This window comes from Chionomys nivalis, chromosome 6 (assembly GCF_950005125.1).
Source record: "Chionomys nivalis chromosome 6, mChiNiv1.1, whole genome shotgun sequence".
NCBI classification, from domain to species: domain Eukaryota; kingdom Metazoa; phylum Chordata; class Mammalia; order Rodentia; family Cricetidae; genus Chionomys; species Chionomys nivalis.
This window is the reverse complement of record NC_080091.1, coordinates 9962768-10251125: the sequence shown is the minus strand read 5'-3', so window position 1 is coordinate 10251125 and position 288358 is coordinate 9962768. Positions and strand designations below refer to the sequence as shown.

The following is a 288358-nucleotide window of genomic DNA, read 5'->3' as shown; positions in this document are numbered from 1 at the left end:
ATTTTTTATTTTTTTTATTGAAAAAAAATTTTCCCACTTCCTCCTCACCTCCCATTTCCCTCCCCCTCCTCCCGCCCCTCTCCCCCTCCCCGACTCCTCTTCTCCTCCCTCTCCAGTCCCAAGAGTAGTCAGGATTCCCTGTCCTGTGGAAAGTCCAAGGTCCACCCCCCTCTATCCAGGTCTAAGAAGGTGACCATCCAAAAAGTCTAGGCTCCCACAAAGCCAGAACATGAAGTAGGATCAAATCCCTGTGCCATTGTCCTTGGCCTCTCATTAGTTCTCATTGTCCGCCATGTTCAGAGAGTCCGGGTTTATCCCATGATTTTTCAGTCGCAGTCCAGCTGGCCTTGGTGAGCTCCCAATAGATCGGCCCCACTGTCTCAGTGGGTGGGTGCACCCCTCGTGGTCCTGACTTCCTTGTTCATGTTCTCCCTCCTTCTGCTCCTCATTAGAACCTTGGGAGCTCAGTCCAGTGCTCCAGTGTGGGTCACTGTCTCTATCTCCATCCATCGCTAGATGAAGGTTCTATGGTGATATGCAAGATATTCATCAGTATGGTTATAGGATAGGTTCATTTCAGGTTCCCTATCCTCAGGTGCCCCAAGGAACTAACTGGGGACATTGCCCTGGGCACATGGTAGCCATTCCAGTTCGAGTCTCTTGCCAACCCTTACGTGGCTCCCTTAACTAAGATATGAGTTTCCCTGCTCCCCTATTTAACCTTCCTTTATCCCCAATCACCCCGATTTCCCCAGTTCCCCTCCTCCTCTCATTCACACTTTTCTCTCCCCATCTCCCCTCACCCCCATCCCAAACCAGCGCCAAGATTCCATTTTTTTTGCCCGGCAATCTTGTCTATTTCCCATAGCTGGGAGGATAACTGTATGTTTTTCCTTGGGTTTACCCTCTTGTTTAGCTTCTTTAGGATCACAAATTATAGACTCAGTGGCCCCTACCCATGGCTAGAAAACAATTATGAATGAGTACATCCCATGATCTTTTTTTTTGGGTCTGGGTTACCTCACTCAGGATAGTATTTTCTATTTCCATCCAGTTGCATGCAAAATTCGAGAAGTCATTGTTTTTTACCGCAGTGTAGTACTCTAATGTGTATATATTCCACACTTTCTTCATCCATTCTTCCATTGAAGGACACCTAGGATGCTTCCAGGTTCTGGCTACTACAAATAATGCTGCTATGAACATAGTTGAACAAATGCTTTTGTCATATGATAGGGCATCTCTTGGGAATATTCCCAAGAGTGGTATTGCTGGGTCCAGGGGTAGGTTGATCCCAATTTTTCTGAGAAACCGCCACACTGATTTCCAAAGTGGTTGCACAAGTTTGCATTCCCACCAGCAATGGATGAGGGTACCCCTTTCTCCACAACCTCTCCAGCAAAGGCTATCCTTGGTGTTTTTGATTCTAGCCACTCTGACGGGTGTAAGATGATATCTCAAAGTTGTTTTGATTTGCATTTCTCTGATCGCTAAGGAGGTTGAGCATGACCTTAAGTATCTTTTGGCCATTTGAACTTCTTCTGTTGAGAATTCTCTGTTCAGTTCAGTGTTAATTTTTATTAATTGGGTTAATTATCATTTTAAAGTCTAGTTTCTTGAGTTCTTTATATATTTTGGAGATGAGACCTTTGTCTGTTGCGGGGTTGGTGAAGATCTTCTCCCAGTCAGTAGGCTGCCTTTTTGTCTTAATGACAGTGTCCTTTGCTTTACAGAAGCTTCTCAGTTTCAGGAGGTCCCATTTATTCAATGTTGCCCTTAATGTCTGTGCTGCTGGGGTTATACATAGGAAGCGATCTCCTGTGCCCATATGTTGTAGGGTACTTCCCATTTTCTCTTCTGTCAGGTTCAGTGTGTTCAGATTGATATTGAGGTCTTTGATCCATTTGGACTTGAGTTTTGTGCATGGTGATAGATATGGGTTTATTTTCATTCTTCTACAGGTTGACATCCAGTTGTGCCAGCACCATTTGTTGAAGATGCTTTCTTACTTCCATTGTATACTTTTAGCTGCTTTGTTGAAAATCAGTTGTTCATGGGTTTGTGGGTTAAAATCCGGGTCTTCTATACGATTCCATTGGTGTTTTTATGCCAGTACCACACTGTTTCCTTACTGTAGCTCTGTAATAAGATTTGAAGTCAGGGATGGTAATGCCTCCAGAAGTTCCTTTATTTTATAAGATTGTTTTGGCTGGGGATGGAGAGATGGCTCAGACATTAAGAGCATTGCCTGCTCTTCCAAAGGTCCTGAGTTCAATTCCCAGCACCACATGGTGGCTCACAACCATCTGTAATGGGGTCTGGTGCCCTATTCTGGACTGCGGGCATACACACGGACAGAATGTTGTATAAATAATAAATAAATAAATATTTAAAAAAACATTGTTTTGGCTATCCTGGGTTTTTTGTTTTTCCATATAAAGTTGATTATTGTCCTCTCAAGATCAGTGAAGAATTTTGATGGGACCTTGATGGGGATTGCATTGAATCTATAGATTGCCTTTGGTAGAATTGCCATTTTTACTATGTTGATCCTCTCAATCCAAAGCAAGGGAGATCCTTCCATTTTCTGGTATCCTCTTCAATTTCTTTCTTCAATGCCTTAAAGTTCTCGTAAAATAGATCTTTCACTTCCTTGGTTAGAGTTACCCCAAGATATTTTATGCTGTTTGTGGCTATCGTGAAAGATGATGATTCTCTTATTTCCCTCTCTGCTTCCATATCCTTTGTGTATAAGAGGGCTACTGATGTTTTGGAGTTGATCTTGTATCCTGCCACATTACTAAAGGTGTTTATCAGCTGTAGGAGTTCTTTGGTGGAGTTTTTGGGGTCGCTTATGTACACTATCATATCATCTGCAAATAATGAAAGTTTAACTTCTTCCTTTCCAATTTGAATCCCCTTTATCCCCTTATGTTGTCTTATTGCTATTGCTAAAACTTCACGCACTATATTGAAGAGGTATGGAGAGAGTGGACAGCCTTGGCGTGTTCCTGATTTTAGTGGGATGGCTTTAATTTTCTCTCTGTTTAATTTGATGTTAGCTGTTGGCTTGCTGTAGATAACTTTAATTATATTTGGTATGACCCTTGTATCCCTAATCTCTCCAAGACTTTTATCATAAAGGGATGTTGAATTTTGTCAAATGCTTTTTCAGCATCTAATGAAACGATCATATTGTTTTTTTCTTTCAGTTTATTTATATGATGGATTACATTGATAGATTTGCGTATGTTAAACCAGCCCTGCATCTCTGGGATGAAGCCTACTTGATCATAATGGATAATTTTTCTAATGTGTTCTTGAATTCGGTTTGCCAGTATTTTGTTGAGGATTTTTGCGTCGATGTTCATGAGTGAGATTGGCCTGTAATTCTCTTTCTTGGTTGACTCTTTGTGTGGTTTTGGTGTCAGAGTTACTGTAGCTTCATAAAAGGAATTTGGCAATGACTTCTCTGTTTCTATATTGTGAAATACATTTAGGAGTATAGGTATTATGTCTTCTAGGAAGTTCTGGTAGAATTCCGCATTGAATCCATCTGGTCCTGGACGTTTTTTGGAAGGGAGGTTTTTGGTAACAGTTTCTAATTCTTCGCGAGGTCAATTTAGGTTGTTCACCTGGTCCTGGTTTAACTTTGGTATATGGTATTTATCTAAAAATGTGTCCATTTCTTTTACATTTTCCAGTTTTGTGGCATACAGGCTTTTGTAGTAAGATCTAATGATTCTCTGAATTTCCTCAGTGTCTGTGGTTATGTCCCCTTTTTCATTTCTGATCTTATTAATTTGCAAATTCTCTCTCTGCCGTTTGATTAGTTTGGATAGGGGTTTATCAATCTTGTTGATTTTCTCCAGGAACCAGCTTTTTGTTTCATTGATTCTTTGGATTGTTTTCTGTGTTTCTATTCTGTTGATTTCAGCCCTCAGTTTGATTATTTCCAGTCTTCTACTCCTTCTAGGTGAGTCTGCTTCTTTTTTTCTAGAGCTTTCAGGTGGGCTGTTAAGTCTCCAATGTGTGCTTTCTCTGTTTTCTTTAAGTGGGCACTTAGTGCTATGAACTTTCCTCTCAGGACTGCTTTCATAGTGTCCCATAGGTTCGAGTATGTTGTTTCTTTATTTTCATTGACTTCAAGGAAGACCTTAATTTCTTTCTTTATTTCTTCCTTAATCCAGGTATGGTTCCGTAGTTGACTGTTCAGTTTCCATGAGTTTGTAGGCTTTCTGGGGGTAGCATTGTTGTTGAATTCTAGCTTTAATCCATGGTGATCTGATAAGATACAGGTGGTTATTAATATTTTTTTGTACCTGTGGATGTTTGCTTTGTTACCGAGTATGTGGTCAATTTTCGAGAAGGTTCCATGAGCTGCAGAGAAGAAGGTGTATTCTTTCCTATTTGGGTGGAATATTCTATAGATGTCTGTTAAGTCCATTTGATTCATTACCTCCATTAATTCTCTTATTTCTCTGTTAGGTTTCTGTCTAATTGACCTTTCCATTGGTGAGAGAGGAGTGTTAAAGTCTCCTACTATTAATGTGTGTGGTTTGATGGCTGCCTTGAGTTTTAGCAATGTTTCTTTTACAGACATGGGTGCTTTTATATTAGGGGTATATATATTCAGGATTGAGACTTCATCCTGATGAATTGTTCCTGTTATGAGTAGAAAATGTCCCTCTCCATCTCTTCTGATTGATTTAAGTTTGAAGTCAACTTTGTTAGACATTAGTATGGCCATGCCTGCCTGTTTCTTAGGTCCATTTACTTGATAAGCCTTATCCCAACCCTTTACTCTGAGTACGTGCCTGTCTTTGTGGTTGAAGTGTGTTTCTTGTAAACAGCAGAATGTTGGATCCTGTTTTCGTATCCAATCTCTTAGTCTGTGCCTTTTTATAGGAGAGTTGAGTCCATTGACATTAAGTGATATTAATGACCAGTGTTTATTAACTCCGGTCACTTTTTTAGTAGTAGAGTTTGTGTGTTTCCCTTCTTTGAGTTGCGCTGGTGAAGGGTCTCTAGATGTCTGAGTTATTGTGGTCATTGTTGGACTCCTTGGTTAGTGATTTTCCTTCTATTACTTTCTGTAAGGCTGAATTTGTGGCTATGTATTGTTTAAATTTGTTTTTATCCTGGGAAATTTTGTTTTCTCCATTTATAGTGAATGAAAGCTTGGCTGGGTATAGTAGTCTGGGCTTGCATCCATGGTCTCTTAGTTTCTGCAGTACACCTATCCAGGACCTTCTGGCTTTCATGGTTTCCATAGAGAAGTCAGGTTTAAGTCTGTTAGGTTTACCTTTATAAGTAACTTGGCCTTTTTCCTTTGCTGCTCTTAGTATTCTTTCTTTATTCTGTATGTTTTGTGTTTTGATTATTATATGGTGAGCGGATTTTTTTTTGATCCAGCCTATTTGGTGTTCTGTATGCCTCTTGAACCTTCATAGGTATATCTTTCTTTAGGTTGGGAAAGTTTTCTTCTATAATTTTATTAAATATATTTTCTCGACCGTTGAGCTGCACTTCTTCTCCTTCTTCTATTCCTATTATTCTTAGGTTTAGGTTTGGTCTTTTTATTGTGTCCCATATTTCCTGAATGTTTTGTGATGAGAATTTGTTGGCCTTGCTGTTTTCTATGATCAGCGTGTTTATTTTCTCTATGGTATCTTCAGAATCTGAGATTCTTTCTTCTATCTCTTGTATTCTGTTGGTTATGCTTGATTCTGTAGTCTCTATTCGTTTACCTAGATTTTCCCTGTCCAGCCGGCCTTCTGTTTGTGTTTTCTTCTTTGCCTCCATTTCAGTTTTCAAGTCTTGAACTGTTTCCATTATCTGTTTGATTGTTTTTCCTTGGTTTCCTAGGGTATCATTCACTGATTTACTCAATTTTTCAAACTTTCTTTTATACTTCTCATCCATTTCTATAAGGGCATTTTTTACATGCTGTTTAAGGGCGTCAGTCACTTTCATAAAGTCAATTTTTTCTACTTCTTCATGATTAAGGTGTTCATGTCCTCCTGTTGTAAGGTCACTGGGTTCTGGTGGTTTCATATTGTTTTTCAGATTGTTGGGTTAATTCTTGCATTGGCGCCTGCCCATCTCTTCCTCCGAATGCTCTCCTATGGATCTTCTTTTACCGGATCAGGTCTCCTTGCCTACTGATGTACCTTCCCAGTGATGGCACTCCCCAGTGATGGTTCTCCTGGTGCTCCAGTGATGTCTCTCCTGGTACCAATATCAGATCTCTGTGTCCAATGATGGCTCTCCTGGTGCTGAGATTAGCTCTCCCACTGATGGCTCTCCTGGTGCCGAGATCAGATCTCCGTGCAGGTTGGGTAGTTTGTAAACAAAGCACCTACCTTGCTTGGTGCATGCAGGCCAGTGAAACAATGGAAGTCTCGCCTGCCTACTTGCCCTGAGGATTCGCCCCCAGCGCCCAGACAGACTGAGCTGGATGGTGTTATGTGCCCTGTGACGGCGTAAATGAATGCAGACAGATTATAAAAATATCTACAGCTTTAATAAGGAAATAGACTTACAGGACCACAGGTTCCCGCGGAGAACAGGAAAAGCAGAGAAAAAGGGGCTGCTGGGATCATGTCCGGCAGATTTACCAGTAAGCATTTGCCCGAGGCGAACACACCCCCAATGGATGGGGCTATATCCGTACTTCTCCCCCTTTTGTCTAAATAAGATAGAACTAAACCAAATACAACTATATACAATAATAACAAATAATAAATATAACAAACAATATTGAGAACAAAAGTTTTGCTAAACATTCTATCTCAAGGAGTCTAAATAATTGTGCCACCCTGTTTCGGGGCGGGGGCAAGATAGCCCGATGTTGGACGCCAAATGTGACGGCGTAAATGAATGCAGACAGATTATAAAATTATATACAGCTTTAATAAGGAAATAGACTTATAGGACCACAGGTTCCTGCGAAGAACAGGAAAAGCAGAGAAAAAGGGGCTGCTGGGATTACGCCGGCAGATTTATCAGTAAACATTAGCCCAAGGCAAACACGCCCCCAATGGGTGGGGCTATATCCCTACAGTGCCCAAAGAGGAAAGGGGGCAGAAGGAAGAAGGGTTCTGCATGCAAGCTGGGTGGGAAAGGAAGAGAGAGGCAGTATGCAGATAGTAGAGCCCCTGCAGGGAGCCCAGGTAGTATGGGGGGGATGAAGAACTTCAGAGATCCCTGTCCCGGGCTGCTGCCGCGGGTCACAAACTCACCCCACAGATGGCTCTCCTGGTGCCAAGATCAGATCTCCATGCAGGTTGGGTAGTTCGTAAACAAAGTGCCTACCTTGCTTGGTTCAGGCAGGCCAGTGAAACAAAAGAAGTCTCGCCTGCCTACTTGCCCTGAGGATTCGCCACCAGCACCCAGACAGACTGAGCTGGATGGTATTATGTGCCCAAAGAGGAAAGGGGGCAGAAGGAAGAAGGGTTCTGGATGCAAGCTGGGTGGGATAGGAAGAGAGAGGCAGTATGCGAGGAGTAGAGTCCCTGCAGGAAGCCTAGGAAGTATAGGGTGGGGGATGAGGAACTTCAGAGTTCCCTGTCCCAGGCTTCTGCCACGGGTCACAAACTCACCCCACTGATGGCTCTCCTGGTGCCAAGATCAGACCTCCATGCAGGTTGGGTAGTTCGTAAACAAAGTGCCTACCTTGCTTGGTGCAGGCAGGCCAGTGAAACAAAAGAAGTCTCGCCTGCCTACTTGCCCCTAGGATTCGCCCCCAGCGCCCAGACAGACTGAGCTGGATGGTGTTATGTGCCCAAAGAGGAAAGGGGGCAGAAGGAAGAAGTCGAAGCATATTGTTTAAAGGAACATTCAGAGCTTATGTCTCATGTCAGGAGCCATCTGGTATGGGACAAGGGAGACTTCAAGAAAAATTTTACTTTCTCCATGCCTATTTTGTCTATATCATATTCTTCATTGAATGTATGTGTTTATAAATAATGTTTAAGTTTTCCACGATGAACAATAGAGTTTCCTAAAGATCCTTTCTTGCAGTAATCTTTGAAGTTTCCAGGAAGAAGATGGGGTCTCACAACAACAACTCCACCTGGTGATGCTGATAGTCCTGGTTTTTGGGTACCAGCTACTGAAATGGTGCACTTTCTCATGACATTATGGCCAGAACTTTAAATAAGAACTTTGGAAAAAGCCCTCTCAACTGTATGGAAATCGTTTGCAACTATACTAGACAGTAATCTTAAAACTTAACCATCACTTTACTTTACAGGATCCCATAAAAAGAACATTGCCACCATGACAGCTGGAAGCAAGTCACGAAAATAACATTTTCTCTCCCAACAAAATTTGTCCTCAGAGTTGGGAACACCATTTAGGGGTTGTTGATTATTACTTGTATAAGGTAGAGGGATGAGATGGAAACTATGTAGTAATCTTATTCACAACTAACAATAATAGTGTACAATGAAGTGAATACTTGTGAGCAATTATTTATGGATAATTTACATAGGTATAATATTGTGTATATTGATATAGGTTCAAATTATATTTGTTATTTCTGTTTGCAAGATTTGTACACCTATGCAAAGTTATTCTGTCAGATTGTATACATGCATGTTTCTACCTCTGTTTAGGACATTTTGTATATTGATATAACTTTTAGGATATATTTTTGTATTGCATTATATATTATTCTTACCTCTGATCAAGATACTTATATATTGTTCACATTTTGAGGTCATTGTCCTCATTTGCAGCACATTTGTTGACTGGTTATTAATATTCTGACATGAAGTCTTAGTCTTTAAGTATTACAGGTATTAAATATTATAGCTCAGTAGTTGTTCCTGTTTGATATATATATATATATATATATATATAGTCAGATTAATTAGGTTCTTAGATATATAGAGATTGTATTCTTCCTAGATAGGTAATCTTCAACCACTTCAAGGATCTGTCGAACAAGGCATTTAGATAACTTAGAATTCTGGTGACATGAGACATGATTGCTCCTGACAGCACCAATCTATTCCCGAGAGAATATTAAGTTATTTGAAGCACCAATCGAAGACACTCCACTCAGAGTTTGTTTTCTTCTTGGCACAATTCGCCTTTGGACAAGGAACTTCCCATACCTCAATCACTGACAAAGTATATGGTATCCAGATTGGATAAGCAAAACACAAGGAAAAGGACTGTCAAACCTTGCCAGGACAGGGTATGACAGTTCTGAAAATTTTCCTGTCTCTAAAAATAGTCTGCCAGTTATGCTGGGCCTTAGTCAAAGTTGGTTGCTTCAACATTGCTAATGAGACTTTGAGTGATTGCTCAGGTAGCCAATTGTCTCCATTATATACTGCTCACTTTGGAAGCTGCTTCATTTCATGTCCTGCTACTCAAGTAATATTATCTCCCTTCTCAGGCCTTCAATGGGGTTGAAGATTAGATAGTTATAGTAACCATCCTCATATGGTTTATCCAAGCCTATTTCTGATGCAAGACTTAGACTCTTTGGAATAGAATGTGTATTAAAACATTTACCATGTGTTCCTTGCTTAATATTGTTTATGTTGGTTGTAATTTTATACTTGATATCTGGTCTTGTTGTACATAGGTTTGTATTGGGTTTGGATCTCTCTTGTTTAGAAAAAAAGGAGAAGGTGATGGGGAATCTTTGCCAACCAATTTTCATTAAATGGTGGGACCAAGTTAGGGTGTGGTTTTCTGAGACCCAGAGAAAAACAGCACATGGCCCAGGTGCTCTCTATATGTATTTCCTCGCAGCACAGCTGAGCTTGGACTTCTCATTCCTGTTTTGTGAGTTTTCCCCTTGTAATATATAATTTTTTATCTTTTAGCTAGCCTGGTTATTTCCCAAATTAAGCCAACTTCTACAATGTTGTATTTTGTCAAAGGCTTTTTCAGCATCTAATGCAATGATCATGTGGCTTTTATTTTTCAGTTTGTTTATATGGTGAATTACATTGACAGATTTTGTATGTTGAACCATCCCTGCATCTCTGGATTAAAGCCAACTTGATCATGGTGGATGATGGTTCTGATGTGTTCTTGGAATTTATTTGCCTGTATTTTATTGAGTATATTTGCATCGATGTTCATGAGTGAGATTGGTCTGTAATTATCTTTCTTAGTAATGTCTTTCTGTGGTTTGGGTATCAGGGTAATTGTAGCCTCATAAAAAAGAGTTTGGCAATGTTCCTTCTGTTTCTATTGTGTGGAACAATTTGGGAGAGTATTGGTATTAGTTCTTTGAAAATCTTGTAGAATTCTGCACTGAAACCATCTGACCCTGGGCTTCTTTTGATTGGGAAACTGTTGATGATGGTTTCTTTTTTTTAGCAGTTATAGGTCAATTTAATTTGCTTATCTGGCCTTAATTTAATTGTGGTAAGTGATATTTATCCAGGAAATTGTCTATTTCCTTTAAGTTTTCCAATTTTGTGAAGTACAGGTTTTCAAAATATGACCTGATGATTCTCTGGATTTCTTCAGTGTCTGTTCTTATGTCCTCCTTTCCATTTCTGATTTTGTTAATTTGGATATGCTCTCTCTGCTTTTTGGTTAGTTTGGATAAAGGTTTGTCTATTTTGATGATTTTCTCAAAGAACCAACTCTTTGTCTCATTGATTCTTTGTATTGTTTTCTTTGTTTCTATTTTGTTGATTTCAGCTCTCAATTTGATTATGTCATGCCAACAATTTTCCTTGGGTGAGTTTGCTTCTTTTTGTTCTAAAGTTTTCAAATGTGTTAATTCCCTAGTGTGTGATTTTTCTGGCTTCTTTATGTAGGCATTTAGTGCTATAAGTTTTCATCTTAACATTGCTTTCATTGTGTCCCATAAATTTGGGTATGCTGTGTCGTCATTTTCATTGAATTTTAGGAAGTGTTTAATTTCTTCCTTTATTCCTTAATCAATTGATGATTCAGGTGTGTAATGTTTAATCTCCATCTGTTTATGGGCTTTCTAAAATTAGTGTTGCTGTTGAATTCTAATTTTAAGCCATGATGAACCAATAAGATACATTGGGTTATTCCATTTTTTTGTATCTGTTGAGGTTTGTTTTGTTACCAAGTATGTGGTCAATTTTTGAGAAGATTCCATGAGATGCTGAGAAGAAAGTATATTCTTTTATGTTTGGATAGGATGTTCTATAGATATCTGTTAAGTTCATGTGAGTCATAACATCTGTTAGTTCCCTTATTTCTCTGTTAATTTTTTGTCTGACTGACCTGTCCATTGGTGAGAGTGGGGTACTGAAGTCTCCCACTATTAGTGTGTGGGGTTTAATATATGATTTAAGCTTCTGGCATTCATTGTTGCCATTGAGAGTCAGGTGTAATTCTGATAGGTCTGCCTTTATTTGTTAGTTGGTCTTGTTCCTTTGTAGCACTTAATATTCTTTTTTATTCTTTATGTTTTGTGTTTTGATTATTATGTGGTGAGGGGACTTTTTTTTGACCCAGTCTATTTGATGTATCTTCATAGGCATATCTCTTGTTAGGTTGGGAAAGTTTTCTTCTATGATTTTGTTAAATATATTATCTATGCTTTAGAGTTGAACTTCTTCTCCTTCTTCTATTCCTATTATTCTTAGGTTTGGTTGTTTCATGCTGTCCCATATTTCCTGGATATTTTGTCTTGCTTTTATTAGATTTAATGTTTTCTTTTACTGGAGTAAATTTCCTCTATTGTATCTTCAGTGCTTGAGATTCTCTCTTCTATCTTTTTTATTCCGCTGTTTATGCTTGCATTTATGGTTCCTGATTGTTTTCTTATGATTTCTGTTTCTATAATTCCTTTATTATCTGTATTTAGATTTTCAAGTCTTAAATCATTTGTTTCATCTGTTTGTATTGTGGGACCATGATCTGTAGTATGTCAATTATATTTTAAATAAATTCTGATTGGCCAGTAGCTAGGCAGGAAGTAGAGGCACGACAACCAGACAGGAAGTAGAGGCAGGTCAAGGAGAACAGGAGAATTCTGGGAAGAGGACGCAGTCCCAGCCTAGACACAGAAGAAGCATGATATGATGGCCTCGCTGAAAAAGGTACCAAGCCATGTGGATAACATATATTAGAATAATGGGCTAATATAAGTTATAAGAGTTAATAAGAAGCCTGAGCTAATGGGCCAATCAGTTTACAACTAATGTAAACCTCTGTGTGACTTCTTTGGAACTTAATGACTGTGGGAACCAGGCAGGACAGAAACCCCGACAACATGTTTGATTGCTTTTTCTAAGGTACTTGTTGGTTTCCTTCAATTTTTTTTGTTTGTGAGTCAATTTCCTCTATTGTATCTTCAGCGCTTGACATTGTCTCTTCCATCTCTAGTATTCTGCTGTTTATGGTTGTATTTGTGCGTTTTGATCCTTTTCTCATAATTTTTGTTTCCAGAATTCCCTTGGTTCAGGTTTTCTTTATCTTTATTTCAATTTTCAAGTCTTGAATTGTTTCATCTGTTTGATTACTGTTTCTTGGTTTTCTTTAAGGGATTTGTTGATATCGTCTAATTTTTTTTTTGTCTGTCTTTTTCTCCATTTCTTTGAGGGAATTTTTCATTTCCCCTTTAAGGGCCTCAAAAATTCTAAAGTTATTTTTTAGGTCATTTTCTTCTTCATCATCTATATTTGGGTGTTCAAGTCTTGCTTTAATAGAGCCACTAGTTGGTCTTGTGCTGCTCTTTGTGGTGTTGAGTGTATTCTTACCATATCTACCCATCTTTTTCTCTTATTGGTGTAGTTGAGGCTGTGTCTCTGGTCATCAATCTTCCAGGTGCCAATGAATCCAAGGTTCAGAAGGTAGCTCCCCATGCTGGAGTCAAGGCCACAGTTTTAGTTACCCTGGAAGACACTCGGTGTTCCCAGAGGTAACTTGGCACTCCTGGGGTTTGCTCTGCAATCCTGGAGGTCATTTGGGACTAGTCCTATGGAGGTCACTTGCTTGGGGCTGCTCCTGATGAGGTCACTGGCTTGGGCCTGCTCTGGCAGAGGTCATTGGCTTGGGCCTGTTCCCACAGATGTCCCTAGCTTGGGCCTGCTCCCATGGAGGCCCCTGGCTTGGTCCCGATCCCAGAGAGGTCTCTGGATCAGACCTGCTCCCTTTGCAGTTGCTACCTTGTACGTAGCGATGAGGCGAGCAGGCCTGCTTTTCATCCCACCCGGCTCCCGCATGGCTAGCTTAGCCCTGGAAATAACAATACACAAACTGTATTCATTTAAACACTGCCTGGCCCATTAGTTCTAGCCTCTTATTGGCTAACTCTTACATCTTGATTAACCCATTTCTAATAATCTGTGTACCACCACGAAGTGGTGGCTTACCGGGAAGATTCTAACCACCGTCCATCTTGGGTAGGAGAAACATGGTTTCTGCCTCACTGTCTTCTTCCTCCCAGCATTCTTTTCTGTCTTCCCCACCTACCTATGTTCTGACCTATCAGGCCAAGCAGTTTTCTTTATTAATTAACCAATGAAAGCAACAGATAGATAGAAGACCCTTCTACATCACTTTTACCTGCCTCTGCAGGTTTACAAGGGTCTGATCCAGCAGAGATAGCTGACTTGGGCCCTGTATGAAAGATTTCAACCATCACAGTTATTCTCAAAGACACAAAACAACTAATGGGAAAAAGGATATTTATGAATGTAAACAACATGATAACACATTTATATCTGACTACTCCTTAAAAGTACAACAAAAAACCTTGGTAGTAAGACAATCTGAATATAATCAAAGTGATAAAGCCTTTCCACGTCACAGCCTTCATAAAGTACATAGAACTAATATTAGAGATAAAAGAATGAATGTCATCAATGTGATAAAGCCATTGCATATCCCAGTTATCTTCTAAAACAGGAAAGAACTCATACTGAATAATGACATTATAAATGTTATCAATGTGGAAAAGCTTTTTCAGAGAAGAGTACTCTTCATAGGCATGAAGGAAGTCATACTGGAGAGAAATGTTCTGGATGTAATCAAAGTGATAAAACTCATCAGGGGCACAAAAGAAGTCATACTGGAGAGAAACTTCATGAATGTGATCAGTGTGGTAAAGCTCCCTTATACCTGCTCCTGTGGAGTTGCTGCCTCAGACCTGCTCAGGCAGACATTGCTATCTAAGGCCTGTTCCCTTAGATGCCCCTGGCTTGGGCCTGCTGCCTCAGAGGCTCCTGACTGGCACCCAGTCCTGCAGAGATCTCTGGCTTGAGCCTCTGTGTTTTCTTTATTGCCTCTGTTTTAGTTTTCAAATCCTGAACTTTTTGAACTGTTTGCTTCACCTGTTTATTTTTTCTTGGGTTTTTAAAGAGATTTATTGATTTCTTTCAATTTTTTGTATGTCTTTTCCTCCATTTCCTTAAGGGAATTTTTCATTTCCTCTTAAAGGGTCTCTATTATCTTAATAAAGTCATATTGAAGGTCATTTTCTTCTGCTTCTTCTGTGTTAGTTTTCACATCTTCCTGTTGTAGGATCACTAGGTTCTCTGGTGTCCTATTGGTCTCTACGTTGTTGGACATATTCTTTATGTTGTTGGACATATTGGTCTCTACGTTGTTGGACATATTCTTTATGTTGTTGGACATATTGGTCTCTACGTTGTTGGACATATTCTTATGCTGCCATCTGTCCATCTCTTCCTGCAGTGGGTGCCTTGTTTCAGGGGCGTCCCTCCTCCTTTAATTGGTGAAGGTGAGGCCTGTGGCTGAGGTGATTGCTCTTCCTCCAGGTGCAGGTGGCTCCATGCCTCTAGTGGATGCTGACAAGGCTCTCGGGGTAATTTCTCAAGGGTCATTCTGGGCCAAGGCTTCAGTCTTTACAGATGTGGTGGGGGATGGTAGTGAGTGTGTTTAGGCTGTTCAGGGTTTCTGGGGCTTGTTCTGGGTGCTGGGGGGAATGGGATGTTCCTTCCCAGGCAAGGCCCTAGAGAGCTGGGCCCTCCAAGTGGAGAACCCCGATGCTTATCTCTCTAGGAGCAGTCTAGGCCAAGTCTCCGGTTCCTTTATTCCATTTCTTAATCTGTTTATCTCCTTGAACATAGGACTTAGCTACATTCTACTTTCTGGTGTTCCTTTTGCCTCAAATTGTACATTATGTATTTTTTTTCTAGTTTCTTGTCATTGTAAATCTTCATTAGAATAGAAACTAGTAGCCACACAACAGAGTCTCTACCAGGATTTTTTTGAGGTTTCCTCTGCCAACAGAATTAATCCAAAAACTCTTCAATTAAGCCTCAGGCAGACTTTTCAGACAAGGGCAAAAAGCAGCTACTTTCGTCACCACAAGAATATCATAAAAATGATCACTAGACAACATACTAAAACATGCTAAAATTATTCTCATCTGAAATCTCTTGAGCCAGTATTATCAGGGCATTATATTGAAGGCTGCTATCCCAGTAATTGGAGGCGGAGGCAGGAAAGTCGTGGTTTCAGGGCCAGCCTGAACTTCTTGAGCCTATTTTAAAAACCAAGCCCCCAAAACAATGATTAACCAAAAAGAGAAAGGACTCAGTGGATGTTATGGCATGGCACAGCAGGTAAAATGGTTTATAGCCAAGACAGATAGATATTGTTTGGTCCTGAGGATCCACATGGTAGAAGGAGAGGAGTAGACCCCACAGCCCATCATAACTTTTGAGCTGTAATATGCATATACATGCACAAAGACAAGAATAAACTAAATTTAATTCATAAATTAAATCTAAAATAAAAAGACTGTTCAGCAGTCTAGTGCCTCTTGCAGAAAACACTGTGTGGGTTCCAGGACCCACATGGTGGCTCACATATGTAAGTCTAAAGTACCAGGGATGACTTTTTCATCTTGCCTAATGATCTTATTTGCAGACAAAAAAATAGAAAGATGATCATGTTTATGTAGAAATATGTCTAAAGGAGAGCCTGGTGGCAGGAGACACTCGTGTGAAAGACCTCACTCTTCTCCTCTCATGCCTGGATTCCACTTCCACCAGCTGTCTCTGAAGCCAGGTCGCAGGGTGCCCAGCCCATACTGGCTGCATCTCAGGTGGAGCAAGGCTCTGAGCTTGAATCCCAGCACCTTTGTAAAGATGATCACCTTTGTGACTGTGTAATTATGTACTGTAAGGATGCTTTTAAATCACATTTTATTTCTTTTCTGTGTATCTGCAGGCAGGTGCACATAATACCACAGTGCATAGGTGGCAGTCAGAGGACAACATGAGGTGCAAAGTTAGATCACTGGTGTTGGCAGCGGGCCACATTATTGGCTAGTCCATCTTGCTGACTCTAACTGTACACAGGACTGTATGTCTGTGGTATATAGTTTATGTTAGAGCACGTGAGATGTGTCAGCATTGCTGCCCTTTTTGCATGTGTGTGTTTGGAGAAGTCTTCGTGGGTGTTCGTTTGTGGGAGTTGGGTGTGGCAAAGGTGTTGTGAATGCATTGTGTTACCTGTGTGTATCTCTTGTATGTCAAGGTTGGCCTGACACTGACAGACTTGGCCAAAGTAATCAAGTCCAGCCCACCCACCTGGGTTTCACTCATTGCTGCATTTGTAGTTCTCATTCCTGTCTGTCCCAGCCTCTGCTCTGCCCGCTGCTAGTCCCTCCTTTGATGTGGCTCAGCTCAAAATGTCCCAGCCTGCACCGGCCCCGCCCACTTTAATGAATGCCCCACTGGATCCTGTTCCAATTCTCCTTTAAGTTTCCCCAAACTTTAACCCTCATCCAAGTCTCTAGTGCCACCCAGCCTCTGTCCCTGCACGCACAGTAGCACCCCGACACTCTGGCCCCTCTCTGATTCCAACCCTACCAAGCCCACCAACCTCCCTGATTCTATAGTAAATACTTGTCAGCAAAGGGAATCTAATAGGCATTTGGACAATTTCCCATGTGACTTGCTTGTGCGTTTTTACATGCCCAGTCAAATAACAAATACATCACGTCCATTTGGTAATAGATTGCTGCTGCTTATGTTCTAGTTTATGACTTGGCGGGTCAGAGAACACCCAGGTCACGATGGGCAGGCAGCTCAGGCTGCATGATAATATGATGGCAGGGCACTGTCAAGTGTTTAGGTTTCCACTCAGACTGAATAGCAGGCCAACAGCTGTCTCTGAAATAGAAAATGGTTGTGTGCAGATGGTGGTAGAACCCTGCTCCAAGATCACAGAGGTCTCTTCTTTGGGCTAGCAAAGGCGCCTAAGAGAATTGCTATCTACCACTGACACTTGAACCCCATTAGTTGTGGTAGAGAAGCCGATACAGCAGTTGGGACCAATTGAAGACCTGCTGTTCCAGCCCCCCACAAAGCTAGCAACTTTCTAAGCCACTTGTTGCATGGGCCGAAATAACACACCCAAGAAAGGAATGTGCTGCCTCCAGAACCCAAACAGGCCCACTAAATGTTGTGCTTCTTTCTTGGTGGTGGAATTGGATGGGCACTGTAACTTGTCCTTCACATTAGAATGAACATCTCTGCATGTCACATAGCACTGGAGTACTAAGAATTTTCAATGAGAGAGAAGGTCATTGAATTTTGGTTAATGTCCCATCCTCTGATGCACATATATGTTACCAATGAGTTTGTGGTTACTATCTCCTGCATAATGTAATCAATACAGTACAGTAATGTGATATTTGGCCAAAGATACATCAGGCTATAGAGCTTCCATTGGCTATCTGGTAATTTCTGGCTATCATCCTGTAAATAAATCCATTCCAAAGATTTAAGCTCTTGTGATATAATACCTATAGGAGACAATTTAGTGGGAAAAATAAGTTTAAAGGCAATGAACAATCAATGTGATACAATAATGACTGTTTTGGTCAGAGTTCCAATACCTGTAGTTATTTTTGGCTCTCGTGATAACATGCGACAACAGTCTAGTGACATCTTTCCTTCTGTAGTTTTAAGTAGATTGACTAGTGTACAATTAGATGTTAGACATTTTGATTTTACTGATAATGCCCTGGAAATAACATCTCAATTCATGAGGCAGGAAGGAATTGGTAAAGGAAGTGAACTTTCTACAGGCTCTCTTAAGCAATCGTCAAGAGGGTGGGTGCTGAGAATTGCACCTGGAAAAGCAGTCATCTTTCCAGATTTTTTTTTTTTTCAGTTTTGGACACAGGATTTTCCATATGCTCATGACCACTCAGGAACTCGATATCTGGGCCAGACTAGTCTCAAACTCCCTTCAACTCGGCCCACGGGGAGTGGGATGCGTCATCCAGAGAGATTCACCTGCCAATCTCTCCCAAGGGCTGGGTTTACAAGCACGTAGCACTACACCAAGATGAAATTTTTTTTAAATGACTTATCTCTGAATCAGACAATGAGAGGATAAGATTTAAACAGAAAGCATCTTTTTTTGAACACTAATATTTCTAGGAATTTTTCGATGAATTAATTTCAGTGGGTAAATCTCATCCCATTTTCTTAATATTTTGATTAACTACTTAGCTTTCTAAGTTTCCTCTTCAAAAAAAAAAATTAACTGTGGCTGGGTGGTAGTGGCACATGTCCTTAGTTTCCAAACATGAGAGGCAGAGGCAGGCAGAGCTCTGTGAGTTCGAGGTCAGCATGGCCTACAGAACGAGTTCCAGGAGAGCTGGAGCTACACAGTGAAACCCTGTCTCAAAAATGAAAAAAAAAATGTATGCAAACAGCAGTGCCATGGTGTGAATGTGCCAATCAGAGGACGCTTACTTCCTCTATGTGAGAACTAGAGAACAAACTGATGCAGTCGAGTTTGGCAGTAAGTGCCCTAAAGTGGTGAGTGAACTCGCTGGCCCTTATTTCAGTTTCAAAACTATGTATATGCTAATGTGTGGGTGTGCATAAAACCTAAGTGTAGTAATCGGGGAAAATTTTGTATGAGCAATATGGGTCTCTCAGAGAATGAACTCAGGTCATCAATCTTAGCAGCAAACATGTTTACCCACTGATAAAATTTCTTGGCATTTGTTTTAGAGAAAATGTAAAGAACAAGTAGTTAGTCCTCAGAATAAAGTAACATAATCTAAAACTAATGGAGAATAGCACAAGTACCATTTTAATTTGCAAATTGATTTTATTCTTCAAATTATTCTGTTTCCATACCGTTGGAATACAGTATGCTGAAAGACTTTACCACGTTGACTATATCCATAGGGTTTCTCTCCAGAATGACTTCTTTCATGTATTAAAGATGACTTCTATGTGAAAAGGGTTTACCACATTGTTGCCATGCATAGAATTGCTCTCATATTACTTCTTTCATGTATTTGAAGATGACTTTTCCATGCAAAGGTTTCACGACATTGATTACATTCAGAACGTTTCTCTCCAGTATGACTTCTTTATGAATGAAAAGACACTTCTGTGCAAAGGCTTTACCACATGCATTACATCCATAGGGTTTCTCTGGTATGACTTCTTTCATGCCTGTGAAGATGACTTTTATATGCAAACACTTTACCACACTGATTACATCCATAGGGTTTCTCTCCACTATGGCTTCTTTCATGCCTATGAAGGTCACTTTTACATGCAAAGGCTTTACCACATTGATTACATCCATATGGTTTCTCTCCAGTATGACTTCTTTTATGCCTGTGAAGATGACTTTTACGTGAAAAGGCTTTACCACATTGATTACATTCATTGGGTTTCTCACCAGTGTGACTTCTTTCATGATTACGAAGATCACTGATACATGGAAAAGCTTTACCACATTGATTACATCCATAGGGTTTTTCTCCCGTATGACTTCTTTCATGCCGGTGAAGAACACTTTTATATGCAAAGGCTTTACCACATTGCTTACATCCATAGGGTCTCTCCCCAGTATGACTTCTTTCATGTATATGAAGATGACTTTTACGTGAAAAGGCTTTACCACACTGATCACATTCATGAAGTTTCTCTCCAGTATGACTTCTTTCGTGCCCATGATGAGTTTTATATACAAAGGCTTTAACACTTTGATTACATCCAGAACATTTCTCTCCAATATGACTTCCTTCATGCCTATGAGGAGTACTCTTCTCCGAAAAGGCTTTTCCACATTGATTACATTCATAATGTCGTTCTCCAGTATGAGCTCTCTCATGTTTTAGAAGACAACTGGGATGTGCAATGGCTTTATCACATTGATGACATTCATGCCTTTTTTTTCTAATATTAGTTCTGTGTACTTGATGAAGACTGTGACATGAAAAGGCTTTATCACTTTGATTATATTCATAGGGTCTTACTACCAAGTGAGGTTTTTTGTGTACTGTTAAGGAGTAGTCACATATAAATGTTTTATCATGTTTGTTACATCCATAAATATCCTCTTCCTCATTGGTTGTTTTGTGTCTCTGAAAATACTTGTGATGGTTGAAATCTTTTGTACAAGGCCCACATTTATCACTTCGTTTTTGTATGTGAATTTTTTCACTTCTTTGAAGACAACTGGAAGAACTCAGAGTTTTACCACACTGATTGCATACATAACATTTTCCTGTAGTGCTAGTAACACTACATGTACAAAGTAATCTGGTAAAGGCACACAAATTTTCATATTCCTTGTACTCATAAGGCTTTTCTCCAATGTGAGGGTGTAAACTTGTATCACAGTCATCATGTCTTCTCATAGTAGGGACTACTATACAGCTTTTAAATGTCCTGGGAGAGACAGAGGTGCATTGCTTCTTTCCATATTCCTTATGTTCACATGGCTTGTGTCCAGGGTGACAGATACAACTATTAAAGGAAGAATAACAAAATAAAAGGTTTCCACATTGTGTTCACATAGTTTAAATTGTTGAGACTCATAGAGATGTGCTATAGGGATTCAGGTTTCTTTACTATGACTCTGTATCTCTCAGAAATTGCTCCTCTACTAAACTATGGTAAGTCATAACTAGTTAAGGAACCTCAAAGAAGGGAAAAATCATGCACAATAATATCACTTGCAACAAAAACTAAAATAACAAGAACTAACAATCACTGGCCATTAATATTCCTTAATTAAATGGACTCAACTCACCTATAAAAAGACAGGCTAACAGACTGGATACAAAAACAGAATTCATTCTTCTCTTGCATACAGCCAACACACTTCAACCTTAAAGACAGATATCACCTCAGATGAAGGGGTTGGGAAAATTTTTCCAATCAAATGGACCTAAGTAACAAGCTGGTGTAGCTATCCTAATATCTAACAAAATAGATTTCAAACTAAGATCAATCTAAAGAGAAAAAGAAGAACATTTCATATTAGTCATAGGAAAAATCCATCAAGAGGAAATCCCAATACTGAACATCTATGCCTCAAACACAAGGGTACCCTCATATGTAACAGAAATATTACTAAAGCTTAAATCACACATTAAGCCCCACACACTAATAGCCGGAGACCCCAACACCCCACTCTCACCATGGGACAGGTCTGACAGACAGAAACTTAATAGAGAAATAAGGGAACTAAAAGATGTTATGACTCAGCCGGGCCATGGTGGCACACACCTTTGATCCCAGCACTGGGGAGGCAGAGGCAGGCGAATCTCTGTGAGTTCGAGACCAGCCTGGTCTACAGAGCTAGTTCCAGGACAGGCTCTAAAGCCACAGAGAAACCATGTCTCGGAAAAAAAAAAAAAAAAAGATGTTATGACTCAAATGGACTTAACAGACATCTAGAGAATATTCCATCTAAACATAAAAGAGTATACCTTTTCTTGGACCCCCACAGAACCTGTTCAAAAGGTGATCACATACTCAGTAACAAAACAAACCTCAACAGATACAAAAGAATTGGAATAACCCCATATATTATGCCAGATCACAATGGCTTAAAGTGAGAATTTAACAGCAACACTAACACATGGAAATTGAATAATGCTCACGTGAATCACCAATGGGTCAAGAAAGAAATAAAGGAAGAAATTAAAGACTTCCTAAGATTCAATGAAAATGACCAAACAACATAACTAAGCTTATGGGACACAATGAAAGCAGTGTTAAAAGGAAAGTTCATAGCACTGAATGTCTACATAAATAAGCTGGAAAAATCCAACACCAGTGAGTTAAGATAACACCTGAAAACTCTAGAGTAAAAAGAAGCAAACTCACCCAAGGGGGCTAAACTGCAGGAAATAATCAAATTGATTAAATTGATTACAATCGAAACAAAGAAAACAACACAAAGATTAAAAGAGACAAAGAGTTGATTCTTTGAGAAAAATCAGCAAAACAGACAAACCTTTATCCAAACTAACAAAAAGGCAGAGAAAGGATATGCAAATTAATAAAATCGGAAATGGAAAGGGGACATAACAACAGACATGGAGGAAATACAGAGAATCATCAGGATACTTCAAAAACCTGTACTCCATAAAACTGGAAAACATAAGAAATGGACAATTTTCTGGACAAATATCACTTACCAAAATTAAATCAAGACCAGATAAACAAAGTAAATAGACCAATAACTGCTAAGAAAATAGAAACAGATATCAAAAGACTCCCAACCAAAAAAAGACCAGGACCAGTGGTTTCAGCACAGAATTCTGCAATATTTTCAGAGAAGAACTAATACCAATACTCCTCAAATTGTTCCACACAATAGAAACAGAAAGAACATTACCAAACTCTTTTTATGAGTCTACAGTTACCCTGATAGCCAAACCATATAAAGATACTATTCAGAAAGAGAATTACACACTAATCTCACTCATGAATATTGATGCAAAAATACTCAATAAAATGCTAGCAAACCGAATTCAAAAACACATCAGAAAAATCATCCACCACAACCAAGTAACCTTCATCCCAGAGATACAGGGGTGGTTGGTTCATTATATAGAAATCTGTCAATGTAATCTACCATATAAATAACCTGAAAGAAAAGAACTACATAATCATCCCATTAGATGCTGAAAAAGCCTTCAACACAATTTAATACCCTTCATAATAAAAAGTCTTGGAGGGAGCATGGATACAAGGAACATACCTAAACATAATAAAGGCAATATACAGTAAGTCAACAGCCAACATCAAACTAAAAGGAGAGAAACTCAAAGAGATCCCACTGAAATCAGGAACAAGACAAAGCTGTCCACTCTCTCCAATTAACTCAAAACAGTACTTGAAGTTCTAGCTAGAGCAATAAGACAACAAAAAGAGATCAAGGGGATACAAATCAGAAAAGAAGTCAGACTCTCACTATGTGCAGATGATATGATAGTATACTTAAGTGACCCAAAAAATTCCACCAGGGAACTCATACAACTCACAAACACCTTTAGTAATGTAGCAGAATACAAGATTACCTCAAAAAATCAGTAGCCCTCCTTAATATAGATGATAAATGGGCCAAGAAAGAAATAAGAGAAACATCACTCTTCAAAATAGGCACAAATACATAAAATACCTTGGGGTAATGCTAACCAAACAAGAGAAAGATCTGTATGACAAGAATTTTAACTCTTTGAAGAAAGAAATTGAAGAAGACACCAAAAAATGGAAAGATCTCCCATGCTCTTGGGTAGGTAGGATTAACATAGTAAAAATGGCAATCTTACCAAAAGCAATCTACAGTTTCAATGCATTGCCCATCAAAATCACAGCAAAATTCTTCACAGGCCTCGAAAGAACAATACTCAACTTCATATGGAAAAACAAAAACCCAGGATAGCCAAGACAATCCTGTATAACAAAAGAACTTCTGGAGGCATCACAATCACGGACTTCAAACTCTACTATAGAGCTACAGTAATAAAAACAGTATTGGCATAAGAACAGACAGGAGGACCAAGGGAATCCAATTGAAGACCCGGTTATCAATCCACACCACACCTGATTTTCGACAAAAAAGCTAAAAGTATAAAAAAAAGATATAATATATATCTTAATTATATATGTACTTTAATAATTAAATATATTAATTTTAATAATAAAATTAAAGCATATTCAACAAACAGGGCTGGCATAACTGGATATCAACATGTAGAAGAATGAAAATAGATCCATATCTATCACCATGCACAAAACTCAAGTCCAAATGGATCAAAGACCTCAACATAAAACCAACCACACTGAACCTGATAGAAGAGAAAGTGGGAAGTACACTTGAATGCATTGGCACTAAATATAACACCATAGGACACTGAGAGAAACAATTAATAAATGGGATGTCCTGAATCTGAGAAGCTTCTGTAAAGCAAAGGACATTGTCAACACAAGAAAAGATCAGCCTACAGATTGGGAAAAGATCTTCATCAACCCCACATCAGACAGAGGACTGATCTCCAAAATATACAAAGAATTCAAGAAACTTGACATCAAAAAAAATACAAACAAACAAACAAACAAATAATCCAATAAAAAATGGGGTTCAGACCTAAAGAAAGAACTCTCAACAGATGAATCTCAAAGGGCTGAAAGATATTTAAGGAGTTGCTGAACATCCTTAGCCATCAAAGAAATGCAAATCAAAATAACTTTAAGATTCCATCTTACACCTGTCAAAAGGACCAAGATCAAAAATACTGATGACAGCTTATGCTGGAGACAATGTGGAGTAAGGGGAATGCTCATCCATTGCTGGTGGGTATGCAAACTTGTACAGCCACTTTGGAAATCAGTATAGTGGTTTTTCAGAAAGTTGGGAATCAATCTACCTCAAGACCTAGCTAAAAAAAAACTCTTGGGTATATACCCAAATGATGCTCAGTCACACACAAGGACACCTGCTCAACCATGCTCACAGCAGCATTATTCATTATGGCCAGAATTGGAAACAACCTAGATGACCCTCAACTTAAGAATGAATAAAGAAAATGAGGTACATTTATACAATGGAGTATTAATCAGGCATAAAAAACAATGACATCATGAAATTTGCAGACAAATGGATGGCCCTAGGGGGAAAAATCATCCTTAGTCACATCACGAGACCCAGAAAGACAAACATGGTATGCACTCACTCATAAGTGGAGTATGGAAAGCAAAGGATAAGCAGACTACAATCCAGAGCCCCAGAAAAGCTAGGTAACAAGGAGGACCCTAAGAGGGACACATTGATCGCTCAGAAGGGGAAGTAGATGAGATCTCCTGGGTAAACTGGAGGTGTGGGAACAGAATGGTCGAGTTGGGGGAGCGACAGAAAGGGAGAGCAATGAATATCTAGATAGAGAGAGCCATTATGGGGTTAGGGAGAAACCTGGTGCTAGGGAAATTCCCAGGAATCCATGAGGATGACCCCAGATAAACCTCCTACCAACGATAGAGAGGGTGCCCGAACTGGTCTTTTCCTGTAATCAGATGGATGACTGCCCTAACTGTCATCCTAGAACATTCATCCAGCAACTGATGAGAGCAGAGGCAGAGATCCACAACTAAGCACTGCCCCAAGCTCTGGGAGTCGAGTCAGAGAAGGGGAGGAGGGATTATATGAGTAAGGGGTGTCAAGATCACGATGGAAAAACCCACAGAGACAGCTGACTCAAGCTCATAGGAGCTCACAGACTCTGGGCCAACAACTGTGGAGCCTACATGGGACCAAGCTAGGCCCTCTTCATGTGGGTGATATTTGTATACCTTGGCCTAGCAGTGGGACCAGCATCTATCCCTGGTGTATGAGCTGGCTTTTTGGAGACCATTCCCTATTTTGGGATGCTTTCCTCAGCTTTGATGCGGAGGGGAGGGGCTTGGTCCTGCCTCAACTCCATGTGGCAGACTTTGCTGACTTCCCATGGGAGGCCTTACCCTTTTAGAGGTGTGGATGGGGGTGGGTGGGAGGAAGTGAGGAGGAAGCTTGAGGAGGGGAGGGGGAACTGTGGTTGGTATGTAAAATGAATAGAAATGTTTTAAAAAGTAAAAATAATGTGACATCTTGTTTCTTTTTTTTTTTCTTAATTTTTTTTGACCATTTTTTTTATTCTTTTTTAATTAAAATTTCCAACTGCTCCCCGTTTCCCATTTCCCTCCCCTCCTCCCACACATTGCCCCCTCCCCCCACTCCCCTCCTCCATCCCCACTCCTCTTCTCCTCCCCCCAGTCCATTCCCCCTCCCTCTCGATACTGAAGAGCAGTCCAAATTCCCTGCCCTACAGGAAGACCAAGGTCCTCCCACTTCCATCCAGGCCCAGGAAGGTGAGCATCAAAACAGGCTAAGCTCCCACAAAGCCAGTTCATGTATTAGGATCGAAACCTAGTGCCATTGTCCTTGGCTTCTCATCAGCCTTCATTGTCCGCCATGTTCAGAGAGTCCAGTTTCAACCCATGCTTATTCAGTCCCAGTCCAGCTGGCCTTGAAGAGCTCCCAATAGATCAGTTCCACTGTCACAGTGGGTGGGTGCACGCCTCGTGGTCCTGATTTCCTTGGTCATGTTCTCCCTCCTTCTGCTCCTCATTTGGACCTTAAGAGCTCAGACCATTGCTCCAATTTGGGTCTCTGTCTCTCTCTCGATCCATCGCCAGTTGAAAGTTCCTGTGCCATTCTCCTTGGCCTCACCAAGGTCAGCTGGACTGCTACTGAAAAAACATGGGATAAAACCGGACTCTCGGAATGTGGCGGACAATGAGAGCTGATGACATCTTGTTTCTTAAAGGAATGCTTTGCAAACAATGATCTGATACCTGACAGTGGAATACATGGTGTTGTGAGAATTTAATAATCACCACGAAGCTGTGCTTATTTACACGGCTGCTTTTCATTAAAACTTCGGGGTTCATTGACATTTCTTCAGAAGTACAAATGTATCAGCTTGTACATAAAAATTACCTTCCATGTCTTCTAGAACTTTGACAATGTTCTTCGATATTGTGTTCTTCCCATTTGTACCCTAAAATACAGTACATAATACAATATATTACTGGAAATATGACACAATTAAAATCACTATCTTTGGTGAACATTAGAACAATGTCTGATTTATTCACCAGATTCTTCCTCTTTCACATTCAGAATCACAGAAGACTATCGGTCTCCAAGGTTTGTCTTCTTAGTTTAAAAAGTGACAAAAAGTTTACATTCTTACCTATAGAAGTGAGGTTCCTGTATGTTTCCAGCATCACATCTTTGTAGAGACTCTTCTGGGAAGGATCCAGCAAAGCCCACTCTTCATGAGTGAAGTTCACATGCACATCCTCATAGGCCACTGCATCCTAAAGTATCCCATACATGCACATAATAGAAATGTTGGGACTGCATTGTAAAAGTACACTTCAAAGTACAAATATATTGAGAATATATTTGCAAAATTCTGTGTACGCAATATATTTTATGAAATGGATCATAGAATTTCAAATGCAGTCACCAATTCATTTTAGAACAAAAAAGAAAAAAGATAACTTCCATTTCTGTGCACACCAAATAGAACATGGCATTGCAGGAGAAATGTTTACTTATATATGAAGACATGCAAACAGAGTAACACTTTTCAGTATACATCAGCAAAATTTTATCAAAATTATTAACTTCAAAAAAGGTGTGGTAGTACACATAATAAATCCCAGAAATCAAGGGTAGCTGGAGACTGTTCTTTGGTTTCCCAGATGCCTAGACCTGAATAATCACACAGAAACTATATTAATAACACTGTTTGGTCAATAACTGAGGCATATTCCGAGCTATCTCTTATATCTGAAATTGACCCATTTCTATTAACCTGTGTATCACCATGAAGCTGTGGCCTACAGTTCCGGTGGCATCTCTCTTACTCCGTCTACTCTGTATATCCCTCCTGGCTTTATTCTGTCCTGCCATAGGCCAAAGACGCTTCTTTATTAAGCAGTGGTAATAAAATATATTCACAGCATACAGAGGAGAAACCCACACAACCTCCCCTTTCCTGTCTGATTAAAAATGAAAGTTTTAACTTTAACATAGTAAAACTACATATACAAAGAAGTTATCAAGCAAGAATTATAGTTGTAATATTTAGTTCATTTACATTAAAGAAAATACTTTGTCATCTATCATATTTTCTAAAATTCTCTATCTAATTTATCCTTTATCATAACTAAGGAAAACTATAATTATAACTGTGCAGTCTTCAACTTTATCAATGACCCCAGAAGGGAATAATATTACCTAAGTAAACAGGAAGTACACTGTAAGCAACTTCCAATAATCTAGAATTGACAGAGACATCTTGTTGCCTGGACAGTCACCCAAAGTTCTTCCATAATGTTAGGGCATCCATCTTCAGCCTACAGGCCCATAGTATCTGGCAGACTTTTCCATGAAGCAGGAAATTTGAAGATCTGTTCTGTCCTGTACTGGCAAAGTTCATCAGTGGCTTTCTTCAAGTAGTAGCACTCTGCTCACAAATCCACTTAAGAACTCTGTAGTGAGAGCTCCCCAAAGAGCCAGAACCAGTACAAACCAGAAAGATATCTCTTAAAGAAGCCACACCTCTGCTTGCAGCCAGCAAACAAAGCCTATCAGAAAAAAAATATGTGACTACCAAGAAGCTGTCCTTGGCTCCCATTTTTGTGAGCCTAGAAGCCCTCCTTTTTTCTTAAGCTACTTTTAGGTCTTATGTGGATTCATGACCCTGACAGTGGGTGCCAATTTGTAGCTGGAGAATGCTTGTTTGTTTCCTGGCCACCCAGACCTGCATAATCACACAGAAAAATATATTATTTACAACACTGTTTGGTCAATAGGTTAGGTGTATTCCTAGCTAGCTCTTCCATCTTAAATTAACCCATTTCTATTGATCTGTGTATTACCACAAGGCTGTGGCTTACTGGTAAGGTTCCAGGGGAATCTTTCTCCTTTGGTAGCTATATGGCGTCTCTCTACATCTCTGTTTGGATTTCTCACTTGGCCTTATTCTGCCCTGCCATAAGGCAAAGTAGCTTCCTTATTAACCAGTGGTAATAAAAGATAATCACAGCATAAGAGGGAAATCCCACATCACTCAGGGGGCAGAAACAGGGAAAACTCTGTGATTTCCAAGCAAGTTTGTTGTATGTTAAGATTTCTAGGATAGCCAAAGGTACACAGTGTGATAATGCCTTACAAAATAAACAGATAAACAAAAATTAGAAAGCACTTAAGGGCTCCCTTGAAATTCCTCCATAGCCTTAAACATTCATTCCAATTCTGTACTTGTCTATAATAAATTAGAGTGACTCCTTTTAAACTGTAAAGCTAATACTTCCTAGAAAGGCAAGCATTTTAATAGGTTACTGACTGACAGACCAAAGACTTCTCAAAAACATTAGTAAAATAAATGTTGATCCTAAAACAATTTTTAAAAAAACAACAACTAAAGGGATGGAGTATATAATGATGGGTCTACAGACAAGATCACCTGCTGATTTTGAAGAGGTCCTAGGTCAGTTCTCAGCACTCGCTGCAGGCACACAACTTTTCCTATCATGTGTGAAGTACATGGGCATGAGCCCTAGCACAGAAAGAAAAACCAAAATAACTAATGTGGACTCACTGTTCATCCAATGCGCCCATAGGCATATAAAATGTAGGAGATGCTCCTCAAACAAAAATTAATCAAAAGAGATGGGGTAGGGCACTACATATCCACCAAAGTGAAATCTGCTGCGATGATGTTTCAATTTCTAACATCTATTCCCCAACCACAAGGGAACCCACATTTGTAAAAAGAAACACTACTACAGCTTAAATCTAATATTGACCTTCACACAGTGGTAGTGGGAGACTTCAATACCCCATGCTCATCCACCTGCAGGTCATCTAAATAAAAACTAAACAGAGAAACACTGGAGCTAACAGACACTATAAACCACATGGACCTAAAGTGATAGTCACAGAACATTTCACCAAAGCACAGAAGAGTAACCTTCATCTGAGCGGTGTTAACAGAGCCCCCAGTACTACACCTTCATCTGAGCAGTGTTAACAGAGCCCCCAGACCTTAGTACGACTGACTCCGTGATGAAAGTCCCACTCAGGCTGTAAAACTCAGCACATAGACAGCACCATTTTCCAAAAACAAGAGTCCCAATCCCTCAATGCCCCCAGTTATGGGGAAAATCTCTAAACGTACTAAACTTGCGTTTTACCTTCTGTAGTTCCACTTCTGACTAACTGTTCTTGTTAACTAAACTAGGTCAACCCAGAACATGATTTTTGTGCTTAAAAGCTCATTCTGAAAGAAGTATGGGGCTACACTGGGATCCTGTAGTGGCAGGCCAGCTACTAAAAGCATTCTATTGACTTAAAGCCATGTCTTAGCAGTGTTCTCTGGTAAATATGCACATTTCTAGAGATCCTACTGAGTTCCCAAAGTCCAGACCTTGGGACACCAGGGTCTCAGAGTTCCTTGGAAGGAGGAGGAGTGCAATGATCAGGGGAATCCTAGTGGGGGGAAACCCAAGATATTCCAGGTCCTAAGTTGTCTTCGTTAGGATTTTATGGCTGTGAAGAAGCACCAAGAGCACAGCAACTCTTATAAAGGAAAACATTTAATTGAGACCTGCCTATAATTCAGAAGATTAATTCATTAACACAATGGCAAGAAGCAGGAAGGCATCCACTCAGACATGGTGCTAGAAAAAAGGCTGAAGTTCTAGATCTGATCCTCAAGCATTAGCAGGGGGAAACACACAGATGTCAAAGCCCACCTCCACAGTGATACACTTTCTTCAACAAGGTAGCATCACTTCACGTGGCTACACCTCCTAATATTGCCACTCCCTTTGGGCTAGCATTCAAAACCATGAGTCTATGGGGCCTTCCTTTTCAAGTCACCATATTCAATTTTCTGACCCCCACAGGCTGGTAGGTATACCATAATGCGAAAAAGCATTCAGTCAAATTTCAGACATCCCCACAGTGCATAATAGTCTCAAACTTGTTTAAAAAGCCAAAGCTCAAAGAATCTCTTCTGAAATCTCTTAACTGTAATCTCCTGTAAAATAAAAATAAAAAACCAAATCACATACTTCTAGCATACAATGAAAAACACAATAAACTTTATCCTTCCAAACCATAGGGAAAGAAGCAGTGAGGAAATACTAGACCAAAGCAAGACACAAAACTGGTGGGGCAAACTCCAAACTCTACACCTCCAATTGGATATAAAAATGTACTTCAGATCTTCAACAATGGCTGGTTTACATAGCTAAAACTTCCCAATTAATATCTAAAGCTTTAGAGAAAGATTGATATTTTCATTTTACACACAGGCCTCAGAGTTCTGACCAGTTAAAACTAATGAACTGGACATAAACAATTGAAAAAAATAAAAGAAACCTTTAACAAAACTCTCACTAGAGTCTACCAAAGAATGTCCTTCCTGTCCTTCCTTTGCTTTTCTTCTGCCAGCTCTATCCCACAAGGAGGAATTTACCTCCCTACATGAGATTATATTTGAAAAGCATCTCCGACTGTTTCTCAGGCTCAGAAACTAAGAGCTTTTATTGGTTAATGAATAAAGAAACTGGTTTGGCCTGATAGGGCAGAACAGAGGTAGGTGGGGAAAACTAAACTGAATACTGGAAGAAAGAAGGCAGAGTCAGAGAGAAGCCATGGGGCCTTGCCAGAGACAAATGCCAGAACTATTTCCCCCTTTTTAGTATAATAAAGTGTTATTTATTTAGGGGTAGACTCACAGATCACAGTCCTCTGCTTGAACAGAGAACAGCAACCAAATCCAGCAGCAGAAAGAGAGAAGGAACATGCATTTTACAGTATAAGAGGCCACACCCAAGTGGACAGGTATCTTAAAGGCTCCTGACTGAAGGATGTCCTACAGCAAGCTCCAGAAAGATGTTTTTTAAAAGCTTCATTATACAAGTATGGGTACTTTGCCTGTATGCATGTCTGTCCTCCATGTCTGTAAAGGGCCTTGAATTCAGAAGAAGCTTATTGGAGCCCCTGTAATGGGAATTACAGACAATTGATGGCTGCCATGTGAATGCTGGGAATTGAACCCCAACACTCTGGAAGAACAACCAGTGCTTTTAACTGCACAGCCATCTCTACAGTCCTGGTAGAAGTAAGTTTTCAAAACAGCCTGCTGCGAAATGTTTAGGCCTAACCTTGCCTCCCAAGTTCCTGAGAATAAAAATACAGTATTAAGTATCCGAATAAAAGGCTGGAGAGATGGTTCACTATGTTCAGAGCTCTGGCTGTTCATACAGGGGACCAAATTTCAGTTCCTTCCATCCACATGGCAAGTCAAAACTGTCTCTAATTGCAGTCCCAGAGGACCTGAAATCCTCTTCTATGTTCTTCAGGGCATTGCATGCACATGGTGCACAAACATATACATAGGAAAAAAATCCCCATTCACATAAATAAAATTTCAGATCATAAAAAGAGAAACGCAGTATCGCTTCTGTATCTGTGGTACAGGAACACACATCCCAGCTCATCAGAAAGCCTGCCTAAGCTACAGAAAGAATGCTAGGCCTACCTGCCCCACATTTTAAATACTTCATTACCATATTCCCGTGAAATGAGCCAGGGGGCATGTGCATACTCAGGTGCTTGTGGGGGTTAGAAGACAATGTTGTGGATTCTCTCCTTACAGATTTTTTTTGTTGGCTTTGTGGATGAATTCAGATGATCATATGCGTCATATGCCCTAAATACCTTTGCTATGGAGCTATCTCTTTGGGCCAATCCCATCCAATTTAAGGTGCCCAGTTTTATCTGTTGTTTGGTTTTGTTGAGATAGTACCACACTATGTATTCCTGCTAGCCTAAAACTCACCACTAGACCAGATAGCTTTGGGGCAGCTCCATTGTGGTAGCCCATGTCCAATTATGAACCACATTTTACTTGGCTTGGGTTTGACTACACTTCCCAAACTGGTGAGGGAAAGTCTGTGAGTGGTCCTCTGGGAGGAGGGCCTTCTGAGACCCAACATTTCCGTCTACCCAACTGGACACGGCCTTAGATGTGGTGATTGTGCAGGAGGAGGCAACCGGCTCTAGGTGCTGTGGCACAAATAAATGTGTTAATTAAAACCAAACCACTGGCTATACATAAAGAAAAGAACTTACATGATTAACTTGACACTGTGTTACTCTGATTCACAGGTGGCCACAAGCAAAACCTGACCTGAAAGGGTGGTGTCATGATGCTGGTACCCATTGTCTTGAAATCTGAGAGTCACGAAAGCTTTTTCAAGGTTGAATTCTGGAAGATGCCAGGATTAGATGCATGTTTGGAAAACTATAACCCTAAGAATTGGAGTTGAACAGTGTCATAATTAAATCCAGGCTCTGGTTGAAATGATTAAGACAGATCTTAGTATGCTATTGACATGGGGAAAGGCATCCACTGGGACTAATCTTGGCCTGAAACTGCAGAGGTGATCACCTAGGGGAATTCAGGGCATTATGTGAGCAGAAAATATGTGAAAGGGTGGTCACCAGAAGATGGGCTTGCTGTCCTCAAACTGGATCTTCCTTCCCAGTTCCTGAGGGCTGGGAACTCTCCCTTTGTTTTCCAGGACCTACATGCTGGAAAGGTAGAGCTGACTCCTATAACTTCTTATCTGAGATCCACAGGGGACAATGACACGGGCATGTCAATCTCCATACAAGTCAGTAAACAAATAATTGTCATTTAAAAATTAAAATGTATCTAGATTCTCATAAAGAAAGCCACCGGTCCCCTCTAACTTGGCAAGTATCCTGTCTCAGTTTCCTGCCCTACGTTACCCCCACCCCATCTTACACTTCAGCTTGTGTGATCCACACACCCCACCTCTACCTCACAATTTATCCTGACAGTCATCAGTGTCATTCGAGGCACCCAGTTCCTGACATAGACAAGAAAACAGAAATCCAGTTCATCAGTAACATGTAGCGATTTTGGTGGAACACTCATATTAGAGACCATTGTGTTTATATCACCATAGGTAGTATAAATATATTATTTTTCCTGGTGAAATACTCTTTAGATATATTTAAATTTTTGGTAAGTCAAGCCAAAGTAGTATGACAGAATATTACATGATGAAGTATTTCATTATTAATTTTGAATTTGCACAGTAACATGAGAGAGAAATGTGTTTATTGCCTTCTGCCTCAGAATTGATCTGCAATCCCAGTACTTGGAGGCTGAGACAGGAAGACAAAGTTCAAATAAATCTAGGCTACATGGATACAACAGCCTGTGGGCATCCTGGGCTACAAAGATATTTCAAAGTGTATTTCTGAAAGATAAGGGGTCTTTTAAAAAGATAATAGTATGCCAGTGATTTGGCTTGGCGGGTACAAATGCTTAGCATGCCATTCCGAGCCAGAGGACACGAATTTTGAAGCCAGTATGCAGGTGAAGATGGAAGGAGAGAACGGCTTCAGAAATTTGTGCTCTGACTGTCCCTACACGCACACTGTAGTGCCTCTGACAGTGCTAGAGCCAGGGGGGAAGCTCAATGCTACAAGATCTAGCAGCCCTCCTGCCTGAGCCTCCCCAGCTCCTGGGATGAGATACATGCATCAGGAGACTTCTGGTTCAGAAGAATTATGCACCAGAGACTTGAAAACAGTCACTCACCACCGAGAACTCTCTGCTGCAGAATGGAAACTGCTCGGATCTTCCAGTTCCTTGCAAAGTTTCAGGATTTCTGTAGAATGCCAATGCTGACCCATTTCTGCCAGCTGCCATTCCGTCTCCTTAGAAGATAGCTCTTCCAATCCCTACTCCTTAAAGTCCCCTTCCGTCATAAGGTCTGTACTGGGCAAGTGATCTCAGTGCCCTGCTTATGCGTCAATATAACCTTAATGAAGTGAACACACTTTGCTCAGTTACATGTGGCATGACAGCAGTGGCTGTGAGGAGGGGAAGGGGGGTCACTCAACAACACAGGCAGGGCACCCCAGATGGCCTTGTTGAAGGATACAGGGTAAAGGGGCTCACTGGACTTTCAAGCAAAGGAATGAGATAAAGGAGAGGTGCCTAACAGCTAAGGAGAGCTGCTAGGGCAAAGCCAATGCAGCGTCACTGAAATTAAAACCACTTGAAGAGCAGGTGGGAAGGAGCAGGTGGAGGGGTTGGGGGGGGAACAAGTGTGGCCTTGAGCACCGTGAAACTGTGAGTGTGGAGATGTCAGTCACAGGTGCAAACAAGACACCTCCAGCTCACCGTGGCAAACAGTCTCGCCGCTAGGAAATAACCAAGGTACAAAGAAATGTTCGGTTGTGCTTACCAAGGCTTTCAGAAAAGAAAAATTTGACCTAGGAAGGCCCAGCAGGTAAGGCTCTACTAAGGGTCCACCATACACAAATGAGACAGAACAGGAAAGGTGAAGAATAGAGATGGAGATTGAACCCAGGTGTGGTTCTCAAGGCTTTTATTCCAGACACTAGAAAGAAGAATCTGAGTTGGCAAAATGCTGGTTCATCCTGCAGGGAGCCCGGGACTCCTGGTGTGAGCTCCAGGTTTCAATAGAGAAAGCACTGGTGGGTCACAGGCATGCGTAGTTAATAGGTCCTGTTAGAGGTGTGTCTGGATGGTCAGTCTCAGTCTTCTGTGTGAGATGAGGGTGGTCACAAGCCCTCGTCACTATCCCTCTTAAGGGGATCAATCTGGCTCATGGAAGACGGTCAGTCAAGCTTCAGGGTGCAGCCTCACCATTGGGAAGGTAGCCAGTCGCATATGCTGTATACAGGGGTGGGGTAGAGATTTCTGTCCTAGGAGGTTTTGTTCTTCCTGCAACCAAGGTGACTCCAGTTTAGGACAATGACTTATATCTATGCCCTGAATTAAGGAAGATGAGACAGACAGATGCAGACTGAGTAGGGAGCCCTTCTTCCTCCATTTACATCCCCAGGGCCTCAAGGGATAATTCCGTGCCCACTCCAAAAGCAAGTTTCAAATACTGATTTTTACTATTCTCAGTTACATTTCTTGTTTGTTTGGGGGAAAGGGTCTCACTATGTAGCTCTGGATGGCCTAAAGTCTAGAAGTCACAGACATCCCCCTGTATCTGCCTCCCGAGGGCTGGGATTGAGCCCTCCCTGGTTTTAGAACTTACGTTTTCCTTCCTTCCCTTTTCATTTTTCACAACAGGGTTTCTCTGTGCAGCCCTGTCTTTCCTGAAACTCACTCTACAGAAAAGCCAGGCCTCAAACTCAAAGACCTGCCTTTGCCTCCTGAGTGCTCGGATTAAAGGTATATACAACTTACACTTCTTAAAAGGGCGTAGGGTTGTGGCTTGTTTGGTAAAGGGCTTGCTTAGGAGTTGAGATGTAGAGAACACAACATCCGAGTCAGCCTGGGCAACAAGAACACACAGAGGAAAAGTCACTCCAAGCATCTCTTCTCCCTGCCTCTCAAGCTTCCCGTTCCCAGGAAGCTGTTGTCTGGGTGAAGTCCCCACTGCTTGTGTGTCTTTCACTTTAATATGTGTTGAAAGTCCAGGGCCCAGCACCAACTGCTCAAAGTAAGCAGGGAGCTGGGGTAAAATGGGAAGGGGAGCCTGGGGGAAACAAGAGCTGGGGTTTCCCCTATCCAAACTAATCAAACAGCGGAGAGAGAATACGCATTAACAAGATCAGAAACGAAAAGGGAGACATAAGCCGGGCGGTAGTGGCGCACGCCTTTAATCCCAGCACTTGGGAGGCAGAGGCAGGCGGATCTCTGTGAGTTCGAGACCAGCCTGGTCTACAAGAGCTAGTTCCAGGACAGGCTCCAAAAAACCACAGAGAAACCAAAAAAAAAAAAAAAAAAGAAAAAAAAAGAAAAGGGAGACATAACCACAGACACAGAGGAAATTCAGAGAATCATTAGATCTTACTACAAAAACCTGTATGCCACAAAATTGAAAAATCTAAAAGAAATGGACACTTTTTTAGATAAGTACCATATACCAAAGTTAAACCAGGACCAGGTGAACAATCTAAATAGACCTGTTAGTCACGAAGAATTAGAAGTTGTTATAAAAAAACCTCCCTACCAAAAAAAGCCCAGGTCCAGACGGCTTCAATGCAGAATTCTACCAGAACATCCAAGAAGACCTAATACCTATACTCCTTAAGGTATTTCACAATATAGAAACAGAGAAGTCATTGCCAAATTCCTTTTATGAAGCTGCAGTTACTCTGATACCAAAACCACACAAAGATACAACCAAGAAAGAGAACTACAGGCCAATCTCACTCATGAACATCGCAAAGATACTCAATAAAATACTGGCAAACCGAATCCAAGAACATATTAGAAAAATTATCCATTATGATCAAGTAGGCTTCATCCCTGAGACGCAGGGCTGGTTCAACATACGAAAACCTATCAATGTAATCCATCATATAAATAAACTGAGAGAAAAAAACCATATGATCATTTCATTAGATGCTGAAAAGGCATTTGACAAAATTCAACATCCCTTTATGATAAAGGTCTTAGAGAGATTAGGGATACAAGGGTCGTACCTAAGTATAATAAAAGCTATTTATAGCAAGCCGACAGCTATCATCAAATTAAATGGAGAGAAACTCAAAGCTATTCCACTAAAATCAGGAACACGACAAGGCTGTCCACTCTCTCCATACCTCTTTAATATAGTGCTTGAAATTATAGCAATAGCAATAAGACAACATAAAGGGATCAAAGGGATTCAAATTGGAAAGGAAGAAGTTAAACTTTCATTATTTGCAGACGATATGATAGTGTACATAAGCGACCCCAAAAACTCCAGCAAAGAACTCCTACAGCTGATAAACACCTTTAGTAGCGTGGCAGGATACAAGATCAATTCCAAAAACTCAGTTGCCCTCCTAAAAGGAAGCAGAGAGGGAAATCAGAGAAGCATCACCCTTCACGATAGCCACAAATAGCATAAAATATCTTGGGGTAACCCTAACCAAGGAAGTGAAGGATCTATTTGACAAGAACTTTAAGTCTTTGAAGAAAGAAATTGAGGAGGATACCAGAAAATGGAAGGATCTCCCTTGCTCTTGGATTGGGAAGATCAACATAGTAAAAATTGCAATTCTACCAAGGGCAATTTATAGATTCAATGCAATCCCCATTAAAATCCCATCAAAATTCTTCACAGATCTTGAGAGGGCATTAATCAACTTTATATGGAAAAACAAAAAACCCAGGATAGCCAAAACAATCTTATATAATAAAGGATCGTCTGGAGGCATTACCATCCCTGACTTCAAACTCTATTACAGAGCTTCAGTATTGAAAACAGCTTGGTATTGGCATAAAAACAGAGAAGTCGATCAATGGAACCGAGTAGAAGACCCGGATTTTAACCCACAAACATATGAACACCTGATTTTTGATAAAAGAGCTAAAAGTATTCAATGGAAAAAAGAGAGCATCTTCAACAAATGGTGCTGGCAGAACTGGTTGTCAACGTGTAGAAGAATGAAAATAGATCCATATCTATCGCCATGCACAAAACTCAAGTCCAAATGGATTAAAGACCTCAATATCAGTCTGAACACACTGAAGCTGATAGAAGAAAAAGTGGGAAGTACTCTACAACATATGGGTACAGGAGATCACTTCCTACGTATATCCCCAGCAGCACAGACATTAAGGACAACATTGAATAAATGGGACCTCCTGAAAATGAGTAGCTTCTGTAAAGCAAAGGACACTGTCACTAAGACAAAAAGGCAACCCACTGACTGGGAGAAGATCTTCACCAACCCTGCAACAGACAAAGGTCTGATCTCCAAAATATATAAAGAACTCAAGAAACTAGACGTTAAAATGCTAATTAACCCAATTAAAAAATGGGGCACTGAACTGAACAGAGAATTCTCAACAAAAGAAATTCAAATGGCCAAAAGACACTTAAGGTCATGCTCAACCTCCTTAGCGATAAGGGAAATGCAAATTAAAACAACTTTGAGATACTATCTTATACCTGTCAGAATGGCTAAAATCAAAAACACCAATGATAGCCTTTGCTGGAGAGGGTGTGGAGAAAGGGGCACACTCATCCATTGCTGGTGGGAATGCAAACTAGTGCAACCACTTTGGAAATCAGTGTGGCGATTTCTCAGGAAATTTGGGATCAACCTACCCCAAGATCCAGTAATACCACTCTTGGGAATATACCCAAGAGATGCCCTATCATATGACAAAAGTATCTCTTCAACTATGTTCATAGCAGCATTGTTTGTAATAGCCAGAACCTGGAAACAACCTAGATGCCCTTCAATGGAGGAATGGATGAAGAAAGTGTGGAATATATACATATTAGAGTACTACTCAGCAGTAAAAAACAATGACTTCTCTAATTTTGCATGCATATGGATGGAAATAGAAAACACTATCCTGAGTGAGGTATCCCAGACCCCAAAAGAGGAACATGGGATGTATTCACTCATAATTGGTTTCTAGCCATAAATAAAGGACATTGAGCATATAATTTGTGATCCTAGAGAAGCTAAATAAGAAAGTGAACCCAAAGAAAATCATATAGTCATCCGCCTCGATAGGGGAAGTAGACAAGATTGCCGGGCAAAAACTGGGAACTTGCGGGTGAGGTGGCTTGGGGCTAAGGGGAAATGGGATGAGAAACGTGAGAAGGGGAGGATGGGAGGAGCTTGAGTGATTGGGATGGTTGGGATATAGGAAGGGTGGATACGGGAGCAGCGAAGTATATATCCTAACTAAGGGAGCCATCTTAGGGTTGGTAAGAGACTTGACTCTAGAGGGGCTTGCAGGTGTCCAGGGAGATGTCCCCAGCTGGTACCTTGGGCAACTGAGGAGAGGGAATCTGAAATGATCCTATCCTATACTGATGAATATCTTACATATCACCTTAGAACCTTCTCTGGCGATGGATCGAGATAGAGACAGAGGCTCAATTTGGAGCAACGGTCTGAGCTCTTAAGGTCCAAATGAGGAGCAGAAGGAGGGAGAACATGAGCAAGGAAGTCAGGACCATGAGGGGTGCACCCACCCACTGTGACATTGGAACTGATTTATTGGGAGCCCACCAAGGCCAGCTGGACTGGGACTGAATAAGCATGGGTTGAAACTGGACTCTCTGAACATGGCAGACAATGAAGGCTGATGAGAAGCCAAGGACAATGGCACTAGGTTTCGATCCTAATACATGAACTGGCTTTGTGGGAGCTTAGCCTGTTTGGACGATCACCTTCCTGGACCTAGATAGAAGTGGGAGGACCTTGGTCTTCCCGCAGGGCAGGGAATTTGTACTGCTCTTCAGTATCGAGAGGGAGCAGGGGGGGGAGAGGAGTGGGGATAGGGAAAGGGGAGTGGGGGAGGGCGCAATATTTGGGAGGAGGGGGAGGGAAATGGGAAACGGGAACAAGTGGAAATTTTAATTAAAAAAGAATAATAAAAAAAAAAAAGAGCTGGGGTTTCCTGAGGCTTCTCTTGTCAAGGGAGAGATCTGCCACTCCAGGGAATTTGTAGAGATTGGGCTGTTTAAATCTTTACTGTTTGTTGTAGATTTGATACCTCAATGCTTGCTTAAAACTTTCTCAGGAGGCAAAGGGGACTAATGACTGTGTTTGACACCAGCACTTGGCAGAGGTGTGAAGTGAGGTTGGAGCCCTCTTTCAGGAATTTACACTGAGGAATAGTTTCTGTAAAAACCAGGAAAGAGAGGCAGGGATGAGAGGGTGCAGGTCATCAGAGTCCTCATATGGTCCTAATATCCACAGTATCTGAACATCCTTGATCCTTCATTTCTATAAATTAACAGTTCTGATAGTCTACAAAGGGCAGACTAAGGCCTGTAGAGACAAGGTTACACAACCTATACTGCTAAAAACTTAATTCACAAAAAAGGCAAACTCAACAAATATGTATTTGTCCATTTATTCTGGGGACTAACTAACCTTGGCCAGATAGCCAAGCTATGTTCAAGCACATCCTCCCACCTCAACCTACCAAGCATTTCAGGTCTCTGTGGCTATGCCAGTTCAAGAAATGTTGAACGAGAACCTACCAGTAATCAAGTCTTGAACTGACTCCTTAGGAATCTTACTGTGAGATGGGATGTGCACCTACCGTTTGGACAGTTAATGAAAAAACAGATCTGGACAGCACAGATGGGTGTTTGTTTGCTTGTTTTGTTTACAAAGTCATAGGCGGATGTCTTAGGGTTTCTGTGACTACAAAAAAGACCAAAGCAACATGGGTAAGAAAGGGTTTATTTGGCTTATATTTCCACATCATTAGTCCATCACTGAAAGAAGTCAGGACAGGAACTCAAGCAGGTCAGGAACCCGGAGGCAGAAGCTGACACTGAAGCAATGGAGGGTACTGTTGACTGGCTTGCTCTGCATGGTTTTCTCAGCCTGCTTTCTTATGGAACCCAGGACCATGAGCCCAGGAATGGAACCACCTATAATGGCTGGTCCTTTCCCATCAATCAAAAAGTAAGAAAATACCCTACAGGCTTGTATACAGCATGATCTTATGGAGGCCTGTCCTCAATTGAGGCTCCCTCCTCTGTGATGACTCTAGCTTGTGTCAAGCTGACATAAAAGTTTTGCCTTAAGAGAATTACATGTAAACCTAGATGTGTGACCTCTGATGTGGGGGAGAACAGATGCAGCTGCCAGAGTCTACATCCTGCTGGATTTAACTCCTGGGGTTAAAGAAATGTAAATGGGTTCTACTGTTAGTGCTTCAGTTTGATTAGGAAGTCTTTACCCCAACTCTTCCAGAGACTTTTAAACAGTATACCAAGCTGACCAGGTGCACATGCCTGGATGCCAAGCATCCTGACTAACCCGGGCTACACTGGGAGGTGCAAGAGATAAGTGGCAACAAAAAGAAATTCTACTTAAACACGACGTTTCTGTACAACAAACAAACAAACCCAGGGCCCAGATCATTTTACCACGAAATTCCATCAAACTTTCAAAGAAAGGTTATTATCAATACAATAAAAATTATTCCACAAAATAGAAACAGAAAGAACACTGGCTGTCTTAGGGTTTCTATTGCTGCAACAAAACATCACAACCAAAAGAAAGCTGGGGAGGAAAGGGCTTATTTAGCTTATACTTCCCACATGGCTGATCATCACCAAGGAAGTCAGAACAGAAACTCCAAAAGAGCAGGATCCTGGAGGTCAGAGCTGATGCAGTAAGGCTTGCTCTCCCTGGCTTCCTCAGACTACTTTCTCATAGAACCCAGAACCACCAGCCTAAGAATGGCACCACCCACAGTGAGCTGAGGCTTTTCCTATTTATCACTAATAGAGGAAAAAATCTTACAACTGAATCTCGTGAAGGCATTTCCTCAATTGAACCTCCTTCATCTCTGATGATTCTAGCTTGAGTCAAGTTGAAACACAAAACCAGCCAGTAGAGCTCCAAATTCATTTTATAAGGCCATGTTACCCTGAAATCTAAACCACATAAAGAACCAACAAAGAGGGCTGGAGAGATGGCTCAGAGGTTAAGAGCATTGCCTGCTCTTCCAAAGGTCCTGAGTTCAATTCCCAGCAACCACATGGTGGTTCACAACCATCTGTAATGGGGTCTGGTGCCTTCTTCTGGCCTGCAGGCGTACACACAGACAGAATATTGTATACATAATAAATAAATAAATAAATAAATATTTTTTTTAAAAAAAGAACCAACAAAGAGAATTACAGATCAATTTCCCTTATGAACATAGATGTAAAACTTGTCGATAAGAGACCTAAAAACGAAATCCAAGAACACATCAAAAGATCATTCACCATGTTCAAGTAGGAATCATCTACAGCCATCATCAAATTAAACGGAGAGAAATTCAGAATTACTCACCTATAATCAGGAACAAAACAAGAGTGCCCACTCACACCATATCTATTCAACATGGAACTGGAAGTCTTCGCTAGATCAATAAGACAACCAAGGAGATTAAGGGAATATAAACTGGAAAGGAAGACGTCAAAGTATTTTTATGCAGATAATGCAATAGTATATGTAAGTGACTCTAAAAGTTCCACAGGGAAACTCCTACAGCCGATAAACACTTTCAGCAAAGTGGCTAGATGCACAATTAACTCACAAAAATCAATAACTCTCCAACGTACAAATGACAAAGGGCTGAGAAGGAAAGCAGGGAAATAACACCTTGCAAAACAATCTCAAATTATATAAAATAGCTTGGGATAACTCTAACCAAGCAAGTGAAAGACTTATATGATAAAAATTTCAAGTCTTTGAAGAAAGAAACTGAGGAAGATATGGGAAGATAGAAAGACATCCCATGGTCATGAATCGGTAGGATTAACGTAGTAAAAATGGCAATTCCAACAAAAGCAACCTACAGATTCATTCAATGCAATCTCCATCAAAATCCGAACACAGTTTTTTTTTTAAGACCTTGAAAAGATAATTTTCAACCTAAAATGGGGAAACAGAACACCTAGGACAGCTAAAGCACTTCTGAACAGAAAAAGAATTGTTGAAGCTCTCATCATTCCAGAATGCAAGCTGTACAACAAAGGTATAGTAATAAAAAATACATGGTATTCACATAAAAATAGACACACTGATCAACAGAATCGAATTGAGACCCAGGAATGAATCTACACGCCTATAGATACCTATAGATACCTGGGTTTTGATAAAGATACCAGAAATACACAGAAGAGAAAAGACAGCTTCACCAACAAGCAATGCTGGTCAAACTGGATGTGTGCACGTAGAAGAATGCAAACAGATCTATACTCATCACTCTGCACAGAACTCACATCCACGTGTGTAAGAGACTGTATGACCCTGTGGAAAATGTTAGCTGTTGAGTACTGCAGGCTCACACACAAGCCACAGCCAATTGCTTGGCATCTCAATCCTGTCACCTGACTAAACTGAGACAACCAGGTCTCTACGGACCAACATGAGAGAGTTGCCCCATCAGAAATTTCAGTGGCTCAAGGTAACCTCCCCAAATTGTGCACCCATCATTTTGGTTTTCCTTCATCCATATGGTATGAGTTTACGCATGCTGGAAAGTACACAGAAAGGCACTCACCCTGTCCAATCAGAATCTTCATTATCACAGAGACACCTGCAGGACAATGACTTAGAGAACCTTTACCCTCACTACAGCCTAGCCTGTTTCCCCTGCAATGTACACAATAAACCATTCTGGTCTCACTGGAGTAGATATGTCCCCCCCACACACCTCCTTAGTTCCACACACTAACAGGAAAATGCAATAGACAGCCCACTGTGTGACTCAAGTAGAGAGTTTTATAAGTCTGTGCTCCTACAAACCTTTAATCAAAAATTGAGGAGGTGGAGTCAGGAGGACAGCACAGTCGATGCCCTGTGGGCCTAAACACCAGGATCAACTCAAAGAGAGTAAACATAACAAATCTTGTCTCAAAACAGTTTTTGAAAGCTTGAAGGTGCAACTGTTCCAGAATTAGTGCACCTTCCCAATGAGAAATCGTGCCACACGCTTAAGAGATTAATTGACAAAAATCTCCTTAACAGTTACAGGTCTCCCACTCTGGATGACACTCAACAAGAGCAGGCCAGGAACAGATTTGCCAGCTTATATACACTATAGGCTTTGTGCATTCCACATGTGCTGTCCACCTGGAGAAACGCTGCGAGTGCCCTCCTGCTAGCATGGCTTGCTCAGCTGGCTTCCTTCTAAAACTCGGGCTCACCTGCCCAGGGTAGGATGGGCCCCATTGCATCAATCAAGAAAACACTCTATGGGTTTGCCTGCAGGTCAGTCTGACTCTACCTTCTGTCAAGTTGGCCAAATCTAACCAGCATACCTCCTGCATCATCTCCCAAGCCCCAATGACAGAGTGTTAAACAAACCTCAACTCTCTTGACACTTGCTTTTTAGCATATACTTGTGCACACACACACACACAAAATTGTAAAGTTTAGGACTGAAGTAATGGCTCAGCAGTTACCACCACTGTTGCTCTTGTAGAAGTCCTGGGTTTGGTTCCCAACACTAACATGGTGCACACAATCATCCCTAGATGCTGTTGCAGGAGATCTGATGCCTCCTTCTGTCTTTTGTGGGCACCAAACACACACGAGGTCAACATAAACATATGCAAGCACACCACTCATACACATGAAATAAAATAATATAGGAAAATTAAAAACATATACCCTCACATCTTATGTCATCAGAGATAAATATGCCAGAAATACAGAGATGTGACAAATATCTGTCACCAACACTATAACTTTGTAATTAAAAGAATTAAGGAACTCTTGATCAATGGAGAGAAATTACTTGATTGAAGACAGGAAGCCTCATTATTATTTCAGTACACAACTGAGCTATAAATCAGCAACAGTCCAAAAATATGTCTAACAATTTTTGCTGTCAATAGAAACCTGATGTGAAAAGTTCATCATAAATGAAAACCTGGTCTACACAAGATTGAGTACATAGCACACACAGTGACATCATCTGATTTCAAAACTTCTTGTATGACTGCAATAAAGATTGTACTGTCTGGGAAAGAATAAAGATAACAACAGAACATAAGAGCAAAGTTAAAAAAAACAAAACAAAACACTATTTCTACAGAGCCAACTGTAACACATTAGGCCGGGAAACTCAGTGAATCTGGCATTACTGAGGCAAGTGACTGGACTACCCTGGTATCTGCAGAAAAATGTGTTATTGACATAGAGTTTACGTCCTACAAAGAATTAACTGTAGGCGGATCCTGTACGTGAATGTTCAATGTTCGGGGCCAAACGCAGAACTTCTGGTAGACACTAGAGTAACTAGGGCCCCAGGAGGTAGCAAATCTGCCTTCCTTGGTGACAGTAAAAAACAGCGCGTGCGCGCGTTCTGTATAGTGACGTCACAGTATGGCACTATGCAGGCACAGTACCCACGTCCCGGTGTTCTGTGCATGTTCAGCCCACAGATGCAAGTTACACAGAAGCCGCAGGACCCAGGAGCTGCAGGGACAGCAGGGACCTCACGGGGCGCCGCGCCCGCCGGTTCCCACAGCCCCGGGAGGACCCCACACCGGCTCCCGCGGCTCCTCCCGCGTGGGGACGGCGGCCCTCGCTCACCATGGCGGGTTCCGAGCTCGCCCCGCTCTCCCCACAGCTCCCGACCGCGGGTCACAGCGCAGAACACGGAACCACAGAGCCTCCCTCAGTCCCGGGGTCGCCGAGCCTGCAGCGTGGAGGACAGGAAGTGTCCTCCCTTGTTCTGCCTGGCAGCCTAACTGGAAGCCCTGATTGGCTATTGTGTCCTGATTGACAGTCGCGAGCACCTTACGGACAGAATGTTTTGAAAGCTCGGAGCACAGCGGTTCCCAGCCCTGAGGGCATCTCCAGGTACAGAACTGTCCCTGACCTGTGGAGATTGGCATTGTAGAACTTGTGCCGGGACTGGAAAAGTCGTCCCTGCACTACCTGCACTAAACAGGCACTTCCCTTCTTCCTCTGGGTACAGGTTGTTACAGCTCAAACACACTACAAAAAGCTGAGGTGCCTACTTATGGTATCAAAGTAGAACCTGGCTACCAAGTTCTCCCTGCATCCCTCAGTTCCTACCTGTTAAAGGGCATGGCTTTCATACTCGTAACATACCCTGGAGTAGTCCAGCGCAGGGGCTGGGTTGCCCTTCCCTATAAATCCAACCATTTTGGTTGCCTGTTTGTTTTTCTGTCTCTGTCTGTCTGTCTTTATCTCTCTCTCCTTCCTTCCCTCCCTCTCTCCAAAACATTAGCCCTCTAGAGCATGCCGCCCTGGCAGGCCTTGCCCTTCTCTCCGATTGTCTCTGCCTTTCTAAAAGCCATTAGAATAAAATTCCTAAAGCTAGCCACCAAGGTCTGATTCCTTATTTGTCTGTTTCCCCTTCCTGAAGCTGACTGCCAAGGTCCAGCAATCAGAAACCCCCTTTGGCTCACCTAATTAACATGCCCAGTTAAAATTAAACACCTGATCTAACAAGGGTTTTCCCCCTTTACTTTTATAAACCGCTATTTTCCTGTTGGCCACATCTGTCTCCCCTCTATCCAGAGGCGGTCCTTTGTCCCCCTGGGACAAATACCCCTGCCCCCTCCCTTGTCGGGTTCCCTTTCTCTCTCATCCTCTCTCTCCTCTACCACTGCACCCTAGCCCACTCTAACACAGACCTCCCCTTTTTCTCTTTGCTGGTGTTTTTCTGCCTGACTCAGAAAGCAGCCACTTTAACTTTTCTTCCCCGCTTAATAAAGGAGCTAATCTGGGGTCTGGAAGGCAGGCAGCCCCTGCTATGTGGGAGTCTCCCCCTCCCCCTTCTCTTCTCAATTCTCTACTCTTCCTCTCCCCTCCTCCCCCTCTTTTAAGTGTCCAGTACTGGGATTGCTTTCAAGGCCTGGAACACGCTATGAAAGTGCTCAGCACTGAGCTGATAGCATCAGCCCTGTTTGATTTGGCTATAGCCTTGATAAGTTGTCCACGCTAACCTTGAATTTGGTATTATTCTCACCCTTCGGCCTCCTAAATACCTAGGTTTGTAGGCAAATGCCTTTATGCTGAGATAAATTTTGTGAGTTTTTCCCCAATTAAAAAAAAAATGGTGTTTAGGGGAGGAGGAAGGAATAGAGACAGAAATAGAGAGGCCGAGACAGAGAGAGAGCCTGTGGTGGAGGGAGTGGAGTCAGGAAGTAACTTTCGGGAGTTATTTCTCACCTATCATGTGTCCCACGATTGCCTTTAGGTAAATAGGTTTGCAGGCAAGCTCTTTTACCTGTGAGCCAAATAAGGTCTTTAAATTGGTTCACTTGGGAAGTGAAAGGACTTGAGTGGGTGAAGTAAGTGCCTTTGGTGGGCTCTGCCAAGGAATGAAGCTAAGAGAACACAGCCGGTGCAACAGATGTAGTATAAGAGGTTCCTGGGGAGGGGAAGAGGGGAGAACAACAGAGTCAATGGCTGTCTTGTAGCAGCAATGTGAGAGAGACAGAACAAGAAAGAGAGGAGTAAGAGGAGCTAGCAAGGAACTCTGGCTGACAAACTTTTAAGGGGTGCGCGTGTCATATAGGGAAGTATGAAGTTTGCCCTAGCTGGCAATGAAGCAACCATTGCTGCTGTCATCACCAAGGCAGACTGGTGGGAGCTAACAGGAGTGAAACGGGGGAAAAGAAGAGACAGGGAATGACTGCTAAGTTACTGCTAGAGCAAATAAAAAGTGCCCTATGCTACTGCAAATCGGATGATTATAGAAAATGGTGATGTAGTTCATATTTCCAGCACCTGCAGGGAAGCACTGGGAAGTTGTCAGCAGAACGAGACAAACACTGAGGACTTGGTTGTGACCTGATGTAAACGCTGTGTATGCTCACATGATGAAGTGTGACAAGGCTTCCATTAATGTATTAGTTAATTTGTATTAGTTAAATTTAACTTTAATTAAAAAAAAAACCTGACTCCTCTTTGTATGTAAAACAAATGTTTCTCAGGACCTGGAGTTATCACTATTGTTATCTTAGCTTTTCACTTACTTCTTAAATATCCAAGCTTGGTGGTTCATGGCTACATCTCTACACTCAAAAGACAGAAGCAGAATAATCTGTTTTCTGCATTTGGGGTTTGGGAAGAGTGGCTTTTTAAATTCACATACCTGCATTGATCTTCCAAGAACTGGGATTACTGACAAGGCTGCCATACCCAGCTGTATGCATTGTGGAGTGTAGAACACAGACATCATAGCATAAAGGTGAATGATCAGCCACCCAGCTGGACACCCCAATCTCTAGACCCTAGGTCCAGGGCAAAACTTCAGGTCACTTCCCCACCTGCATCAAGTTTTCTAGCCAGCCAACAGGCAAGCCTCCTACAGGGGGGGCTACTCCAACAACCCCCATCTATCAAAACCTGTAAACTACAAGTACCACTCCACTCCAGACCCACCCATCCCCCCACAAACACAGAGGACCTCTGATGCACAGATTGTGACTGCACATAGTGGACCAAGAGGTGAGTGACCAGCTCCCAACTGGACAGCCCAGTCTTTAGGCCCTTGGTACAGGGATAAAACCCTGGGCCCCTCCCCCACCTGCCTCAGCCTTACTAGTCAGCCAACAGACAAACTACAAGCAGAAAGGTTACTCCAACAATCCCCCCATCTATCAGACCCTGTAACCTACCAGTCCCACTGCACCCAAACACCCCCTTATCCATGGAGACCTCTGAACTCCCTGAGACACAGCAACTGTAACAATCAGTCCAAAAGAGGATCTCTGAGACACAGGACAGCAACTGCAAGAATTAGACCAAGGGGCAAAGACACTGACAGCACTAATTGGAGGAAGAGATGTGTAGGCACCAATGCAAGAATTAATTCAACAGCCTAAAAAGCAACATAGTAATACCAGAACCCTATAGTCATACAACAGTAAGACTTGATCATTTTAACCCAAAAGAAGCAGAAGAAAATGACTTTAAATATAACTTTATGAGAATGAAAGAGACCCTAAAAGAAAAAATGAAAAATTCCCTTAAAGAAAAGGAGAAAAAGACAAACAAAAATTGAAATAAATCAATAAATCTCTTAAAGAAAATCAAGAAAAAAAAACAACCAAACAGGTAAAGCAAACAGTTCAAACACTTCAAGACTTAAAAACTGAAATAGAGGCAATAAAACCAAGGAAATTCTGGAAATGGAAAATCAGGGTAAACAAACAGGAACCAAAGATGCAAGCATAACTAACAGAATAAAGAGATGGAAGAGAGTATCTCAGGCACTGAAGATATAATAGAAGAAATACATTCATCAGTCAAAGAAAATGTTAAACTCAACAAATTCTTAACTCAAAACATCCAGGAAACTTCGGACACCATGAAAAGACCAAATCTAAGAATAATAGGGTTAGAAGGAGAAGAATTCCAGCTCAAAGCCACAGAAAATGTACTCAACAAAATCATAGAAAGCTATCTCAACTTAAAGAAGGATATCCTTATGAAGGTATAAGAAGCTTACAGAACACCAAGTAGACTGGATCAAAAAAGTCCCCTCACCATACGGTAATCAAAACATTAAACATACAGAAATAAGAAAGAATATTGAGCTGTAAAGAAAAAAGGCCATGTAACATGTAAAGGCAGACCCATGAGAATTACAACTGAATTCTCAGTGGAAACCCCAAAAGTCAGAAGGTCCTGGACAGATGTGCAAAAGACAGTAAGAGACAAGGGATGCAAGGCCAGACAACTATATCCAGCAAAACTTTCAAGCAGTAATGATGGAGAAAACAAGATATTCCATGACAAAACCAGACCTCTCCTCAAACCCAGCCTTACAGAAAGTACTAGAAGGAAAACTCCAACCCAAAGAAGCTATCTGTACCCACAAAAACACAGGCAACAGATTACCTCACTCCAGAAAACCCCAAAGAAAGGGAAACACACAAACACTACCACTAAAAAATAGCATGAATTAACAATTACTGGTCATTAATATCTCTTAGTATCAATGAACTCAATTCACCTATAAAAAGACGCAGGCTGGCAGGTATGAGGGAGTAACTGCCAAGGGAGCAGGCTTCATCCAGAGACTTCTGCAGAACCAGTCCCGAGCCAGAGACCTCTTGGGGAGCAGTCCTGAGTCAGGGACATCTGTGGGAATAGACCCAAGCCAGCAAACTCTGCAGGAGCAGGCCCAAGTCAGCGACCTCCTTAGGAGCAGTCCCAAGTCAGTGACTTCTCTGGGAGCAGGCCCAAGCCAGTGATCTCTGCTGGAGCAGTCCTGAGCCAGTGATCTCCGCTGGAGCAGTCCTGAGCCAGTGATCTCCGCTGGAGCAGGCCTAAGCCAGTGAGCTCTACAGGAACAGGCTTGAACCATTTACCTCGGTCAAGCAAACCCCAGTCGGCGATCTCCATGGGAGCAGGCCCAAATGACCACCAGGATTACAGAGCAACCTCTAGGAGTGCCAAGTGATCTTCAGGGTGACTAGAACTGTGACCCCAACTACACCACAAAAGCAACAATATGAGTCTTGGAGCCACTGGCACCTGGAGCATTGATTACCAGAGACACAGCCCCAGTTATACGAACCAGAGGAAAAGATGAGTCAACAAGGTGAGAACACACTCAACACCAAAAAGAGCAACATAACACACACACACACACAAAAACTAGTGGTTCTACAACAACAAAGCATGAAAACCCAAATATAGAAAAAGCAGAAGGAAATGACCTAAAAAAATTACTTTAGGAGAATGTTTGAGGCCCTTAAAGAAGAAATAAAAAATTCCCTCAAAAAATGAAGTAAAAGACAAACAAAAAATGGAAGAAATCAACAAATCCCTTAAAGAAAACCAAGAAAAGGCAATAAAACAGATGAAAGAAATGCTTCAAGACTTAAACACCAAAATAGAGATAAAGAAAACACAACTGAGGAAAATCTGGAATGAAAAATGTGGAAAAACGATCAGGAACCACAAATGCAAGCGTAAACAGCAGAATAAAAGAGATGGGAGAGAGAATCTTAAGCACTGAAGATACAATAGTGGAAGTAGACTCACTGGTCAAAGAAAACATTAAATCTAACAAAATGCATAACAAAATATCCAGGAAATATGGGACACCATGAAAGATCAAACTTAAGACTAATAGGAATAGAAGAAGGAGAAGTTCAACTCAAAAGCTCAACAAAATCATAGAAGAAAACTTTCCCAAACTAAAGTAAGATATGCATATGAAGGTACAAGAAGCTTACAGAACACCAAATAGATTGGTCCAAAAAAAAAAAAAAAACCACTAAACATATAGAAAAAAAGAAGAATATTAAGAGTTACAAAGAAAAAAGTCCACATAACATGTAAAAGCAAACCCATCAGAATTACATCTGAGTTTGAAGAAGGACACTCAAAAGAAATCCCATACTAGTTCAGAATTGAGAAATAAATGGTTATTTATTTAGGGGTAGACTCACAAATCAGAATCCTCTGCTTGAACAGAGATCAGAAACCAAAATTCGCAACCTGAACAGAAAGGCCTGAAAAGAGACCAGATGCATGCTCTACATCAGTTTATATAGTATAAGAGGCCACGCCCCAGTAGGCGGGTAACCACTCGCTGTAAGACTTCCTACAGCACCTCCCCTTATGTTTAAATAAGAGAGTTCTAAGCCTAATACAAAATTATATACAATAAGAACAAATATATTCAATAATTATCCTTTCCTAACTAGTTTAAGTCTTGTATAATAGATAACTTGGCAAATTCATGAGAGGAAAGTAACTACAACTATCTAGTCTTCAACCCCATCGAAGATTTGAGAAGGGAAATAATATTACCTGAGTAAACAGGAAGTGCAATCAAGTTACTTTCAAAAATGTGCAACAAATGACAGAGACAACTGGCTACCTGAGCAATCACCCAAAGTCTCATTTGCAAGGTTGAAGTGACCAACTTTGACTAAGGCCTAGAATAACTGATGTACCATTTTCAGAGGCAGGAAAATTTTCAAAACCATCTTATCCTATCTTGGCAAGATTTGACAGTCCTGCTTATCCATTTCTGGATAACATATATCTTGTCAGTGGTTGAGGCATGGGCATTTCTTTGCCCAAAGGCCAGTTTTGCCAAAAAGAAAACAAGTTCCAAGTAGAGTGTCTTTGGTGCTCAACATTCTCTCAGGAATAGATTGGTGCTGCCAGGAGCAATTGTGTCTCAATTCAACAGAACCCTAAATTATTTAAATGCCATATTCTACAGATCTTTGAAATGGTTGAAGATTACTTATCTATGCAGAATATAATCTCTATGTATCTAAAGAACCTGATTAGTCTAACTATAAGTATGACAAACATAGTGACTATTGATCTATAATCCTTAATACCTTATATAACTTAAAGACAAAGAGACTTCATATTAGAATATTATACAATAAACAATAGTGCAACAAATGAGGACAATGACCTCAAACTGTAAACAATGTATGCGTATCTTGATCAGAGGTAGAAATGTACATTGCAATATGATAAATACATATCAATATATAAAATGTTTTAAGCAGAGGTAGAAGAATTCATGCATACAATAGTCAATGTAATTTAACTTTGTATCAATATACAAGAATCTATACCATTGCTGGGCGGTGGTGACGCACGCCTTTAATCCAGCACTTGGGAGGCAGAGGCAGGCGGATCTCTTTGAGTTTGAGGTCAGCCTGGTCTACAAGAGCTAGTTCCAGGACAGGAACCAAAAGCTACGGAGAAACCCTGTCTTGAAAAAAAAAAAAAAAAGAATCTATACCATTGCAATTGCCTATAAATAATAACTCACAAATATTCATTTTATTACTCACTATTATTAGTTCACACTAATATTATATATTATAATATTATAAGCTCACACTAATCTATTGTCCCATTCAATTTTCCCCTTTTTTTCCATAGAGATCCCTGAGCCTATAAAATTTTCCCCCTCAACCCCCAACCCTATACCAATTATAATCAACCTCTAAATCATATCCCTAACCCTGAGGACAAACGTTTGGGAGAGGGGACATTGTCTTCTAGAGTTACTTCCAGCTGTCATGGGGGTGATGTTCTTTCTATGGGATCCTGTGAAAGTAAAATGTGGTTAAGTTCCAAGATTACTGTCTGATATAATTGCAAACAGTCTCTGAGTAATTTGGTAGAGTTTTTCTGAGGGTCCTGTTTGGAGGTCTGGCCAGAATATTGCGAAAAAGTGCACCATTTCAGCTAACCAAGTTGGAACCATCTTGAGCAACTGATACCCAAAACAGGTCTTCTAGTAGTGCTATCGGCATCATGACATCATATCAACCAGGTAGGTTGTTGTTGTGGGGCCCCATCTTCTTCCTGGAACTTCAAAGATTACTGTAGGGAAATTCATTGTTCATTGTGGAAAACTTAAACATTTTTATAGAAATATGCAGATGAAAGGTATGATAGAGACAGAAATAGATATAAAGTAAAACTTTTTCTAAATTCAAGTCTAGTCATGCACGAATATGATCATTCATGATGTGGGTGACCCGAGGTTGGACCCATGAGGGGCTGTATCAGGTGATCCCAGGTCGTGGGGGGTGGGAGACAGCTACACTATAGAGACAGAGCTTGGGCATAGAGTTTACTTAGTGGGTATCGGGAATAGCATGGGGGGAGAAGGAGAAAAAGAGAGGGAACAAAGAGAGAAGAAAGAGGAGGGAGAGGCAGAGACTCTTCAGAAGAAGGACTGACAGAGGAGGGGAAAAGAGAGACAGAGAATACATTTCAAACAGCTTAGCTTTTGTGCAACCAGAGGTGAGCATACATTCTGACATATTTCATCCAGTCAAGCATATTGTGTGCATATGGGGCAAGCAACCTCAACTACGGAAGGGAAAACAAACCAGTTGTTGACTATGAACAACAGCCTCCAGCATTCCCAGAAATTATCTGGGAATCTGGCAAGTGGGTCTGACAGGCTACAGACATTTTTTGCTTTATAGTTCTCTTCAGCATAGTAAGTTCAAACTTAAAGCATAACTTTAGCCCTCACTGTCCCTGTTCCTTTAACTCATACTAATGGAAGGTTTTACCACATAACAGGCATCACTACTTGGTCTCCTATGGGACTAGGAAATCTCTGTATTTTATTTTTTGACTACATCTTAGAATTTGTACAGCATGTACCTAGGTGAGATCTTGATCCTATGATGAGAGAATTGTTTTGTGTTTCTGGAACAAGGTCTCATTCTATGTTCTGTTCTCTCAAGCTAGTTTTGATTCTCATGCTTCAGGTTTTCAAGAGCTGGGATTACATGTGTGAGTCACTGTGACTGGCTGAAGGAAGTCCTGTATAAAGCTGACTCAGTGGCAGATCATTTGCCTACCTCCTGTGAGACACGTGGGTTCGATCCCTAGCAATGGAAAACAAAACATAACTTATGCAGCCTCAAAAATCATGCAATATGCCCATAAGTATACACATGTGAGGATCTTCAAGAGAAAACATTAACCAAGGGGAAATCATGCCTTTTCTCAGCAGCTTAATAGAGACAAATATTTATTGGTTTAAAATCACTTTTCCAAAAGTTTGTCATTCACACTGTGTTTTGAAACAGCCAATTATTGCAGGGTTCCTAAACTATACCTTAGATTTAAGAAAAGTCAGGAATTTAAATAATTTCAAATTGTACAAAACATTCTCATATGACTCTACTGCTGAATGTGGTACAACATAAATTAGTTTTTATTTTTTAAATAAGAAATACATGAAGAAAGTCCATTTTACAATATTAGACACACACATAGTAATATTTTGCTTATATTTTAAAAAATAAAGCTTGTCTGAAGATCAGAGAGCAAAACAGTCACACTGATAAGCTATACAAACCAGGCAGTAGTGGCACACACCTTTATCTCAGTAGGCACACTAGTTTGTCATAGAAACTGGGTGGTAGTGGCACACGCCTTTAATCCCAGCACTAGACAGCAATATAGCAATATAAGGTTGAAGGAGACAGGTTTGAGGCTTAGTCTCATTCTGAAGTTGCCTGGAGGCAGAATCACCATTTTTGGACTGAAGAAGAAGTATGGGCCAGTGGCTGGCAGCTTTGCTTTTCTGGTCTTCAGATTGAACCCCACTATCTGTCTCTGGATTTTTATTAATAGTGCTATACACATGCACACATGCCCATGAATGCACACACCACACACACACACACACACACACACACACACACACACACACACCTTTATACCATCTGCATACTAGTGCCCAAGGAAGCCAAAAGATGTATCCGATGTCCTACACGTGAATTACATGTAGTTCTGAGCCATCTGACACAGGTGGTCAGAACAAAACATGGGATATTGTTGACTGAGTTTTCTGTCCTGCCTGGTTTCCCAGCCGTTCAGTCCCAAAAGAAATCACACAGAGGCCTACATTAATCATAAACTAATTGGTCCATTAGCTCAGGCTTCTTATTAACTCTTATAACATATTAGGCCATTATTCTAGTATATGTTAGCCACATGGCTCAGTACCTTCTTTCAGCAAGGCAATCATATCTTGCTTCTTCTATGGCAGGCTCACAACTGCAGAAAGAGCTTTCTTCTTCCCAGAATACTCCTGTTCTCATTGACCTGCCTATACTTCCTGCCTAGCTACTGACCAATCAGCATTTATTTAAAATATAATTGACAGAATACAATTGTCCCACACCAGGGTATCGAACAGGAGAACTGCTGATTCCACTGTCTAGCCCCCAACTATGTCATTACAACTCAGAAGGAGATGATGCCCACCTTCTGTCACCTGGAGATGATGACAGTCCAATCTACATGGTCAGTGAAGGATTCAATGGATTTTTCTCCTCTGTGAATGAACTCTGCATACTGCTTATTGTCATAATTAATACAGTTCTCTTGATGTGAATAAAGTTCACATGTTAAGTAAAAATGAGTCTAAACTATATTAGGAAAAGTTCCATAGTGTGATTTATTTAGACAAGATCTCTGTACATTGCCATAACCACCATTCCAATCACTGTGGTGCAGGCCAGCTTCTAACTCTAAGAAATCTACCACTATGCCTAGCTGAGTTGTTTTGTAGAATGATCTGTATTTGAATCATAGAAAGAATAATGTAAAACTTAAACCGGAACCATCATCATTTTGATGAATAATAACACTACTTAGAATTCTACAATGTATAAATTTCTCCATACTTTGGTTATTTTCTTTGATTTTTTTAATTTCACCTTTTTTAATTTTTTACCTGTGCACATACACCTGTGCCATGGTGTGAATGTGCCAGTCAGAAAAAAATTGTAGATGTATAGTCACCACTTCTCTGTGAGTACTGGGGATCAAACCCTGGTAGTTGTATGAGTAATGTGCTTCTCCCTGAGAATGAACTCAGGTTGGTTAGCGAGCTTAACAGCAACCATCTTTACCCATGGAGACAATACTCAAGCAATAATCTGAGTTTCTTGAAGTGTGTTAGAAACACATATTTAGTACTCAGAATAAACTAACATAATCCAAGGAAAATATTTAATGTCAGTATATTTATTTTTCAAATTGTCCTGTGTTACTCTATACTGGGATGACAGCAGGTTAACAATTTGAAAAGGAGGCTATATTATGGTGGAATGGTTCTGTTAATTTTACTTGAGCACCAGTGAGCCGACTCAGAGGGAATAATGTGTGTGGTGTATGGTGTGAAAGGCTCGACCACATTATTGACACTGATGGGGTTTCTCTCAAGTATGAATTCTTACATGACTGAAAAAGACTGTGACATGCAAAGGCTTCATCACATTGGTTACTTCCATAGGATTTCTCTCCAGTATGAGTTCTGTGATATATTTGAAGATTACTGTGACAAACAAAGGCTTTAACACAATGGTTGCATTTTTATGACTTCTCTCTTCCATGTTTTCCCCTATAAACACAAAGATTATTTTGATATGCAAAGGCTTTACCCATTCACTACGTTCATAGGTTTTCTCTCCAATATGTTTTTTTCATGTACAAGACAATTAGTGAGACATACAAAAAGCTTCACCACATTGATTACATTCATACCATGTCTTTCCAGTGTGGTTTTTAATAATTATGTGTAGTGTGAGGAGCAGCGGGGCTGTGTCCCGCCACCTGGCTAGCTTTCCCCGAAATAATTACACAGAAACTGTATTTTTTTAAACACTGCTTGGCCCATTAGTTTTAACCTCTTATTGGCTAGCTCTTACATATTGATCTAACCCATTTCTAATATTCTGTGTAGCACCACAAGCTGGTTTACCAGGAAAGATCTTAACCTGCGTCTGTCTGGAGTGGGAGAATCATGGCAACTGCCTGACTCGGCTTTCTTCCTCCCAGAATTCTGTTTTGTCTACTCCACCTACCTAATTTTCTGTCCTATCAGGGCCAAGGCAGTTTCTTTATTTAACCAATGAAATCAACACAAAACAGAAGACTCCCACATCAATTATGAAGACCATTGCTACTTGCAAGTGCTTTACCACATCGATTGCACTCATAAGATTTCCCCATAGTTGAGTTCTTTTCTGTGTTTAAATGTTATGTATAAAGGTTTTAATACAATGAAGACATTCATATTACTTTTCCAAAGTATGAGTTCAATGTACTTGAGAACAGTGACATGCAAAGGCGTCACCACATTGATCATATTCATAGGGTTTTACTTCCAAATGAGTCCTTTGATGTAACTGTAAAAAGCAATCAAACAAACATCTGATATCACTGTTTACATTCATAGAGTTATTCATAATGTGTTCTTTAGTGTGTTTGAAGATAGATACCAGTGATGATTAAAGTCTTTAGCACCTGGCTCACATTTATCACATCCTTTTCCCATGGTTCCCCTCTGTATTTGAAGAGAACTGAAAGAATTCACAGTTTTGTCATGCTAATTACATTCACATTTTCCTACTGTGTGAATCACACTTCATATACAAAGTGACCAGGACAGACAAAAGATGTTCCATATTCCTTGTACTAATAGAGCTTTCCTCCAGTGCCAGTGCATTGATGTATTCCCACCAATGTTGAAAAGCAATTATTTTAGACATGTATCATATTCACCAGGTCTACTCATAGTAGAGACTACTACATATCTTCTAATTGTTCTGGGAGTGAGAGAGGCACATAGCTTCTTTTTGTTTTTTTGGCTTTTTGGTGTTTTTTGTTTTTGTTTTTTTTTGTGGTTTTTTTTTTGTTTGTTTGTTTTTTGAGACAAGGTTTCTCTGTGTAGCTTTGGAGCCTGTCTTAGAGCTTGCTCTGTAGGCCAGGCTGGCCTTGAGCTCACAGAGATTGACATGCCGCTGCCTCCCAAGTGTTGGGATTAAAGTTGCGATGCTCACATTGTTACTCTCTTATTCCTTATCTTCACATGTCATGCAGGGAGTGACTGATGACATACCTAATAAAGGAAGAATGCTAAGCAAAAGGTTTTCACATTGAATTCAGTTGAATTTTTTCCTTCTTGGAGATATGGTATAGGGATTAAGGTCTTTCTATTAGAATAACCTTCTTGACTCTCATAAACTGCAACCCTCACTAAGCTTTGGCAAGTCACTACAAATATAAGAACAATACCAGCTTTACTAGGGACTGATTGCTTGTAGAAGGTCATGAACATGCCTGACCTCTTAGTCAATGTGCATACCTTACGGTTCCTGAATGGTATGAACCTGAACACACTCACAGTTTTACAGAGTAGCTCTTACAGGGCTATGGTTAATATAATGATATCCATCATGGCTTTGTTTCGCTGCTGTGATTCTGATTTAAATGCCTTGCAAACACAATGAGACACCGTGACATATCATGTTCTGGGAATTTAATAATCATCGCAAAGCTAAGCTTTTTATTTAAACTGGTTTTGTCACCTTAAAATTTTAGGGCATATTAAATTTTCTTCAGAGGCACATTTATATAAGTTTTCACTAGAAAATTACCTCCATGTCTTCTAGAACTTTGACAATGTTTGTCAATATTATGGTCTTCTCTATTGTAAGGTAAAATATAGTACCAGAAAAAAAGGTGATATATTACTGGAAATTATGCAAAATGGAAATTACTATCTTTGGTGAACCTTAGAAAACTCAGGATTTACCACATTCTTCCTCATTCTAAGTCAAAATTAGAAAAGATCACCAATCACTAAGAAGGCCTTGTCACCTTGTTTAGCAAGTTGAGGAAAACTGATATTCTTTATTTTGAGACAGGGTTTCTCTATATAGCCCTGGCTACTTGGGAACTCACTCTGTAAACCACGCTGGCCTCACATTCAGAGATCTGCCTGCAGAATGCTGGGATTCCCAGTGTGACATTGCTTTCCAGCTCAAACATACATTCTTACCTACAGCAATGAAGTTCTTTCAAGGTTCCAGCATCACATCTCTATAGAGACTCTTCTGGAAGGAGCCAGCAAAGCCCACACTCTTCCTAAGTGAAATTCACTTGTACATCCTCATAGGTCACTGTATCCTATAATATTGATATTATAGTAAGACACCACATTGCAAATGTACACTTCATTGAGAATATATTTACATAAGAAAAGATTATAGTAAAAAAAACTTAATAAAAAATATAAAAATGGAAAATTACACAGAGAATCTGGGTACTATATGCTATTGTGTTGTCTTTGAGTTTTTGACTGCTGAGGAAGGAGCAACAGTGGCTAAAAGGCATTTGGTTATAAATGTTGTGGATTAATATATATATTGAAAAATTTTTTACTTCAATATTTAAGTCAAAAGATATGTTACTTGAAGAAGAGGTTTTTTGTTTTGTTTCAACAGGAAATGAGAAGCTGTGGGTTCATTCTTGGTTAAGAAAAATGGGGTTTGATGGAGGAAGACCCCCTGAAAAATCTCCAATGGAAATGGATAACCCAGATGATCCAACGTTTCAGAGCACCTCTCTTGCGGTTTCCTCTGAGTTCTACATCCAGAACAGCTTCAAGACTGCTGGTTGAGAGGATCCAGCCTCACAGAATATTCCAGTCAGAACTTGACCATAACCCTAAATTGTTGGGGTTTCTGTCCCACCAGGTCCTGCAGCCATTCAGCCCCAAAGAAATGCACAAAGGTCTACATTAGTTATAAAATGATTGGTCCATTAGCTCAGGTTTCTTAACCCTTATAACATATATTAGCCCATTATTCTTGTCCATGTTAGCCATGTGGCTTGGTACCTTTTTCAGTGAGGCAGTCACATCTTGCTTGATCTGGATCTGGATCACGACTACAGACTGCAGAATCCTCTTCCCAGAATCCCCTGTTCTCATTGCCCAGCCTCTACTTCCTGCCTGGTTGCCCCACATATACTTCCTGCCTGGCTACCAGCCAATCAGCATTTTATTCAACAAGTACAAGAAACAAATGTTTACAGGGTAAAATCATTGTCCCACAGTACTAAATTTTCTTTGGGTTCCCAAAGTACCTCCAATCAGCAGGAAGTAGTCTAGAAAACTATACCCACATTCCCCCCCAAAAAATGAATTATGGATATTTGTCTTTGTTTAGAGTATTGGTTACAAGTTGTTATGGATCATGATCACAAAAAAAGTTAAACAAAAGAGATTAGATTCCACATTCTTGTTTTGAAAAGAAAAAAAGGGGAAATGCTGTAGGATAATGCTCTTGTACATTGTAAAGATTTGTCATTCGTATTGGTTTAATAAAATGCTGATTGGCCAAAAGCAGGAAGTACAGGTGGGGCGACCAGACGAGAATTCTGAAAAGACAGAAATGCAGTCACCAGCCAGACACAGAGGAAACAAGATAAGAGTGACTCTCTGATAAAAGGTACCAAGTCACACAACTAACCATAAACATGAATTAAAAATTATGGGTTAATTTAAGTTATAAGAGCTAGTTAATAATAAGCCTGAGCTAATAAGACAAATCATTTACAATTTTGAAAACATTAATGATATTTTGATCAAACAAAAGAAAACAGAACAAACAATCCATAGAGTATAAAGACAGATCAATAGTTAAGATTACAAGTTGCTTTTTTGGAGGATGTGGATCAATTCCCAGAACTTACTTGGAGGCTCAAAACATTTGGAACTCCAGCTCAAGGGAAAACAATGCTCTCTTCTGATTTCAGTGGACACCAGGCACATATCCATATCTATAGGCAAAAGACTCACACAAATGGTTTAATTTTTTTAATGATCCTTCTATCCTGGGGAGGTCAGTCGTTATGATGGAGGGGAGTTACATGGTGGCTATTTAAAAACATCTATTTTTTTAAATCTAGAATTTGAATTTAATTGAATATACAGTAAGTGGATCAATTTTTAACAAGAGTTGAATTGCATAAAATTAGTTGTAGTAAACTGTGACTACCTTTGTATAAATTTTCTCAAGCTATAAGCCTTTTGTAAAGTTTAAAGATAAATTGTTTTACAAATTTTACATATATGTAACCTTACCCATTGAACTTACAAAATACTGAGATAGTGTTTATAGTATATTTAGGACATATTTTGAGAACAAAGCACAGAGAAATTGTAGAGATAAAAGACTTAAGGTAAGTGTGAAGTAAGCTGGGCACTGATGGCTCACTCCTTTAACCCCAGCACTTGAGAGGCAGAGCCAGGTAGGATCTCTGTGGAGTTTGAGTCTCCTCTATAATGTGAGTTCCAGGACAGACAAAGCTATACAAAGAAACTCTGTTTGAAAAAATAAAAATAAAAAATAAAAATAAGAGGGTGTAGTAAACAAAAGGCTAGAATAAGAGATTTTGGAAGTACAGAGCAAAGCAAGGTTAGATAAAAGAGCATGAAGACAAGCATTTTATAAATCAAAGAGAAGTCACAAAAAGAACTTCATAAGAGGGAGTTCCTGCAATTTCCAAGAGGGGGTTCAGAAAGAGGGAAAGACAGAGACAGAAACAGAGAAAGAGGTGGTGAGGAAGAGACGCCAGAACAGAAAGAAGCTGCAGGAAGGGGCTGAAAGAACCTCTGGGACTACAGGCAGAAACCGAGAGAAATTGAAATCATAAGTAGCCAAACAGGCTTAGAGAAGCTATGGGACCCAGAAAGACTTAGAAAAGAAGACAAGGAAAATGCCACATTGGCCCAGCCAGGCTCAAGGAAGTTTTGGAATTCCAGGGGCAGCTAAAAGCAAAGGTACTGTCATGGTAACAAGAATTTCAACTTGGGGTATCTCCAAGCAGAATAAAAGACTTGTATGAGAAAAATTCCAAAATTCACAAAGGCATCCCTTCCCATATGATCAGAGGCCCTGTAGCTTTAGAAGGGGTTCCTGGCCACTTGTGACTTCTGTGCTAATAAATGGCACTAAACAGTAGAAGAGGAAGCCAAAGAGCAGCTGAGGCTTTTTGGAAAAGGGATGTGGGTTCTTCAATAGATGTCTACGTGGGTGTAGAACAATATCCAGATGGGTGTAACAGGCCAGAGGCTATAGAGGTGAAATGTGTGCTCAGGTGGATCACCCAATATTGAGTTGAAAGTTCAAGCTAGACTTGAGAGACTCGTGGAGTAGAAGCAGAGGGAAGTCACTGAGTACTCAGAATCTCAAATGTTTAAGAGCTGGGCTGTGGTGGCACAACCCTTGAATACCAACACTCAGAGACAGGCAACACTGTGAGTTCTTGACCAACCTGGTCTGCAAAAAGAGTTCTAGGAAAGCAAGTGTTGTTGCACAGAGAAACCATTTTTAAAAACAGAATTTATAATCATATTTGGTAGATGGCTAACAAAAAATACTGCTTTGATATGTTAATAAGCACCTCAGCTATTTGTTAAAATTTGAGATCTAACAATTATTTGGATCCTGGGGCTCTTCCCATCCTTCCATGCTGACCTGATGGAATTCCAGCTTAAGAAAGGTTCTAGATTCAGATGCTTCCCTAAGAACATTATGATGTTGCAATGCACCTCTGATTACTAGTTGTGTGACCAGACACAGTTAACCCTGTGCCCTGGCATCCTCACTTGGTGCAGGCCTGTTCTCCGGGTACTTGAATGAGGCAGGAGGCAGGATTTTAAGGGCTACCTTAAATTTTAGTTCAAGGACAGTCAAGGAAACTAAGAGACTCTGGAAACAAATACTTGATCTCTTTTAACAACAAATTATTTGCAAGGCTTTTTCTGTTTTCTTTTTGTTTGTTGAGACAGTAACTCTGTGTGCACCTCAATGTTTTTATTTCATGTGGATCTCAATGGGTGGAGCACTAGCCCAGCATGCTTCAGGCCTCTGCATACACAGAGCATGGTATTAAAATTTGTCATCTCAGTGATTGGAGGTGGACTCAGGAAGATCATGGTCAGCCTGGACTTCAAGAACTTGTTTTAAAAACCAGCTCCCTGCAAAGCAATGATTAACAAAAAGATCATGTTTCAGTGGATTCATGGGGATGGCTCAGCAGGTAAAGGTGCTTGTAGCCAAGCCTGATAGACATGGGTTTGGTCCTTAGGACCCACATGGTAGAGAGGACTGGGTACCACACACTGTCATCTTACTTTTCAACAGTACTATGCAAGTGCAGGCATAAAGACAAGAATAATAAATTAAATCTTAAAAGAAATGAAAGGGGCTAAGAGATGGTTCAGTACTTTAGTACTTCTGGCAGAAAACACAGATCAGTTTCTAGCATCCATGTGATGGCTCACATCTGTAATTCCAGGGTATCAAGTCCATTCCATCTGTCTTGGTTCACCCCAGCACTTATAGTTAGTTCCTATTTCTTTCTCTTGCCCAGCCTCTGCCCTGTCCACTGGACTTTCCTTTATGTGGCCCTGCCCAATCTACCGTGTTAGCACTGACTCCACCTACAATGAATGCTCCCCTGTCCCAATCCTCCCCCTAAGTTCCCCAACCTTCCCCCAGCCTGACACCACACCCAATCTCTCTGTGCCCACCGTAGCATCTCAATGCTCTGTCCCCAACCCACCCAGGCTCCACACACCTTCCTCGGTCTGTATGTGCTGGTATTATAAAATATAGCACTACATCCAGGTGAGATGTTCTTTAAATGATCTTTGAATCTGGCAATGCAAGTATAATAAAAGATTTAAAGAAGCATCATTTAAAAAAAAACAGTAATGGTTCTAGGAATTTATCAGTGAATTAATTTCAACTGATAACTGCTTTAAAAATGTTTTAACTCTGGCTCAGTGGTGGTAGCATACACCTTGAACTTTTGAACTTGGGAAGCAGAGGCAGGTGGCTATCTCTGAGATTGAGGTCAGCCTAATCTACAGAATGAGTTCAGGACTAGTAGGGCTATATAGCTTAACTGTCTCCAAAAATGAAAAAAATACCATGTGTAAACAGCAGTGTCACTGTGTCCATGTGCCAGTCTGAGGACAATGTGTACTTGTCTAGTTGTCTATTCTCTAGTTCCCCTATATGAGTACTAGAGATGAAACCAAGGCAATTAATTTGGAAATAAGTGCCCTAAACTGGTGAGTGAACTCATAGGCCCTGATTTTGGTTTCAAAAATATTTATGTATGTGTATGATGTGGGTATGTAGTAATCAGAAAAGAAACTTATATGAAAAATGTAGGTCTCTCAGAGGATGAATTCTGGTCATCAGTCTTAGCAGTGACTGCATTTACTCACTGATAAAATTCCCTGGCACTCATTGGCGTATCTGAGAAAATGTAAAGAACAAATATTAAGCCCCCAGAATACAGTAACACAGTCCAAACATACAGGATGACAGCATAAATATTTGCAAATAGGTTTTATTATTCAAATTATCCCATATTCCCATATTTGGGGAATATGATATGTCTAAGAACTTTACCACATTAACCATATCCGTAAGTTTTCTCTCCAGTATGACTTCTTTCATGTATTTGAAGATGATTTTTATTAGCAAAGACTTTACCACAGTGATTACTTCTAACAGAGTCTTTCTCCAGTATGAGTTCTTTCGTGTGTTTGAAGATTACGTTTATGGGCAAAGGCTTTCCCACATTGATTACATTCATAGGGTTTCTCTCCAGTATGAATTATTTCATGTGATTTAAGATGACTTTTAGATGAAAAGGCTTTACCACAGAGATGACATCTATAGGGTTTCTCTCCAGTATGACTGTTTTCATGCCGGTGAAGTAGACTGTTATATGCAAAGACTTTACCACACTGTCTGCATTCATAGGGTTTCTCTCCAGTATGAATTCTTTCATGTGATTTAAGACGACTTTTAGATGAAAAGGCCTTACCACAGTGATTACATCCATAGGGTCTCTCCCCAGTATGACTTCTTTCATGTGTTTGAAGATTACTTTTATAGGCAAAGGCTTTCCCACAATGATTACATTCATAGGGTTTCTCTCCAGTATGACTTCTTTCATGTGACTTAAGATGACTTTTAGATGAAAAGGTTTTACCACAGTGATTACATTCATAGGGTTTCTCTCCAGTATGAATTCTTTCATGCATTTGAAGATGACTTTTATATGGAAAGGCTTTGCCACAGTGATCACATCCATAGGGTTTCTCTCCAATATGACTGCTTTCATGCCTGTGAAGAACATTTTTACACGCAAAGGCTTTACCACATTGATTACATTTATGAGGTTTCTCTCCAGTAGGACTTCTTTCACGTATTAGAAGATAACTGATATAAGCAATGAGTGTATCACGTTGATGAAATCCATGTGTTTTCTCTCTAGTATGAGTTGTACATACTTGATTGAGATTGTGACATGGAAAGTCTTTAATACTTTGATTACATCCATAGTTTTTTACTTTCAAATGAGTCCTTTCATGTGCTTTTAAAGACGAATCAGATCCAAATGTTTTATCATGTTGCTTACATTCATAAAGATCCTCTTGAATATTGGATATTTTTGTGTCTTTGAAGATAGTGTGCCTATTAAAGGAAGAATAACAAACAAAAGGTTTTAACATTGCATCCACATGGCCTAACTTTTTATGCCTACAGATGTGGTGTAGGGATTAGGGCTTCTCATGATAACATGGTCCTTGACTCTCATAAACTGCTCCATTCACTAAACTATGGTAAGTCCCTCACTACAAGTATTTGAGGAACACTAGTATTAATAGTTTGCTTATAAAAGGTCTTGGTCATAAACCCCTTATCAATATGTATTTCTTTTACAATATTTGCTTGGTATGAAACTATGTGGACAAACGGGAACAACATGCCTCTCATATGGCTATGACTGAAACTGTGACATCTAATATGATATTGTTTCCTTGTTTCTTAAAGGAATGCTTTGCAAACAATGATCAGGTCCCTGACATTGCAGTACAGTGTTGTGAGAATTTAATAATCACCACAAAGTTGAGCTTATTACACTGTTGCTTTTCATTAAAAGTTAGGGTTCATTAACATTTCTTCAGAAGTACATATGTATCAGCTGCACATGAAAATTACCTTCCATGTCTTCTAGAACTTTGACAATGTTCTTCAATATTCTCATCTTCCCATTTGTACCCTAAAACAGAGCACCAGAAAATGTATGATATATTGCTGGAAATTAGGAACAATTTAAATGTCTATCTTCCATGAACTTTAGAACAATCCCTAATTGATTCACTAGATTCTTCCTCTTCCACAGAAGAGCACAAATCCCCAAAAGAGGCCTGGCCCCTTACGTTGAAAAGTGACAGAAAGTTCACATTCCTACCTATAGCAGTGAGGTTCCAGTAGGTTTCCAGCATCACATCTTTGTAGAGACTCTTCTGGGAAGGATCCAGCAAAGCCCACTCTTCATGTGTGAAATTCACATGCACATCCTCATAGGTCAATGCATCCTAAAATATCCCATATAAGGATGTAATAGAAATGGTGAGACTGCATTGTAACTTCATACTACATTGAGAATATATTTACATAATGCTTTGTGCTTAATACAGTCTATGGCATGGGTCATAGAATTTCAAAAGTAATAACCAACTCATTATAGAAGGAAACAGAAAAGAAGGATGATGTGGTCGCAGAAATAGAACAGAATATGGCACTGCAGGAGAAATGCATAGTAATACATACAGGAAGACTTGCCAATGGAGTAACATTATTTAGTATACATCAGAAAAAATTTTAAAATTATTGACTTCAAAAAGAATAGAAAATACGGGCACGGTGGTGCACACATAAGCCAAAACTTCAGGAGGCAGACAGTAAAACTCTGTGATTTCCAAGTCAATTTGATTACATAGAGATTGCCAGGACAGCCAAAGGTACATAGTGAGACCCTATCTCAAATAAATAAAAAACAGTATTCAGGGGCTCACTTGAAATTCTTCCATAGAATTGGAACACTCACTACAATTCTGTACCTGTCCATCATAAATTTGGAGTAATCCTGTTTAAAATGTAAGGTTAATAACTCCTAGAAAGGAAGACATTTTAATAAGTTACTGACAGGTGAAATTAATAAAAAACATTAGTAAAATAAATGCTGATCCTAAAACAATAAAAAAAAACCACCTAAAGAGACAGAGCATATAAAGATGGGTCAACAAATATGATCATCTGTTGCTACTGAAGAGGACCTGGATCAAACTCCACCACTCACTTGGAGGCTTACAACCATTCCTAACTCCTGGTCAAGAGAATCCAAAGTTCAGTAAACACTTGGGCAGACTAGTGTACAGCCATGTGTTCAGTAAACACTTGGGCAGCCATGTGTACAGGCAAAAGAGTCACATGGTGTGGGACAATGGTCTGTATTCTGTCAATTATATTTTAAGTAAATGCTGCTTGATCAGTAGCCAGGCAGGAAATATAGGCAGGACAACCAGGAAGTAGAGGTGGATCAAGAGAATAGGAGAATTCTGGGAAGAAGGAAGTCCTAGTCCTGTACTGTCCCAGCCACAGAAGAAGCAAGATGTGACTGCCCCGCCAAATAAGGTACCAAGCCACGTGGCTAACACAGACAAGAATATTGGGCTAATATAGTTAAAAGAGTTAATAATTGAGCTAATAGGCCAATCAGTTTATAACTAATGTAGACCTCTGTGTGATTTCTTTGGGACTTAACAACTGCAGGAACCAGGCAGGACAGAAAACTCAAGTCAACAGTCACATATTTGAAAATTTTAAAAATGTAAAAAACACACAAAGGGAAGGTGATGTTACACACCTGCAACTCAATAATTCAGGAGATCCCTATCAGTTTCACGTCTGCATGCATTCTTGGTCTGAAGAATGACGACCTCTACCAAAGTTCAAAGGTTATGATGTGGGCAAAGCTCAGCACAAAAGCAAATGCTTGACAAGAAACTAATTCAATCAGCCATAAAGAGTGCCATAGTGAGAGTCTGAAGTCAGTTTCTCCTTTCACCAAGGGTTCTTAGGATCAAACGGTGGTCGGGCTTGCATACAGAGCTCTTTTCAATGGAGCCACCTCATCAGCACTATTTGGTCAAATTCTAACTCACAGATGGCCTCACTCCTATATTTAAACACATTTCTGCTTTGGGTTTTTTTTTTTTTTTTGACACAGGATCTCTTTATAGCTCTGACTGGCCTAGAACTCACTATTTGGATGAGGTTAGTCTTGAACTTCCTGCACCTGTCTATAAAATACTATGATGACAGGTGTGAGCCCTCATGCTCAGCTACTTAAATGTACTGACTAAATCAAAGTATCGTGCCAGGATATATGGCAACTTCTTAAAGAACACAAATAAAGTGAAACTGACAGATGAGTTTTCAAATCTCTCAACCCTAGCCCGTGGAATGTTGAGTCATGTAAAAGGCATCACCACCTGGCCTCCTCTTGGCTTAGGAAAACTTTGCATTTTGTTTCTCAATGACACAACAGAATTTGCAAAGAATATGCCCAAGTGAGATCTTGGTCTTATAACAGAGAAATTATTTTGTGTTTTTAGAGACAGATTTCATTTTATGCTCTGGTCAAGATAAAGAAAGCTACTATGAACCTCCTGCTTCAGCTTTTCAAGTGTTGCAATTACAGATGTGGGGCACCATGTCTGGCTGAAGGATATTCTGTATAAAAGCTGATGCAGTAACAGACTATTTGCCTATCATGTGTGAAGTCCACTGGAAAAATAAATAACTAATGTGGCCGGCCTCACTGCGCATCCAGTACACCCATAAACATATAAAATGCACGTGAGGCTCTCCACACCAAAATGAATCAAATGAGATGGGGACAGACACTGTATAATCAAAGGAAAAATCCAGCGTGATGATGTTTCCATTTCTACCATCTATTCACCAAACACAAGGACAATCTTGTGTGTAAAAGGAACACAATACTCAAATATTGTCCCTCACACAGTGATAGTGGGAGACATCAATACCCCACTCTCACCCATGGACAGGTCATCCAGACAAAAACTAAACAGAGAAATACTGGAGCTAACAGATATTATTAACCAAATGGACCTAATAAACATTTGCACTTCACTCAAACACAAGAAAATACTGCTTCATCTCAGCATTGTAACAGGACCCCAGACCTTAGCATAACTGACTCCATCATGGAAGTGCTATTCAGGCTGTAAAACTCAGCACATATGCAGCACCATGTGTGAAAACAGAAACAAAGTTCTAATCCACCTAAGCCCGCAGTTATGGGAAAGACTGTAAATCGTGCCTTTGAGCTTCTGTAGCTCTGCTTCTGGTTAACTGTTCTTGTTAACTAAGTATATAAACCCAGAACATGGATTTTGTGCTTAAAAGAGCATGCTGAGAAAGACGTGATGCTACACTCAGATCTCAAATAACCAGTATAGTCCCAGACAAGCTAATAAAGACTTTCTATTGGCTTAAACCGATGTCCTAGCAGTCCTGTGTGGTGGATACCCACAACATTTCTTCCAAAAACAAGAAGAACAAGAAATGTTGTTCATTCCAAAATGCTAGGAGAAGAACATAGACCAAACCTCAGGACACCAGGGGTTTCAGAGCCCCTTGGAAGGAAGAGGCATTCAATACTCAAGGAACTGCTAGGGGGTCAGCAGCCTGGGGTCTTCCAGGTCCCCAAGTGTCTTAGTTAGGATTTTACTGCTGTGAAGTGACACCATGACCACAGCAACCCTAATAAAGGAAAACAGTTCATTGGGACTGGCTTACATTTCAGAGGTTTAGTCCATTATCCTCAAAGTGAGAAGCATAGTGTCATGCAGGCAAACATGGTGCTAGGAGCTGAGAGTTCTGTATCTTGATTCACAGGCAGCAGCAGGAGACTGAGACACGCAGATCTCAAGTTAGCCCCCACCGTGACACACTTACTCCAACAATGCCACACCTCCTACTAGTGCCAAGCATTCAAAGACACAAGTCTATGGGGGCCAATCCTATTCAAATCAACACACTCCCTGGCACCCACAGGCTTGTAGCCACACCATAATGCAGAAATGTATTTAGTCCAACTTCAAAATTCCCCATAGCCTATTACAGTCTCAAACTTATTTAAAAATTCAAAGGTCAAAGTCTCTTCTGAAATTCATGTTATATCTTAACTATAATCCCTTGTAAAATCAAAATAGAAAAGTAGATCACATACTTCCAACATATAATGGCACAGGATAAACATTATCATTCCAAAATGCTAGGAGAAGAACATAGACAGGAAATCTACTGGACCAAAGCAAGACTAAGAACCAGCTGGGGAAACTCCAAACTCTGCACCTCCATGTCTGATGTCAAAACGCTCCAGATCTTCGATTCTTTTCACCTTTGTTGACTGCAACGACTTCTTTCTTTAGGGCGGTTCCACTCCCTACTAGCAGCTCTTCTTGGCAGGTATCCCACAACTCTGGTTTCTCTAGACTGCCATTCTGGAACACCACTGACACATGCCTGGCCTCGCGGCATTCCCTAGAAATAGAAGGAGATTCCATAACCCCTTTCTTCCTCTTTCACTCTAAAGCCAGAACCGCGTGACGAAACCTGCTAAGTTCTACTGCTTGCTGGGGTTGGAACACAGGTCCCTGTTCAATTAAATCTTAGACAACTCTCTGTTTTCAATGTTTTCCTTCACTGCCCAACCTTGGCTGTTTGGAACTTGATCTGTAGACCAGACTGGCCTTGAATTTACAGACCCACCAGCCTCTGCTTTCTGAGTACTGGGATTAAAGGCGTGCACGGCCACGCCTGAACCTCAGCTATTCTTTATTACCTTTTCACAAACTGCAAGTTTAGCTGGTGTGATCTCACCCATAGGTTATCATTCTCTTTATTTCATTTCTTAATCATTTTATCTTGAAGAAACAGGCATCCTGGTGCCCTGCCAGTCACCCTGGAACATGCCTCTCCTACCTATAAAGAAACCTGGGACCTCTTGAGCCTGATTCTTCCAGAGAAACAGGTGTACACTATCTTGGACCTGAAAGATGCATTCATCAGTCTCCCATTGGCAAAGGCAAATGCGTTTAAATGGACAGACCCAGTGGGAGGTTACAGGAGACAACATGCCTGGATCAGGTGGCAAAGAGTTAAAGACACTAAATGCAGAGTTCTTGCCTTCCCTTCAGAGTTTTTTTTGGGAAAACAGATAAAGGGGCCACTGAGGGCTGCAAGTTACAACCTTAGGCTACACAATGTGAGTTAAGAAAGCCAAAAAGCCAAATGTTGTAGAAATCTACCTATCTTGTTACCAGCTGAAGGGAGGCAAAAGGAGTCTGTCTCGGAGTCGGATTGCCGCCATCCTTCAGATATGAACTTCAAAAACTATGAAAAACAGTCAAGGGTTCCTAGGCGCAGCTGGACAGCTGGACTGTAGAGATTCTGGAAATGCTAAGGCTTCAATACACCAGCACAAAGGGCACTGAGCCCCTAATGTGAACTGAGACTTAACAAAGGCCACTTAAGGCTTTCATAATTGCTGTGACTTCCACTTCAGACATAGAATTTCCAGATGTCTAGAAACCTTTTCATCTGTTTCCCCACAAAGCTAAGACAAAGGAGGTTTTAACGCAAATTTTGGGGCCATAGAAACGCCCTGTGACATACCAATCAAATTATTAGACCCTGTAGCCACAGGTTGGCCCACTGTCTAAGAAAACAAGTTAGCTCTGGATCAAGGTCTTACATCCACAACAAACAACACGGTTGAGGCCCTCCTCTGAGAAGCACCAAAACACTGGCTTTCTAATGGCTGTAGGACCCAAGTCTAATTTGATAAACCCACTGCCATGAACTAGGCTACCATCTTGCCCGATGACACAGATGTTGGTCCATGACTACCGGGCTATCAGGAAATGAAAGATGATAACTAGGTACACTGGAGGAGCAGCAGTTCCATTGAATTATTAGTGTGACTTCCCTACACCATCTAAGAAAAGATTAAACAATTCAGGGCCTCTGAACTCAAGCTTACTTATGTTCCTATATTTCCTCTGAGTGCGTGGCAGTATCCCTTGTTTCCCTCCCTACCAAGTTCCCTCCGAGAACCAGGGAAACCTTGATCAGATCTATTGAAACTGGTGACGGAAGTCTCTTGCTGTGCTCAAGTGTGACTACTTGCAGATGATGTCATCTGGAAGCTGCATTTCTAACTGTAGAAGTGCCTCACAAGGCTGCTAAAGTTTTAAATTTGATCTATTTTATTAAGTTGAAATGCAAAAGTCTAAAATTCCCACCAACATGGAGAGCCAGAAATCTTTCTGATTACAACCCAGACCATACTCAATTGGGATAAAATGAGGTAAAGCAACATCTTGTGTTTGGGGACTAAGGAAAGGGGGGAAACCTGGACAAGTGCACGGCTTCCACAGTACAATCTGTGTGACGAGACAGATGGATGGACTAGACTGTCTCTGTTCAATGTCATGAAATCTTTCTTCTGTTCTTTAGCTGTGTGGGGCCAACATACCTATGCCATAGGTACCATCTCCTCCTATATTCACGTTACTATCACAAAGGTTCTTTTTATAGGAAGGGGTGTAACTGAGCATTCAACCTTTGAGAAGTGGAGATTCCACTGGGACTTGGCCTGATGCTGGATGGGCTTGCCTTAGCAGGAAGCTGGGCGAACCTTGAATAGAAAGAACACGTCTTTAACCCCAGCACTCCAGAGACACAGGCAGGGAATCTCTGTGAGTTTGAGACCAGCCTGGTCTACCAAGTGAGTTCTATGACAGCCAGGCCTGTTACACAAAGAAACCTTGTCTCTGGGACAAAGGAGACTAAAAATTTAGGCTATCAGCAACAGAAATCGGATTACAAGAAGTCATCATAAATGAAAAAATGATCAACACATGGCTGAATAAACAGTAAATGCAGTGGCGTCATCTGACTTCAAACTGCAATAAAGACTGTACTGTCACTGAGGGGTGGTGCCACATAATCTGATCCCAGCACTGGGGAGGCAGAAGATGGGTCTCTGTGTGTTCCAGGATAGCCTGGTCTACAGATGGAGTTCCAGGACAGCCAGGGCTACAAAGAGAAACTCTGTTCAAAATAATAATAATAATAATAACAAAAACAACAACAAAGACTGCTGTCTGGGAAAAAAATAAAGAGATCAACAGAACATGAGAGCAAACTTAAAAAAAAATGTAATATATGGTCAATTTTGACACATGCGGCCAGGAAACCCAGTAAGTGGGGCCTTACTGATACACGTGACTGGATCACCCTGGCATCTCCATGCAGATGTGTTCATGACACAGACTCTATGCCCTGCACAGAATTAACTGCAGACGGATCCTACACCTGAATGTTCAGTGCCAAGTGCAGAACTTCTAGAAGACTCTAGAGGAAGCAGGGCTCTGTGAAGTAGCGCGCACACTCTGTATGGTGACAAGGATGTATCCACACAAGAGCTCTGTTCCTAATGCTCTGGCACAGGTGCATCCAGGAAACAGAGAGAGAAGTCATTCAGAGGAGCGCGCTTCTGCATGGTTGTTGCAAGGACCTTGTGCATGCAAGTCACCTCCGGAGCTGGGATATGCTGTGGGATAATGCTCTTGTACCCTGTAAAGACTTGCCTCTTGTATTGGTTTAATAAAACACTGAATGGCCAGTATAGGCAGGAAGTATATGAGGTGACCAGACTAGGGGAATTCTGGGAAGAGGAAAAGCTCAGTCTGTAGTCACCACACAGAGGAAGCAAGATGAAAATGTTGCACTGAGAAAAGGTATCAAGCCACGTGGCTAAATATAGATAAGAATTATGGGTTGATGTAAGTTGTATGAGCTAGTTAATAATAAGCCTGAGATAATAGGTCAAACAGTTTATAATTAATAAAAGCCTCTGTTTTTCTTTGTAACTGAACAACTGTGGACTGGGCACGACAAAAACTTTCATTAACAGAGAGACCTGCCACAGCCCTGGGAGGACATCAAGCTATCTCTGGCAGCTTCTCCCTGTGTTTGGACAGTGGCCCCTCCTTCACCATGACAGATTCCGAGCCCACCCCACTCTATTCGCAGCTCCTGGCAGTGGTCACGGCACAGCACATGGAACCATGAGAATCTCCATTACCCCAGATCAGAGCCTGCAACACGGTGAACTCAAAGTGCTCTTGTGAAGTGCCCTTCCCATACCAATTGGCAGTCAGTACAGAAGCTGTGATTGGCTAGTAATGCCTGATTGACAGGAGCAGCTCCCTTAGGGACGGAGTCCTGTGAGGGACACATCAGCGGTTCCAGCCCTGGCTTTCACCCCAGGCACAGAACTGCCCCAGACCTGCAGAGATTGGCGTTGCTGCAGAACTGGGGCCTGGACTGCATTACTGCCCCTGTAGTATTCCTATGCCCAGGAGGCATTTCTTCTGCATGTAGGCATAGAATCTCCAGCATACAAAGATTATTAAACAACATGAAGTGAAGTGATACCCCTGTATTGGTAATCAAAACATGAACGCTTTCCCAGTGTTCTGTGGTGACACACTGGCCTATCATGCCAGCACTTGGAAGGTAGAGACAGGATACCAAACATTAAACCAGGTTGCTCTATGATCTGAAACACCTGCAGTTTTTGTATGATGAGTTTTTTGAAGTCTGTACAGGGATCTAATTTCCAAGTGGTTTTCTTACACACTGTAACATGAGGGCCTCTTGTTGGGGTTTCTGTCCTGCCCAGTTCCCACAGCTAGTAAGCCCCAAAGAAAATCACACAGAGGTCTCATAAGTTATAAACTGATTGGCCCATTAGCTCAGGCTTTGTATTAGCTCTTATAACCTGTATTAGCCCATTATTCTAGTATATGTTAGCCACATGGCTCAGTACGTTTTTCAGCAGTGCAGGTCACATCCTGCTTCTTTGGTGTCTGGACAGGACTGCAGAGGAATGGGCTTCCCCCTTCCCAGAACTCTCCTGTTCCCATTGCCCCGCCTCTACTTCCTGTCTGATTGTCCCGCCTATACTTCCTCCTGGCTACTGACCAATCAGCATTTATTTAAAACATAATTGACAGAATATAGACAATTCTCCTGCACCACACACAACTTCCTTAAGATTAAGCTTTTTGAACAAAAATGTAATCAATGTTTGCCTTTGAACACATCTTGCTGAACATGATGTAGCACCTGCTTAATCCTGACTTGAAACATACCTGATGAACAAAACTTTTATAATGAGTTTTTGGTTTTTGACATTTCTTTTCCAGACAACACCTTCCCTCCTTCCATGTAGTCCTATAGCAGAAACCGTGAACATTCCTAAAAAGTATTATTGTGGCACACACACTGTAACTCTGATAAATGTTCTGTTGTGACTGTTAACTTCAGAAATTCTACCTTTTTACCTTTTTTTAAACAATTGTTTTAAGACATCTTTAGTTCCAGTCACAAGTAAGCAGACATAATAGCTGTATTGTCACTGTCTACAGGACAGCTTTCCAGATTGGTCATCTGCCCCAGGCTGGGCTCCACCCTCTGTGGCCACCTGAGCTTTACTAGCCGGGGAGGATAGCACAGCTACGGCTGACTCCACTGTAATTCCTTGGCCAAAGCAGACCTGGCATTGAAGTCCAAGGCAAACTTGGCATTTTCTCTGCCCTGCCCCTTCTCTTTAGGGTACAGTATTATTTAGAGTGACAAAGAATGGCTGTTAGTAGCGTAATGGATGCAAGCTAAACAGCAAACCCCTAATGAAAATGCGAGGGGCAAAGTTGGGGCTCTGTTCTCTTGGTCCTGTGTTGTGGGTGGAGATGGTTGCTTCATTTTTTTAATTAATGTTTTGTTCTATCTTATTTATCTAAAGTACCTTTAATTATTTAATACTCATTGTTTAGATCGCTTCCATTTTGAGTACTTATCAGTATACCGTGGGTGTGATTAGAATGTTCTATTTGCAGTAAACGGATCTCCAAAGATTTCCTTTTGAAAACACCTTTTCCTCATCCTTAATTTGTACATTCCCATCTTGCTAAATACTAAGTGTTCTTTGATAATTTTGGTGCTCATATGTTTTAGGGACAGAAGTGAAATGACTCTCCTGTTACACCAGAATGTTTGTTTTCAACTTACAGATCAAACATGCCTTAATAATTATTTTTATTTAGATTTCAAACAGTTGATATATTTGTCATTTTTAATATACATCATTGGAGATATGCTTATTTGCAAATAGCCTATTGCACACTTGAACAAATAAACCAGTGGACAGTATTTTTCTATTGTAAACAAAAACATAAATAAAACAAATGACCTATGAGATATTTAAATATTTCACCCAAGCACCAAAGAATACACCTTCATATCAGCACTGTAACAGCACCCCAGAGTTTAACACAACTGACCCCATGATGGACGTGCCATTCAGGATGTAAAACTCAGCAAATGAACAGCAACTCATGACAAAAATTAAAACCAAAGCCTAATCCATCAAATCCATAGCTATAGGAAAGTCTCTAAAGTACTAGCCTTGCTTTTTACCTCCTGTAGTTCCGCTTCAGGCCAACTGCTCTTGTTAAAACTGAAGTATGTCAATTCAAATCATGTTTTTTGTGCCTAAAAGCTCATCCTAAAGAGGACTACACTGGGACCCTGAACACTCAGTGCAGTCGCAGGTCGGCTAATAAAGACATTCCATCAACTTAAACCCATGCCTATGCAGTCTTCCTTGGCGAATACTCACATCTCTGGAAATCCCATTGAGTTCCCAGAGACCAGACTGTAGGACACAAGGGGTCTCAGAGCCCCTCAGAGGGAAGAGGAATGCAGTAGTCAGGAGACGACTACAGGGTGCACACACGGAGCAGTCCAGGCCCACAGCCATCTCTGCTGGGATTTCATGGCTGTGAGAGACACCAATGACCATGTCAACTCTTATAAAGGAAAACATTTAACTGAGACTGCTGTACAGCTCAGAAGTTTAGTCCATTCTTGTCACAGCAAGAAGCATGGCGTGCGCAGGCAGACGCGGTGCTAGAGAAGGAGCAGAAATTTCCACATCCTGATTTGTAAGCAGCAGCTGGACACTGAGACACAGGATCTGACCACATCCACTGGGCCTCACTGCTCCAAAGGCCACAAGGCCACACCTCCTACTAGTGCCGGTGCCTATGGGCCAAGCATTCAAACACAGCAGCCGACGGGGCCACTCCAATTCAAACCACCACATTCTACTCTCTGGCCCCCACAGGCTTGTAGCCTATGTAGAAATGCATTCGGTCCAACGTTTAAAGTCTGTAACAGTTTCAAACTGGTTTAAAAGTTCAAAGTCCCTTCCGAGACTCATTTTTCTCTTAACTGCAATCCCTTGAAAACCAGAATCAGAAAGTACATCACATACTCCCAACACAATATGGCACAGCATATATGCTACCATTCCAAAAGGGAGAAGAGGGGCTCAGTAAAGAAACGGCTGGCCAAAGCACCCCGCCACAGGCCTGGTCACAGCGCATTCCCTAGAAATGGAGGGAATTCCATACGCCCTTTCTTCTGTTTTTGACTCCAAAGCCAGAACCACGTGGCCGAAGCTGCTAAGCTCTGCTGCTTGCTGATGCTGGAACACGGACGCCTCGTTCAGTTACATCTTCATCGGCTTTGTTTTCAGTGGTCTCCTACACTGCTGAAGCTCGGCTGTCCTGAAAGTCACTCTGTAGACTGTCCTGGCCTTGATGGGCCAACCTCTGTCTGCCTCCTCAGTACTGAGATTAAAGGCATATACCACCACACCTGGACCTAAACTGTTCTTTAATTTCTCTACACAAATTAGAAGGTTAGCTGACTGTGATCGTGGCCTGAGCTCAATTTATTCCATTTCTTAATCTGTTTACTTCTTCGAACAAAGAATTTAGTTCCATTCTGCTTCACGGTGCCACTTTTCTCCTCAAATTGTACATTTTTATTTTTCCTTGCTGTGCTTGCTCCTTTTCATTATAAATCTCCATGAGACTGAAGACTAATAACCACAAAACAGAGTCAATTCTAGGCTGTTTGACATTTCCTCTGCCAAAGGAATCGATCCTAAACTCTTCACTTCAGCCTCAGGCAGACTATTCCGACAAGGGGGAAAAGGAAGACACGTTCTTCACCAAAATGTAACAAAAACAGTTTCTAGGCAACACACTAATATTCTTCTCTGAATCCTCTGAACCAGGCCCCCACAGTGCAAATCCCACCTCAGCACCACTGTCTTCCATGCTCTCACTGTGAGGGGCCATCACGCGCCTCTTAGAGCGTTCCATTGCTTTCCTATCACAGTCCTAAAGTCCAAACTCCTCCAAACAAAACATGGTCAGGCCAATCACAGCAACAGCCCAGTCCCCAGTACAAACAGCTCTATTAGTTAGGGTTTTACTGCTGGGAAGAGATATCATGACTACAGCAACTGTTGTAAAGGAAAACATTTAACTGTAAATTCTAATGATAATGGCTTGGTCCGTTATCATCATGGGGAGAAGCATGGCAGCATGCAGGCAAATGTCGTGCTGGAGAAGAAGCTGAGAGCTCTACATCTTGATCAACAGGAAGCAGAAGGAGTCTGAGGCACACTAGGCCTAGTTTGAGTATTTGAGACCTTAAAGACCACCCACACAGGACACGCTTCCTCCAACAAGGCCACATATATTCCAAGACCATAACTCCTAACAGTGCCGCTCCCCAGAGGACAAGCATTCAAACACGTGAGTCTATGGGGGTCACTCCTATTCCAAACCCAACACAACCTTTGATCTATTCCAGCCTAGTGCGTCAGAGGGGTCTGACACCTCCAATCCAAAGGGAAACAAATTAGAAAGTCGCCTGTTCTGTCACCTTCAGAGGTTGTCTTGCTCAGGCGCCTTCCATTTAGACACACAGCAGAGATCAGATGTCACTGGATGTCTCTGTCTGTTCATTTGCATGACTATATGATGGCTACCCTGCTTGCGTTTATTGTAAGTCTCTCTCTGTACATCTCTACATGTCTTTCTATGTGTTTCTCTCAGTTTAGTTTCCCCAAATTGACCCGTGGCTTTCTCTGGTGTGAACTCTCCTGTGATCCTCCTGTTGGGAGAGCTGAGTCATTTGGCTCTGCCAGGTCACATGAAGATGGCGTGGGGGGAAGAGCAGCACTTACTTGTACTGTTACCTGACTCTTGCTCTCATACAGGGTTGGTCCTTAGGAGGAGGGGAAAGGTGCTGGGCCTGAACCTCACAGCTGTCTAAGAACAGTGCACACAGCGTGGGGAAGAACAGTTTCCCCAGGTGAGCATTCCCTCCGTTCTGTGTCTGCTCTAAGTAGTTCCAGGGAAGGAAAAACTCCCTCTGTACTGAACCAAAAGGAAAACATAAAGTTCCACTACTTTCTTTCATAATTTGTGTCTCTTTTTCAACTGGTGATCTCTAAAACCCACGTTGGAAAAAAAGTAAAAACATTGCCCCTGGGCTAGGCAAGGGAACAGATATTCCCTTCCCTCCAACACTGACCAAGGACATTTAAGGAATTTCACTAAGTACTTTTTAGAAAGATTAAAGACAGTGGTTAAAAAGATTTCCCTTTTTAAACCAGGCAGTAGTGGCGCACGCCTTTAATCCCAGGCAGAAGCAGATGGATCTCTGTGAGTTCGAGGCCAGCCTGGTCTACAAGAACTAGTTCCAGGACAGGCTCCAAAAACTAGAGAAAAACTGTGTCTCAAAAAAAAAACAATTTAAAAAATCCTTTTTTACCCAGTCACCCAGGGTATTAGAAAAATGTTATTATACAAGTTTAAAAAGTTTCAAGGGAAAAGGAGGTCCCAGGCGCTGGAGTAGTATAAAGGCTGCTCAACGACAAACTGATCAGGACAAGAACTTCTGCACAAACTGAGAGCCACCTTCACCTTCTCTGGTAATGAGACAAGGTTAGACTTAGGGATACCCAGCAAAAATTTTGGTATCCTACCCTCTGTCAGAAGACTATCTCCTAGCTGGAAGTTAGGCCTCCAATCAAAAGATAAATAATATCAAATACCCTGGAAACAAAACGGGTAAATGAAGTTCATATTGCCTGGTTGATGAGGCAAGCATTCTGGCCTGCCAGTCACACTGGAGCATGTGGCTCCTGCCTACGAGGAGTCCTGGTACTGCTAATTCTCGTGAGCCTGCTTCTTCCAGAGAAGCATGTGTACTGGCTTGGACCTGGAAGATGCACTCGTCATCCTCCCATTGGCAGTGATGCGTCTACCATCCTTGTCTGTAATTGGACAGATCCAGTGGGAGGTCATAGTCGGCAACTAACCTGGGAAAACAGATTAGAAAGACCACAGAGGGACTCCTGAGAGTTTACAGACCTTTGCCTACAAAATGTTCGCTAAGAAAGCCCAACTTTGTAGAAGCTGCATATCTGACTGCCAACTGAAGGGGGAAACAAAAGGAGCCTGTCTCAGAGAACTGCTGCCATCCTTCAGATCCCAACTCCAAAGACTAAGAAATGGGGTACAGGAGTTCCTAGGTGTAGCAGAATAATGCTGTGTCTGGATACCAGAGTTTCTGGAAATGGCGAGGTCTCTATACACCAGCACAAACTGGGCCCTGGGCACCTAATGTGGACTGAGACTCAACAAAAGCCATGCACGGCTTTAAAAACAGCAGCAATTTCCACTCCAGCCAGAGAATTTCCAGATGTCTCAAAACCTGTTTGTCCACAAAACACAAGACAAAAGGGGTTTTAATCCAAGCTTTGGGCATGGAAATGTCCTGTGAAGTCCTTGTCCAAATGACTGGACCCTGTAGCCAGAGGTTGGCCCATCTGTCTAAGCACAGTGACAGCTAGCGCTAGATTAATGAGAGAAAAACAACAAAAAATTCTGGGTCAAGATCTTGTACTCACAGCACACCACGGCATGCCTGAGGCTGCCCTCTTGTGATGACACAGGTGCTTGTCCAATGCTGTCAAGAATGAAAGACGAAACCAGGTACATGGAAGCCGTAGCAGTTCCATTGACTGGAAAAATAAGGACGCACACCAGGAACCTCAGCCCAGAGAGCAGCACTGATCCATCTGAACTAGGCTCTCGGATAAGGACAAAGGAAAGCCCACCCTCCACCATCCACATGGACAGTCACTACACTCATACTGTCTGCTGTGTCTACAGTGTGATCTAGAAAGAGGCCTTCACAGCACTGGGAAAAGGACTTTAAAATCTTGGCCCTCCTACAGGCTATTTGGCTTCCCTACAAATAGTTGTCCTCCACTGCTGGGCTTCTGGCCCAGCTCTCCAAACCAGTGGGGCCTGTTAATATTTTAAAACCAGGGCAGGGGTAGGGGGTTGTCAAGTGAATGTCTCATGACATATCATGACCCATGACTGCCTGAGACATTATGCTTAAAAAAAAAAGTTCAAATCCACAGGATGATGGAGGATACCTGGTGTAGGAGCTCCTGCTGTCCCTGTGTTGCTTTCATTAATGAATAAACTGCTTTGATAGGGCAGAACTTAGGCAGGCGGGGAAGTCAGAACTGAATGCTGGGAGGAAGAAAGGCGGAGTAGGAGAGAGACCATAGAGCTGCCTGAGACAGACATGCCAATCTTTCCCCGTAAGCCACTGCCATGTGGCAATACACAGATTAATAGAAATGGGTTAAACTAAGATGTAAGAGTTAGCTAATAAGAGGTTAGAGCTAATGACCAAACAGTGATTTAATTAATACAATTTCTATGTGGTTATTTCGAGGCTAAGCTAACCCGGCGGCCAAGGTGGACAAGCGGGCCCCCTCCTTGCAACAGACACCAGAGGGAAGGGTCACCCTCCCAGAAACAAGTAACCTTCACCAGGATACTCATCTGGGGCTCACAAAGCTTTCTGAGTTGTTCAGACAGTAGACTAAACAGCCTAGCAAGGCGTGTCTCAACCAGATATCAGGCTTTTACTCAAGTGAATCCAAAACAGAGAGCCCTTACACAGGAAAGTGTCCAAATGACAGAGCAAGACCCCCAAGAACTCTGGGAAAAGAAACTCCACAAAGATCTGTCCTACCCAGGGAGGATAACCGTACTTGCAAGTTTTTATAGATACCGCTTTCTGGTTGGTAAAACTGTCTAAAACAACTCAAATAGTAACTTAAAAGGCTTCTCCAGGAACTGGTCCCATGATTTGGGAACCCACTCCCCAGCAATGGAGTCCAACAATGGCCTAGCTTTCTTAGCCAAAATCTTTCAATTAATAGTCAAAGCTTTACATAGAGATTGAAAATCTCATTGTACTTACAAACCTCAGAGTTCTGGTGAGGTAAGAAGAATAAACAGAACAAATAAAATAAACCTTTAACAAAACCCTTAAAAAGAGTCTACCAAAGAATGGAGAGACCTCGTTCCTTTGCTTTGATCCTGCCAGCTGCACAACACATACCCCTATGCGTTTATGTTTGATAAACCTCCCCCAGGTTTATCTGCTTCCCAGGCTCAGAGATGTATAGTTAGCAGAACAGTCTAACCCTCAAGTCACTACAGGCAACTCCAGTCCTCCACAATGACCATCCCCATTGGGCTATCCTAGAGACCCAGCTGACCTGAGTCTAGCATCCATTTCCCCTTGTACAAGATAAATGATACTGTCTGGGTCAAGCAAGGAAGCAAATAACAATGGAAGTAACCTGAAAAGGACCCTAAAAGGTGATTCTCTCCACTCCTAAAGCAATGAAGAGAGCTGGCACTAGAAAACGAAATTACAACAGCCAGATAAAGAAAGCAGAAGTCACATTTGCCCAAAGACAACTGTGAGATACAGATCCACTGGTAATAGCCTGGCAAGTGAAAAACCCGGCATGCACTTCATAGGGTGCTCTGCACAGCAACCTGGCTATTTATCTGCGACCCAGACCTTGTGCAAGCTGTAAGTTTTAAGCTTATGATCTATTTCCAAAAAGTCTTTAGTCCAGTTTGAATTTGCTCTGAGCTAAATGTGTGCTACTTGTGTGCAGCTAGTCCAAGCAAAATAGCAAAGCAGGTTTTTAAGTGTCCAGTCCTTGTGGGATAAATAGATCCAGTTATGAAGCATGTTCCAGGACATATACTACATTGGTGTGGGACAATGGTCTGCATTCTGTCAATTATATTTTAAATAAACACTTATTGGTCATTAGCCAGGCAGGAAGTATAGGCGGGACAGCCAGACAGGAGTAGAGGTGGGTCAATGAGAACAGGAGAATTCTGGGAAGAAAGAAGTCCTAGTCTTCAGTTGCGACTCAGCCACAGAAGAAGCAAGATGTGACTGCCTCACCGAATAAGGTACTGAGCCACGTGGCTAACATAGACATGAATAATGGGCTAATATAAGTTAAAAGAATTAGTAAAGAAGAAGTCTGAGCTACTAAGCCAATCAGTTTATAATTAATGTAGCCCTCTGTGTGATTTCCTTAAGGAATTAACGACTGCAGGAACCAGGCAGGACAGAAAACCTCAGACAACACTACATATCAAAATTATACAGTCAACTGAAAAGTCATCTTTCTGACCACTCACAGATACATGTGCCCAACAGATAGAATATTTTCATGAGATACACATACAAGCAGTGGGAACGCACCCAAGGATATTCTTAGGGAAGAAATGAAGTGACTCATGAGATAAATTACACAGGAGCAGCTGGTTTCCACAGCCAGTAACTCCACGGCCTTGCAAGGTGGGGCTCCCTATCAGAGAATCACTCGTCTGGTAGGTCTTGCAAGGTGGGGCTCCCTATCAGAGACTCACTCGTCTGGTAGGTCGGCCTGTTAAACACCAGTTGTCACCTGCTGCATCTCTGTGACCCCTGACAGGTATTACCTACTGTACTATAGACCAGCAGCCCATTTTCACTCTGACCTCTGCTCGCTGATGCCCACTTCAAATGTCGGGTTGTATTAGAGAAAGGAAAGATATGGGGGTTTATCTTTTCAGACAGAAATACAGAGTTTACAGTTCTATGCATGCCCTGTGACCGCACCCCTGCTTGCCAGAAACAAGGGAGTTTCCATTACAAAAATTGGGTTTGAGAAACTGAGGCTTCCTGGAAATATTCATTAAAAAGATTTGGGCCTGTGGGAAACAGGAAACACTTGCAGAATCAGACTGTAGGCCACAGGAAGGAACCCTGAGATAGACTTAATCATTCCCAGCCATAGGCCAGGACTGCTGGCTTTGTTTAGACACCTGGCCCCTGTCATGTTACATATGGATAGGAATTAACCAGACTGCCAGTCCACTGACAGACAAAACTCACTGTGACTGGAGTCAGCCCAAATTAATGTACTGCTTTATGGATTAATGCATCAGGATAACAACAATATGATTGATTAGGACTACTTGGGTGGCATGTAGCAATGGTTTTACCAAATGTGCCTCTTCTATTGATTTCCATACTAAACAAATAAGTTGATCAAGACCTGATGGTATTGAAAGTTGCTATTTCTTAATTAAAACAACAGTTAAGATTACTACAAAATTGAAAGGGCTTAGACTTAATTGTCATGAGATAAAGGAAACTATGTATGGTTTTGGGGGGAAAAACCTGCTGGTCCTATACTAATTGATCAGAAGTAATTTAAAATAAAATATTGCAAAGGTTGGGGAATCATCAATACCAGTCTCTTCCTTGTCCCACTGGCTAACTACTCTGCTACCGGCAGTGACTGGGTCTTTAATTCTCATTCTGATTGGATTAATGGTGGGTCCCTGCATCTTAACTAAAACAGGATGAGTCCATGATTTGATTCATTAACTCAGTCCAGTGGGAAATATAACACGCCAAAGTCCTTACTAGGCACCGGACCTTAGCACAACTGACTCTAAGATGGAAGTGCCACTCGGGCTGTAAAACTCACCACATAGAACCTAACACCAGCCAAAACAAAACAAAGTGCACATTTACAGCAAGTCTCTACATGTACTAGCCTTGCATTTAGTCTGTAGCTCTGCTTCTGGCTAATGGTTCCTGTTAACTGAAGTATGTCAACCCAGAACATGGTTTTTGTGCCTAAAAGCTCAACCCAGGAAAGGTTCAGAGGTACGCTGGGATACAGGAACAGCCAGTGTGTCTGCAGGCCAGCTAATAAAGACTCACTATTACTGCCTTAAACCCATGTTCCAGCAGACTTCTCTGGTGAATACTCACAAACGCACCTCATAGAACTTTCTTCATAACTGTGGACAAACTCAGACACAAAGCAAGTCTCCACAGACACAAGAAAACTGAAATAAGCCCTGCACCCTATCAGACCACCACAGATTAAAGCTGGACATCAACAACAGTAGAAGAATCAGAAAGCTTACAAACACGTGGACCCTCAGCACCTCTAATAAATGAAAAATGAATCAAGGCAGAAATAAAGAAATGAAATGATAACCATGCCACAAACTGAGTTCTTTCTCAAGGTATCGGCCCATGGGGCTGGAGAGACAACTGAGCAGCTAAGAGCACTGGCAGCTCTTCCAGACATCCTGAGTTCCATTCCCAGCAACCACATGGTGACTCACAATCATCTCTGTGGGATCTGATGGCCTTGTCTGGAACAGAGCACTTGTATACATGAAACAGTCAACCTTAAAAATAAATAAATAAATAAATAAATAAAATCACTGTTTCTAGTAACCGAGAGCCCCCCCCCCCAAAATAAGATCGGACCATTAATCTTTCATTTGAGTTTCCAGGACATGTACAGAATACAGAGAGACAGTATAACAAAATCTTACACAACCTGTCTTCCTGACTCTTCTCTTGCTGTGAAGAAGCACTATGACCAAGGCTTTAAAGGGAAGGCTTTTAATTTGGTGATCAATTATAGTGATGGAGGCTCAGTCCGTTCTCATCTTGAAAGGAAGCGTCCCAGTGGGCAGGCATGAGACTGAGGGTTAGTTACATCCTGATACACAGGCAGGCAGCAGGCAGGAAAAAACACTAGCCTTGCACTGCGTTTTAAAAGCTCAAAGCCCACCTACAGTGAGACACATACACAAACAAGACACATCTACTCCCAGAAGGGCAGACCCCCTAATTTTACTCAATCACTTCCACTAATTGGGGCCAACTATTCAAAGATAGGAGCCTGAGGATGCTGAGCAAATAGAAACCATGACAGGAATACAGTCTATGAAGAAAGAGCTCTGAAGATGAGTCAAAGATACTAAGGAAAACAGAGAGAGAGGAAGACGAGAAGACAGAGAAAGAGAGACAAACAAAAGGAAAAACTAAATACGAGGAGAAACTCCTCTGGATGGATTACGGGCTTCCTTAATGTAACCTTCCCTTCTCCACCAAAGAAGAGATTACACACCCTGCAGCAGGTGGCACACGCCTTTAATCCCTGCACCTGGGAGGCAGAGGCAGGTGGATCTCTGTGAGTTCAAGGCCAGCCTGGTCTACAGAGTGAGTTCCAGGACAGGCTCCAAAACTACACTGTGAAACCCTGTCTCGAAAAACCGGGAAGAAAGAAAGAGAGAGAGGTTACACAATTCAAGGCCATGGCACGATCCCTCGTTTCCCTCCCTACCCAGTTCCCTCAGCGAACCTGGAAAACCTTGATCAGGTCTCCTGGAAGCAACGAAGGCATCAGTCTCTTGCTGTGCTGAAGTGTGGCTGTTGTAGATGACGCCATCTGGAAGCTGCATTCTTTTTTTATTTATTTGTCTGCTTTTTTGTTTTTGGTTTTTCGAGTCAGGGTTTCTCTGTAGTTTTGGAGCCTGTCCTGGAACTTGCTCTGTAGACCAGGCTGGCCTCGAACTCACAAGATCCGCCTGCCTCTGCCTCCCAAGTGCTGGGATTAAAGGCGTGCGCTGCCACCTCCTGGCACCTTTTTTTTTCCAGACAGGATGTCTCTCTGCAGCCCTGGCTGCCCTGGAGCTCGCTCTATAGCCCAGGCTGACCTCTGCTTCCTATGTACTAGTTTTAAAGCATGCCACCACCACCGCTGATATTTTAACAAACCCGAAAGTCTTCAGTCCAGCAAATACGGAGATTACAACGGACGTCAGCACGGTGACAAGGACGTTCCCACACAAAGGTCCACGCACCCCACGCTCTGCCGGGCGCATGCAGCAGAGCGAAATCGCTCAGAGGTCCCGCTTCACCACGGGAGTCGCAGGGACCTCAGGGGGCAAAGGGAATCACTCCGCCCACCGCGTCCGCCGCCGGTTCCCACAGACCCGGGAGGACCCCACACCGGATCCCGCGGCTCCACCCGCGTGGGGACGGCGGCCCTCGCTCACCATGTCGGGTTCCGAGCTCAGCCCCATCTCCTCAAAGCTCCCGGCAGCAAAACACGTGGAACTAGAAGCTGCCTCTGCCGCAGTCCGCCGATAATACAGTATGGCGAACCGGAAGTGCCCTCCCCACCCTGAAAGGCAGTCCATCTAGAGGCTCTGATTGGCTACTGAGGCCTGAGTGACAGAAACAACCCCCATAGGGTCAGAGTGCTGTGAAGTGAGGACGCGCGATGGTTCCCAGCCCTGGCTTCCTGCCCAGGCACACAACTGCCCCAGACCTGCAGACTGGCATCGCAGCAGAACTTGGGGCTGGACTGCAAAGTCTTCCCTGAACAACCCCTGCCCTCAGTAGGACTCTTTTCTGGGGGCATTAGTGAGGTTTTGCTAAGAAACTGAGAAAGGACAATGGAAACCGGACACTTCCTGGGTTAATCATATCTCAGGCCAGCTGTGGAAAACGGGCTATGATTTTCATTTTTGTAAAAAGAAAGTTTGATTTAAAAAAATGCACTAATCCGCACCCTCTTAAACCATTATTCTGTGGAAAAGGGCCATCAGTATAAACACAGGATTTAGAGAACTAAACCCTACGGGGTCAGAGTGAGCTTGTTACTTCTCAGGCCATGTTTACTGTAGAGCCGCAGACTCTGATGACGAAATTATACATATTTTACTGCCTACTTGACATACGGTTCTACAGATTTGTTTTTCCCTCTTAATTCTGCATCATTAGTGGAAATAAATTAACCAAATTAAGAATAATACTTTTTTTGAGCTAAGGTTTCTCTGTGTAGCTTTGGAGCCTGTCCTGGAGCTCGCTCTGTAGATCAGGCTAGCCTCGAACTCTCAGAGATCAGCCTGCCTCTGCCTCCCAAGTGCTAGGATTGAAGGCGTGTGGCGCCATCACCACCACCTACGAATTCTTATTTTTGCATCGTTCTCCTATTGCTTCATTTTCTTTGTCAGAGCCTCACACTGCAGTCCTTGCTGACCAAAAACTCACTATGCACAACAGGCTAGCCTAAAAATCATAAAGATCAGTTTGTCTCTGCTGCACAGAGCTCCGATTAAAAGCCCACACCACCGTGCCCAACTTCTATTAATTCTTCATGTTTACTAATGAAATAAACAAGCTAGATGTGGCACACAGTTGCACTCTGTATGGAGGATACTCTTCAGAAGGGCCACTGTGAGGGTTAGGCAAGCATAGGTCATAAGCAAGACCCTATCTCAAAAGAGCAAATGCCACCCCAGCATTTTAGGTCATTGGTGCCCATCTTAGTTCTGGGGCCCACATGGGTCTATGGCACCCCGGCCTGTGAACCAAGTCTACAGTCTACATTTCTGACATCCCTGCCTGGAATCTGTGAAGGGGCTGAAGCAGCAGCAGCAGCAGCAGCAGCAGCAGCAGCAGCAGCAGCAGCAGCAGCAGCAGCAGCAATGAGATGAAAAGTCCGTGTCCAGCTGCTCTGCTGCTGTGCTCCACTGCTGTGTGGAGGAATTTCATCCTGTGTCCTGACTGCAGGCCTTCCACTGAGGATTCTTTAAAGCCACACTAACACTTGACTGGCATGTTCAGTCTGTTAAATTATACGATTTCTGGCTCGGGTAATCTACTTTCCCAGGGCTACTCATTTGTACATGAACTTGAAAAATACCAGGTGCAGTCACATGCTAGTGCTGATTATAAAATGGCTGGATGCTGGGGGCACAGAGGTCTTTGCACTCACAGAGAATCAGTAACAGAGCCAGGAACATTAATCACGAAATGGAATCTGCTCAATGGAGAAGATACAAATCATATACCTGTCGTAGGTTGTTTTTTTCTTAACTCTATTGGATCTTTGGTGGGTCTGACACCCAGCTACCAAATAAATACATACAGAGACTTATTATTATTTATAAATGACCTGCCTGAGCTTGGCTTGTTTCTCATCAGTTTTTCTGAAATTGTCCCATCTATCTTTTGCCTCTGAGTTTTTAACCGTTGTTTCTGTACCTTTCTTTACTTCTTCCTCGGTGACTGACTGTATAGCTGGACGGCTAGCCCCTTGCATCCTCCTCTCCCCCTTTTGTTGCTCCTTAATCTTTTCTTCCCTGATTTCTCATTCTATTTATTCTCTCTGCCTGCCAGTTATTGGCTGTTCAGCTCTCTATTAGACCAATCAGCTGTTTTAGAGAGGCAAAATAACACAGCTTCACAGACTTAAACAAATGCAACATAAAAAGAACACAAACATCTTGACATTATTAGACAACTGTGCCACAGCATAAACAACACATCTTTAACTGATATTCTACAGCATCCCCCCTTTTGTCTAAATAAAAATGAAAGGTTTTAACTTAACATGTAAAACTATATACAACAAAAACAGATATCTAGGAAGAATTGCATTTACAATATTCAGTGTGTTGACGGAGGCTGCTCATTCATTCCTGGGCACCTAGCTCAAAAATAATCACACAGAAACTATATTATTTGCAATACTGTTTGGCCAATAAGTCTAGCATATTCTTAGCTAGCTCTTACATTTTATTAATTTGTGTATAACCGCAGGGCAGTGGCTTATTGGGTAAAGTTTTGGCATCTCACTGACTCTGCCTTCTTTCTCTCAGCATTCAGTTTAGTTTTCCCCACCTAGCTCTGTTCTGCCCTGTCATGTGCCCAAGCAGCTTCTTTATTCATTGACCAATAAACCCAAACTCTTCAGGTTTTAAGTGGATTTAGTTGGCCATGTTGGTACCAATCTGTTGGTGAAGGCCATTTGTTTGTTCCCCGCCACTCAGACTCAAAATAATCACATAGAAACTATATCACTTAAAACACTGCTTGGCCAATAGATTAAGCATATTGCTAACTAGCTCTTATATCTTAAATTAACCCATTTCCATTATTTTATATTTTGTTATGAGGTTCATGGTTTATCAGTAAAGTTCCAGGTCATGTCTGTCTCCTGCTGCGGCTGCTATATGGTGTCTCAATCACTCTGCCTTCTTTCTCCCAGCATTCAGTTTAGTTTTTCCCACCTTGCTCTGTTCTACCCTGTCATGGTCCAAGCAGCTTCTTTATTTATTAACAAATAAAAGCAGGATATATACAAAAAAATCACACATCATATTTCATTTGTATTTAGCAAATTTAGAGAAAATACTACAGTTTTTTGTCTTAGTGACTCCAAAGTTTTATACCTGATTTATTTTCTATCATAACTAAGGAAAACTGAAACACTAATTAATTAGTCTTTAACTTCATCATAGACCCCAGAAGGATATATTACCTGAGTAAACAGGAAATATCTTACATGCAACATCCAAAATTCTACAGATGACAGAGATATCTGATTTCCTGGACGATCACCCAGAATTCCTCTGCAATATTAGAGCATCCATTTTCAGCATAGAGGCCTAGAATATCTGTCAGGCTTTTCAGTGAAGCAGGAAATTTGAAGGACTGTCACATCTTGTATTGGCAAGGTTCATCAGTTGCTTTATTCTGTGCCCTGCAGAATCTCAGGCAGATTCTTATGTGAAGCTGGAACCCCGAGGGCCCATCCAACCTTGTTTTAGGAAAGTTCAGCAGCTGTTTTCCATATTGGATACCATTTGTAATCAGAGACCTGCACTTTTCAATTTCCCAGCCACTCAGACCCAAATAATCATACAAAAACTATATTAACTACAACACTGTTTAGCCAATGGCTCAAGGGTATTCCTAGCTAGCTCTTATATTTTAAATTAACCCATTTCTATTATTTTATGTTTTATAAATATATTTTATATTTTAAATATATTTTATATTTTACCACGAGGCTGGCATCTTGGGTGGCTACATGGCATCTCTTTGGCTCTGCTTACTCTCTCAATATATCTCTGTTCAGATTTTCTACCGAGCTTTACTTTCCTAAGCCATTGGCCAGAACAGCTTTATTCATCAAACAATAAAAGTAACACATATACAGAAGGACATCCCACATCAATCCTGAATGTCTAATTTTTATAAAATACTGTCAGGCAGTCAAGGCAAAAGCAATTTCTGATGAAGCAGCTAACCTTGTCACAGTGAGAGCAAACTCCTATGGAGTTCCTTCAATGCCCATCATCCTTTTATGAAATAAATTGGTACTGCCAAGAACAGAGTTGTCTCATTGTCATGAAAAACCCTACATGAGGGCTGGAGAGATGGCTCAGTGGTTAAGAGCACTGGCTGCTCTTTCAGAGGTCCTGAGTTCAATTCCCAGTCACTATATGGTGGTGCACAACCATCTATAATGAGATCTGGTGCCCTCTTCCAATCTGCAGGCATAAAAGCAGACAGAACACTGTATACATAATAAATAAATAAATTTTTTTTAAAAGAGAAAAATGCTACCATTTTAAATGCCATATTCAATAGGTCTTGGAAGTGTTATATATATCTAAAATATATCTCTATATGATCTTGAAAACATACCTAACATATCTACAAATTTGATTGGTAAAAGTGACTAATTATTATCCTGTGTATTTTTATTATCCTAGCTTATAATAATAGTTTCCAAAACTAAAATTTTACCTTGGGCTGGAGAGATGGCTCAGTGGTTAAGAGCATTGTCTGCTCTTCCAAAGGTCCTGAGTTCAATTCCCGGCAACCACATGGTGGCTCACAACCATCTGTAATGAGGTCTGGTGCTCTCTTCTGACCTGCAGACATACACACAGACAGAATATTGTATACATAATAAATAAATATTTTTTTAAAATAAAATAACATAAAATTTTACCTTAATTTTTAAATGAACTGCATAAGTACAATACCTTAAACAAGAGTATAAACAAACATACAGTGTAACAAAAATAACTGTGAATTTGTATCAATATACTATACTATAAAATGTGGGAGTCACTTTCTCTAGACTGCATCCTATTGTCTGTGGGTGAAGCATCTTTAGAGTCCCTGAGAAAATTGAGATAATGGCTGTGTCCTGGGAAAACCAGTGATAACCTTTGTTGATATATAACACCTGTCAAGTTTGAGGCAGTCTCTCTTGATCAAACCTGATCCACATTAACTGGGAATAAATCCACAGCCTCTTCCTGTGAATACAAAAACAAAAACCTCTTCTCCAAAGTAATAAATCTTTTAAGTTCCATTTTACCAATACATTTTTTATTTTCCTTTCAAAGTTAAGGCATAGATTGGTTTGTATCACTGTCCCTGCTTCAATCCCATGTCTGTAAGGAGCTGTTGTTTGCTTAACAACAAGCAAAAATTCAAAGTTAATATAGCAATATACAGAATCCAGACTCCCTGTGTATTTCCCATCTCTGTGTAGCTTATTGTTTCTTATTGTTTTACTTTTTCAAAGGCTTTAATATTTTAAGCTATTTATTTCTTTCTATTTGGTCCGAACATGTTTTCTTTCTTTCTTGAGTTTTTTTTATATATTTTGGAGATCAGACCTTTGTCTGATGTGGGGTTGGTGAAGATCTTTTCCCATTCAGTAGGCTGCCTTTTTGTCTTATTGACTGTGTCATTTGCTCTACAGAAGCTTCTCAGTTTCAGGAGGTCCCATTTATTTATTGTTGCTCTTATTGTCTGTGCTACTGGGGTTATATTTAGGAAGTGGTCTCCTGTGCCCATGCATTGAAGGCTACTTCTCAATTTCTCCTCTATCAGGTTTATTGTGGTCAGATTTATATTGAGGTCTTTAATCTATTTGGAGTTGAGTTTTGTGGCATGGCAATAGATGTGGAACTATTTTCACTCTTCTACAGGTTGACATTCAGTTATGCCAGCACCATTTATTGAAGATGTTTTCTTTTTATTGTATAATTTTAGCTTCTTTGAAAAATCAGGTGTTCATAGGTGTGTGGATTAATATCCTGGTCTTCAATTTGATTCCATTGGTCAACATCTCCCTTTTTATGCCAATACCAAGCTGTTTTCATTACTGTAGCTCTGTAATAGAGCTTGATGTCAGGGGTGGTAGTTCCTTTATTATATGGGATTGTTTTGGCTATCCTAGTTTTTTGTCTTTACATATGAAGTTGATTATTGTTCTTTCAAGGTCTGTGAAGAATTGTGTTGGGATTTTCATGGGGATTGCATTGAATCTAAAGATTGTTTTTGGTAGGATTACCATGTTGATTCTTCCTATCGAAGAGCATGGGAGATCTATTTTCTGGTGTCTTCTTCAATTTCTTTCTTCAAAGACTTAAAGTTCTTGTCAAATAGGTCTTTTACTTCCTTGGTTAGTGTTACCCCAAGATATTTAATGTTATTTGTGGCTATTGTAAAAGGTGATGTTTCTCGGATTTCAGTCCCAACTTCTTTACCCTTTGTGTATAGGAGGGCTACTGATTTTTTTAGTTGATCTTGTATCCTGCCACATCACTGAAGGTATTTATCAGCTGTAGGAGTTCTCTGGTAGAGTTTTTGGGGTCACTTATGTACACTATCATATCATCTACAAATAACGAAAGTTTGACTTTTTCCTTTCCAATTTGAATCACCTTGATCTCCTTATATGGTCTTATTACTATTGTTAGAACTTCAAGCACTATGTTGAAAAGATATGGAGAGAGTGGACAGCCTTGTCTTGTTCCTAAGTTTAGTTGATGGCTTTGCGTTTCTCTCTGTTTAATTTGATGTTAGCTGTCAGCTTGCTGTATATTGCTTTTATTATATTTATATATTATCCTTGTATCCCTAATCTCCCCAATACCTTTATCATGAAGGTGTGTTGAATTTTGTCAAATGCTTTTTCTGCATCTAATGAAATGATCATAAGGTTTTTTCTTTCAGTTTATTTATATGATGGATTACATTGATAGATTTTCATATGTTGAACCAGCCCTGCATCTGTGGAATGAAACCTACTTGATCATGATGGATGGTTTTTTTTTATGTGTTCTTGTATTTGGTTTGCCAGTGCTTTATTGAGAATTTTTAATCCATGTTCATGAGTGAGATTGATCTGTAATTCTCTTTCTTGGGTGAGTCTTTGTATGGTTTGGATATCAGGGTAACTGTAGCCTCATAAAAAGAGTTTGGCAATGACCCTTTTGTTTCTATCTGGAACACATTGAGGAGTGTAGGTATTAGCTCTACTTGGAAGTTCTGATAGAATTCTGCACTGAAACCATCCATCCCTGGGCTTTTTTTGTTTGGGAGGTTTTTGATGACAGCTTGTATCTCCTTGCAGTCTATAAGTCTATTTAAATTGCTCACCTGGCCTTGATTTAATTTTGGTGAATTGTATCTATCTAAAAACTTGTCCATTTCTTTTACATTTTCCAATTTTGTGAAGTACAGGTTTTTGTAGAATGACCTAATGATTCTCTTTATTTCTTCAGTGTCAGTTGTTAGGTCTCACTTTTCATTTCTGGTTTTGTTAATTTGGATGTTTTCTCTCTGCCTTTTGACTAGTTTGTATAAAGGTTTGTCAATCTTGTTGATTTTCTTGGGGAACCAGCTCTTTGTTTCATTGATTCTTTGTATTGTTTTCTTTGTTTCTATTTTATTAATTTCAGCCCTCAATTTGATTAATTCCTGTCTCCCACTCCTCCAGGGTGAGTCTGCTTCTTTTTTTCTAGAGCTTTCAGGTGTGCTTACTAATGTAAACTTTCTTATTTTTTTATGTGGGCACTTAGTGCTCTGAACTTTCCTCTTAGCACTGCTTTCATAGTGTCCCTTAGGTTTGGATATGTTGTGCCTTTATTTTCATTGAATTCAAGGAAGACTTTAATTTCTTTATTTCTTCCTTGATCCAGGGATGGTTCAATAGTTGACTGTTCAGTTTCAATGCATTTGTAGGCTTTCTGAGAGTAGTATTGTTGTTAAATTCTAACTTTACTCGATGGTGATCCGATAAGACACAGGGGGTTACTCCAGGTTTTTGTATCTGTAGATGTTTGCTTTGTTACCGAGTATGTGGTCAATTTTAGAGAAGGTTCCATGAGGTTCTGAGAAGAAGGTATATATTTTTATGTTTGGATAAAATGTTCTGTAGATGTCTGTTAAGTCCATTTTATTCATTATATCTGTTAGTTCTCTTATTTCTCTGTTAAGTTTCTGTCTGGTTGAACTGTCCATTGGTGAGAGAGGGGTGTTGAATTCTCTTACTATTAGTGTGCGGGGTTTGATGTGTGATTTAAGTTTTAGTAATGTTTCTTTTACATATGTGTGTGCTCTTGTATTAGAGGCATAGATGATCAGGATTGAGACTTCATCTTGATGAATTGTTCCTGTTATGAGGATAAAGTGTCCTTCTCCATCTCTTCTGATTGATTTAAGTTTGAAATCAATTTTGTTAGATACTAGGATATTCACACCCGCTTGTTTCTTAGGTTTATTTGATAGGAAAATCTTTTCCCAACCCTTTACTCTGAGGTAGTGTCTGTCTTTGAGGTTGAGGTGTGTTTCTTGTAAACAGCAAAAGAAAAAAAGTTTTTGTATCCATTCTCTTAGCCTGTCTCTTTTTAAAGGTGAGTTGAGTCCATTGATAATAAACTATATTAAAGACCAGTGGATGTTAACTCTGGTTATTTTTTGGTAGTAGTGTTCATGTGTTTTCCTTCTTTGAAGTATGCTGGTGGGGGATTATCAGAAGTCTGTGTTATTGTGAGTGTAGTTAACTTCCTTGGGTTGATGTTTTCCTTCTAGTACTTTCTGTAAGGCTGGGTTTGTGGATATATATTGGTTAAATCTGTTTTTGTTATTGAATATATTGTTTTCTCCATCGATGGTGAATGAAAGCTTTGCTGGGTATAGTAGTCTGGGCTTGTGTCCATGGTCTCTTAGTTTCTGCAGCACATCTATTCAAGACCTTCTGGCTTTCATGTTTTCCACTGAGGATTCAGGTGTAATTCTAATAGGTTTACCTTTCTATGTTACTCGACCTTTTTCCTTTGTAGCTTTTTTTATTCTGTATGTTTTGTGGTTTTTTTTTTTGGTTTTTCGAGACAGGGTTTCTCTGTAGCTTTGGAGCCTGTCCTGGAACTCCCTTTGTAGACCAGGCTTGCGTCAAACTCACAGAGATCCGCCTGCCTCTGCCTCCCAAGTGTTGCGATTAAAGGCGTGCGCCACCACTGCCTGGCATGTGTTTTGATTATTATATGGTGAGGGATGGGAGTTTTTTATCCAGTCTTTTTCGTGTTCTGTAAACTTCTTGTACCTTCATAGGGATATCCTTCTACAGGATTTTTCTTCTATAATTTTGTTGAATATATTTTTGTGCCTTTGAGCTGGAGTTCTCCTTCTTCTACCTCTATTATTCTTAAGTTTGGTCTTTTCATTGTGTCCCAGATTTACTGGATGTTTTGTGTTAAGAATTTGTTGGATTTAGTGTTTTCTTTGACCAATGAGTCTATTTCCTCTATAGTATCTTCAGTGCCTGAGATTCTTTCATCTATCTCTTGTATTCTGTTGGTTATACTTGTCTCTGTGGTTCCTGTTCATTTACCCAGATTTTCTATATCCAGAATTCCCTCAGTTTGTGTTTTCTTTATTACCTCTATTTCAGTCTTGAAGTCTTGAACTGTTTCCTTCACCTGATTGATTGCTTTTTCTTGGGTTTCTTTGAAGAATTTATTAATTTCTCCCAATTTTTTGTTTGTCTTCTCTTCCTTTTCTTTAAGGGAGTTTTTCACCTCCTCTTTAAAGGTCTCCATCATTTTCATAAAGTTACTTTTAAAGTTGTTTTCTTCTACTTCTTCTGGGTTAGGATGATCATGTCTTCCTATTGTGTGTCCGGTGGGTTCTGGTGTTATCATGTTGATTTTTAATATGTTGGAGGAATTCTTGCATTGGCACCTACCTATCTCTTCCTTCAAATGAGGCCGGCAGTGTCTAGGCATCTTAGTCCAATCTTTGCTGTGGCTGTCTTAGTCTTTGATATTTTTTCTTGGTTTGCCCTCTTAGGTCCCCTAGGTAGTGGAGCAATCTGTTTTTCAGGGTTCTATGAACCTCGCAGGCAAACAGGTGGGTTTGGAGAGAGGGTGGGTTCAAGGATAGCTCAGCCACAGGAAAACTCCCTGCTGGCTCGCTAGAAAATCCAAGGGAACTGGGGAGGGGCCCGTGGGTTTTGTCCCACTGGGGAGGTCCCAGAGAGTGGGGCATCTGGCTGTCTGGCCCTGTGGTTGCTAACTCACCTCTTAGGTCCCCTCAGTATTGGAGCAAGCTGTGTTTCCCTTGGTGGATATTTGAGCCTCATGTTGATATGTAAATGTTGCTGGTTGTATTTACTCTTTTAATTTTTTGGGGGGTCCTGCTACCCAACTTCCAAGTAAATCACATGAAAGCTTATTTTGTTACTTACAAATACCTGAACATAGCTTGACTTGTTTCTTGTCAGATTTTCTTAACTTAAATTATCCCAGCTACCTTTTGCCTCTGAGCTTTTATCTTTCTCTATTTCTTTATACCTTTCTTTACTTCTTCCTCAGTGACTAGCTGTGCAGCTTGCATTTTCCTCTCCTCCTTTTCTCACTCTTTGATCTTTTTCTTCCACAATTTCTCCTTATATTTAATCTCTCTGCCTGCCAGCCCTGCCTATCCTTTCTCCTGCCTTGCTATGAGCTGTTCAGCTCTTTATTAGACCAATCAGTTGTTTTAGAGAGGCAAAGCTTCACAGACTTAAATAAATGCAACCTAAAAGAATGCAACATATCTTTGCATCGTGAAACAAATGTTCCACAACATAAACAAATGTAACATAACTTTAACTAATATTCTATAATGAATACTTTTATTCCATCCATAAGGCTGAGAGTGGATTTTGTTAATGACCTGATGAATTTTTTGCTATCTATGCAGCAGATCTCACCCATCATTTGCTATGGAAGCAGACCTCACCAATCTTCCCCAGAATGATTATCCCAGAGTCTTCCCTCCCTGGTATATTAAGCATTTGAGGGGAAGTTCACATTGCTTTATGGCTTATGACCTCTATCCTATTGTGGACAAAGAACACAATAGATTCTAGGCCTTTTAGCTATAGAACCCACACTCATGGTCACAAGCACTATGTAATCACCTCATAAGCTTTATTATGCACCTGGAATTGGACTGATTGTTGCCTGAAAACTTTTTCCCAAGTTGTACAGTGTTTTAAATATTCTGTCAATGATCTGCCTGGTAATAGTCTCTCCAAAGTCTGATCCAAGTTAATTAAGTCATTCTGCACTGGGTTTTCATTCATATCCTGCAGGAACACCCACAATACTGTTCAATGTGGGGCACATCACCCTTGGAGAAGGTAAGAAGAGCTTTTTAAAAATAGAAATTAGGGGTCCTCTCACTAACATGGGGTCATGACCTTAAATGAAGCAAAAGAGACTGAATTTGGGCTTCTCTCTGTTTTCTGAGACAAAGCATTTTGTAGAGTCACTAACATATTTGTTACAGTCCAAAGGGACAAAACATTCATGGTTTCAGATGTACAAAGCTTATAATGCACAGGAACTAAAACAAAGAGAACCCAGGAAATGTGAGATAAAACAATGTCATGGAATGCATGGTGACCCCTACTGCTCGGCAAAGTTCCGGCCATTTTGATATAGTGGATCACAATTCTCCAGTTCCTTTTGACTTTCATTTTTGATGATTCCCACTGTGTGTTATAGGCGTTCCCTAATGCCTTTTCATTGGGGAAATTTTGTGTGGGCTTCATTGGAGGATGAAGATATGTACAATGGGAGCTTCTTTAAACAAAATAATTCTTTATAAAGAATTCCCCAATACTGTTGAACCACATAGCATAAGTCTGCCTCTTCCCACACAGGTTAGCACCAGGATGCTAGAAAAGTTATATGAGTAACATATGTTGGGATTTGATCATTATGTTGACCAGCTCAGGGTCCTATGGCTGCTACATCACTACATAGTCTGTACACAGTTACAAAAGGCTCCTTTAAGAGACAGGCTCCACACATGCCTGCTCTCTCTTTCCCACCCGCTCCTCTGAAGAGGCAGGCTGGTCTTTGAGCTACCTGTCTCTCTCTCTCTCTGTGTCTCTACCTATTTGTCTCTTTGTCCCTCTCTCTGCCTCTCTCTTCTCTCCTGCTACTCCTCTCCCCGGAGGCCAGTCTCCTTCCTTTCCTCCCCCATTTTACATTTCCTTCCTCTCAATAAAACACTTCCACATGAGCACTGTTTGCACAGTGTGTCTATCTCTCACCACCCTGGGCTCTCACCTACCATGGGGCTCCTTGGACCTGACCCACCCACCAAGGTCTATCACACTCGGCATCATAACAACATATGCTTGGTAAATAAGATTAAATTAACAAATAAGTTTTTTGACAAGGTGTATTTAATAATCACGGTTTATAAATTCCTGAGGTTGACTCAGGTTCACAGAAATCATTGTCTAGCTTTGTCTTTGCTCACTTTAGCTATTTGGATAAACTAAGCAATGTTCTGTAATGGAGTATCTGGTTCTACAAGAAAGTCCTTTTCCCAAACTCAGGTATTTAAACAAAAGTCACCATTATCACAAGGACTTAAAGAAAGCTGTTGCTTGCTAAAAAGGGGGGGGGGGAAGATCATTCTCATTATTACTGGAAAGAGGAATTTCTGGCCCTTCATTAGCGTATGGCTGTAGTATTTATAAACTTGTTAATGCCAGTTTCATCAATCCCTGCTCACAAGCCCCAATCCAGCTTGCAAGCCAGCTTCCTCCCATTCTTATTTATCCTTTGTGCAACTGTAAGGTATAAATGGCATAATCCTAGCTAGCTCTTATATCTTAAATTAAGCCATTTCTATTAATCTATGTACTGTAACAAGGCTGTGGCTTACTGGTAATGTTCTGGCATTTTTCTCCTTCAGCTACTACATGGCATCTGCTGACTCCACCTTCTTTCTCCCTACATTCAGTTTAGTTTTCTCACCTCCCTGTGTTCTATCCCACCATAGGTTAAACACCTTGTTTATTAACCAATGGTAATAAAACATTTATAGCATGCAGAGGGGAATCCTGCATCATGGACACATGGCGTGCACATGAACACAGAGCACGCATGTGATACAACTGGAGGTTGTATACATGTGCGATGACTTTGAGGTTATAAATAGTTAATGGTTACAGTCAATATCCAAAAGAAAAATAAGGGAAATATGATGAATACTTCACATTAGTATGGATCTTGGTCTATTGATACAAATTTAAGGTCGATTTTTGTTATACTGTGTATATGTATTTCTATTCTTCTTTAAGGTATTGTGCTTGTGCAGCTCATTTAAAAATGTAATGTATAGTTAACAAATATAAATTAATAGATAGTCATCTGTAATAATCAAGCTTTTAATTACATTAGTTAAGTTTTCTACATAAACAGAGATAAATTTCAGTTAGATAATCTTCAATATTTCAAAGAACTATAGAATATGGCATTTAAAATGTTTTAAGAACTTAGACTTTTCTCAACAGTGAGAAATGTCTGCCCCTGGCAGCACCAATTACTTCAGAGAGGTTGATGGCCATTGAAGAAACTCGTTATGGAATTTGCCTTCAATGTGACAAGGCTAGTCATTTGGGCAAAAGATTGTTCTTTCTTGAACTGCTTGGCAGTATGCTGTATAAATTGGACATGTAGGACCCACAGAAAAATAACTGCTGAACTTGCCTAAAGAAGGTGAGACAGTCCTTCAGCGTTCCTGCTTCATGAAAGTGTATGCTAGACATTCTGCAGGACACAGAAGAAAGTGACTGACAAACTGCCAATATAGGAAAAACTGTCTTTCAAATTATCTGCTTCATGAAAAAGTCTGCCAGATACTATGGGCCTGTAGGCTGAATATGGATGCTCCAACGTTACAGAAGAACTGGCAAGCAGTGACAGGATGATTGTCCAGGCAGTGAGATGTCTCTGTCAATTTTAGAGTATTGGTAGCTGCTTACAATGCACTTTCTGTTTACTTAAGTAATATATCCTTCTGGGGTCTTTGATGGAGTTGAAGACAGATAGTTATAGTTTTCCTTAGTTATGATAAAAGATAAATTAGATATGAAACTTTAGACAAGGGAGCTGGAGAGATGGCTAAGAGGGTAAGAGCATTGCCTGCTCTTCCAAAGGTCTTGAGTTCAATTCCTGGCAACCACATGGTGGCTCACAACCATCTGTAATAAGGTCTGGTGCCCTCTTCTGGCCTGCAGACATACACACAGACAGAATATTGTTTGCATAAGAAAGAAAGAAGGAAAGAAAGAAAGAAAGAAAGAAAGAAAGGGAACTTTAGACAGTAAAGGGCATATTTGCTTTCATGTCTGGCTCATTTATCCTTGCCTCTTCTGTTCATCCAGAACATATCTCTATTTCATTCTTTTTCCCATGGCTAGCCCTGTTCATAGATATTGTCTGGTGATCATAATCTATTTCTTCTCCTAGCCCACCTGCCTTCTCATCTCCCTCAAGGAGCAGATAGATGCCTGAGGTCTCCAGGATGACAGCTAACTGAATGTTTCTTCACCCATACCATCTGCTGAGCATGACCCCACCAACTTCCAACTCCTCCCTCACCACAGTTTCCCTTGTCAGAAGGAAGAAGCCAGACTTGAACTGTTGCCCCTATACCCAAGAAGTCTGGAATGTTTGCTGTCAAGCCTGTTTTTCTACCTGCATTTTATCCCCGGGACCCACGTTTGAAGAAGAAAATGGATTCACATAAATTGACCTCTGACCTCCACACATGCCTTCACCCCTACATTAACAAATACATGAATCTTAAAAATGTTATAAGGATACACAAGGGAATCTAGGTTCAAATCCTGACTAATGATCTATTTACTGCCTTGTGATTTTGTCTATCTTTACCACACTGTGTCTGTTATTCAGAGAGATATAAGTACATCTCACTTGTTGCCATGTACAATAACCAGTTGGAGCATCTATACCCAGAATTGCTCTAGCTGAGACTCTATTCCTTCTGTATGTCTTGGTTTCCCTTGTGAGAAGTGGCAAGTCCAAGGCCCTCCCTACAACATCTAGGTTAAGCAAGGTATACATCCAAAGAGAATAGGATCCCAAAAAGCCAGTATATGATGTAGAGACAAATCCCAGTGCTTCTCTAAATTCCTTAGCTTCGCTAGGCTCAATGTCCTTTGTTTATGACTAGAATCCACTTATGAGTGAGTACATGCCATATTTGTAAAGCAGATGTTGAACTGTGCTCAACTTGTAATAAAAGTATCCCTCAAGGCTGGAGAGAATTGCTTATAGCAGTCTTGGAGCCTGGTCCTCAATTACAATAGAGGACTTTATGGAAAGATGAGGCTAAGCCATTAAACAACAGAATAGGCTAGAGTATGGAGATCTCTCACTACCAACTTAGGCTCTGTTCCCACCCCAAGCCTCAGACCTCACCCTACCCAGACTCATGTCTCTACCCACAGCAGCACCCCAATATTCTGGCCCCAACTCTGTCATTCCCCACACACCTCCCTGGGTCTATAGGTAAATACTTGGCATCATAGGATATTAAAATGGATGTAGAAACCTTTAGTATCTGTGCAACTTCTTTGTGCAACTTGCTTATGCCTTCAGAACATGATCTGTCAAATCATAAATATGACACTTCAATTTGATAATAGATTCATGATGTTATAACTTTATTTATTTATTTAGGTTTTTCGAGACAGGGATTCTCTGTACTTTGGAGCCTATCCTGGTACTAGCTCTTGTAGACGAGGCTGGCCTCAAACTCCTAGAGATCTGCCTGCCTCTTCCTCCCAAGTGCTGGGATTAGAGGCGTACACAATCACCTGACAATAAAGGTTTTTTTTGTTTTGTTTTGTTTTTTGGCTTTTTTTTTCTTTTGAGACAGGGTTTCCCACTAGGCTAAGAGCCAGTGCTGAAACTCACTCTGCAGACCAGACTGACCTTGAACTCAGAGATCCTCACAGAGCACTGCCTCTGCCTCCTGAGTGGTGGGATTAAAGGCATGTGCCACCAGTGCCCAGCATATCATCCTAATTTATGACTTGATGGATCAGATAAAACCCAGATCATGATGGGCAGGCAGCTCATGTTGCATGGTAATGTAATGGCCCATTGTCAAATGTTCAGTTCCACTAAGGCCCAATAGCAGGCCAATAGCTGCCTCCGAAAAGGAGAATAGATGTCTGCAGATGGTGGTTGAGCCTCACTCTAAGATCCAAAAGATGTCTTCTCTGAAGCAACTACAGGATACCAGCAAAGGCTCCTAAGAGAATAGATACCTGACACTGACATTCACAAACCATCCAGACTGCTCTTACAAGTGGCAAAGAAGCCTTCACAGCTGCCTGCACCTGTTGAAGAGCCTTCTCTTGTTACGAGACACACACAAAGCTCTCAGCTCTGCAAGTCACTTGATATATAGGCCACAATAATACACCCAAGACAGTAATGTAGAAAAAAATGTAGTAAGTTTGGTAATGTCTTTGCATATAAAATAATCTTCACAGTCATGAAGCAGGTCAGACTTGACAAAAACCCTATGAAAGTAATCAATGTGGTAAAGTCTTTGCATGTTGCGGTAAACACCAAAAGCATAGAAAAATTTACACTAGTGAATATCCCCATGAACCTAATAAAAGAACCTTTTATTCCACATACATTTTTCTTACTCAGTTATCTCACTGTTGTGTGAGTAGAATTAGTAGTGCTAGTCTACTCTCAAAATATTGTCTGCTTTTCAGGTTGTAAACATATTGTATTCCAAGAAAACAAAAAAGAGATCATTTTAATAGTAAAATATATTTTCAAATGAAATTGTTATGTATGCTGTGGTCCAATATTTTTAGATCATGTTATTTTATTTTGAGGACTAAGTACTTGTTCTTAACATTTTCTATGAAATGAGTGCCAGGGAATTTTATCAATGGGTAAATGTAGTTGCTGTGAAGCTGGTGACCTGAGTTCACTCTCTGGAAGACCAACATTATTCATAGAAGTTTTCCCCCTGTGACTACACTTGGGTTGTATGCACACCACACACCAACACATACAGAAATAATGTCCAGTGAGATCACTCAACAATTTAAGGCACTTACTGTCAAACTTCACTACTTCAGTTTGATCTCTAGTACTAAAACAAGTAGAAACAGAGAGCTATACGTTCTACTCTGACGGACTTATGCACACCATGGCACAAAAAACCACACATTTTGTTTTTCACTGAGTATCCCTGGCTGTCCTGGAATTGTATAGTCCAGGTTTATCTTGAAATCAAAGAGATCTTCATGCCTCTGCCTCCCAAGTGCTGGGATTAAAGGTGTGTGACACCACCACAGCACCAGTTAAGAAGTTTGAAAAGAAGGAGATTTATAATGCATTTTTTTTACCAAAATATTGAGAAAATAGTTGAATACATTGAAAATCCCAAGAAGTATTATTGCTCATTTTAAAAATGATGCTTCTTGTTTTGACTTATATTATTCTTTCACTGTCTAGTTCAAAGATAAATCCTTTAAAAAACATAGCTCACCTGTGTATAGAGGAGCACTCTTGCAATTCCAGTACTTGGAAGAGGGAGACAGGTGGATCTCTCTGAACTTGAGGCCTGTTTGGCCCAGATCTCAGTTGCAGTATGCCATAGGTGTGTGTGTGTGTGTGTATACACACACACATACATATATACATACACACATACATATAGAGAGCCTGTCTCAAAAATTCAAAATAGGGGATCTGGAAAGATGGTTGTTTCTCCAGAGGACCCAGGATCAATTTTCAACACATACATGTATGCTCACAAGTCTGTAAGTACAGTTTCACGAGATTTAACACCCTCATACAGCCGTAAATGCAGGCAAAATGCCTATTCCCGTAAAATAAAAATAATCAAATTTTAAAAGTATACATCACATTATGGATCTTTTTCTAGCATAGTATAGACTCATCTCTTGTCAAGTAAATCTCTCATTGAGTTCATTTATATTGAGAACCGTGTTAAGAATTAAGCAATATACAGAATCCATTCACAAAGGAATTGAAAAACAGTTCTTCATTGATCAAGTAGCTGGCACTTTGATTACCTGCAAATGATGGAAGCAGGAGTAAAGGGCTTCATTTTCTGTATTACAATGACATCTTCGGGAGCTGGAGACTGAACTCAGTAGTACTGCTGAATGTTGATTATCCAAGTTTGGTTACTATCACCCATATAGTGACTCAGAAGTTCATGTGAATTGTGGACCAGGAGGTCTTATGCACTTTTCTGCCTTTCTTTGGCACCAGATAAACTTATGGTGTATTTAATATAGGCATATATTTGTGTGTTTGTATGTGTGATTGTGTATAAGAATCAGAGACTCCATATTTTAGACTTCATGATCAATCTTTAAAATTAATAAAATAGGTAAAAAAAGATGAATTTCTTTGTTCAGGCAAAACTGAAAATACGACACCACTGATAGGGTTGCAGGTGGCAGCCCGAAATATGGGTCTGCTTAATAATTTACTAATCCATCTGATCTTGAGTTCTCAACTTTGTTATTAGGACTTAGGAGTCTTTGGGAAAGCTAACTTCATTAATCAATTCCTTTATGGCTTCATGAACTGTGATTGTTATTTCCAGTGTAATTTCAGCAAAATCAAAACGTTTAATGCTTCATTATACAATAACCAATCTATTTAAAACTGTAGATATAGAGATGGCATTGGGCTATCTTCCTTTATATCAATAATATATTACCTTTCCTTCACCATGTGATATGGTTAGAAGGGATCTCAATTGTCTCTCAAAAAAAAATCACATCGATGAACTATTTTTGATGGCATCATGTTAGTTGGGACCATGTGAACAGGAGGTAATAACCATTTTGAGCCCATTGGTAACACATATGCTCATCAGAGGTTGGTGTTGGGAATATTATTTTCAGGTGTGTGACTTGTTTATGCTGCATTTGTTTAACTGTGAAGCTGTGTTACTGTGCCTGCCTAAATCACCTGATGATCCTAATAAAGAAATGAAGGCCAATAGTGAGGCAGGAGCAAGGAGAGGTGGGGCTGACAGGCAGAGAGTATAAATAGAAGGAGAAATCTGGGAGGAGGGAGAATGAAGAGCAAGAGAACAGTGAGAGGAGGACATTAGGGGCCAGCCACCCAGCTACACAGTAAACCACAGAGAAAGAAGTAAAGAAAGGTATACAGAAATAGAGAAAGAATTTTTCCCAGAGGCAAAAGGTAGCTGGGATAATTCACACTCAGAAAACTGGCAAGAAACAAGGCAAGATAAGGCTGTGAGTTTGTGACTAAGAATAAGCCTCTGTAATATTTTTTTGGGGGGTGGGGAATGAGTAGCAGCCAAGAGAGTAAAACATCCAACAACACTTTGGTGCTCAACATGGACCCATATTTTCAAGTAGGGCCTGAAAAAGCTTTAAAAAATGTATATGGCTCCTTTAAGAGTTTGTACCTGCTGGCAAGCCCTTGAGCAACCAGTATGCTAATTAGAACAAAAAATGAAGTAAAAATGCCTGTCACAGCTCAAGCATCAGCATTCTAGAGCTCTAGGAAGGTTGAATGCCTGGTTTGAATAATCAGTTCCTGGTCACATGTGTCCGACCTGGCTGCAAGCTTTGAACTTGGCTTTCATGACCCAACCTGAGAGTGGGAGGAGCCAGCTGCTAGAACATGTGGAGGATCCAGGTGTAGTTTAAAAGGTTAGAGTGTGCTCCTGTGGTCAAAAAAGGCAGTAAAAGGGATATGCAGTAAAATAGGTTCAGATGGAAAAGATCTTAATAGCTTCTAGTGTGCTTTACAATGTGCATAGACTGAAAAAAGAAAGAAAATGGGTATAAGTCTTTAAAGAGACAATAGAAGTGATATAAAAGAAAAAAACCATCTGCAGATGGGAGATACATAGGGAGTCTGGATCCTGTATGTTATTGTGTTGGTTTTGGATTTTTTTGATTGCTGGAAAGCAAAGGGCAGCCACTGAGACCTGGAATTGAAAGAAGGTCTGTGCAAACAAGCCAGCTTAGATATTTTAAAAATGCCTTCACTTTTAAAAGTAATAACATTGTATTTGTCAAATGGAAGTTAAAAATGCTTTGGAGAAATTGTCTTTCTTTTGTTTCAACAGGAAGCAAGAGGCTGTAGATTCATTCCAGATTAATCAGTACCAGATTTGATAGGGGAGACTTCCTGAAACTTGACAGGTGATTTCTATCAACAAATGTTATAACTGGTCTTCCCTGGACTTGGCCATTATCTCAAATTTTCTTTCTGGGATCCTAAAAACACTTTTTCCACATTCAGCAGGAAACAGTTTAGAGATAACAACATCTGCATTCCCAAGAGAAAAGGGGATGTTGGTGGTCTTTGCTTATTTTTTTGGGTCATGGATGTTTGTTATAATTTAGGGGAACATGGGAATATAGAATAAAAACAATTATTAATCTCAGATATTTTTGCATTGTCATGGAATTTGGTATATACTTTCGAATTCAAAGTCAATTTTGTTACATTGTAGATCTGTTTTGCTCTTGTTTAAAGAACTCTTGTATATTGATACAAATTTAAGGTAATTTTTTTTTACAACACACTATATATGTTTCTACTCTTGCTTAAAGGATTTTTGTATATTGATGCTAATTTAAGGTCATTTTTCTTACAATATGTTATATATGTATATATATATATATATTTGATCTTATTTAAGGTATTTTTTTTATTCTTTTTTAATTAAAATTTCCACCTGCTCCCCGTTTCCCATTTCCCTCCCCTCCTGCCAAATATTGCCCCCTCCCCCACTTCCCTCCCCCTATCCCCACTCCTCTTCTCCTCCCCCCACTCCATTCCCCCTCCCTCTCGATACTGAAGAGCAGTCCAAATTCCCTGCCCTGCGGGAAGACCAAGGTCCTTCTATCTACGTCCAGAAAGGTGAGCGTCCAAACAGGCTAAGCTCCACAAAGCCAGTTCATGTATTAGGATCGAAACCTAGTGCCATTGTCCTTGGCTTCTCATCAGTCTTCATTGACCGCCATGCTCAGAGAGTCTGGAATCAACCCATGCTTATTCAGTCCCAGACCAGCTGGCCTTGGTGGGCTCCCAATAAATCAGTTCCACTGTCACAGTGGGTGGGTGCATCCCTCGTGGTCCTGATTTTTTGCTCATGTTCTCCCTCCTTCTTCTCCTCATTTGGACCTTAAGAGCTCAGACCGTTGCTCCAAATTGAGACTCTGTCTCTACCTCGATCCATCGCCAGATGAAGGTTCTAAGGTGATATGTAAGATATTCATCAGTATAGGATAGGGTCATTTCAGGTTCCCTCTCCTTAGTTGCCCAAGGTACCAGCTGGGGACATATTCCTGGACACCTGCGAACCCCTCAAGAGTCAAGTCTCTTGCCAACCCTAAGATGGCTCCCTTAGATAGGATATATACTTCGCTGCTCCCGTATCCATCCTTCCTATATCCCAACCATCCCAATCCCCCGAGCTCCTCCCATCCTCCCCTTCTCATATTTCTCATCCCATTTCCCCTTTGCCCCATGCCACCTCACCCGCAAGTTCCCAGTTTTTGCCCTGCAATCTTGTCTACTTCCCCCTCTCCATGCGGATGACTATATGATTTTCTTTGGGTTCACTTTCTTATTTAACTTCTATAGGATCACACATTATATGCTTAATGTCTTTTATTTATGGCTAGAAACCGATTATGAGTGAGTACATCCCATGTTCCTCTTTTTGGGTCTGGGATACCTCACTCAGGATAGTGTTTTCTATTTCCATCCATTTGCACGCAAAATTCGAGAAGTCATTGTTTTTTACTGCTGAGTAGTACTCTAATATGTATATATTCCACACTTTCTTCATCCATTCCTCCATTGAAGGGCATCTAGGTTGTTTCCAGGTTTTGGCTATTACAAACAATGCTGCTATGAACATAGTTGAACAGATACTTTTGTCATTTGATGTGGCATCTCTTGGGTATATTCCCAATAGTGGTATTACTGGATCTTGGGGTAGGTTGATCCCAAATTTCCTGAGAAATCGCCACACTGATTTCCAAAGTGGTTGCACTAGTTTGCATTCCCACCAGCAATGAATGAGTGTGCCTCTTTCTCCACAACCTCTCCAGCAAAGGCTATCATTGGTGTTTTTGATTTTAGCCATTCTGACAGGTGTAAGATGGTATCTCAAAGTTGTTTTAATTTGCATTTCCCTTATCGCTAAGGAGGTTGAGCATGACCTTAAGTGTCTTTTGGCCATTTGAATTTCTTCTGTTGAGAATTCTCTGTTCAGATCAGTGCACCATTTTTTATTGGGTTCATTAGCATTTTAAAGTCTAGTTTCTTGAGTTCTTTATAAATTTTGGAGATCAGACCTTTGTCTGTTGCAGGGTTGGTGAAGATCTTCTCCCAGTCAGTGGGTTGCCTTTTTGTCTTAGTGACAGTGTCCTTTGCTTTACAGAAGCTACTCATTTTCAGGAGGTCCCATTTATTCAATGTTGTCCTTAATGTCTGTGCTGCTGGGGATAAACGTAGGAAGTGATCTCCTGTACCCATATGTTGTAGAGTACTTCCAACTTTTTCTTCTATCAGGTTCAGTGTGTTCAGACTAATATTGAGGTCTTTAATCCATTTGGACTTGAGTTTTGTGCATGGTGATAGATATGGATCTATTTTCATTCTTCTACACGTTGAGAACCAGTTCTGCCAGCACCATTTGTTGAAGATGCTCTCTTTTTTCCATTGAATACTTTTAGCTCCTTTATCAAAAATTAGGTGTTCATAAGTTTGTGGGTTAAAATCAGGGTCTTCTACTCGGTTCCATTGATCGACTTCTCTGTTTTTATGCCAATACCAAGCTGTTTTCAATACTGAGGCTCTGTAATAGAGTTTGAGGTCAGGGATGGTAATGCCTCCAGATGATCCTTTATTATATAAGATTGTTTTGGCTATCCTGGGTTTTTTGTTTCTCCATATAAAGTTGATTATTGTCCTCTCAAGATCTGTGAAGAATTTTGATGGGATTTTAATGGGGATTGCATTGAATCTATAAATTGCCCTTGGTAGAATTGCCATTTTTACTATGTTGATCCTCCCTATCCAAGAGCAAGGGAGATCCTTCCATTTTCTGGTATCCTCTTCAATTTCTTTCTTCATTGACTTAAAGTTCTTGTCAAATAGATCCTTTACTTCCTTGGTTAGGGTTACCCCAAGATAATTTATGCTATTTGTGGCTATCGTGAAGGGTGATGCTTCTCTGATTTCCATCTCTGCTTCCTTATCCTTTGTGTATAGGAGGGCAACTGATTTTTTGGAATTGATCTTGTATCCTGCAACGCTACTAAAGGTGTTTATCAGCTGAAGGAGTTCTTTCCTGGAGTTTTTGGGGTCGCTTATGTACACTATCATATCGTCTGCAAATAATGAAAGTTTAACTTCTTCCTTTCCGATTTGAATCCCTTTGATCCCCTTATGTTGTCTTATTGCTATTGCTAGAATTTCAAGCACTATATTAAAGAGGTATGGAGAGAGTGGAGAACCTTGTCGTGTTCCTGATTTTAGTGGAATAGCTTTGAGTTTCTCTCCATTTAATTTGATGTTAGCTGACGGCTTGCTATAAATAGCTTTTATTATAGATAGGAACGACCCTTGTATTCCTAATCTCTCTAAGACCTTTATCATAAAGGGATGTTGAATTTTGTCAAATGCTTTTTCAGCATCTAATGAAATGATCATATGGTTTTTTACTTTCAGTTTATTTATATGATGGATTACATTGATAGATTTTCGTATGTTGAACCAGCCCTGCATCTCTGGGATGAAGCCTACTTGATCATAATGGATAATTTTTCTAATGTGTTCTTGGATTCGGTTTGCCAGTATTTTATTGAGTATTTTTGCGTCGATGTTCATGAGTGAGATTGGCCTGTAGTTCTCTTTCTTGGTTGTGTCTTTGTGTGGTTTTGGTATCAGAGTAACTTCAGCTTCATAAAAGGAATTTGGCAATGACTTCTCTGTTTCAATATTGTGAAATACATTAAGGAGTATAGGTATTAGGTCTTCTTGGAAGTTCTGGTAGAATTCTGCATTGAAGCCATCTGGACCTGGGCTGTTTTTGGTGGGGAGGTTTTTTATAACAACTTCTAATTCTTCACGACTAACAGGTCTATTTAGATTGTTCACCTGGTCCTGGTTTAACTTTGGTATATGGTACTTATCTAAAAAAGTGTCCATTTCTATAACATTTTCTAATTTTGTGGCATACAGGTTTTTGTACTAAGATCTAATGATTCTCTGAATTTCCTCTGAGTCTGTGGTTATGTCTCCCTTTTCGTTTCTGATTTTGTTAATTTGCGTATTCTCCCTCCGCCGTTTGATTAGTTTGGATAGGGGTTTATCAATCTTGTTGATTTTCTCCATGAACCAGCTTTTTGTTTCATTGATTCTTTGGATTGTTTTCTGTGTTTCTATTTTGTTGATTTCAGCCCTCAATTTGATTATTTCCAGTCTTCTACTTCTCCTAGGTGAGTCTGCTTCTTTTTTTTCTAAAGCTTTCAGGTGGGCTATTAAGTCTCCAATGTGTGCTTTCTCCGTTTTCTTTAAGTGGGCACTTAATGCTATGAATTTTCCTCTTAGCACTGCTTTCATAGTGTCCCATAGGTTTGAGTATGTTGAGTCTTCGTTTTCATTGAATTCAAGAAAGACTTTAATTTCTTTCTTTATTTCTTCCTTGATCCAGGTGAGGTTCAGTAGTTGACTGTCCAGTTTCCATGAGTTCATAGGCTTTCTGGGGATAGCATTGTTGTTGAATTCTAACTTTAATCCATGGTGATCTGATAAGACACAGGTGGTTACCGATATTTTTTTGTAACTGTGTAAGTTTGCTTTGTTACCGAGTATGTGGTCTATTTTCGAGAAGGTTCCATGAGCTGCAGAGAAGAAGGTATATTCTTTCCTATTTGGGTGGAATGTTCTATAGATGTCTGTTAAGTCCATTTGATTCATTACCTCCCTTAATCCTCTTATTTCTCTGTTAGGTTTCTGTCTGATTGACCTGTCCATTGGTGAGAGAGGAGTGTTGAAATCTCCTACTATTAGTGTGTGTGGTTTGATGACTGCCTTGAATTTTAGTAACGTTTCTTTTACATAAGTGGGTGCTTTTATATTAGGGGCATATATATTCAGGATTGAGATTTCATCCTGGTGAATTGTTCCTGTTATGAGTAAAAAATGTCCATCTCCATCTCTTTTGATTGATTTTAGTTTGAAGTCAACTTTCTTAGAAATTAGTATGGCCACACTTGCTTGTTTCTTAGGTCCGTTTGCTTGATAAACCTTTTCCCAGCCCTTTACTCTGAGTAGATGTCTGTCTTTGTGGTTGAGGTGTGTTTCTTGTAAGCAGCAGAATGTTGGATCCTGTTTTCATATCCAATCTCTTAGCCTGTGCCTCTTTATAGGTGAGTTGAGTCCATTGATATTAAGTGATATTAATGACCAGTGGTTGTTAACTCCGATCATTTTTCCTTTCTTTCTTTCTTTCTTTCTTTCTTTCTTTCTTTCTTTCTTTCTTTCTTTCTTTCCTTTGGTAGTAGAGTTTGTGTGTTTCCCTTCTTCAAGTTGTGCTGGTGAAGGGTCATTAGATGTCTGAGTTATTGTGGGCATTGTTGGACTCCTTGGTTTGTGATTTTCCTTCAATTACTTTCTGAAGGGCTGGATTTGTGGCTACGTATTGTTTAAATTTGTTTATATCCTGGAAAACTTTGTTTTCTCCATTTATAGTGAACGAAAGCTTGGCTGGGTATAGTAGTCTGGGCTTGCATCCATGGTCTCTTAGTTTCTGCAGTACATCTATCCAGGACCTTCTGGCTTTCATGGTTTCCATAGAGAAATCAGTGTAAGTCTGATAGGTTTACCTTTATAGGTAACTTGACCTTTTTCCTTTGCAGCTCTTAATATTCTTTCTTTATTCTGTATGTTTTGTGTTTTGATTATTATATGACGAGGAGATGTTTTTTTTGATCCAGTCGATTTGTTGTTCTGTATGCTTCTTGGACCTTCAAAGGAATATCTTTCTTAAGGTTGGGAAAGTTTTCTTCTATAATTTTATTAAATATATTTTCTGGACCATTGAGCTGTACTTCTTCTCCTTCTTCTATCCCTATTATTCTTAGGTTTGGTCTTTTTATTGTGTCCCAGATTTCCTGAATGTTTTGTGATGAGAATTTGTTGGTTATGCTTTTTTCTTTGATGAGAGTGTTTATTTTCTCTATGGTATCTTCAGTGTCTGAGATTCTTTCTTCTATCTCTTGTAATCTGTTGGTGGTACTTGTCTCTGTAGTTCGTTTATTCAAATTTTCCATCTCCATCCTTCCCTCGGTTTGTGTTTTCTTTATTACTTCCACTTCATTCTTCAAGTCTTGAACCGTTTCCCTTACCTGTTTGATTACTTTTTCTTGTTTCTCTTGGTTTTCTTGGGTATCTTTGAGATATTTATTCATTTCCTCTACCTTTTTGTTTGTAATCTCTAATTGGTTGTGGCAGTTTTTCACCTCCTGTTTAAGGTCCTCTATTATTTTCATAAAATTCACTTTTGAGTCGAATTCTTCTAATTCTTCTGGATTAGGGTGTAGACTTCTCATTTCGGGATTCCTGGATCCTGGTGATGTCACGTTGCCTTTCAAGTTGTTGGGGGAATTCTTGCATTGGCGCCTGCCCATCTTTTCCTTCAAATGGAGCCAGGAGAGGCCTGATGTCTTGGACCAGTCTTTGCTGTGACTAACTCTCTAGGTGTATCTCCTCAGTGTAGGGGCAGGAACCGTTCCCTTCCAGATGAACTCCTCAACACCAAAACATGGATGCGTGGTATTCCAATGACCCGCGTAAAGAAGGCCGAATGCAAGGGGTCGGGCGGGGTCCAGTAGAACACAGGCGACACTGCAGTACAAGCTGGAGGTGCCTGCGCTCCCTTTCGGGGGTTGCTGAGGCCTGCCCGCTAGGCAGGCACTCACCGCTCTGGTTGGGTAGCCTTAGTGTAGGGGCGTTTGTGCTCTCTACCGGGACCGTCCGCCCCAGGATAGTACACACTCACCCGTCCCGATGAAACTTCTCGGCACCTACACAGGAACTCCTGGATGCCCCAATGAGCCAGGGACTAAGGGAAGTAGGGCGCATGCAGAGCAGGTCCAGCATTTCACAGCAGAGACTGCAGCCCCAGCAGCGGGGGCCCGCTTTCCCTGGCGGGGACCTTGAGGCCTGCCCTCTAGTCAGGGACTCACTGCTCTGGGTTGGTAGCCTTAGTGAAATGGCAGGAAACTGTTCCACAGCTAAGGACCTTGCAGACAAGGCAGGCTTGGGGGTGGGGGTGGGGGCGGGTGTGTAGGAGAGAAAGCCCTGCAGCAGGAGCTGGGGGAGGGGCGTTTGTGCTCTCTACCGGGACAGTCCGCCCCAGGATAGCACACACTCACCCATCCGATGAAACTTCTCGGCACCTACACAGGAACTCCTGGATGCCCCAATGAGCCAGGGACTAAGGGAAGTAGGGCGCAGGCAGAGCAGGTCCAGCAGATCACAGCAGAGACTGCAGCCCCAGCAGCGGGGGCCCGCTTTCCCTGGCGGGGACCTTCTTATTTAAGGTATTGTACTGATGAAGTTTATTTTAAAATGTAAGGTAAAATTCTAGTTTTTGAAACTATTATTATGAACTATTTAGGATAACTAAGAAAGACAGATCAGTATTTAGTCATCTATAACAATCAAATTTACAGATATAATAGGTATGTTTTCCAGATCGTATAGAGGTATATTTTAGATACATGGTCTTCAAATACTTCAAAGACCTATAGAACATGGCATTTAAAACATTTTCTTAGTTTAAAATTTTTCATGACAATGAGATACACCTGCTTCTGGCAGCACCAATTTACTTTAGAAAAGATGTGGGCTTTGAAGAAATTTCTTATGGAGCTTGCTTTCTTTGTGGGAGTGTTAGCCACTGAATAAAGACACTGCTCTTGACTTTGATGACTATGTGCTATGCAGACAGGACATGCAAGACCTACAGGAAAGTGACTGCTGCAAACCTTTCAGAACAGGGCAGGATGGTCATTCAGGGTTCCTGCTTCACAGAACCAACCACATGACATTCTGCATGACACAGAAGAGAGTGACTGACAAACAGCCAATATAGGTGGGACAGTCTTTCAAATTTCCTGCTTCATTGAAAAGTCTGTCAGATATTATGATCCTGTAGGCTGAAGATGGATGTCCCAACATTGCAAAGGATCTTTGGGTGACTATCCAGGTACCATGTTTAGTGGGCCTGTTTGAAATCTGAAGACATGTTTTTCTACAGACTTATTTCTTTCATTTATTTGAAGGTGACTGTTACATGATATGTCTCTATTACACTGACTACATCCATAGTGTTTCTATCCAGTATGACTTCTTTCATGCCTCTGAAAATGACATTTGTATGCAAAGGCTTTACTACATTGGTTACATCTATAGGGTTTCTCTCCAGTGTGACTTCTTTCATGCCTGTGAAGATTACTGTGACATGCAAAAGCTTTACCACATCGACTACATTCACAGGGTTTCTTTCCAGTATGATTTATTTCATGCCTGTGAAGACTACTCTTATACTTAAATGCTTTACCACACTGACTACATTCATAACATTTCACTCCAGTATGAATTCTTTCATGCTTGTGAAGATGACTGTTATGTGCAAAGACTTTTTCACATTGACTACATTCATAGGGTTTCTCTCCAGTATGACTTCTTTCATGTTTTTGAAGATAACTGTTCTGTGTGAAGGCTTTACCATATTGACTACATTCATAGGGTTTCTCTCCAGTATGGTTTCTTATATGCCTGTGAAGATCACTTTTATATGCAAAGGCTTTACCACATTGATTACATCCATAGGGTTTCTCTCCAGTATGAATTCTTTCATGTATTTGAAAAAGGCTTTTATAGGCAAAGGTTTTACCACATTGATTACATTCATAGGATTCCTCCCCAGAATTACTTCCTTTATGTATTTGAAGATATCTGGGACATGCAAAAGCTTTATGATATTTATCATATTCATACCTTTTCTCCCTAGTATAAATTCTACCAACTTGATGAAGATTGTGACATGCAAAGTCTTGATCACTTTTACTGTATTCACAGGGTTTTATTTCCAAGTGAGTTCTCTGGTGTACTTTCACAGAAGAATCAGATCTAAAGACTTTATCACATTGATTACATTTATAGAGATCATCTTCATCACTAGTTGTTTTATGTGTTTGAAGACACCTTTGAGAGATAAACCCTTTAGTACTTGGTTTGCATTTGTTACTTCTTCTTCCTTAAGAGTTTTTTTCACATCTTTGAAGAGAACTCAAAGTTTTGTCACACTGATTCCATGCGTAACATTTTCTCATACTGTGAGAAACACTACATGTGCAAAGTGAACCAGAAGAGACAGTCAAAGTTTCATATTCACTGTAATTATGAGACTTTTCTCCAATGAGAGTTTGCTGATGTTTTCCCACAGACATTGGAAAACCAGTTAATTGTAAACTTGTATCACAGTTATCATGTCTCCTCATGGTGGGGACTACTACATCTCTTCCAATTGTTCTGAGAGAGACAGGAGTACAATGCTTCTTTTTGTTTCCCTTATATTCACATGGTTTGGATCCAGAGTGACAGATGATATATCTGGTAAAGGAAAAAAACAAATAAAAGCTTTTTGCATTGCACTGATATAGGCTAACATTGTAGAAGGAGCAGCAGGCCACTTCCCACCACCCAGGAGGGCTCCAGGCCACCCATCCCCCTGCCCCTACAAAACCTCCCCAGCCACCCCTTGCCATGGCAGCAAAAGCTGAATGTGATGGAGTGGTGGGTTGCATTCTGGCCACCCCAGCTCCCGCATGGCTAGTTTATGGCCAAAAATAATTACAAAGAAACTGTATTCTTTTAAACATTGCCTGGCCCATTAGTTCCAGCCTCTTATTGGCTAATTCTCACATCTTGCTTTAACCCATTTCTAATAATGTGTGTAGCACCACGAGGTGGCTTACCAGGGAAGATCTTAACCTGCGTCTGTGTTGGGTGGGAGAATCATGGCGACTGACTGACTCGGCTTCTTTCTCCCAGCATTCTGTTCTGTCTATTCCGCCTACCTAATTTTCTGTCCTATTAAAGGGCCAAGGCAGTTTCTTTAGTAACCAATGAAATCAACACAAAACAGAAACTCACATAGGCCAGTTCAGCCAAGAAGAAAGGCTCCAGGTGGAGCATCTTTGGTGCTCAACATTCTATCAGGAATAGATCGGTGTTGCCAGGAGCAATTGTGTCTCACTACCACGAAACTCTGAGTTAGATTAAGGCCATTTTCTACAGCTCTTTGAAAAGGTTGAAGATTATATAAATGTAGTTACTTTCCACTCATGACTTGGCCAAGCTATTTATTATATAAGACTTAAGCTAGTTAGAATAGGATATTTCTACTTATTGTATATAATTTCATAGCAGGTTTAAAACTCTCTTACTTAAACAAAAGGGGGAGGTGTTGCAGGAGCTCCTTCCGCTCCTTCAGCCAATAGCCGCTGAGATACCAGCCCATTGGGGTGTGGTCTCTCTCCCTTTAAAAAAGCGGCCACTTCCCTCTCCTCTCTCTCTTGCTTCCTGCTCCGCTTCCGGTGACTAGACTCCCTGATTGCACAGAGGGCTGTTGTCTGGGATGGTGATCTGTAAGTTTTTCCCCTTTAAATAAATAACCATTCTATTAATCATAATTCCAAACTGGTGTGGGATTGTTTGTGATTTACACCTTCATAACATTTTATGTTTCATACAGCTGTGATATATGTATGGATTCATGTTTCTAGAGCACAACAACTTCCTGGTCTCTCATAAAGTGCTCAATGCACTAAAATATGCTAAGTAACTTACTACAAGTATATGAGAAACACTACTTTTAATATGGAAGATTGCTTATAAAATATCTTAGACATACACTAATCCCCCATTAATGTGTATACCTTTTGGGATAATTGAATGTTATGAACTTAAGTTGATGGATAGTTCTACAACATGCCTCTCATATGACCATGATTAAAATGATGATGTCTGTTATGGCATTATTTCCTTCTCTTATTCTTGTTTTGTTATGTTTGTTTTCTGTTGTTGTTTGGGTTTCTTTGGTTTGGGGGATTTGGGTTTCTGGTTTTTGGGTTTTAGGGGTTTTTTTGAGATAGGTTTCTCTGTAGCTTTGAATTCTGTCCTGAAGCTTTCTCTGTAGACCAGGCTAGCCTCAAAGTCACAGAGATCTGCCTGCCTCTGCCTCTCAAGTACTTGGATTAAAGCCATGCACAGCCACTGCCTAGTTCCTTGTCTTATTCGTAAAGAAAATGCTTTAAATGATCAGCTACCTGACATTGCAGTACATGGTGCTGTAGAAATTTAATAGCCATCACACAGCTGTGTTTATTCACACTGATGCATTTTATTAAAAGTTCAGGGTACATTAATATGTCTTCAGAGGTACATATGTATTAGCTTGTACATGAAAATTATCTTCTATGTCTTCTAGAATTTTGAGAATGGTCTTCAAAATTCTGTTCTTCCCATTTGTACCCTATAATACAGTACCAGAAAATATATGTGATATATTACTGGAAATTAGGAACAATTGATTAAATTACTATCTTTCATGAATCTTAGAATCATACCTTATTTACTAAACAGATTTGTCCTCTATAACATTCAAAATTTCTGGAGAGCACCAATCTCCAAGTCTTGTCTCCTTAAGTTGAAAAAAAAAAAACAGAAAGCTCATATTCCTACCTATAGCAGTGAGGTACCAACAGATTTCCAGCATCACATCTTTGTAGAGACTCTTCTGGGAAGAATCCAGCAAAACCTACTCTTCATGAGTGAAGTTCACATGCACATCCTCATAGGTCACTGCATCCTAAAGTATATATATGCATCTCACATATGTACATAATAGAAATATCAGACTTGGTTCAGCGGGTAAAACTCCTGCAGGCAGACCCATCCACTCCCATCACCCATTGGACCCTATAACCTACAAGTACTACTCTGTCCCTCAAGCCCATGGGAACCCATCATCCTCCCCCCCCACACCAACCATTCCCCATGACATCAGAGGCCCACAGAGGAACAGGTTCCACCTATACAGATTTGAAGAAGAAGTGAGTGACTGGTCTCCAGGCTGGATAGCCCCAGTCTCTAGACCCTAGAACCCAGGGCACATCCTATGACCCTCCCCCACTCAGTGAAGACCCAGCAGTTAGTCAAAAGGTAAGACTCTTGTGGGCATGATGCTCAGCTACCCCTGACCTATTGGATCCTGTAACTTACAAGTCCCACTCCACACCCAACCCATGGAACCCATCATCCCACCCCAACCAACCATCCCCCATGGTATCAGTGGCCCCTGGAGGCACAGAAACCACCAGCACCAACTGGAGGAAGAACAGCTCTAGATGTAGACACCACCTGCACCAATTAGGGGATGAGCAGCCCCCTGAGGCACAGGTACCTCCTGCACCAATTGGAGGAAGAATCAATACCTGATCCTATAATTACCCAATTCCCAGATGGGTAGATGGCAGTGTAAGAATGCAGTCAACAACATAAAAAGCAATATGGCACAACCAGAAACGAGGTCTACAACAGAAAGACCTGAACATTCCAATGCAGATAAAGATGAAAATAATCTTTAAAATAACTTTTTAAAAATATGATAGAGGTCCTAAAGAGAAAATTTAAAAATCCCTTAAAGAAATTTAGGAAAAGATAAACCAAAAAATGGGGAAAAATCAATAAGTCCTTAAAAGATAGCCAAGAAAAAAAACAATCAAACAGGTGAAGAACAGAGTTTAAAACTTGAAAATTGAAATAGAGGCAAAAAAACACACAAACCAACTGTGAAGATTGAAAATCTATGTAAATGAACAGGAAATACAAATGCAAGCATAACCAACAGAATGTAAGAGATGGAAGAGAATCTCTGCGGTTGAAGATACAGTAAAGGAAATAGATTCATCCATCAAAGAAAACATTTAATCCAACAGTCTTAACACAAAACATCTAGGAAATCTAGAACATCATGCAAAGACCAAACCTAAGAAAACTAGGGAAAAAGAAGTCCAACTCAAGGGCTCAGAAAATATATTCAACAAAACCATAGAAGAAAACTTTCTGAACCTAAAGAAGGACATACCTATGAAGATACAAGCTTACAGAACACCAAACAGACTGAAAAAAAAGACCCCTCACTACATAATAACACTAAACAGAATAAAAAATACTAAGAGCTTCAAAGGAAAAGGGTCAGTAACATATAAAGGCAGACCTATCAGACTAACACCCAACTACTAAATGGAGACTCTGAAAGGCAGTAGGTCCTAGATATATGTTTTGCAGACACACACACAAAAAAAACCCCACAGATGCCAGCCCAAACTACTATACCCAGAAAAACTTTCAACCACTACAGATGGAGAAAACAAGATAGTTCATGATAAAACCAGATTTAAACAATACCTATCCATAAATCCAGCCCTACACAAAATACCAGAAGGAAGACAGCGGAACCCATGAAAACACAGAAAATAGATAATCCCACACCAGCAAATCCCAAAGATAAGAAACTCACACACACACACACTGCCAACAAAACAAAACAAAACAAAAACAGGAATTAACAATCATTAGTCATTAATATCCCTTATTATAAATGGAATCAATTCGCCTATAGAAAAACACAGACTAACATAATGGGTACAAAAACAGGGGCCAACCTTCTGCTGCATACAAGAAACACACTTCAACTTCAAAAACAGACACTACCTCAGATTAAATGGTTAGGAAAAGATTTTCCAATCTAACAAAAATAAGAACCCAAAGAAAAACACATAGTCATCTGCCTGGATAGGGAAATTAGACAAGATTGCCAGGCAAAAACTGGGAACTTGGGGGTGAGATGGCATGGGGCTAAGGGTAAATGGGGTGAGAAATGTGAGAAAGGGAGGATGGGGGGAGCTTGGGGGAATGGTAGGGTTGGAATATAGGAAGGGTGGATACAGGAGCAGAGAAATATATATCCTAATTAAGGGAGCCATCTTAGGGTTGGCTCGCAGGTGTCCAGGGAGATGTCTAGTACCTTGGGAAACTTAAGAGAGGGAACCTGAAATGACCCTATCCTATAGCCATACTGATGAATATCTTGCATATCACCTTAGAACCTTCATCTGGCGATGGATCGAGATAGAGACAGAGACCCAATTTGTAGCAAGGGACTGAGCTCTTAAGGTCCAAATGAGGAGCAGAAGGAGGGAGAACATGAGCAAGGAAGTCAGGACCACAAGGGGTGCACCTACCCACTGTGACAGTGAAACTGATCAATTGGAAGCTCACGAAGGCCAGCTGGACTGGGACTGAATAAGCATGGGATGAAACCAGACTCTCTGAACATGGCAGACAATGAAGGCTGATGAGAAGCCAAGGAAAATGTCACTAGGTTTTGATCCTAATACATGAACTGGCTTTATGGGATCCTAGCCTGTTTGGATGCTCACCTTCCTGGACCTAGATAGAAGTGGGAGGACCTTGGACTTCCCACAGGGCAGGGAATTTGAACTGCTCTTCAGTCTCGAGAGGGAGGGGGAATAGAGTGGGGGAAAGGGGAGAGGAATGGGGAGGGGGAGGGGAGTGGGGGGAGGGGCGATGTGTGGGAGGAGGGGGAGGGAAATGGGAAACAGGAAGGAGGTGGAATCTTAATTAAAAAAGAATAAAATAAAGAGAAAAAACAAAAAAAACCAAAGAAGCAAGTTCTGTAGCTATCCTAATACCTAACAAAGTAGACTTCAAACTAAAATTAATCAAAGAGGTGAAGAAGGCCATTTCATATTCATCACAGGAAAAAAAAACACAAATATGAAGTCTCAATTCTGAAAATTTATGTCCCAAATACTAGGGCATCCACATTTGTAAAAGAAATATTACAAAAGCTTAAATTGCACATCAAACCCCACACACTAATAGTGGGAGACTTCAACATATCACTATCACCAATGGACAGGTCTACAAAAGAGAAAATTAACAGAGAAATAAGGGAACTTTGTTGCAGGGGCTGCTTGTTTGTTTCCAGCCACTTAGACCCAAAATAATCACACAGAAACCATATTAATTAAGTCACTGCTTGGCCCACTAGCTCTAGCTTCTTATTGGTTAACCCTCACATATTAATTTAATATGTGTATTGCCATGTGGCTGTGGCTTACTAGCTAAAGATCTCAGCATCTGTCTCCAGCAGGCTACATGACTTCTCTCTGACTCCTCCTTCTCTCTCCAAGAATTTTAGTTTTAAATGTTTAGTTTTCCCCACCTAGCTCTTTCCCCCTATAGCTCTTCTATAGACCCAAAGCAGTTTATTTATCAATGGTATTCAAGCATACAGAGGGAAATTCCACATCACCTCCCCATTTATGTTTAAATAAAAAGGAAGGCTTTAATTTTAACATAGAAAAAATTACATATATTCTATCATAACTAAGGAAAACTATATTATTACTGTCTATTCTTCAACTCCATCAAAGACTCCAGAAGAATATATTACCTAAGTAAACAGGAAGTACAGTGTAAGCAACTCCCAAAACTCTAGAATTGACAGAGACATCTCACTGCCTGGACAGTCACCCAAAGCTCTTCAGTATCATTGGGACATCCATCTTCAGCCTACTGGCCCATAGTAGACAGCAGACTTTTCCATGAAGCAGAAAATTTCAAAGACAGTTCCACCTATAATGGCAGTTTACTCTTCTGTGACCTGTAGAATGTCTGGTAGTCTCTTTCATGAAGCAGGAACCCCAAAGGATGGTCTCATCTTTAGACAAGTTCAGCAGTCATTTATCTGCAGGTCCTGCATGTGCAATTCATCAAGCAGTCAAGGCAAAAACAGTTTCTTGACCAAATGGCTAACCAACTCCATAAGGAGCTTCTTTGATGCCCATCTTCCTCTTGAAGTAATTGGTGATACCAGGAGCAGATGTGTCTCATTGTCAGAAAAATCCTAAGTTCTTAAAATATTTTAAATGCCATATTCTGTAGTCTTTGAAAGGTTTGAAGAATGCCTATTCATCTGAAATACATCTCTGTACATCTAAAAATTTATCATGACTACAAGCTTGACTGTTATAGATTATCTATTAACCTATATATCTTAATAATACACTACATTTTAAATCAAGGATAGAAATACATATACACCGTTTATCAAAATTGACCTTAAATTGGTATCAACAAAGCAAGATCCATACTGATACAAATATCTATATTAAATCCCCCTTTAAATGTAAACAAACATTTAAAGACAATATTTGGGAATATGGGCATAGATCTGTCCAAACTTCTTCCTACTGTTTATTGTGCAAAGTAATTTTTGAGGGGTGTTCAAGGCAACCTTTCAGGGGGTCTTGGTCCATCAAACCTTTCAGGGGCTCTTGGTCCATCAAACCATATTAGTCTGGAATGAATCCACAGGTTCTCATCCTCTGTGGAAACAAAAGAAAAACCTCTTTTCCAAAGCAACATATCTTTAGACCCAAATTTTGAAGTCATAATACCTTTGTAATATACAGTGTTGGTTTAGCTTAGCAGCCCAAACAATGAAATGTCTCTCTGTACTTAGCTCATTCACAATCAAACAATTCAAAGATAACACAATAATATACATAATCCAGATTGTCTGTGAATTTTCCATCTTTACATGGCTTAGTTTTCTTTACTCCTTTTAATCTATGCCTATCTGTACTCTGTCTCTTTAAAGATTTTACCTTCTTTTTTAAAAAACCATTTATTTCTTTTTATAACTGTCTATATTCTTTTTCTTCTCTCTCCCATGCCTATATACATTTATCCAACACTGTAACCCATTTAGAGGTCTTTTATGTCTGAATCTGTCCTGTTGTGTATCTATAATTCTTTACTGTTCAGGACCACTTCTTAAAATGCTAAACGCTTCTTAGAAACTTAAGCTGAACCATTCCTAGGGTATATATGACCTGCCTGCTTGTTCCACCCAGTCTGACATGGTGGAGGAAGTCCATTCACTGCCTCTGAGAACCACACACACCACCCCACTTTCAGAAACACAGACGGTCTACATTGCCATCAAGCAAGCCACAACACACTGCTCACAAACCCCATCCAAATGTTCCATCTCCCAAAAGAACCAGAGGTCATTCTGGCAACATGACCCAGAAAGCCAGCATTTCAAAAAGGTGAGGCTTTTTGTGTCTGCTACAGCTGAGTCAGGAAAACCTCTCTTAAAGGAGCTACAGTATGCCACCAGCAAACAGTAAGAAGCTGTGTTAAACTCTGTATTTTTGTGCCTAGAATTAAGCTCTCTCAGGTTTTTAAGTGGATTTTAGTTTTCCACATGGGCGCCAATCTGTAGTATGGAGGGCTTCTTGATGGTTCCCAGCCACTTGGCTAGCTTAGAACCGAAATAATCACACAAAACTATATTAATTAAATCACTGCTTGTCCCATTAGCTCTAGCTTCTTATTGGCTAAATCTTACATATTAATTTAACCCATTTCTATTAACCTGTATATCACCATATTGGGAACCAGTTTGTTGCAGGGGGCTGCTTGTTTGTTCCTGGCTGCTTAGACCCATAAAGAAACCATATTAATTAAGACACTGTTGAGCTACCTAGGTGGGAGCAAGCCTGAGAAAGCAAGCTCCATGGGAGCAGGAGAGCAGATCTAGTTCAGGGACATTGGCAGACCAGGACGGAGCCAGCAACGTGGGCTAGAGCAGACCTGAGAGAGCAAACTCCACTAGAACAGATACAGGGGAGCAATCACTAAGCAAGTGAGCCAGAGTCAGAGACCACTGAGGGTCCAGATGTGAATCTGGGATCTTCAAGGAAGTAGGCCTAAGCCAGGACCCCTGTAGGTATGGGTGTGAGTCTAGGACCTCCAAGGAAGTAAACCTGAACCAGGACCTCTGCATTCAGGCATGAGTCTGGGACCTATGAGAGAGTAGGCAGGAACCAGAGACATATGCTAGAGTAGGCCCAAGGCAGCAACCTCATCAGAAAGAGCCCCAAGCAAGTAATCTCTGTGGGAAAATGCCCAAATGACCCCTGGTATTGCAGAATGATCCTGCAAGTGCCGAGTGACCTCCAGGAACATGGAGTGACCAACAGGTTGACTGTAACTGTAGCCCTGACTGTACACAGGGAGCAACACACTGAGCCTTGGATACACTGGCACCTGGAAGTTTCATTACCAGAATCACAGACAGCCCTTACTACACCAATCAGAAGAAAAGATGGGTAGACAAGATGAAGCAGAAGAAAATGACCTAAAAATAACTTTAGTAGAATGTTAGAGGACCTTAAAGAGGAAATGAAAATTTTCATCAAAGAAATGGAGGAAATTGGAAGACATCAACAAATCCCTTATAGCAAAACAAAAAATACAATCAAACAGATGAAAAAAAAACTATTCAAGACATGAAAACCAAAATAGAAACAATAAATAAAATACAAGCTGGGGGAATTGGAGAAACAGAAATCATGAGAAAATAACGAGGAATTACAAATGCAAGTACAAACAGCAGATTACAAGAGATGGAAAAGAGAATCTCAAGCGCTGAAGATACAATAGAGGAAATAGACTCACCAGTCAAAGAAAGCATTAAATCTAATGAAAGCTAAACACAAAGTATCTGGAAAATATGTGACACCATAAAAAGACAAAATCTAAAAATAATAGGTTTAGAAGAAGGAGAAGTCCAACTCAGAGACCCACACTGGAGCACCGGACTGAGCTCCCAAGGTCCTAACGAGGAGCAGAAGGAGGGAGAACATGAGCAAGGAAGGCAGGACCACGAGGGGTGCACCCACCCACTGAGACAGTGGGTCTGATCTATTGGAAGCTCACCAAGGCCAGCTGGACTGTGACTGAAAAAACATGGGATAAAACCAGACTCTCTGAACATAACGGACAATCAATAACACAGAAAATATATTTAACAACATCATAGAAGAAAATTTTTCAACCTAAAGAAAAATATGCCTATGAAGATAAAAGAAGCTGAGATAATAAGAAAGGGACTGAATCAAAAAGTCCCCTTTCCACATAATAATAAAAACATTAAACATACAGAATAAAGAAAGAATATTAAGAGCTACAGAAAAAGCCAAGTAACATATAAAGGCAGGCCTTTCAGAATTATACCTTACTTCTCATTGGTAACAATGATAGCCAGAAAGTACCAATCCCATGTTATGCAGACATTAAAAGACAATGGATTCCAGCACAGTCAACTATACCCAGCAAAATTTTCAATCACCACAGAAGGATAAAACAAGTTATTCTATGACAGAACCTGATTTAACCAATACCTAGTGACAAACCCAGTCCTACATAAAGTACCAGAAGGAAAACTCCAATGCAAGGAAGTTGTCTACATCAACAAAAACACAGACAATTAATGATCTCACAGCAGCAATTCCCATAGAAGGAAAAACTACACACAACAACATCACTAACAACAAAAATTAAAATGAAAGGAGATAGCAATCACTGATCATTAATATCCCTTAATATAAATGGACTTAACTCACCCATGAAGAGACACAGTCTAACAGATTGGATATGAAAATAGAATCCATCCTTCTGCTGCATACAAGAAACACTCTTCAACTTCAAAGACAGACATTGCCTCACAGCAAAGGATAGGTAAATATTTTTCCAATCAAATGGACCTAAGAAACAAGCTGGTTTAGCTATCCTATTATCTAACAAAATAGACTTCAAAGTAAAATCAATCAAAAGAGACAACGAAAGACATTTTATGTTAGTTAGCGGAAAAATCCAGCAGGAGGAAATCCTTTTTTTCGAGACAGGGTTTCTCTGTAGCTTTGGTGCCTGTCCCGGAACTAGCTCTTGTAGACCAGGCTGGCTTCAAACTCCCAGAGATCCGCCTGCCTCTGCCTCCCGAGTGCTGGGATTAAAGGCGTCTGCCACCACCACCCGGCTAAGAGGAAATCTTAATACTAAACATCTATTCCCCAAATACAAAGACATCCTCATATGTAAAAGAAACACTTCTAAAGCTTATATCACACATTAAATCCCACACACTAATAGTGGGATATTTCAACATTCCACTCACACCATTGGACATGTGTGTCAGACAAAAACTTAACAGAAAAATAAGGGAACTAACAGATGTTGTGACACAAATAGACTTAACATATATCTATAGAGCATTCCATTCAACCATGAAAGAGTCTACCTTCTTCTTAGCACCTCATAGAACCTTCTCAAAAACTGACCATACACTAGTTAACTAAACAAATCTTAACAGATACAAAAAAACTGGAATAACCCCATGTATCATATAAGATCACTGTGACTTAAAATTAGAATTCAACAGCAACACTAATTGCAGAAAATCCACAAAAACATGGAAATTAAACAATGCTCACCTGAAGCATCAATGGGTCAAGGAAGAAATAAAAGAAGAATTTAAAGACTTCCTAAAGTTAAAGAAAATGACCACAAAACATACCAAAATTTAGGGAACACAATGAAAGCAGTGTTAAGAGGAAAGTTCATAGCACTAAGTGCCTACATAAAGAAGTTGGAAAAATCCCACACTAGTGTTTTAACAGAACATTTGAAAACTTTAGAACAAAAAGATGCAAACTCACCCAAGACAACTAGACAGTAAGAAATAATCAAATTGAGAGCTGAAACCAACAAAATAGAAACAAAAAAAAAACAATTTAAAGAATCAATGGGACAAAGAGTTGATTCTTCAAGAAAATCAACAAAATAGACAAGTACTCATCCAAACTAACCAAAAGGCAAATAGAGAATATCCAAACTAACAAAATCCAAAATGAAAAAGGCACATAATAACAGACATGGAAGAAATTCAGAGAATCATTAGGTCATGTTTTGAAAACCTGTACCCTACAAAATTGGAAAACTTAAAGGAAATGGATAACTCTCTGGATAAATATCACTTACCAAAATTAAATCAAGATCAGATAAGCAAATTAAAGAGACCTATAACTACTAAAGAAATATAAACAGTCGCCAAAATTCCCCCCCCCCCAAAAAAAGCTCAGGACCAGATGGTTTCAGTTCAGAATTCTGCAAAATTTTCAACAAAGAAATAATACCAATACTCTTAAAATTGTTCCACACAATAGAAACAGAAGGAATATTGTCAAACTTTTTATGAGGCTGTAATTACCCTGATACCCAAACCACATAAAGATATTACTAAGAAAGAGAATTAAAGATCAATCTCATTCATAAACACTGATGCAAAAATATTCAATAAAATACTATTAAATTGTATCCAAGAACACATCATTTTCAAGAAAATGGATGGAACTAGAAAAAGCAATCCTGAGTGAGGTAACCCATACTGCAAAATATAAGCATGGTATGAACCCACTCACGGGTGAATACTAGCTGTAAAGCCAAGGATAAGGCTTTGCTCCACGACCCCAGAGAAGCTAAGTAACAAGGAGAACCCTAAGAGAAACATACACAAATCCCCCTGGGAAGGGGAAATAGGCAAGATCTCCTGAGAAAATTGGGAATGTGGAGGGGAAATTAGGCAAGGCAGAAGGGGAGGAGGAACATAGAAGAGGAGGGAGGAGGAGAACTAGAGGGAATGGGTTGGTCAACATGGGTGAAGGACAGAGATGGAGAACAAGGAAAGATATATCTTGATTGAGAGAGCCATTATGAGTCTAGCAAAAAGCCTAACACTAGAGAAATTCCCAGAAACCCACAAGGATAACCCCAGCTAAGACCTTAACCAATAGTAAAGATGGTGCCAGAACTGGCCTTGCCCTGCAGTCAGATTGATGAATATCTTAAATGTCTTCCAAGGACTTACATCCAGCAACTGATGGAGGCAGATGCAGAGAACCACAGCGGAACATTGGGCTGAACTAAAAAAGTCCAGCTGAAAATAAAGAGGAGTGAGAATATGAGCGAAGAGATTAAGACCGTGATGGGGTTACCCACTGGATCAGCTTACTTGAGCTAGTAGAAGTCTTCCAATACTGACCTGACAGCATGGGAGCCTACATAGGAACAAACTAGGCCTTCTGAATATGGCTGGGGCAGACTGTGGGGCCACCGACAGTGAGACCAGGATTTATCCCTACTGCTTGTTCTGGCTTTTTTGGAACCTATTCTTCCTGGAGGGATACCTTGCTCAGCCTAGATACAGTGTGAAGGGCCTTGGTCCTACCTCAAACAATGTGTTAAGACTTTGTTGACTCTCCATGGGAAGCCTTTCCTCTCTGAGGACTGGATGGAGGGTGGGATAAAGGTGGGAAGGGGGGAAGGTGGAGGGACCATGAACATTAGAGGGATGGTAAATGTATTTGGCATGTAAAATGAAGAAAGATAGATTTTTAAAATAAATTAAAATAAAAATTGATTTGTTTTATGCTATATTATAATTAGCAGTAGTGTATAATGAAAGGATGAAATTATATCTAAAACAAAAGTATTTCTGTTGGTTTCATATCAGGGTAACTTCAGTTTCATATAAAGAGTTTTTCAATGTTCCTTCTGTGTCTGTTATGCGGAACACATTGAGGAGTATAGGTATTAGCTCTTCTTTGAAGTTCTGTTAGAATTCTGAACTAATTTTTTTTTGGTTTTTGGAACCCATTCTCTTTGAAATGGATACCTTGCTTGGCCTAGATACAGTAGGGAAGACTTTGGACCTTCCACAAAGCAATGTGCCTTATTCTCTTTGAGGAGTGGATGGGGTATAGTATGGGGGAAAGGTTGAAGGAATGGGAGGAGTAGAGGGGTTGGGAATTGGGATTGGTATATAAAATTAAAAAGACAGTTTGCTTTATTTTAAATAAATAAAATAAAAGAGTATTTCTGATAAGTGGTATTACAGGAAAGAAGAAGTATAGAGATGAAAAATTATTCTATTTATTGATTTTTTAAAAGTGTGCTTGGGAGGAGCTGTAGCAGAGTGCACTTAATAGCAGAACACAGATTACTGCTTGGAAAACTTAATACTGTGAAGTGATGAGGTGAGAAATTATCTTATGGACTTGTCTGGAATGTCATTACTCATTTATACATCTTTACAATCATTGCTACAAGGAGGAGAGAGCAGATCAGAGAGTCGGATAGATACAAGGTCAATGTGTCTGTGAATGGCAGACACTAAAAATTGACATCACCACGTCACCTTCATGTGAAAGCATTGCATGAAATATTTCAAGTGTTTGCAATGTGGAGTCCAGCTATGCCTTTCTCTCTCATCTGTTCACACTTCCAAGTGTCTTCCAAAACAGCAATCCAAATCAAATATGCTTGATCCTATAAATATGTCTCATGCTATGCTGTTCTCCAAAGTCACAGTGGATGATTAGAAATCATAGAGGTAAGGAAATAAGGAAAGAAGCAAACATGTTTTTATCCAGCATAGAGGATGCAGGTGCAGAGTCCCAGGGCAATGAGGTCCCCAGAGCACATGTATGAGAGTGAAAAGCAAGAAAAGCCAGTGAATTCATGTTCACTCTGATTATTTAGAGGAGAATATCAACACTCACTTACCCTTGGTTTTCTGGACTTTTTTCTGTGTCCTTATCTGGCCTCAGAACCATAGACTATGCAACATCAGGAACCACCTGTAGCTAACAGTCTTCTCTGACACTGTCAAGTCTGAACCTGTCCCATGAACTAAGCCAATAATCTTCTTGGCTCATTCTAGTTGCAGAGCATTGTCTCTGTGTAGTGCAGACCCTGGCATGTCTCTTCCTTTGCTTTGCCTCTTTCTAATCCTGCAATCTATGTATGGGTTAATGAAAATAACTAATCAGAAGTGTTTTGAGTATGGGAAGCCCACTACATCCATGAAGGCTGACTTAATCCTAGGTGCATTTATCCCCATTTTCTTCACACTAGAAGGACCCAAGGAAATACAGATATTTTTTGAGAAAAAAAGAGAATCCACTAATCAAATACTTAATGTAAGTACTTGTGCCCCTGTGCTAAGGATGTTCTAGCTGCATGACAATGCATGCTCATCTGCACACATGTAATTCCTTTAAGAAGAATGAACTGTATACACAGAAATGTGAAACTCAGTTGCAAACTTTCCACATTCATTATGCTTCTAGAGATCTTTAATCTCCTCCTCTTTATTTCTCTAGTCAAGTAGAGATAAAAGAGGGAAATCACCAACTTTTGTGTCTGTCCATACTGTGAGTTCATGGTAAGGCTTATGTTATTTTCACAGATTGAATTTAATGTGTCAGGAGTGGTTGCACCCTGCTCACATATCTTTGGGACTCTAAATGTGTTGTGTTTGAATGTTTCTTTCTTTCTATAGACTAGGAGAGTTTCTGTTAAATCGCCAATGTCTTTAGTGCATACCTTAGCATCTCCGACCCCACATGTTCTTGCATTAGTTTGTTTAAATATCTCAGGATTTTGACATTGTGATCATGTTTATTACTTATTTATTTCTCATTGTTATTTTAATGCAGTGTCTGCAAATCACATCCTTCATTCCTGATACTCTGTCTTCTGCTTAGTCAGTGCTGCTGGAGTCACTTGCCATTGAGTTTTTATTGGCAGTTTCTTGATTTTATTTCCAACATTTCTATCTCTTCCTCCCTTACCCCAGAATCTCCATTTCCTTTTAGGATTTGACTTTCTTGGTACTGAGTCTTTGATATATATATTTTTTCACCCCTCAGCCATTGTTCTCCTGTACAGTGTTGTATTTGTCTCAATATCAATACCCAGTTGAATTCACTTGCTTGTTTTTTTTTTTTTTTTTTTGGTTTTTTTCGAGACAAGGTTTCTCTGTGGTTTTTGGAGCCTGTCCTGGAACTAGCTCTTGTAGACCAGGCTGGTCTCGAACTCACAGAGCTCCTCCTGCCTCTGCCTCCCGAGTGCTGGGATTAAAGGTGTGCGCCACCACCGCCCGGCTTGTTTCTATTTTCTTTTAGGTCATCCATCTTTTTACTGTGTGAACTACTAATCTGACATTTTATCTTTCTGAATGTTTTTTTTTAGTTCATTTGTTGGTTAGTTATCATATTTTGGAGTAATAATTTGACTTTTTAAAGTAATTCCTGTTGTTTGTTTTTATTGTTTTAACAGTACCTTTGTTCATTTGAGCATCAATTGTAGGTTTGTATGGTCCTATACTAAGAAGTTTCTTCTTAAATGTTCAACCTATTCATTGCTCTGTAAGAAGGAAACAAACTCCAGGCCTATACTCCTGGTGCTTGTGGTGTTATGGAGTATGTGAAGAAAAAATTCCTAGATGCTAGATTTATTTGGAACATACAGTACTCTTAGGAATGCTTTCACAGGATGGAAGGACTACAGTTCAGTAGCCCACTACAGCAGGAGATGGAAGGAGTTCTAAGATCAGGAGGAGAGAGAGACCATCCTCAGGGAGAGGCACTGGGCAGGAAAGCTTTAACTGTTAAGTGACAGCAGTACTTATCTGCCTTATGTGTCATAGGTGAATTCAAGTCACAACTCACTGAATCTTATATTAATTTGTTTTAGTTTACAGAAAAAAATGAAAGACATAGATATATTAATATATCCACTCTCTGTAATCTGTACTGAAACCTTATTGTAGAAGAAGCAGATAGCCAGTGTCTATTTATAGCTGTTGTAAACTCATGATTTAGAGTCACATCAAAAGCTTGGTGATTTAAAGGGGAAATACAGCCGGGCGGTGGTGGCACACGCCTTTAATCCCAGCACTCAGGAGGCAGAGACAGGCAGATCTCTGTGAGTTTGAGGCCAGCCTGGTCTACAAGAGCTAGTTCCAGGACAGGAACCAAAAGCTACAGAGAAACCCTGTCTCGAAAAATCAAAAATAAAATAAATAAAGGGGAAATACAAATATGAACACTCTTTCCCTGTTTCCTCTGTCCAGATTTTGTGTACGTATATCAGATAAGTATTCAGCACAATGAGAAGTAATTTTAAGTCTTATTTAGAAAACAATGAAAGAAAATTAAAAATTTTACTCGTTGGCTATGAAAATAGTAGGTAGTATTTTACCAAGGCTGGATTAATAGCTAATCAGAACTCCACTGATTAATATGATAAACTATATATGTTTGAATCTTTAAGTCTCATTTTCATATACCTTAGATAAGTTAAACACACCTTTATAACTTTCATTTACCTACTTTAAATCACTTCCCTAGAATCTCAAAACTAACAACAACTTCAAACTTTTTTCCATCCGATCTTTTACCAGGAGACTAATATGATTGACTTATGGAAGCAATAATTCAAAAGGAGGTTCTTTACAATAAAAGAATAGTAAAATATATATTTGTTTCTAGTAATAGCATGATAGTTTCAATCTGGTTTTCTTTTTTTCTATTTTTATTGATTTTTATTGAGCTCTACATTTTTGCTGCTCCCCTCCCTGCCTCCCCCCTCACTTTCAATCCTCTCCCAAGGTCCCCATGCTTCCAATTAAATTAGGAGATCTTGTCTTTTTCTACTACCCATGTAGATTAGATCCATGTATGTCTCTCTTAGAGTCCTCACTGCTGTCTAGGTTCTCTGAGATTGTGATTTATGGGCTGGTTTTCTTTGTTTTATGTTTAACCTGTTTGTGAGATTATCTTTTTTAGTGTTAGCCCTATCAACAAGGTATCCCTGTCTGTGAGTCTGCCTTTTTCAGCAGATGACCTGTTCACTGTAGAATAAAACAAGACCTGACTTTTACACATGATATGGACTGACCATGCAACTGCAGCCTTGTTGGGAGGAGCTGAGTAGGACTGCTTGCTGCTGCTAAAATTATAAAGCTGAAACTTGCTATCACTACTACTAGAGATCTGAGAAGGATAAATATGAGCAGGAAGTATAATCCAAATTGCCTCTGTATCAGTTAAAATGATAGAGACTTACCTGATACTGGGGCAACAAGTTAGGATCCTTCATATGATTTCAATATCTTTTTTGAGAGCAGAGATTGTCATGTTTAGATGTCACGTGAGACACCATTGGACTTTGGTTGCCACATAGGACAACATCAGCCTTCAACCACCAGACTCATGAGATTTGAGAAATGTTTCTATGTAGGAGGAACTTAAGGAAACTGACCTACCTTACCAAGGCAGAATGAGGCATTCAACACCACAGTGTTCACAGTTTGGGCATGAACCAGGTGGTGGGTGAGACATGTGCCAGCTCTTGACCCAGAGGTCGGCATTAGTATAGCTGAGGTAATATCCAGGTGAGTCTGTATTTTCCATGGTATTTGTGGATAGACTTAACTAAAGATTCCAGAAGCTGGTATTTTTGTTTATAAGGTGAAGTCTTTTTATTAAGTATCTTAAATGCCATGTTCAGCAGATCTCTCTGAGTTGTTTGAGGGACATCATCTAATTTATTAACTATATCTGATTTTAAACAAACTAATTCTTTTTAGCTACTTGTTCTAGAGTTGTCATTTATAGCATAAGCAGAAGGTTAAAGCTTGTCCCGCTGTAAATGAAACACATTTGTACTCATCGTGACCAAAACAAGGCTCTGAGCATGGTAAAGAATTTGATCATTTATAAAGTGACTGATCATTAGCTTGCATGTCTTAATTATCTTTTACAGTTTGCAACAAGTTAGTAGCTTTTATAAGAATAGAATTTACAGTTTCATCCCTGTTAAGTGAGCATTATAATTTCGAATTGAACATTTAATTGAAGATGCTTGCTGGGCAGTGGTGGTACATGACTTTAATCCCAGCACTAGAGAGGCAGAGACAGTTGGGTCTCTGTGAGTTTGAGGTCAGCATGGTTTACAAGAGCTAGTTTCAGGAGAGGTACCAAAGCTACACAGAGAAACCATCCTTCGAAAAACCAAAGGAAAAGTAAAGATCCTTTGACAACAAAATAAAATTTTAAACAAAAAATACAGTCCACAGAATGTCTGGGAACACAACTTCATGATCATTCATAGTGTAACTTTACAGAATATCAGTTTCTTATATGACATATTTTATTCAAATAGCTCAAGATTAACAAAGTTATCAAATACAAAAAGGGTATGCATCCATCTTAGATTCAGTTTCTTCTAGCCAGGATAGATGTTAGAAATTTATAAACTTTATTAAACATAACTTATTAATTAAATACATATTATTCCTTATCTATAGATATTCAATATCTATATCAATATATTGTCTCTATGCCTAGTGTTGCACACAGCAATGGCAAAAGTGATCTGACATACATCTCTAAATCATTTTCTATTATAGTAAATAGACTCTTAAAACCTTAGGAATTATAAATCATCTGCAAACTTTTTCTGTTAGCAAGTTCTTTTCTCCACAAACAAGAATTAAATCAAATGACATGTGCAGTTTGCTGTGTCATATCTGTTTTTCTAAACAATAGTTGAATTCAAGTTACAAATAAGCATATTTTATGTTTTTTTTGTAGTTATATATTTTTTTTATTGAAAAAAAAATTTTCCGCCTCCTCCCCGCCTCCCATTTCCCTCACCCTCCTCCCGCCCCTCTCCCCCTCCCCCCACTCTTCTTCCCCTCCCTCTCCAGTCCCAGGAGCAGTCAGGGTTCCCTGCCCTGTGGAAAGTCCAAGGTCCTCCCCCCTCCATCCAGATCTAGGAAGTTGAACATCCAAACTGTCTAGGCTCCCACAAAGCCAGAACCTGAAGTAGGATCAAAACCCTGTGCCATTGTCCTTGGCCTCTTGTCAGCTCTCATTGTACGCCATGTTGAGAGAGTCCGGTTTTATCCCATGCTTTTACAGTCACAGTCCAGCTGGCCTTGGTGAGCTCCCAATAGATCGGTCCGACTGTCTCAGTGGGTGGGTGCACCCCTCGTGGTCCTGACTTCGTTGTACATGTTCTCCCTCCTTCTGCTCCTCATTAGGACCCTGGGAGCTCAGTCCGGTGCTCCAGTGTGGGTCTCTGTCTCTATCTCCATCCATCGCTAGATGAAGGTTCTATGGTGATATGCAAGATATTCATCAGTATGGCTATAGGATAGGTTCATTTCAGGTTCCCTATCCTCAGGTGCCCAAGGAATTAACTGTGGACATTGCCCTGGGCATCTGGTAGCCACCCCAAGTTCAAGTCTCTTGCCAACCCTTGGGTGGTTCCCTTAACTAAGATATGAGTTTCCCTGCTCCCCTATCCAACCTTCCTTTACCCCAATCATCCCGTTTCCCCAAGTTCCCCTCATCCTCTCCTTCACACTTTTCTTTCTCCATCTCCCCTTACTCCCATCCCACCCTACCCCCAAGATTCCAATTTTTTGCCCGGCACTCTTGTCTACTTCGCATAGCCAGGAGGATAACTATATGTTTTTCCTTGGGTTTGCCCTCTTGTTTAGCTTCTTTAGGACTACATATTATAGACTCAGAGGCCCCCTATCTATAGCTAGAAACCAATTATGAGTGAGTACATCCGATGATCTTCTTTTTGGGTCTGGGTTACCTCACTCAGGATAGTATTTTCTATTTCCATCCATTTGCATGCAAAATTCGAGAAGTCATTGTTTTTTACTGCAGAGTAGTACTCTAATGTGTATATATTCCACACTTTCTTCATCCATTCTTCCATTGAAGGACACCTAGGATGCTTCCAGGTACTGGCTATTACAAATAATGCTGCTATGAACATAGTTGAACAAATGCTTTTGTCATATGATAAGGAATCTCTTGGGTATATTCCCAGGAGTGGTATTGCTGGGTCCAGGGGTAGGTTGATCCCAATTTTTCTGAAAAACCACCACACTGATTTACAAAGTGGTTGCACAAGTTTGCAGTCCCACCAGCAATGGATGAGGGTACCCCGTTCTCCACAACCTCTCCAGCAAAGGCTATCTTTGGTGTTTTTGATTTTAGCCATTCTGACAGGTGTAAGATGATGTCTCAAAGTTGTTTTGATTTGCATTTCTCTGATCGCTAAGGAGGTTGAGCATGACCTTAAGTATCTTTTGGCCATTTGAACTTCTTCTGTTGAGAATTCTCTGTTCAGTTCAGTGCCCCATTTTTTAATTGGGTTAATTATCATTTTAACGTTTAGTTTCTTGAGTTCTTTATATATTTTGGAGATCAGACCTTTGTCTGTTGCGGGGTTGGTGAAGATCTTCTCCCAGTCAGTAGGGTGCCTTTTTGTCTTCGTGACAGTGTCCTTTGCTTTACAGAAGCTTCTCAGTTTCAGGAGGTCCCATTTATTCAATGTTGCCCTTAATGTCTGTGCTGCTGGGGTTATACATAGGAAGCGATCTCCTGTGCCCATATCTTGTAGGGTACTTCCCATTTTCTCTTCTATCAGGTTCAGTGTGTTCAGATTGATATTGAAGTCTTTGATCCATTTGGACTTGAGTTTTGTGCATGGTGATAGATATGGGTCTATTTTCATTCTTCTACAGGTTGACATCCAATTGTGCCAGCACCATTTGTTGAAGATGCTTTCTTTCTTCCATTGTACACTTTTAGCTCCTTTATCGAAAATGAGGTGTTCATAGGTTTGTGGGTTAAAATCCGGGTCTTCTATACGATTCCATTGGTCGACTTCTCTGTTTTTATGCCAGTACCACGCTGTTTTCATTACTGTAGCTCTGTAATAGAGTTTGAAGTCAGGGATGGTAATGCCTCCAGAAGTTCCTTTATTGTATAAGATTGTTTTGGCTATCCTGGGTTTTTTGTTTTTCCATATAAAGTTGATTATTGTCCTCTCAAGATCTGTGAAGAATTTTGATGGGACCTTGATGGGGATTGCATTGAATCTATAGATTGCCTTTGGTAGAATTGCCATTTTTACTATGTTGATCCTCCCAATCCAAGAGCAAGGGAGATCCTTCCATTTTCTGGTATCCTCTTCAATTTCTTTCTTCAAAGACTTAAAGTTCTTGTCAAATAGATCTTTCACTTCCTTGGTTAGAGTTACCCCAAGATATTTTATGCTGTTTGTGGCTATCGTGAAAGGTGATGATTCTCTTATTTCCCTCTCTGCTTCCATATTCTTTGTATATAAGAGGGCGACTGATTTTTTGGAGTTGATCTTGTATCCTGCCACATTACTAAAGGTATTTATCAGCTGTAGAAGTTCTTTGGTGGAGTTTTTGGGGTCGCTTAAGTACACTATCATATCATCTGCAAATAACGCAAGTTTAACTTCTTCCTTTCCAATTCGAATCCCCTTGATCCCCTTATGTTGTATTATTGCTATTGTAAGACTTCAAGAACTATATTGAAGATGTATGGGGAGAGTGGACAGCCTTGGCGTGTTCCTGATTTTAGTGGGATGGCTTTAAGTTTCTCTCCATTTAATTTGATGTTAGCTGTCGGCTTGCTGTAAATAGCTTTAATTATATTTAGGTATGGCTCTTGTATCCCTAATCTCTCCAAGACTTTTATCATAAAGGGATGTTGAATTTTGTCAAATGCTTTTTCAGCATCTAATGAAACGATCATATGGTTTTTTTCTTTCAGTTTATTTATATGATGGATTACATTGATAGATTTGCGTATGTTAAACCAGCCCTGCATCTCTGGGATGAAGCCTACTTGATCATAATGGATAATTTTTCTAATGTGTTCTTGGATTCGGTTTGCCAGAATTTTGTTGAGGATTTTTGCGTCGATGTTCATGAGTGAGAATGGCCTGTAATTCTCTTTCTTGGTTGTGTCTTTGTGTGGTTTTGGTATCAGTGTTACTGTAGCTTCATATAAGGAATTTGGCAATGACTTTTCTGTTTCTGTATTGTGAAATACATTAAGGAGTATAGGTATTAGGTCTTCTTGGAAGTTCTGGTAGAATTCCGCATTGAAACCATCTGGTCCTGGACGTTTTTTGGAAGGGAGGTTTTTGATAACAGCTTCTAATTCTTCACGACTCACAGGTCTATTTAGGTTGTTTACCTGGTCCTGGTTTAACTTTGGTATATGGTATTCATCTAAAAGTGTCCATTTCTTTAACATTTTCAAGTTTTGTGGCATACAGGCTTTTGTAGTAAGATCTAATGATTGTCTTACTTTCCTCTGTGTCTGTGGTTATGTCCCCCTTTTCATTTCTGATCTTATTAATTTGCAAATTCTCTCTCTGCCGTTTGATTAGTTTGGATAGGGTTTATCAATCTTGTTGATTTTCTCCAGGAACCAGCTTTTTGTTTCACTGATTCTTTCAATTGTTTTCTGTGTTTCTATTTTGTTAATTTCAGCCCTCAGTTTGATTATTTCCAGTCTTCTACTCCTTCTAGGTGAGTCTGCTTCTTTTTTTTTCTAGAGCTTTCTGGTGGGCTGTTAAGTATCCAATGTGTGCTTTCTCTGTTTTCTTTAAGTGGGCACTTAGTGCTATGAAATTTCCTCTCAGGACTGCTTTCATAGTGTCCCATAGGTTTGAGTATGTTGTTTCTTTATTTTCATTGAATTCAAGGAAGACTTTAATTTCTTTCTTTATTTCTTCCTTAATCCAGGTATGGTTCAGTAGTTGACTGTTCAGTTTCCATGAGTTTGTAGTCTTTCTGGGGGTAGCATTGTTGTTGAATTTTAGCTTTAATCCATGGTGATCTGATAAGATACAGGTGGTTACAGATATTTTTTTGTACCTGTGGATGTTTGCTTTGTTACCGAGTATGTGGTCAATTTTCGAGAAGGTTCCATGAGCTGCAGAGAAGAAGGTATATTCTTTCCTATTTGGGTGGAATGTTGTATAGATGTCTGTTAAGTCCATTTGATTCATTACCTCCAATAATTCTCTTATTTCTCTGTTAGGTTTCTGTCTAATTGACCTGTCCATTGGTGAGAGAGTAGTGTAAAAGTCTCCTACTATTAATGTGTGTGGTTTGATTGCTGCCTTGAGTTTTAGCAATGTTTCTTTTACGTACGTGGGTGCTTTTGTATTAGGGGCATAGATATTCAGGATTGAGATTTCATCCTGATGAATTGTTCCTGTTATGAGTAGAAAGTGTCCCTCTCCATCTCTTCTGATTGATTTAAGTTTGAAGTCAACTTTGTTAGAAATTAGTATGGCCACACCTCCTTGTTTCTTAGGTCCATTAACTTGATACGCCTTATCCCAAGCCTTTACTCTGAGTAGGTGTCTGTCTTTGTAGTTGAGGTGTGTTTCTTGTAAATGGCAGAATGTTGGATCCTGTTTTCGTATCCAATCTCTTAGTCTGTGCCTTTTTATAGGTGAGTTGAGTCCATTGACATTAAGTGATATTAATGACCAGTGGTTGTTAACTCCGGTCATTTTTTTAGTAGTAAATTTTGTGTGTTTCTCTTATTTGTGTTGCACTGGTGAAGGGTCTCTAGATGTCTGAGATATTGTGGTCATTGTTGGACTCCTTGGTTAGTGATTTTCCTTCTATTACTTTCTGTAAGGCTGGATTTGTGGCTACGTATTCTTTAAATTTGTTTTTATCCCGGAAAATTTTGTTTTCTCCATTTATAGTGAACAAAAGCTTGGCTGGGTATATTAGTCTGGGCTTGCATCCACAGTCTCTTAGTTTCTGTAGTACATCTATCCAGGACCTTCTGGCTTTCATTGTTTCCATAGAGAAGTCAGGTGTAAGTGTGATAGGTTTTCCTTTATAAGTAACTTGGCCTTTTTCCTTTGCAGCTCTTAATATTCTTTCTTTGTTCTGTATGCTTTGTGTTTTGATTATTATATGGCGAGGGGATGTTTTTTTTTTGATCCAGCCTATTCGGTGTTCTGTATGCTTCTTGAACCTTCGTAGGTATATCTTTCTTTAGGTTGGGAAAGTTTTCTTCTATAATTTTATTAAATATATTTTCTGGACCGTTGAGCTGCGCTTCTTCCCCTTCTTCTACTCCTATTATTCTTAGGTTTGGTCTTTTTATTGTGTCCCATATTTCCTGAATGTTTTGTGATGAGAGTTTGTTGGCCTTGCTGTTTTCTTTGATCAGCGTGTTTATTTTATATGGTATCTTCAGAATCTGAGATTCTTTCTTCTATCTCTTGTATTCTGTTGGTTATGCTTGTTTCTGTAGACTCTATTCATTTACCTAGATTTTCCATGTCCAGCCAGCCTTCTGTTTGTGTTTTCTTCTTTGCCTCCAATTCAGTTTTCAAGACTTGAACTGTTTCCATTATCTGTTTGATTGTTTTTCCTTGGTTTCCTAGGGTATCATTCACTGATTTGCTCAATTCTTCAAACTTTCTGTTATACTTCTCATCCATTTCTATAAGGGCATTTTTTACATGCTGTTTAAGGGCATCAATCACTTTCATAAAGTCATTTTTTTCTACTTCTTCATGATTAAGGTGTTCATGTCCTCCTGATGTGAGGTCGCTGGGTTCTGGTGGTTTCATATTATTTTTCAGATTGTTGGGTGAATTCTTGCATTGGCACCTGCCCATCTCTTCCTCCGAATGCTCTCCTATGGATCTTCTTTTACAGGATCAGGTCTCCTTGCCTACTGTTGTACCTTCCCAGTGATGGTACTCCCCAGTGATGGTTCTCCTGGTGCTCCAGTGATGTCTCTCCTGGTGACAATATCAGATCTCCGTGCCCAATGATGGCTCTCCTGGTGCCAAGATCCACTCTCCTTGCTGGTTGGGTAGTTCGTAAACAAAGCGCCTACCTTGCTTGGTGCAGGCAGGCCAGTGAAACAAGGGAACTCCTGCCTGCCTGTTTGCCCTGAGGATTCGCCCCCAGTGCCCAGACAGGCCAGTGAAACAAAGGAACTCCTGCCGGCCTGTTTGCCCTGAGGATTCGCCCCCAGCGCCCAGATAGGCTGAGCTAGGTGGTGTTATGTGCCCAAAGAAGGAAGGGGGTAGAAGGAAGAAGGGTTCTGGATGCAAGTTGGGTGGGATAGGAACAGAGAGGCAGTCTGCAGGGAGTAGAGTCTCTGCAGGGAGCCCAGGAGGGGTGGGGGGTGTGTGAGGAACTTCTGAGTTCCCTGTCTGGGGCTGCTGCCGCGTCACAAACTCACCCCAATGATGTCTCTCCTGGTACCGAGCTCAGATCTCCGCGCTGGTTGGGTAGTTTGTAAACAAAGCGCCTACCTTGCTTGGTGCAGGCAGGCCAGTGAAACAGAGGAACTCCCGCCCGCCTGTTTGCTCTGAGGATTCGCCCCCAGCGCCCAGACAGGCTTAGCTAGGTGGTGTTATGTGCCCAAAGAAGGAAGGGGGCAGAAGGAAGAAGGGTTCTGGATGCAAGCTGGGTCTATTCTATATTTTTTAACTCTAAAGTATTTCTGTTACAAATTTTAACCTGACTTTTTGTTTCAGATTTTACAGCTTTTTAAACCACATTCAATGAATTCACAAATTCATAGCTACAAAAGCTTTAGAAAATAGTCTTACAAATCGTAAGACAAATACTTTATCAAAAATTTTAGGAATATAAGAGAGGGAAGTAGATTAGCAGCCATAATTACTATTGCAAAATGTTTGTTTTTTTAGTTATTTTTAAGCATATGGTGTCTTTTACTTTTTGTTCTCCTTCTCCTTATTATAGATTCAGGTATTTCTGACACAGGACAGATTTGAATGAAACCTTTAAGCAGCATGCGTAGGTCTGGAGGGAGTGGGCTGAAACACAGAGCCAACTTCTTTAACAAATAGATAAAAATAAAACAGTTTTTAATATTACACATGTTGCAAAGATATTTGATTCTCTGTAAAATTGTTCAGTGTTCAGAGGAAGGCACAAGAACAAGCAGAGAGTAAAGAAGATTCCATGAGAAGACAAGAGTGGGGGACAAAGAAAACACAGATGTAAGAGACTTTGAGAATAAACAGCAGAAAGAGTTTGGAAATCAGGGACTTTGGGATCATATGCTTGTGAACTGGAGAAAGTTGTTACAATTTTGGGGCATTTGGAAATCCAGAGTGCCATCTTTGCCCATTGACCTATCCTTAGGAATATCCATTTGCAAGAAGACAACTAGTATTAAAGAAAACTCTAAATCTGAGAAGGATAAAAGATGAGAGAAGGCACATGAAAGTATGTAGAGCAAGCTCAAGGAGTAAGCAAAGAATATGTTTGGAGGAAGAGCAAGTATGGAGAGAAAAGGGTAAGTTTCCTGGAGCTGTCAAGAAGTCTGAGAGATTTGTCAGAGCGAAATGTCCAAATTAACAAAGAAGCAGCAGCATCCCTTTCCATGAGATGGGTGATCAATAGGGCAAGAGAAACTGCAGCGTGCACTTTATAAAACTCTAGATAATCCATCCATTCACATACCAATGCTGAGTGGTTTCAAGACTGCATCTCAAAAGTTCTCACTTGATCTAAAACCAGAGAAGTTGGAATAACAGAAACTAGAGGTTCCAATGTCTTATCAACAAACATTGACTTAACTATTGATAAAACAAACAATCCAATATAAAACACATGGGACTAAATTGAGAATTCAGTTTAGTGACTAAGAAAGAAAATCAATATGCTCAAGCTCCTTAGCAATTAGTGAAATACAAATCAAAACTTCTTTGATATTTTATATTTCCCAAGAATATAAATCACAAGAAATTCAGGAATATATATGAGTGAAGGGGATTACAAACTGGTAAGCCTTGTGAAAACTAGTGTGGAGGATTTCTAAAAGTGTAGAAAGATATCTACACTGTTCTCTATGTCTATCAGTCCTGGGCATATGTGTAAAGGACTGCGTATTCTATTGTCAAAATTCTTGAACATCTATGTTCATTGTTGCTCTATTCACAATAGTCTTGAAATGGAAGCAGCCTCAATGTCAATCAACTGATGAATGGATATTTTAACTGTGGTACATGTATACAACTAAATTTTATTTGGTGCAAATACAAATAGAATTATGGAATCCATATGTAATGGATGGAGCTGAACGAGGTAACCCAGACACAATTAGACAAAGTCAAATGCTTTCTCTCATATGCAGATGCTAGTTTTGAATCTTCAGGTGTCTCTACTTGACTGGAGTACACATATTAGCCAGGAAACTACTAAGGTGCAAAGGTGAGGGGATTTCTCTAGCAGGGAAATAGAACACATGTGGTATGAAGAAGGGAAGGGAAATACTGGAGCAGGAAGGGTTAAGTAGCAAGTGATGGGAGGGCAGACCAGAGGGAGTGTGTGAAGGAACAACTAACTCTAAGACCTTAGAGAAAGCTTATGGAAATGTGCTCCTATAGAAGCTTCCTAAATATATACACTTATAAAGCACTATTGCTGGGGGAGAAAGCCTCTCTCAAAGATCATGAACCATTAAGCAAAAAGACAAGTGCTAGGTATGAGTTAACTGTCTTAAGTTGTTTGCAAATGTTTGTCCCTATACACACAAACATGACCAGCTTTTCCTTTGCTCTTGGTTACCCTCCAGAATCTGATGGCAGGACCTGTTTAATGAGAGCATCACATAGTTGAGTCACAGGACATGGAGTAATTAAGCTGTGGCTGACATGGAAATTTCATTCATACCTGCTAGCATCCACAGTAATGAAAAGTTTTATACACATTAATAAAAAATGTAATAAACTGTCTAGAATACCAGCAATCCCTGAAACCAACAATTATGACTGTCAGGAAAACATATGCCCACTGATGACATATCTTTATACTGGCATGAATATTATAGGAGTAACCCACAACATTCTTCTCAGATTTAAGTTCAGCTCCAATAGTCACATATCATGTCCCATTGACATAAGAAACTGTGGTTAGTTGTGTCATTTGTCCTAAATGAGTGCCTAATAATATTATTATGCTAAATAGAGCAAAATGTTACCTACCTGCTCAGTTCTTACCTTTAAATGGGAATTTAAGTGCATACTTCCCTCATACCTTCTCAGGGAGGCTTCATTTTCCAATAGACAGTGTTCAATACATAAACCTATAAGTAGTCACCAACCAGATAATGAGAGATTGTGGAGTACCCAGATCTGCATGGGACACATTTATCATGTACTCTTTCCCCTCAAAACTCAGAAGAGAGGGTAGAACTTTCCAAGAGCCAAATATAGGGCATAATTGGGTTGAAATTGTTTGTTCATTAAATGACATGGTCATGGTACACATGGACTGACTGCACAGGACCATCAAGAAATAAATAAAATCCCCACATTAATGGGAGAGAGGATCATAAATACTGCTCCTGCCTAAGGAGCCATTGACAATTTGTAGCTGCTAGGGGTAGGAAAATTTCATAGTAAAATATAAAGCAAGTTGCAAATCAAGTAAATTAGTGGATACATCAGCCAGGAGGTCAAAGGCAAGTCAGAAAAAAATATCCTACAGGACTAATATGATATCTGATGTCATGCTTACCTTTTAGGTTGTTGGAAGTCAGTGCTCTACTAAGTTTCTAGATTTCAATGGAATTTCACTCATTAGTTATAGGAGATTAACTCACCTCCAAAGTTGTTCATAGATGGCTGTTCATGTTGGTGCAGTTAGCCTGGAGTAAGGTAATGAGCTTCTAGATCTGCAAAATTCCAACAGCTCTGCATCACTGAAGTTGATATCAGCCAGTCTCTGTAGACACGGATCTTTCCAGGAGTTCTCATGTATGCATTTATACACATGTTAATCATATACACACATTTACACATGTATACATTTATATACATATGTACATTTATACTGCTAAACACTCAGTATTGAATAACCCACAGGGAAGACTGATATCTCCTTTTCTCAATAGTGACTATTCATCAGTCATGAACAACAGATTCTCTCTTAACATAGTATCTAGCTACAGACCTCAAAGTCACATGGTGTAAACAAATGTCATATTTTTTTTTCTGCTGCCAACAGATCTCTATGTAGAATCTCTCCTTTAAGAGAACTCAATGGATACATGATTTCTCTTACTTGCTCTAGGAGGACTAACCAGGCTCTCATCTAACCCAGGTTTTGAAAGTACCTCCTAAAATCTCTCCAATCACTGAACATGTAAGTGAGTGAGACAGTTTAGCTAACCTTTCTACTTCCAAGGTTTCTTTTCCTCTCATTTTGAGAATTCTTTTACTGCCCTCATGAATTTGGGAGCTTTTCCTATTTTCATATTCTGATTTTACTTATTATTTTACTTACTTTTCTTCTTCCCTGGCAGGAGACTCTATTCAGTCACTTAATCTGCAAGTTTAGAAAACAATTTTTTTTCTTTACAAGTTTCTGAAATTTTAGAAATGTTTCTTTTTTTATTTTATATGTACAATTGTTTTGTCTACATGTGTATGTGTTCCACATGTGTACCTGTGACTCAGTTAAAAAATGATAAATGTGCTGGATCCTGATATAAGAAAAATGATATATGTAATAATTTTCACTGTTCTCAGATACTTGAATTTCATACTAGTTGCTCAGTGATGACTCATAAAATCTAACATTAGGGAAGGAGAAGGCAACAAAACTTGCTGATGTTCCCCAGATCTTCATGCCTTGCTCTTTTCTAAATGCAGGAGCTAAATCTATGAACAAATTTGTTATTTACTTTCCTAAAACTAGAGATTCTAACAAAGATATTGATATGTAGTCAGACTACAGCACTTGGTAATGCTTCTGCAGTCTTTTTCTACAACAGATGCTCTGTTCAATTGTTATTTGAACAAAAGAATTCTATTGTACCTTTCAAATCTGCCATGAAAATGATATCGATCACTTTTCAGGTGCTTCAAAAACTCTTAGTAACTTTGGAGCCCAGAGTACTTGAAAGTGACCATATTCCATCACATGATGAGAGAGAAAAGCTAATCTCACAGAAGACACTCTCTTCACCAACCTTCAGTTTCCTGATTCTCTTCTGTGAATAATAAACCCATTTCCTCTTTAAGGGTGATGACTCCAAATACCCAGAATCTCTGAATGACTTTTTTTGTTTGCTTCATCAGGTCTCATATGGAAATTTTGATTCTGCACGAACTGACAAAGATACATTCCCATCCCTTTACCAGACATCTCCAAAAGACACAGCACTAATCCAGGGGGTGATCTCTTTATTGCTGCACTTTTCCTGGAAGTGGGTGGGGCTCTTTGTGGCTGATGATGTAAAATCTAAGGAGTTCATCTCTGACTTGAAAGCGGAGATCTCATCAGAAGATATCTGTGTAGCTTTTACAGTAAAACTCCCAACTAATTGGAAGATTCAGTTAGTATCTGTAGTTGGGTTGCTGAGTTTAAATCAAGATACACAAGTAAATGTGCATATATTCTATGGTGATATAAATGACATATTGCTTTTCTCCTTCAAAAATGGAATCATATCAAACAGAAGGAAAGTGTGGATCATGACAAAGCCACAATTATTTCACTTGGAGTCTGAATATGAGTTAAATATTTTGATGTACATTTTTGGAGGAAGCTTTTCATTTTCAAAAAAATAAAAATACTCCTGGCTTAAAGCACTTTATCGAAGCACTTATGCCCTCCCAATACCCAGAAGATCTTTACTTCTGTAAATTCTGGATTGACACATTTTATTGCACACCTCCTCCTTTACACTGTGGAAAATATATACCCTGCCCACCAAATATATCCCTAGAGACTAAAGAAGAAAAGGTTGTGATGATCACTTCTGAACCCAGAGTTTCTATATGGAATGCAGTGTATGCAGTAGCCCATGCCCTCCATAAAATGCTTTTGAGTAAAACAGAAATAGCACCTCACAAAGCGGCAAACAAGGACAGTCTTCTACCCTGGCAGGTAAGCCAACTCATAACTAAGGGAAGCACTGGGCACTTACATTATTAGTAAGTAATTCATGGTACACAAGCGTATAACACATTTTCACCTTATAATTAAAAGAGTAAGGTGAAGTGTAAAGGGGTTCTTTCACAGTGTGTGTGTATGTGTCTGTAATATGGTGTATGCTTTGGGAGATGGTAGCTTTGCTTTGAAAACATTAATTCTGTACAAATTTCACTAAATGGTTTCATAGTATGACCTGAAATTCTGTAAGATATCCAAAAAAAATTAATCTCAAAATTTTTAAGTTCAATAATCAACTTTTTCTCTTTTCTTTTTTTATTATAACTTAAAAAAATACCAATACAAAATACTACTTCCTCCACTCCTTGCCCTCCCTTCACACATCTTCCACACACCTGTTCCTCTCCCCTATGCAATCTTTTTTTAAAATTTTTTATTAAAAATTTCTGCCTCCTCCCCGCCTCCGGGTCCCATTTCCCTCCCCCTTCCCCGACCCCCTCCCCCTCCCTCTCCAGCCCAAAGAGCAGTCAGGGTTCCCTGCCCTGTGGGAAGTCCAAGGTCCTCCTGAGAAGCAAAGAACAATGGCACTGGGTTTTGATGCTACTGCATGTACTGGCTTTGTGGGATCCTAGGGTGTTTGGTTGCTCCCTTTCCTAGACCTGGATGGAGGGGGGAGGACCTTGGACTTCCCCTATGCAATTTTAAGAGAGGGTAAGGCACCCTGTCCTGTGGAAAGTCCAAGGCTCCCCACACCTACATCTAGGTTGAGCAAGGTATACATCCAAAGAGAATAGGATCCCAAAAGGCCAGTACATGGAGTAGAGACAAATCCCAGTGCCATTGTCATTGGCCACACAATCTGACCCATCTGTAAACCACATTCAAAGGGACTAGTTTGGTCCCATGATCATCATTCCCAGCACAGTTGGAGTTGGTGAGCTCCCATTACCTCAGGCACATTTTTTCAGTGGGTCAACTCCTTGTGGTATTGACCTCCTTGCTCATAATCTTACTCCTTCCACTCTTCTACTGGACCTTGGGAGCTTAGTCCAGTACTTCGATGTGGGTCTCTGCATCTCTTTCCATCTGTTGTCGGATGAAGGTTCTATGGTGATATTTAAGATAATCATCAGTCTGAATACTGGGAAAAGCCAGTTTAGGCATCCTTTCCTCTATTGCTTAGGGTCTTAGCTGGGGTCATCCTTGTAGATTCCTGGGAAATTTTCTAGAGCCAGGTTTCTCGCTAAACCCCAAAAGGCTCCCACAATAAAGATATCTCTTTTCTTGTTCTCATATTTTTGTCCTTCCTTCATCTCAACCATCCCATTTCCTCAAGCTCTCCCCCAACCCTCCCCTTCTCCATTCCCCTTCCTCTTCTCCACTTCCTTCTACTCCCATACCCTATGCTACAAAGTTTTGTCAGGCAATCTTGTCTGATTCCAATTTACAGGTGAATCTACACATGTTTTTCTTTGAGTTAAACATATTAGTTTTTCTAGGATCAGAAACTGATGCTCAATATCCTTTTTTATGGCTAGAATCTACTTATGAGTTAATACATACTCTATTTATTTTTTGATTCTGGGTTACCTCACTCAAGATAGTGTTTTCTAACTCCATCCATTTGCATGCAAAATTCAGGATGTCACTGATTTTTACCACTGAGTAGTACTCTAATGTGTAGATGTGCCACACTTTCTTTATCCACTCTTCCATTGAGGGACATCTAGGTTGTTTATGTTCTGGCTATTACAAATAATCCTGTTTTGAACATAGTTGAACAAATGCTTTTGTAGTATGATTGGGCATCTTTTGAGTATATGCCCAAGAGTGATATTGCTGGATGCTAATGTAGGTAGATCCCCAATTTTCTGAGAAACTGCCACAGTGATTTCCAAAGTGGTTACACAAGGTTTCATTACTACCAGCACTGGATGAATGTTCCCCTTACTCCGCAGCCTCTCCAGCATGAGCTATCATTGGTGTTTTTGATTTTAGCCATTCTGATGGGTGGAAGATGGTATCTCAAAGTTGTTTTGATTTACATTTCCCTGATAGCTAAGGAAGTTGAACATGTCCTTAAGTATTTATTGATCATTTGAAATTCTTCTGTTGAGAAATCTCTGTTTAATTCAGTACACCATTTTTAATTGGATTATTTAGATTTTTTTTTTTTTTTTTTTTTTTTTTTTTTTTTTTTTTTTTTTAGTTTTTTCGAGACAGGGTTTCTCTGTGGTTTTGGAGCCTGTCCTGGAACTAGCTCTTGTAGACCAGGCTGGTCTCGAACTCACAGAGATCCGCCTGCCTCTGCCTCCCGAGTGCTGGGATTAAAGGCATGCGCCACCACTGCCCGGCTGATTATTTAGATTTTTAATGACTAATTTCTTGAGTTCTTTATATATTTTGGAGATCATTCATTTGTCTGATGTGAGGTTGGTGAAGATCTTCTCCAATTCAGTAGGTTAACTTTTTGTCTGATTGACTGTGTCCTTTCCTTTAAAGAAACTTCTCAGTTTTAGGAAGTCCCATTTATTCATTGTTGTTCTTATTGTCTGTGATACTGGGTTTATACACAGGAAGTGGTCTCTTGTGCCCATGCATTGCAGGATACTTCCCACTTTCTCCTCTATTAAGTTCACTGTGGTTGGGTTTATATTGAGGTCTTTGATGTATTTGGACTTGATTTTGGTATATGGTAATAGATATGAATCAATTTTAAATATTCTACAGACCTCCAGTTATGCTATTACAATTTGATGAAGATGCTTTCTTTTTTCCATTGCATAATTTTAGTTTCTTTATCAAAATTCAGGTGTTCATAGGTGTGTGGATTAATATCCGTGTCTTCAGTTCGATTCCATTGGTCAACATCTCTATTTTTTTGTCAATACCAAGCTGTTTTCATTACTGTAGCTCTGTAATAGAGTTTGCTGTCATGGATAGTAATGCCTCCAGAAGTTCCTTTATTGTATAGGATTATTTGGCTATTCTGGGTGTTTTGTTTTCCATATGAAGTTGATTATTGATCGTTCAAGGTCTGTGAAGAATTGTGTTGAGATTTTGATGGGAACTGATTTAAATCTATAGATTGCTTTTGGTAATATTTTATTTTTACTATGTTGATCATTCCTATCCAAGAGCATGGGGGATCTTTCCATTTTTCTGATATCTTCTTTCAATTTCTTTCTACAAAGGCTTAAATTTCTTGTCAAATAGGTCCTTTACTTCCTTGGTTAGTGTTAACTTAAGACACTTTATGCTATTTGAGGCTATTGTGAAAGATGAGGTTTCTCTGATTTCCCTCTCAGTTTTGATGTGGAAGGGTCTTCTTTTTTGTGATGATTTCATTGGTTAATAAAGAAACTTCCTTGGCCCATTTGATAGGTCAACCCTTATGTGTATGGAGTAGACAGAACAGAATGCTGGGAGGATGTGAGGCAATTGCCACACCTCTCCTCTCTGGGTCAGACATGATGAAGCTCCAACCCAAGATGGACGTACACTAGAATCATCCCAGTAATCCACCAACTTGTGGTGCTACACAGATTGTTAGAAATGGGTTAGTCAGCCGGGCGGTGGTGGCGCACGCCTTTAATCCCAGCACTCGGGAGGCAGAGGCAGGCGGATCTCTGTGAGTTCGAGACCAGCTTGGTCTACAAGAGCTAGTTCCAGGACAGGCTCCAAAACCACAGAGAAACCCTGTCTCAAAAAACCAAAAAAAAAAAAAAAAAAAAAAAGAAATGGGTTAGTCAAGCTATGAGAATTAGCCAAGAAGAGGCTAGAAATAATGGGCCAGGCAGTGTTTAAAAGAATACAGTTTCCATGTAATTATTTTGGGTAAAGCCAGCCCATGTCCTGGAGCCGGGAGATGGGAAGCACACCGCAGCTCCTTCTACAGTTTTTATCCTTTGTATATAGGTAGGCTACTGATTTTTTTGAGGTGATTTTGTATCCTGCCACTTTACCGAAGCTGTTTATCAGTTATAGGAGTTCGGTGGTAGAGTTTTTGGGGACATTTATGTACACTATCATATCATCTTCAAATAACAAAAATTTGATATCTTCCTTTCCAATTTGAATCCCCTTGATCTCATGTTGTCTTATTGCTATTGCTAGAAATTCAACCACTATGTTGAAGAGATATGAAGAGAGTGAACAGCCTTGTCTTGTTCCTAATTCTTGTGGACTCTCTTTGAGTTTCTCTCCATTTAATTTTTTGTTAACTGTTGGCTTGCTTGTATATTACTTTTATTATATTTAGTTATGATCTGTGTATCCCTAATCTCTCCAAGACAGTTATCATGAAGGAGTGTTGAATTTTGTCAAATGTTTTTTCACATCTAATGAAATGAGTATATGTTTTGTTTTCTTTCAGTTTTTATATGAAGAATTACATTGATAGATTTCTGTATGTTAAGCCAGCTCTGTATCTCTGGAATGAATCCTACTTGATCATAATGGATGATTTTTTTTATGTGATCTTGGATTTTGTTTGCCAGTATTTTATTGAGAAATTTTGCATCGATATTCATGAGTGAGACTGTTCTGTAATTCTCTTTGATGGAGTCTTTGTGGGTTTTGGTATCAGGGTAGCTATAGCCTCATAAAAAAGAGTTTGACAATGACCCTTCTGTATCTATTATGGAACATATTGAAGAGTATCAGTATTAGCTCTTCTTAGAAATTCTGGTAGAATTCTGCACTAAAAGAATTCCAGCCCTGGGCGTTTTTTGTTGGGAGGTTTTTTGATGACAGCTTCTATTTCCTCATGACTTATAGGTCTATTAAGATTGTTCACCTGATCTTGATTTAATTTTGGTATATGGTATCTATCTAAAAATTGCCCATTTCTTTTACATTTTCTATTTTTGTGGAGTACTAACTTTTGTAGTAAGATCTAATGACTCTCTGAATTTCCTCAGTATCTGTTGTTATGTCCCCCTTTTCATTTCTGATTTTGTTAATTTGGATGTTATCTCTCTGCCTTTTGATTAGTTTGCGTAAGGGTTTGTCCATCTTGTTGATTTTCTCAAAGAACCAGCACTTTGTTTCATTGATTCTTTATATTATTTTCTGTGTTTCTATTTTGTTGACTTCAGCCCTCAGTTTGATTACTTCCAGTATTCTACTGAGGTTGAGTCTGCTTCATATTTTGTAGAGGCCTGAGGTGTGCTGCTAAGTTGCTAATGTGAGTTTTCTCCATTTTCTTTATGCAGGCACTTAGTGCTATATACATTCCTCTTAACACTGCTTTCATTGTATCCCATAGTTTTGGATATGTTGTACCTTCATTTTCATTGAATTCAAGGAACACTTTTTTTTCAACTTTTTTTTTATTGGAAAAAAAAATTCAGCTTCCTCCCCGCCTCCCATTTCCCTCCCCCTCCTCCCGCCCCTCTCCCCCTCCCCCTACTCCTCTTCTCGTCCCTCTCCAGTCCCAAGAGCAGTCAGGGTTCCCTGCCCTGTAGAAAGTCCAAGGTCCTCCCCCTCCATCCAGGTCTAGGAAGGTGAACATCCAAACTGTCTAGGCTCCCACAAAGCCAGAACATGAAGTAGGATCAAAACCCCGTGCCATTGTCCTTGGCCTCTCGTCAGATCTCATTGTCCACCATGTTCAGAGAGTCCGGTTTTATCCCATGCTTTTTCAGTCCCAGTCCAGCTGGCCTTGGTGAGCTCCCAATAGATCGGCCCCACTGTCTCAATGGGTGGGTGCACCCCTCATGGTCCTGACTTCCTTGTTCATGTTCTCCCTCCTTCTGCTCCTCATTAGAACCCTGGGAGCTCAGTCCGGTGCTCTAGTGTGGGTCTCTGTCTCTATCTCCATCCATCGCTAGATGAAGGTTCTATGGTGATATGCAAGATATTTATCAGTATGGCTATAGGATAGGTTCATTTCAGGTTCCCTATCCTCAGGTGCCCAAGGAACTAACTGGGGACATTGCCCTGGGCACCTGGTAGCCACTCCAAGTTCAAGTCTCTTGCCAACCCTTAGGTGGCTCCCTTATCTAAGGTATGAGTTTCCCTGCTCCCCTATCCAACCTTCTTTTATCCCCAATTATCCCGTTTCCCCCAGTTTCCCTCATCCTCTCCTTCACACTTTTCTCTCCCCATCTCCCCTCACCCCAATCCCACCCCACCCCCAAGATTCCAATTTTTTTGCCCGGCAATTTTGTCTATTTCCCATAGCCAGGAGTCTATAATTTGTGATCAAGGAACACTTTCATTCTTTCTTTATTTCTTCCTTGACCAAGGGGTGGTTCAGTAGTTTACTGTTCAGATTCCACGAGTTTGTGGGCTTTCTGGGGGGTAATATTGTTGTTAAATTCTAACTTTGCTCCATGGTGATCCAATAAGGCAGGTAGTTACACCATTTTTTTTTGTTTGTGGATGTTTGCTTTGTTACCAAGTATGTGATCAATTTTAGAGAAGGTTCCATGAGGTTCTGAGAAGAAGGTATATTCTTTTCTGTTTGGGTGGAATGGTCTATAGATGTCTGTTATGTCCATTTGCTTTTTTACATCTATTAGTTCTCTTATTTCTCTGTTACGTTTCTGTCTGGTTGACCTGTACATTGGTGACAGAGGAGTGTTGAAGTCTTCTAATATTAGTGTGTAGAATTTGATATGCAATTTAAATTTTAGTAATGTTTCTTTTGCATATGTTGGTGCTTTTATATTAGGAGCATAGATATTCAGGATTGAGACGTCATCTTGATGAATTGTTCCTGTTATGAGTATAAAGTGTCCTTCTTCATCACTTCTGATTGATTTTAGTTTGAAATAAATTTTGTTTGATATTATGATAGCTTCACCCACTTGTTTCTTAGGTCATTTGATTAAAAAATCTTTTCCCAACCCTTTACTCTGAAGTAGTGTCTGTCTTTGAAGCTGTCGTATGTTTCTTGTATACAGCAGAATGCTGGATGTGTTTTAATTTCCATTCTCTTAGCCTGTGTCTTTTTTTATAGGTGAATTGAGTCCATTGATATTAAGTGATATTAGCGACCAGTGGTTGTTAACTCTGGTTATTTTTTGGTGGTAGTGTTTGTGTCTTTCTCTTCTTTGGGTTGTCTTGGTTGAAGGTTATCAGCTGTCTAAGTTATTGTGGGTGTTGTTAGCTTCCTTGGGTTGAGTTTTCCTTCTAGTATTTTCTGTAAGGCTGGGTTTGTGCATATGTACCATTTAAATCTGTTTTTGTTATGAATTATCCAGTTTTCTCCATTGAAGATAAAAGTAACCATTACTGAGTATAGTAGTCTGGGCTTGCATCCATGGTCTCTTAGTTTCTGCAGCACATCTGTCTTCTTATACCCCTATTATTTTTAGGTTTGATCTTTACATGGTGTCCCAGATTTCCTGAATGTTTTGTGTTAAGAATTTGTTGGATTTAATGTTTTCTTTGACCAGTAAGTCTATTTCTTCTATAGCATCTTCACCATCTGAGATTCTTTCTTCTATCTCTTATATTCTGTTGGTTATACTTCTCTCTGTAGTTTCTGTTCATTTACACAGATTTTTCATATCCAGTTTTCCCTCAGTTTGTGTTTTCTTTATTACCTCCATTTTGGTCTTCATTTCTTGAACTGTTTCCTTCATCTATTTCATTGCTTTTTCTTGGTTTTCTTGTGTATCTTTGAGAGATTTTTTAATTTCTTCTAATTTTTTGTTTGTCTTCTCTTTCATTTCTTTAAGGGAGTTTTTCATTTCCTTTTTTAAGGTCCCCATCATTTTCATAAAGTTACATTTAAAGTTGTTTTCTTCTACTTCTTCTGGATCAGGATGTTCAAGTCTTCCTTTTGTGTGCCACTGGATTCTGGTGTTACCATGTTGCTTTTTCTGATGTTGGAGAAATTCTTCTATTGTCTCCTACCCATCTCTTCCTTCATATGAGGCCAATAGAGTCTTACTGTCTTGGTCTAATCTTTTGCTGTGGTTGTCTAAGTACTTGGGAGTTTTTCTTGATCTGCCTTCTCTTAAGTCCCCTCAGTATTGGAGTCAGCTCTGTTGCAAGGTTCTCTCTGGTCCTATCAGCACTAGAGCAGACTGTGTTGTAGAGTTCCTAGGACCTTGCAAGTGAAATAGTGGGCTTGGCAGCAGGACAGGTTGTGGCAATGTAGAAAGCCCAGCAGCAGGAATACTTCTCACTGGCTGGCTAGAAAAGCTTATTGAGTTTAGGAGGGGGACCTGGGTTCTGTCCCACTGGAAATGTCCCAGAGAGTGCCAATAATCAAATTTGTATGTTTTCATGGAATATGTCTGGTGCCACCATGTAGAGATATACTGACCATATTTAATCCAAGTTCAGAGGGTTAAACATTTTTAAAAGATAAAAATAACCTCCCATAGAATAAAAACGTAACTGATGAAGAATTTGCTTCTTATATTTTATTTACTTTGTTGTTATTAAATTTATTTATTTTTGAAAAGCAATCTTTTCTTATTTTACATGCCAATAATAATTCCCCCTCCCTGCCCTCTTCTCATTCCCCTGACCTTCCCCATCACCCATCCACTCCTCAGAGAGGGTAAGACTTCCCATGGGGAGTCAACAAAGTTTAGAATATCACTTTGAGGCAGGATCAAGGCCCTCCCAATATATCTTGGCTGAACAAGGTACAGCCCAAAGAGAATAGGTTCCAAAAAGCCAGTACAAGCAGTAGTGATAAATCCTGGTCCCACTACCAGGTGCCCCACAGTCTACCCCAGACATGCAAATGTCACCCATATTAAGAGGACCAAGTTTGGCCCTGTGCTGATTCCCCCACTTTCAGAATGGATTCAGTGAGCTCCCACTAGCTCAGGTAAGCTGTTTCAGTAGGTACCCCCATCATGGTCTTGACTCCTTTGCCTATATTATTGTTCCACCCTCTCTGACTGAATTCTGGGAACTCAGGCCAATGATTCATTATGGATTTCTCTACTTCCACCAGTTTCTGGATGAAGATTCTATGATAAAAATTAAGGTAGTAATCAATCTGATTACAGGAGAAGGCCAGTTCAGGCACCTTCTCTACTATTCCTTAGGGTCTTAGGTGGGGACATCATTGTGAACTCCTGGAAATTTCTCTGCTTCCAGGTTTCTTGATAGTCCCATAATGGCTCCTCCAATAAAGACAGCTATTTCCTTGCTTTTCCTCTCTACCTTTCCCCCATCTCATCTATACCATTCCCTCAAGCTCTTCTTGCCCTCCCATTCTCCCCTCCTCTTCCCTATTTATCCTCCCTTCTCCCCACACCCCCAAACTTCTAATTTTCTCAGCTGACCTTTTCTATTTCCCCTTCCCAGGGGCATGTAAAGTATGTATGTTTCTCTTAAGATTCTCATTGTTACCTAGCTTCTCTGAGGTGAGGAACTATAGGCCTGTTATATTTTGATTCACATCGAGTATTCACTTATGAGTGAGTACATACCATCCTTTTCATTCTGGGTCTGGATTACCTCACTCAGAATGTTTTTTTCTAGTGCCATCCATTTGCATGCAATTTTCAATATGTAATTGGTTTTTCTACCACTGAGTAGTATTCCATTACGTAAATGTATCACCTTTTCTTTATCGATTCTTCCCTTGAGGGGAATCTAGGTTGTTTTCACGTTCTGGCTATTACAAGTAGTATAATAAACATGGTTGAGCAAATGTCCTTGTAATATGATTGAGCATCCTTAGGGTATGTTTACAAGAGTGGTATTGCTGGATATTGAGGTAGGTTGATTCCCAATTTTCTAAAAAACAAAAACAAAACAAACAAACAAACAAACAAAACACCATACTGATATGGAAAGTGGTTGCATGACTTTGCACACAGACTATCAATGGGGTATTCCCTGTACTCCGCATCCTCTCCAGCATAGGCTATCATTGGTATTTTTGATCTTACTCATTCTGACTGGTATAAGATGATATCTCAGAGTTGTCTTGATTTGCATTTCACTGATGGCTAAGGATGTTGACCAGTTTCTTTGGTGTCTTTCAATCTTCTGAGATTCTTCTGTTCAGAATTCTCTGTGTGGTTCTATATTCCATTTTTAATTGGTTATTTAGTACTTTGACATCTGGTTTCTTGAGTTCTTTATATTTTGGAGATCAGTCTTCTTTCAGATGTGTGGTTGGTAAAGATCTTTTCCCATTCTGTAGACTAAAGTTTTTTCTTATATATATTATCCTGTACCTTAGTGAAAGTTCTCAGTTTCAGAAGGTCCCCTTAATTTATTGTTGCTCTTAGTGTCTTTGTTGTTGGAGTTATATTTAGGAAGTAGTCTCCTTTGCCCCTTCATTAAGGCTACATCTCATTTTCATTTCTATGAGACTCAGTGTGGCAAGTTTATATTGGGGTCTTTAATCCATTTGGACTTAAGTTTTGTACATGGGGAAGGATATGAATCTATTTGCATTCTTCTAGATCTTGGCATTCAGTTATGCCAAGACAGTTTGCTAAAAATGTTTTCTTTTTTTACATTGTAAAATTTTAGCTTCTTTGTCAAAAATCAAGTGTTTATAGTAGTGTAGATTGATACCAGGATCTTTGATTCAATTCCATTGGTCCACCTGACTCTTTTTATGTCAAAAAAAAGCTATTTTCATTACCGTAGCTTTATAATAGAGCCTGATGTCAGGGATGGTGATGCCTCTGGAAGTTTCTTTATAATACATGGTTATTTTGGCTATTTTTTTTCATTTGAAGTCGAGTATTGTTCTTTTGAGGTCAGTAAAGAATTGTGTTGGAATTTTCTTGAGGAATGTACTCAATCTGTATATTACATTGGGTAGGATTGCCATTTTTTCTTATGCTAATCCTACCTACTCAAAAGCACGGGAGATCTTTCTATTTTCTGATATCTTCTTCAATTTCTTTCTTCAAAGATTTCAATTTCTTGTTGTACAGGTCTTTCACTTCTTTGGTTAGTGCTACTCCAAGATATTTTATGTTATTTGTGGCTATTGTAAATGGCAATGTTTCTCTGATTTTTTCCTTAGCTCCTTTATCATTTGTACACATCAGGGCTATTGACTCTTTTTAGTTGATCTTGTATCCTGCCACATTACTGAAGGTGTTTTTCAGCTATAGGATACCCTCATAAAATTATTGGGATAAACTATGCATACTATCCTGTCATCTGCAAATAACCAAAGTTTGACTTCGTCCTTTCCAATTTATATCAACTTGATCTCCTTTTGTTGCACTACTGCTCTTGCTAGAACTTCAAGTGCTATGTTGAATAGATATGGAGAACGTGGACAGCCTTGTCTTGTACCCAATTTTAGTGGAATCTCTCTGTGTTTCTCTCCATTTAATTTGAAGTTGGGCCTTGACTTGATGTATAATGCTTTTATTATAGTTAGATATGTTCCCTATGTCCCTCACCTCTCCAAGACATTTATCATTAGGGGGGTCTTGGATTTTGTTGAATGCTTATTCAGCATCTAATAAGAGTCACATGGTTTTTCTTTTGCAGTTTATTTATATGGTTGATTATATTGATAGATTTTCACTTATTGAACTATCCCTGTATCTCTGGGATAAAGCCAACTTAATCATGATTCCATAAAAAAAATCATGAAATTTTTAATGATGTGTTCTTGAATTTAGTTTACAAGTATTTTATTGAATATTTTGCATCAATGTTCATGAGGGAGGTTGGTCTGTAATTCTCTTTCTTTTTTTTTCTCACTTTTTTTTTTCTTTTTTAATTAAAATTTCCAACTGCTCCCCGTTTCCCATTTCCCTCCCCCTCCTCCCACATATTGCCCCCTCCCCCCGCTCCCCTTCCCCATCCCCACTCCTCTTCTCCTCCCCCCAGTCCATTCCCCCTCCCTCTCCATACTGAAGAGCAGTCCAAATTCCCTGCCCTACAGGAAGACCAAGGTCCTCCCACTTCTATCTAGGTCCAAGAAGGTGAGCATCCAAACAGGCTAAGCTCCCACAAAGCCAGTTCATGTATTAGGATCGAAACCTAGTGCCATTGTCCTTGGCTTCTCATCAGCCTTCATTGTCCGCCATGTTCAGAGAGTCCAGTTTCAACCCATGCTTATTCAGTCCCAGTCCAGCTGGCCTTGGAGAGCTCCCAATAGATCAGTTCCATTGTCACAGTGGGTGGGTGCACGCCTCGTGGTCCTGATTTCCTTGCTCATGTTCTCCCTCCTTCTGCTCCTTATTTGGGCCTTAAGAGCTCAGACCGTTGCTCCAAATTGGGTCTCTGTCTCTCTCTCGATCCATCGCCAGATGAAGGTTCCCATGCCATTCTCCTTGGCCTCTCGTCAGCTCTCATTGTCCGCCACATTCAGAGAGTGCGGTTTTATCCCATGTTTTTTCAGTAGCAGTCCAGCTGGCCTTGGTGAGCTCCCAATAGGTCGGCCCCACTGTCTCAGTGGTTGGGTGCACCCCTCATGGTCCTGACTTCCTTGTTCATGTTCTCTCTCCTTCTGCTCCTCATTATACCCTTGGGAGCTCAGTCCGGTGCTCCAGTGTGGGTCTCTGTCTCTATCTCCATCCATCGCTAGATGAAGGTTCTATGGCGATATGCAAGATATTCATCAGTATGATTATAGGATAGGTTCATTTCAGGTTCCCTATCCTCAGGTGCCCAAGGAACTAACTGGGGACATTGCCCTAGGCATCTGGTAGCCATTCCAAGTTCAAGTCTCTTGCCAACCCTTAGGTGGTTCCCTTAACTAAGCTTTGAGTTTCCCTGCTCCCCTATCCAACCTTCCTTTATCCCCAATCACCCCGATTCCCCCAGCTCCCCTCATCCTCTCCTTCACACTTTTCTCTCCCCATCACCCCTCATCCCCCTCCCACCCCACCCCCAAGATTCCAATTTTTTGCCCATCAATCTTGTCTATTTCCCATAGCTGGGAGGATATCTATATGTTTTTCCTTGGGTTTACCCTCTTGTTTAGCTTCTTTAGGATCACAAATTATAGACTCGGTGGCCCCTATCCATGGCTAGAAACCAATTATGAGTGAGTACATCCCATGATCTTCTTTTTGGGTCTGGGTTACCTCACTCAGGATCGTATTTTCTATTTCCATCCATTTGCATGCAAAATTCGAGATGTCATTGTTTTTTACTGCAGAGTAGTACTCTAATGTGTATATATTCCACACTTTCTTCATCCATTCTTCCATTGAAGGGCATCTAGGTTGCTTCCAGGTTCTGGCTATTACAAATAATGTTGCTATGAACATAGTTGGACAAATGCTTTTGTCATATGATAAGGAATCTCCTGGGTATATTCCCAGGAGTGGTATTGCTGGGTCCAGGGGTAGGTTGATCCCAATTTTTCTGAGAAACCACCACACTGATTTCCAAAGTGGTTGCACAAGTTTGCAGTCCCACCAGCAATGGATGAGTGTGCCCCTTTCTCCACACCCTCTCCAGCAAAGGCTATCATTGGTGTTTTTGATTTTAGCCATTCTGACAGGTGTAAGATGATATCTCAAAGTTGTTTTGATTTGCATTTCTCTGATCGCTAAGGAGGTTGAGCATGACCTTAAGTATCTTTTGGCCATTTTAACTTCTTCTGTTGAGAATTCTCTGTTCAGTTCAGTGCCGCATTTTTTAATTGGGTTAATTATCCTTTTAAAGTCTAGTTTCTTGAGTTCTTTATATATTTTGGAGATCAGACCTTTGTCTGTTGTGGGGTTGGTGAAGATCTTCTCCCAGTCAGTAGGCTGCCCTTTTGTCTTAATGACAGTGTCCTTTGCTTTACAGAAGCTTCTCAGTTTCAGGAGGTCCCATTTATTCAATGTTGCCCTTAATGTCTGTGCTGCTGGGGTTATACATAGGAAGCGATCCCCTGTGCCCATATGTTGTAGGGTACTTCCCATTTTCTCTTCTATCAGATTGAGTGTGTTCAGATTGATATTGAGGTCTTTGATCCATTTGGACTTGAGTTTTGTGCATGGTGATAGATATGGGTCTATTTTCATTCTTCTACAGGTTGACATCCAGTTGTGCCAGCACCATTTGTTGAAGATGCTTTCTTTCTTCCATTGTATACTTTTAGCTCCTTTATCGAAAATGAGGTGTTCATAGGTTTGTGGGTTAAAATCCGGGTCTTCTATACGATTCCATTGGTCGACTTCTCTGTTTTTATGCCAGTACCACGCTGTTTTCATTACTGTAGCTCTGTAATAGAGTTTGAAGTCAGGGATGGTAATGCCTCCAGATGATTCTTTATTATATAAGATTGTTTTGGCTATCCTGGGTTTTTTGTTTCTCCATATAAAGTTGATTATTGTCCTTTCAAGATCTGTGAAGAATTTTGATGGGATTTTAATGGGGATTGCATTAAATCTATAAATTGCCCTTGGTAGAATTGCCATTTTTACTATGTTGATCCTCCCAATCCAAGAGCAAGGGAGATCCTTCCATTTTTCTGGTATCCTCTTCAATTTCTTTCTTCAATGCCTTAAAGTTCTTGTCAAATAGATCTTTCACTTCCTTGGTTAGAGTTACCCCAAGATATTTTATGCTTTTTGTGGCTATCGTGAAAGGTGATGATTCTCTTATTTCCCTCTCTGCATCCATATCCTTTGTGTATAAGAGGGCGACTGATTTTTTCGAGTTGATCTTGTATCCTGCCACATTACTAAAGGCGTTTATCAGCTGTAGGAGTTCTTTGGTGGAGTTTTTGGGGTCGCTCATGTACACCATCTTATCATCTGCAAATAATGCAAGTTTAACTTCTTCCTTTCCAATTTGAATCCCCTTTATCCCCTTATGTTGTCTTATTGCTATTGCTAAAACTTCGAGAACTATATTGAAGAGGTATGGAGAGAGTGGACAGCCTTGGCGTGTTCCTGATTTTAGTGGGATGGCTTTAAGTTTTTCTCCATTTAATTTGATATTAGCTGTCAGCTTGCTGTATATAGCTTTAATTATATTTAGGTATGACCCTTGTATCACTAATCTCTCCAAGACTTTTATCATAAAGGGATGTTGAATTTTGTCAAATGCTTTTTCAGCGTCTAATGAAACGATCATATGGTTTTTTTCTTTCAGTTTATTTATATGATGGATTACATTGATAGATTTGCGTATGTTAAACCAGCCCTGCATCTCTGGGATGAAGCCTACTTGGTCATAATGGATAATTTTTCTAATGTGTTCTTGGATTCGGTTTGCCAGAATTTTGTTGAGGATTTTTGCGTCGATGTTCATGAGTGAGATTGGCCTGTAATTCTCTTTCTTGGTTGTGTCTTTGTGTGGTTTTGATATCAGAGTTACTGTAGCTTTATAAACGGAATTTGGCAATGACTCTTCTGTTTCTATATTGTGAAATACATTAAGGAGAATAGGTATTAGGTCTTCTTGGAAGTTCTGGTAGAATTCCGCATTGAAACCATCTGGTCCTGGACTTTTTTTGGAAGGGAGGTTTTTGATAACAGCTTCTAATTCTTCACGACTAACAGGTCTATTTAGGTTGTTTACCTGGTCCTGGTTTAACTTTGGTATATGGTATTTATCTAAAAAAGTGTCCATTTCTTTTACATTTTCCAGTTTTGTGGCATACAGGCTTTTGTAGTAAGATCTAATGATTCTCTGAATTTCCTCTGTGTCTGTGGTTATGTCCCCCTTTTCATTTCTGATCTTATTAATTTGCAAATTCTCTCTCTACCGTTTGATTAGTTTGCATAGGGGTTTATCAATCTTGTTGATTTTCTCCAGGAACCAGCTTTTTGATTCATTGATTCTTTCAATTGTTTTCTGTGTTTCTATTTTGTTGATTTCAGCCCTCAGTTTGATTATTTCCAGTTTTCTACCCCTTCTAGGTGAGTCTGCTTCTTTTTTTTTCTAGAGCTTTCAGGTGGGCTGTTAAGTCTCCAATGTGTGCTTTCTCTGTTTTCTTTAAGTGGGCAGTTAGTGCTATGAACTTTCCTCTCAGGACTCCTTTCATAGTGTCCCATAGGTTTGAGTATGTTGTTTCTTTATTTTCATTGTCATCAAGGAAGACTTTAATTTCTTTCTTAATTTCTTCCTTAATCCAGGTATGGTTCAGTAGTTGACTATTCAGTTTCCATGAGTTTGTAGGCTTTCTGGGGGTAGCATTGTTGCTGAATTCTAGCTTTAATCCATGGTGATCTTATAAGATAGAGGTGGTTATTAATATTTTTTTGTAACTGTGGATGTTTGCTTTGTTACCGAGTATGTGGTCGCTTTTTGAGAAGGTTCCATGAGCTGCAGAGAAGAAGGTATATTCTTTCCTATTTGGGTGGAATATTCTATAGATGTCTGTTAAGTCCATTTGATTCATTACCTCCATTAATTCTCTTATTTCTCTGTTAGGTTTCTGTCTAATTGACCTGTCCATTGGTGAGAGAGGAGTATTAATGTCTCCTACTATTAATGTGTGCGGTTTGATTGCTGCCTTGAGTTTTAACAATGTTTCTTTTACGTACATGGGTGCTTTTATATTAGGGGCATAGATATTCAGGATTGAGACTTCATCCTGATGAATTGTTCCTGTTATGAGTAGAAAATGTCCCTCTCCATCTCTTCTGATTGATTTAAGTTTGAAGTCAACTTTGTTAGAAATTAGTATGGCCACACCTCCTTGTTTCTTAGGTCCATGTAAACATGATAAGCCTTATCCCAACCCTGTACTCTGAGTTGGTGCCTGTCTTTGTGGTTGAGGTGTGTTTCTTGTAAACAGCAGAATGTTGGATCCTGTTTTCGTATCCAATCTCTTAGTCTGTGCCTTTTTATAGGTGAGTTGAGTCCATTGACATTAAGTGATATTAATGACCAGTGGTTGTTAACTCCGGTCACTTTTTTAGTAGTAGATTTTGTGTGTTTCCCTTCTTTCAGTTGCGCTGGTAAAGGGTCTCTAGATGTCTGAGATATTGTGGCCATTGTTGGACTCCTTGATTAGTGATTTTCCTTCTATTACTCTCTGTAAGGCTGGATTTGTGGCTACGTATTGTTTAAATTTGTTTTTATCCCGGAAAATTTTGTTTTCTCCATTTATAGTGAATGAAAGCTTGGCTGGGTATAGTAGTCTGGACTTGCATCCATGGTCTCTTAGTTTCTGCAGTACATCCATCCAGGACCTTCTGGCTTTCATGGTTTCCATAGAGAAGTCAGGTGTAAGTCTGATAGGTTTACCTTTATAAGTAACTTTGCCTTTTTCCTTTGCTGCTCTTAGTATTCTTTCTTTATTCTGTATGTTTTGTGTTTTGATTATTATATGGCAAGAGGATGTGTTTTTTTGATCGAGCCTATTCGGTGTTCTGTATGCTTCTTGAACCTTCGTAGGTATATCTTTCTTTAGGTTGGGAAAGTTTTCTTCTATAATTTTATTAAATATATTTTCTGGACCGTTGAGCTCTGCTTCTTCTCCTTCTTCTATTCCTATTATTCTTAGGTTTGGTCTTTTTATTGTGTCCCATATTTCCTGAATGGTTTGTGATGAGAATTTGTTGGTCTTGCTGTTTTCTTTGATCAGCGTGTTTATTTTCTCTATGGTATCTTCACAATCTGAGATTCTTTCTTCTATCTCTTGTATTCTGTTGGTTATGCTTGCTTCTGTAGTCTCTATTCATTTACCTAGATTTTCCCTGTCCAGCTGGCCTTCTGTTTGTGTTTTCTTCTTTGCCTCCATTTCAGTTTTTAAGTCTTGAACTGTTTCCATTATCTGTTTGATTGTTTTTCCTTGGTTTCCTAGGGTATCATTCACTGATTTACTCAATTCTTCAAACTTTCTGTTATACTTTTCATCCATTTCTATAAGGGCATTTTTTACACGCTGTTTAAGGGTGTCAATCACTTTCATAAAGTCAATTTTATCTACTTCTTCATGATTAAGGTGTTCATGTCCTCCTGTTGTGAGGTCGCTGGGTTCTGGTGGTTTCATATAGTTTTTCAGATTGTTGGGTGAATTCTTGCATTGGAGCCTGCCCATCTCTTTCTCCGAATGCTCCCCTATGGATCTTCTTTTACCGGATCAGGTCTCCTTGCCTACTGATGTACCTTCCCAGTGATGGCACTCTGCAGTGATAGCTCTCCTGGTGCTCCAGTGATGTCTCTCCTGGTACCAATATCAGATCTCCGTCCCCAAAGATGGCTCTCCTTGTACCCAGATTAGCTCTCCCACTGATGGCCCTCCTGATGCCAAGATCAAATCTCCCTGCAAGTGGGTAGTTCGTAAACAAAGCCCCTACCTTGCTTGTTGCAGGCCGGCCAGTGAAACAAAGGAAGTCTCGTCTGCCTACTTGCCCTGAGGATTTGCCCCCAGCGCCAGACAGACTGAGCTGGATGGTGTTATGTGCCCAAAGAGGAAAGGGGGCAGAAGGAAGAAGGGTTCTGGATGCAAGCTGGGTGGGACAAGAAGAGAGAGGCAGTATGCGGGGTGTAGAGCCCCTGCAGGGAGCCCAGGGAGTATAGGGTGGGGGATGAGGAACTTCAGAGTTCCCTGTCCAGGGCTGCTTCCGCCGCCGGTCTCAAACTCACCCCACTGCTGTCTCCCCTGGTCCTGAGATTAGATCTCCGTGCAGGTTGGGTAGTTCGTAAACAAAGCGCCTACCTTGCTTGGTGCAGGCAGGCCAGTGAAACAAAGGAAGTCTCGCCTGCCTACTTGCCCTGAGGATTTGCCCCCAGCACCAGACAGACTGAGCTGGATGGTGTTATGTGCCCAAAGCTGTAATTCTCTTTCTTAATTAAGTCTTTATGTGGTTTGTGTATCAGGGTAACTGTGGTCTCATAAAAAATTTGACAATGTTTCTTTTGTTTATATTATGTGGAAGAATTTGGGGAAATTATGTAGAAGAATTATGTGGAAGAATTGGGGTATTAGTTCTTCTTTAAAGGTATGGTAGAATTCTATGCTGAAGTCATCAAGTCCTGAAGTTGTTTGGTTGGGAGAATTTGATAACCTCTTCTATTTCCTTACAGGTAATATGTCTATTTAAATTACTCAGCTGGTCTTGATTTAATTTCTATAAATAATATCTATCCAGAAACTTGCCCTTTTCTTTTACATTTTCCAATTTTGCAGAATATAGGCTTTCAAAGTAAGACCTACTGATTCTCTGAATTTCCACAATGTTTGTTGCTTTGTCCCCCTTTTCAGTTATTTTTTTTTTTTAATTTGGATGTTCTCTTTCCGTCTTTTGATTAGTTTTGGCAGGGGCTTGTCTATCTTGTTGAAATTCTCAAAGAGTCAGCCCTTTGTTTCAATGATTCTTTGTATTGTTTTTTTTGTTTCTGTTTTACTGGTTTCAGCCCTCCATTTGATTATTTCCTGTCATCTACTCCTCCTTGGTGAGTATGTTTCTTTTTGTTCTAGAGTTTTCAGGTGTGCTGTTAAGTTGCTAGTGTGAGATTTCTCCACTTTTTTATGTAGGCACTCAGAGCTATAAACTTTTCTCTTACCATTGGTTTCATAGTGTCCCATAGGTTTGGGTATGTGTACACTAGTAGTAATTGAATTCTGGGAAGTCTTTAATTTCTTTATTTCTTTCTTAAACCAGAGGTGATCGAATTTAGTATTGTTCCATTTCCATGAGTTTGTCAGCTTTCTACAATTAGTGTTGTAGAAACTTTAAGTCATGGTGATCCCATAAGATACAGGGGTTATTCCAATTTTTCTTCTCTGTTGAGGTTTGTTTTATTACTGAGGATGTGGTCAGTTTTAGAGAAGGTTCTATAAGGTGCTGAAAAGAAGGTATATTCTTTTTTATTATTTATTTTTACTTAAAAATTTGCACCTCCTCCCCTCATCCTATTTCCATCCCCCTCCCCATTTTTCCCCTCCTCTTTCCTCTCCAGGCAAAGAGCAGTCAGGGTTCCCTGCCCTGTGGGAAATCCATCCAGGTCTAGGAAGGTGAGCGTCCAAACAGGCTAGGTTCCCACAAAGCCAGTACATGCAGTAGGATCAAAACCCAGTGCCTTTGTCTTTGGCTTCTCAGTCAGCGCTCCTTGTCTGCCACATTCAGAGAGTCTGGTTTGATCACATGATCCATCATTCCCAGTCCAGCTGGCCTTGGTGAGTTCCCATTAGATCAGCCCCACCTTCTCAGTGGGTGGGCACACCCCTGGCGATCCTGACTTCCTTGCTCATGTTCTCCCTCCTTCTGCTCCTCATTTGGACCTTGGGAGCTCAGTTCAGTGCTCCAATGTTGGTCTCTGTCTCTAGCTTCATCCATCGCCAGATGAAGGTTCTATGGTGATATGCAAGATATTCATTAGTATGGCTATAGGATAGGGCCATTTCAGGCTCCCTTTCCTCAGTTGACCAAGGATCTAGCTGGGGACATCTCCATGGACACATGGGAACACCTCTAGAGACAAATCTCTTGCAAACCATAAAATGGCTCCCTTAATTAAGATATATACTTCCCTGCTCCCATATCCACCCTTCCTCCACCCAATAATCCCATTCCCCCAAGCTCTCCCCATCCTCCTCTTCTCACTTTTTTCTCCCCATCTCTCCTTGCCCCCACCCCACCCCACCCCCAAAATCCAATTTTTGCCTGGTAATCTTGTCTCCTTCCAATATCCAGGAGGATAACTATGTTTTTCTTTGGGTTCACAAGAAGGTATATTCTTATGTGTTTGAGTGAAATGTTCAGTAGATGTCTTTTAAGTTTATTTGAGTCATGACATCTGTTATTTCTCTTATTTCTCTATTAAGTTGCTTTCTGACTTATCTGCCCACTGATGAGAGTGGAGTGTTGAAGTCTCTTGCTATTACTGTGTAGGGTTTGATGTGTTATTTAAAATTTAATAATGTTTCTCTTACATATGTGGGTGCTTTCATAGCATAGATGTTCAGAATTAAGATTTCACCTTGATTTATTTTTCCTGTGGTGAGTATGAAGTATCCTCCCTCTCTTTTTTTTTGATTTTAATTTGGAGTCTATTTTGTTGCATATTAGGATAGCTATACCTGCTTGTTTCTTAGGTCCATTTGATTGAAAAATCTTTTTCCATCCCATTACTCTAAAGTAATGTCTGTCTTATGGATGAGGCACACTTATTGTTTGTTGGAGAAAATGAATGGATCTTCTTTGTGTATCCATTATGTTATTCTGAGCCTTTTTATAGGTGAATTGAGTCCATTGATATTGAGATATTAATGACAAGTGGTTGTTGATTTCTGTAATTTTTCTCTTGTAGTTATTGTGTGTTTCCTTCTTTACATTTCGATGGTATGAAGTTACCTGTTCCCTGTGTTCTCATGGATGTAGCTTGCTTTTTCGGGTTGGAGTTTTCCTTCTAATACTTTCTGAAAGACTGGGTTTGTGGATAGGTGTTGTTTAAATCTGTTTTTTTCATGGAATATTTTGCTTTCTCCATCTATGGTGATTCAAAGTTTTGCTGGATACAGTAGACTGGACTTGCAACCATGACCTCTTAGTGTCTGGAGCATGTCTGTCCAGGATCTTCTTTCTTTCAGGATTTCCATTAAGAAGTCAAATGTGTAATTCTGATAGATCTGCCTTTATATGTTACTTGGCCTTTTTCCTTTACAACTCTTAATATTCTTTCTTTATTCTTATAGTTAAGTGTTTTTATTATTATATTGTGAGGGAACTTTTTTGTCCAGTCTATTTGGTGTTCTCCAAGCTTTTTGCACCTTCATAGGCATGTCATTCTTTATGTTGTGAATGTTTTCTATATCATTTTGTTGAATATATTTTCTGCCCTTTTGCACTGGAATTCCTCTTCTTCTACCCTAATATTCTTAGTTTTGATCTTTTCACTGTGTCCTAGATTTCTGAGATGTTTTGGGTTAAGAATTTGTTGGATTTAACATTTTCTTTAACCAATGAATCTATTTCATCTATTGTATCTTCAGATTCTGACATTCTTTCTTCCATCTCTTGTATTCTGTTGGTTATGCTTGCATCTGTAGTTCCTGTTAGCTTACCTAGATTTTCCATTTCCAGAATTCCCTTAGTTTGTGCTTCTTTATTGCCTCTTTTTAAGTTTTTAAATCTTGAATTGTTTGGACTATTTGCTTCACTGGTTTGGTTTTCCTTGGTTTTCTTTAAGAAATTTATTGATTTTTTCAATTATTTTCGTCTTTTCCTCAATTTCATTAAGAATATTTTTATTTCCTCTATAAGTGTCTCCATCATCTTCATAAAATTATATTTAAGGTTGTTTTCTTCTACATCTTCTTTGTTAGGATGTTCAAGTCTTCCTGTTGTATGACCACTGGGTTCTGGTGTTACCATGTTGCTTTTAGGTTGTTAAATGTATTTTTTGCATTGGCAACTACCCATCTCTTCCTCAAAATGGTGTCAGCAGTGTCTTTGCCTCTTTTTACAATCCTTGCAGTTGGTATATGTGTCTCAGGGATCCTCTCTTAGACCAACCATCGCAGTTGCTGTCTGTGTCTTAGGGAGCTGCTCTTTGTCTGCTCTGTGCAGTCACTTTCTGTGTCTCACACTGCTCTTTGGATGGGGGGATGGGAGGGGAGTGTGATGTGTAGCTTACAGGGTCTAATTGACAGGGGTTGAAGCAGCTACCTACAGGAGATTTACCTTCAGACAGGCAAGTTTAGTGGAGGCAGGTAGAGGAGGAGCCTGGAGTTTTGCCCTAGGCCTAGAGACTGGGATATCCAGCTGGCAAGCTGGTCACTTACCTCTCAGTCTGCTCTGTGCAGTTGCAGTCTGTTCCTTACAGAGCTGATGAGGTCTTTTGGGATGGGTGGGTTTGGGAGCAGAGTGGGACTTGTAGCTTACTGGGTATGATCAATGGAGTGGGTGGAGCAGTCTATCTGCAGGAGACTTGCTTGCTGGCCAGCTAGGAAGCTCCAGTTTATTTATTGATAAATGAGTTTAAAAAAAGATGAAACTAAGACTGTGCTTCCATTATTAAAGGTCAGAACACAGATGGTGCTCACACATAGTCTGAATCTCCATCTGTTAGTGGTAAGTGGATAGGTTTGGGTCTAACACCAATTCTATAAACCAGTCTTATAAATGTGGAATTACTTATACTTTTGAGCATTCACCTTCAAGTAGGGTATCATTAAGGAAGTTATTGACCAAATCAAGTAATCTTTTCATTCAGTCAAAGATAAATAAGTAAACAATTAAGTCTGTATGTTTACTCTATTATGTAGATTTTACTATTATGGATAACAATAAGATTTGACATTGACTTTGACAAATTTTGTGAACATGGCTTCCACAGATGTGATATTATTTATGTTAGTATGTCTCTTGTACAGATAACTGAATACCTAATTAACAGGTCTTTTATCACAAGTTGTGAATTAGTTAACACAACAGCGAATCTCAGAAGTTGAAGTATTAACCCACTGTATTAATTTAAATATGTAATTAAATTATGATAGAGCGATGGCTCAGCAGTTAGGAGGACTTGATCCTCTTGCAGAGGACCCGAGTTTGGTTGATTATACCCACCTGGTGGCTCTCACCTATATGTAAGTTCCATTCTAAGGAATGTGACACACTTATGTCCCCTGTAGGAATCATACATGTAGTTTGTGTATATGCATACATATAGACAGTACACAGAAATAAAAAGAACACAAATCTAGGGGCCAGAGATTGCTCAGTGGTTAGGCATACTTTCTGCTCTATAGAAGACCCAGGTTCAGTTCCAAGTATCCACAAAGCAGCTTATAGCTGTCTGTAACTCTGGTTATGGAGGATCCAGCACCATCTTTAATTCTTCAGCAAGCAACTCAACACAAAATTAAAAGGAATTAATCTAAGAATAAATCTTTTAAAATTCTGGTTAAAGCACTGAATATTTGAGTTTTAATTTGCATCCAGTAATGTTCATACCAAATATAAAAAGAAAATTATGTGATTCAAACTAAATAAAGAAAGAATGAAGGCAGTTAATAGGTCTCTTTACAGTTTCCTGAAGCATAAATGACACACAAAATTGCTGCATATTTAATATATATTTTCATAAATTAAGAGCTTTGCATGAACTCCTACTGATATTATAAGGTCAAGATACTCTGTATATCTACCCATATACCTAGCTACTTAACTAACTGTACATACATATGTTCATTGTGTGCTATAAAAATATAAATATTTTAATACCTATACACCAAAATACATAGTGTTGTTTACATTTTTACTTCAGTTTAGCTCTGAAAACATGTATATTTTCTAGCTGGAGACACAGGGCCTTGGTTCCACTAAGAACATACTTCCAACTATGCTATGTTTTACCCCTTAGATGCCATTTCTATTTATGTTCAGCTACTCCTACTTTAGTTTCGTGAGGAGCAAAGTTTATCTCCCTGGAACTACTTGGGAGACAATGACTCAAATGAAATCTTTTCAAAAAGAAAGCCACTATAGGGAGAGAGAAGGAGGCTTGTTCTGAGGAACCATCAGTGAGACACTGGTATGCACCACTCATGTCCAAATGATGTCTCTCTCCAGCTTCATCCATTCCTGAGGAAAATTCAATTTACAAGCACTGATGGAGAACAAATATGCTTTGATGAGAACAAGAATCATGTGTAAAAATATGATATACAAAATTTTATGGTACATACTAATCATTATACATTTCTAGTTAAAGTAGGAGAGTTTGTCTCCAAGAGTCCAAAAGATCAAGGCTTGTTTATCAATGAAGTTATGATCAAATGGCCAAACCACTACAATCAGGTCTGACAAAATTTCAACCTTTAATATATTGAAAAATATCTACAAAGAGTTCTGTAAATTGTATTATTTCTCTATGAAATTTTCAAATAATTCTTTCTTATGATTTATTTTATTTTTAAAAAAGAAAACAATCTTTTTTCATTTTACATATCAATCCCAGTTCCCTCTTACTCCCCTCTTCCGATTTCATTCACCTAACCCTAAACACTAACCCCATGCACTCCTCTGAGACAGTAATGTTTATTATTTTGGGGACGATCCAAGGTCCTCCCTACTATACCTAGGATGAGCAAGGTATCCATCCAAAGAGAATAGGCTCCCAAAAAGTCATTACAAGCAGTAAGGATAAATCATGGTGCCACTGCCAGCGGTCCTGCAGTCTTCTCCAGCCATACGACTGTCATTGTTGTATGGGGTTGGGGGAGAAGTGACAGTGGAAGAGGAAGAGAATGGGAGAGGGGGAGAGAGGAGAACTGGAGGGAACAGGATAGATGAGATGGAAGAAAAATAGAGATGAGAGCAAGGAAAGAGTCTAGATTGGTCCTATGCTGGTTCCCTTCCTGTCTGGCTGGAGCTGGTGAGCTCCCATCAGCTCAGGTAAGCTTTTTCAGTGAGTGTCACCATTATGGTATTGACATCTTTTCTTATATTCTTACTCCTCTCACTCTTCAACTGAACTTCGGGAGCTCAGGCCAGTGCTCCACTGATAGTCTCTGCCTCTGTTTTCATCAGTTGCTGAATGAAAGTTCTATGGTGATATTTAAGGTATTCATCAATCTGACTAGAGGGCAAGACCAGTTTGGACACCCTCTCCTCTATTGTTCAGAATCTTAGCTGGGGTTATCCTTGTCAATTCCTGAGATTTTCTCTAGAGCCAGGTTTCTTGCTAGCCCCATAGTATCTCCCTCAATCAAGATATCTCTTTTTTGCTTTTATCTCTGTCCTTCCTCCATCTCAACTATCTCATTCCCTCAAGCTCTCCTCCTGCTCTCCTCTCCTCCTCTTCCCCTTCCACCCTCTCTTCTCCCCCATCCACACGCTCCTAATTTTGTCAGTCAATCTTATTTATTTCCTTTTTCGAGGTGGATCTATGTACATATTTTGCCAATATTATAAGTTCTTAGCTCTGTTGTGAGCTTGTGTGTGAATGCTCATGCATGTGAGTGCATGTGCCCGCTGAGGCCACAGTCAGAGTGGATACTATCTGCAATCATTCTCCATTTTATTATAAACACAACCTCTCTCTCTCAACTCATTGCCTTCTGATTTAGCTTTCCTTACTGTCCACCATACCACAGGCTGTATCCTTGTCTCCATGACTGTCATAATTGGATAACAGGCATACAGTTTGGCACCTGACTTTTCTATACCACCATTCTGCATAATCAAATCCAGGACTGTGTGCTTATGTGGGAAGCACATTAAATATTGAGCTATCTCTTTTGTTCTGTTTGATGTTTTTTATTTTATTTTATTAATTAATTTATTTAATTATTAAAGATTTCTGCCTCTTCCCCGCCACCACCTCCCATTCTCCCCCTCCCCCAACCAAGTCTTCCTCCCTCCTCAGCCCAACGAGCAAGCAGGTTTCCCTGCCCTGTGGGAGGTCCAAGGACCACCCACCTCCATCCAGGTCTATTAAGGTAAGCATCCAAACTACCTGGGCTCCCACAAAGCCATTACGTGCAATAGGATCAAGAACCCATTGCCATTGTTCTTCAGTTCTCAGTAGTCCTCATTGTCCGTTATGTTCAGCGAGACCGGTTTTGTCCCATGCTTTTTCAGACCCCGGCCAGCTGGCCTTGGTGAGTTCCCGATAGAACATCCCCATTGCCTCAGTGTGTGGGTGCACCCCTCGCGGTCCTGAGTTCCTTGCTCGTGCTCTCTCTCCTTCTGCTCCTCCTTTGGATCGTGAGACTTCAGTCCATTGCTCCAATGTTGGTCTCTGTCTCTGTCTTCTTTCATCGCCTGATGAAGGTTAATATTCAGGAGGATTCTTATATGTTTTTATTGGGGTTCACCTTCTTATTTAGCTTCTCTAGAATAACAAATTATAGTCTCAATGTCCTTTATTTATGGCTAGAAACCAAATATGAGTGAGTACATCCCATGTTCCTCTTTTTGGGTCTGGCTCACCTCACTCAGGATAGTGTTTTCTATTTCCGTCCATTTGTATGCAAAATTCAAGAAGTCATTGTTTTTTACTGCTGAGTAGTACTCTAATATGTATATATTCCATACTTTCTTCATCCATTCTTCCATTGAAGGGCATCTAGGTTGTTTCCAGGTTCTGGCTATTACAAACAATGCTGCTATGAACATAGTTGAGCATATACTTTTGTTGTATGTTAGGGCATCTCTTGAGTATAATCCCAATAGTGGTATTGCTGGGTCGAGAGGTAGGTTGAACCCGACTTTCCTGAGAAACCGCCACACTGCTTTCCAAAGTGGTTGCACAAGTTTGCATTCCCACCAGCAATGGATGAGAGTGCCCCTTTCTCCACAACCTCTCCAGCAGAGGCTATCATTGGTGTTTTTGATTTTAGCCATTCTGACAGGTGTAAGATGGTATCTTAATGTTGTCTTGATTTGCATTTCCCTGATTGCTAAGGAAGTTGAGCACGATCTTAAGTGTCTTTTGGCCATTTGAACTTCTTCTGTTGAAAAGTCTCTGTTCAGCTCAGTGCCACATTTTATAATTGGATTGATTAACCTTTTACGGTCTAATTTCTTGAGTTCTTTATATATTTTGGATATCAGAACTTTGTCAGTTGCGGGGTTGGTAAAGATCTTCTCCCAGTCAGTGGGTTGCCTTTCTGTCTTAGTGACAGTGTCCTTTGCTTTACAGAAGCTTCTCAGTCTCAGGAGGTCCCATTTATTCAATGATGTCCTTAGTGTTTGTGCTACTGGGGTTATACGTAGGAAGTGGTCTCCTGTGCCCATGTGTTGTAGAGTACTTCCCACTTTCTCTTCTATCAGGTTCAGTGTGTTTGGACTGGTATTGAGGTCTTTAATCCATTTGGACTTGAGTTTTGTGCACGGTGATAGATATGGATCTATTTTCATTCTTCTACAGATTGACATCCAGTTTGCCAGCACAATTTGTTGAAGATGCTCTCTTTTTTCTATTGTATACTTTTAGCTCCTTTATCGAAAATCAGGTGTTCATAGGTTAGTGGGCTAAAGTCAGGGTCTTCTATTCGATTCCATTGGTCGACTTCTCTGTTTTTATGCCAGTACCAAGCTGTTTTCAATACGGTAGCTCTGTAATAGAGTTTGAAGTCAGGGATGGTAATGCCTCCAGACGATCCTTTATTGTATAAGATTGTTTTGGCTATCCTGGTTTTTTTGTTTCTCCATATAAAGTTGATTATTGTCTTCTCCAGATCTGTGAAGAATTTTGATGGGATTTTGATGGGGATTGCATTGAATCTATAGATTGCTTTTGGTAGAATTGCCATTTTTACTATGTTGATCCTCCCAATCCAAGAGCAAGGGAGGTCCTTCCATTTTCTGGTGTCCTCTTCAATTTCTTTCTTTAAAGACTTAAAGTTCTTGCCAAATAGATCTTTCACTTCGTTGGTCAGAGTTACCCCAAGATATTTTATGCTGTTTGTGGCTATCGTGAAAGGTGATGCTTCTCTGATTTCCCTCTCTGCTTCCTTATTCTTAGTGTATAGGAAGGCAACTGATTTTTTGGAGTTGATTTTGTAACCTGCCACATTACCAAAGGTGTTTATCAGCTGTAGGAGTTCTTTGGTAGAGTTTTTGGGGTCGCTTATGTATACTATCATATCATCTGCAAATAATGAAAGCTTAACTTCTTCCTTTCCAATATGGATCCCCTTCATCCCCTTATGTTGTCTTATTGCTATTGCTAGAACTTCAAGCACTATATTGAAGAGGTATGGAGAGAGTGGACATCCTTGTCGTGTTCCTGATTTTAGTGGGATGGCTTTGAGTTTTTCTCCATTTAATTTAATGTTAGCTGTCGGCTTGCTGTAAACAGCTTTTATTATATTTAGGTATGACCCTTGTATCCCTAATCTCTCCAAGACCTTTATCATAAAGGAGTGTTGAATTTTGTCGATTGCTTTTTCAGCATCTAATGAAAGGATCATATGGTTTTTTCTTTCAGTTTATTTATATGGTTGATTACATTGATAGATTTGCATATGTTGAACCAGCCCTGCATCTCTGGAATGAAGCCTACTTGATCATAATGGATAACTTTTCTAATGTGTTCTTGGATTCGGTTTGCCAGTATTTTATTGAGAATTTTTGCGTCGATGTTCATGAGTGAGATAGGCCTGTAATTCTCTTTCTTGGTTGAGTCTTTGTGTGGTTTTGATATCAGGGTAACTGTAGCTTCATAAAAGGAATTTGGCAATGACTCTTCTGTTTCTATATTGTGAAATACATTAAGAAGTATAGGTATTAGCTCTTCTTGGAAGTTCTGGTAGAATTCTGCATTGAAACCATCTGGTCCTGGGCTTTTTTTGGAAGGGAGATTTTTGATAACTGTTTCTAATTCTTCGCGACTAACAGGTCTATTTAGATCGTTCACCTGGTCTTGGTTTAGGTTTGGTATATGGTACTTATCTAAAAAAGTGTCCATTTCTTTTGCATTTTCCAGTTTTGTGGCATACAGGCTTTTGTAGTAAGATCTAATGATTGTCTGAATTTCCTCTGTGTCTGTGGTTATGTCCCCCTTTTCATTTCTGATCTTATTTATTTGCGTGTTCTCTCTCTATCGTTTAATTAGTTTGGATAGGGGTTTGTCAATCTTGTTGATTTTCTCCAAGAACCAACTTTTTGTTTCATTGATTCTTTGGATTGTTTTCTGTGTTTCTATTTTGTTGATTTCTGCTCTCAGTTTGATTATTTCCAGTCTTCTACTCCTCCTGGGTGCGTCTGCTTCTTTTTTTATTTTCTAGAGCTTTCAGGTGTGCTGTTAAGTCCCCAATGTATGCTTTTTCTGTTTTCTTTAAGTGGGCACTTAGTGCTATGAACTTTCTTCTTAACACTGTTTTCATCGTGTCCCATAGGTTTGAGTATGTTGCCTCTTTGTTTTCATTAAATTCAAGGAAGACTTTAATTTCTTTCTTAATTTCTTCCTTGACCCAGGTGCGGTTCAGTAGTTGACTCTTCAGTTTCCATGAGTTTGTCAGCTTTCTGGGGGTAGCATTGTTGGTGCCTTCTAACTTTAATTCGTGGTGATCTGATAAGACACAGGTGGACACTGATATTTTTTTCTATCTGTGGAGGTTTCCTTTGTTTCCAAGTATGTGGTCAATTTTCAAGAAGGTTCCATGAGCTGCAGAGAAGAAGGTGTATTCTTTCCTATTTGGGTGGAGTATTCTATAGATGTCTGTTAAGTCCATTTGATTCATTACCTCCAACAATTCTCTTAATTCTCTATTAGTTTTCTGTCTGATTGACCTGTCCATTGGTGAGAGAGGTGTGTTGAAGTCTCCTACTACTAGTGTGTGTGATTTGATGTCTGCCTTGAGTTTTAGCAATATTTAATAAATCTTTTAAATTTGACTTTGATATATGTATGTCAAAGTCATGTATATGTATATACATGAACATACGCATAGGCATATACAAACAAACAAGAACGTATTGTTAGCTAATTCCTGTAGGTAGAATTAGTTTGAATTGAATTTGAACTTTTATGCGTTTATTCATATTATAATGAATGAATAGATCAGTATTTATGGCTACATATATTATTGTATGTATATTTCCATGTGTATGCACATATACATTTTATTATACATGCATGTAGATGCTCAGGGCATCTCTCCATTGAACACAATTCATACTCAAACTTGCCCATTGTCCTTATAAAGAATTAAATTATGAATATGTAAATAAATCATCTCTATAGTCAATGTTTGTAAAGTACTATTTTTGTGTGCTGGGAGCTGGCCTTAGGGTTTCTCTGCAAGAGTAATATGCACTCTTAAATGCTGGGCAAGTTCTCCATCCCAATATGTAGATATTTATGAGGCAGATGATGAGTCCAAATTATGACAAGAAGGAAATATATTAGATAAATTATATCTAACGTAAAGATAGAAATTTTTTTTGTATACACATTTTCCAAAATATCAACAAACTGAAGTTTTGTTAAAAGTATAGTGATTAATGGAATTAACTTAGAAAAAAATGGTTTAAAAAATGCTAAATGATTATGTCATTAATGTTTGAAAGAAAAAGCATGGTATTACTATGAGCATAGGGGGTGAAGGATGAAACTCACAGTAATAAATCATAATTCAGTTTCTCTGGAACATCAACATGTCATGAAGTCAGGAGAAACTTTGATCACCTACCAATGGCCAAACTCTCTTTCATGGGACATGTCAATCAGAGTGAATGTTTGTGACTACAAACTTGGTAAGCTAAAAGTAGAAGCAGATAGGCAAGTGTGACTGGGTTTCTGCCTGACAATTCAACTGATTTGTAATTCATACAAAGAAGGAGTTTTGGCTTTCACTTTCACAGGAGACACTATATGAATGTTCTACACATTTCACAAAAGCTAGCAGAAGTGAGTCACAGTTTGGTCAGCATAAAGACACTTTGAACATTTAGCATCTTGAAGTGTGCCAACTTCAACTCTACACTCTACATTTCCGTATGGACACTTCACAGTGACTCATAAATATGTACAACTTTCATAGTCTTCATGCAGTTTAAATTGCTTGGCTTAAAATTACCTTAAGCCTGTGATTGAGGTACAAAATCATGACCAGGTTTTCTGTTTTTCCCTTAGACTCCTGAATCTGTATGTACACAGAGGTGTGGTCCAGGTTTCTGGAAAATTCTAGGAAAAGACAGACCTATCTGCTGTTTTTCTTGTTTGTTTTGTCCAGAGAGACACATTTCCAATCAAACTGGTAATAAAATACTTTTCCTCAAATTGCTTGTTAATGTAGAGGAGAAAGAAGTAACCATAATGTTGCAATGTAGAATCATGTCTCTTTCATTCATCCCCATATTCAATAGTAATCACTGCTGATTCCACACAAGGTGTGAACATTTGTGTGGCAGTCCTAATGTTATTGTGTCATCTGCATCCATTTTTCCAAAACCTGTCTTTCTTTATGATAGTTTCACCTCAGCTCTAGCTGTGATCCATACTAGAGGCTGCCCAGGCAATGTGAGGTGTGCACATGACCATGCTACCTGTGTGTTCCTTGAATAAATGAATTCAATAATTCTTTCCTAAAAATAATCCCTGGCAGGACAAATACATGTGGGGCTGTTTCCAAAATATACCACACATGGAATTAAAGTATACAACACTACTTTTATTTATTTTTTGAGCTCTACATTTTTCTCTGCTTCTCTCCCTGACTCTCCCTTCCCTTTAAGCCATCTCCAAAGGTCCACATATTCCCAATTTACTCAGGAAATCTTGTCTTTTTCTACTTCCATGTAGATTAGATCTATGAATGTCTCTCTTAGGGTCCTCATTGGAGTTTAGGTTCTCTGGGATTGTGATTTGTGGGCTGGTTTTCTTCGCTTTATGTTTAAAACCTACTTGTGAGTGAGTACATGTAATAATTGTCTTTCTGTGTCTATGTTACCTCACTCAATATCTAGAAGAAAAACTCCAACCCAAGGAAGTTGGCTACATCAACAAAAACACTGACAATTGATGGTCTCATAGCAGCACATTCCAAAGAAGGGGAAATGCACAAATTAACATCACCAACAATGAAATTTAAATTAATGGGAGATAGCAATCACTGGTCATTATTATCCCTTAATATAAATGGACTCAAATCACCTATAAAAAGGCACAGGCTAACAGGTTAAACACAAAAACAGAATTCATCCATCTTCTGCATAAAAGAAACACACCTTAACCTCAAAGACAGACATTGTCTCAGAGTAAATGGTTGGAAAAAATATTCCAATCATATTGAGTGAGGTAATCCTTTTGTATTCTTATTGCTCTAGCTAGAACTTCAAGTACTATGTTGAATAGATGTGGAGACAGTGGATGGCATTATCTTGTTCAAAGTTTTAGAGGAAGTGCTTAGAGTTTCTCTCTGTTTGATGTTGTCTGTCAGCTTGTTGTCTATTGCTTTTTTTAGGTTTAGGTATGTTCCTTGTATCCATGTCCTCACCAGAACCTTTATCATGAGGAGGTGTTAGATTTTATCAAAGGCTTTTTCAACATCTAATGAAATGTTTATGTGGATTTTTTTCACTTTGATTATATGGTCAATTTCATTGACATATTTTTGTATATCGAACCATACCTGCATCTCTTGATCATTCCTACTTGATCATAATGGATTTGTTTTATATTCTTGGACTGTATTTGCCAGTGCCTTTTTAAGTATTTTTGCATCAATGTTCATGAGGGACATTGGTCTCTTTCTTTATTGCATATTTGTTTGTTTTGAGTATCAGGATATCTATAGCTTCATAAAAAGAATTTGGCAATATTCCTTCTGTTTCTATTGTGTGCAACAATTTGAAGAGTATTGATATTAGATTTTCTTTGAATTTCTAAAACAATTCTGTACTAAATCTCATTCTGGCCTTTTTTGGTTGGAAGAATTTTAATAATTGTTTCTATTTCCTTAGAAGTTCTATATCTGTTTAAATTGTTTACCTGGTCTTAATTTCATTTTGGTATGTTGTACCTATCAAGGAAGCTGTCCATTTCTTTTAGGTTTTTCAATTTAGTGGAGTAGAGGGTTTTTGAAGTATGACAATGATTCTCAGGATTTCCTCAGTGTCTGTGTTATATCCTCCTTTTCATTTCTGATTTTCTTGGTTTGAGCATGTTCTCTCTGCCTTTTGATTATTTTGGATAAAGGTTTGTCTATCTTGTTCATTTTCTCAAAGAACCAACTCTTTGTTTCAATGATTCTATATGTTCTCCATGATTCCATTTTATTAATTTCAACATTCAGTTTGGCTATTCCTGTAGTCCATACTCCTGGATGAGTTTAATTCTTTTTGTTCTAGAGCTTTCATGTGTGCTGTTAAATTGCTTACAAAATTCTTTATGTAGGCAATTAGTGCTATGAACTTTCCTCATAGCAATGATTTCACAGTGTCCCATAAGTTTGGGTATGTTGTGGATTCATTTTCTTTGCATTCTAAGAAGTCTTTGATTTCTTTCTTTATTTCTTCTTGACCCACTGGTGATTCAGTTGAGAATTATTCCATTTCCATGAGTTTGTAGGATTTCTGTAGTTTGTGTTGTTATTGAACTCTAACTTTAAATCTTGGTGATCTGATAACAAAGTGTTATTCTATGTTTTTGTATCTTCTGTGATTTTCCTGATTCCTGAGTATGTGCTAAGAAGAAGGTATATTCTTTTGTGTTTGGGTGAAATGTTTGGTAGATGTCCGTTAAGTTCACTTGAGTCATGACATCTGTTAACTCCCTTATTTCCTTGTTAAATTTCTGTTGATCAGACCTGTCCATTGGTAGAAGCTGGGTGTTGAAATTTCCTACTGTTAGTGTATGGGGTTTGATGTTTGATTTAAACTTTAGAAATGTTTCTTTTACAAATATGGGTGCTCTTGTATATTGGGCATAGATGTTCAGAATTGAGACTTCATCTTGATGGGTTTATCCTCTGATCAGTATACAGTGTCCTTTTCCATCTCTTTTGATTAATTTTAGTTGAAATTCTTATTTTGTTAGATATTAGGGTAACTACACTGACTTCCTTCTTCAGACAATTTGATTGGAAAATCAAACCCTATACTCTGAGGTAATGTCTGTCTTTGAGACTGAGGTGTGATTTTTGCCTACAATAGAAGAAGGTATCCTCTTTTCATATATATCCTGTTAGTCTGTCTCTTTTATGGTGAATTGAGTCCATTGATACTAACTGATGTGATTGATCAGTGATTGCTATTTTTTCTCATTTTGGATTTTGGTGGTAGTGATACTAATATTTGTGTTTCCCACCTTTGGGTTTAGATGTTGTGAGATTATTTATTGCCTTATTTTCATGAATGTAACTGAGTTTCTTGGGTTGGAGTTTCCTTCTAGTACATTCTTTTGTGCTGCATTTGTGGATGGAGAGATGTCTCAGCAATAAAGAGCACTGTCTACTCTTCCAAAGGTCCTAAGTTCAATTCCCAGCAACCACATGGTAGCTTATAACCATTTGTAATGAGATCTGGTGCCCTCTTGAGGAAGAGACCAGGTCAATCATCATCATCAACTTAGACCATGAAACCAAACATGGACAAATTCAGCAGAACTACCATATGTGAACTACCCTGAATGTTTCTCAGCATTGCCAGGGCATAAATTTTATTTTTTATTCATTGGTTAAATCAAGTTTTGTCATGAAATATCTTACTTTCTGTGTCTATGGTGATTGAAAATTTTGCTGGGTATAGTAGTCTGGACTAGTATCTATGTTCTCTTATTATTTGTGAAATGTCTGTCCAGAACCTTCTGGTGGCTCTAAGAGACTCCATTAAGAACTCTGGTAGAAAAATCCTTATAATTCTGTCCAGAAGGCAGAATTATATGCTATTCTTATGGTGATTAGGGATTTTAAAGAACCTCTTAATATAGTTACTTATTTACAATATACAGAAAGAGTTGTCTTGCATATTTTTTGTATAGGATAGTTTTTTATTTTATATTTTTATTGATTTTTATTTATTTTATTTATTTTTCATTAAAAATTTCTGCCTCCTCCCCACCTCCCTTTTACTCCCCCTCCACCCACTCCCCACACTCCACTCCCCTCCCCTTCCCTTTCCAGTCCAAAGAGCAGTCAGGGTTCCCTGCCCTGTGGGAAGTCCAAGGTCCTCCCCCCTCCAACCAGGTCTAGGAAGGTGAGCATCCAAACAGGCTAGGCTCGCACAAAGCCAGTACATGCAGTAGGATCAAAACCCAGTGCCATTGTCCTTGGCTTCTCAACAGCCCTCATTGTCCACCATATTCAGAGAGTCCAGTTTTATCCCATGCTTTTACAGTCCCAGTCCAGCTGGCCTTGGTGAGCTCCCAATAGATCAGCCCCACCTTCTCAGTGGGTGGGTGCCCCCCTCAGGATTTTGTTCTACCTTACTTAAGTTTTCTGATTTGTAAACTGCCTTCCCTGATTTATTTGCATCAGTATAAAATGCACAAGCTCCAGTTATTGGAGCATCACGTATAATTCGGGGAAGAATCCAAAAAATTCTCATTATAAGCTTAAGTCTATCACTTTTGGAATAATTGCTATTAATTTCTCCAAATAAATTAGCACAACTTTTTTCCATAAAAAAAAGAACTCTGGTATAATCTTACACCTGTCAGAATGGCTAAAATCAAAAACACCAATGATAGCTTTTGCTGGAGAGGATGTGGAGTAAGAGGAACACTCATCCATTGCTCGTGGGAATGCAAACTTGTGCAACCACTCTGCAAATCAGTGTGGCAGTTCCTCAGGAAATTCGGGATCAACCTACCCCAGGATCCAGCAATACCACTCTTGGGAATATACCCAAGATATGCTCTATCATACTACAAAAGCATTTGTTCAACTATGTTCATAGTAGCATTATTTGTAATAGCCAGAAACTGGAAACAACCTAGATGTCACTCAATGGAAGAGTGGATAAAGAAAGTGTGGAATATGTATGCATTAGGGTTCTACTCATCGGTAAAAAACAATGACATCTTGAATTTTTCGTGCAAATGAATGGAAATATAAAACACTATAGTGAGTGAGGTAACTCAGACCCAAAAATTTGAATATGGTATGTACTCACTCATAAGTGGATTCTAGCCATAAATAAATGACATTGAGCCTATAATATGAGATCCTAGAGAAGCTAAATAAGAAGGTGATCCTAAAGAAAAACATATAGTTATCCTCCCGATATTGGAAGAAGACAAGATTGCCAGGCAAAAATTGGAAACTTGGGGGTGGGAATGGGGTGGGGGAAAGGGGAAATGGAGAGAAAAAAGTGAGAAGGGGAGGATGGGGAGAGCTTGGGGAATGGGACGATTGGGATGGAGGCAGGGTGGATATGGGAGTAGGGAAGTCTATATCTTAATTAAGGGAGCCATTTTAGGGTCGGAGAGAGACTTGACTCTAGAGGTGTTCCCAGGTGTCCAAGGAGATGTCCCCAGCTAGATCCTTGGGAAGCTAAGGAGGGGAAGCCTGAAATGGCCCTATCCTATAGCCATACTGATGAATATCTTGCATATCACCATAGAAACTTCATCTGGCGATGGATGAAGCTAGAGACAGAGACCCACATTGGAACACTGGACTGAACTCCTAAGGTCCAAATGAGGAGCAGAAGGAGGGAGAACATGAGCAAGGAAGTTAGGACCGTGAGGGTGCCCCCACCCACTGAGACTTTGGGGCTAATCTAATGGGAGCTCACCAAGGCCAGCTGGATGATGGAGCATGTGATCAAATCAGACTCCTGAACGTGGCTGACAAGGAGGGCTGACTGAGAAGCCAAGGACAATGGCACTGGGTTTTGATCCTACTGTATGTAATAACTTTGTGGGAGCCTAGTCTGTTTGGATGCTCACCTTCCTAGTCCTTGATGGAGTGGGGAAGACCTTGGACTTCCCGCAGGGCAGGGAACCCCGACTGCACTTTGGACTGGAGAGGGAGAGGAAAGGAGATGGGGGGAGCAGGAGGGAAATGGGAGGAGGGGCAGAGGTGGAAAATTTTAATTAAATAATAAAAAAAGAACTCTGGTATAATTCTGATAGGTCTGCTTTTATACATTACTTGGTCTTTTTCTTTTGAACAATAGAATTCCTTCATTATTCTATATGTTTAGTGTTTTTATTATTATGTGGTGAGGGTTCTTTTTTGGTCCTGCCTATTTGGTGTTCTGTAAGCTTCTCATACCTTTATAGGTGTGTCCTTCTTTAAGTTAGGAAAGTTTTCTTCTTGGACTTTGGTGAATATATTTTCTGTGCCTTTGAGTTGGGATTCTTCTTATTCTATTGAAGGAGTAAGTCACACAACAACCCACACCAGTTTGGAATAATGATTAATAAAAGGGTTATTTATATAAAGAGAGAAAAACTTACATATCACCATTCCAGAAAACAGCCCTCTGCGTGATCAGAATTGAAGTCTAACATCCAGAAGCAGAGCCGGAAGCAAGAGAGTGAACACATGGCTACCATTTCTTTTTTTAAAAAAAAAGACCACGCCCAAGTTGGCTGGTATATTAAAGGCTATTGGCTGAAGGAGCAGAAGTCACTCCCACAGCATTCTATCACTCTTATTCTTAGGTTTGGTCTTCCAGGTGTACCAGATTTCCTGGATATTTTGTGTTAGGAATTCATTAGATTTAACATCATTTTCTTTGACTAATGAATCTATTTCTTCCATCATATTCTCAGCACCTGATATTCTCTCATCCATCTCTTGTGTTTTTGTTACTGATGTATCTGTTGTTCCTTCTCTCTTTCTCACATTTTCCATTTCCAGAATTTCTCTGGTTTGTGTTTTCTTCATTGCTTCTATATCAGTTTTCAAGCCTTGAACGATTTCCTTTGTTTGTTTGTTTTTTATTCTTGGCTTTCTTTCAGAAATTTATTGATTTCTTCCAATTTTTTTGTTTGTCTTCTCCTTGACTTCTTTAAGAGAATTTTTCATTTCCTCTTTAAGAACTTCTATCATCTTCCTTAAAGTAATTTTAATTTTGTTTTCTTCTGTTTGGCTGCATTGTAATCTTCTGGTGTTGCTGTTGTAGGATCACTGAGTTCTGGTGATGGTGCAATATTGCTTTTTTTTGGCTATTGAATGCATTCTAACATTGGTGTTTACTAATCTTTTCTTCCAACCAATGTGACTTGTGCCTGTGTCTGTTCTTCCAACTGTTGTGGTTTATACTTGTGCCTGATTTTCCAAATGGTGTGATTTGGAAATGCCTACATAATCTGATGGGTCTGAGGGGGAAAATTAGCCATGGGGAGGATGTTTAGGTTCATGGGGTTGGGCAGCAGAGTGAGTCTTGGTAGACAACATCTAGTGGCTATTAGAGGTTTTGGTGCAGCCTGGAGGCAGGTATCTCACCAGTCTGCAGGTTGTCAGGAACTATACTAGAGCGGGGACTTCCGCTGGAGGTGGGAACAGGTTCAAGCTCCCTTGCTGGTGATGAGATATGAAGGGGCACAGAATGTACCCTGGGTTTGAGGTATACACTGGATTTGGAGCAGTCCAGTTGAGAGTCCCTGGACTCTCACCTGATTTTCCATCTGGTGTGGTTTGTGCCTGTGCCTATGTAATCTGCTGGAGTTGCAGAAGTGGGCTGACCATGGTTAGAATGTTCAGGTGTGTGGGGTTGAGTGGTAGGGTGGGTCTTTGTGGCATAGTATGTAGTAGGTGGTGTGCTTTGCATGCAGCCTAAAGACAGGTTTCTCTTCTGCATGCAGGCTGTTAGGGATTGCACTAGAGCAGGGGAATTCCATCAGAGGTGGTGGCATGGTCCAGTAGCCTTGCTGATTCTGGATAGAAGGAAAAGGGGCATAGTATGTGCCCTGGGGTTAAATTAGGTTCTGGACTTGGGGCAGTCCAGTTGACATGCCAGTAACTCCCATGATTTTCCAATTGGTGTGGTTGAAGCCTATGCCTATGTAGTCTGATGGGACTACAGGTAAGGCCTGGCCATGAGGAGGCTGCTCAGGTGAGTGGGGTTGGGTGGTGGAGTGGCTGATGGTGGGACACTGTCCAGTTGGTGGTAGGGGTTTGGGCACAGCCTGGAAAGAGGCTTGTGGGGACCTTATCTGTAGAAAAAAGCAGGCTAGCTAAAGGATAAAACAATTATATTTTTATATTATATGGGGAAAACTCACAAAACAGTAAACTAGAAGTACAAGTTCCACTGCATGCCATGGGAATCACCCAGAAAGAGTAAGCACCTGGTCATGCACATGTTTTTGTCTCTGGGTTCCAGAAAGCCACACCTTAACTAAGACCTACCTCTTAAAGATAATTGGCTAACAAGGTTCCCCATCATCTCCCCCCTTTTGTCTAAACAAGATTCTGGAGTAATAATGCATTAGCACCAATGTCTAGTAAGCCTTCAATAAAAATGCCATTCATACACACTCTTAGCTTTGGTGTTTGATAATTTATAGAAGTCTGCCAGAATATATGTTTCCTATATCCTACTGAAGTTTTTGACTCATCATCTACATTTATTCCATCATCCAGACCAGTATAGTTTTTTAAAGTAGGCAGTGGATTTTTAAATTTTCCTCATGAGACATGTTTTCCACAGTAACTGGGAATGAATAAACCACATTCACCATGGAATGTGAATGGAGTTTCCCAATGGTATTGGGTTGCCTTGACTGTCTTTTGTTGACTTACATTCATTGGACTAATGTTGGCCTTTGCCACACATCTTACATATACCTGAAGGATGAGTCTTCATATTCTTGCCATTTCCAGAGGAGACATTATTCCTAGGAATTCATTGTCTATAATCCCTTCTCAGATGTCCCATTCCACCACATTTAAAACATTTGGTGTGATGTCTCCTTTTACCATTGGATATTGCTTCTCCTACCCATGTGTCTATACCATAGAAAAGTGTCTCAACATTCATTGTATGCAAGACCCATTCAACCATGGGTACTGATCTGTTTTTTAAAGGTCCAAGGATCCTTTTGCATTGTGAGTTGGCATTCTCATAAGCCAAAGATTTAATTAGTAAACATTTAGCTTCTGGGTTAAATACCCCTATTTGTACAACCTTAGTTAATCATTGTGAAAAGTCACTAAAAGATTTTCTCTTACCCTGTTTAACCTCAAGATATGATTCAACTCTCTTTCCTAGTTTCTATATCCTGTCCCAAGCATTTAAAGCTGCTGTGATATATAGGGAGAAGGTGTGCTCATTGTAATGAGCCTGATCCTGAGGATCAGAATAAAGTCCTTAGCCCAAATCTTGATCTTGGGAAATCTCAAGTCTTTTTGCTTGTCCCCATTGCTCTAAAATTTTAGCCTCTCCCCTAAAGTAGCACAGCCAAAGCAACTGGGGTCTATTTTCTAAGACCACTAAAATTAACCGAGTCCAGTCTTGTGGTGTTTCTTTGTTACTGGAAGCCCATGTTTTGACCATTTCCGTAACAAAATACAAATGTATTTTGTAAAATACAATGGCTTATTTAATTTCTTTTAGATCAGTCATACGGGCTCCCATGCATATTCTTTGATTATCTTAGGGTATTTTGTGCCAGATGATAATTCTGATGATATCACCAGAAAGACAGGTAGAAATCTGGGTAAATTTGGTACACACTGATGAGGCTAATTTTTTTGTCTTTGTACCATTTGTCCCTGGTCTTCAAATTCAATAAATTCTTCAATCTTTTCAAATCTATTTACCACTACCTTTTGTAAAGTATGGATCTCCTGTCCACTGTTCAGTTCTAATGCCCTCACTGAGGATTCCAAGATGTGAAGTATGTCTAGTAGAAATAATATCTGATCCTTGCACTAATTTTTATCGCACGCATATTACCTTCTTGGAGAAACATTCTATCAGTCAGCTTATCATATCCCTTTGACAGAGTCCAAATAATACATTCAATAGTACAAGTTTTCTCAATATGTCAGCACCCTCTGTCACAGACTGAGTTTTGTTTGTCAAATTGGCCGTATCCTTCTCCAGAGTGTTGAATTTTCCTTTTAGTAAATTACTATAAGTCTGTAAAGATTGTACCATTTCTAAAAGTACCTCATTCGACTGAGTTTTGTTTATATCCTTCTCCAGAATTTTGAATTTTCCTTTTAATTGATCAGTGTCAGTCTGTAAAGACTGTATTATTTCTAAAAGTGCCTCATTCTTGGGCCCATTATTTTTTTTTCTTTTTTTTTTCTTTTTTCTTGCTGATTTTTTTTATTAATTAATTAATTTAATTATTAAAGATTTCTGCCTCTTCCCCGCCACCACCTCCCGTTCCCTCCCCCTCCCCCAATCAAGTCTTCCTTCCTCCTCAGCCCAAAGAGCAAGCAGGTTTCTCTGCCCTGTGGGAGGTCCAAGGACCACCCACCTCCATCCAGGTCTATTAAGGTGAGCATCCAAACTACCTGGGCTCCCACAAAGCCATTACATGCAATAGGATCAAGAACCCATTGCCATTGTTCTTCAGTTCTCAGTAGTCCTCATTGTCCATTATGTTCAGCGAGACCGGTTTTGTCCCATGCTTTTTCAGTCCCCGGCCAGCTGGCCTTGGTGCTAAATAAGAAGGTGAACCCAAAGAAAAACATATAAGCATCCCCCTGAATATTAACCTTCATCAGGCGATGAAAGAAGACAGAGACAGAGACCAACATTGGAGCACTGGACTGAAGTTTCACGATCCAAAGGAGGAGCAGAAGGAGAGTGAGCACGAGCAAGGAACTCAGGACAGCGAGGGGTGCACCCACACACTGAGGCAATGGGGATGATCTATCTTGGGCCCATTATTATACCATGTTTTTAAAGAAAAACTATGTAAGACAACACTAATACCCAGAATCAAATATAATGTAGGAGGAAAATTATATAAACCTTGCATGACATAATACACAGTATAAGTAAAAAAGCTAGTGAATTCCTGGATGGTTAAATTGTCCATCATTTTGATCTTTTAAATTATAAATTTATAATTTATATTTTTGATACTAAATCTTACTTGTGGTTTATTTAGTTAACTGAAATAGGTGCAATAACTGTTAACTGTCAGTAGGTGTCAGCCCACTTGTAGTTGTGTGGTTGGTTTGAATCTGATTCTGGTGCTAAATGATGAACTATGCTCAAATTAAAAACAGTTCTTTAATGTTCATCACAGACTGTATGCTCTGTGGATATCCCTGATTGGTTGGTGGTCACTCAAGCAGTAGAATAGCAAATGCAGACAAATTGGTAGGAACAGTGGAACAGTAGGCTCAGACAGGGGAAGCCCAGAGCAGTTCTAAGTCCTCAGGCACCTTGGTCTGAGGTGTTTAATGAGGACATATAAAGAACCGAGGCCAATCTGTAGCAAGATAAAACACTGTGCAAGAATTCTATACCCAAATAAACTGCTGACTCTGAGCACAGGCCAAGGTTGAGGTGGGGGTGACAGAGTGGGCATGGGCTAAATACACATCTATCCCAACAGAGGATGTGAGTGCACTCAGGACCATGAATTGTATACTAAACTTTGGACTCCAAGTGTAGAAATAACTAGGCTAGTTAAAGGATAAAACAATTATATTTTTAGTTATTGTAAGGGGAAAACTCACAAAACAGGAAACAAGAATTCCAACTTCTGCTGCATCCTGTAGGAATACCCCAGAAAGAGCAAGCACCTGGATGGGCAAATGTTTTATCTCTCTGGGTCTGAGAAAGCCACACCTCTCTTCTATCTCTTGTATTTCGTGGGTGATGCTTGCATCTGTAGTTCCTGTTCGTGAACCCATTTTTCATATCCTGAATGCCATCACATTGTGGTTTTTTATTGCTTCTATTTTGATTTTTATGTCATGAATAGTTTCCTTCAATTGTTTCTTTTTCTTATCTTTTCTTGGCATTTTTTATGCATTAGTTGATTTTCTATAATTCTTTGGTTAGCATTTTCTTTTTTTCTCATTTTTTTATTCTTTTTTATTAAAATTTCCAACTGCTCCCCGTTTCCCATTTCCCTCCCCCTCCTCCCACATATTGCCCCCTCCCCCCACTCCCCTCCCCCTATCCCCACTCCTCTTCTCCTCCCCCCAGTCCATTCCCCCTCCCTCTCGATACTGAAGAGCAGTCCAAATTCCCTGCCCTACAGGAAGACCAAGGTCCTCCCACTTCTATCTAGGTCCAGGAAGGTGAGCATCCAAACAGGCTAAGCACCCACAAAGCCAGTTCATGTATTAGGATCGAAACCTAGTACAATTGTCCTTGGCTTCTCATCAGCCTTCATTGTCCGCCATGTTCAGAGAGTCCAGTTTCAACCCATGCTTATTCAGTCCCAGTCCAGCTGGCCTCGGAGAGCTCCCAATAGATCAGTTCCACTGTCACAGTGGGTGGGTGCACGCCTCGTGGTCCTGATTTCCTTGCTCATGTCCTCCCTCCTTCTGCTCCTCATTTGGACCTTAAGAGCTCAGACGGTTGATCCAAATTGGGTCTCTGTCTCTCTCTCGATCCATCGCCAGATGAAGGTTCCCGTGCCATTCTCCTTGGCCTCTCGTCAGCTCTCATTGTCCACCACATTCAGAGAGTCCGGTTTTATCCCATGTTTTTTCAGTAGCAGTCCAGCTGGCCTTGGTGAGCTCCCAATAGATCAGCCCCACTGTCTCAGTGGTGGGGTGCACCCCTCATGGTCCTGACTTCCTTGTTCATGTTCTCTCTCCTTCTGCTCCTCATTATAACCTTGGGAGCTCAGTCCGGTGCTCCAGTGTGGGTCTCTGTCTCTATCTCCATCCATCGCTAGATGAAGGTTCTATGGCGATATGCAAGATATTCATCAGTATGATTATAGGATAGGTTTATTTCAGGTTCCCTATCCTCAGGTGCCCCAATGAACTAACTGGGGACATTGCCCTGGGCATCTGGTAGCCATTCCAAGTTCAAGTCTCTTGCCAACCCTTAGGTGGCTCCCTTAACTAAGGTATGAGTTTCCCTGCTCCCCATCCAACCTTCCTTTATCCCCAATCACCCCGATTCCCCCAGTTCCCCTCATCCTCTCCTTCACACTTTTCTCTCCCCATCACCCCTCATCCCAATCCCACCCCACCACCAAGATTCCAATTTTTTGCCCATCAATCTTGTCTATTTCCCATAGCTCGGAGGATATCTATATGTTTTTCCTTGGGTTTACCCTCTTGTTTAGCTTCTTTAGGATCACAAATTATAGACTCAGTGGCCCCTATCCATGGCTAGAAACCAATTATGAGTGAGTACATCCCATGATCTTCTTTTTGGGTCTGGGTTACCTCACTCAGGATCGTATTTTCTATTTCCATCCATTTGCATGCAAAATTCGAGAAGTCATTGTTTTTTACCGCAGAGTAGTACTCTAATGTGTATATATTCCACACTTTCTTCATCCATTCTTCCATTGAAGGGCATCTAGGTTGCTTCCAGGTTCTGGCTATTACAAATAATGCTGCTATGAACATAGTTGGACAAATGCTTTTGTCATATGATAGGGCATCTCTTGGGTATATTCCCAAGAGTGGTATTGCTGGGTCCAGGGGTAGGTTGATCCCAATTTTTCTGAGAAACCGCCACACTGATTTCCAAAGTGGTTGCACAAGTTTGCAGTCCCACCAGCAATGGATGAGGGTACCCTTATCTCCACAACCTCTCCAGCAAAGGCTATCCTTGGTGTTTTTGATTTTAGCCATTCTGACAGGTGTAAGATGATATCCCAAAGTTGTTTTGATTTGCATTTCTCTGATCGCTAAGGAGGTTGAGCATGACCTTAAGTATCTTTTGGCCATTTGAACTTCATCTGTTGAATTCTCTGTTCAGTTCAGTGCCCCATTTTTTAATTGGGTTAATTATCCTTTTAAAGTCTAGTTTCTTGAGTTCTTTATATATTTTGGAGATCAGACCTTTGTCTGTTGCAGGGTTGGTGAAGATCATCTCCCAGTCAGTAGGCTGCCTTTTTGTCTTCGTGACAGTGTCCTTTGCTTTACAGAAGCTTCTCAGTTTCAGGAGGTCCCATTTATTCAATGTTGCCCTTAATGTCTGTGCTGCTGGGGTTATACATAGGAAGCGATCTCCTGTGCCCATATGTTGTAGGGTACTTCCCATTTTCTCTTCTATCAGGTTCAGTGTGTTCAGATTGATATTGAGGTCTTTGATCCATTTGGACTTGAGTTTTGTGCATGGTGATAGATATGGGTCTATTTTCATTCTTCTACAGGTTGACATCCAATTGTGCCAGCACCATTTGTTGAAGATGCTTTCTTTCTTCCATTGTATACTTTTAGCTCCTTTATCAAAAATCAGTTGTTCATAGGTTTGTGGGTTAAAATCCGGGTCTTCTATTCGATTCCATTGGTCGACGTCTCTGTTTTTATGCCAGTACCACACTGTTTTCATTACTGTAGCTCTGTAATAGGATTTGAAGTCAGGGATGGTAATGCCTCCAGAAGTTCCTTTATTGTATAAGATTGTTTTGGCTATCCTGGGTTTTTTGTTTCTCCATATAAAGTTGATTATTGTCCTTTCAAGATCTGTGAAGAATTTTGATGGGATTTTAATGGGGATTACATTGAATCTATAAATTGCCCTTGGTAGATTGCCATTTTTACTATGTTGATCCTCCCAATCCAAGAGCAAGGGAGATCCTTCCATTTTCTGGTATCCTCTTCAATTTCTTTCTTCAATGCCTTAAAGTTCTTGTCAAATAGATCTTTCACTTCCTTGGTTAGAGTTACCCCAAGATATTTTATGCTTTTTGTGGCTATCGTGAAAGGTGATGATTCTCTTATTTCCCTCTCTGCTTCCATATCCTTTGTGTATAAGAGGGCGACTGATTTTTTGGAGTTGATCTTGTATCCTGCCACATTACTAAAGGCATTTCTCAGCTGTAGGAGTTCTTTGGTGGAGTTTTTGGGGTCGCTCATGGACACTATCATATCATCTGCAAATAATGCAAGTTTAACTTCTTCCTTTCCAATTTGAATCCCCTTTATCCCCTTATGTTGTCTTATTGCTATTGCTAAAACTTCGAGAACTATATTGAAGAGGTATGGGGAGAGTGGACAGCATTGGCGTGTTCCTGATTTTAGTGGGATGGCTTTAAGTTTCTCTCCATTTAATTTGATATTAGCTGTCGGCTTGCTGTATATAGCTTTAATTAAATTTAGGTATGACCCTTGTATCCCTAATCTCTCCAAGACTTTTATCATAAAGGGATCTTGAATTTTGTCAAATGCTTTTTCAGCATCTAATGAAACGATCATATGGTTTTTTTCTTTCAGTTTATTTATGTGATGGATTACATTGATAGATTTGCGTATGTAAAACCAGCCCTGCATCTCTGGTATGAAGCCTACTTGATCATAATGGATAATTTTTCCAATGTGTTCTTGGATTCGGTTTGCCAGAATTTTGTTGAGGATTTTTGCGTTGATGTTCATGAGTGAGATTGGCCTGTAATTCTCTTTCTTGGTTGTGTCTTTGTGTGGTTTTGGTATCAGAGTTACTGTAGCTTCATAAAAGGAATTTGGCAATGACTCTTCTGTTTCTATATTGTGAAATACATTAAGGAGTACAGGTATTAGGTCTTCTTGGAAGTTCTGGTAGAATTCCGCACTGAAATTATCTGGTCCTGGACTTTTTTTGGAAGGGAGGTTTTTGATAACAGCTTCTAATTGTTCACGACTAACAGGTCTATTTAGATTGTTTACCTGGTCCTGGTTTAACTTTGGTATATGGTATTTATCTAAAAAAGTGTCCATTTCTTTTACATTTTCCAGTTTTGTGGCATACAGGCTTTTGTAGTAAGATCTAATGATTGTCTGAATTTCCTCTGTGTCTGTGGTTATGTCCCCCTTTTCATTTCTGATCTTATTAATTTGCAAATTCTCTCTCTGCCGTTTGATTAGTTTGGATAGGGGTTTATCAATCTTGTTGATTTTCTCCAGGAACCAGCTTTTTGTTTCATTGATTCTTTCAATTGTTTTCTGTGTTTCTATTTTGTTGATTTCAGCCCTCAGTTTGATTATTTCCAGTCTTCTACCCCTTTTAGGTGAGTCTGCTTCTTTTTTTTCTAGAGCTTTCAGGTGGGCTGTTAAGTCTCCAATGTGTGCTTTCTCTGTTTTCTTTAAGTGGGCAGTTAGTGTTATGAACTTTCCTCTCAGGACTGCTTTCATAGTGTCCCATAGGTTTGAGTATGTTGTTTCTTTATTTTCATTGTCTTCAAGGAAGACTTTAATTCCTTTCTTTATTTCTTCCTTAATCCAGGTATGGTTCAGTAGTTGACTATTCAGTTTCCATGAGTTTGTAGGCTTTCTGGGGGTAGTATTGTTGCAGAATTCTAGCTTTAATCCATGGTGTTGTGGTAAGATACAGGTGGTTATTAATATTTTTTTGTAACTGTGGATGTTTGCTTTGTTACTGAGTATGTGGTCGCTTTTTGAGATGGTTCCATGAGCTGCAGAGAAGAAGGTATATTCTTTCCTATTTGGGTGGAATATTCTATAGATGTCTGTTAAGTCCATTTGATTCATTACCTCCATTAATTCTCTTATTTCTCTGTTAGGTTTCTGTCTAATTGACCTGTCCATTGGTGAGAGAGGAGTATTAAAGTCTCCTACTATTAATGTGTGTGGTTTGATGGCTTCCTTGAGTTTTAACAATGTTTCTTTTACGTACGTGGGTGCTTTTGTATTAGGGGCATAGATATTCAGGATTGTGACTTCATCCTGATGAATTGTTCCTGTTATGAGTAGAAAATGTCCCTCTCCATCTCTTCTGATTGATTTAAGTTTGAAGTCAACTTTGTTAGAAATTAGTATGGCCACACCTGCTTGTTTCTTAGGTCCATTTACTTGATAAGCCTTATCCCAACCCTTTACTCTGAGTAGGTGCCTGTCTTTGTGGTTGAGGTGTGTTTCTTGTAAACAGCAGAATGTTGGATCCTGTTTTCGTATCCAATCTCTTAGTCTGTGCCTTTTTATAGGTGAGTTGAGTCCATTGACATTAAGTGATATTAATGACCAGTGGTTGTTAACTCCGGTCACTTTTTTAGTAGTAGATTTTGTGTGTTTCCCTTCTTTGAGTTGCGCTGGTAAAGGGTCTCTAGATGTCTGAGTTATTGTGGTCATTTTTGGACTCCTTGGTTAGTGATTTTCCTTCTATTACTTTCTGTAAGTCTGGATTTGTGGCTACGTATTGTTTAAATTTGTTTTTATCCTGGAAAATTTTGTTTTCTCCATTTATAGTGAACGAAAGCTTGGCTGGGTATAGTAGTCTGGGCTTGCATCCATGGTCTCTTAGTTTCTGCAGTACATCTATCCAGGACCTTCTGGCTTTCATGGTTTCCATAGAGAAGTCAGGTGTAAGTCTGATAGGTTTACCTTTATAAGTAACTTGGCCTTTTTCCTTTGCTGCTCTTAGTATTCTTTTTTTTAACTTATTTATTTATTTTTATTCTTTCTTAATTAAAATTTCCACCTGCTTCCCATTTCCCATTTCCCTCCCCTCCTCCCAAATATTGCCCTACCCCAATTCCCTCCCCCTATCCCCACTCCTCTTCTCCTCCCCCCACTCCATTCCCCCTCCCTCTCGATACTGAAGAGCAGTCCAAATTCCCTGCCCTGCGGGAAGACCAAGGTCCTTCTATCTACGTCCAGAAAGGTGAGCGTCCAAACAGGCTAAGCTCCCACAAAGCCAGTTCATGTATTAGGATCGAAACCTAGTGCCATTGTCCTTGGCTTCTCATCAGTCTTCATTGACCGCCATGCTCAGAGAGTCTGGAATGCTGCTCTTAGTATTCTTTCTTTATTCTGTATGCTTTGTGTTTTGATTATTATATGGCGAGAGGATGTTTTTTTTTGATCCAGCCTATTCGGGGTTCTGTATGCTTCTTGAACCTTCATAGGTATATCTTTCTTTAGGTTGGGAAAGTTTTCTTCTATAATTTTATTAAATATATTTTCTGGACCGTTGAGCTGTGCCTCTTCTCCTTCCTCTATTCCTATTATTCTTAGGTTTGGTCTTTTTATTGTGTCCCATATTTCCTGAATGTTTTGTGATGAGAATTTGTTGGCCTTACTGTTTTCTTTGATCAGCATGTTTATTTTCTCTATGGTATCTTCAGAATCTGAGATTCTTTCTTTATCTCTTGTAATCTGTTGGTTATGCTTGCTTCTGTAGTCTCTATTCGTTTACCTAGATTTTCCTGTCCAGCTGGCCTTCTGTTTGTGTTTTCTTCTTTGCCTTCATTTCAGTTTTTAAGTCTTGAACTGTTTCCATTATCTGTTTGATTGTTTTTCCTTGGTTTCCTAGGGTATCATTCACTGATTTACTCAATTCTTCAAACTTTTTGTTATACTTCTCATCCATTTCTATAAGGGCATTTTTTACATGCTGTTTAAGGGCGTCAATCACTTTCATAAAGTCAATTTTATCTACTTCTTCATGATTAAGGTGTTCATGTCCTCCTGTTGTGAGGTCGCTGGGTTCTGGTGGTTTCATATAGTTTTTCAGATTGTTGGGTGAATTCTTGCATTGGCGCTTGCCCATCTCTTTCTCCGAATGCTCCCCTATGGATCTTCTTTTACCGGATCAGGTCTCCTTGCCTACTGATGTACCTTCCCAGTGATGGCACTCTGCAGTGATAGCTCTCCTGGTGCTCCAGTGATGTCTCTCCTGGTACCAATATCAGATCTCCGTGCCCAAATACGGCTCTCCTGGTACCGAGATTAGCTCTCCCACTGATGGCTCTCCTGGTGCCAAGATCAGATCTCCCTGTAGGTTGGGTAGTTCGTAAACAAAGCCCCTACCTTGCAGGCAGGCCAGTGAAACAAAGGAAGTCTCCTCTGCCTACTTGCCCTGAGGATTTGCCCCCAGCGCCAGACAGACTGAGCTGGATGGTGTTATGTGCCCAAAGAGGAAAGGGGGCAGAAGGGAGAAGGGTTCTGGATGCAAGCTGGGTGGGACAAGAAGAGAGAGGCAGTATGCGGGGTGTAGAGCCCCTGCAGGGAGCCCAGGGTGTATAGGGTGGGGGATGAGGAACTTCAGAGTTCCCTGTCCAGGGCTGCTTCCGCCGCTGGTCACAAACTCACCCCGCTGCTGTCTGTCCTGGTGCCCAGATCAGATCTCTGTGCAGGTTGGATAGTTCGTAAACAAAGCGCCTACCTTGCTTGGTGCAGGCAGGCCTGTCTGGTTAGCTTTTTCTTAATTTCTTAAGGGAGTTTTTCATATTCTCGTTAAGGATATATATCATCCTCATTAAAGTTGCTTCAAGTTCATTTTATTGCACTTTGTCTGTGCTGGAATACTCATGTTTGTTGTCATAAAGTAGTTGGGCTGTGGTGGTGCCATATTGCCCTGGCTGTCATTCATTTTATTTTTACATGGACATTTAGGCATCTGGGTTTGGGATGATTAGCTCTAGTTACTGATTTTTGAGTTTGTCTTTCTTGGGTGTGTATTTTTTTTTGTTGCCTCTTTGGTTTTCTTTATGCCCTAGATTTCTGGTGGCTGGTGTGACCTCTGGCGGTTAGTTTCTACTTTCAGAAGGGGGTTTGTGTTCTTCTGACTGATTTGGCCTGAACCTGTGCACCAACAGTTTGAACAAGCTGGTGTGGCTTAATTTTAGAATTATTTAAAGGATCACTTGACAGTTTTACTTCATCTAAATAAGGAGGTTACTATTTTACTTTCATTGCCCCAGAAAAACAGTAAAAAATTAGACAGAACATGACTTATTTTGAGGTAGACATGACAAATAGTAGAAATGGGCTTTTTAAGTAGTTATTGTCCTTCTTGGCACTGGAGTAAAGCAGAATGTGCCAGGCTACAAAGGACAACAGTAGAAGGCATTCTTTGTGGCATGAATGTAAAATGAGTAAATAATTGTAGAAGCTGACATGTTGGTTCATTTCCTCCCATAGATCAGCAGGAGTGTACCCCTTGCCCAATTCAAGAGTACCCAAACCCTGAGAGAAACAGCTGCCTGCCCAAGTCAGTGACATTCCTGACCTTGGAGGATTCTCTAGGCATGGCTCTGGCCTGCACAGCTCCGTGCTTGTCTGTCAGCACAGCTGTAGTTTTGGGAATCTTTCTCAAGCACCAAGACTCACCCATCATGAAGGCCAATAATCGGACTCTCAGTTTCATCCTGCTCGTCTCCCTCCTCCTCTGCTTCCTGTGCCAATTTCTCTTCATTGGCCAGCCAAACACAGCCTCCTGCATATTGCAACAAATTACATTTGCTCTGGTGTTCACTCTGACTCTTTCCACTATTTTGACCAAAACTATAACAGTAATTCTGGCCTTTAGAGCCATGACACCAGGAAAAACAATGAGAAGGCTCCTTGTCTCAGGCTTCTATAATTTTGTCATCCCCATCTGTATTCTGATCCAGCTTATTCTCCTTGGACTCTGGCTGGGAATCTCACCTCTCTACATTGAAGCAGATATACACTCTGAACATGGTCACATCATCATTTTGTGCAACTAGGGTTCAGTCACTGCTTTCTACTGTGTGTTGTCATACTTGGGGATCCTGGCCCTAGTGAGCTTCTCTGTTGCTTTTCTGGCAAGGAACCTGCCTGATCCCTTCAATGAAGCCAAATTTCTGACATTCAGCATGCTGGTGTTCTGCAGTGTCTGGGTCACCTTCCTCCCTGTCTACCACAGCACCAAGGACAGGACCATGGTGGCTGTAGAAGTCTTCTCCATCTTGGCTTTTTACCAAAGTGCTACATAATACTCCTAAGACCTGATAAGAACTCTTTGAAAAGTTTTAAGAGCAAAACACGATCTAGGAAAAACTGATCATTTTGATGAATTAACTAAGTCTCTCTCATAAAATCTTAGTAAAGTCAGGTGAAGCTATTACCCACTTCTCAGTGTGTTTTTCTGAAATGTTGTTCAGACAAAAATGAAAGAGCCCTTTGCTGTATCTCACATAGAGACAATCTATTTCAGAATGGCCACTACTGAAAAATGCATGTTATTAAGTCATGCATGTCGCTTATTAACTTGTAGCCATTATAAATATTCAATATACATTATATGATAATAACCTAGATAAATAACACATTAACTAAATGATTTTTCCTCTCAATCTTTTTGTTTTGAATTATAGCAGTGCTTTATGTGATAACATTTAGGGCTCACAGACATGCACAACATGGAGCTAAAATATTGTAAAAGGCAGAGGATCAGAGTTTACACTGTAACTGTGTCTCCTAATAATGTCAGAAGTAACACCCATAAGTGTTACCAATATGACTGCATGAACATGAACTGAACAAGTGAAATGATAATACAGATGCTGAACTAGATTAGGAAGAGACCATCAGGCTTCAACCTTACACAAAAATCTATATGGCTGAGAGTGGAAGAAATAATCTTCCCCAGGGGGGGAGCACAATAATGAGTTAGTTATCCAACACCAAATGATCAGCTCTGAAAACAGAAACAATAATATGATAAGATGGAGAAACTCATATGTAGGAGTATATACTTCTTTTCAGAAAGAGGCAGGCCTCCCATGGCTGTCAACAAAGCATGGCATATTGAGGTCAGACTGAGTTCCTCCCCAAGCATTAAGGCTGGACAAGGCAACCCAGTATGAGGAATAAGTTCCTGGAAGATAGCCAAAGTGTTAGGGACAGGCCCAGATTCCACCACTAGGAGTCCCACAAGTAGATCAAGCTACACAACTGTTATACCTATGTAGAGACAGGGATTCATGGATCCCTGGAAAGGGGAAATAAAAGAGATCTCCTGGGTAAACTGGTGGCCAGTGGAGTTGGGAATATAAGCAATAGGAACTCATGGCTTTTTTAAACTGTTATTTCATGTTTTATACATACATCTATTTTAAAATATAACCTGTTTGTTTTGTAAAATGCTACCAGTATATATGTTTTCAGGATTGAGCATCATATTTCTTTTTAAAACTAGATTAAATGCTCAAAGTTAAATAAAGAAATAAAAGGTAACCAATATTAATCAATTTTTAAAAATTGAAAGAAATACCACAAAACAACAAAATAATGGGAATTTATAAATATCTTCAGTAATAACTCACTAGTAATAGACTCAACTCTACAACAAAATGGCAAAGATTATTTGATAATAAATTCAATTAGAATTTTTGCTGCTTTCAAGACACTCACTTCAATATATCAATGATAGACATAAACTTAGATTAGTTCTTTGAAAAGATTAAGGATATTCACAAATTTTAGACTAATAAACTCAAAGAAAGAGAATTCGACCTAATTTGATAAAATAAGAGTCAAATAGAGGCACTGTACTGGCTAGTTTTTATCTCAACTTGTCACAAGCCAGAGCCATCAGAGAAAAGAAAATCTCATTTGAGAAAATGCCTCCATAAAAATCAAGCTGCAGGTATGTCTAGAGGCAAGTTTTAGTAGGATTATTTGGTATTTTGTTGCCAAGTTTCTTGAATTCTTTACACGTTTTGAGTTCAGCCCTGTCAGATGTGGAGTTGATCTTTTCCCATTCAGTAGGCTCCCATTTTGCCTGATTTACTACATCTTTTGCCTCACCGAAGTGTCTCAGTTTCAGAAGGTCCCATTTATTGTTGTTCTCAGTGTTGTGCTACTGAGGTTATATTTAGGAAGTGATCCTCTGTGCCAATGTATTCAAGGCTACTTCCCACTTTCTCTTCTACAAGGTTCACTGTACCCGGATTTATGTTGCAGTCTTTGATCCTCTTGGACTTGAGTTTTGTGCATTCTATTAGATATAGATCTATTTGATTTTTTCTACATGTCAATATCCATTTATGTCAGCACAATTTATTGAAGATGTCTTTTTATTCATTATACAATTATGGTTCCTTTGGCAAAAATCAAGTGCTCATAAGTATGTGGATTAATTTTGGTGTCATAATTCAATTTCATTGATCCATGTGTCTGTTTTATGCCAATACCAAGTTGTTTTTATTACTATAGTTCTGCAGCAGAGCTTGACATCAGGGATGGTGATGCCTCTAGAGGTTCCCAAGTTGTTCAGGAGTGTTTTGACTGTCCTTGGTATTTTGTTTTTTCCTATGAAATTGAATTTGTTTCATTCAAGGTCTTTGAAGAATTGTCATGGGATTGTGATAGTGATTGCATTGAATCTATAGATTGTTTTCTATGGGATGTCCATTTTTCTTCTGTTGATTCTACCTATTCTAAAATATGGGGCATCGTTTTTATTACCTGATATCTTCTTAATTTTTTTTCAGAGACCAAAAGTTCTTATCATACAGGTTTGCTTAGGGTTAAGCCCAAGATATTTTATCTTATTTGTGGCCAGGGTAAAGGTTGATGTTTTCCTGATTTCTTTTCCAACCCATTTATCATTTGTATAAAGAAAGGCAATTGGTTTTTTAGTTAATCCTGCATTCACCACTACCCCTCATTGCTGAAGGTGTTTATCAGTTGTAGGTGTTACCTGGTAGAATTTTTGGTGTCTATTTTTTTAAAATTTATTTTTTATTAAAAATTTATGCCTCCTCCCTGCCTCCCTTTTCTCTCCCCCTCCCCCCACTCCCCACAACCCACTCCCCTCCCCCTTCCTCTCCAGTCCAAAGAGCAGTCAGGGTTCCCTGCCCTGTGGGAAGTCCAAGGTCCTCCCCCTTCCATCCTGGTCTAGGAAGGTGAGCATCCAAACAGCCTAGGCTCCCACAAAGCCAGTACATGCAGTAGGATCAAAACCCAGTGCCATTGTTCTTGGCTTCTCAGCAGTGTTCTTATACATATTACCTTGGTATCTGCAAATAGTGACAGTGACATCTTTCTTTCCAATTTGTATCCCCTCAATCTCCTTTTGATGCCTTACTACTCTAGCTAGAACTTCTAGTACTATATTGAATAGATATGGAAAAGTAGACTTCCTTATCTTGTTGCTGATTTTAGTGGAATCACTTTGAGTTTATCTCCATTTACTTTGTCAGCTTGCTGTGTAATGCCTTTATTATGTTTAGGTATGTTCCTTGTATACCTGATAACTCTAAGACCTTTATCATGAAGGAGTGTTGGATTTTGTAAAAGATTTTTTCAACATCTAATGAGATGATCATTTATTTCTTTCATTCAGTTTGTTTAAATGATGGGCTACATTGACAGTTTTTTGTACATTGAACCATCCTTGCATCTCTGAAATGAAGCCTACTTGATCACAGTGGATGATTTTTTTGATAGATTCTGTTTGCTAGTATTTTAGTGAGTATTTTTACATCAATGTTCATGAGGAAGATTGGTCCGTAATTCTTTTTCTTCATTGCATCTTTGTATGGTTTACATATCAGCTTGACTGTAGCCTCATAAAAAGAAATTGACAATGCTCCTTCTGTTACTATTGTATGGAAATATTTGAGAAGTATTGGTATGAGGTCTTAATTAAAATTCTGGTAGATTTCCATGTTGCAACCATCTAGCCCCAAACTTGTTTGGTTGGAAGACTTTTAATAACTTCCTCTATTTTCTTAGGGGTTATAAATCTATTTAAGTTATTTACCTGGATTCTTTCAGATTTTTCAATTTTGTGGAGTATAGATTTTTGAAGTATGACCTAATGAGTCTCTAGATTTCCTCAGTGTCCCCCTTTTCATTTCATTTTTTCAGGCTAAAAGAACTTTATTACTTGTTTTAAAGAGTGATATAAAGTAAGTTTTCTTCCAATAACTAATCTACTCTGAACTTCTAGAGAAAAGGAAGACAAGAACCTGGGAGATAATGCATTTTCATTGTTTTCGTTTTTTTTTTTTTTTTTTTTTTTTTTTTTTTTTTTTGCCGGAGATGGCAAAAGATAACCCCCGCCCACATGTGGTTCCTGAGATGCAGGAAGCAAATCCCTCCAGGGAACGCAGTGGCAGCTAAATGAGCTAAGCATGTTACCTTGAGGGTCAAGGAGAAAATACCAAAGTGTGCTGAGTACTGCTTCTATGCCTGTTTGTTTTCTAATGAGAGACAAGGAGAGAAGGTGGGAAGGGAACTAGACGTGTTATGGGGTCTACTTGACTCTAACATAACTCAAACACCAAGTGAACAAGAAAAGAAAACCTCATTGTAATCAAGCCACTACTGTTCAATTATGGCTGCAGAACAGACCTGGGAGCTGAACTATGACCCTGAGCCAGAACGCTACCAAGTTTTTAAGCATAGAAATCACAAATGCCACAAACATTTGTGCAAGTTACAGTTACAATTTCCACAGGTCAGGATTCAGAAATAGGGGCCTTTCTTGAGAACATTTGTTTGTGGCCTACTTATCCTGTTCTCACTGGTTGGTTTATTCAACTGTGGTTGGGTGCCTTGCCCCACATTCATGGCTCAACTTCCCAATCATGATGTCAGTCACCCAGGGAGGTCTTGGGATAATAAACTAAAGTGAAGAGTTTTGGATTAATTCTGTTGGCAGAAGAAATTTCAAGTCCACCTAGCTTAGACTCTGTTGTGTGGTTATTAATGTTAATGCTTATAAAAATTTATAATAAAAATGAGCATGCTTATCAGGGTAAATACAAAATGCAAATTTTGAGGAGAAAAAGAGCACCCAAGAAGTGGAATGGAGGTAAATTCTAATGAGGGCCTTTGAGGTCCAGCCAAAAGACTCTCTTCAGGGTTCAGATTGGATGCTACAACATCCAAAAGGGACTTTTTTCTTAGGATATTTGGGGGTAAATGAATGAACTCTTTCACTGTGTGTGTTTCCAAATCAGTCTCTTTATTTCTCTTCTTCTATTCTAATTGTTCTGTCTTCTAATTTTTTCTAGCTTCTTCTTTTCTTCCTTCCCTCTAGCCTAAAATCTCTCTCTCTTCTTACAGGAGTCTTGAAGCTATAAAAATAATTACAAGAGTTAGCTCTCATGGATCAAGAGCACTTCCCAGGGTAAGCAACTGGCAGCTGAGCCATTGTCATAGCAACACAAGGTTCCAAGGTTGCAGGAGTAAGAGTGTGACCAGATTGGAGGGGAGACACAGTGCCTATTGACAAATTTTAAGACATTGGTTTATTGTCAGCAATGTGGTAAGTGAAAAATTGACATGTTTTTTTCTAGGGTGCTTTTGTGTTGTAACCTTGGTTGAACATCTGTGACTCTGACCTTGGGTAAATCTATGAAGTTCCAAACTTATGATCTATTTACAAAAAGCTGTTAGTCTCCTAAGAAATTGTTCTGAGGTCAAAGTGAGCAAATTGTGTGTAGTTAGTCTGAAGAAAAGAACAAAGCAGTCTTTTAAGTGTCTACAATCCTTGTAGGACAAATAGATCTAGTTATGAAACATGTTCCAACACATTCTATACACCAAAATTATATAGCTAAATGAACAGCCATCTTCCTGACCTTGAACAGATATATGTGCCCATAAGATTGAGACATAAAAATGAGATTACATACAAACATTACATGAGATTACACATTATAGTGCAAATATTGGGTAGACACCAAGCTGCTTTAGCAAAAATGAGCAACAGTTCCAGAGTCAATGATCCTGTAAGGCTTGCCTGGACAGGATCACCCTCCATCAAAATCACTCCTCTGTTAGGTTGACATCTGAATTATCAATTGCCATAGGCTATATATTTCTATGGCCTCGGACAAAATTCTGTGTTCAAGGAGATAAGCAGATTAAGAAATAGAATAAAGGGAGTGGTAACCTCAGGCAAGATTCCATGTATCTAAGGTTCCAACTTGTAAAAAGGAGCTAAGGAATAGCTTAGAGCCAGTATGGTAGGGCACACACTGAGAAGGAAGAAGCTGGAAGATTTCTGAATTTGAGGCCAGCCTGGTCTGATATACAGAGCAAGGTTCAGGGCATTCAAGCTTAGCAGTGATGGATGGAAAGTTGGTGAAGATGTTATTGAAGGCAAGCTCTGTGGAACCCTGCTACACAGCCTCAGCCAATACTGAGTGGACCTAAGACATGAGTCAGCAGTAGCCCTGTATCCCTGGATGCCCCTTGCCCTAGGACCTCTACATGGGAGAAAAACCAGGGGCCCCTCCCAAGCTCCCTCGTCATTTCTAGCTGACAGTAGGGAGCTTTCCTGCTAGCACTCAAACGACCCCGCCCCCAACCTGCTTTTCCCTGTGAGCTCCTTAGAACCCTACTACACAGCCTGTGCCGATACTGAGTATACCTAAGAGCCTGCTACAATACTGAGTGTACCTAAGAGACAGTCACAGCAAGGATTGGTCCAAGAAGTCAAGACACTATAGGCCTCACCACATAATAACCAAAACACTAAACATACAGAATAAAAAAAGAATATTAAGAGCTACAAAGGAAAAAGGTCAAGTAATCTATAAAGGTAAACCAATCAGAATTACACCTGACTTCTCTATGGAAACCATGAAAGCCAGAAGGTCTTGGAGAGATGTGCTGCAGAAAGTAAGAGACCATGGATGCAAGTCCAGACTATTATACCCAGCAAAACTTTCTTTCACCGTCTATGGAGAAAACAAGATATTCCATGACAAAAAAGCAGATTTAAACAGTACATATACACAAACCCAGCCTTACAGAAAGTACTAGAAGGAAAATCTCCACCCAAGAAAGTTAACTATACCCACAATAACACATACATCTGGTAACCCCCACCAATGTAACCCAAAGAAGCAAAACACACAAACACTACTATTAAAAGATAACCAAAGTTAAAAGTCACTAGTTATCAATATCACTTAATATCAGTGGTCTGAATTCACCTATAAAAAGACACAGGCTAATAAAATGGATATGAAAACAGGATCCTATGTTCTGCTGTTAACAAGAAATACACCTCAACCTCAAAGATAGGCACTACCTCAGAGTAAAGAGTTGGGAAATGCTTTTCCAATCAAATGGTTCTTAGAAACAAGTGCTTGTGGCTATACTTATATCTCACAAAACTGATTTCAAACTAAAATCAAACAGAAGAGATGGAGAAGGACACTTTATATTCAAAATAGCAACAATTTATCAAAATGAAGTCTCAATCCTGAATATCTATGCCCTTAATACAAGAGTATCTACATATGTAAAAGAAGCATTACCAAAACTTAAATCACAGATCAAACTCCACACACCAATAGTAGATTTCAACACTCTACTCTTGACAATGGACAGGTCAAACAAACAGAAACTTAACAGAGAAATGAGAGAGCTAACAGATGTCATGATCAAATGGCCTTAACAGACATATATAGAACATTCCACCCAAAGAAGAACGAATAACCTTTTCAGCATTTTATGAAACCCTCTCTAAAATTGATCAGATACTTGGTAACAAAAAAAACATTCATAAATGCAAAAAATAATTGGAGTAATCCAATGTGTCTTATCGTTCCACCATGGAGTAAAGTTAGAATTTAACAACATTAGTACTCCCAGAAAGCCTTCAAACACATGGAAACTTAACAATCAACTACTGCACCACCCCTAGTCAGGAAGTCATGAATGACAATAAGAAAATAGTATTTATGTACACAACATGGTAGTTGTCCATGTGAACTCAAGTAATTAGGATAGCATGTATCAGACATGAGCAAGCTCAAACCAGATGGTAACCCTAGGAAAAAAGTGTAAGGGGACGTGGAGACCCATGCCTTGCTGACAAGCTCCTATCATCTAAAAAAAATGCTTAAAGAAAAGGAATAAAGTTTATCTCAAGAATGTGCAACTCCTGATAGTTCAAATATATTGCATACTATGCTCAACACCCAGCATTCTATGGGAATTATAGATTGAACTGTATGAGTGTAAAAAAAAGAAGAGAAATAAACCAAAGAAGTCTGTAGGAGATGAAACATGGAAAGGGTGGCGAGCTGAACTTGGTCAAATGACACTGTAAGGTATTCTTAAATCATTAGTGATCCCACTTTTGCCCATCTTTCTTGTCTATTTTAACTTTTCAGGTGGATCTATATATTTTTTCTTAGGATTCGTCTTATTATTTAGCTTTTCTAGGATCAGGAATTATAGGCTTAATAGCCTTTGCTTATGCCTAGTATCCACATATGAGTGAGTACATATCATTATTATGTTTTGGGGTCTGAGTTACCTCAGTCAGAATAGTGTTTTATAATTCTATCCATTTACAGGCAAAATTCAAGATATCATTGTGTTTTACCACTGACTACTACTCTAACGTGTAAAAGTGCCACATTTTCTTTTCTTTCTTTCTTTCTTTCTTTCTTTCTTTCTTTCTTTCTTTCTTTCTTTCTTTCATTTCTTAAAGATTTCTGCCTCTTCCCCGCCACCGCCTCCCATTTCTCTCCCCCTCCCCCTATTAAGTCTCCCTCCCTCGTCAGCCCAAAGAGCAATCAGGGTTCCCTGCCCTGTGGGAAGTCTAAGGACCACCCACCTCCATCCAGGTCTAGTAAGGTGAGCATCCAAACTGCTTAGGCTTCCACAAAGCCAGTACGTGCAGTAGGATCAAAATCCAGTGCCATTGTTCTTGACTTCTCAGCAGCCCTCATTGTCCGCTATGTTCAGCGAGTCTGGTTTTATCCCATGCTTTTTCAGACCTGGGGCAGCTGGCCTTGGTGAGTTCCCGATAGAACATCCCCATTGTCTCAGTGTGTGGATGCACCCCTCACAGTCCTGAATGAAGAAAGTATGGAATATATACATATTAGAGTGCTACTCAGCAGTAAAAAACAATGACTTCTTAAATTTTGAATACAAATGGATGGAAATAGAAAACACTATCCTGAGTGAGGTAAGCCAGACCCAAAAAGAGGAACATGGGATGTACTCACTCATATTGGGTTTCTAGCCATAAATAAACAACATTGAGCCTATAATTCGTGATCCTAGAGAAGGTAAATAAGTGCCACATTTTCTTAATCCATTATTTGGACAGGGGGCATCTAGGTTGTTTCCAGGTTCTGGATATTACAAATAATGCTGCTATGAACATAGTTGCACAAATGTCTTTGCAGTGTGATTGAGTGTCTTTTGGGTATATGCACAAGAGTGGTATTGCTGGATCCTGAGGTAGGTTGATTCCCAATTTTCTGAGAAACCACCATACTGATTTCCAAAGTGGTTGTAAAAGTTTGCGTTCACACCAGCAACTGATGAGTGTTCCCATTACTCCATAAGATATTCAGCATAAACTATCATTAGTGTTTTTTTCTTACCCATTCTGACAGGTGTAAGATGGTATCTCAGATGTTTTAATTTGCATTTGCCTGATGTATAAGAATGCTGAACATTTTCTTAAGTGTCTTTTGGCCATTTGAGATTCTTCTGTTGAGAATTATGATAAGTTCTACATACCATTTTTAAGTTTATTTATAATTTTGATGATTAATTTCTTGAGTTCTTTATATATTTTGGTGATCAGTCTTCTGTCTGATGTTGGAGAAGATGTTCCCATTCAGTAGGCTGCCTTTGTTGTATTGACTGTGTCCTTTGCTTTACAGAAGCTTCTCAGTTTCAGGAGGTCCCATTTATTTACTGTTACTCTCAGTGTCTGTACTACTGAGGTTATATTTAATAATTGGTCTCCTGTACCCATGCATTGAAGACTACTTCCCAGTTTCTCTTTTCTCAGGTTCAGTGTGGGCTGATTTACAATGAAGTCTTTAAACCATTTGACCGTGAGTTTTGTGCATCGTGATAGATATGAATCTATTTTCATTCTTCTACATGTTAACATCCAGTTTGTTGAACCTGAACCATTTTTTGAAGAGGCTTCCTATTCCCCATTGTATCATTTTAACTTCTTTTCAAAAACAATATGTTCATAGATGTGTGGATTAATATCCAGGTCTTTAATTCAGTTTCATTTGCCAACTCCTCTGTTTTTATGCCAATACCAAACTGCTTTCAGTTTGTAGCTCTATAATAGAGCTTGATGTCTATGGTGGTGATACCTCTAGAAGTTCCTCTATTGTTCAGAATTGTTTTGGCTATTCTGGGTTTTTGTTTTTCCATATGAAGTTGAGTATTGTTCTTTCAAGGTGTGTGGAGAAATTGTGTTAAGATTTTGATGGGGATTGCACTAAATCTAAAGATTGCTTTTGGTAGGATTGTCTTTTTTATTATGTTGATGCTACCTATCCAAGAACATGGGTTATCCTTTCATTTTCTGGTATCTCCTTCAATTTCTTTCTTAAAAGACTTAAAGTTATTGCTGAATAGGTATTTCACTTCTTTGGTTAGTGTTACCCCAACATATCTTATGTTATTAGTGACTATTGTGAAAGGTGATGTTTCTCTGATTTTTTTTCAGCTTCTTTTTCATTTGTACATAGGAGAGCTACTTGGTGCGCGAGAATTGTCTGTATTCTGTCAAACATGTTTTAAATAAAAGCTGACTGGTCAGGCAGGAAGAATAGGTGGGTCAACCAGACAGGAAATAGAGGCGGGGTGATGAAAACAGGAGTATTCTGGGAAGCAGGAAGCTCCCTCCGCAGTCCAGCCCAGACCACCAAGGAAGCAACATGTGACATGCCCTACTGAAAAAGGTAACATAGAAAAGAATAATGGGTTAATATAAGCTACAAGAGCTAATAAGAAGCCTGAGCTAATGGGCCAATCAGTATATAAGTAATGCAGAGTCTCTGTGATTTTCTTTGAGACTTGCCAGCTGTGGGGTACCAGGTAGGACAGAAACCCTAACAAGGAGGCCCCTCATGTTACAGCTACTGATTTCTTTCAGCTGATCTTGTATCCTGACACATTAATGAAAGTATTTATCAGCTGTGGGACTTCCCTAATAGAGTTTTTGGTGTTACTTATATATATCATATCATATCATATCATATCATATCATATCATATCATATCATGATACTATCATATCATCTGCAAATAACAAAAGTTTGTTTTCTTCTTTTTTAATTTGAATCCCCTTGATCTACTTTTTTTTTCTTATTGCTCTATCCAGAACTAAATAAACTATATGGAGAGAGTAGACAGCCTTGTCTTGTTCCTTATTTTAGTGGAATCAATTTGAGTTTCTTTCCATTTAATTTGATATTAGTTGTCAGCTTGCTGTATATTGCTTTTATTATGTTTTGATATGTTCCTTATATTCCTGATCTCTCCATGACCTTCATCATGAAGGGGTGTTGGATTTTGTGAGTGATTTTTTAGTATATAATGAGATGATCATGAGAAATGGGGCTTGTAGCTTGTGGGATCCAGTGAATGGGGGGGGGCTGCCTTCCTGCAGAAAATTCTCCTGCTGGCTGGCGATAGAAGCTGAGGCAGATGGGGTAAGGACCTGGGATTTTGCCCAACTATGGAGGTCCTAGAGAGTAGGGTATCCACCAGGTGGCTGGTCATTTAGCTCTTGATATTCTCTGTACTGTAGGAAGCTTTGTTTCTGCAGATGAAAGCTTTAAGTACTGATTAATTAGCCACAGAAACAGTAGCATGGAAGACATTGGTGATGAATGTGATTTGATGAAATTTGGGGGCCTTGCACAAGATGATAGAGAGGAGAATAATATTAATATGTGGTCTGGAGATCATGCTTGTAATACTTTGATAAAGAATATGGTTACTTTTATCTTGACCAAAGAGTCTGCTTGAGGTTAAAGTGAAGAATTTTAAAATAATTTGGATTATTTCCATTAACAAAGGAAATCTGTAAACATCATGTATAGGCTTTATCCTCTGTTATTTGTAGTAAAACCTATGAGGATTTCTACAAAAATAGAGCAAGCTGAACAAGGAGATACAGATTTAGAAATGGAAAAGAGTAGTGGACCTTGGGGCAAGATCCCACCCAGCTAAGTTTTAAACTTGAGAAATACAATTAAAGAACAGCTACAACTAGGTGTGTTGGTGCAACCTTTAATCCTAGCACTTGCAAGTCAGAGGCTGGTGATACTCTGAGTTTGAGGCTAACCTCATCTACATATCAAGGTCCAGAATATCCAACCTTAGGATATCCATTTAAAACATAAAGATTATAAAGATGTAATTGAAGAGGGTACCATGTTCTTTCCCCAATAAGCAGCAGAAGTTGGCAACTCCAGCCATGTAGTTGCTACATACATGTGAATGATACTGAACTTTTCAAGAAAGACAATATTTTATTTTGCACTGTACACCACTGCAGAAATTATATTCAGTGACATAAGGTATCAATAGAAATCAAATGTTGTCTGACCTCAACCATAATTGGATCCTAAGCAGTCAATCCCCTGAAATAAGTTTGAAAGGTGACTGTGAGAGTCTGGAGATCAGGTATTGTGGAATGGCTTGTCAAAGAACAAATTTCAGTGACAAAACAGATAATTTAAAGAAATTCTTCAAACTCTGTACAGAACATCTAATAATAGTAACATACATTGTTCAATTCAAAAGTACTTTGTGTATATTTTAATGATTCCAATAACAAAAATTTTGTAAGGTTCTACATGAGGGGCATCCATGTAATTATTTATTTGTTTGTTTATTGAGACAAAACTATTTGATTTTTCTTGCACTTTCATCCCTCCATGTATTTCATTGTATCCCTCTTTATCCTTTTAAAAATGTATGCCTTCTTTTTTCATACATTTTTGTTCTTTATGTAACATGTATACAAATAATAACAAAATTTGATTTATTTTATACTATATTATAATTATCAGTAATATATTCCAAAACCATGAAATACATCAAGGGTATTTCTGATAAGTAGTGTTAGAAGAAAAAGGAAGAAATGAAGAGATGAAGTATTATTCTACTATTTATTTGTAGTTTTTGGAATTTTTTGTGGGGGGAGAGGATGTATTAGAGTGCACTAACAGCAGAGTACAGACAATGAGTTTGCTGGTTGGGAACTTTAATACCGTGAATGGGTGAGGTTAAAAATGATCTTCTATACTTGTCTGGAATGTCCTAACTCATTTCTACATCTTCAGAATTATTGCTACAAGGATGACAGAGCAGACAAGGTGGTCAAGACAGATGCAAGGTTATTGTGTTTCTGGATGACAGACACTAAAAACTGATATCACCACTTCTTCCTCTTGTGAAACCATTGTATGGAATATTGCAAGAGAATGCTTGTGGGGTCCAGCTATGGCTTTTTCTCACCTTTTCTCATTCTTTTGCTATGGGTCATCCAAAATAGCAATCCAAAACATATAAGTAGTAATGGTGCTCTCCAAAGTCAACTGTGGTTGATTATGAAATCACAGAGTTGGAGGAATAGGAACAAGTATGTTTTTCAAAACATAGAGGACGCAGGTGCAGTATCCGAGGCTATGAGATCCCCAGAGCATGAGAGGGAAATAGAAGCATGAAAAGCCAGTGCATTCAGGACAACACTGGTTACATTTAGAGGGGAATCTGAGCACTCCGACTTACCCTCAGTTGTCTGGACTTTGTTTCTGTCAGTGCTCGTGCCTGGCATGACAACCATAGGCTATGTGCAGCCTGAGAGACTGATGCAACATCGGGAACCATTTGTAGCTAACAGAGTCTTCTGTGATACTGATGAGGTGTTCCATGACCTAAGTCAATAATCTCCTTGGTTCAGCCTAACTGCAGGGCATTGTCTATATAGTGCAGACCTTGACATGTCCATTCCTTTGGTTCACTTCTTCCTATTCCTGCAGTCTTTGTTTACATTAGCAGAAACATCTCAGCAGGACTGTTCTGAATACAGGATGTCCAGCACCTTTATGAAGGCTGACATAATCCTAGGTGCTTTTATTCCAATTTATATCACAGTAGAACTATCTCAAGTAACGAAGATATTTTTTGATAGCAAACCGGATCTATCATTCAATATCACTACGTAAGTACTTGTGTGACTGTGCTGATGGTATTCTGGCTACATGACAGTGCATGCTCCCTGTACACATGTAATTCCTTTAAGAATAATGAATTATAAACACAAAAATGTAAAACTCAGTTGCAAATTTTATTCTTTCATTAATCCACTACAGCCCATTGTATTCCTCTTCTTTGTTTTTCTAGTCAGTTAGAGAAAAAAAGAGGGAAATCACTAAATTTTGTGTCTGTTCATGCTGTGATTCTATGGTTAGCTTATATTATTTTTACACACACTGACTCAGATAGGAAAAAGAGAGTTTCCACCCTGTTTACATATATTTAGGGATCTAAATGTCATATGTTTGGATGTTTGGTTTTGGTTTTTTTCTACAGACTTGGAGAGTTTCTGTTAAATACCCATGTCTTTAATAGATATCTTAGCATCTCCTATCCCACATGGTTCTCTTTAATGGATATCAGAGTTTGGACACTGTAGTCAGGTTTATTACTCATTAATTTCTCTTTAATATTTTAATGCGGTGGTTAGAAAAATCACATTCTTCATGCTTGACACTCTGTCTTTTGCTTGTCAGTTCTGCTGGAGTCACTTTCCAGTGTTTTTATTGACGGTTTTGTAATTTTTATTTCAAGCATTTCTATTTGTTATTCCCTTCCCCAGGAATTTCAATTTCCTATTAGTATTTGTATTTTTTTATTTGTCTTCTTAGTACTGAGTCATATACATATATAGTGCTTTTTTCCTTTCCCCCTCAGACTTTTTCTTCCTGTACAGCATTGTGTTTTGTCTCAATGCCCAGTTGAATTCACTTGCTTGTTTTTATTTTCCTCTAGGTCATTATCTTTTCACTTTTTGATTTACTCATCTGGCATTTGATCTCTCTGAATACCTTTGACTTCATTTGTTTGTTACCTATGATATTGTGGAGGAGTTATTTAACTTGAGTTTTCAGATTTCCTGTTGTTTTTCCCTGTTGTTCCTACAATTGTTACCCATGTTCTTTTGAACGTTGATTCTAAAATAAGAGGGTCCTCTACTGAGAAGTAATTTCTTGAAAGTTCAAGCCATGTACTTCTCTGTGAGCAGGAATCACCCTTCTAGGCCTCTAAGTATTTGTGGTGTTATAGAGTAAGTGAAAAGAAAACTCTGGAAATGACTGATTTATTTGTTATTTTAAATACTCTTAGGAATACATCCAGAGCATAGAAACTTTAATAACCCAGTAAAACAGGAGGTAGAAAGAGTACCAAGACCAGGGCATGTAGAGAGCGAATCCTCAGGAATAGGCAGTAGGCAGAAATGCTTGCACTATTAACTGACAACAACACTTATCTGGAGTCTGTTTGATCTGTCAGAGGTGGCTAAAAGTCTCCACTCTGAATCTTACATGAATATTTTTAATATTTTCAAGTTCACAGATAGAGATAAAAATTTTAGATACATTACCATGATCACTTCCTGTGATCTGTACTGAAATTCTCATTTTAGAAAAAGTAGTTCATCGGTGTCTATAAACAGGTGCAGTAGGTTTATTCTATATAGCTGTAGGAAAATCTTGGAACCCAAAGGGGAATACAAACATGAACACTCTTTCCCTGTTTCTTTTGTCCAGAATTTGAATATGAATATCAGAGATGTTTTCACCACAATCAGAACCACTTATAAATCTAAATTCTGAAAACAGTGAAATTAAATTAAAAATGTTGCCCTTTGACTATGATGCTTTAGCGAGGCTAGATAAATAAGCTTATCTGATCTCTATTCATTAATATATCTATATTTGTCAAACATAAATAAATAGCTTATCAGATCTCCATTGATTAATACAATTTCTCCTTTGAAATATTGAAATCTCCTTTTCTCAAGCCTTAAATCGCTTCCTCAGACCTTGATAATTTGCATTTACATATCTGAAAACTCTCAAAATTTACATCAATGTTAAACCATTTTGCCCCATCTCATCTTTTACCAGGGTACATAAATGGTTGATTAATGGAAGCAATAAAAAGAAGTTCTTTTAAATAAAATAATATTAAATTTTTTTTGCTAGGGCTGGAGAGATGGCTTAGAGGTTAAGAACACTGGCTGCTCTTCCAGAGGTCCTGAGTTCAATTCCCAGCAACCACATGGTGGCTCACAACCATCTGTAATGAGATCTGGTGCCTCTTCTGGTGAATATATGTTAACAGAATATTATATGCATAATAAATAAATAAATCTTTAAAAAATTTTTGCTAGTAATATCATGGTAACATCAGTTTAGTTTTCATTTAAACCTATTTTGTGAGATTGTCTTTCTCAGTGTGATACCTGTCAGCAAGGTAATCCTATCAGTGAGTCTGCCTTCTTGAGCAGATGACCTATTATCTTAAAAAAAAAAACAACAAGACCTGATTTTCAAATATGATATGTACTGACTATGCAGCTACAACCTTGTTTGGAGGAGCTGAGTAGATCTACCTATTGATGCTAAACTTATAAAGCTACAATTTTTTAGCAACACCATCAGAGATCTGAGAAGGATAAATATGAACAGGAAATATAATCTAAGTTGCATCTATATCTGTAAAAATGACAGAGACTTCACCAGATACCTGGGCAGTCAGCCTGGGTTCCTCCATAGTGTTCTCAATGACTTTTTTGGAAGCAGAGGTTGTCACTCTTTGAATATCACGCAGGACACTATTTAGGCTATGGCAGCCAAAGGGGCAGCATCAGTGTTCAACCATCAGAACTATGAGGATTTACTATAGAGGAGAAACTTGAGAAAACTAACCTTTGGCCAGGCAGAATATGACATTCAGTCCAATAGTTCCTACACTCTGGCAAGGACCTGGTGGTGGGTAAAGCATGTGCTATTTATTAGCCCAGAAGTCCAAATTTTCAGAGCTGAGGTAAGATCCAAGTGGAGTCTGTTTCTGCTATGTTTGTGGATAGTCTCAGCTGCTGATTGTAGAAGCTGGTATTTTTGACTATCATGGGAAGCCTTTTTCACTGAGTAACTTAAATTCCATTTTCGGCAGATTTCTCTGAGGGCATTGAGGGACATAATATAATTTATTATTTACACCTTATTGGAGACAGACTTTATTTATTATTGGTTATTTTCTTCAGACTTGCCCTTGATAGAACATCCAGAAGGCTAAAGATTGCACTCATTTCATTTGTACTCATCATAATAAAGAGCATCACTCTGAGTACATTAAAAAGTTTGATTGTTTATAAAGTAACCTATCATTAACTTGCATGTCTTTTTTGATTTTTGATTTTTAATTTTTATTAAGCTCTACCATTTTCTCTCTTCCCCTACCTGCCTTTCCCCTATCCTTCAACTTTCTCCCAAGGTCCCCATGCTCCCAATTTACTCAGGAGATCTTGTCTTTTTCTAGTAGCCATGTAGATTAGATCTATGTATGTCTCTTTTAGGGTTCTCTTGTTGTTTAGGCTCTCTGTGATTGTAATATGTGGACTGGTTTTCTTTGCTTTATGTTTAAAAACCACTTATGAGTGAGTACATATGATAACTGTCTTTCTGGGTCGGGGTTACCTCACTCAAAATGATGTTTTCTAGCTCCATCCATTTGCCTGCAAAATTTAAGATGCCGTTATTTTTTTCTGCTGTGTAGTACTCCATTGTGTAAATGTACCACATTTTCCTTATCCATTCTTTTGTCAATGGGCATTTAGGTTTTTCCAGGTCCTGGCTATGAAATACAATATTACTATGAACATAGTTGAGCACATGTCCTTGTGGCATGACTGAACATCCTTTGGATATATACCCAAAAGTGGTATTACTGGGTCTTGAAGAAGGTTGTTTCCTAATTTTCTGAGAAATCACCACACTGACACCCAAAAGGGCTTTAACAGCTTGCATTTCCACCAGCAATGCAGGAGTGTTTCCTTGGCCATTCTTACAGGTAAGATGGAATCTCAGAGTTGTTTTGTTTTACATTTCTCTGATGACTAAGGATGTTGAACATTTTCCTAAGTGTCTTTCAGCCATTTTAGATTCCTCTGTTGAGAGTTCTCTGTTTTGATCTGTATTTCATATTTTTGTTTGATTGTTCTTTTGATGACCAATTTCTTGAGTTCTTTGTATATTTAGGAGATCAGACCTCTGTCTGATGTGGGGTTAGTGAAGGTCCTTTTCCTTTTCTGTAAGCTGTCATTTTGTCTTGTTGACCATGTCCCTTTCTTTACAGAAGCTTTTCAGTTTCAGGAGGTCCCATTTATTAATTGCTTCTCTCAATGTCTGTGATGCTGGAGTTATATTTAGAAAGTGGTCTCCAGTGCCATTGTATTCAAGTGTGCTTTTCACTTTCTCTTCTATAAGGTTCAGTGTGGTTGTCTTTATGTTGAGTTCTTTTATCCATTTGGACTCGAGTTTTGTGCATGGTGATAGATATGGGTCTATTTTCATTATTTAACATGTTGATATCCAGTTATGCAGGCACCATTTGTTAAATATGCTTTCCTTTTTTCATTCGATACTTTTTGCTTCTTTGTAAAAAATCATTGTTCAAAGGTGTGTGAATTAATATTTGGGTCTTCAATTTGGTTTCTTTGGTCCTCCTGCCTGTTTTTATGCCAATACCAGGCTATTTTCAGTATTGTAGCTCTGTAGTAGAGTTTGAAGTAAGGGATTGTAACTTGCATGTCTTAATTATCTTCTATAGTTTACAACTTTATTTTATTTTCATTTTATTTTTTCATTTTATTTTTTTTATAAATTTTCTAAGCCGGGCGGTGGTGGCGCACGCCTTTAATCCCAGTACTTGGGAGGCAGAGGCAGGCGGATCTCTGTGAGTTCGAGACCAGCCTGGTCTACAAGAGCTAGTTCCAGGACAGGCTCCAAAGCCACAGAGAAACCCTGTCTCGAAAAACCAAAAACAAAAAAAAAAAATTCTATTCAGTTTTCGTACCAACCACAGATCCCCCCCCACTCCCACTGCACCTCATCTCTACCCCTCCCAATCCCCCATCCACTCCTCAGGAAAGATAAGTCTTCCTATGTGGAGTTCACAAAACCTGGGCCATCAAGTTAAGACAGGACCAAACAACTCCCCCTGCAACAAAGATAAGGAAGGAATATCACCATAGTGAATGTACTTCAAAAAGCCCCCTCATGAACCAGTGACAGATCCTAGTCCCATTACCAGGGGCTCCACAAACAGACCAAGTCACACTGTCACCCACATAGAGAGGGCCCCATGTAGACACCCCAGCTGTCAGTCCAGAGTCTGTGTGCTCCCAGGAGCTAAGATCAGCTGTGTCTGTGGGTTTTCCCATTATATCCTTGCCCCTCATGCTCTAATAATCCCTCATCCCTCTTTTTAACTGGATTCCTGAGTTGGACCCAGTGTTTGTGGATTTCTACATCTGCTTCTATTCGTTACTGGATGAAGGCCCTCTGGGAGCAATGAGGGTAGTCACCAAACTGTTTATAGAAGAAGGCCAGTTCAGATACCATCTTGACTATTTCAAGGATTTTTAGCTATAGTAATGCTATAGATTCCTGGAAATTTCCCTAAGGCTAGCTTTCTTTGTAACCCCATAAGGGCTCCCTCTACCAAGTTATCTCTTTCATTGCTTTCCCTCTCTGTCCCTCCACCAATTCGAACATCTCGGTACCTCATGTTCCCATCCCCTATATCTTCTCCTCTACCCCTTTACCCTTAATTTGCCCAGTAGATATCATCTATTTCCTCTTTCTAGGGAGATCTGTGCATCTCCTTTAGGGCCCTTCTTGTTACCTAGCCTCTCTGGGGCCACGAATTATTGCATGGTTATTTTTTGCTTTACAACCAATATTCACTTATGAGTGAGTATATACTGTGTTTGTCTTTCTGGGTCTTGGTTATCTCACTCAGGATAATTCTTTTCTAGTTCTATTCATTTGCCTGCAAATTTCATGATGTCACTGCTTTTATAAGAGATTAATACTCTATTCCGTAATTGTACCACCATTTCTTTCATCCATTTTTCATTTGAGGGGCATCTAGCTTGTTTACAGGTTCTGGCTATTGTGACTAATAATACTATGAACTTAGTTGAGCAAGTGTCCTTGTGGTATGACTGAACAACCTTTGTGTATATGCCCAAGATTGGTAATGTTGGGTCTTGAGGTAGATTGATTTCCAGTCTGAGAAACCACCATACTGATTTCCAACGTGGATGTACAAGTTTGCACTCCCACCATCAGTGAATGAGGGTTCACCTTACTCCATATTCTCTTCAACATAAGCTGTCATCACAGTTTTTGTTCATAGTCATTAAGAGAGGTATAACATTGTATCTCAGAATTTTTTTTATTTGTATTTCCCTGATTACAAAGGATGTTGAGCAATTTCTTAAATTTGTTTTAGTCATTTGAAATTCTTCTGTTGAGAATTATCTGTTTAGAGCTATACTCCATTTTAATTGGATTATTTAGTATTTTGATGTCTAATTTCTTGAGTTCTTTATTTAGTTTGGAGATCAGTACTCTGTCATATGTTGGGTTGGTCAAGATATTTCTCTTTATGTAGGCTGCCATTTTTGTCTTATTTACTGTGTCCTTTGTCTTGAAGAAGCTTCTCATTTTCAGGAGGTCCCATTTCTTAATTGTTGTTCTCGGTGTCTGTGTTACTGATATTATATGTAGGATGCAATCTCATGTGCCAAGGTGTTTAAGGCTACTTCCCGCTTTCTCTTGTATGAGGTTCAGTAACAGAATTTATATTGAGATCATTGTTCCAACTGGACTTGAATTTTGTGCATGGTGATTGATATGATCTATTTGTATTCTTCTACATTTCAACATCTAGTTATGCCAGCATCATTCATTGAATATGCTTTCTTTACTCCATTGTACATTTTTGGCTTCTTTGTCAACAATCAGGTGTTCATAGGTGTTTGGATAAAAATCAGGGTCTTCATTTCAATTCCATAGATCCACATGTCTGTTTTTATGCTAACAGTTAATTACAATTTTACAGTTTTATATCTATTAAGTTTGAGTCTTAAAATTTTGCATTAAATATTTAAGTGAAGATTTTTTAGTGTCAAAATAAAATACTAACAATAAATAAAGTGCACAGTGAGACTGGGAACATTAATTTTGTGATTCATTCATAGTGAACCTTTAGAGAATATCAGCTTCCTATATGACTTAGTTTTTTTCAAATAGTTAAATATTTATAAAGTTAGCAAAGACATAGAGGATATATGTCCACCTTCAAGTCAGGTTCTCCTAGCATGGATATAATTTAGGATTTTGTAAATTTTATTTATCAAATGTAACTATTCTTAAACACATGTAGCTTCTTATCTAATTTGTCTAGATGCTTAGTGTTGAACACAGTTACCAATGACATAACTGCTCACACATGCTTCTCAAAGTCAGTTCCTGTTGTCCTAATTAGGCTCTTATAAACTTTGTATTTTAGAAACATTCATCAAATATTTACTGTTAGTAAATTCTATTTTAGATAAAAAATTGAATCAAAGTCACATATAGAGAATGTTGTGTCTGATGAGTTTTCTTAAACAAGACTTGAATCCAAATTACACATAAGCCGATTTTTTAATTATCAAGTCTTTTGTTACAAATTTTAACTGACTTTTGTTAATTATTTCATGTATTTTTAAACCACTCCCAGTAAATCACAAATCCTCAGACAAATAAGTTTTAAAAAAATTGTCTTTAAAATCTTAAGGCAAAATTTATACTTTAGCAGGAGTTTTAGGGATATAAGTGAGGGGAGCATGTTATCAGCCAAAATCTCTGTAGGAAAATATTGCTTTCTATATACTTTAAACCACACAGAGTCTTTTCCTGTACTATTCTCTTTTATTCTTCTCCCTGTTGTAAATTCAGATGGCCAATCTGATACTGGATAAATTTGAAAGAAACTTTTGAATAGCTTGCTCAGATCTGGAAGGGGAAGGGCTAAAACCAAAATCCAGAGCCACATTTTTATAGAGTATAGTAGAATAAAACAATTTTTAATATTATCCGTAACTCAAAGGTATTTAAACCTCTATAAACTATATCCAGTGATTAGAGGGAGGGGATTGGAGCAAGCAAAGATCAAAGAAGGTTCCAACATGAAGAGAAGTGCAGGGAGCAAAGAAAACACAGATATAAAAACTTTTTGAGAGGAGAGTATAAAAAATTTAGAAATAAAAGACATTGTGATCATATGTGTGTTAAGTGGTAGAAATTATTGCACTCTATGTGTATTTGGAAATCCAATGTGTCATCTTTGGTCATGGAGCTATCGTGAAGTCAAGCTATTCACAATAAAACAGCTTGGAATATTGGAATCTCTAAGTCTGAGACATAAAAGAGATTTGAATACTGTACATGAGGAGTATGCATAGCAAGTTCCTTGAGTAAGCAGAGAACACACTGGGAGGGAGAACAAGGATAGGAGAGAGAAGGATAAATTTCTCTTTTTTTTAAGTGTATTAAGAAATATGTAAAGGAAAATATCCCAAATCACAAAAGATCAACATGTGTTTCCACGTAATGGTGCCCAATATGGCAAGAGAAGCTGCCTCATGCACTCATGCACAGACTACAAACACCGAATAACCCATTCACCCAGCAATATTGAATGGCTTCAAGATTACATCTCAAATGTTCTAACTTAATCCAAAATCAGAGAATTAGGATAACAGGAACTGGAGGTCCCAAGGTCTTGTCAACTGACACTTACTTAAATATCGATTAAAATCAAGCAACCCCATTTAAAACACAAGGAACTAAACTAGGTGTTCAGAACAGATGAAATATAAATGACAGAGAAAGAGTTAAAAGATGTTCAATCTCCTTTGCAATCAGTGAAATATTAATTACAGCTTCTTTGAGCTTTCATTTTTACCAAGGAACATAAATTACAATAAATGCTGACATTTATGTGGGTAAAATGGAACACAAACTGATGTAGGTCCTATGGAAATTTGTGTTAAGGATTTCTAAAAGTATGGAAAGATATCTACATTATCCACTATGTCTATCAATCCTGGAAATATACCAAAAGTACTGCATATCCGACTATAAAAATTCTTGATCATTTTCATTGTCGTTCTATTCACAATAGCCTTGAAATTGAATATGCCTAGATGTCCACCAACTGATGAATGGATATTGAAACTGTGATGCATGTACACATTAAATTTTATTCATCTGAAAACACAGTTCAAATAGAATTATGAACTATGCATGCAATGATTGGAGCTAGAATTACCAGATTAAATGAGGTAATGCAGATATAATAAGACAATGCTAAATGTGCTCATATGCAGATTCTAGTTTTTTTTTTTTTTGAGACAGGGTTTCTCCGTAGCTTTTGGTTCCTGCAGATTCTAGTTTTGAATTTTCATGTATCTCTACTTAACTGGAGTACACATATATATCAGTAAAATAAAAGGTGCGAAAGAGTTGAGATTTCACTATTTGGGGAATAGAGTACATGTGATACAAAGCAGAAACTGGAAATACTGGAGCAGAAATTGTGAAGTGAGGAATGATGGGAGAGCACAGTGGAGAGAGTATGTTGATGAATAACTAACATTAAGACCTTGCAGAAAACCTAATGGAAATATATGACTGTAGTCTCTTTCCTAAAATATATACACCTAAAGCTCATTTAAATGGAGTTATTTTATAGTTTGGGGGATAATGCCTCTCCCAGATACCATAGACCATTAAATGCAATGCCCCGTGCTAGGTATGGGTTACCTGTTTTAAATCATTTGTGAATGTTGTCTATGTACACTCAGACACTACAAGCTATTTCTACTGTTCTTGGTTACCCTACAGAATTTGATGGTAGGATCTGTTGGATAGAAAATCACATAGTCAAGTCATAGGACACGGAGAAATCAAGTTGAGGCTGACATGAAAACTTTATTCCTACCTGCTAACATTCATGGATGGTGAGAGTAGGTGCATATTTGAAAAAAGCACATTCTATGCATGCAAGATAGTCTCATGTAATGAAAACATACCTACTCTACTAAATATAGTGAAGAAAATTTGAATCAAATTTTTTTTCTTTTTTCTTTGGCTTTTCGAGACAGGGTTTCTCTGTAGCTTTGGTGCCTGTCCCGGAACTAGCTCTTGTAGACCAGGCTGGCCTCGAACTCACAGAGATCCGCCTGCCTCTGCCTCCCAAGTGCTGGGATTAAAGGCGTGTGCCACCACTGCCCGGCTATCAAATTTTAAAATACAGAAAGGAAGATGCAGTATGAGAGAAAGGCCTCTCCCTGTTCTCATCATTGCAGATTCTGGATGTACATACGGAGGGAGGTCAACTGACAGTGTGGACTCTTACTTTTTCTTTGGTTGAAGTTGTTCCTGAGTATTTTATGAAGGTCTGATGTCGACCGGCCTGTGTTAATAGGACCCATTTTCTCACTTTGAACATCAGAGTTCTGTAGATATATTGAGTTGTGAATTCTGAGTGCTGGATGGATTCTGTCACTCTCTGAGGGTAACCCCAGGCCATACTGCTCTGGTTGATTTCAATTGGAGGGTGCCTCCATAGAGGTTTGAGACTGGGAAGACTTGAGAACAGTACAGGTCCTGACACTTTGAAACCTTTTGGTTGTTAGTCACCAGACAAGAGGGCTTGTGTGTGGCTCTAAGACAGACCACAGGAAACTCATGGTCATGTGCTTCACTGCAATGATCAACAGATTCACATCTCTGTATTTTTACCATCCTCCTGGTCTCAGGCTCAGAGGTTTCATTTAAACTCCAGGATAATTCTCTGGTAAGAAGCTTGGTTTGTGGTTGCCCATGCCTGGAGTCTCTTTCTTATTTATGCCTTCCTAGACTAGCTTACCTTCTGCCTGATCTTCTGGTTCATAATTTTCCTGCACTCCTATCCTACCTCCAACTGTATCCTGTCTCCCCAACTCCATTCCCTCTCAAAGTCATTGTTTTAGAATTATTGCTATGAAGAAAATGCTCATACATATAAATAAATAAATATAACCACCGGAATCAATTGTTTGGTGCCGCATATTTCTTTTGTGCCATAGGAAAATGATCTCAACCCCTAGCTCAAATAGGAAAAAAGAGAATTTATTCTAGATCCAAATTTGTGTGACTATGGCCAGTGAACCCAGATTTAGTTGATCCCAGATGCCATGTTCTAATGTTGATGTCGTTTTATGAACTTTTCACTGAAAATTTAAGAAATTTGTAAATCAATTAGTGGAAGCATCAGAGAGGAGGTGACAGGCAAAATGGGAAAAGTTATCTTACAAGCCCAAGATGCTATTTCATCTCAATATTGGCTTTTAGGATGTCAGAAGCCAGTGCTCTACTAAGAGACTAAATTCCAAAAGGGTTTTATTTATTACTTATAGGAGATTCGTTAAACTGCAAAGGTGCCCATAAATGGCTCTTCAGGGTGCTATTGTTACCTTGGAATAAGATAACAAGCTTCTAGACCTGCAACATTCCAAACTCCCCAGGTCACTGAAGTTCTAATCAGTCAGTCTGAAGACACAGCTCTTTCTAGGAGTTTTCATACATGCAGTTATACATAGGTACATGTTTATACACATGTGTGCATTTATACACATAGACATTTCTACACTTCAATATATTTATATACATGCATGCATTTATACTCATGCTTACATTTACACACATATATGCTGCATGAATAACAAAACCCAGAGTCAGATGTTGGAGTTCAACCAGAAAACCAGAAAAGAAAAGCAGCCAAGACGTTAGAGAATCTTACATCTATCAAGGCTGGGTGACTGCTGACTGAGCACACTAAGCACAGACTAAGCCTCTCTCCTCTCATTTTATATTCCCTCTATTGCTGGATTAAAGGCATAGGACTCCCTAGCACTGAGATAAAAGGTGTAGGCCATCACCACCTGGATTTGTTTCTGCATTGATCTTGTATAGACCAGGGTGGCCTTGAACTCACAGAGATCCATCTGATTCTGTCTAGCAAATCCTGGACTTAACATTGTGTGCCACCACTGCCTGACCTCTAGTGGTTAAGCTTTGCCTTTCTGATTTTTAGGCAAGCTTTATTTAAAAAAAATAAATAAAAGATTATTATATATTTATGCATTATACAGATGCATACATTTATATATTTGTACATATGGAAACATTTATACAAATATATTTATATCCATATATTTATACAAATGTATACATTTATGCACATTATACAATTATATATGTATGCATTTATACACCTGTATGCATTTATACACATGTATATTTTATATACATTTTATGCCCAAGTAAACAATTATCCATAGGTATACATTTATACTATTGAGTGATGGAGGAAGGTCATTGGTTAAATAATAAAGAAACTGCCTAGGTCCATTGGATAGGCCAACCCTTAGGTGGGTGGAGTAAACAGAACAGAATGTTGGGAGAAAGAAGCCGAGTGGGGAGTCGCCATGATTCTCCCTCTCCAGACAGACGCAGGTTAAGATCTTCCCTGGTAAGCCAGCTCATGGTGCTACATGGAATATTAGAAATGGGTTAGATCAATATGTAAGAGCTAGCCAATAAGAGGCTGGAACTAATGGGCCAGGCAGTGATTAAAAGAATACAGTTTCCGTGTAATTATTTCGGGGCATAAGGTAGCCATGCGGGCGGCTGGGTGCCGGGGACGCAGCCCCGCCGCTCATTATTACATCAATTGAGCACTTGGTATTAGATAATCCCTGGGGAAGATTAATTTCTCACTGTCTCAATATTTGTTAATTTTCAATTTTTAAACAACAGATTTTCTTTTAACATAGCATCTAGCTATAGTTCTCAAATTAACACAGTGTAACCAAAAGGCATTTCTTACTGCAGCCCACAAATCTCTTGACTAAATTTCTTCTGCAGTAGCAACTAGGGGACTTGAAGCTCATGAGTTCTCTTATACTACCTCAAGTAGAGGACAGGTCAGGCACTCATCTAACCTAAGTTTTGAAAGTCACTACTAAGGACCACACTCCAGTCACTGAATTCCATGAGTGAGACAGTTCAGTCCATCTTCCTGCTCCCAAAGTTTCTTTCCTCTCATTTTGAGCACTCTTTTACTGCCTTCATGAATTTAGGAGCTTTTCCTCTTTTTTTATATTCTATTTTTACTTACGTTGAATCTTTTACTGGCTTACATGGGAGACTACTCACTCACTTAATCTGCAAGTTTAGAGAAACACTTTCATCTTCATTTATTAATTACTACATTTTCTTAAATATTTGTTTTTTTAAATTTTCTATCTGTGGGTGTTTTACCTATCATTTTGTGTGAATATATGTGTGCCTGGTTTCAGCATGGGTCAGAGAAGAACACATATTCCCCTAAAAGTGGTGTTGCACACTATTGTAACCCAAAAAGTAGCTACTGTGATGTGAAGTAGGGTCCTTTCCAAGAACAAGCAAGTAGTCTTAAATTCTCAGTAATTTCTCAAATTCCAGGGACACTTATTCAAAAATATTTATTTAGCAGGAATTCTAACTGGTCCTAAGAAAAAATACCTGGAGTCAGCTATCAGGGGTGAGAACTGAAAGAACAAAGAAGCAGGGCAGCCAGTCCCTAGTTCTTACCTCTACCTTAGACCTAAAGGGCAATCCTGTCTCTATTTTTCAGACTAAATGCTGTCTCTACAAAACCTTGGACTAAATACTGAGCTACTGTCTCCTCCCACCTTATATTTCTGTCTCTGCCCAGCCATATACCTCCCATTTCTACCTCCCTAGTGATGGAATTAAAGGTATGAGCCAGCAACTGTTGGCTCTGTTTATCTGAAAGACTGACTCTGTCTCACGTAGATCAGACTGGCCTTGAACTCACAGAGATCCATCTGCCTCTACCTCCTCAGTGCTGGTATGAAAGGTGTGTGCCACCACTGCCTGGCCTCTATGGCTAGACAGTGTGACTAACTCTGCACTCTGATCTTCAGTTAGCTCCATTTGTTACAACACAAACAAAATATCACCACATGATTATTTTTATGTCATGTGTTTTAGTCCTTCCCTTCTTATATATGTGTGTATGCCACTTGCCCAATGCCCACATATGCTAGATGTGAATCTCCTACCTGGGCCTACAGATGACTCTAAGCCACTGTGTCGGCTCTGGGAATTTATCCCATGTTTTCTACAAGAGGAGTCAGAGTGGCTAACTGCCTAGCCATCTGTTTATCTTCCAAAGAAACACTTTAATATTAGGTGTGCATACAAAGCTATTATGCCTTTTAAGATGAGTATAAAATATAATCATTGCAAAATAAAAGTATATGAAGCTCCTATTTATATTTCTAGGAAAACCTTAGTTATTCTTTCATATTCCAATATTTCCATGAATAGAAACTTTATAAGGACAATGTACTCACCAGCCATAATACTCAGATGAGTGACAGTTCAATCTATATTATGTACTTCAATAAATCAATTACTGAAATATAATTCCAATACTGAGACTTTGTGAGACATCCCTTAATGTTCCTGGGATATCATGATCACAAAGCTTTACATGTCAGTGAAGATGTCAGGGATTGTAGTCTCCAAATTTCCTGAATTTGCTAAAGAGTTTCTGAGAATAATGTCCTGAATGTGCTCATCCTTCTGCTCTTCCTGTTTAGGGAAAGATGGGAGATCTACCAATATTTGCTGACCTTTTACTTTGCCATTGAGGAGATCAATAAAGATTCTCACCTGCTTCCCAATGTGACCTTGGGTTTCCACATGTACAACACCTTTGACTCTCACAAAAGAACCTTAGAGGGCCCTCTGATGTGGCTGTCTGGAAGGAGTGAGTTTATTGTGAACTACAAATTCAAAACTCAATACAATGCTCTTGGAATCATTGCAGGAATCAGGCCTGAATTTTCTGCTGCAATTGAAACCCTTCTGGGGCTGTACAAAATTCCACACGTAAGTTAATAAAATTTTGGTGTCCATAGTCAAAGTGGATAACTGATAAAAGAAAATGGAATAGTTGTCTAAGTTTACTACCAGTGATTAACATTGAAATAAATGAATTACCTGTGTCCTGCTATGACCAACAGTAAAGTGTGGCGAAAACATAAACAGTAAATACTCTGGTTTTCTAAGAGGATCACTTAGATCACTTCTGCATTATCTGAAATCATTGTCAAGATGTGTTGTGGCAGCTCAAAGCTGAATGCTGTTCATAAGTCAAATATACATCACAGATAACGAACTGCCCCAACTGGAGTATAAATATCTCACAGTTCATCCAGTGGTCAATGACTAACAGAAAAAGGAATAGAAAGTCCAGGACATGTAAATAAATTTGGAACAATTCTCAAGGCCATCACTAGTGAAAATATTCCAAGAAATTTAATTTTCATTCAAAAAAGTAGATCTCTGAATAGCACTGACAGAAAACAGCTACTTACATAGATATAGACCCGCAGTTTGCTCTTGCCTGGCACTGCTGAAGCAAAGCAACCATCAGCAGGCACCACTGCAAACAGAAGAAACATTAGATGAGCCCTATGCTTAGTAATTATGAAGATTAGAAAACCAGACAAAGTAACACTATTATAACTTGGTTAAACAACTCAAATGCATTGCATCCTAATGTAAGAAAAACAATATACACAATAATTTCCATCTTTCTCAGAGATTTTAATTTTACATTAGTTACTGTGTGATGATTTTGTCATATCTATTATTAGAGAAGGAAGAGGCAACAATACTTGATGATGTTCCCATAGATGCTCTTTTCTAAATGGAGTAGCAAAATCTATGATAAAATTTGTGATTTGCTTTCCTAACACTAGAGGTCCTAGGGTAGATGATGTCATGTGGTCAGAGTGAAGCACTTAGTAATACTTCTGCAGTCTTTCTCTACAGGCAGTACTCTGTTCCATTTCAACTGGAACAATAAAACTCTATCATGTTCTTGAAATACCTTGTGAACAGAATACTGTTAATTTCTCAGCTGCTTCATAACTGTTAGTAACTTGGGAGTCCATAGTATTTAACAAAAGCCACATTCCATATTTAAATGAATGAGAGAAGCTATTCTCACAGAAGACATTTTCCTAACCAATATTCAGTTCCCTGATTCTCTTATGTGAATATGAACTCATTTCCTTTCCAATGGTGATGATTACAAATACCTACAAATTCAAAATCACTTTTTTTGTTTTACTTCCTTAGGTCACATATGGAATGTTTGATTCTTTTCTAAGTGACAAAGATACATTCCCATCCCTTTACCAGATATCTCATAAAGACACAGCTCTTACCCACGGGGTGATCTCTTTATTGCTGCATTTTGGCTGGAAGTGGGTGGGTATCTTTGTGTCTGATGATCTGAAAGGCAAGGAGTTCCTCTCAGACTTGAAAGCAGAGATGGTATCAGAAGATATTTGTGTGGCCTTTACAAAAAAAGTCCCAACTAATTGGAAGCCTCAGTTGTCTGAGGTTGGGTTGGTAAATTCCATTCAATATATACAAGTTAATGTAAATGTATTCTATGGTGATATGAATGAATTACAGCTTTTATGCATTCAAAATGGAATCATGTCAATCAGAAGAAAGGTGTGGATCATGGCAAAACCCCATTTAGTTTACTTAGAATTCAATAAGCAGAATGAGTTGATGAACTTTTTTGAAGGAAGCTTCTCATTTTCAAAGAAGAGAAATATCCCTGGCTTCAAATACTTTCTTGAGTCACTTACACCGTCCCAGTACCCAGGTGATCTTTACTTCCATAAATTCTGGGTTAACAATTTTTATTGCTCACCTTCTCTTTTGCTATCTGGAAATGAAAAACCCTGCCCACTGAATCTATCCCTAAAGAATAAGCAAGAGAAAATTGCTGTGATGACCACTTCTGATCTCAGTTTTTCCATATGGAATGCAGTGTATGCAGTGGCTCATGCTCTCCATAAAGCGCTTTTGAAGAAAACAGAAATAGCACCTCACAAAGATGCAAACCAGGACTGGCTTCTGCCTTGGCAGGTAAGCCTACCTGATAAGCAAAAGAAGCATTGGGAACCTACATTGTTAGAAGGTCATTCACTGAGGTCAAACACACAGAATATTCTCAGTTTATACTTAAATGGAAAGGCGTTCTTTCACAATGGGTGTGTTTATGTCTGTAATTATGGTGCATCATTTTGGAGTTGGTTGTTTTGAGTTCAAGATATTAAATTTGTACATATCTTAACAACTTTTCAAAGTTATGGGGTGAAATTTTGTAAGATATCCAAAAGCAAGTAACATTAAATTTGGCAAGTTTAATAATCAGATTGAAACATAGGGACAATCTCTAACATCAGTTAATTCCTATAAATGCAATTTTCATTTAAAGACCCAAGAGTATAAGAAGAAACTCTTATGGGAAATAAAAAGAGTCTGCCATAAACTCAAAAGTAGCTGAGAAAGTAGTTGCTCTTTGCAGATTATTTACTCTGTTTTGCCTTCTTTGATTATTTTATTTTAATTAGCTCTTTGGGAATTATTCTAAACATTTTCTTTTTAATTTTTTAAATTCATTTTACATACCAGCAACAGTTTCCCTTTAACATCTCCAAGCCCCAACTCCAACCCACTCCTGAAATAGGGTAAACTGAGGCCACACCTCCATTGCTATTGATAAGTGGATATGGTTGGCTTTAAGACACTCTTATTCAAATTTATGACTCACTTATACTTATGATCCTTGATGTTCACTTTCAAATAGGTTATTAGATAATAACACAACATTAAATGTCAGAATTTAAAGAATTAACCCATCATGCTAATTTAAATATATAATTAAATCATGTTGAAGGGATGACTCAGTGGTTAGAAGGACTTGCTTTCTCTTCCAGAGAATCCAAATTTGCTTGTTAGCATCCATGATACCTTATAACTGTCAGTAATTTCAGAACTAAAAAATATGACACAATCTTCTGTCCTTTTCAGGCATCAGGGATGCAGTTGATATATATATATATATATATATATATATATATATATATATATATATATATATACACACATTACACAGAAATAAAACTAGAACAAATATAGGGGTCAGAGATGGCTAAGTGGTTAGACATACTTGCTGCAATTAAGAAGACCTAGTTACAGTTCCTAGTATCTACATAACATGGTTGCATTATTTCCATTTCCAGGAGATCCAGCACCATCTTCTGTCCTCCAGTGCCATCAGTCACATATGTAGTACACATACATATATGAAGTAAGGAAACTCATAAACGAAACTTAACAAAATCTAAAGCTACAAAGAAATTATTGTTTTGTAAATTTAGCTATAGCATGTAACATTTGGATTTTAATTTTGTCTCCAATATTGTTCATATCAAAGTTGAAAGTCAAATGCTGTGATCCAAATCAAATCAAGGAGGAATGGAGGCAGGCAGGGAGTCTATTTTCTTTTTCCTGAAGTATAAAGACACATAAAATTTCTGTACATTTAAAATATATTTTCATGAACTTGGAGCTTTGCATAAATAGCTGCTAATATTATCACATCATGATACTCTTTATATCTACATGTATACTTATATACCCAATCATACACACATATGTGTAGCATATTCGGGTTCAGATGCTCCTACATTAATTTCATGGGGAGAAAAGTTCATCTTATTGGAACAACTTGGAGACAATTATTCAAATGAAGCCTCTTCAAACAGAAAGTCAGAGTAGGGAGAGAGAAAGGATTGCTCTTAGGGACCATCAGTGAGAAATTTGTATGCACCATTCATATCCAGATGATTTCTCTCTCCAGCTTCATCCATTTCTGAGGAAAATCCAATTTACAAACACTGCTGGAGACCAGATATGCTTTGATGAGAGCAAGAATCATATGGAAAAGTATGATATACAAAACATTAGGAGAAATGCTAATCATTTTTCATTTCTAGTTAAAGTAGGAGAGTTTGTCTCCAAAAGTCTACAAGATCAAGGCTTGTTCATCAATGAAATTCTGATCAAATGGCCAAGAAACTTCAATCAGGTCTGGCAAAATTTCAGTCATTAGTATGTCAAGAAGTATCTGAAGAGTTATGAGATTGGTTGTGTGATGTCTCTTTGAAATATAAAGTGATGTTTATATTCGAAGTTCTTAGTTCTGCTGTGTACTGTATGAATGTGCTTACATGTTAGTGCATGTGTCTATTGTGGGGACAGTCAGCACTGATTACCTTCCTCAGTTTTTCTCCATTTTATTATAAACAGAATCTGTAACTGAGCTCCCTGATCTCTGATTTAACTGTACTCTGGAGAAGTGTGCCCCATGCTTTCTCCCTGTCTTTATGACCACCATATTGAGATTATAGCCATAAAGTTCTGTGCCTAAATTTTCCATACTACCCTTCTGTATGATCAAATTCAGGACCTCATACTTGTGTGGCAAGCATATTAAATACTGACCTATCTCTTTAGATCTGTTTCATGTCTTTAATTTCGAATTAAATCAGTCTTTTGAGTTTGACCTTGGTATTTATGCATATACTTGTATATGTTCCTGTACATAGACATACAAGCACTCACATATTTTTAACTAATTCCTGTGGTTATTACTTTGAATTGAATTTGAATTTGTGTGTGTTCATTCATGTTGCAATAAATGAATAAGTCATTATTTGTGACTTGCCATTGCCCATGCCAGAGGAGCAGAGTTTCAGTTGAAGTTCCAGGTGTCAGTTCACCAGAAGTGAATCCTCTGATGGGCCAATCTCATTTAGGCAAGGCCATGGGACTACAGACATTGGAATGACTTTTACTTCTGCTATGCATATACATGTTTGCTGCTACTATCTTTCTCTGGTATCTAGTATGATGTGAGCAGATGTAAGAAATCTCCACTGCCTGTAATATAGTGTGTTTATTTCTTGGAAACCACCTGTTCTAGTGGGCACTTTTACCTGTGGACTGTCAAGAAGATTACACCTCCCTAAGCTTTACTGTCTATTGTGATTAATAATAATAATAATAATAACAACAACAACTTATACAGAGTTTTGATGAATGAAAATAAATACAAGGATATGTTTCACAGCCAGGGTCTGTGAGTCTCACCTAAGGAGCTGCACAGATTATAGTTCATGTTAATGACTAGCAATTGAGTCCCAATAGCCCGGGTAGTTTAAATAATTTTAACCTTAATATTGGGAGATGTTCATAGGTCTTGAAGTACATCATAGCTGAAACAAAGCTTTAAAAATAACAAAGTTAGACTAAGATTTTTTTGTTAAATAACTTTGAGGTAAAAACCCCAAGATGATAATTTAAAGTTTTTGAAAGGCACACAGTGGAATAGTTGAATGTGGAACCCTTTAAAGTCAGGGAGCAAGAACAAAGCAACCCAATTATTACTGGCTGACATACTCTACTTTTTAGGTTTTATTGATGACCAAAGGTGATGGTTATGAATTACTTATACACATTTCTGTCCTCAATGTAGTGATGTAAAAAAATTATTCCTACATCTTTATATATCCTAAAGAGTTTAGGTAGAGCTGACTGATTCATATATATATATATATATATATATATATATATATATATATATATATATATTTCTAATTTCTTTAAGATTTCTTATAAAATTATCTTTCAAGATAAGTAATAAAGTAATTGGCCCTCTATTTGTAACTACAAAATACAGTGTGATAGTAAAAGACCTGACTAAAACACCTTGGTTTCTGCGTGCTTAATCTGTAACAAGTTGCTTGAGTTTGAATGTATGTGGGTTCTTGGGATGATTTGTTTTTTCTCTGTAATACATAAAATGTTCAATCATGTGAAGGAGATGAAAAGTATGTTTTACTTATAGCCATTCACTTAAAAAGTGGAATGTAACTGTTTTGATTCTTGCACTGCTTGGAAGATTCTGTTGGGATATAAGTTCTGTAAAACAGCATGAGATAGGAGAGAGAAAATTAAGAGAAACAATAAAGAAGAGAAGGAATAAAGAAGAAAAACATCAAGAGAGCTTGAGAGTGCCTTTTTCTCTAACCCCTCTCAGATAGAAAAGGTTAACATCACTGACTCCATGGATTCCTTCAAAGACTTGTGCTTCTTGAAGCTGGTCTCCTAGACAGCAGTAATGCTATATATAGAAGTATGTGTCTGGGTGTTTCTGTGTGAAGGCACACACATGGGCACACAATCATGTGTATACTTATACACATTTTTATATATGCATGATGATGCTCAATACAGCCCTCTTTTGCTGTTTTTGTTTTCAAAACAGGGTTTCTCTGTAGCTTTGGGGCCGGTTTTGGAACTAGCTCTTGTAGAACAGGCTGATCTCAAACTCACAGAGATCCACCTGCCTCTGTCTCATAAGTGCTGAGATTAAAGACATGTGCCATCACCATCCCATTAAATTCCTCCTTTTAAGATAACATGTCCATAGTTTTCATAAAGAAAAATTTATGGATTTTTTTTACAAATCATCTTCATAAGTGATTTTTATGAGCTACCTAATTTGTGCGCTGGGAGCTGAACTCAGGTTTCTCTGTGGAACATATATAGATTTGTCACTGCTGAGCCAGATCTCTAGCCCCACATACCTATTAATACATAGATATTTATGAGGCAGAAATTGTGTCTAAATCATGGCAAGAAGCATGTCTAAAGGAAGAATAGAAACATATGCTTGAATATACAAAAATTAAACATATTAATAAACTAAAGTTGTGATAGAAGTATAGTGGTTAGTATGATTAATGTTGTTAAATAAGGCAATTGAAGAAAATGCTAAGGAATATTATCACTAACATTTCAAAGAAAAGAACATGGCATTATTCTGAGCATTAGGAGTCAAGGGTAAAAGTCACAGTAATGGATAGTGTTTCAGTGTCTATAGAATATCAATATGTGATGGAGCCAGCAGAAGCTGTGACTAGTCATCAATGGCCAAACCCTCTTTCATGGGAAATGTGAATCAGAGTGAACGGTTGTGACCACAAGCTAGGGAAGCAAAAGATAGAAACAAAAGAATTGAGGAAGAGAAGCAGCAGAGCAGATGATTGGAGGAGTTTTGTTTCTCCCCAAACTAGACTTTGAGTTCATATGTACACTAGCCAATGGTTGTGGACAACCATTTACATGGTGTAAAAAACTTAATTTCAGTATAAACTGGCCCTGGGCAGCATTGCTGGTGTTGACCCTGAGCTGTAGCTGCTGTAATTGTGAATATTAACTGAATTAGTGAAACATGGTGTCCGGTTTTCTGTTGCGGTTTTTTTTTTTCAAGTGGAAAAGTTAACTAAATGGTTGACACACAAATTGGTGGAGAAATTGTGCATATGCCATTTTTTTTGTTTAAAACATTTTATTTTGAAATATACTGCTTTTGAGATCTCTTTTCAGAAAAACGGCATGAACAGTCTTCAGCCACAGTTGTGATGGTTGTGAATGTTCACAATTGTGTGTTCTTAGGACTTTCCATCCCTGGGGTTTGCAAGTGGTTAACTTAAAACATTCTTTTTTTATTATTATTAAAAATTTCTGCCTCCTCCCCGCCTCCCTTTTCCCTCCCCCTCCCGCCACTGCCATGCCCCTCCCCCTCCCTCTCCAGTCCTAAGAGCACTCAGGGTTCCTTACCCTGTGGGCAGTCCAAGGTCCTCCCCCCTCCATCCAGGTCTAGGAAAGTGAGCATCCAAACAGGCTAGGCTCCCACAAAGCCAGTACATGCAGTAGGATCAAAACTCAGTGCCATTGTCCTTGGCTTCTCAGCAGCCCTCATTGTCCACCATATTCAGAGAGTCTGGTTTTATCCCATGCTTTGTCAGTCACGCTAGCCTGGTGAGATCCCAATAGATCAGCCCCACCGTCTCAGTGGGTGGGTGCCCCCCTCGGGGTCCTGACTTCCTTGCTCATGTTCTCTCTCCTGTTCCTCATTTGGACCTTGGGAGCTCAGTCCATTGCTCCAATGTGGGTCTCTGTCTCTATTCCCATCCATTGCCAGATGAAGGTTTTATGGTGATATGCAAGATATTCATTAGTATGGCTATAGGACCGGGCCATTTCAGTCTCTCTCTCCTCAGCTGCCCAAGGACCAAGTTGGGGACATCTCTCTGGACCCCTGGGAACCCCTCTAGAGTCAAGGCTCTTCCTAACCCTAAAATGGCTCCCTTAATTAAGATATATACTTCCCTGCTCCCATATCCATCCTTCCAATATCCCAACCATCCCATTCCCCCAAGCTCTCCCCATCCTCCCCTTCTCACTTGTCTCTCCCCATTTTCCCTTTCCCCCATTGCACACCCCCCAGTTCCCAATTGTTGCCCAGCAATCTTGTCTACATCCAATATCCAGGTTATCAACCTGTAGAAGAATGAAAATAGATCCATATCTATCACTATTCACAAAACTTAAGTCCAAATGGATTAAAGACCTCAACATCAGTCTGAAGACACTGAACCTGATAGAAGAGAAAGTGAGAAGTACTCTACAACACATGGGCACAGGAGACCACTTCCTACGTACAACCCCAGAAGCACAGACATTAAGGACAACATTAAACAAGTGGGACCTCCTGAAACTGAGAAGCTTCTGTAAAGCAAAGGACACTGTCACTAAGACAAAAAGGCAACCCACTGACTGGGAGAAGAACTTCACCAACCCCACAACAGACAAAGGTCTGATCTCCAAAATATATAAAGAACTCAAGAAACTAGACTTTAAAATTCTAGGTAACCCAATTAAAAAATGGGGCACTGAACTGAACAGAGAATTCTCAATAGAAGAAATTCACATGGTCAAAAGACACTTAAGGTCATGCTCAATCTCCTTAGCGATCAGGGAAATGCAAATCAAAACAACTTTGAGATACCATCTTACACCTGCCAGAATGCCTAAAATCAAAAACACCAATGATAGCCTTTGCTGGAGAGGATGTGAAGTAAAGGGTATACTCATCCATTGCTGGTGGGAATTCAAACTTGTGCAACCACTATGGAAAGTAGTGTGGCAGTTTCTTAGGAAATTTGGGATCAACCTACCCCAGGACCCAGCAATACCACTCTTGGGAATATACCCAAGAGATGCCCTATCATACTACAAAAGTATTTCTTCAACATGTTCATAACAGCATTACTGTAATAGCCAGAACCTGGAAACAACCTAGATGCTCTTCCATGGAAGAATGGATGAAGAAAGTGTGGAATATATCCATATTAGAGTACTACTCGGCGGTAAAAAACAATGACTTCTTGAATATTGCATGCAAATGGATGGAAATAGAAAACACTATCCTGAGTGAGGTAACCCAGACCTAAAAAGATGAACATGGGATGTACTCACTCATAGTTGGTTTTTAGCCATAAATATAGGACATTGAGCCTATAATTTGAAATCCTAGAGAAGCTAAAAGAGAAGGTGAACCCAAAGAAAAACATATTGTTATCCTCCTGGATATTGGAAGTAGACAAGATTTCTGGGTAAAACATTCTTTAAAAGGCTGGCTTCTTATTTGCAAGCCTGCTGATATGGTAGCAACCAAAGATTCCAGTGTTTGAGCATTTGAAAGACTCTGCCTGCTTACCTGTGCTAGAAATCACAGCATCTAAATTGAAGACTTAAGAAAAAAAACATAGCAACTACTAGATTTTCCTTAGGACTCTGCATTAACTCTATAATGTTCTTGCTATTATAAAAGCTTATTTGTCACAAATTTAGTTACTGTCTTACAAGTGAACATGTATGTGTGTTGCTTAGATAAATGTAATCACTGTAAACATCTATATAATCTGAGATTTTGTTTTTATTTTGAAATGGGAGATTTTTGTTTACAAGTTCATTAAAAACTATAAACTGTTTTAAAAAAGAGTGATAGGGTATCTTTCTGTATCTCTTACAATTCAACTGTTGCGTAATTCATACAAAGTTGAAGCTCCAGCCTGCTGTTTCACAGGAGAGGATATATGGATGTTCTACACATTAAAAAGCTAGCATAAGTGAGTCATAGTTTGACACCTTAAAGAAACTTTGAACATTTACCAATGGGAAGTGTCCTAACTTCAACTCTACACACTATTCTCCTATAAGAAAACTACACAGTACCTCATAAATGTGTACAATTTTCATAGTATACTTGCAGATTAAATTATTTAGCTTCAAAATATTTTAAACCTGTGACTGATATGCAAGTTTATGACCAGGTTTTCTGTTTTGCCTTTAGAGTCCTCAATCTGTATGTACACAGAGCTGTGTTCCAGGTTTCTGGAAAATTCTAGAGGAAGAAAGACCGATATGCTGTTTTTCTTGTATGGTTTGTCCAGAAGGGCACATTTCCAACCAGACAGGTAGAAAATAATCCCTTTCCTCAAACTGCTTAAGTAGAAGAAGAAAACTAATAAGTAATGATGGTGTCATCGTGCAGTACTGTTCTCCATGTCTCTTTCACTCAACCACACATTCACTAGTAATCACTGCTGATGCATCAATGTGTGAAAATCTGAGTGGCAACCCTCATGTTATTGTGTCCTCTACTTCACTACTTCAAAAAAATTGCCTTTTATTACATGGTAGTTTCATCTCAGCTACTGAAGTGGTACCTGCTATTGGTACCAGGCTGTGTGAGTTGTGCATATGACCATACTAACACTGTATTTCTTGAATAAATAAATCCAGTTATTATTTTCTGAACTTATCAATGATTATTTGCTGAAGGTACACCCAGGATAATTTCATGTGGGACTATTTTCTAAATGTACCACACACAGAATTAAGTTTACTACACTAATAATTGTCATTTGGAATATCAAACAGTATGACAAATAAGTCTTTGTAAGGGAAGGTACAATTGTTTGTAGATCTTTGTCCAGTGTTGTTGTATCATATACACAGTTAATATTATATGGTCTGAACAGATGATATTTAATAATATACACACACTCATGTGCAAATCAACAACTAGTAATTAAGAAGAATAAATATAATAGAAAACAAAACCAACTTGGGTCCAGGACAGATTAGAGAGTAATTAGAAGAAGGTTAATGAGGTAATTATATTTCAATTTGAATAATGAAAGATATTATAAAGAAAATTTGGGAAATTAAAATAAAAAATTCAATTAATGATGACAATCTGTTATTATTGTCTTCAATAAAACCAACACTTCAGCAACTATATAAAAAAATAGAATGTGTTACCACAACAACTGAAAGGGAAAGGTTAATATTCTTTATTTTTCTAAAAGCTAATGTTATCATTACTAAATTATTTGCAGAATGCTATGTGACTGTTACCATTGTATTGGTAGGATAATTAGAAATATATAATTATTTAATAGATATATTCAGGCAAAAAAGGTTATTAAAAATAACTGTTTTTCATATTACTGTGTACATATTGCTTTATGTGTGAGTGACAGTGTGTGTGTGTGTGAGCCCTAGCTTGCATGTGGAAGTGAAAGGACCTCATTGTGGAGCTCTGTCATTTTCTTTGACCTTGACATGTATTTAGTGATCACACTCCAGTCATCAAGATTAAATGGTAAGCTCTTTTCTCAAAAGAAGTATTATCATACTAATACCTGCCCTTATTCTTAGAGCATTTCTACATCAAACATTGTGTTTTGTTTCTTATTCTTTTAATCTTGAAATTATGATGTAGTTGCATTTCTCTTTCCTTTTCCTCAATGTGAAACATCCCATATATCCTCATTGCTTGCTCTCACAATTATGTACTCTTTTTGCACTAATTGTAATTATATATATTTGTACTAAATACATATGCTAAATATTGCTGGACTGTTATTGATGACCAATTAATGTGCTCTCCTCGTAAGAAGACCATTTATCCCCCTCTCAACATTTCTTAGTTGCATCCTGATTTTTGTGAAGGGTTGGGTCCTTGGGGTCATTCTTCTGACCACATGGCAAGTATGGTGCTGCTGTCTCTGCTCAGGTTCACGTACTTAGGCAGTCATGTTGGTAGGACTTAACGGTTTAGCCTCTGATATTATTAGGAAATACAGTCTCACAGGAAACACCCTGAACCTCTAATTCTTATCATTCTTCTAACCCCTAGTCTGTAATTTTCACTGAGCCTTTGGCTTGGGAATGGCTTTGCAGATTTATCTAAAGGAGATGCCCTCTACTTCTCTGCATTTTGACTGAAATGTAATGTTGTCATCTGTTGTAAAGAGAAATTTTCTTGCTAGATGGTGAGGATTACAACTATCTGTGGGTATCAGGATACATGTTTACACATTGTTGTTAGAGATTATGCTGGTTTTGTAAAATAGTGGTTGTAGATTCTCCCCCAATAACCATGACTTTACTAGCACCAAGTACTTGTGTTTTGGTCAGAGGAATGGTTTCCTTATTGTTCAGTGAGTCTTGAGTCCAGTTTACAGAGCTGCTGATTACTGTCAAGGTATGCCTGTCACTACTGTACCTTTAGGGCTTTGTGCTATGCTGGTCATTGATGTGGCTCATAGTTATCATAGAGGAATAGCACTGTTTACTGTCTCCATCTTTTGAAAGCTTACATGATGTCTTCTGGAATTTTGAAAGCTAATCCTCAGGGACAGGACATTTATATCAGAGCCACCTCAAGGGTCTCTGGACACTAGTTCTGAAGTACATGGTGTGTTCAGCAATAGGGACTCACTTTTCAACTCTGGAGGATAAACAAAGGCAATAGCAATAGGCTATTTTTAACCCTAGCCAACACCTCTAAAGAAAGCTTCTCATGTCTCATACTGGATTTGTATATGTCGTCTGCTCTTGTAAGGAGAAGCCCAGAAAAGAAAAGTTTACTAAAACTATATGTATTAGTGTAAAGAGGATTAACTCTATTCTAGGTGTGATTTTCAGGTAAATGGTGATATTATGATTCTTTGTGAGTTCTTAGACATCCTTATTGATGTTTTAACACCTCATTCTTCTTTATTTGCATCCCTTTCACCCCTGTCCTATGTTTCCTTTCAGGTCATGTATATACTCTCCAGACATTGTTATTTCACTCTCTTACTCACTTCAACTGTATTATTTCCCTCTTCCCTCTATAATTATAATCTCCATCTTTTGCCTTTCCCGTTTCATGTTATTTGTTCCCCACTATCTCATTCTGTTGTTCCTCCAGCTCCTGAAGTTGTCCTACTCATTTTCCTATCCTCTGCAGTTTCTCCAGGACATGAACTCACATCTGAATATTTGGAACTAGGAGCCTCAGATAAGAAAGTACACGTGACATTTGTCTTTCTGTGCTGAGCTTTCATGACTCAACTTTTCATGATCTTTTCTGGTTCCACCCACCTACCCATAAAGTTTATTATTTCATTTACCTTTACAGATAAATGGTATTCAATGGTGTATATGTATCACAATTTTATTACCCTCTTGTCGGAACTAGATCACTTAGGTTTTTTTCTATTTCCCAAATACTGTGAACCAAAGCAGCATTGCACATGCAAAGCAAATACCTGTGGAGTACGATGACATGTCATATGGACATAGGGCAAGGGGTGGTCATATGACAGAATTAATGTTAGCTTTATAAAATTCCCCATTCTGATTTCCAAGGTGTCTTTCTAAACCAGTTACAGTCCCGGAATAAGTTAAATAGTGTTTCCTTTTCCTCTGGGTCAGCTCAAACACTTCTTGTTGACTGTTCTGTGCCTTTTTGCTGTTTTGGCTCAGGTATGATGAAATCTGAATGTTGTTTTTATTCATGTTTCTATATTGATAAGGTTGGCAACATATTTTGAAATATTTCTTATCCATTTTATTTCAATGGAAATCCACTGTTCAGATCCTAGGATCCTCCCCACCCCCCTTCTTTCTCTAGTGTGTCAAGACAGAGTTTCTCTGTAGCTGTAGAACCTGTCCTGGAACTAGTTCTTGTGGACCATACTGACATCGAACTCACAGACATGTGCTTGCCTCTGTCCCCACCCCCTGAGGGCTGGGATTAAAGGTGTATGTCACTCCAGGGTCATTTTTCTTATACATTTGACTTTTTAAGTCTTTGGGTATTTTTCAGCTCTCTGTATTTTCACTGTCAGATATATACCTGGCAAAGAATGTCTCCCATTCTGAGGGGTTTCTCTCCACTCAGTTGATTGCTTCTTTGACTGTAACAGAGGCTTTTAGTTTCATGAAGTCCTACTTGTCCGTTGTTAGCCTTAATTCTTGGGCAAATGAAGGCTATTTAATAAAGTTTTTTTTTTAACTAAAACTAGATCATAGAGGATTTTGCCTATGTTTTATTCTAAGAGTTTGTTTTAGAGGTTTCAGGCTTAGGTCTTTGATCCTTTTGGAGTTAGAATTTGTGAAGGTGATAAGTGTAGATTTAACTTCATTGTTTTACTTGTGGACCTCCAGTTTTTCCAACAAAATGTCTTCATAATGCTTTCCATTCTCAAACTTATGCTTTTGGTGTACTTAGTGAGTATTAAATGATTGAGCTAACATGTGCTCAAGTTGGGTCTTGGATATGTTTCTGCATTGGTCTACAGATTATTTTCTGCCTATGTCATATAATTTTGTGGTTGTTTATGTTGTTATTATTTAACATTAGCACTGTGATATAACTTTAAATTCAGAATAGTAATCCCTATACCATGGTGCTTTTTCATCCAATATTATTTTGGGTTGCCTTGGTGTGTTGAGTCTTGGTATAATATTTTTCCTGTCTGCATAGAATAATATCAGAATTTTTTATTGAGTGTCCATTGAATTTATAAATAGATTTTTGTACAATATTTTTCATTAAGTTAATTCTACCTACCTGTAATCTTCAAATGGGATATCTTCTTATGTTTTATGCCTTTTCCAGTTTCTTTGGAGTTTTTATGTTCTCTTGTCAAATTCCTTTGTGTCCTTGCTTAGATTTATTCCTAATTAATGTACTGTATTTCATAGAATTGTGAATGGTAGTGTGTCCAGATTCTCCTTTCTATGTTTGTTCTTTATATATAGAAAGGACATTGATTATGTAGGTTGATTCAGTATTCTGCCACATAGTTGCATTTGCTGATCACTTGAAGAATTTTTGTGGTAGACTTTTTTGGATCACTAATGCATAGTATTTATAAACTGCAAATAGAAATAGTTTGAATTCTTTCTCTATTTTTATTCCTTTAATTTACTTGCCTTGACTTATTATTCCAGCTAAAAATTTGAGCACACTAATGAAAAAGAGTGGTAGTGGTAGATATAGCTGATTAATTTCTCACTTCAGTAGAATTGACTTAAGTTTTTCTTTACTGATAATGGTGTTGGCTGTGAGTTTCTTATATATAGCGTTTATTGTGCTGGTGTATGTTCCCTCTTTCTGTATATTGTATAGAACATTTATGATAAAGGCAGTTTTATTTTGTCATGCTTTTGTCACATGAACCTCTAATGTTTTATACATCCATTTATGTGGGTTTTACATTTATTGAATTAACTATGTTGAACTACTGCTCTAGTCAAAGAAAAAGCCACTTTAGTCGTATTATACAATAGTTCTGTTGTAAATCTGTATTCTATTTGCAAGAATTTTATTGAGTTTTATGAGCCTACATTTATAAGAAATAATGGTGCATGGTTTTCTTTTTTGTTGTGTCAGTACCTGGTTTTGGTATTAGGATGAAATGGCTTTCTAATGGAACTTGGAAATTATTCTTCTCTTGCTATTATTTTAATATTTTAAGTAGGATTGACTGCACATCTTCTTTGAATCTCTGGTGAAATTCTGCTCTGAATTCATGAGGTCTTGATATTTATATAGCTGGAAGACTTTTGTTATTATTTTAATCTCCTGTGTTATGGGTTTGTTTAGCTTCTTGACTTAGTGTTTTAATTTTTATGGCATGGCTAAAGGTAGAAACTTATCCATTTTATGAGGGTTTACACACACTGAATACACATTTTCTTTTCTTTTTAAAAATATTCTCTTACCAAGATCTCCTGGGAAAAAATGGAAGCATGGGGATGGGGAAAGAAGGGAAGGCAGAAGGGGAGGAGAAGAGGAGAAGGGGAAAGGGGAGAATAATTTGAGGTAATAGAATAGTCAGGATGGGGGAAGGACAGAGACAGAAAGCAAGGAAAGAGCTATTTTTATTGAGGGAGTCACTATGTGGACAGCAAAAAATCTGGCACTAGAGAAATTCCCAGGAATCCACAAGGATGACCCCACCTAAGACCCTATGCAATAACGGAGAGGTCAAGACCATGATGAGGATAGCCACTGAAAAATTTACCTAAGCTAATGAGAGCTCACCAACTCCAGCTGGACAGTGAAGGAACCAGCATAGGACCAAGCTAGACCCTCAGAATGTGGGTTACAGTTGTATAACTGGGCAGACTCTGGGGCCACCCTCAGTGGCACTAGGATTTTTTTCCTACTGTTCATTTTGGGTTTTTGGAACCCATTCTTTTTGAATGTATACCTTGCTCAGCCTGGATATAGTGGGGAGGGCCTTGGTACATCCTCAGAGTAATATGCCTTACTCTCTGGGGAGTGGATAAAGGGTCGGGTGGGGGAGAAGGTAGAAGGAATGGGAGGAGGAGAGGGTGTGGGAACTGGGATTGGTATGTAAAATAAAAAAATATGTTTTGCTCAGAGAGTCCGGAATCAACCCATGCTTATTCAGTCCCAGACCAGCTGGCCTTGGTGGGCTCCCAATAAATCCGTTCCACTGTCACAGTGGGTGGGTGCATCCCTCGTGGTCCTGATTCTTTGCTCATGTTCTCCCTCCTTCTGCTCCTCATTTGGACCTTAAGAGCTCAGACCGTTGCTCCAAATTGAGACTCTGTCTCTACCTCGATCCATCGCCAGATGAAGGTTCTAAGGTGATATGCAAGATATTCATCAGTATAGGATAGGGTCATTTCAGGTTCCCTCTCCTTAGTTGCCCAAGGTACCAGCTGGGGACATAATCCTGGACACCTGCGAACCCCTCAAGAGTCAAGTCTCTTGCCAACCCTAAGATGGCTCCCTTAGATAGGATATATACTTCGCTGCTCCCGTATCCATCCTTCCTATATCCCAACCATCCCAATCCCCCGAGCTCCTCCCATCCTCCCCTTCTCATGTTTCTCATCCCATTTCCCCTTTGCCCCATGCCACCTTTCCCGCAAGTTCCCAGTTTTTGCCCTGCAATCTTGTCTACTTCCCCCTCTCCATGCGGATGACTATATGATTTTCTTTGGGTTCACTTTCTTATTTAACTTCTATAGGATCACACATTATATGCTTAATGTTTTTTATTTATGGCTAGAAACCGATTATGAGTGAGTACATCCCATGTTCCTCTTTTTGGGTCTGGGATACCTCACTCAGGATAGTGTTTTCTATTTCCATCCATTTGCACGCAAAATTCGAGAAGTCATTGTTTTTTACTGCTGAGTAGTACTCTAAGAAGCCAAGGACAATGGCACTAGGTTTCGATCCTAATGCATGAACTGGCTTTGTGGGAGCTTAGCCTGTTTGGACACTCACCTTTCTGGACGTAGATAGAAGGACCTTGGTCTTCCCGCAGGGCACGGAATTTGGACTGCTCTTCAGTATCGAGAGGGAGGGGGAATGGAGTTGGGGGGGAGAAAAGGAGTGGGGATAGGGGGAGGGAAGTGGGGGGAGGGGGCAATATTTGGGAGGAGGGGAGGGAAATGGGAAACGGGGAGCAGGTGGAAATTTTAATTAAAAAAGAAATAAATAAAAAATATAAAAGAAAAAAAAATATGTTTTGCTTTCTTTTTACAAAATAAATAAATATTTTCTAACAATATTCTGAGCTTCTTTCATATTTGCTGTAATGTTTCTTTGCCATTTATGATTCTTTTAAATTAAGTCCTCTGTTTCTTTCTTTAGGTTACTTGAGCCAAGTGTCTGTCCTTATGGTTTATCTCATCAAAGAGTCTGATATTAGGTTAGCTAATTCTTCCTATTGTTTTCTTTTTTCCCATTTCATTGATATCTACTTTAATTTTATAATGTATTGCCATCACCTGGGTTTGTATATTCTTCTTTCTGTTTTTACATTTTTTAATATTAGAATTATTTTTACTTTTAAAACAATCTTGTTTTACATACCAAACTCAGTTCCCCCTCCCTTCCCTCCTCTCACCCCCCCCACAATTCTTCCACCTCACCTCCATCTACTCCTCATAGAAGGTAAGGCCTCCCATGGGGACTAATCAAAGTCTGTTGCTTCATTTGAGGCAGGACCAAGCCTCCCCCCCCCCCCCCGTGACTATGCTGAGCAAGGTATTCCTCCATAGGGAACAGGGTCCAAAAAGCCACTTCATGCACTAGGGATAAATACGGTTTCCAATGTTAGTAGAGCCACAAACTACCCATGCCACATAACTGTCACCCACATTTGGAGGGCCTACTTCAGTCATGTGTAGGTTCCCCACCTATCAGTGTAGAGTTGGTGAGCTCCCACTAGTTCAGGTTAGCTGTTTCTGTGTGTTTCCCCATCATGGTCTTGACCTCTTTGCTTATGGTATTTCTCCTCCCTCTCTACAACTGGATTTCAGAAGCTTGGTCCAGTGCTTTGTTGTGGATCTCTGCATCGGCTTCCACCAGTTACTGGATGTAGGTTCTATGATAACAATAAAGGTAGTCCTTTACCTTACAAAAGCTTCTTTGTTCCAGCAAATCTGATTAATTTATTGTTGCTCTCAGTGTCTGTACTACTGGTATTATATTCAGAAAGTAGTTTCATGTTCCAATGCGTTCAAAAGCTACTTGCCAGTTTCTCTTCTATGAGGTTCAGTGAGGCTACATTATGTTGTGATCTTTGATCCATTTGGACTTGAGTTTTGTGCATGGCAATAAATAAGTATATATTTGCATTCTTCTACATGTTGGAATCCAGTTATGCCAGAACCATTTATTGAAGATGCTTTCTTTTTACCATTGTATAATTTTACCTTCTTTGTCAAAAATTAGGTGAGCATGTTTGTGGCTTAGTATGATTCAATTCCATTAATACACCTGCTGGCTTTTGTGCAAATACTAAGATGTTTTCATTACTATAGCTCTATAGTACAGCTTAAAGTCAGGAATGGTTATGACTCTCGAAGTCCCTTCATTGTACATTGTTTGGGATATTTCCTGTCTTTTTTTCATATAAATTTGAATAATGTTCTTTCAAGGTCTGTGAAGAAATGTACTGGAATTTTGATGGGGACTTCATTGAATCTATAGATAGCCTTTGGTAAGCTTGACATTTTTACTATGTTGATTCTCCCTATCCAAGATCATAGGAGATCTTTACATTTTCTAATATCTACTTCAATTTATTTCCCCAAACACTTAAAGTTCTCATGATATAGGTTTTTCACTTGTTTAGTTAGAGTTACCCCAAGATATTTTATGTTGTTTGGGGGTGATTGTGAATGTTTTTTGTCTGTTGCGGGGTTGGTGAAGATCTTCTCCCAGTCAGTAGGCTGCCTTTTTGTCTTAATGACAGTGTCCTTTGCTTTACAGAAGCTTCTCAGTTTCAGGAGGTCCCATTTATTCAATGTTGCCCTTAGTGTCTGTACTGCTGGGGTTATACATAGGAAGCGATCTCCTGTGCCCATATGTTGTAGGGTACTTCCCATTTTCTCTTCTATCAGGTTCAGTGTGTTCAGATTGATATTGAGGTCTTTGATCCACTTGAACTTGAGTTTTGTGCATGGTGATAGATATGGGTGTATTTTCATTCTTCTACAGGTTGACATTCAATTGTGCCAGCACCATTTGTTGAAGATGCTTTCTTTCTTCCATTGTATACTTTTAGCTCCTTTATCGAAAATCAGTTGTTCATAGGTTTGTGGGTTAAAATCCGGGTCTTCTATATGATTCCATTGGTCGACTTCTCTGTTTTTATGCCAGTACCATGCTGTTTTCATTACTGTAGCTCTGTAATATGATTTGAAGTCAGGGATGGTAATGCCTCCAGAAGTTCCTTTATTGTATAAGATTGTTTTGGCTATCCTGGGTTTTTTGTTTTTCCATATAAAGTTGATTATTGTCCTATCAAGATCTGTGAAGAATTTTGATGGGACCTTGATGGGGATTGCATTGAATCTATTAATTGCCTTTGGTAGAATTGCCATTTTTACTATGTTGATCCTCCCAATCCAAGAGCAAGGGAGATCCTTCCATTTTCTGGTATCCTCTTCAATTTCTTTCTTCAATGCCTTAAAGTTCTTGTCAAATATATCTTTCACTTCCTTGGTTAGAGTTACCCCAAGATATTTTATGCTGTTTGTGGCTATCGTGAAAGGTGATGATTCTCTTATTTCCTTCTCTGCTTCCATATCCTTTGTGTATAAGAGGGCGACTGATTTTTTGAAGTTGATCTTGTATCCTGCCACATTACTAAAGTGATTATCAGCTGTAGGAGTTTTTGGTGGAGGTTTTGGGGTCGCTTATGTACACTATCATATCATCTGCAAATAATGCAAGTTTGACTTCTTCCTTCCCAATTTGAATCCCTTTTATCCCCATATTTTGTCTTATTGCTATTGCTAAAACTTCAAGAACTATATTGAAGAGGTATGGAGAGAGTGGACAGCCTTGGTGTGTTCCTGATTTTAGTGGGATGGTTTTAAGTTTCTCTCCATTTAATTTGATATTAGCTGTCGGCGTGCTGTATTTAGCTTTAATTATATTTAGGTATGACCCTTGTATCCCTAATCTCTCCAAGACTTTTATCATAAAGGGATGTTGGATTTTGTCAAATGCTTTTTCAGCATCTAATGAAACGATCATATGGTTTTTTTCTTTCAGTTTATTTATATGATGGATTACATTGATAGATTTGCGTATGTTAAACCAGCCCTGCATCTCTGGTATGAAGCCTACTTGATAATAATGGATAATTTTTCTAATGTGTTCTTGGATTCGGTTTGCCAGTATTTTGTTGAGGATTTTTGTGTCGATGTTCATGAGTGAGATTGGCCTATAATTCTCTATCTTGGTTGAGTCTTTGTGTGGTTTTGGTATTAGAGTTACTGTAGCTTCATAAAAGGAATTTGGCAATGACTCTTCTGTTTCTATATTGTGAAATACATTAAGGAGTATAAGTATTAGGTCTTCTTGGAAGTTCTAGTAGAATTCTGCATTGAAACCATCTGGTCCTGGACGTTTTTTGGAAGGGAGGTTTTTGATAACAGCTTCTAATTCTTCACAACTAACAGGTCTATTTAGATTGTTTACCTGGTCCTGGTTTAACTTTGGTATATGGTATTTATCTATAAAAGTGTCCATTTCTTTTACATTTTCCAGTTTTGTGGCATACAGGCTTTTGTAGTAAGATGTAATTATTCTCAGAATTTCCTCTGTGTCTGTATTTATGTCCCCCTTTTCATTTCTGATCTTATTAATTTGCAAATTCTCTCTCTGCCGTTTGATTAATTTGGATAGGGGTTTATCAATCTTGTTGATTTTCTCCAGGAACCAGCTTTTTGTTTCATTGATTCTTTCAATTGTTTTCTGTGTTTCTATTTTGTTGATTTCAGCCCTCAGTTTGATTATTTCCAGTCTCCTACTCCTTCTAGGTGAGTCTGCTTCTTTTTTTTTCTAGAGCTTTCAGGTGGGCTGTTAAGTCTCCAATGTGTGCTTTCTCTGTTTTATTTAAGTGGGCACTTAGTACTATGAACTTTCCTCTTAGCACTGCTTTCATAGTGTCCCATAGGTTTGAGTATGTTGTTTCTTTCTTTTCATTGTCTTCAAGGAAGACTTTAATTTCTTTCTTTATTGCTTCCTTAATCCAGGTATGGTTCAGTAGTTGACTGTCCACTTTCCATGAGTTTGTAGGCTTTCTGGGGGTAGCATTGTTGTTGAATTCTAGCTTTAATCCATGGTGATCTGATAAGATACAGGTGGTTATTAATACTTTTTTGTACCTGTGGATGTTTGCTTTGTTACTGAGTATGTGGTCAATTTTTGAGAAGGTTCCATGAGCTGTAGAGAAAAAGGTATATTCTTTTCTTTTGGGTGGAATATTCTATAGATGTCTGTTAAGTCCATTTGATTCATTACCTCCATTAATTCTCTTATTTCTCTGTTAGGTTTCTGTCTAATTGACCTGTCCATTGGTGAGAGAGGAGTATTAAAGTCTCCTATTATTAATGTGTGCGGTTTGATTGCTGCCTTGAGTTTTAGCAATGTTTCTTTTACGTACGTGGGTGATTTTATATTAGGGGCATAGATATTCAGGATTGAGACTTCATCCTGATGAATTGTTCCTGTTATGAGTAGAAAATGTCCCTCTCCATCTCTTCTGATTAAGTTTGAAGTCAACTTTCTTAGAAATTAGCATGGCCATTCCTGCTTGTTTCTTAGGTCCATGTAAACATGATAAGCCTTATCCCAACCCTTTACTCTGAATAGGTGCCTGTCTTTGTGGTTGAGGTGTGTGTCTTGTAAACAGCAGAATGTTGGATCCTGTTTTCGTGTCCATTCTCTTAGTCTGTGCCTTTTTATAGGTGAGTTGAGTCCATTGACATTAAGTGATATTAATGACCAGTGGTTGTTAACTCCGGTCACTTTTTTAGTAGTAGATTTTGTGTGTTTCCCTTCTTTCAGTTGCGCTGGTGAAGGGTCTCTAGATGTCTGAGTTATTTTGGTCATTGTTGGACTCCTTGGTTAGTGATTTTCCTTCTATTACTTTCTGTAAGGCTGGATTTGTGGCTATGTATTGTTTAAATTTGTTTTTATCCTGGAAAATTTTGTTTTCTCCATTTATAGTGAACGGAAGCTTGGCTGGGTATAATAGTTGGGGCTTGCATCCATGGTCTCTTAGTTTCTGCAGTACATCTATCCAGGACCTTCTGGCTTTCATGGTTTCCATAGAGAAGTCAGGTGTAAGTCTGATAGGTTTACCTTTATAAGTAACTTGGCCGTTTTCCTTTTCTGCTCTTAATATTCTTTCTTTATTCTGTATGTTTTGTGTTTTGATTATTATTGGCGAGGGGATTTTTTTTTTGATCCAGCCTATTTGGTGTTCTTTATGCTTCTTGAACCTTCATAGGTATATCTTTCTTTAGGTTGGGAAAGTTTTCTTCTATAATTTTATTAAATATATTTTCTGGACCGTTGAGCTCTGCTTCTTCTCTTTCTTCTATTCCTATTATTCTTAAGTTTGGTCTTTTTATTGTGTCCCATATTTCCTGTATTTTTTGTGATGAGAATTTGTTGGCCTTGCTGTTTTCTTTGATCAGCATGTTTATTTTCTCTATGGTATCTTCAGAATCTGAGATTCTTTCTTCTATCTCTTGTATTCTGTTGGTTATGCTTGATTCTGTAGTCTCTATTTGTTTACCTAGATTTCCCTGTCCAGCCAGCCTTCTGTTTGTGTTTTCTTCTTTGCCTCCATTTCAGTTTTCAAGTCTTGAACTGTTTCCATTATCTATTTGATTGTTTTTCCTTGGTTTCCTAGGGTATCATTCACTGATTTCCTCACTTCTTCAAACTTCCTGTTATACTTCTCATCCATTTCTATAAGGGCATCTTTTACATGCTGTTTAAGGGCATCAATCACTTTATTAAAGTCAACTTTTTCTTCTTCTTCATGATTAAGGTGTTCATGTCCTCCTGTTGTGAGGTCGCTGGGTTCTGGTGGTTTCATATTGTTTTTCAGATTGTTGGGTGAATTCTTGCATTGGCGCCTGCCCATTTCTTCCTCTGAATGCTCCCCTATGGATCTTCTTTTACTGGATCAGGTCTCCTTGCCTACTGATGTACCTTCCCAGTGATGGCACTCCCCAGTGATGGCTCTCCTGGTGCTCCAGTGATATCTCTCCTGGTACCAATATCAGATCTCCGTGCCCAATGATGGCTCTCCTGGTGCTGAGGTTAGCTCTCCCACTGATGGCTCTCCTGGTGCCGAGATCAGATCTCCATGCAGGTTGGGTAGTTCGTAAACAAAGCACCTACCTTGCTGGGTGCAGGCAGCCCAGTGAAACAAAGGAAGTCTCGCCTGCCTACTTGCCCTGAGGATTCACCCCCAGAGCCCAGACAGACTGAGCTGGATGTTGTTATGTGCCCAAAGAGGAAAGGGGGCAGAAGTAAGAGGGATTCTGGATGCAAGCTGGGTGGGATAGGAAGAGAGAGGCAGTATGCTGGGAGTAGAGTCCCTGCAGGAAGCCCAGGAAGTATAGGGTGGGGGATGAGGGACTTCAGAGTTCCCCTGTCCGGGGCTGCTGCCTTGGGTCACAAACTCACCCCACTGATGGCTCTCCTGGTGCCGAGATCAGACCTCCATGCAGGTTGGGTAGTTCATAAACAAAGTGCCTACCTTGCTTGGTGCAGGCAGGCCAGTGAAACAAAGGAAGTCTCGCCTTCCTACTTGCCTTGAGGATTTGCCCCCAGCGCCAAGACAGACTGAGCTGGATGGTGTTATATGCCCAAAGAGGAAAGGGGGCAGACGGAAGAAGGGTTCTGGATGCAAGCTGGTGGGAAAGGAAGAGAGAGACAGTATTTGTATTTTGATTATTATGTTGCGAGGGGACTTTTTTTTTTGGTCCAGTCTATTTGGTGTTAAGTAACCTTCTTGTATGTTCATAGGCATGTCCTTCTTTTAGTTGGGCAAGAGTTCTTCATTGATATTTTTTTAAATATATTTTCTGTGCCTTTGAGCTGGACTTCTCCTTCTACCCCTATTATTCTTAGGTTTGGTATTTTCATGGTGTCCCAGATTTTTTAAATATGTTGTGTCAAAAATTCCTTGACTTTAACATTTTCTTAGGACACTGTCACTAAGACAAAAAGGCAACCCACTGACTGGGCGAAGATCTTCACCAACCCTGCAACAGACAAAAGGTCTGATCTCCAAAATATATAAAGAACTCAAGAAACTAGACGTTAAAATGCTAATTAACCCAATAAAAAATGGGGCACTGAACTGAACAGAGAATTCTCAACAGAAGAAATTCAAATGGCCAAAAGACACTTAAGGTCATGCTCAACCTCCTTAGCGATAAGGGAAATGCAAATTAAAACAACTTTGAGATACCATCTTACACCTATCAGAATGGCTAAAATCAAAAACAGCAATGATAGCCTTTGCTGGAGGTTGTGGAGAAAGGGGCAAACTCATTCATTGCTGGTGGGAATGCAAACTTGTGCAACCACTTTGGAAATCAGTGTGGTGATTTCTCAGGAAATTTGGGATCAACCTACCCCAAGATCCAGTAATACCACTATTGGGAATATACCCAAGAGATGTTCCATCAAATGACAAAAGTATCTGTTCAACTATGTTCATAGCAGCATTGTTTGTAATAGCCAAAACCTGGAAAGAACCTAGATGCCCTTCAATGGAAGAATGGATGAAGAAAGTGTGGAATATATACATATTAGAGTACTACTCAGCGGTAAAAAAGTGACTTCTCGAATTTTGCGTGCAAATGGATGGAAATAGAAAACACTATCCTGAGTGAGGTATCCCAGACCCAAAAAGAGGAACATAGGATGTACTCACTCATAATCGGTTTCTAGCCATAAATAAAGGACATTGAGCATATAATTTGTGATCCTAGAGAAGCTAAATAAGAAAGTGAACCCAAAGAAAATCGTATAGTCATCCGCCTGGAGAGGGGAAGTAGACAAGATTGCAGGGCAAAAACTGGGAACTTGCGGGTGAGGTGGCATGGGGCAAAGGGGAAATGGGTTGAGAAACATGAGAAGGGGAGGATGGGAGGAGCTTGGGGTATTGGAATGGTTGGGATATAGGAAGGGTGGATACGGGAGCAGCGAAGTATATATCCTAACTAAGGGAGCCATCTTAGGGTTGGCAAGAGACTTGACTCTAGAGGGGTTCGCAGGTGTCCAGGAAGATGTCCCCAGCTGGTACCTTGGGCAACTGAGGAGAGGGAACCTGAAATGATCCTATCCTATACTGATGAATATCTTACATATCACCTTAGAACCTTCATCTGGCGATGGATCGAGGTAGAGACAGAGACTCAATTTGGAGCAACGGTCTGAGCTCTTAAGGCCCAAATGAGGAGCAGAAGGAGGGAGAACATGAGCAAGGAAATCAGGACCACGAGGGATGCACCCACCCACTGTGACAGTGGAACTGATTTATTGGGAGCCCACCAAGGCCAGCCAGTCCGGGACTGAATAAGCATGGGTTGAAACTGGACTCTCTGAGCATGGCGGACAATGAAGGCTGATGAGAAGCCAAGGACAGTGGCACTAGGTTTTGAGCCTAATACATGAACTGGCTTTGTGGGAGCTTAGCCTGTTTAGACGCTCACCTTCCTGGACCTAGATAGAAGACCTTCGTCTTCCTGCAGGGCAGAGAATTTGGACTGCTCTTCAGTATCGAGAGGGAGGGAGAATGTTGTGGGGGGAGGAGAAGAGGAGTGGGGATAGGGGGAGGGGAGTGAGGGGAGGGGGCAATATTTGGGAGTAGGGGAGGGAAATGGGAAACGGGGAGCATTTTCTTTGACTGATGAATCTATTTCCTTTATAGTATCTTCAACATTTGTAATTTAATGTTATTTTATCGATGAACCTATTTTTGCTATAGTATCTTCAACACCTGAGATTCTCTCTTGTATTCTGTTGGTTATGCTTACATCTATCTGCAGTTCCTGAACTTTTACCCAGATTTACCATTTCCAGAATTACCTCGATTTGTATTTTCTTTATTGCTTCTATTTCAGTTTTCAAGTCTTGAACTATTTGCTTCACTTGATTGTGAGGCTTTGGTTCTTTTGTGTGTGTGTGGGGGGTCTTTTTGGCTTTCTTTGCTTTCTTTAAGGGATTTGTTGATTTCTTCCAATTTCATTTTTTTTCTCCTACTTCTTTAAGGAATTTATTTTTTCCTTTAATGACCTCTATCATCCTCATACATTTTTAAATTTTTATTTTTCCAATCAATTATTTACACTTCCTTCCCTCCTCCCAATCCCCTCCTGCTCCCCCACACCCCTTCCTCCCTCTCCCGCCCTGCTTGAGAGAAGGCCAGGAATTCTGCCCTGTGGGAAGTCCAAGGCCTAGGGAGCTGTGCATCCATATAGACTAGGGTCCCAAAAAGCCAGAACATGCCATAAAAACAAGTCCCAGTGCCTTTATCAATGGCTTTTTAGTCAACCCCCATTGTCAGCCACAATAAAAGAGTCTGGTTTGATTACATGCTCATTCAGACCCGGTTCAGCTGGATTTGGTGTGCTGCCATTAGAAGAAGCACACTGCCTCAGTTGTTAGACCAACCCCTAGCGGTCCTGACTTCTTTGCTCATTTTCTCCCTCCTTCTGCCTTTCAACTGGACCTTGGGAGCTAAGTCTGTTGCTCTGATGAGGGTTTCTGTCTCTGTCTCCATCTGTTGCCATGCTGTACAAATATTCTATGGTGATATTTGAGATCATCAGTGTGATAGTGGGGCAAGGACAGTTCAGGTCCCTCTCCTCTGCTGTCCAAGGACCTAGGTGGAGACATCCCATGGACACCTGGGATCCCCTCTAGAGCCAAGTCACTTGCCAACCCTAAAATGGATCCCTTACTGTAGGTATCTTCTTCCCTGCTCCTATATCCACGCTTCTTCCATCCCCAATCTCCCACTCTCCCAAGCTCTTGCCAGTCCTTCCCTCTCCCCTTCTCTTCCCAAACTCACCCCCTCCTGCCCTACCCCCATGCTCACAGCTTTTGCCAGGAAATCTTGTTTGCTTCCAATTCCAGGAGGTCCCATTTATTCACCGTTGCCCTTATTGTCTGTGCTACTGGGGTTATATGTAGGAAATGGTTTCCTGTGCCCATGTGTTTTAGTCTACTTCCCACTTTCTCTTCGATCAGGTTCAGTGTGGTCAGATTTATATTGAGGTGTTTAATCCATTTGGACTTGAGTTTTGTGCATGGTGATAGATATGGATCTATTTTCATCCTTCTATAGGTTGATAACCAGTTATGCCAGTACCATTTGTTGAAGATGCTTTCTTTCTTCCATTGTATATTTTTAGCTTCTTCGTGGAAAATCAGGTGCTCATAAGTTTGTAGGTTAATATCCAGGTCTTCTATTCGATTCCTTTGGTCAAGTTCTCTGTTTTTATGCCAGTACCACGCTGTTTTCATTACTGTAGCTCTGTAATAGAGTTTAAAATCAGGGATGGTAATGCCTCCAGAAGTTCCTTTATTGTATAGAATTATTTTGGGTATCCTGTGTTTTTGTTTTTCCATATAAAGTTTATTATTGCTATCTCAAGGTCTGTGAAGAATTTTGTTGGGATTTTGATGGGGATTGCATTGAATTTATAGATTGCCTTTGGTAGGACTGCCATTTTTACTATGTTGATCCTACCCATCCAAGAGCATGGGAGATCCTTCCCTTTTCTGGTGTCCTCTTCAATTTCTTTTCTCAGTGCCTTAAAGTTCTTGTCAAATATATCTTTCACTTCCTTGGTTAGAGTTACCCCAAGATACTTTGTTATTTGTGGCCATCATAAAAGGTGAAGTTTCTCCAATTTCCCTCTCTGCTTCTCCATCCTTTGTGTATAGGAGGGCTACTGATTTTTTGAGCTGATCTTGTAACCTGCCACATCACTGAAGGTATTTATCAGCTGTAGGAGTTCTTTGGTAGAGTTTTTAGGGTCACTAATGTACACTATCGTATCATCTGCAAATAATGAAAGTTTGACTTCTTCTTTTCCAATTCAAATCCCCTTGATCTCCTTATGTTGTCTTATTGCTATTTCTAAAACTTCAAGCACTATGTTGAAGCGATATGGTGAGAGTGGCCAGCCTTGTCTTGTTCCTGATTTTAGTGGAATGCTTTTGAGTTTCTCTCCATTTAATTTGATATTAGCTGTTGGCTTGCTATATATTACTTTTATTATATTTAGGTATGAACCTTGTATCCCTATCTCTCCAAGGCCTTTATCATACAGGGGTGTTGAATTTTGTCAAATGCTTTTTCAGCATCTAATAAAATGATCATACGTTTTTTCTTTCAGTTTATTTATATGATGGAATACATTGATATTTTTATATGTTAAACCAGCCCTGCATCTCTGGGATGATGCCTACTTGATTTTAATGGATATTTTTTTTTGACATGTTGTTGGATTCTGTTTGCCAGAATTTTATTGAGAATTTTTGCATTGATGTTCATGAGTGAGATTGGTTCGTAATTCTCTTTCTTGGTTGGGTCTTTCTGTGGTTTTGGAATCAGGGTGACTGTCGCTTCATAAAAAGAGTTTGGCAATGACTCTTCTGTTTCTATTATGTGAAACACATTAAGGAGTATAGGTATCAGCTCTTCTTGGAAGTTCTGATGAAATTCTGCATTAAAACCATCTGGTTCTGGGCTTTTTTTTGGGGGGGGGGGAGGTTTTTTATGACAGCTTCTATTTCCTCATGAATTATAGGTCTATTTAAATTGTTCTCCTGGTTTTGATTTAATTTTGGTAAATGGTATTTATCATTGTAGAAGCCTAGACACTGATTGGATTGAAGGTGGTAGTGGCCAAAATAGATTGGGGCACTGAAAGTAGGACTTGGAATAGATTTGGGAATTTGAAAAGGAAGAAAAACGGAAAAATCTTGGAGACTCACCTGATTAGACCATAGGGGGAGAGACGGTGGAAGACTATTTAGGTAGCCACATCAAACACCAGTAAGTAAGTTTCAATGTATGAAATACAAGTATCACATGACTGGAACCCAATAATAAAACATATTTTCTTTTTCTATCATGTCTGTACTATACATAACACAACTTTCTATTTTATAGATGAATCAGAATTTCACACATGATACATACACAACCAAACAAATTTTGAACATTTTAAAATCCTGTGATATTGAATTACTATGGCTTGGAATAAATGAACAAGATCAATAGTTTGAGAGTAGACACAGCACTATTTCTCTGAGTATAATATAGTGGCAACATCATTGCATTCACCAAACATGAGTTCCACAATATCATCTGTGCTTAAGAGCAGAGCAATGCCAGTGTTTGTCAGTGTTTGTATTTGACATATTTAATTCTTAAATACGCACTACCTGATTTTACAATGGTAAATGAATAATGATGCTTGAAAACTTATTATTTTGATTTCAATAACATTAACATAACAAATATTCAAACATACATAACACACAAATAGTCTAAAAGTCTCTGTGAGCACCTATGAGCTCAGTTTAGTTGGTTCCATAGGCTGTCTTTTGGTACCCTGACACCAATGTGTCCCATAGTCCTTCCTCTCCCTCTTTCTCAGGATTCCATAAACCCCTCCATAATATTTTTCTTTGCATGTATGCTTCTGTTTCCATCAATTTCTAGGTTTGGAGTCTCTGATTATTGTTGGAATAGGCATCAGTTTCTCTGGATTTGTGGGATGTAGAATGGTTCTCTTTTACAGCTAACTCATTTTCATTAAGAAGTTGAGTATTGTTTCTTATATGTCTATAAAGAATTTTGGTGGAATTTTAAAGAGTATTGCACTGAATCTGTAACTGCTCTTTGTAAGACAGACATTTTTACTATGTTCACCCTGCTGATTCATGAGCATGCGTGATCTTTCCATCTTCTAATATATTCTTAATTTTCTTTCTTTAAAGACTTGAAGTTTTTGTTGTACAGGTTTTAATTTTCTTGGTTAGTTACCTCCAAGATATTTTATATTACTTGTGGCTATTTTTAAGAGTATTGTTTCCCTGATTTCTTCCTCAGTCTCTTTATCATTTGTATAGAGGGGGGATACTTTTTTCTTTTTACTTAATTTTGTATAAGTCACTTTGCTGAAAGGTGTTTATCATCTATAGAAGTGTCATGGTAGAATTTTTGGGGTCCCTTATACTATCATATCATCAGCAAATAGAAAATACTTTGACTTCTTATTTTTCAATTAGTATTCCTTTGATCTCCTTTAGTTTTCTTGATGCTCTATCTATAACTTCAAGTTCCATATCAAATACAAAGGAAGAAAGTGGACAGTCTTGTCTTGTCCCTGATTTTTGTGGAATCACTTTGAATTTCCATCTAACTTGATGTTGGTTATTGGCTTGCTATATATTGCCTTTTCTATATTTAGGTATTTTCCTTTTATCTCTGATCTCATAAAGACTTTGATTATGAAAGGGTCTTAAATTTTCTCACAGGCTTTTTCAGCAACTAGTGAGATCATCTTGAGTATTTTTCATTCAGTTTGATTATATGGTGGATTACACTGGCAGATTTTTGCATGTTGAACCATCTCTGCATCTCTGGGATGAAGCCTACTTGACCATGGTGGATGATCTTTATGATAATGTTGGATTTACTTTGCAAGTATTTTATTGAGATTTTTTTGCATCAATATTCATGAAGGAAGTTAGCTTGTAAATCTATTTTTGAGTCTTTGTGTGTTTTTTGTATCAGGATGACTGTAGCCTTATAGAATGTATTTTTGGCAATGTTCCTACTTTTTTTATTTTGTGGAGTAATGTTAAGAGTATTGGTATTAGCTTCTTTTTGAGGCCTGGTGGAACATAGCAATAAAACTGGGCTTTTGTTGGTAAAAAAGACTTTTAATGATAGGTTCTATTTCCTTGGGGGATATAAGTGTATTTGGATTGTTTATCTGTCTTGATTTAATTTTGTTATGTGGTACCTATCTAGAAAATTTTCCATTTATTTTAGATTTTCCAATTTTGTAGAGTACATTTTTTTTATTTTTATTCTTTTTTAATTAAAATTTCCACTTGTCCCCGTTTCCCATTTCCCTCCCCTCCTCACAAATATTGCCCCCTCCCCCCACTCCCCTTTCCCTATCCCCACTCCTCTTCTCCTCCTCCCATTCCATTCCCCCTCCCTCTTGATACTGAAGCGCAATACAAATTCCCTGCCCTGCAGGAAGACCAAGGTCCTCCCACTTCTATCTAGGTCCAGGAAGGTGATCGTCCAAACAGGCTAAGCTCCCACAAAGCCAGTTCATGTATTAGGATCGAAACCTAGTGCCATTGTCCTTGGCTTCTCATCAGCCTTCATTGTCCGCCATGTTCAGAGAGTCCAGTTTCAACCCATGCTTATTTAGTCCCAGTCCAGCTGGCCTTGGTGGGCTCCCAATAGATCAGTTCCACTGTCACAGTAGAGTAAATTTTTTTGTAATATGACCTAATGATTCTCTGGATTTCTTCATTGTCTGTTGTTATGCTCTCCATTTGGTTTTTGGTATTTTCTAATTTGGATATTATTTTGTTGCCTTTTAGTTAGTTTGAATAATAGCTGGTCTTTGATGTTGATTTTCCCAACAAACCAGCTCATTGATTCTGTTTATTATTTTGTTTCTATTTTATTGAATTTAACCCTCAGTTTGTTTATTCCCTGACATCTATTCCTTTTTTTCTTCTACAGTTTTCAAATGTGTTGCTAAGTCTCTCTATGAGAATTCTACAGTTTCTTTATGCAGGTACTTGGTGCTATGAATTTTCCTCTTATCACATCTTTTATTGTGTCCCACGAATTTGACTCTGTTGTATATTCGTTTTCATTAAATTTTAGGAAGTCTTAATTTCTTTAATTTTCTTTGACCCATGAATCATTCTTTAGAGAGGTGTTCAGTTTCCATGAGTCTGTAAGCTTTCTGTTGTTTTTGCTGTTGTTTAAACCCAACTTTATTCCATGGTGGTCTGATAGATGATGTGTTATTTCAATTTTTTTGTATTGTGGAGATTTGCTTTGTAATTGAGTATATGGTTAAATTTGAAGAAGATTTTAAGAGATGCTGAGAAGAATGTATATTCCTTTGTGTTTGATTAATATGTTCTGTAGCAAATCTTTTAGGTCAGTTTGAGTCATAATGTCTGTTATTTCCATTATTTCTGTTTACTTTCAGTTTGGATGACCTCTCAATTGATTAGAGTGTGGTGGTAAAGTTTCCCACTATTAACATGTGGGCATTGATGTGTGATTTAAGCTTTAGTAATGTTTCATCCACAAATGTGGATGCCCTTGCATTCGACGTATAGATGTTCAGAACTGAGATGTTATCCCAGTGGGTTTTCATTTAATAAATATGAAATGTCCTTCTCCACCTCTTTTTATTTATTTTTTTTTGAGACAGGGTTTTTCTGTGGTTTTGGAGCCTGTCTTGGACCTAGCTCTTGTAGACATTGAACTCATAGAAATCTGCCTGCCTCTGCCTCCCAAGTTCTGGGATTAAAGGCATGTGTCACCACTGCCCAGCTTCTCCTTCTCATTTGATTAATTGTGCTTTGAAGACTATTTTGCTACATATTAAAAAAGTTATACCAGCTTGGTAGTTAGGTTCATTTGATTGGAGAACCTTTTTCCAATCCTTTGCAGTAACGTCTATCTTTGATGCTGAGGTGGGTTTCTTGTATGTAACAGAGGATGGATCCTGTTTCTTTTTTATCAATTCTGTGTGTTTTAATTGTCTTCTTGATCCTCAATTGAGAGATATAAATGACCAGTGTTTGTTATATCTTGTTATTATGTTGTTGGTGACAGTGGTAGTGTAGTGTGGTGTGGTGTGTGTGTGTGTGTGTAGATGTTCAGGTTGTATGTGTATGTTTTCCTTCTTTGGATTTTGCTTTTGTGAGATTATCTATTAATTATGTTTTCATGGGTGTATTTAATTTCCTTTGTTGAAGTTTCTCTTCTTTAGTAGTACCTTCTATAAAGTTGGAATTGTTGATAGACAGTGTTTAAATTTGACTTTGACATTTATTAACTTGTTTTCTCCATCTATGGTTGTTGAAAGATTTGCTGGGTGTATTAATCTGGGCTTACATCTTTGAAGTCCTAGAGTCTACAAGACATCTAGCTGGTGATGCCCTTTTAGCTTTTAGAGTCTTCAGTGAGAAGTCTGATGTAATTCTTATAGATCCATCTTTATATGTTATTTTATCATTATGCATTACAGCTTTTAAAAGCTTTTTCTTTTTTGTTCTGGATTTTGTTTTGATTCTAGTGTGACAGGGGACTTGCTTTTCTGATGTAATCTCTTTGGCATTCTGTAAGTTTCTTAAAAATTTATGGTCATGTTTTGCAAGTTAGGAAATTTTCTTCTATTATTTAGTTAAGTGTATTTTCAGGATTTTTATGCTGAGGTTCTTCTCTTTTCCTGATTATTTTTAGGTTTTGTCTTTTCATGATGTTACAGATTACCTGTATGTTTATTGTTAGGAGTTTTTATTAGATTTAACATTTTCTTTGCCCAATGGAATTATTTCTACTATTGCATCTTCAACCCCAGGCACCTTTTGTATTCTGTTGGTACTGCTTGTGTCTGTAGTTTATATTTGCTCCCTTGGATTGGCTAGTTCCTGAATTCCCTCAGTTTGTGTTCTTTATTGCTTCAGTTTCAATTTTCATGCCATGAATGTTTTCTTTCTTGCTTTTTCTTGTTATTCTTGACATTTTTCAAAAGATTTGTCAATGTCCTCTAATTCTTTGGTGAACTTTTCTTCAGCTTCTTCAAAGGAGTTTTTCATTTCCTCTTTAAGAACCTCTATCATCTCCAATAAAGTTGTTTTAAGGTAATTTTCTTTTGCTTTGACTATGTTGGAATATTCAGGTTTTTCTGCCATGGGGATAGATAAATTCTTGTAGCATCATATTTTTCTGGCTGTTGTTGATTGTATTTGAATACTGTCATTTAGGCATCTAACTGTGGGATAATTAATTCTCGTCCTTGAATTTTGAATTTCTCTTTGTTTGAATAGTGTTTTGTTTCTGGTTTCTGTTTTCATTTGGTTTCATAGTCTTTGAGGCCTATATTTCTGGCACCTGGCATGACCTCTGGTCTAGGCTAGGAGTCTCTGTCCAAAAAAGAATTTGCCCTCTGGTGATTAAGTTGAATTTTGTTGTAGCAGAAGATCATTTTTTTTGGCATGCAACTGAGCATCTGTAGTCTGATCAATCTAGTGTGGCACAATTTTAGACTTTCTTATATGATTATATGTCAATTTTACTTTATCTGAATAAGTAGATCATTATTTCATTGCCCAAGACAAACAGTAACAAACTTGTCTGCATGAGGATTATCATGAGGGATTCAAGACAGACAGTAAAAGGGGATTTCTACAGAGTTAGTCCATTAGTGTCCTTCTTGAAACTGTAGTAAAGCAGACTGTGACAGGCTATACAGAATATCAGTGGAAGGTGCTCTCCGTAACTTAAATATGGAATGAGTAATAACTTTAGAAATTGAAATGTTGATTATTTTCCTCCCATAGATCAGAAGGAGTGTATCTCTTGCCCAGTTCAAGAGTTTCCAAACCCTGAGAGAAACAACTGCCTACAAAAGTCAGTGACATTCCTGTCCTTTGATGATTCTCTGGGAACAGCTCTAGCCTGCACAGCTCTGTGTTTGACTGTCAGCACAGTTGTAGTTTTGGGAATCTTTCTCAAACACCAAGACTCACCCATCGTGAAGGCCAATAATCGGACTCTCAGCTTCATCCTGCTCATCTCCCTCCTCCTCTGCTTCCTGTGCCCATTTCTCTTCATTGGTCAGCCAAACACAGCCTCCTGCATATTGCAACAAATTACATTTGCTCTGGTGTTCACTCTGGCTCTTTCCACTGTTTTGGCTAAAACTATAACGGTAATTCTGGCCTTTAGAATCATGACACCAGGAAGAACAATGAGAAGGCTCTTTGTCTCAGGTTTCTATAACTCTGTCATCCCCATATGTATCTTGATCCAGCTTATTCTCCTTGGACTCTGGCTGGGAACTTCTCCTCCCTATATTGAAGAAGATGCACACTCTGAACATGATCACATCATCATTTTGTGCAACAAGGGCTCAGTCACTGCTTTCTACTGTGTGCTGGCATATTTAGGGACCCTGGCCTTAGGAAGCTTCACTGTGGCTTTCCTGGCAAGGAACCTACCTGATAGATTCAATGAAGCCAAGTTCCTGACATTCAGCATGCTGGTGTTCTGCAGTGTCTGGGTCACCTTCCTCCCTGTCTACCACAGCACCAAGAACAAAGTCATGGTGGCTGTGGAGGTCTTTTCCATTTTAGCATCCGCTGCCGGACTGCTTGGATGCATCTTTTTCCCAAAGTGCTTCATAATACTCCAAAGGCCTGATAAGAAACATTTGAAATGTTTTAAAAAACAAAACACACTATAGAAATAAAAATGATTATTTTTATTACTTAACTAAGTCTATCATAAACCCATTTATTATAGAAAAGTAAAAAAATTTGTAATTATTTAACTACTTTTCAGAAAGTTTTTCTTAAGTTTATACTTTAACAAAAATAAAATAGTCTCAATGTGTCTCACATAAGACAATCTATTCTGGAATATAAGCTACTGCTGGAAATACACTTTATTTAGTTATTCACATAACTTATAAATTCATGGCCAATAGATATACTCAAATTTCAGTTACAAGATAGCCTCCAAGATAAATAATACAGGGACTATGTTTTTCTTGTTCTTTTATTTATTTATTTTTTTTTTTAGAGTTTAAGGGGCTTTGTGTGATTGTTGAGAACCTTATATAGGTTACACAAAGTATGGTACTCTGGAAAAGGGTGCTTGTAAAAAGATCAAGCCAATCATAAATTTGTATGTAGAATGCTCTAAAATCTGAAAATATGTCTGCCACAGAAGCCAACTATACCATTCCTTGACATATGCGCAAAGGAATTAACACCTCACTCCAGAGATTCTTGCCCAGACATTCACATTGCTGTTCTTTCCAAACAGATAGAAAATGAAAGCACCAGGTGTCTTTCAACTGCAAATGGATAATGAAAGTATTGTGCTCATGAATGGATGGAAATAAAAAATTATGCTGAGTTAGGTAACCCAGACCAATAAAAAAAAAGCCACATGTTCTCTCCACTTTGAGGCATCTAGCTCTAATTTTTACATGTTAGTATTCTCACCAAGACTAAATATAGAAATCAGGAAAGAGGGTGAGGATGCAATGGAGAGTAGAATACAAGGGTACAAGTGATCTTACTGGTGAAACAGTAAAAGATGGTACTCTAAATAAGAATAGGGTTGATCAATTCAAAGAAGGAAATATGCATAACTATTATACATAGATTTAAAAGAATCATGAGCAAAAGAGATAAACATAATGAAAAAAAATAGCAGAATATTGAATCCCAGTCACATCTGACACAACTAAAAAACAAGTCCCACATCTAAGGCTCAGAGAACATGCAGAACATAGAGTCCTAAGATTGTAAAGGGCAGAGGATCAGAGATTTCTCTCAAACTGTGTCTCCTAATAATGCCAGCAGCTACACCCATAAGTCTTACCAATATGACTGATGAAAAATGAACTGAACAGGTAAATGATAATAGTCATGAAAAAATGGTCCAAGAAGAAACCATAAGTCCTTGACCTTATACAAAAATCTACATGGGACAAGTAAATGCTGTGAGTGGGAGACATAGTTTTTCCCATGAAAGACCACATCTGTCGATTACCCAACACCAAATGTAAACCATGAAAAAATATACACAAATAACATTACAAAGACTGAGAAAGTTATATATTAGAGTATATACATACATATATGCATGTAATAAGTATTAATGAAGAAAGAGGCTATAGATTTGAAAAACCCAGAAAAGTTGTTTGTGAAAGTTTATATGGAAGAAAGGTAAGGTATAAAATGATGGAATTATATTACAACTTCGAAGAAAGAAATAAAGGATACTCAGTTGTTTAAAAACAGAAATTTTCATATAATCTGAGAGAATTTAAAAAAAATATTTAATATAGTAACCTAGATCTAGAAATACAAACTTTATGCATTCTTTATCTTCTGAAGTTTCTAACTCCAAACCATATGAGCACATATCAACACTTTTGCCTTGTCTCAGGTTTTGTGCTATTGGATTGGTTGACTCTTACAGGCCTGATCTTTTTCTGAAGAGAAAATAGAAGGAGAGTAGATCACAGGGAGAATATAGACATGGGTGAGCTGCAAGGAGTAGAGATGGGAACCTATGGCCTGGGTATATGTATGAGCGAAGAATGTATTTTCAATAAAAAGGAAAGAAAATAAATAGCAAAAATGCAAAAATAAAAGTGCAGGAAAGGTAAAGTATAATAAATTGTTCATTCTGCTATTAATATTAATTAAACCAAGAGTCTCTATTTTTATATTCATTGCTATATAAGTTTCCAAAGAAACAAAGAGACCGAGAGTCTTACCCAGCTATGAACCACACAAAGTATCAGCATGATTATAGGAGGATGGCCCACTTGTTTGTATTGGCCACCTGGCTAGCTTAGCCCCAAAATAACAACACAGAAATTGTACTAATTAAATTACTGCTTGAACCATTAGCTCTAAATTCTTAATGTCTAATTCTTAATCTTTTTTAAATTATTCATTTATTTATTTATTTTAATAAAAAATTTCCACCTCCTCCCATTTCCCTTCCCCTCTCCCCTTGCCTCTCCAGTCCAAAGAACAGTCAGGGTTCCCTGTCCTGTGGGAAGTCCAAGGTCCGTTCCCCTCCATCGAGGTCTAGGAAGATAAGCATCAAAACAGACTAGGCTCCCACAAAGCCAGTACATGCAGTAGGATCAAAACCCAGTGCCATTGTCCTTGGCTTCTCAGTCAGCCCTCCTTGTCCACCACGTTCAGAGAGTCCAGTTTGATCACATGCTCCATCAGTCCCAGTCCAGCTGGCCTTAGTGAGCTCCCATTTCATTAGCCCCACCATCTCAGTGGGTGGGCACACCCCTCACGGTCCTGACTTCCTTGCTCATGTTCTCCCTCCTTCTGCTCCTCATTTGGACCTTGGTAGCTAAGTCCAGTGCTCCAATGTGGGTCTCTGTCTCTATCTCCATCCATTGCCAGATGAAGGTTCTATGGTGATATGCAAGATATTCATCAGTATGGCTATAGGATAGGGTCATTTCAGGCTCCCTCTCCTCAGTTGCACAAGGATCTAGCTGGGGACATCTCCAAGGACACCTGGGAACATCTCTAGAGCCAAGTCTCTTGCAAACACTAAAATGACTCCCTTAATTAGAATATATACTTCCCTGTTCCCATCCCAACCATCCCATTCCCCCAAGCTCTCTCCATCCTCCCCTTCTCACTTTTTTATCCCTGCCAAACCAACTCCAGTGTCATCTGTGTGACATGACATATGTCATTATGATGGATGGGAGCTACGTGTCCTATGGGACTAGGCTTCCTGGAGGTCAATGGCAGACAGCCCGGTATTAACCACCGCTGAGGCATAGACGGGATATAGGCTTGGCACAACCTCTTTTATAATAATGATATTCTATATATAATATATATATATATATATATATATATATATATATATATATATACACACACACACACAAGACAAGGATCATTCTCCTCAGGAACAGCTCTGGGATAAGGAAGCACAGTATAGGCATATCCCCATATTCCCTTACCCCCACCCCACCCCCAGCCCCACGTTTCCAATTTTTGCCTGGCAATCTTGACTCCTTCCAATACCAAGGAGGATAACTATATGTTTTTCTTTGGGTTCACATTTTTATTTAGCTTCTCTGGGATCGAATTATAAGCTCAATGTCCTTTATTTATGACTAGAATCCACCTATGAGTGAGTACATACCATATTCATCTTTTTGGGTCTGGGTTACCTCATTCAGTATAGTGTTTTCCATTTCCATACATTTGCACGCAAAATTCAAGATGTAATTGTTTTTTACCACTGAGTAGTACTCTAATGTGTACATATTCCACACTTTCTTTATCCATTCTTCCATTGAAGGGCATCTAGGTTGTTTCCAGGTTCTGGCTGTTACAAATAATGCTGCTATGAACATAGTTGAACAAATGCTTTTGTAGTATGATAGGGCATCTCTTGGGTATATTCCCAAGAGATTTATTGCTGGATCCTGTGGTAGGTTGATCCCAAATTTTCTGAGAAACCACCACACAGTTTTCCAAAGTGGTTGCACAAATTTGCATTCCCACCAGCAATGGATGAGTGTTCCTCTTACTCCACATCCTCTCCAGCAAAGGCTATCATTGGTGTTTTTGATTTTAGACATTCTGACAGATGTAAGATGGTATTTCAAAGTTGTTTTGATTTTCATTTCCCTGAACACTAAGGAGGCTGAGCATGGCCTAAGTGTCTTTTGATGGTTTGAACTTCTTCTTTTGAGAATTCTCTGTTCAGTTCAGTGCTTCATTTTTTAATTGGGTTAATTAGCATTTTAAAGTCTAATTTCTTGAGTTCTTTATATATTTTGGAAATTAGTCCTTTAGTTGTTGTGGGGTTGGTGAAGATCTTCTCCCAGTCAGTGGGTTACCTTTTTGTCTTATTGGCAGTGTCCTTTGCTTTACAGAAGCTTCTCAGTTTCAGGAGGTCCCATTTATTCAATGTTGCCCTTATTATCTGTGCTGCTAGGGTTATACATAGGAAGTGGTTTCCTGTGCTCATGTGTTGTATACTAATTCCCACTTTCTCTTCTATCAGGTTCAGTGTGTTCAGACTGATATTGAGGTCTTTAATCCATTTGGACTTGAGTTTTGTACATGGTGATAGATATGGATCTATTTTCATTCTTCAACAGGTTGACAACCAGTTCTGCCAGCATCATTTCTTGAAGATGCTCTCTTTCTTCCGTTGTATACTTTTAGCTCCTTTATCAAAAATCAGGTGTTCATAGATTTGTGGGTTAAAATCCGGGTCTTCTACTAGATTCCATTGATCAACTTCTCTGTTTTTATGTCCATACCAAGCTGTTTTCAATACTGAAGCTCTGTAATAGAGTTTGAAGTCAGGGATGGTAATGCCTCCAGACGTTCCTTCATTGTATAAGATTGTTTTAGCTATCCTGGGTTTTTTGTTTTTCCATATAAAGTTGATTATTGTCCTCTCAAGGTCTGTGAAGAATTTTGATGGGATTTTGATGGGGATTGCATTGAATCTATAGATTATATTTGGGAGAATTGCCATTTTTACTATGTTGATTCTCCCAATCCAAGAGCAAGGGAGATCCTTCCATTTTCTGGTATCCTCTTCAATTTCTTTCTTCAAAGTCTTAAAGTTCTTGTCAAATAAGTCTTTCACTTCCTTGTTCAGAGTTACCCCAAGATATTTTATGCTATTTGTGGCTATCGTGAAAGGTGATGCTTCTCTGAATTCCCTCTCTGCATCTTTATCCTTAGTGTATAGGAGGGCAACTGATTTTTTGGAGTTGATCTTGTATCCTGATACATCACTAAAGGTGTTTATCAGCTGTAGGAGTTCTTTGGTAGAGAGATAATGGAAGGATGGATATGGGAGCACGAAGTATATTTCTTACGGGAGCCATTTTAGGGTTGGCAAGAGCCTTGACTCTATAGGGGTTCCCATGGGTCCAGAGAGATGCACCCAACTAGGTCCTTGGGCAGCTGAGTAGAGAGGGCCTAATATGGCCCGATCCTATAACCATACTAATGAATATCTTACATATCACCATAGAAACTTCATCTGGTGATGGATGGAGATAGAGACAGAGACCCACATTGGAGCAATGGACTGAGCTCCCAAGGTCCAAATGAGGAACAGAAGGAGGGAGAACATGGGCAAGGAAGTCAAGACCGCAAGGGGGGCACCTACCCACTGAGACAGTGGGGATGATCTATTGGGAGCTCACCAAGGCCAGCTGGACTGGAACTGAATAAGCATGGGATAAAACCTGAATATGGTGGACAATGAGGGCTGCTGAGAAGCCAAGGACAATGGCACTGAGTTTTGACCCTACTGCATGTACTGGCTTTGTGGGAGCCTAGCCGGTTTGGATGCTCACCTTCCTAGACCTGGATGGCCGGTGGGGGGGAGGACCTTGGACTGCCCACAGAGCAGGGAACACTGACTGTGATCTTTGGACTGGAGAGGAAGAGGGAGGGGAGTGGGACGTGGGGGGAGGAGGAGGGAAAAGGGAGGCCGGGAGGAGGCAGAAATTTTTAATTAAAAAAAAAAAACAAAAAAAAGATCAAACCTAAGTATAATAGAGGTAGAAGAAGGAGAAAAATTACAGCTCAAAGGCCCAGAAAACATATTCAACAAAATTATAGAAGAAAACTTTTCCAAGCTAAAGAAGGTTATTCCTATGAAGGTACAAGAAGCATACAGAACACCAAATAGACTGGATCAAAAAAAAATCACCTCACCATATAATAACCAAAACACAAAACATACAGAATAAAGAAAGAATATTAAGAACTGCAAAGGAAAAAGGTCAAGTAACTTATAAAGGTAAACTTATCCGTAATATATCCTGACTTCTCTATGGAAATGAAAGCCAGAAGGTCTTGGATAGATGTGCTGCAGAAACTAAGAGATCATGGATGCAAGCCGAGACTACTATATCCAGCCAAGCTTTTTTTCACCATCAATGGAGAAAACAAGATATTCTAGAATAAAAACAAATTTAAACAGTATGTAGCTACAAGTTCAGCCTTACAGAGAGTAATAGAAGGAAAGTAATATAAAGAAAATCGCAACCCAAGGAACCCAACAACACCCACAATAACTCAAACGTCTAACAACATTCCACCAGCACAACTCAATGAAGGGAAACACTCGAACTCTACCAACAACAACAACAAAAATAATCAGAGTTAACAACCAGTGGTCATTAATATTACTTAATATCAATGGACTCAATTCATTTATAAATAAGCACAGGTTAAGAAAATGGGTGTGAAAACAGGATCCAATATTCTGCTGTTTACAAGTAACACACCTCAACACAAAGACAGACATTTACTCAGAGTAAATGTTTGGGAAAAGTTTTTTTCAATCAAAGGGACCTAAGAAACAAGCTAGTGTGACTATACTAATATCGAATAAAATTGGCTTCAAATGAAAATCAATCGGTAGAGATGGAGATGGACACTTTAGACTCATAACAAGAAAGATTCATCAGGAAGAAGTCTCAGTCCTGAATATCTATGCCCCTAATATAAAAGCACACACATATGTAAAAGAAACATTACTCGAACTCAACACAAACATCAAAGCCTACACATTAATAGTAGGAGACTTCAACACTCCTTTCTCACCAATGGACAGGTCAAACAGACAGAAACCTAACAAAGAAATAAGAACTAATGGAGGTAATGAATCAAATGGACTTAACAGACATATATAGAAGATTCCACCCAAATAGGAAAGAATATACCTTCTTCTCAGCATCTCATGGAACCTTCTCAAAAATTGACCACATACTTGGTAACAAAGCAAACTTTCAAAGATAAAAAAAAATTTAGTAACCATGTGTGTCTTATCGGATCACCATGGAATAAAGTTAGAATTTAATAATAATTCTACCCCCAGAAACCTAAAAACTCATGGAAGTTAAACAGTCAAGTACTGAACCACCCCTGGGTCAGGGAAGAAATAAAGAAATTAAAGTCTTCCTTGAATTCAACGAAAATAAAGACACAACATACCCAAACCTATGGGACACTATGAAAGCAGTGCTAAGAGGAAAGTTCATAGCTCTAAGTAGCCACATTAAAAACTGTAGAAAGCTCACATTAGAGACTTAACAGAACAGCTGAAAGCTCTAGAAAATAAAAAGAAACATATTCACCCAGGAGGAAGAGAAGACTGGAAATAATCAAACTGGGCTCTGAAATCAACAAAATAGAAAGACAGAGAACAATCCAAAGAGTCAATGAAACAAAGAGCTGCTTCTTTGAGAAAATCAACAAGATTGACAAACCCCTATCCTAACTAATCAAAACGCAGAGAGAGAACACACAAATTATCAAGATCAGAAATAAAAAGGGGAACATAACAACAAACACTGAGCAAATACGGAGAATCATTAGGTCTTACTACAAAAGACTATATGCCACAAAGTTGGAAAATATAAAAGAAATGGACTTGTTTTTAGACAAGTACCATATACCAAAATTAAATCAAGACCAGGTGAACAATTTAAATAGACCTATAAGTTGTGAGGAAATAAAGGCTGTCATAAAAAACCTCCCAACAACAACAACAAAAAAGCCCAGGACAAGATGGTTTTAATGCAGAATTTTACCAGAACATGCAAGAAGAGCTGAACTTATACTCCTTAATTTGTTTTACATAATAGAAATAGAAGAGTTATTGCCAAACTCTTTTTATGAAGCTACAGTTATCCTGATACCAAAACCATACAAAGACTCAACCAAGATAGAGAATTACAGACCAATCTCACTCATGAACATTGATGCAAAAATTCTCTATAAGATACTGGCTAACTGAATCCAAGAACACATCAAAAAATAATCCATTATGATCAAGTAGGCTTCATCCCAGATTTGCAGGGCTGGTTCAACATATGAAAATCTATCAATGTAATCCATCATATAAATTAACTCAAAGAAAAAGAATATGATCATTTCATTAGATGCTGAAAAAGCATTTGACAAAATTCAACACCCCTTTATGATAAAGGTCTTGGAGAGGTTAGGGATACAAGGATCATACCTAAGTATAATAAAAGCAATATACCACAAGCCAGCAGCTACTATCAAATTAAATGAAGAGAAACTTAAAGCCATTCTACTAAAATCAGGAGCAATACAAGGCTGTCCACTCTCACCATATCTATTCAACTTAGTGACTGAAGTTCTAGCAATAGAAATAAGACAACATAATGAAATCAAGGGGATTTGAATTGGAAAGGAAGACATCAACCCTTCATTATTTGCAGATGATATGATACTGTACATCAGTGACCCCAAAAACACTGCCAAAGAACTCCTACTGCTGATAAATACCTTCAATGATGTGGTTGGATACAAGATCAACTGAACAAAATCAGTAGCCCTCCTATACACAGAAGCAGAGAAGGAAATCAGAGAAACTTCACCTTCTGTGATAGCCACAAATAGAATAAAGTATCTAGGGATAACACTAACCAAGGAAGTGAAAGATATATTGGACAAGAACTTTAAGGCATTGAAGAAAAAAATTGAAGAGGACACCAGAAAATGGAAAGATCTCCCATGCTCTTTACTGTCCAGGACTACTTCTTAATATGCTTAGTGCATCTTGAAACTTAAGCTACACCATTACTAGGCCATTTACGGTACTTTATGCTTGTTCTGCACAGTCCAACATGGTAGAGCAACTTTCACCTCTGAGCTGTGCACAGTGCCCCAGTTGCAGGCACATAACCAGTTCACATTGCCATCTAGCAAGCCACAGTACACTGCTCAAGAATCTCATCCAAATACTTGGTTTCCTGAAAGAGTCAGAGTTCATAATAGCAGCATGTACCATGGCTGGGAAGCTGCCATTTTGAAACCATGTGACTGCTACTTCTGAATCAGCAAGACCTCTCTTAAAGGAGTTACAAACAGCAAGCCACCTCAAGCAAAGCTCATTTGGAAGAAAATGTGGCTAAACATTTTTTTTTTAGAATCTAGAATCTCTTTAAAGCCCTCTCAGGTCTTACACGGATTTAGTGCCCCATGTTGGCACACCAGAGACACATCTATCCCTGGCAGCACCAATTACTTCAAGAGGATGATGGGTATCAAAGACATTCCTTATGGTGTTTACCAACCATCTGGGCAAGAAACTGCTCTTGCCTGGCCTGCTTGATGTTATGTTGTATGAACTGGACATGCAGGACCTACAGGAAAATAACTGCTGAACTTGCCTAAAGGTGAGAAGATCCTTCAGGTTCCTGCTTCATAAAAGAGTCTGCAGTACACAGGCATTCTGCAGAACACAAAAGAAAGTCAATGACAAACTGCCAATATAAGCAGAACTGTCTTTGAAATTTCCTGCTTCATGGAAAAGTCCGCTAGACACTATGGACTGAAGTGGCTGAAGATGGATGCCCCAACCGTAGAGAAAAACTTTTGGTGACTGCCCAGACAAAATTCTAGAGTTTTGGAAGCTGCTTACGATACACGTTCTGTTAACTAATGTAATATTATAAACTTCTGGAATCGTTGATGGAGTTGAAGATTAAATAGTGATATTTATAGTTTTTCTTATGATAAAAATAAAGAAGATATAAATATTGTAACTGTAATTCTTGCTTGATAACTGTTTTGTTATATGTAATTTTACTATGTTAAAATTAAAACTTTCCTTTTAATTTAGACAGAAAAGGGGAGGTGACGTGGGATTCCCCTCTGTATGCTGTGAATACAATTGTTTAATAAAGAATATTTCTTGGGCCTGGCAGGGCAGAATAGAGGTAGGCAGGGAAAACTAAACTGAATGCTGAAAGAAAGAAGGAGGAGTTGGGAGACACCATGTAGCCCTGCCAGAGACAAACACTGGAATGAAAATTGCTAATAAGCCACAGCCACATGATGATACACAGATGAATTAAATGGGTTAAACTGAGATGTAAGAGCTAGCCAATAAGAAACTAGACCTAATAGACCTAGCAGTGATTTAATTAATACAGTTTCTGTGTGGTTATTTTGGGGCTGAGCAGCCCAGAACTAACAAGAAGCCTACCCACAACATGCTAGTTCAGTTCAGCTGTTTCAGTGGTGTTTTTTTTTTTTTTTTTTTTTTTTTTTTTTTTTTTTTTTTTTTACTTATTTATTTATTTTTATTCTTTTTTAATTAAAATTTCCACCTGCTCCCCATTTCCCATTTCCCTCCCCTCCTCCCAAATATTGCCCTCCCCCCACTTCCCTCCCCCTATCCCCACTCCTCTTCTCCTCCCCCCACTCCATTCCCCCTCCCTCTCGAAACTGAAGAGCAGTCCAAATTCCCTGCCCTGCGGGAAGACCAAGGTCCTTCTATCTACGTCCAGAAAGGTGAGCGTCCAAACAGGCTAAGCTCCCACAAAGCCAGTTCATGTATTAGGATCGAAACCTAGTGCCATTGTCCTTGGCTTCTCATCAGTCTTCATTGACCTCCATGCTCAGAGAGTCCGGAATCAACCCATGCTTATTCAGTCCCAGACCAGCTGGCCTTGGTGGGCTCCCAATAAATCAGTTCCACTGTCACAGTGGGTGGGTGCATCCCTCGTGGTCCTGATTTTTTGCTCATGTTCTCCCTCCTTCTGCTCCTCATTTGGACCTTAAGAGCTCAGACCGTTGCTCCAAATTGAGACTCTGTCTCTACCTCGATCCATCGCCAGATGAAGGTTCTAAGGTGATATGCAAGATATTCATCAGTATAGGATAGGGTCATTTCAGGTTCCCTCTCCTTAGTTGCCCAAGGTACCAGCTGGGGACATATTCCTGGACACCTGCGAACCCCTCAAGAGTCAAGTCTCTTGCCAACCCTAAGATGGCTCCCTTAGATAGGATATATACTTCGCTGCTCCCGTATCCATCCTTCCTATATCCCAACCATCCCAATCCTCCGAGCTCCTCCCATCCTCCCCTTCTCATATTTCTCATCCCATTTCCCCTTTGCCCCATGCCACCTCACCCGCAAATTCCCAGTTTTTGCCCTGGAATCTTGTCTGCTTCCCCCTCTCCATGCGGATGACTATATGATTTTCTTTGGGTTCACTTTCTTATTTAGCTTCTATAGGATCACACATTATATGCTTAATGTCTTTTATTTTATGGCTAGAAACCGATTATGAGTGAGTACATCCCATGTTCCTCTTTTTGAGTCTGGGATACCTCACTCAGGATAGTGTTTTCTATTTCCATCCATTTGCACGCAAAATTCGAGAAGTCATTGTTTTTTACTGCTGAGTAGTACTCTAATATGTATATATTCCACACTTTCTTCATCCATTCCTCCATTGAAGGGCATCTAGGTTGTTTCCAGGTTTTGGCTATTACAAACAATGCTGCTATGAACATAGTTGAACAGATACTTTTGTCATTTGATGTGGCATCTCTTGGGTATATTCCCAATAGTGGTATTACTGGATCTTGGGGTAGGTTGATCCCAAATTTCCTGAGAAATCGCCACACTGATTTCCAAAGTGGTTGCACAAGTTTGCATTCCCACCAGCAATGAATGAGTGTGCCTCTTTCTCCACAACCTCTCCAGCAAAGGCTATCATTGGTGTTCTTGATTTTAGCCATTCTGACAGGTGTAAGATGGTATCTCAAAGTTGTTTTAATTTGCATTTCCCTTATCGCTAAGGAGGTTGAGCATGACCTTAGGTGTCTTTTGGCCATTTGAATTTCTTCTGTTGAGAATTCTCTGTTCAGATTAGTGCCCCATTTTTTTATTGGGTTCATTAGCATTTTAAAGTTTAGTTTCTTGAGTTCTTTATATATTTTGGTGATCAGACCTTTGTCTGTTGCAGGGTTGGTGAAGATCTTCTCCCAGTCAGTGGGTTGCCTTTTGGTCTTAGTGACAGTGTCCTTTGCTTTACAGAAGCTACTCAGTTTCAGGAGGTCCCATTTATTCAATGTTGCCCTTAATGTCTGTGCTGCTGGGGATAAACGTAGGAAGTGATCTCCTGTACCCATATGTTGTAGAGTACTTCCAACTTTTTCTTCTATCAGGTTCAGTGTGTTCAGACTAATATTGAGGTCTTTAATCCATTTGGACTTGAGTTTTGTGCATGGTGATAGATATGGATCTATTTTCATTCTTCTACACGTTGACAACCAGTTCTGCCAGCACCATTTGTTGAAGATGCTCTTTTTTCCATTGAATACTTTTAGCTCCTTTATCAAAAATTAGGTGTTCATAAGTTTGTGGGTTAAAATCATGGTCTTCTACTCGGTTCCATTGGTCGACTTCTCTGTTTTTATGCCAATACCAAACTGTTTTCAATACTGAGGCTCTGTAATAGAGTTTGAGGTCAGGGATGGTAATGCCTCCAGACGATCCTTTATTATATAAGATTGTTTTGGCTATCCTGGGTTTTTTGTTTCTCCATATAAAGTTGATTATTGTCCTCTCAAGATCTGTGAAGAATTTTGATGGGATTTTGATGGGGATTGCATTGAATCTATAAATTGCCCTTGGTAGAATTGCCATTTTTACTATGTTGATCCTCCCTATCCAAGAGCAAGGGAGATCCTTCCATTTTCTGGTATCCTCCTCAATTTCTTTCTTCATTGACTTAAAGTTCTTGTCAAATAGATCCTTTACTTCCTTGGTTAGGGTTACCCCAAGATATTTTATGCTATTTGTGGCTATCGTGAAGGGTGATGCTTCTCTGATTTCCATCTCTGCTTCCTTATCCTTTGTGTATAGGAGGGCAACTGATTTTTTGGAATTGATCTTGTATCCTGCAACGCTACTAAAGGTGTGTATCAGCTGAAGGAGTTCTTTGCTGGAGTTTTTGGGGTCGCTTATGTACACTATCATATCGTCTGCAAATAATGAAAGTTTAACTTCTTCCTTTCCGATTTGAATCCCTTTGATCCCCTTATGTTGTCTTATTGCTATTGCTAGAATTTCAAGCACTATATTAAAGAGGTATGGAGAGAGTGGACAACCTTGTCGTGTTCCTGATTTTAGTGGAATAGCTTTGAGTTTCTCTCCATTTAATTTGATGTTAGCTGACGGCTTGCTATAAATAGCTTTTATTATAGTTAGGAACGACCCTTGTATTCCTAATCTCTCTAAGACCTTTATCATAAAGGGATGTTGAATTTTGTCAAATGCTTTTTCAGCATCTAATGAAATGATCATATGGTTTTTTTCTTTCAGTTTATTTATATGATGGATTACATTGATAGATTTTCGTATGTTGAACCAGCCCTGCATCTCTGGGATGAAGCCTACTTGATCATAATGGATAATTTTTCTGATGTGTTCTTGGATTCGGTTTGCCAGTATTTTATTGAGTATTTTTGCGTCGATGTTCATGAGTGAGATTGGCCTGTAGTTCTCTTTCTTGGTTGTGTCTTTGTGTGGTTTTGGTATCAGAGTAACTTCAGCTTCATAAAAGGAATTTGGCAATGACTTCTCTGTTTCAATATTGTGAAATACATTAAGGAGTATAGGTATTAGGTCTTCTTGGAAGTTCTGGTAGAATTCTGCATTGAAGCCATCTGGACCTGGGCTTTTTTTGGTGGGGAGGTTTTTTATAACAACTTCTAATTCTTCGCGACTAACAGGTCTATTTAGATTGTTCACCTGGTCCTGGTTTAACTTTGGTATATGGTACTTATCTAAAAAAGTGTCCATTTCTATAACATTTTCCAATTTTGTGGCATACAGATTTTTGTAGTAAGATCTAATGATTCTCTGAATTTCCTCTGAGTCTGTGGTTATGTCTCCCTTTTCGTTTCTGATTTTGTTAATTTGCGTATTCTCTCTCCGCCGTTTGATTAGTTTGGATAGGGGTTTATCAATCTTATTGATTTTCTCCATGAACCAGCTTTTTGTTTCATTGATTCTTTGGATTGTTTTCTGTGTTTCTATTTTGTTGATTTCAGCCCTCAATTTGATTATTTCCAGTCTTCTACTTCTCCTAGGTGAGTCTGCTTCTTTTTTTTCTAAAGCTTTCAGGTGGGCTATTAAGTCTCCAATGTGTGCTTTCTCCGTTTTCTTTAAGTGGGCACTTAATGCTATGAACTTTCCTCTTAGCACTGCTTTCATAGTGTCCCATAGGTTTGAGTATGTTGAGTCTTCGTTTTCATTGAATTCAAGAAAGACTTTAATTTCTTTCTTTATTTCTTTCTTGATCCAGGTGAGGTTCAGTAGTTGACTGTCCAGTTTCCATGAGTTCATAGGCTTTCTGGGGATAGCATTGTTGTTGAATTCTAACTTTAATCCATGGTGATCTGATAAGACACAGGTGGTTACTGATATTTTTTTGTAACTGTGTAAGTTTGCTTTGTTACCGAGTATGTGGTCTATTTTCGAGAAGGTTCCATGAGCTGCAGAGAAGAAGGTATATTCTTTCCTATTTGGGTGGAATGTTCTATAGATGCCTGTTAAGTCCATTTGATTCATTACCTCCCTTAATCCTCTTATTTCTCTGTTAGGTTTCTGTTTGATTGACCTGTCCATTGGTGAGAGAGGAGTGTTGAAATCTCCTACTATTAGTGTGTGTGGTTTGATGACTGCCTTGAGTTTTAGTAACGTTTCTTTTACATAAGTGGGTGCTTTTATATTAGGGGCATATATATTCAGGATTGAGATTTCATCCTGGTGAATTGTTCCTGTTATGAGTAAAAAATGTCCATCTCCATCTCTTTTGATTGATTTTAGTTTGAAGTCAACTTTCTTAGAAATTAGTATGGCCACACCTGCTTGTTTCTTAGGTCCGTTTGCTTGATAAACCTTTTCCCAGCCCTTTACTCTGAGTAGATGTCTGTCTTTGTGGTTGAGGTGTGTTTCTTGTAAGCAGCAGAATGTTGGATCCTGTTTTCGTATCCAATCTCTTAGCCTGTGCCTCTTTATAGGTGAGTTGAGTCCATTGATATTAAGTGATATTAATGACCAGTGGTTGTTAACTCCGATCATTTTTCCTTTCTTTCTTTCTTTCTTTCTTTCTTTCTTTCCTTTGGTAGTAGAGTTTGTGTGTTTCCCTTCTTCAAGTTGTGCTGGTGAAGGGTCTTTAGATGTCTGAGTTATTGTGGGCATTGTTGGACTCCTTGGCTTGTGATTTTCCTTCAATTACTTTCTGAAGGGCTGGATTTGTGGCTACGTAATGTTTAAATTTGTTTTTATCCTGGAAAACTTTGTTTTCTCCATTTATAGTGAACGGAAGCTTGGCTGGGTATAGTAGTCTGGGCTTGCATCCATGGTCTCGTAGTTTCTGCAGTATATCTATCCAGGACCTTCTGGCTTTCATGGTTTCCATAGAGAAATCAGGTGTAAGTCTGATAGGTTTACCTTTATAGGTAACTTGACCTTTTTCCTTTGCAGCTCTTAATATTCTTTCTTTATTCTGTATGTTTTGTGTTTTGATTATTATATGACGAGGAGATTTTTTTTTTGATCCAGTCGATTTGGTGTTCTGTATGCTTCTTGGACCTTCAAAGGAATATCTTTCTTAAGGTTGGGAAAGTTTTCTTCTATAATTTTATTAAATATATTTTCTGGACCATTGAGATGCACTTCTTCTCCTTCTTCTATCCTTATTATTCTTAGGTTTGGTCTTTTTATTGTGTCCCATATTTCCTGAATGGTTTGTGATGAGAATTTGTTGGTTATGCTGTTTTCTTTGATGAGAGTGTTTATTTTCTCTATGGTATCTTCAGTGTCTGAGATTCTTTCTTCTATCTCTTGTAATCTGTTGGTGGTACTTGTCTCTGTAGTTCCTGTTCGTTTATTCAAATTTTCCATCTCCATCCTTCCCTCGGTTTGTGTTTTCTTTATTACTTCCACTTCGTTCTTCAAGTCTTGAACCGTTTCCCTTACCTGTTTGATTACTTTTTCTTGTTTCTCTTGGTTTTCTTGGGTATCTTTGAGATATTTATTCATTTCCTCTACCTTTTTGTTTGTAATCTCTAATTGGTTGTGGCAGTTTTTCACCTCCTGTTTAAGGTCCTCTATTATTTTCATAAAATTCACTTTTGAGTCGAATTCTCTTAATTCTTCTGTATTAGGGTTTAGACTTCTCATTTCGGGATTCCTGGATCCTGGTGATGTTACGTTGCCTTTCAAGTTGTTGGGGGAATTCTTTTTTTTTTTTTTTTTTTTTGTTTTTTTTTTTTTTTTTTTTTGGTTTTTCGAGACAGGGTTTCTCTGTGGTTTTGGAGCCTGTCCTGGAACTAGCTCTTGTAGACCAGGCTGGTCTCGAACTCACGGAGATCCGCCTGCCTCTGCCTCCCAAGTGCTGGGATTAAAGGCGTGCGCCACCACCGCCCGGCGGGGGAATTCTTGCATTGGCGCCTGCCCATCTTTTCCTTCAAATGGAGCCAGGAGAGGCCTGATGTCTTGGATCAGTCTTTGCTGTGACTAACTCTCTAGGTGTATCTCCTCAGTGTAGGGGCAGGAACCGTTCCCTTCCAGGTGAACTCCCGTCCCGATGAAACTTCTTGGCACCTACACAGGAACTCCTGGATGCCCCAATGAGCCAGGGACTAATGGAAGTAGGGCGCAGGCAGAGCAGGTCCAGCAGATCACAGCAGAGACTGCAGCCCCAGCAGCAGGGGCCCGCTTTCCCTGGCGGGGACCTTGAGGCCTGCCCTCTAGTCAGGGACTCACTGCTCTGGGTTGGTAGCCTTAGTGAAATGGCAGGAAACTGTTCCACAGCTAAGGACCTTGCAGACAAGGCAGGTTTGGGGGTGGGGGTGGGGGCGGGTGTGTAGGAGAGCAAGCCCTGCAGCAGGAGCTGGGGGAGGGGTGTTTGTGCTCTCTACCGGGACAGTCCGCCCCAGGATAGCACACACTCACCCGTCCCGATGAAACTTCTCGGCACCTACACAGGAACTCCTGGATGCCCCAATGAGCCAGGGACTAATGGAAGTAGGGCGCAGGCAGAGCAGGTCCAGCAGATCACAGCAGAGACTGCAGCCCCAGCAGCAGGGGCCCGCTTTCCCTGGCGGGGACCTTGAGGCCTGCCCTCTAGTCAGGGACTCACTGCTCTGGGTTGGTAGCCTTAGTGAAATGGCAGGAAACTGTTCCACAGCTAAGGACCTTGCAGACAAGGCAGGTTTGGGGGTGGGGGTGGGGGCGGGTGTGTAGGAGAGCAAGCCCTGCAGCAGGAGCTGGGGGAGGGGTGTTTGTGCTCTCTACCGGGACAGTCCGCCCCAGGATAGCACACACTCACCCGTCCCGATGAAACTTCTCGGCACCTACACAGGAACTCCTGGATGCCCCAGTGAGCCAGGGACTAAGGGAAGTAGGGCGCAGGCAGAGCAGGTCCAGCAGATCACAGCAGAGACTGCAGCCCCAGCAGCAGGGGCCTCAGTGGTGTTGTATAATGGTGTTTCCACTTTGCTCATGTTATTCCTCTTCCCTCTCTTTGACAGGACTTTGGGAGCGCAGCCAAGTGCTTACCTGTGGATTTCTGCATCTGCTTCTATTAAGTACTACATGAATTTTCTATAATGTAAATTAAGGTAGTCATCAAACTGATTACAGGGGAAGGCCAATTTAGACACTGTGCCTACTATTGCTTAGGGTCTTAGCTGTGCTTATCCTTGTGAATTCTGGGGAATTTACCTTGTGCCAGATTTCTTGATATTCCCATAATGGCTCCATCAATCAAGATATTTCCTTTCTTGCTCTCCCTCTGTGCCCTTCCCCCATCTCATCATCCTATTCCTTCATGTTCTCCTCCCCACATTCCTTCACCCAGCATATGCTCTCCCTACTCTCCAACCATGCTCTACACCTCAACCTCAAAAACAGGCACTACCTCAGAGTAAAAGGTTGGGAAAGAGTTTTCAGATCAAATGGACCTAAGAAACAAGTGGGTGTGGCTATTTTAATAACTAACAAAATTGATTTCAAACTAAAAACAGTCTGAAGAGATGAAGGACACTCTATACTCATAACAGGAACAATTCATCAAAATTTAGTCTCAAATCTGAAAATTTATGCCTCTAATACAAGAGCACACTCATAGGTAAAAGAATTACTGAAACTTAAATCACACATCAAACACTTCAACACTTCATTCTTACCAATGGACAGGTCAACCAGAAGGAAACTTAACAGAGAAATAAAAGAATTAACAGATATCATAAATCAAATGGATTTAACAGACATCTGTTGAACATTCCACTCAAACAAAAAAGAATGTACCTTCTTCTCAGCACCTCATGGAACCGTCTCTAAATTTGACCACATACTCAGTAACAAAGTAAACCTCTACAGGTACAAAAAATTTGAGTAACGCCCTATGTCTTATCGGATCACCATTGATTAAAGTTAGAAGTTAACAACAATACTACTTTAGAAAACCAACAAACTCATGGAAATTGAACAGTGAACTACTAAACCATCCCTGGGTCAAAAAAGAAATAAATTAAAGACTTCCTTGAATTAAATGAAAATGAAGGCACAACATATTCAAACCTATGGAACACTATGAAAGCAGAGCCACAAAGAAAGGTCATAGCACTAAGTGCCCACATAAAGAAAAGAGAGAAAGCAAACATTAGTGACTTAACAGCAAACATGAAAGCTCTAGAACAAAAAGAAGCAGACTCAACTAAGAGAAAGAGAAGACAGTAAATAATAAAATTGAGGGCTGAAATCAACAAAATAAAAACAATGAAATTAATAAAAAGAATCAATAAAACAAAGAGCTGGTTCTTCAAGAAAATCAACAAGAAAGACAAACCCTTATCCAAACTAATCAAAAGTCAGAGAGACCATCTAAATTAACAAAATCACAAATTAAAAGGGAGACATAACAATAGATACTGATGAAATCGAGAGAATCATTAGGTCATACTATAAAACCTGTACTCCACAAAATTGGATAATGTAAAAGAAATGGACAAATTTTTAAGATAGATACCGTGTACCAAAATTAAATCAATACCATGTGAGCAATTTAAATATGCATCTAAACTGCATGGGAATAAAAACTGTCATCAAAACCCTCCAAACCAAAGAAAGCCCAGAGTCAAATAGTTTTAGTGCAGAATTCTACCAGAAATTTCAAGAAGAGCTAATACCTATACTCCTCAAAGTGTATCACATAATAAAAACAGAAGAGACAATGTCAAATTCTTTTTAAGAGGCTACAGTTAACGTAATACCAAAACCATACAAAGACTCACCCAACAAAGAGAATTACAGACCAGTCTCACTCATGAACGTGTATGCAAAAATAATCAATAAACTATGGGCAAACCGAATCCAAGAATATATCAAAAAATCATCTACCATTCTGACAGGTATAAGATGGTATCTCAAAGTTGTTTTGATTTGCATTTCCCTGATTGCTAAGGAGGTTGAGCATGACCTTATGGGTCTTTTGGTCATTTAAACTTCTTCAGTTGAGAATTCTCTGTTCAGTTCAGGACCCGTGAACTGGCCTAATCCCATAGCCACACTGATGAATATCTTGCATATCACCATAAAACTTTCATCCGGCAATGGATGGAGATAGAGACAGAGACCCACATTGGAGCACTGGACTGAGCTCCCAAGGTCCAGATGAAGGGCAGAAAGAGGGAGAATATGAGCAAGGAAGTCAGGACCACAAGGGGTGTGTCCACCCATGGAGATGGTGGGACTGATCTAATGGGAGCTCACTGAACTGGGACTGAATGAGCATGTGATCAAACCAGACTCTCTGAATGTGGCTGACTATGAGGGCTGACTGAGAAGCCAAAGATAATGGCACTGGGTTTTGATTCTACTGCATGGACTGGCTTTGTGGGAGCCTAGTCTTGTTAGATGCACACCTTCCTAGACTTGGTTGGAGGGGAGAGGGCCTTGGACTTTGAATAGGGCAGTGCACCCTGACTTCTCTTAGGACTGGAGAAGGAGGGAGAGGGCAAGGGGGAGTGGGGGAGTGGGCAGGAAATGGGAAGAGGGGAGAAGGTGAAAATTTTTAATAAATAAAATAAATAAATAAATTTAAAAAATCATCTACCATGATCAAGTTGGCTTCATCCCAGAGATGCAGAGATGGTTTAACAAATGAAAATCTATCAATGTACTCCATCATATAAATAAACTTAAAGAAAAAAACATATGATCATTTCATTAGATGCTAAAAAAGCACTTGACAAAATCAAACAGCTCTTCATGATAAAGGTCTTGAAGGAATCAGTGATACAAGGAACATATCTAAATATAATAAAAGCAATATACAGTAAGCTGACAACCAACATTATATTAAAAGGAGAGAAACTCAAAGTGATTCCACTAAAATCAGAAACAAGACAAGGCTGTCCACTCTCTCCATATCTCTTCAACATAGATCTTGAAGTTTTCATGATAGCAATAAGACAACAAAAGGAGATTCAAATTGGAAAGGAAGAAGTCAAATTTTGTTTTTTGCAGAAGATATAATAGTGTGTAAAGTGACCCAAAAACTCCCTCAGAGAAATCTTACAGGTGATAAATACCTTCAGTGATGTGGCAGGATACAAGATCAACTCAAAAAATCAGTAGTCCTCCTATTCACAAATGATAAAGAAGCTGAGATGGAAATCAGAGAAACATAACCTTTTACAATATCCACAAATCACATAAAATATCTTGGAATAATACTAAGAAAAGAAGTGAAAGACCTATTTGATAAGAACTTTAAGTCTTTGAAGAAAGAAATTGAAGAAGATAACAGAAAATGGAAAAATCTCCTATGCTCTTGGATAGGTAGGATCAACATAGTAAAAATGGCAATCCTACTCTCATTGGGCTACCAGGTGTCCCTGTTTAGGTGCTGAGGAGTTCCATCTGGACAGGTGAGTGTGTACTATCCAGGGGTGGACTGTCCCGGAAGAGAGCACAACCCCCCTCCCCCAGCTCCTGCTGCAGGGCCCCTTTTCTTACACATGACCCAGCCTTGCAGCTCCCCCTTCCCAAGCCTGCCCTGCTGTCTGCTAGGTCCTCTGCTCAAGAACAATTTTCCCGCTCCTACACTAAGGCTACACACCCAAAGCAGTGAGTGCCTGCCTACCAGGCAGACCTCAAGTTCCCCTGCAAGGGAGCTCTGGCACGTTCAACTTGGGCTGCATGATATGCTGTGCTCTTCTGGACCCCACCCTGCCTGCCATGTTCTTCCTTTTGTCCCTGGCTCATTGGGCTACCAGGCTTCCCTGTTTAGGTGCTGAGGAGTTCCACCTGGACGGGTGAGTGTGTGCTATCCAGGGGCGCACTGTCCTGGAAGAGAGCACAACCCCCCTCCCAGATCCTGCTGCAGGGTTGTCTTTCCTACACATGGCCCCCGCCCCACCCCCAAGCCTGCCTTGTCTGCAAGGTCCTTTGCTGAGGAACAGCTTCCTGCTCCTACACTAAGGCTACCCACTCAGAGTACTGAAAGGGACCCCCGAAAGAGATCACAGGCACCTTCAGTTTGTGCTGCAGGATCTCCTGTGTTCTACTAGACCCCGCCCTACCCCCCACATTGGCCCTTTTGTCCACGGTCATTGGACTACCAGGCATCCATATTTTGGTACTGAGGAGTCCATCTGGAAGGGAACGGTTCCTGCTCCTACACTGAGGAGATACACCCAGGGAGTTAGTCACAGCAAAGACTGGACAAAGACACCAGGACTCTCCTGGCTCCATTTAAAGGAAGAGATGGGCAGGCGCCAATGCAAGAATTCCTCCAATAACCTGAAAGGCAACATGACATCACCAGAATCCAGGAATCCCGAAATAAGAAGAATTGTACACCCTACTCCAGAAGAATTAGAAGAATTCAACTCAAAAGTGAATTATATGAAAATAATAGAGGACCTTAAACAGGAGGTGAAAAACTGCCATAATCAATTAGAAATTACAAACAAAAAGGTAGAGGAAATGAATAAATCTCTCAAAGATACCCAAAAAAACCAAGAGAAACAAGAAAAAGCAATCAAACAGGTAAGGAAAACGGTTGAAGACTTGAAGAATGAAATGGAAGTAATGAAGAAAACACAAACCGAGGGAAGGATGGAGATAAAAAATCTGGGTAAACAAACAGGAACTACAGAGACAAGTACTACCAACAGATTACAAGAGATAGAAGAAAGAATCTCAACACTGAAGATACCTTAGAGAAAATAAACACACTGATCAAAGAAAACAGCAAAACCAACAAATTCTCATCAGAAAACATTCAGGAAATCTGGGACACAATAAAAAGACCAAACCTAAGAATAATAAGAATAGCAGAAGGAGAAAAAGCACAGCTCAATGGTCCAGAAAATGTATTTGATAAAATTATAGAAGAAAACTTTATCAACCTTAAGAAAGATATTCCTTTAAAGGTCCAAGAAGGATACAGAACAACAAATAGACTGGATCAAAAAAAAAATCTCCTCGCCATATAATAATCAAAACACAAAACATACAGAATAAAGAAAGAATATTAAGAGCAGCAAAGGAAAAAGGTCAAGTTACTTATAAAGGCAAACCTATCAGACTTACACCTGACTTCTCTAAGGAAACCATGAAAGCCAGAAGGTCCTGAATAGATGTACTGCAGAAACTAAGAGACCATGGA

The 288358-nt window shown here is 39.4% G+C and overlaps 4 protein-coding genes and 1 pseudogene across 4 annotated transcripts; 2 read left to right on the top strand and 3 right to left on the bottom strand.

Annotated features, from left to right (window-relative positions):
- Window positions 1–26747: 26747 nt before the first annotated feature.
- LOC130875846 (zinc finger protein 431-like) lies at window positions 26748–46009 on the bottom strand. The gene is made up of 3 exons (XM_057772112.1): window positions 45943–46009; window positions 27008–27134; window positions 26748–26812 (listed from the first exon to the last, which is right to left on the bottom strand). Exons 1-3 carry the CDS (start codon window positions 45943–45945, stop codon window positions 26748–26750), a joined length of 195 nt encoding a protein of 64 aa, XP_057628095.1. The 5' UTR covers window positions 45946–46009.
- A 20730-nt stretch (window positions 46010–66739) lies between these two features.
- On the bottom strand, window positions 66740–87405 carry LOC130875927 (zinc finger protein 431-like). Its single transcript, XM_057772237.1, has 3 exons — window positions 87184–87405; window positions 66997–67123; window positions 66740–66804 (listed from the first exon to the last, which is right to left on the bottom strand). Exons 1-3 carry the CDS (start codon window positions 87268–87270, stop codon window positions 66740–66742), a joined length of 279 nt encoding a protein of 92 aa, XP_057628220.1. The 5' UTR covers window positions 87271–87405.
- A 28818-nt stretch (window positions 87406–116223) lies between these two features.
- LOC130875652 (zinc finger protein OZF-like) lies at window positions 116224–120240 on the bottom strand. The gene is given in 2 exon segments (XM_057771685.1): window positions 116224–117505; window positions 120179–120240. Coding segments are annotated over 2 exon segments (1344 nt in total).
- LOC130875650 (vomeronasal type-2 receptor 116-like) lies at window positions 120239–200590 on the top strand (annotated as a pseudogene).
- A 13701-nt stretch (window positions 200591–214291) lies between these two features.
- Window positions 214292–265501, top strand: LOC130875648 (vomeronasal type-2 receptor 116-like; the record flags this gene model as incomplete). Its single annotated transcript, XM_057771683.1, has 6 exons — window positions 214292–214512; window positions 229132–229423; window positions 230681–231487; window positions 233268–233495; window positions 239673–239796; window positions 264621–265501. Coding segments are annotated over exons 1-6 (2553 nt in total), but the record flags the coding sequence as incomplete, so codon positions are not given.
- Window positions 265502–288358: the final 22857 nt, after the last annotated feature.

Coding starts and splice junctions, on each gene's coding strand:
- LOC130875846 (XM_057772112.1), bottom strand. Junction 26,813..27,007: donor CAGGAACCTCACTTCTATAG/GTAAGAATGTAA, acceptor ACTGTATTTTAG/GGTACAAATGGGAAGAACAC.
- LOC130875927 (XM_057772237.1), bottom strand. CDS start 87,270: ATGGCGTCATCTACAACAGCCACACTTCAGCACAGCAAGAGACTGATG. Junction 67,124..87,183: donor ACCTGATCAAGGTTTTCCAG/GTTCGCTGAGGG, acceptor GGGATATTTTAG/GATGCATTGACCTATGAGGA. Junction 66,805..66,996: donor CTGGAACCTCACTGCTATAG/GTAGGAATGTGA, acceptor GCTCTGTTTTAG/GGTACAAATGGGAAGATGAG.